At 46.1% G+C, this 287,728-nt stretch overlaps 4 protein-coding genes and 1 long non-coding RNA gene across 10 annotated transcripts; 4 read left to right on the top strand and 1 right to left on the bottom strand.

The window, feature by feature from the left end:
* The first annotated feature begins 8,463 nt into the window (after nucleotides 1-8,463).
* Nucleotides 8,464-10,528, top strand: LOC128789228 (uncharacterized). Its single transcript, XM_053944979.1, has 2 exons — nucleotides 8,464-9,928; nucleotides 10,163-10,528. The coding sequence occupies exon 1, from the start codon at nucleotides 8,464-8,466 to the stop codon at nucleotides 9,760-9,762; it is 1,299 nt and encodes a 432-aa protein (XP_053800954.1). The 3' UTR covers nucleotides 9,763-9,928; nucleotides 10,163-10,528.
* Nucleotides 10,529-12,577: 2,049 nt separating this feature from the next.
* LOC128793508 (uncharacterized) lies at nucleotides 12,578-14,901 on the top strand. Of its 3 annotated transcripts, none has more exons than XM_053952762.1 (2): nucleotides 12,578-14,456; nucleotides 14,767-14,901. In XM_053952762.1, exon 1 carries the CDS (start codon nucleotides 12,756-12,758, stop codon nucleotides 14,367-14,369), a length of 1,614 nt encoding a protein of 537 aa, XP_053808737.1. In that variant the 5' UTR covers nucleotides 12,578-12,755; the 3' UTR covers nucleotides 14,370-14,456; nucleotides 14,767-14,901. The 3 variants fall into 3 exon arrangements, with proteins under 3 accessions (XP_053808737.1, XP_053808718.1, XP_053808727.1); XM_053952743.1 differs by having other exon boundaries at nucleotides 12,578-14,535; nucleotides 14,770-14,901; XM_053952752.1 differs by having other exon boundaries at nucleotides 12,578-14,535.
* A 2,283-nt stretch (nucleotides 14,902-17,184) lies between these two features.
* Nucleotides 17,185-19,576, top strand: LOC128792824 (uncharacterized). Its single transcript, XM_053951638.1, has 2 exons — nucleotides 17,185-19,020; nucleotides 19,271-19,576. Exon 1 carries the CDS (start codon nucleotides 17,363-17,365, stop codon nucleotides 18,974-18,976), a length of 1,614 nt encoding a protein of 537 aa, XP_053807613.1. The 5' UTR covers nucleotides 17,185-17,362; the 3' UTR covers nucleotides 18,977-19,020; nucleotides 19,271-19,576.
* Nucleotides 19,577-114,704: 95,128 nt separating this feature from the next.
* ADGRB1 (adhesion G protein-coupled receptor B1) lies at nucleotides 114,705-254,458 on the bottom strand. 4 transcript variants are annotated; one of them, XM_053946809.1, is made up of 26 exons: nucleotides 254,312-254,458; nucleotides 251,939-252,103; nucleotides 248,459-248,560; nucleotides 246,663-246,769; nucleotides 245,697-245,891; nucleotides 244,574-244,642; nucleotides 241,213-241,321; nucleotides 240,212-240,355; nucleotides 237,615-237,690; nucleotides 233,678-233,780; nucleotides 232,651-232,694; nucleotides 201,144-201,285; nucleotides 181,409-181,512; nucleotides 180,181-180,276; nucleotides 173,931-174,033; nucleotides 169,530-169,680; nucleotides 164,895-164,964; nucleotides 157,859-157,925; nucleotides 154,224-154,309; nucleotides 140,264-140,435; nucleotides 139,035-139,130; nucleotides 136,356-136,410; nucleotides 132,052-132,728; nucleotides 131,371-131,406; nucleotides 130,655-130,759; nucleotides 114,705-116,146 (listed from the first exon to the last, which is right to left on the bottom strand). In XM_053946809.1, the coding sequence occupies exons 4-26, from the start codon at nucleotides 246,666-246,668 to the stop codon at nucleotides 115,949-115,951; spliced, it is 2,904 nt and encodes a 967-aa protein (XP_053802784.1). In that variant the 5' UTR covers nucleotides 246,669-246,769; nucleotides 248,459-248,560; nucleotides 251,939-252,103; nucleotides 254,312-254,458; the 3' UTR covers nucleotides 114,705-115,948. The 4 variants fall into 4 exon arrangements, with proteins under 4 accessions (XP_053802784.1, XP_053802791.1, XP_053802800.1 ...); XM_053946816.1 differs by having other exon boundaries at nucleotides 136,371-136,410; XM_053946825.1 differs by lacking the exon at nucleotides 180,181-180,276.
* Nucleotides 254,459-285,798: 31,340 nt separating this feature from the next.
* LOC128790254 (uncharacterized) lies at nucleotides 285,799-286,526 on the top strand. Its single transcript, XR_008431675.1, has 2 exons — nucleotides 285,799-286,038; nucleotides 286,307-286,526. It is a non-coding gene; the product is annotated as an uncharacterized LOC128790254 (long non-coding RNA).
* The last annotated feature ends 1,202 nt before the right edge of the window (nucleotides 286,527-287,728 follow it).

The raw sequence follows: 287,728 nt of genomic DNA, 5'->3' as shown, positions 1-287,728 counted from the left end.
AGAAGAGGCCATAGCTCTCATTTCCCACGTGAGAAGGGATCCTTAATGAGATTGTCTAACACTTTGTCCAATTTCATCTTCATGGATTTGTAGAATGGTTTGGTTTGGAAGGGACCTTCAAGATTATCTGGTTCCATGCCATGGGCAGGAACACTTTCCACTGGACCAGGTTGCTCAAGAACCCCTTCCAGCCTGGCTTTTGGACACTTCCAGGGATGGGGCTTGAAACCCTTCAGGACTGGGGACTCCACCACATGTGTTTGATTGTTCTTGCTTAAAAAAAAAAAAAAAAAAAAAAATTCTTATCTCGAGATGGAACCTTTTTGACATGTCCACATTCGATGCAGGCTCCCACTGCTTAGCAGAGATTTGTGACTCTAATCAATGCTTATTAAGGGAAACAGTTTCAGAAATCTCTCATTTTTCATTTATTACTTGAGGCTGGGTGGAGAAAGGGTGTTCATTTCTTGAATTTTCTAAGCCATGGAGGGCTTTAAATGCTCATCAAAAAGTGCAATTAAATCAAAACCTCTTGCTTAAAAGTATCCAGAGTCTCATCTGCATGAGAAAAAAAGGGAGAGGCTGCTTGGCCACACCTTGGGATGCTGGATGGGGTTTTAAATCACAGCCTGTGCAAACCAAGATGCAGAGGAGAAGTTTCGTTTTGCAAATAGAAAGAAAGAAAGAAAGAAAGAAAGAAAGAAAGAAGAAAGAAAGAAAGAAAGAAAGAAGAAAGAAAGAAAGAAAGAAAGAAAGAAAGAAAGAAAGAAAGAAAGAAAGAAAGAAAGAAACAGAAAGAAAGAAAAAGGAACAAAGAAAGAAAGAAAGAAAGAAAGAAAGACAGAAAAAGAAAGAAAGAAAGAAAGAAAGAAAGAAAGAAAGAAAGAAAGAAAGAAAGAAAGAAAGAAAGAAGAAAGAAAGAAAGAAAGAAAGAAAGAAAGAAAAAGAAAGAAAGAAAGAAAGAAAGAAAGGAAGGAAGGAAGGAAGGAAAGAAAAGAAAGAAAGTTTCGTACACGGATTTACTTGAGTGTGAAGTGCCAGAGGCACGTGTGTACAGTGCTGTCCATCCGAACATGACCGAGGCGCTGGGATGTCACTGCCAGACCCTCGGAGAGGAGCGGGGACAGCAGCGGCACGGTGTGTCTGTCCGTGAGCATTGCTGCCCTCTCCTGGCTCCGAAGCACACAAAACCAGGGAAAATCGGCTCGAGAAGGACGAGGATGACAGCAGGGAGCACAGGGATGGATGCAGGAATGCAGGACAGGTGGAATCTGTGGAGATTGCTGCGGCTTTTGGGGCAAATGGGCTCATCCACGCTGCTGGTACATGTCACCCCAAATAATCCCGGCCACCAGGGTCCTGTTGGCCAGCTCTGTCTTCCCGATGGTTCTGTCACTCTGCAGGGATCATAGAATCATGGAATGGTTTGGGTTGGAAGGGACCTTAAAGATCATCTCGTTCCAACTCCCTGCCATGGGCAGGGACACCTTCCACTAGCCCAGCTTGTTCCAAGCCCCATCCAAGCTGGCCTTGGACACTTCCAGATATGGGGCAGCCACAGCTTCTCTGGGCAAAGAAAGGCAGGATCTCTCTGCAGAGGACTCCAAAGCTACTTTCAGTTAGAGGAACAGGGGTTTCAAGTGTTCTCCCACAAAGCTCAGACCTTCTTTGACCTTCCACATATTTGCTTATGGCTTTTCTCACCTGTCAGGCAGTGGGGCTTTGATGTGACTTCTCCAGAACCCAGTGAGGGACTTGGAGCCTTTCTTCTGCCAGTGGCCACTGTCTGCTCTAGAACAGGTGTCTCTTCTCAGAGAATCACAGGATGGGTCAGGCTGGGAGTGACCACAGTGGGCTCATCTGGTGCCACCTCCCTGCTCAACCAGAGCCATCCCAGAACACCTGGCTCAGGATCATGTCCAGATGGTTCTGGAATGTGGCCCGTGAGGGAGACTCCACACCCTCTCTGGACAATCTGTTCAGGGCTTGGGCACTGCACAGGACAGTTTTTCTTCATGTTCAAGTGGAACTTCCTGGGCATCATATTCTGCCTGTTCTTCCTCTCCTATTGCTGGGCCCCATGGAGCAGAGCCTGGTCCATCTTCTGACCCCTCCTTGCAGATATTACTGGACATTGATAAGGTTCCCTCTCAATTACTTTATTTGAGACTGAACATGTTCAACTCTCTCAGCCTGGCCTCATAACAAAGATGCTCCAGTCCCTTCATCATCTTTGTTGCCATATTTTGTTCTTGTCTCTTCACTTTCTCTGCTGCTGAATCTCTAGAGCTGCAGGCCCAGGTCTAGAAGACCACATAGAAGAGCTGGCACATGTTCTTAATCCCAGAATCTAAGTGTTTTAAAAGGGATTTGGTCCATATGGACAAAGTCTCACCCTCTTTTCCACCCTCAAACCAGGGATTCACATCCCTGGCACCTCCTGGGACTTGTCTGGCCTGATCAAACTTACAAACTAGGCCAGAACACCAACAGGGAGAGGTTGGCAGGAAAAAAATACCTTTCCAAAACATCCTGAGGGTTTTGCTTCCAATGCTGGAAATGTGGAAGTCTTATTTGGGTCTGACAAGCTGTTTGCTCAGAAAAATCCAACATTTGCTGAACTGTTAACACGAGTCTCTGCAAAGATGTGCTCAGGTTTCTTACTCACTTGGCACCTTCATGTGGAACTTCAGGAAGAAAGAGGGTCATCCCAACCTTTTCCATGGGAACAAGGTTACCTGGAGCAGTGCTGTGTGTGAGGGAGAGGGACAAAAGTGTCCTGTTGTGGTGACAGGATGTCCCTTGGCAATCTGTCCCTGAATTTAGTGGGGTGATATCTAAATATTCACAAAATCAGCTCAGCAAATGTTGCCTCTGTTGGGGGCAACTTGATTAATTCCATCTTGGAAACCCCCCAGCTGAAATCCTCTCACTCTCTTTTCTTTCACAGGGAAATAAATAAAACATAGGGAAATAAGCAACCACTTCCATTAACAATCACTTTTTCTCCAGTCAAGCAATGAATGAAAAATATCTCTCTCACCCCCACTTGAACCCTGCTGACTGCAGGCCAGTCCTAACAGAAGAGAGTTCTTTAAAATGGAAGAGATAAATGGTAACTAATCACATGAAGAATGCAAGAAAAGTGAAAGGAAAGCTCTGAAAAAATGAAAAGAAATTTCTAAAAAATAAGGAAAGTTTCCAAAATCTATTAAGGAACGCTTAGACCCTGAAGACCTTTGTATATGAAGCTGTGGAGAGCCTGCATCTCTGGATGAGTCACATCTCCAGCCAATAAACTTCATATTTCTCCTTTCCAAGTGCCTTTCCAGGAAAGTGCCTCCACCAATCCCAAGCACAACTTCTTCCAGCACAATTACTCCTTCCAGTGGCTTGGAAATGAAGAGAGGAAATTTATTCCTGCAGCAAACAGGAAGACTGGGAAGAGCTGCAGAGCTGTCCATACCTAACTGTGGGTCAGCTGAAGCCAAACCCTTCTCCCTCTGGGTTTTCTCCTGTACCCACCAACCCCCAGCAAATGCCAGGAGCTGCTGATCCTGGCAGTGCAGCCAACAGTCGTGATTTCTTGGAGCTGAAAATAGGACGGTGCTGGTGGCAGCTGATGCTTTTGCTCACAGTTCCCAGCTGAGTGGGCTACCTCCAAAAAAGCAGATGGCCAGGGAGGAACTCCAGCAATTTGCTACCAAGCAGCTCTTCACCCACAGCTCTGAGAGCATCCACAGCATTTCATGACATCTAGTGGGCAAGGCAGGCACAGTGACTTGTGTGGAGAGAAAGCCTCTGAAAAAAAACAACAAATAAATTGGCCCCAGAGAAACGCAGGTGTGGAATTAAATAGGAAAATAAAGACAGCTGATTTCTTCCCTTGAAAGAGTTACAACCCTAGCAGTAACTCCAGGGGGAGACAGGGAAGAAAAACAGAATTATGGAGAGGGCAAGCGATTTGAGAAAGATCAAACATCAGGTTAGCTCAACAAAGGCAATTACATTCAACCCCAGCTCTCCTCAGCCTCAGTCTGTCCTGTCTTCTGTCTGGAAGGAAAATGGAGCTCTCTGAACAGGGACATCACCCAGAAAGCACCAAAGAAAAGAGAAAATTTCCTAAGAGAAACTTGTGGATCTATATTACAAAATCAGAGGGAGAAACCAGTAGTGCTATCTCATAGGTGAAGTGTGACACTGGGACACATCACCCAAGTGTGGGATGTGGAATCCTCATGGCAGGGAAGATATTGAGCGGCTGGAGCATATCCAGAGAAGGGAATGGGGCTGGGGACAGGTCTGGAGCACCAGGAGCAGGTGAGGGAGCTGGGAGGGGCTCAGCCTGGAGAAAAAGAGACTCAGGAGGAACCTTCTGGCTTTCCACAACTCCCTGACAGGAGGGTGCAGGTGAGTGTTGGTCTCTTCTCCTGGGTGACAAGTGACAGGACGAGGAGAAATGGCCTCAAGTTCCATCAGGAGAGGTTTAGACTGGACATCAGTAACAAATTCTTCACTGAAAGGCTGGTCCAGCCCTGGAACAGGCTACCCATGGACATGGTGGAGTCACTGTCCCTGGAGGTGTTTAAAAGATGTGTAGATGTATGTGGCACCTGGCGACATTGTTTCATGGCAGGGCTGGGTTAAGTGCTGGACCTGATGACCTTCAAGGTCTTTTCCAACCTAAATGATCCTGTGATCCCCTTTTTCTGTGTTCTCCCATTGTGCTTTAGAGACAGACTGCAACAAATTAAAATCACCTGCCCATTCAGTTTTTAAACCATTTTAGATTCATCTTCCCTAGTCCAGACAGTATCATTACGATGAGGTGCCCAATTTCATAAAAATTTCTACAATTTCCTTAAAATAACTCACCTCTAGCCATTTACTTGGAGGAATCTGTAAACATCTGACCAGATGAAACCCATCTCAATGGACCAGAGCATCTTCACCTACCCGCCCAAGGTTTTTGCAAGTTTTAGCACAGGGTTGTGCTGGAATTCAATGGATGGGAAAAAAAATGGGTGAATACAAGATGGATTTGCAGGTCTGTGGTTCTCCAGTGTTTTTTGTAGTTGAATCTGAGGGGAGAGATTGACCCTGAAGCTGCTAGAGAGGCTTCTGAAGCCATGGAGGATGAAATCAGAGATGAGGTAATGCCATGAAGCCAGAGAGGACCAGTTTCATTCTTTAAGGACCCCACTGTGTGTTCATCATATCCCAATCTTTCTATTTCTTAATTCTTGTGAATGTTTCTAACTAAACACCTTCTCTCCCTTTCCAGTGGCTCTAATACACATCCACCCTTTTCCTTTCCTACTAAATTACTCACACCATTCTCCATCCTCCTGTAAGGAGCAAAGATAACTTATTCAAGTTGCAAAATGTGGGGTTTTTTGCCCTTGCCCCAAGATTTTTCCCAAACCTATTTGGGAGAATCCCAGGAGCTCCTATTTGCTTTCAGTGATTACCTCAATGATTGCTGCTGTGTTGTCTTGCTTTGCTTTCATGACTGTTCCTTCCCAGAGCTGTTTCTATTCCAAGTTTTCTGAGTCGTAGAAGAAGGGAAAAAAAATTAAACAAAATAACTTCTTCCTTTGAGCCAAACACAAATTAGGCAACTGAGCAGACAGAAATGCTTACTGGTCCAGGGGAGAGTGGATTTGTAATCTCAATTACTGTGGAATAAAAGCATCATCCTCCCTCTGTTCTCTAATTTAAACATTGTCTCCTGTTCTCCTTCCCTTTTGGTTTGACTAATTTAGTTGCCTTTGGTCTAAGGACAAGGAAATCTCATTTGCATATTGTAGAGGACATTAATTACAAGTCTTTTTACTTCAAGCCCTGCTCCTCCTGCACTGATGGGAAGCCTCAGTCTGACTGCAGCCCTGGTTCCTGCAAGGGTCGTTAATTATTGAGCTATACCTGAAGATAACGAGCTCAGGGATGAGCTGTGTCTCCCTGGGGGAAGGAGAGCACGGGCAGTGGGAAGGGGATGAGCCACAGCAATCCCAGTTTAGGAGAAGGTGTGACTGTCAGAAGGACAGAGCGAGTGTCACAGAGTCACAGAACCATGGAATGGTTTGGGTTGTAAGGGACCTAAAAAATCATCCAGCTCCAGGCCCCTGCCATGGCCAGGGACATGTTCTACTGGACTAGGTTCCACAATCTGAATTCCAGATCCACATCTTCTCTGGACAGCTTGTTTCAGGGCCTCACCACCCTGACAGAAAAGAACTTTTTCCTAATATCTAACCTAAAGGTGCTGTCTCAATTTGAAAAGAATTCCCCCTTGTCCCGGATTATTGGGATTTATTGAGTGGTGAGGCAAAGGCACAGGTTGACGAGAAGAGTTGTGGATGCCCCATCCCTGGAAGTGTCCAAGGCCAGGCTGGACAGGGCTTGGAGCAAGCTGGGATAGTGGAAGGTGCCCCTGGCCTTGCCAAGGGGGTTGTAACAAGAACCCTTCCAAACCATTTTATGATTCTGAGATTGAAATGCCCTAATTATGACCGAGACTACCCATCCTACAAAGCCTGGAGTCACTAGATCCAGGACTCCAGCCAGGAACTCCTTTTGGCTCTGCCACAACTGATGAGACCCCAGCACAAATGTGGGAGCGAGAAGAAGCCTCATTTCATGCAGAGGCATCTATCAGTAATCACATCAAAATGGGGGCACACATCTGCACACAGCACTCGAGGTGCGGCCACACCAGTGCCCAGCACAGAGGAACAATCACAGCCCTGGTACAGCTGGCCACACTATGGCTGACACAGAACACCAGGATGCCCCTGACAAATTCCTGACCAGTATAACACTCCCGCATCCCCGCTATGAAATAAAGGAACAGACATTTTCCTTGACCATCATTTATTATTAATATTTTTTAAAAACACACTTTTTATAGTCTTTCACAGCAGCCACCAGATTAAGTTCAAATGGAATTTTCGCCTTTCTGATGACCTCTGTACCTGAGGTCAGTGCCAAGGGCTGTAACACATAGTGCTGTGGGTGGGCAAAGCACTCTGGCACTTTGGCACTGGGCTTCCTTGGGGATGTTTAGGGGAGAACCAGAAGGTGAGAGACGAGAGAGCTGTGGGTCACTGGGAGAGGAACAAGCGTAGGCAAAGTTGAGGGGCAAAGGCATTAAAAAGGCCTTTGTGTCAAGGGGCATGAGCATGGAAACCGCCAGGCCTCTGGGAGAAAGGGCGGCCATGCCCAGCAGGCCTTTGTGACCCGCAGTGACGTCGTGCCCAGAGGCCATTGTGACACGGGTGCACGTCATGACCCTTGGGGCTGCCAGACTCTGCAGTGGCCACTCCCGGGAGAGCAGCTCTCTGAGGAGGCAGCAGCTTCTCTGGAGGCAGCAGCTTCCCTGGGTGATTGTGGCCAGTGGTCATTAGAGCACTGCCACAATGTCAAAGAAGCAGGAGAAGAATGCTCGCAGCCAGCCCCGTGAGGGGCAGCCACTGCTGTACCGGCGGCGGCAGCAACAGGTGAGGGCCGGGGATGGAGGGACAGCCTGCAGTGGGAGCTGGGGGAAGCCCTGGGGCAGAGACAGCCAGGCCTGGCAGCAGCCCATGCTCTGCGGAGGGGCCGGTGCTGGGATGGCCCAGGCACAGCAATGCCCCAGAGGCAGCAAGCCCAGCTGGGAGCCCGGCCCAGCCTGGCTGCTGTGGCCAGCACCTGCCTCGGGGCCAGGCCTGGGCTTGCAGGCACGTGGGGGACACTGTGCTCACACAGCCGCCTCCATCCCGTGCCTCCTCCTGCTTCCCACAGGTGACCCCCAGGCAGCCACAGGCAGCAGCTCAGGTCACCGGGACGACCATCACACCCATCCCTGGGGACAGGCACACTCTGTTCCCCAGACCCATCCCGTCACGGAGCCCCACCAGGTCCCGCACACGCAGGGGCAACCAGGGGGGCGGGCGCTCCGTGCCCCGCAGCAGTGTCACAGGGCCACGGAGATTGTCCGTGTCGGACTTGCCGCCTCTCCACGGCCCTCAGTTGACACTGGCCCCCCCACAGCAGCTCAGTGCTCAAAGCTCAAGGGCATCCACTGACTGCGTTAAGCTGCCCCCTCTGCCAGCAGCAGCAGCAGCCTCTGGATCCTCTCCCAGAGGCACAGCATGTGCTGTGGGCCCCATGGCCAGGGGCCAGCCAGAGCGAGTACCACCCCCTCCATGGGGCACTCTGGCTGCGGGCAGAGCCCAGGGAACACCTTCCCTGGGGAGCAGAATGGAAGGGCTGTGGCAAGGGTCAGCAGCAAGGCAGGGACATCGCCTACCACCTGTGCCACCGGCATGCTGTGTGCCACTAGGCACTGGGGCCCAGCTGGGCTGGAAGTTCCTGATATGCTTTGAGACAAAGAAGCTGCTTGAGGTGCAGGCAGGGCATGGTGGCAACACCTACAAAGATCTTGATGGAGGCCTGGTCCCACACCTGTTAGAAGACACGTCGATGGCATCCACCTGCACCTGCCAGCAGTCAAATGCCAAGCATGAGGTGGATGCAGAGCCCCAGGAGCCGTCCAGTGCTTCCAGCTCAACGCAGAGGTCCACAGAAGAGACAACAAAGTGCTCTGAGCTCCTGTCCCCTGTGCAGTTGGCAAAGCAGAGCTCTGCCTCTGGAAACTCGCAGCCCTGGGACACTTCTGTAGAGGAACTGGAGGAGAAGTGGGAGGAGGAAGAGCTCCCAGAAACACAGGCTGCAGGAGAGTGGCACAGAGACCTGCAGAGTGTGTCACTTTCCTCACTGAAAGTGGACAAGGTAGAGGCAGAAGCTTGCGGCCTGGCTGAAGATCCCTGGGACGAGGGGCGCAGCAAGCTCGTCCTCCCACCAGAGCCTGAGGAATGCTCAGTCTTCTCAGCTTCTCCTTTGTCTGGAGGCCCTGGTGAGGAGAGGGCAACTCGTGGGCCAGCCAAGCACGCTGCATTTCACAAGCAGCTGTGCATGGGGCATGATGATATGCTACAGATTATGTGCAACAAGAGAGAGGAGCTGGAGAAGGTGGTGGAAGAGAAAACGCATGCAGAGCTCTTTGGAGACATCTTCTCCTCCATGGGCAACGAAGAAAGCCCCGTGAGGTCCAGGTGCGTCCTCAGAGATCCATCAGGTGCCACCCTGGAACCAGCTGCAGACCCCTCGGTGCCACACAGCACTTACAGCGTGACAGGAGACACCACAACAGAGACACAAAGCTGCTCAGAGCTTGTGTCTCCTGAGCTGTTGGCGGACCTGGAGTCTGACTCTGAGGATTCGCTGCCCCTGGAAACTCTTCTGAACGAGCTCCTGGAGAAGTGGGAGCAAGAAGAAGCGGCAGGCGAGTGGGCCAGAGAAGTAGAGAGCCCGTTGTCCATCCCGCCGCGAGACGAAGAGTTAGAGCCAGCAGCTACTCCTCAGGACAGCGACCTCAGCGACCAGGGGCACAGCGAGCCTCTCCCCGAGGAGGCAAAGGGGTTTGCGGTTTGCGCCGCGCCTGCCGATGCCGCGGACGAGGCCGACGCGGCAGGCACGGAGGCTGGCCGTGCCCAGGCCGCCCCTGCCCAGGAAAAGCCCTGCGGGGATGAGCCGCCGGCAGGAGCTTGCCCGGCGCCTGCCCAGCCCCTGGCCCGCAGCGTTCCTGCCTGCCCCGCTGGCAGCGCAGCCGTCCCGCAGCCCCCGGCCCCACGGCGATGGCGCTCCATGGCCAAGAGGGCCCGGCGGGCTCTGCGCCGCCTTTTCTCCTGCAGCTGCCTCAGGGGGCAGCCGGAGGAGTGAGCCCGGGGCCAGCACCAGGGCGTTCAGCAAAGATGCCGGCTCGCCCTGAGGATGCCCAGCTCCCCGGGGCAGCGGCAGGTCCCTGAGGTAACGGCACCAGGGTGATCCAAAGACGGGATGCATGGATGGATGGGTGGATGGTGGCCAAGGCAACCACTTGCCAAGGGTAGGTCCTGCTGCCAACCCCAGCCCCTCACCCCCTGCCAGCAGCAAGGCAGCCTGGTCAGGGAGAGCTGGGTGAGGAAGGGTGACAGTGCTGATGATTGCATAATCCCACAGTGCTGCATTGTGGGGGTGCATGCCCACTCTGCTCCAGGCTGCATTTGAAGCTGGGAAATGCTCCTTGCGCCTCAGCATTGCAGGTAAATGAAGGCAAACCCATTCTCTTTTTACATAGCAGATAGGAAAATGCCTCCCTGGATACCAGCAACAACATAGACTGGTGAAAGGTGTTAACCCCGGCTGAATGACCTGGTGTCCTCAACTCCATAAGAAGCACCAGGGCCCCAGTGCAGAAGCTCCCATTGGGGAAGGAGCAATGGGACGCCGCTTGCGACCAGCATCTCGAACTTTCCTCTGTCTGACATCTTCCCCTCCCCACTCCCACTCTTCCCCACTCAATCCCACTCTTGTTCTTCCCCACCTCACCCCAGCCCAGCACAACCCTTGCTCTTCCCATTCTTTCCTTCTCATTATCCTCTTTCCCATCCCTTTCTCTCTACCCCACATTTACTGTTCAATAAATCCCCCATTGTTCACTTTGATAGATGGTCTTGTTGGCACCTTAGTTCGCGCATAGGCATCTCTCACTGATCGCATCTTAACAGGGTCAGCCAGCACTCGAGGTGTGGCCTCCCCAGTGCCCTGCACAGAGGGACAGTCACTGCCCTCGTCCTGCTGCCACCCTAGTGCTGACACAGAAGGCCAGGAGGCCTCTGACCTCCTTGTCCACTTGGCCACATGCTGGCTCACATTTGGCCACTGTCAGCCAGCACTCTGAGGATTTTTCCTGCTGGGCAGCTTTCCAGCCATTCTGGCCCCAGCCTGCAGGACCTGCAGGGTCTTCTTGGGACATAAGGGCAGGAGCCAGGCCTTGCTCTTCTTGAATCTTACTCCTCTGGCCTCACAACATCCATCCTGCCAGCCTGGCCCCATCTGCCTGTAGAGCCTTCCTACCCTCCAGAAAATCGACACTCCCACCACCTTGGTGTCAGCTGCAAACTGACTGAGGGTGCCTCATCCAGGTAATTGAGAGAGGTATTAAACAGAACCTGCCTACCTGTGATGATATTTGTGAAAACTGTCTGTATTTGGTACCAGCATTTTGGTTGTGCTTTGGTTATTTTTTTTACATTTGGCTTTAGAGTGTTTACTGTTTATAATCCTCCTGCTTATCCTGTCAGAAGAAAAACCAAATTATATCCATACAACATGTAAACCCCATACAATATACTCATTACACGAGATGTTATATTATTACATTAATAATGACCCATAAAGGAGAAAGCATATCGATTAACTATACTCTTACCTCTGATCTGGAATATGTCATATATTTATGACAAAGAGGCAAGAGATAACTGGACTACCACTCAAGGGGTTGGGTGGTATAGCTGACACAGAATGCCAGGATGCCACTAGCATGTACCTGACCAAAATGCCGCCCCTCTGCACCCTCGCTGAAATAAAGAACGGACATTTTCCTTGGCTCTGCTTTGTTATTTATCTTTTTTTTTTTAAACACACTTTTTAGAGTCTTTCACAGCAGCCACCAGATTAAGTTCAAATGGAATTTTCGCCTTTCTGATGACCTCTGTACCTGAGGTCAGTGTCAAGGGCTGGGACACATAGTGCTGTGGGTGGGCAAAGCACTCTGGCACTTTGGCACTGGGCTTCCTTGGGGATGTTTAGGGGAGAACCAAAAGGTGAGAGATGAGAGAGCTGTGGGTCACTGGGAGAGGAACAAGCGTAGGCAAAGTTGAGGGGCAAAGGCATTAAAAAGGCCTTTGTGTCCAGGGGCATGAGCATGGAAACCGCCAGGCCTCTGGGAGAAAGGGCGGCCATGCCCAGCAGGCCTTTGTGACCCGCAGTGACGTCGTGCCCAGAGGCCATTGTGACGCGGGTGCACGTCATGACCCTTGGGGCTGCCAGACTCTGCAGTGGCCACTCCCGGGAGAGCAGCTCTCTGAGGAGGCAGCAGCTTCTCTGGAGGCAGCAGCTTCCCTGGGTGATTGTGGCCAGTGGTCATTAGAGCACTGCCACAATGTCAAAGAAGCAAGAGAAGAATGCTCACAGCCAGCCCCGTGAGGGGCAGCCACTGCTGTACCGGCGGCGGCAGCAACAGGTGAGGGCCGGGGATGGAGGGACAGCCTGCAGTGGGAGCTGGGGGAAGCCCTGGGGCAGAGACAGCCAGGCCTGGCAGCAGCCCATGCTCTGCGGAGGGGCCGGTGCTGGGATGGCCCAGGCACAGCAATGCCCCAGAGGCAGCGAGCCCAGCTGGGAGCCCGGCCCAGCCTGGCTGCTGTGGCCAGCACCTGCCTCGGGGCCAGGCCTGGGCTTGCAGGCACGTGGGGGACACTGTGCTCACACAGCCGCCTCCATCCCGTGCCTCCTTCTGCTTCCCACAGGTGACCCCCAGGCAGCCACAGGCAGCAGCTCAGGTCACCTGGACGACCATCACACCCATCCCTGGGGACAGGCACACTCTGTTCCCCAGACCCATCCCGTCACGGAGCCCCACCAGGTCCCGCACACGCAGGGGCAATCAGGGGGGCGGGCGCTCCGTGCCCCGCAGCAGTGCCACAGGGCCACAGAGATTGTCCGTGTCGGACTTGCCGCCTCTCCACGGCCCTCAGTTGACACTGGCCCCTCCACAGCAGCTCAGTGCTCAAAGCTCAAGGGCATCCACTGACTGCGTTAAGCTGCCCCCTCTGCCAGCAGCAGCAGCAGCCTCTGGATCCTTTCCCAGAGGCACAGCACGTGCTGTGGGCCCCATGGCCGAGGGCCAGCCAGAGCGAGTACCACCCCCTCCATGGGGCACTCTGGCTGCAGGCAGAGCCCAGGGAACACCTTCCCTGGGGAGCAGAATGGAAGGGCTGTGGCAAGGGTCAGCAGCAAGGCAGGGACATCGCCTACCACCTGTGCCACCGGCATGCTGTGTGCCACTAGGCACTGGCGCCCAGCTGGGTTGGAAGTTCCTGATATGCTTTGAGACAAAGGAGCTGCTTGAGGTGCAGGCAGGGCATGGTGGCAACACCTACAAAGATCTTGATGGAGGCCTGGGCCCACACCTGTTAGAAGACACGTCAATGGCATCCACCTGCACCTGCCAGCAGTCAAATGCCAAGCATGAGGTGGATGCAGAGCCCCAGGAGCCGTCCAGTGCTTCCAGCTCAACGCAGAGGTCCACAGAAGAGACAACAAAGTGCTCTGAGCTCCTGTCCCCTGTGCAGTTGGCAAAGCAGAGCTCTGCCTCTGGAAACTCGCAGCCCTGGGACACTTCTGTGAAGGATCTGGAGGAGAAGTGGGAGGAGGAAGAGCTCCCAGAAACACAGGCTGCAGGAGACTGGCACAGAGACCTGCAGAGTGTGTCACTTTCCTCACTGAAAGTGGACAAGGTAGAGGCAGAAGCTTGCGGCCTGGCTGAAGATCCCTGGGACGAGGGGCGCAGCAAGCTCGTCCTCCCACCAGAGCCTGAGGAATGCTCAGTCTTCTCAGCTTCTCCTTTGTCTGGAGGCCCTGGTGAGGAGAGGGCAACTCGTGGGCCAGCCAAGCACGCTGCATTTCACAAGCAGCTGTGCATGGGGCATGATGATATGCTACAGATTATGTGCAACAAGAGAGAGGAGCTGGGGAAGGTGGTGGAAGAGAAAACGCATGCAGAGCTCTTTGGAGACATCTTCTCCTCCATGGGCAACGAAGAAAGCCCCGTGAGGTCCAAGTGCGTCCTCAGAGATCCATCAGGTGCCACCCTGGAACCAGCTGCAGACCCCTCGGTGCCACACAGCACTTACAGCGTGACAGGAGATGCCAAAACAGAGACACAAATCTGCTCAGAGCTTGTGTTTCCTGAGCTGTTGGCGGACCTGGAGTCTGACTCTGAGGATTCACCGTCGCTGGAAACTCTTCTGAACGAGCTCCTGGAGAAGTGGGAGCAAGAAGAAGCGGCAGGAGAGCGGGCCGGAGAAGTAGAGAGCCCGTTGTCCATCCTGCCGCGAGACGAAGAGTTAGAGCCAGCAGCTACTCCTCAGGACAGCGACCTCAGCGACCAGGGGCACAGCGAGCCTCTCTCCGAGGAGGCAAAGGGGTTTGCGGTTTGCGCCGCGCCTGCCGATGCCGCGGACGAGGCCGACGCGGCAGGCACGGAGGCTGGCCGTGCCCAGGCCGCCCCTGCCCAGGAAAAGCCCTGCGGGGATGAGCCGCCGGCAGGAGCTTGCCCGGCGCCTGCCCAGCCCCTGGCCCGCAGCGTTCCTGCCTGCCCCGCTGGCAGCGCAGCCGTCCCGCAGCCCCCGGCCCCACGGCGATGGCGCTCCATGGCCAAGAGGGCCCGGCGGGCTCTGCGCCGCCTTTTCTCCTGCAGCTGCCTCAGGGGGCAGCCGGAGGAGTGAGCCCGGGGCCAGCACCAGGGCGTTCAGCAAAGATGCCGGCTCGCCCTGAGGATGCCCAGCTCCCCGGGGCAGCGGCAGGTCCCTGAGGTAACGGCACCAGGGTGATCCAAAGACGGGATGCATGGATGGATGGGTGGATGGTGGCCAAGGCAACCACTTGCCAAGGGTAGGTCCTGCTGCCAACCCCAGCCCCTCACCCCCTGCCAGCAGCAAGGCAGCCTGGTCAGGGAGAGCTGGGTGAGGAAGGGTGACAGTGCTGATGATTGCATAATCCCACAGTGCTGCATTGTGGGGGTGCATGCCCACTCTGCTCCAGGCTGCATTTGAAGCTGGGAAATGCTCCTTGCGCCTCAGCATTGCAGGTAAATGAAGGCAAACCCATTCTCTTTTTACATAGCAGATAGGAAAATGCCTCCCTGGATACCAGCAACAACATAGACTGGTGAAAGGTGTTAACCCCGGCTGAATGACCTGGTGTCCTCAACTCCATAAGAAGCACCAGGGCCCCAGTGCAGAAGCTCCCATTGGGGAAGGAGCAATGGGACGTCGCTTGCGACCAGCATCTCGAACTTTCCTCTGTCTGACATCTTCCCCTCCCCACTCCCACTCTTCCCCACTCAATCCCACTCTTGTTCTTCCCCACCTCACCCCAACCCAGCCCAACCCTTGCTCTTCCCATTCTTTCCTTCTCATTATCCTCTTTCCCATCCCTTTCTCTCTACCCCACATTTACTGTTCAATAAAACCCCCCTTGTTCACTTTGATAGATGGTCTTGTTGGCACCTTAGTTCGCGCATAGGCATCTCTCACTGATCGCATCTTAACAGGGTCAGCCAGCACTCGAGGTGTGGCCTCCCCAGTGCCCTGCACAGAGGGACAGTCACTGCCCTCGTCCTGCTGCCACCCTAGTGCTGACACAGAAGGCCAGGAGGCCTCTGACCTCCTTGTCCACTTGGCCACATGCTGGCTCACATTTGGCCACTGTCAGCCAGCACTCTGAGGATTTTTCCTGCTGGGCAGCTTTCCAGCCATTCTGGCCCCAGCCTGCAGGTCCTGCAGGGTCTTCTTGGGACATAAGGGCAGGAGCCAGGCCTTGCTCTTCTTGAATCTTACTCCTCTGGCCTCACAACATCCATCCAGCCAGCCTGGCCCCATCTGCCTGTAGAGCCTTCCTACCCTCCAGAAAATCGACACTCCCACCACCTTGGTGTCAGCTGCAAACTGACTGAGGGTGCCTCATCCAGGTAATTGAGAGAGGTATTAAACAGAACCTGCCTACCTGTGATGATATTTGTGAAAACTGTCTGTATTTGGTACCAGCATTTTGGTTGTGCTTTGGTTATTTTTTTTACATTTGGCTTTAGAGTGTTTACTGTTTATAATCCTCCTGCTTATCCTGTCAGAAGAAAAACCAAATTATATCCATACAACATGTAAACCCCATACAATATACTCATTACACGAGATGTTATATTATTACATTAATAATGACCCATAAAGGAGAAAGCATATCGATTAACTATACTCTTACCTCTGATCTGGAATATGTCATATATTTATGACAAAGAGGCAAGAGATAACTGGACTACCACTCAAGGGGTTGGGTGGTATAGCTGACACAGAATGCCAGGATGCCACTAGCATGTACCTGACCAAAATGCCGCCCCTCTGCACCCTCGCTGAAATAAAGAACGGACATTTTCCTTGGCTCTGCTTTGTTATTTATCTTTTTTTTTTTAAACACACTTTTTAGAGTCTTTCACAGCAGCCACCAGATTAAGTTCAAATGGAATTTTCGCCTTTCTGATGACCTCTGTACCTGAGGTCAGTGTCAAGGGCTGGGACACATAGTGCTGTGGGTGGGCAAAGCACTCTGGCACTTTGGCACTGGGCTTCCTTGGGGATGTTTAGGGGAGAACCAAAAGGTGAGAGATGAGAGAGCTGTGGGTCACTGGGAGAGGAACAAGCGTAGGCAAAGTTGAGGGGCAAAGGCATTAAAAAGGCCTTTGTGTCCAGGGGCATGAGCATGGAAACCGCCAGGCCTCTGGGAGAAAGGGCGGCCATGCCCAGCAGGCCTTTGTGACCCGCAGTGACGTCGTGCCCAGAGGCCATTGTGACGCGGGTGCACGTCATGACCCTTGGGGCTGCCAGACTCTGCAGTGGCCACTCCCGGGAGAGCAGCTCTCTGAGGAGGCAGCAGCTTCTCTGGAGGCAGCAGCTTCCCTGGGTGATTGTGGCCAGTGGTCATTAGAGCACTGCCACAATGTCAAAGAAGCAAGAGAAGAATGCTCACAGCCAGCCCCGTGAGGGGCAGCCACTGCTGTACCGGCGGCGGCAGCAACAGGTGAGGGCCGGGGATGGAGGGACAGCCTGCAGTGGGAGCTGGGGGAAGCCCTGGGGCAGAGACAGCCAGGCCTGGCAGCAGCCCATGCTCTGCGGAGGGGCCGGTGCTGGGATGGCCCAGGCACAGCAATGCCCCAGAGGCAGCGAGCCCAGCTGGGAGCCCGGCCCAGCCTGGCTGCTGTGGCCAGCACCTGCCTCGGGGCCAGGCCTGGGCTTGCAGGCACGTGGGGGACACTGTGCTCACACAGCTGCCTCCATCCCGTGCCTCCTCCTGCTTCCCACAGGTGACCCCCAGGCAGCCACAGGCAGCAGCTCAGGTCACCGGGACGACCATCACACCCATCCCTGGGGACAGGCACACTCTGTTCCCCAGACCCATCCCGTCACGGAGCCCCACCAGGTCCCGCACACGCAGGGGCAATCAGGGGGGCGGGCGCTCCGTGCCCCGCAGCAGTGCCACAGGGCCACAGAGATTGTCCGTGTCGGACTTGCCGCCTCTCCACGGCCCTCAGTTGACACTGGCCCCTCCACAGCAGCTCAGTGCTCAAAGCTCAAGGGCATCCACTGACTGCGTTAAGCTGCCCCCTCTGCCAGCAGCAGCAGCAGCCTCTGGATCCTTTCCCAGAGGCACAGCACGTGCTGTGGGCCCCATGGCCGAGGGCCAGCCAGAGCGAGTACCACCCCCTCCATGGGGCACTCTGGCTGCAGGCAGAGCCCAGGGAACACCTTCCCTGGGGAGCAGAATGGAAGGGCTGTGGCAAGGGTCAGCAGCAAGGCAGGGACATCGCCTACCACCTGTGCCACCGGCATGCTGTGTGCCACTAGGCACTGGCGCCCAGCTGGGTTGGAAGTTCCTGATATGCTTTGAGACAAAGGAGCTGCTTGAGGTGCAGGCAGGGCATGGTGGCAACACCTACAAAGATCTTGATGGAGGCCTGGGCCCACACCTGTTAGAAGACACGTCAATGGCATCCACCTGCACCTGCCAGCAGTCAAATGCCAAGCATGAGGTGGATGCAGAGCCCCAGGAGCCGTCCAGTGCTTCCAGCTCAACGCAGAGGTCCACAGAAGAGACAACAAAGTGCTCTGAGCTCCTGTCCCCTGTGCAGTTGGCAAAGCAGAGCTCTGCCTCTGGAAACTCGCAGCCCTGGGACACTTCTGTGAAGGATCTGGAGGAGAAGTGGGAGGAGGAAGAGCTCCCAGAAACACAGGCTGCAGGAGACTGGCACAGAGACCTGCAGAGTGTGTCACTTTCCTCACTGAAAGTGGACAAGGTAGAGGCAGAAGCTTGCGGCCTGGCTGAAGATCCCTGGGACGAGGGGCGCAGCAAGCTCGTCCTCCCACCAGAGCCTGAGGAATGCTCAGTCTTCTCAGCTTCTCCTTTGTCTGGAGGCCCTGGTGAGGAGAGGGCAACTCGTGGGCCAGCCAAGCACGCTGCATTTCACAAGCAGCTGTGCATGGGGCATGATGATATGCTACAGATTATGTGCAACAAGAGAGAGGAGCTGGGGAAGGTGGTGGAAGAGAAAACGCATGCAGAGCTCTTTGGAGACATCTTCTCCTCCATGGGCAACGAAGAAAGCCCCGTGAGGTCCAAGTGCGTCCTCAGAGATCCATCAGGTGCCACCCTGGAACCAGCTGCAGACCCCTCGGTGCCACACAGCACTTACAGCGTGACAGGAGATGCCAAAACAGAGACACAAATCTGCTCAGAGCTTGTGTTTCCTGAGCTGTTGGCGGACCTGGAGTCTGACTCTGAGGATTCACCGTCGCTGGAAACTCTTCTGAACGAGCTCCTGGAGAAGTGGGAGCAAGAAGAAGCGGCAGGAGAGCGGGCCGGAGAAGTAGAGAGCCCGTTGTCCATCCTGCCGCGAGACGAAGAGTTAGAGCCAGCAGCTACTCCTCCGGACAGCGACCTCAGCGACCAGGGGCACAGCGAGCCTCTCTCCGAGGAGGCAAAGGGGTTTGCGGTTTGCGCCGCGCCTGCCGATGCCGCGGACGAGGCCGACGCGGCAGGCACGGAGGCTGGCCGTGCCCAGGCCGCCCCTGCCCAGGAAAAGCCCTGCGGGGATGAGCCGCCGGCAGGAGCTTGCCCGGCGCCTGCCCAGCCCCTGGCCCGCAGCGTTCCTGCCTGCCCCGCTGGCAGCGCAGCCGTCCCGCAGCCCCCGGCCCCACGGCGATGGCGCTTCACGGCCAAGAGGGCCCGGCGGGCTCTGCGCCGCCTTTTCTCCTGCAGCTGCCTCAGGGGGCAGCCGGAGGAGTGAGCCCGGGGCCAGCACCGGGTGACCAAGGCCACCACTTGCCAAAGGTAGGTCTTGCTGCTGGCCCCAGCACCTCATCCCATGCCAGCAGCAAGGCAGCCTGGTCAGGGAGAGCCGGCTAAGGAAGGATGACAGTGCTACATTGTAGAATCCCACAGAAGCTGACCTTAGGCCCGGGCTGCATTGTGGGGGTGCATCCCCACCCTGTCCCCAGGGAGGTGGGGCTGGGAGCTGTGAAATGCTCCTTGGGCCTCAGCATTGCAGGTAAATGAAAGGAAACCCATTCTCTTTTCACAGGGCAACTGGGAAAGTGCCTCCCTGGATGCCCTTAGAGTGGAGAAAGGTGTCAACCCTGGATAAACGATCTGGGGTCCTCACCTCCACACGAACGACGGATAGCCCAGTGCAGAGAGGCGCAGGGTGACAAAGGACCGATGGGACACTGCTGGAGACAAATGTCCTGGACTGTCCTATGTTTGATCTCTTCCCCACTCCATCCTCACTTTCCCCCCTCTTTCCTTCTCACTATCCTGTTTCCTATCCAGTTCAATCTCTTTACCCCGCATTTATTGTTAAATAAAATCCCTGGTTTTGACTTTGGTACATTATCTCCTCGGCACCTTAATTCACAGAGAGGCATCTCTCACTTACTGCATCTTCAATGCTGGTGCAAATTGGAATAGTCTGGACTTTAGGCTGAACCTGGAACCCAGCCTGACCCCGTGTGTGGATTTCTATTTTGTCCTGCAGGTCATGATAGATTTTTGCTCCTTAGTAAAACTCCCCTGTCTAAAAAATTCCCTCTTGGAGCCTTGCTCAAAGCCATTTGGAAGACAGCTGGAGATGGAATTGTCTTTAGATGCCATGTGGCAACTCCCAAATACAAGAGGATCTGCTCTTCCTGTGCTCCACTCTGCTCATTAGGAAGTTTCTCCTGGAGGTGCAGAGCTGCATTTTTGGTGTCAATGACTCCTGCCAATTCTCCTCCAGAAGATGGCAGGAGGCTGGATTTGCTCTGCAGTGTCTTTTGGCACTGACAGCAAGCTCGGGATGTTATTTACAGAGGTTAGTTGTGATAGGGCAAGGAGGGCTGAGGGACATTTGCCTGTGAAGAGCAGCAAAATTTAAGACTCTGCTGTGTTTTATTTATGGCGTGTTTCCAGATGCTGGGCACAGAAATAATTTGCTTAATAAATAATACAAATAAACAGACATCCAACGCCTTGTGCTCGCAGCCCAGACAGCCACAGAGAGAGTGACAGCCTGCCAGGGAGCTGGAGGATTTGGAGCAGTTCTGTTTTCCTGGAATCCTTCAGGTTGGGAAAGACATTCAGGATCAGCAGGTCCAATTTTTGACTGGATGCCACCACATCCACCAAACCAAGGGCAATGCCTACTCACTTTTGAGCACTAGAGGGATGATATCTCCACCATTTCCCTGGGCAGTCCATTCCAATGCTTAACCATCCTTTCAGTGAAGAAATTTTTCATAATATCCAACCTGGACCTGCTCTGTCACAGCTTGAGGCCCTTTCCCCTTGTGCTATTCTTTCCTTGGAGAAGAAATCAGCCCTCTTCTCACTCAGCCTCCTTTCAGTGGTTGTAGAGAGCAATAAGGTTTCCTCTGAGCCTCATTTTCTCCTTTTTAAGGTCTTCCTCAAGCCATTACTGTAATGAGTGACCAAGGGTTGGACAATTCCTTTCCCAGCTGTTTTCCTCTCTTCCCAGAGTCCCATCAAGTATCCCAGGGGACAGTGAACAGCACCTTACCCCCAGTGTGGGATGATGTATGATGATTCCAGTATCTTTAGGCACCAGAGTTAACCTTGGGAAAATTATTCCGGGCACTAAAATCTGTGAATTTTAATTTACATTGTCACGCATTGGAACAGGCTTTCCAGAGAAGTGATGGAGTCCCCATCCCTGGAAGTGTTCAGAGGGGTTGTGGATGAGGACAGGGTTTAATGGTGTTGACAGTTGGATGAACTTAGAGCACTTTCCCAACCTTTGCAATTCTATAATTCCATGATTGGGTGATGTCCCAGGTCCCTCCACCCCGGTTTCAGAAGTGATGCGTGGAGACACCACGTTGACCTGGTCTTTGGTTCCTGGACCTATTTTAGGTGTCCCAAAGTGTCTAACGGGCTGTAGGAGGGAATGGGGCTCCTCTTGGCTCTCTGTCCTGTTGACCAGCAACATGTAAATGCATAGATTGGTTGACTATAGTTTCAATAAATTCAGTGCCAAGGAAGCTGAATCACACTCAGGCTGTAGAGAACTGGATGATCTTGAAGGTTTTTTCCAACCCAACCCATTCTGTGATTTATCTCATCCTAAACCAGAGGTGCATTTTGTCAGGTTATTCACACTGTAAACTCCATTCAGTTTGTTGATTGGATTGTCTTTAATTATAACGAGAATGAAGATAATTAAATTAAGACAAATAAGTTACCCCAAATTATGCAGATGAATTCCAGTCTTCTCCTGTGCCTCAGTTTCTCCTCAGAAAGAATTTAATTAATGCCACTTTCTTATCTTGTAAGGCTAAATAAAAATACCAACATATTCAACAGTAGAGAAAATGAGGTCAATATTCCTCTTATATCTTCATGGATTGAAATGACTGACTGGGAGAAGACACCAGGTCTGGCTAAGATTAGACAGATAAAAAACACATTTAAGGCATTTTTTCCTCCTCACATGCACATTCTGGATGGAGTTCCAGAGCAGAGTTTTTATTCCCTTTTTTCCCCTCAGAGAGAACATATTTTCTCCATCTATAAGGATGAAGAAAGAGTCATGTCAAGAGCAGAGTGATAGTGGTAAATGGATAAAAAATGTTTTTACATGAACTGTTCCAGCTGTGGCTGGGGTGAAATCATTCCAGGAGACAGCAGGAACAGCACAAAGTAATTTGTAATCTTCAGGAGTGCATGTCCTGGGACACCCAAACCCAAAACACATGTTAACACCAGGACAGGGAGACTTTAAACGTTGCTGTTTAAAGTCTTTAAAGCTTAAAGGCATGTCAGGCAGAAAAAGGACACAGAGGGTGCTGAGAAATTCCTAGGAAAATGAAGGATAGTAGAGAGAAAGTTTGGAGACTGGAGAAACAGAAAGAAAGAGAATTATTAAGTTTTTCAATATTTGGTGTCTACTCTGGAGCTTTTCTTCTTCTTCTGTTTGAGGTAAATATTTAAAGTTTTAAAAAATGGAGAAATATTCAATGAAGCCATTGGATTTTATACCCAAAATTCCCCATCCACTGGCTCTGGAGGAAGATTTAGGTGACCCAGCTCAGATGGAACCCTTACATAAAACATCAGAATAATTACGTTGGGTATCCTCTTTTGAACTAACCAGTCCAAAAACCTGTTCCAAATAGGGCCGAGCAGTTCAGGTCACCCAATTTCCAGTCAAAATTTTAGTATCTCCAAGACCTGGGACCCATCTTCTCTAGGTCCGTCCCTTAGGGAGTTTCATACAATAACGGGATTTGCCTTCACCATGAGTATGAACACATCTTCTACTCCCAGCTTCCCCTTGTAAATCCTTGTATATCCAGCTTTCCCAGCCTTCTTGGTTGATTCAGTGTCTTTTGAACTGAAGAACCCAAAAAGGGACAAATTATCTGTATTTATCTTTCTTTCCTGTGGCAGCAGGAGGTCAGTAACGTGCCTGAGCCTTTCCAGGTTTAATCCTATTCCCTGAGTCAAGGCTGTGACAGGTGAAAATGTGACCAGCTCCTGGTGTCTTCCCTGCCCTCTGGCCTTTCTCTGGTGCTTGGCACTGAACAGCAGCTACTGTTGACAGTGGCATCAGAAAGGCCAAATACCTTTAAAAATCAGTTTATAATTAATTGAATGCTGGTACTGTGAGCCACTTTAATACATGTTCATTATCACTTGGCCCCTCTGATATAGGTTACAACCTGAAGGAATTGAAATTAATGGATGGCCTGAGTACCATTCATCAGTGATCAGCAGCAGCCACAGGATGTGTCAGAAGCAGTTTCCTTTGCAGCATGAAAGAGAGGGAAGGGAAAGTTCACACTTTAAACTTCCATTTCAATACACTTAAAAGCCAGATTAGAATGAAAAAGGTGTTTTTTTTCTCTCAGCTTGAAACCTGAATGCAGAACAAAATAATTTGATTCCATATTTGAAGGCACGTCCCACTGAGTTATTCAGTAATCAAAACACATTTGCTGTTTTCCCTTTGCTTTCATGGATACACACATGGAAGTGTGTCAGTACTGCTCGAAATCAAACTGGGTATTGAAGGAGCTGGCAAAGCTTGACCCATTCTCTGTTCCCAAACCACCCCATCCAGGAGGTGATGGAATGACTCCACTGAGGCTTCTGCAGTGGCTTCAAAAGATCAGGCATCTGCTCCAGTGTGCACGTGGAGGAGGAGAAATGTTCATTTTTCTCCCAGAGGGACAGAAACAGGCTCATTCATATTGCTCTTCCCACCATTCTGAAGTATCCAGGCTGTTTGTTTATCCCAGACTCAGCTAATTCCCAACAATAACTTGTCCAGGAGGACTGACAGGGTTTTTTACAGAGCCCCTCTGCCAAACTCTTCATCTCTGAGCAGTGAAGGGTGAATGTCTTCTTCTCTGGATGACTGAAAGCCAGAGGGAGAGAAGAACAAAACTGGCGGCAAGTGGAAAGCTGAAGATGATGGAGGAAATTCCTGCTGGATGAAATCCCTCTACAGTTAAATGTTTGTATGCTGCAGACTGTCAGGGTCAGCTGGTGAGACCCCAGCAGTGTGAAAGTCCTTGTTCCCCTAGCCCGGCAGCCGAAGAAGAGGTCTGGAATGCGTGAAGTCGAGTTTTCAAGGTTGTTTATTTCTTCTTATCTAAACATTCTTTCTCTGACCTGCCAAGCTCTGGCTAGCAAGGAGGCCATAGCCATCTGACGTGCCCTCTCAGGCGGTGTTTACCTTTTATATCAAAAGTTACGTGTAGTATGTTTATAACAATGCACCAATTTCTAACATCTATGTTGGACAGTGTGTCCCTATCCTAAATCAATAGAAAAGTGTCACTACCACACCAAGACATGGAGGACAAGAAGAAGGGAAAAGAAGGCGAGGACACACCCAAATCCCTCCATCTTGTCCCCTGAACCCCTTGTCTTAAAAACCCCAAAATTCTATTTTTCACCCTGTGTTAATTTAATTATCACACTGCTCAAAGCCTTGTGGCTTGTAATTCCTCATACAAACTTGACAGGTGTTTTTGACTTCATGCCAGGGTCTCCAAGACCCTTGCCAGCGTCTCAAGACAGCCAGGGCAGCCAAAGGGATGTCCTGGACTCTGACAGCAGATTTCTGTCTTGAGGGGGAAAAGAGTCAAGTCAGCCCTTGAGGCTTGTTCTACTTGGATTAAGAATCAGAGCATCTCAGGGAGAAGAAAAAAATTCCTCTCCCCAGTCCAGGACACCAGGATACTTCAGCAACCATCCTGGCAAATATCCATGCCTGCCTCCATCTACTCTTGCCTCTGTTTTAGGCAGACTGTGATTAAAGATCACAACGAAACAGCTCACAGATCATCCAGATAAGCCTAAACAAGCTGATAAAATCACCTCAGGCCCTGAGAAATGTGTTTCAAGGGTGTTGGTGACAGATCTTCACCCATAGTGTTGATGTGCCATGGTGGGAATTTTGGTCACTTTGAATTCAGCTCCAGCCTGGTGGGATTGAGCAGCTGCCAGTGCCAGACCAGTAACAAATCCAGGACCACAAAGTCATCCATTCAAGTTGGAAATGACCTTTGAGGTCATCCATGACCACTAAACCACATTGTAAGGTGTAATTTCTACTCATTTTTTTAACAATTCCAAAGATGGTGACCCCAGAACTTCCCTGGGCAGCCTGTTTCAATGCTTGACCACTCTTCCAGTGCAGAAACTTTTCCTAATATTCAACATAATTTTTCCTGTTATCCAGCTCATCACTGGACTGGTGCTATGGACAGCTCACACAGCACAAAGCACTGCATTTCTATTTTCTGGTTTTCCTTCTGGAGAAGACCAAAATGACTTCTGCCAACAGTTTAAGGGATGTTTTAGGGAACACTCAGGCTTCAGGGGATGAGTTTTGAGTGAAAATCAGAATTTGAGAAGACAAAAGATGCTCTGCAGCAAGGAACTGACCACTTTGTACCTATGATATGGAAATAGCTGTTCTTTCTTGCTGCTCTCTCCATTGGCCTGAGCAGAAATGCTGGAAATACAGCTGGAATTATTTGTGCTTATATAATCAAGCCACATCTATGCAAAATTGCTTCTTAATGACTCATTACAGCACACTGTTTGTCTTCTGCCGCCAACCAGCTGACTGAGAGGAGTTGCTAGACCTCAGGTTCCTCCCAGGAAGCCTCTATAAACATTTGAGTTTTATTAGCTGTTTATAAATTATATCAAAATACATCAGGCACCCATGGCAGGGACAGAACAACGATTGCGACATGTAATAAATAACAAGAGCATGGGATGAAAACAGATATATACATTTTAAAGTGCACCTGAGGCACATTAGAGTAATTGCATAATATGTTTTGACTTAATAAGAAGATGCACTTTGCGTAAAGACAGCGCTTAAAGTGGCTTTCCCTGACTGATTTATGAAATGTAAATGTTTACACATCCACTGTGTATCCTGGGGCTTGGAGGAATAAAGTCAAAACAACCTTGGGGGTGGGAATACATTTCGCTGGGTACAGGAAAATCCTCCTCTCACTTCCACTTGACCAAGCTGGAATTGTGATGAGCTGTCTCTGAGGACAAAATGGGGCTTAAAAGAGGCAAAATAGATGCACACAAACTCAAAATGCACATTTCTTCTCATATGACAGACAAAATAATGAGATGTTTGAGCAGCTTCCACGGGGAGATGATAGTTTCCCTGTTGTTTGATTTCATTGAGCTGCAATGACCTAAACCCCTCCCCAAAAGAGAAATAAAAATAAATGTTTTTTGTTTGTAAAATCAGACATTATGTACATGATTATGTGTATAAATTATACAGATATATAGATATGTGTATCCCCAGAGAGGGGGTGGAGTCACCATCCCTGAAAGCAATGAAAAAATGAGTAGATCTGGCACTGGGGATAAATTTTAGTGGGAATGGTGGTATTTGGTTGAAAGTTAGACTTCATCTTGGAGGTCTTTTCCAAATTCAAGGATTCTCTGTGTCCTAAGTCAAAGAAACAATTCTCAAAAGACCAAAGGAGGACAAACCAATAATTCTTGTTAAACCTGAAACCTCTGACCTCAGGCTGGACAAAGGACTTAACATTTTCCTTCCTTCCTTCCTGGAAAAGACTCCCTCTAAGTTTAGCTTTTCTGAAAACTTTTGAATGAATGGAGTCCAAACTTCTCTGGGGAGATTCCTACTGACTTTGGCAGGGTTTAGATCTAATTCAGTATCCCTTAGTGGGAATTCAGGATAGGCTCACCTTCATTTAACACTGATCTTTTAAAAATTGTGGGCTTGTCTACATATTTTGAATACACACTTATAGTTAATTACTTATATGATGTCACCCACTTCTGGATCTCAGATTATTTTCCAGTTATGGATTCATGTGCCCTGTGAAGCATATTCAGTGTTGTCAGTTGGGCAGAATCCTTCATCCTTATTCAAGAACAAATCTGGGAAGCGGGGTTTTCATACTTGTAGTGATTGCACCAGAAGACAAAATTGTAAATAATGAACATCAACCTTTTCTCATCCTTTTTGTTCTATTTTTTATTGCTGAGCAAATGTGCTGTGAGGAAAATTAACTCCATCCTAGCCAGACCCAACACAAAGGCTGCACCTTGAGTTCTGTGTCCAGTTCTGGACCCCTCATTTCAAGAGAGTTGTTGAGGTGCTGGAGAGTATCCAGAGAAGGGCAACAAAGCTAAAGGTGAAGGTTCTAGGGAGTGAGTGCCATGAGGGGTGGCTGAGGGATCTGGGGGTGCTTAACCTGGAGAAAAGGAGGCTCGAGGGAGACCTCATTGCTCTTTACAATCACCTGGATTGTAAAGAGGAGGGTAAAGCCAGGTGGGGGCTGGCCTTTTCTCCCTGGGCACAGGAAACAGGACAAGAGAAAACAGCCTCCAGTTGCACTGGTGGGTGTTCAGGTTGGACATCAGGAAGAATTTCTTCATGGAAAGGGTTGTGAATAATTGGAAAAGGCTACCCAGGGAGGTGATGGGGTCCCCATCCCTGGAGGTGTCCAAGGAATGACTGGACTTGGCACCCAGACCACTCTGGTCTGGGTGACAACAGGGTGATCACAGATTGGAATCAATAATATTGGAGGTATTCTCCAACTAAAACAGCTGGGATTTGGTGAAAGAGGCAGACAAGCCCTGGGTGGAGCCATAGATAAAAGCTGCAGCTTTGTCACGGTGCACAAAGATATCAGAGCTAACTCAAACCCAGCCATGCAGCACAAAGTGAACAGGAGCTGCAAAATCCCACAAGAAGGATAAATTAGCTCATGCTTCATTCCATCCTGGCTCGGTTAATACACTGATACTTGAGTTAATGAATTTAAAATCAACTTGAATGCATCTCAAATGCTCTGGGGTTTGTAGACCTGGTTTCCACTTTTTAGCTCACTGAAAGACACTCCATGTAACCAAGCACCAGTCTGGGTCCTGACTGTCCCTCTGCAAAAGGCACCTTTTTCAGTACAACGCTGTGATAATAAACCCCAGCGTCCTTGGGTACTCAGGAAAGAACAGATAGTGCCTCAGATAAAGAGGAAAGCAGCAGGTGTCCCAGAATCACAGAATTAGGGTTGGAAGGGACCTCTGGAGGTCAACCAGTCCAACCCCCTGCCAGGGCAGGGTCACCTGGAGCAGGAATGTGTCCAGGTGGGTTTGAAACATCTCCAGAGAAGGAGAATCCACACCTTCCCTGGGCAGCTGTATCTGTGGTCTGACACTCTCCATGAAAGAAGTTCTTACACGGGTTGAGATGGAACTTGCTGTGTTTTAGTTTATGGCCATTGCTCCTTGTTCTGTTGTTGGGCACCTCTGGAAAGAGTCTGGCACCATCCTCTCGACACCCACCTTGGAGGTATTTATATGGATTGATGAGATTTCTCCCTTCCCCTTCCCCTTCCCCTTCCCCTTCCCCTTCCCCTTCCCCTCCTCTCCTCTCCTCTCCTCTCCCCTCCTCTCCTCTCCTCTCCTCTCCTCTCCTCTCCTCTCTCCTCTCCTCTCCTCTCCTCTCCTCTCCTCTCCTCTCCTCTCCTCTCCTCTCCTCTCCTCTCCTCTCCTCTCCTCTCCTCTCCTCTCCTCTCCTCTCCTCTCTCCTCTCCTCTCCTCTCCTCTCCTCTCCTCTCCTCTCCTCTCCTCTCCTCTCCTCTCCTCTCCTCTCCTCTCCTCTCCTCTCCTCTCCTCTCCTCTCCTCTCCTCTCCTCTCCTCTCCTCTCCTCTCCTCTCCTCTCCTCTCCTCTCCTCTCCTCTCCTCTCCTCTCCTCTCCTCTCCTCTCTCCTCTCCTCTCCTCTCCTCTCCTCTCCTCTCCTCTCCTCTCCTCTCCTCTCCTCTCCTCTCCTCTCCTCTCCTCTCCTCTCCTCTCCTCTCCTCTCCTCTCCTCTCTCCTCTCCTCTCCTCTCCTCTCCTCTCCTCTCCTCTCCTCTCCTCTCCTCTCCTCTCCTCTCCTCTCCTCTCCTCTCCTCTCCTCTCCTCTCCTCTCCTCTCCTCTCCTCTCCTCTCCTCTCCTCTCCTCTCCTCTCCTCTCCTCTCCTCTCCTCTCCTCTCCTCTCCTCTCCTCTCCTCTCCTCTCCTCTCCTCTCCTCTCCTCTCCTCTCCTCTCCTCTCCTCTCCTCTCCTCTCCTCTCCTCTCCTCTCCTCTCCTCTCCTCTCCTCTCCTCTCCTCTCCTCTCCTCTCCTCTCCTCTCCTCTCCCCACAGTGTCTCCTCACAGGAGAGATATTCCAGACTCCTAAATAACAGGGCTCAAACAAGTCATAATGAAGAGCTTGCACTGTGCTCCGAGTGTGCAGCCAGTTCACAAAATGGACATTGCATTGCTGATTTTATGAGTTTTCTTAAGCCTTCAGCAATGCCTAAATGTTGTGGAAATATGAGCAGAGTCTGAAAGTGGAGTGACACACAGCTGGACTGTCCTGGTATTGGCTGGGCATTGGTCAGCAGGTGTGTATTGTGCATCACTGGTTACTTGAGTTTTATTTCTCTTTCTCTCTCTCTCTTTTCTATTATTATTATTATTATTATTATTATTATTATTATTATTACCAGTATTATTTGCCTCAGCTATTAAACTGTTCTTATCTCGACCCACGAGTTTTTGCTTTTCCCTGATTATTCCCCCGTCCACCTCCTTTATCTCTTGACGTGGGCTTCCCTAACAGCCACATGTTTAAGGCTGGGATTGAAATGAGCTGGAAATCTTGGGGTCACCAGCACTTGCCACCCTTCTCCTAACCTTTGCTACTTCTTTTGCTTCCACAATTCACGTTACAAACCATTCTCTAACCAGACCATTTCTAGAATTTCCATCACAATCTCTGTGACAAGTCAGCAAGTTATTTTCCTTTCCTTTTGTCCAGTTTATCCTATCACAGACACAGGAGGGGATGAAGAAAGAAGTTAATGATTTTTTCCTTTCTAAGTTGCTTTAAGTCTCTTCTGAGGTGGGACATCAACCAGAAGTGACATGAGGACCCCAATTTCTATTTCTTCTTTCTCAAATCAGCTTGTCCCTTCTGGATGAGAATGGGCAGCCTTGCTGAGAGCATTGTAACCAATCTTGGCCTGGGCAGGACTGCTGGGGAGAAAAGGGAGAAAACACCCGGGTGTTTCCCTAAATTACCTCTTGGAGAATCCTCCTGGAGTGTCTGCCTGTGTTTTTTATCCTGCAGAGAGCTGTTTTTCCCAGTCTCTATCCTGGAAACACAGGCTGTGAACAAGTTGCTGCCCTAACTCTGGGAAAACCTTCATCTTTAAGCCAAGGGTTAGGATTGTGAGGCCTGACGTTGGAATTAAACTCTGGCACAGAGGTGCAGAACTTCAGCATCTTATTTAAAGGCAAGATGTGGTGGAAAGGGGCAAGAATTCCAGAGGGAGATGGTTCATATTAAAACTGAAGAAAGCACATAAAACATGAAGAGAAAAATAGGAAATAAGAGTCTGATAGCATGGGAGAAAATTAACAGAGGAGGAAAAAAAAAGGAAGGAATTTAAAAATACCCCCCCACAAACCCAGACACAACAAACAAAGCCTCTGGCATCTGCACTGTTGCTCTGAGCTGGTATCTAAAAATCTTTCCCCATTCTCAGGCTGTGACAGCTCCATGCTGGCCTGCTGGGACAGAGCAGTGTTTGAGTCACTGGTGCCTGTTGGTTGCTGTTTCCAGCCTGCCTGGATGGATTTGTGCAGGAGGAAAACAGATCTGGTGGGTGCAGCTGCCTCAGAGTGCCCTGGATTTTTAAATCCCTGAGAGTTTCACAGAGGGAAGACACACCTGTCCCAAAGAGGGAAAAATGTTTTTGTGCAGGTGTTAGCAGAGATCATGGAAAGAGTTTTAGGCTGGATTTGAAGGGGCAAAGAGATCAAACCAGGCTCACTGAACCTAGCCAGGAACCCAGCACCACCACCATGTTCACCATGTCCTCAAATGCCACATCCACACAATTTTTATTTATAAAACCAGGAATGGTGGCCCCACCACTTCTCTGGGGTGTCTGTTCCAATGCCTGACAACACTTTTGGTGAATAAATTTTTCCTAATATCTCACTTAACAACTACTCAGCAAGCAGAGGAACAGCCTGGGAGGAAAGGGAGGTCTGGATGCAGTTTCTCACATGTCTTATAACAGTATAAATAAATTCTTTTTTTTTTTTTTTTTATTAGAGTTATCCACATTTTTCACCAAGAATGAGTGCAAAGATTTCGTTCTGTTTTTCAAAAGGTTTTCTTCCTCTCAGGCTGCAGGAGTGACCTCCCTCTTCTGTCATTTTGTTGAGATGCACTGCAATCCCTTCAGCTTTTCAATGAATGGGTCCACACCTGTTTGCACAGCTACACCTTCAAAAAGGTTTAAATTTCCCAAAATGAGGGACAAGAGACAGCATCACCTGGGCTGCTTGGTGTGAGAAGTGCTGTGCCACTGCTCTCACCGACAGACAGCCATCCTTCACTGAACTCTGACTCTGAATTACTGCTGAAGCCCTGGCATCATTCCCCTGCTCTCTCTTTTCCCCTCTCAGGTTTGAATAAATTGTGAATTATTTGGGTTTTTTCACCCACTTCTCCTTGCTTATCTGCAAAACTGCTGAACAACAAAAATCTTGGGCTTGCATGCAAAGTGAATTGTGCTTTTCAAAGAAATAGAGTGATGATGTAAAAGCAGGGAAAAGCAAATTCTGAACAGTTGGGGCTTTTTTGTGGTTTATAAGCAAAAATAATGTGCAAACTCAATTTTCTGATACCCAGGCAGTATCAGACTATTCATGTGCTGCCAGCGAACAATAAAAGGAGGAAAGATGGTGAGGTGGATTGAATCCAAACACAATGGATTTCTCTAGGCTTCAGGGCTATTCAGGGACTGTTTGAGACCAGAAAAGATTCCTGATTGCATTCCCTGAACATAAAGCCACCAAACTTCCCGTGGCTTCTGCCTCGTGCAATCAACCACAGCCCGGGGTTAAGCAAAAGAGAGATAAACCAGAGAGGAGAGTGGGAGGAGGGAGGTGTTGGTGGCTTCAGTGGATGCTTCTGATCTTCTCCCGGTGGAAGAAATCAGGAATGGAATGGAATCAGGATGGCCTGGGGACAATTTCATTGGGAACAGGCTGCCCAGGGAAGTGGTGGAGTCACTGTCCCTGGAAGTGTTCAGTGAGCTGATGTGGCATTTCCTGATGTGGTTTATTGGGCATGGTGGTGTTTGGTTGAAGGCTGGACTTGATGGCCTAGGAGGTCTTTCCCAGCCTTAATGACTCAATGATTCCATGATTTTGTGATCTGCCAGCAGTCGATTCTTGGCTGCCATTCCCCTCCAGAGACTGCTCTTTCCCGGTTCTCCTGGTAATTCATCCCTGCACAAGTATCCCACTGCCAGTGTGTTATTTGTTCACTTAGCACTGCCTGTCTAGCTCCTTTCATCCTTCCTTGCCCATTTCCCACTGTATCTCTTCCCCTTGTTTGTCCTCAGCAGCTTTTGTTTGAATTAAATCTCTTTTATTTGCTCTCTGGGGGACGGAGGCTGTTCAAGCTCCGTTTGCCTCAGAGCAGAGGCATAACAAGATGGGATGTGCTCATCCAGTGGCATTTCATCCATCAGCACTATTAACTCAGGAGCAGAGTCCTTTCATTTTCATTCTTTCCATGTTTCCTCCGCATCACATAACCAATTCTTCACTTTTCCCTACATCACTAACTCAATTTTTACATATTACCCCCCCTCTCCCACCAATACTTTGCAGCCTCTATAAAAGATATTTATATTCTAATTATTGCTTTGGCCCCTGGTATAACTTCTAAGGAGATTAAACCTCAAACGTATTTTACATAGTGCTGCTCCCTGCTAGCAAAGGTTTGTAGGAAACTTCACTGGAAGCTTTGTTTAATCCCAAATCCTGCAGCTTTTACATGGACACAGCTGGGAATGCATCCTCAGCTTGGCCTGCACCTGGACCCACGAGACACATGCAAGGGGAAATGGCCTCAGGGTGTGCCAGGGGAGATTCAGGCTGGATACTGAGAAAAATTCCTGCACTGTAAAAGTGGTTGAATATTGGAATAGACTGTCCAGGGAAGCGGTGGAGTCACCACCTCTGGTAGTTAAAAAACCACTTCATGATGTGGTTCAATGAGCACGGTAGTGTTTGGTCAAAAGTTGGACTTGATGATCCTGAAGGTCTTTGCCAACCTTAATGATTCCATTAATCCAATGTCACAAAAAGCCAAGACCACCTGGTGAGGTTTTCTGGAAGAGCTTTGGAGGTGAGAAGTGAGAAAAACTGCTCCATGCACTGAAAAACTGTGATCGTGGAGGTCTTTCCCTTAATATTAATATTCTCTGTGAAATACTATTTCCAGCTGCATGGCAATCCTGAAAATCCTTTCCTCATACCTCTCCCTTTCCACTAGAGGGCTGGAAAAGCAAAGCTTGTGCAAAGTGCAGTAACACACACACAGAAACTCATTTATTCCTTGTGCTTCTGTGGTTATGCAAACTAATTCTTTTTGAATTAAAGAAAAAAAAAAAAAGGAACTGTTTTAGGTATTTCTTTATTTCATCTCTTAAAATGTCAGCCAGGAACCTTTGCTGTGTGAGTCCAGGATGGCACCCTGCAGAATTTATATGAAATAAAGCAGAAGCTTTATTTCACACTGGAAAAAAAAAAAAAAAAAAAAAAAAAGTGTGACTTGGAGTCTCCTGGGCCACAAAAAAGGTGACATCTTTCTTATTTTAGACACATGTCTCATTCCTGTCCATCCATGCAGCCATCCACGTCCTCTGAAGCTTTTATTCTATCAATTTACCTATTAATTTCCCTAATTATTTTTTAAAAATTAGTTCCTGCCATCTGGTTGTCTGCCTGCTCATTCCACTGGGATTTTACCCCAAAGCTGGTGTGGCTGTTGTTCTCCTGCTGATATTTCTGCATAAAAAACAGCTTTGGGATATGTTTGAAGTCATTTTCCTTTAAGGAATGCTGCAGATAAACAATTCCTCTTCCTGACTAACCATAATCTCCTCTTTGGATGTAAATTATAAAATTATCTATGGATGTAAATTATAAAAAAAAAAAAATAAATGTAAGTATTTTGCTGCAGGCTGATGTCTAAGGCTAAAATTGAGGATAAATTTAGCTGTTTATCTGATACTACATTTAGATTGGATGTTGGGAAAGAATTCTTCCCCGGGTGGGTGGTGAGGCCCTGGCAGAGGTTGTGGAGGGATTCTGTGGCTGCCCCATCCGTGGAAGATGTCCCTGCCCTTGGCAGGGGTGGAACAAGATGTTCTTTAAGGTCCAACACAAACCATTCCATGATTCCATTAATTTTGAGGGCTTCTGGAGAATCAATCACCAGGAACTACTCACAGACTCAATCTCTGCGAGGCCCAAGGAAGGCAGAGTGTTCTCATCCCATATTTCCTCAGTTTTAGGGTAAAAGGAGCATCTTTACAAAGGCCACTCTCTTCAGACTTGCACAGAGACAAACCCTGGTTACCAGGAAGAAATAAAGAAGCCTCACTAATGAATTGCTGCTCTCTGATTCCTCGTCCCTCAAGCCTCTCAGTTAATGATGAGATGAACTGTTGTTGTTGTATTACTCTGACATTTAGAGCACTCTGAAATTGGCACAACGTGCAAAATGGGAGAATGAAACACGGAGAAGGCAACGAGTGATGGCTGGGCAAGGAGGGGAGATCAGCCTTTGCCGACAGCAGAGACTGGCTGAATTTTTCCTCTCTTTGTGATGTGCAGCTTGGCAGAGCTGGCTGGGCTTCAGCAGAAGCGCTGACACAGTGAGAGAAAAGGGCAGAGAGGAGGGGATGTCGTTTACATTAAAAAACCCAAAGTTGTTACTGAATAAATCCACAAAAAAGCACTAAATATTCCTGTTTAGGAATCACATGGCTCAGACTGAGCTAGAAGGAATGCAGATTGTATTTTTTTTTTTTTTTTCACAGAATCATGGAATAATTTGGGTTGGAAGGGGCCTTCAAGATCTTTTATTACCAATCTCCTGCCATGGGCCTGGATGAGAGCAGGCTTCTCTTTCAAGCAATTAATTAGATGACCAGGAAGAAGGTAGCAAAGAAAAAGTTTAACAACAGCAACTAATATTTTTTTTTTAAAAAAGCCTTCTGAAGCTTTTGAAACGTTCTGATTTGCACAGAGGTTAGCTCATGGTGTCCCTGTAGCTGATAGCTTCTTACTTACCAGGGAAATTGGGTTTCCATGACAAATTTTTGGTAGTGAATGGCTTCAAGGATGGTTTATGTGAGAAGCTGACAGAAGATTTCCCAGTGTCCAATAGGGACAATGACTGTTGGCTCCAGGATGTATCTGCAGCTGGCCAAGGTCAAGCCCATCAGGAATAGCAGGAACACCTCTGGGATAACAAATTTTAAAAGGGGAAAAAATTGCCTGCAGTAGTGTTGACTAAGAGAAGAGTGGGAGAAAGAGCCCTGCAGACACCAAGGGGTGAAGAAGGAGGGAGGTGCTCCAGGCACCAGAGCAGAGATTCCTGCAGTCCTTGGTAAGGATCTTTCTGCTCTCTAACACTTTTCAGTCCAGTTTTTCAATCCATCACGTCTTCCAGTTGCTCCCTGGGAAAATATAACAAAAGCCTTGTGTGTCAAGTTAAAGGACAGGGAGAGATCACTCAGCAATCCCATCGCAGGCAAAACAGGCTTGTCTTGGGGAAATTAATTTTATTACCAATCAAAATCAGATAAGAATCTTTCCCCCACTCCTCCCTTCTTCAGGAAGAAAGGAAGGAAACGAATAAATATTCCATACTTCCTTGCAATCTTCTCTGCCTCAGCCTCAGCCTCCCCTAGGCTGTGGAGCATCAGGCTGACGTGGAAATCCGTTGGCATCTCCATCCTTGGTTTCCATCTGCAGTTTCTCTGCTTTCAGTTCCTCTGCTTTTCCTGGCTGAGATGTCACTGAAGCTCCTGTTAGGAGAAATAAAGATCAGCAGGGACTGACTTGTTCATCAAATCCTGCCCTCTGAAATTTTCAGTAGGATAGTAGGATAGTTGGATAGTAGGAAGAAATTCTTTGCTGTGAGGGTGGAAAATGTTGCCCAGAGAATCTGTGGATGCCCCTTGGAAGTGCTCAAGGCCAGACTGGAGTTTGGAGAAAGCTGGTCAGTGGAAGATGATCCTGACCATGGCAGTGGGTTGGAACTGGATGATCTTGAATTACCAGGGAAGTATTTAGATGAGTTTAGTGTAATAATGTGTTATCTCTAATATATTCCAGCACTGCTGTTGTCTTCAGCTCCTTTTTCCAGTTGCTTCCAGCTTCCTCCCTTCTCTGATGACTTCTGTTCAACCTTCATTTTGCTCTCCTTGCCTCCCTGTTCTTGCTTCAGTGGAAATGCAATTCACTGTCCCATTAAATTTAACAAAATTTGATGCAACTTAATTCCGGCCTGTTTTCAGTGGTTTTTCATTCAACGCGCCCTAATTCAATCTATTTCGACTAACTGCAACACACTTAAATGCAATTCCAGGAATTCCATTAAAAATAATTTGCTGCGGAGGAAATAAATAGTATTTGCTCCAAACAACCACCAATCGATGGGATGTGATTTGCTTAAATGCAATTGCATCCAACAGAAGGAAATTAAATCAAAGCTATGCAGTGTGTTGCAATTAAAATTCATCCCTGAGAATCAGGTCAAAGTTTAATTACTGCCAGAGAGGTTTTCTTTAGCTTTCTTGAATATATTTATGCCTGGGACAAATTAGTAGCCCTTGATATCCTTGTGTGTAACACTGCCATTGATGGAACATTTTTGCTGTGATTTTACACACATTGACCCATGAGGTTCCTTCCAGCTCCACTTTCCTGTGTTTTGTGATGCTTTTTTGTCCCAACAGCCTGCAATTGTTTCCCTGAGCTGCCGTGGGATGAAATCCTGTGATTCCCAAATGCTCAGGTCCGTGAAGAGCACTGGCACTTCCCATTCTGCTGCCAAACATTGAGTCACCTCTCTCTGCTCCCTTCTCTTGAAGAGCAGAGACAAGGATTAAAGGGAAGCTGTTTGAGCATTTTGGAAATTAATCTGGCTTGGTATCGGTCTCCTGTCAGTAGCTTGTCCTGCCTCAAAGATTTCCAGAAAAAATGCCTTTCCCTGTGCACGGGACTTCATTTATACAATCTGAACTTGTGCCTGTCTTGGTTTGAAAAGACAGGTTTCTACTAAGGAAGGCAGGAGCCTCCCTTGAAATGGAGAATGCAAACCCCCTCCCTCCAAATTATTATAATTTTGAAACTAAGGGGTTCTCAGGCAAAGATATGGGAGTAGGAATTACAGATTTTATTAGGGAATAAAATAAAAATAAAATAAAAATGCAGTAATAAGAAACAACACTGACAGAGTCAGAACATGACCTGACACCCTCTGGGTCAGGGTGGTGGCAGCAGTCCCATTCCATGGTGGCTGCAGCCCTCCTGCAGTGCCAGCTGTGCTTCTGCTGGAGCAGGGATCCTGTAGAAGGGTGGAGTTTTCCTCTGAAGGTCCAGGGATGCTGGAGATGGGCCTGGTCATCTTCTGGGAATGCAGTGGAGAAGAAAGCTGCTGCTCTGGGAATGCAGTGGGAAAAGTCTGCTGTGGCATCCCAAAACCTCAGATTATATCCAGGTAGGAATGCTTGGCTCCTCCCCCTGGGTGGAGCATCTCCCAATGGGATGATGGAATTTTATCAGCCATGCAGGGACACTCCTGGCCGATGAACAGCAGAGATCTCCTGGAGGGAGGATTGGTTTGTGGAAGAGATAAAGAAAAACTGCCCAAAGAACAGAAGATAACTGCCCCACCTCTAACAGATGGCAAATAGAATACGCACCCCCAGCCACATCTTGCATTTCCAACCTAAGAGAGCGCCTTTGCCTGCGAGGGAAGATAACGGGTCTGGTGTTGTAAGGGTCCATCTGAAGCCCCTCGTTCTCCATTCTGCCTTCCTATTGCCACGAGAAAGAATCCCTTCCCCCACTGCAGTTCCGGCTTAGAACAGGACACGGCGCAGGTGGAACCACTGAACCGTCATGCTAGCTGTTCCGAACAAGGCCTGAGAAGAACTTTGCAAGGAGTTGGCAAGGACTTGGCAAAGACCTGACATGGACCCAGCACGGGACAGCCTCTTGCATGGCCTGCTTCTAATCTCCATTCTTAAGCCGAATGAACTTTTGGGGTGACTCCCGTGGTCCTTCATTGAAGACCCCTCATCTGTCTCGTTACCACTGTGACAAACAAAGAATGAGAACCCTCCTCCCAAGGACTGAGACTGAGACCCCTGCTATAGGGAGGAGGGGAAATTGGTGGTCTGACCACTAATGACATGACCTGTTTCCCTTCAGTAATTTCAATGGACTTATTCTTCATTGTATTCGTCTTGCTTTGGTGGTTTCTGTGGACTCACCTGTTCCCTTGTGGCGATTACAATGGACTTTCATTGTTACACTTGTTCCCCCCTCTTTCCTCTGTGAACTATAACTGGACCCCCGAGTTGACCAGAACTTTGGAGACTCCCCCGACACGACAGACGGATCCCCATCGTCCGGACCACTGAGGATCTTGCCTGTGTTGGTAGCTATTCCCATCCCCCTCTTCTCTCTCTCTCTCTCTCTATCCTTTTAGCTCCTTTCTGATCCCCACTATCGCATTTACTGTTTTGGCCCCTAATAAAGGTGCATTTGTTGTGATTAACTGATAGTCCCTTGTTGTTTGCCTTTTTTGCACTTTTGGGATTGGTGAGAAGAACCATCACGACACCCCGCAACAAGCGGATCGTGACAGGTGTCCACTTCCACCACTTGTGGTCCCAGCTGGAGCAGCTCCAGAGGGTTTGCCTGGAATTTGTTCATCAGTAGATTTTGGAAAGGGGCTCATCTCCTTTGGATGACATGGGAGTTTCTTTGTGAATGACTTGTCTGAAATTAGATACAGAAAATAACCCTAGATTAAGTGGATTTCTCTTATCTGACACAGAGGACTGGTTGAGATTTAAGTTGCACAAAACTAAGTGCATTTGAAAGAATATTTTTCTTTTTGCTCCTGTTCACTGTTTGAAGAAAGGCGAAGGGTCTCGACCTCCCAAAATTTATATCAATATGTTATTTTCTTCTCTAACTGGACCAGACCTTGAAAACTTAATCCAGAAACACAATAAAGGCATGAAAGAAACATTACATCCTTATAATCTATACATTGTGGTGTGATTAATAGAATGTGCAACTAAAATGAAGAGGGAACATCTGAATGCGTCAAATAAAAAAAAAATCCATCTGAAATTCTTCCTTTAAAATTCATTAAAAATCATTGCAAATAAAACACTCCTGGAAAACATTTCAGTGTTATTTTGACCAGAGATGAAAGTGAATTCAGCTCTGGTTTAGTGGGAGATGGGTTTTGTCATGGCTCACAAGGGAAAGAAAATCACAAATTTTGTCTGTAGTTTGTCCCCCTTAGTTTTGCTTCTTTCATGTAGTGATTTGTTCACTTTCTTCCTCTTTCTTCCTACTCTTCATCGACAACTTACAAAGCAAGGACTTGGCTTAGACCCCACAGAATATCTTTGAGGAAAAGGAGAAAAAAAAAAAAAGTCTGTGAAGCTTCGTTCTGCTTTTGCAGAATTCTGGAATCTTTTTGCATTGCAAGATTTTAATTGGGGCTTCAGCTCAACACACCCAAATCAAATACTGGGGAAAAAAAAAAAAAAAAAAAAAGAAAGAAAAGTAAAGAGCCCCAGCTTTCCAGACTTCCTGGGTGAATTGACAGTGTAAAAAGCAACTCTGGGTCAGACTGCATTCATTAGTTTTGCAAATTAGTGAGCTCAGCATTACACCAGCCCCAACGAAATAAGGTTAAAATGTGTTGGTTTAATTAGATTCTCTTGTGCTATTTTTCATGGAAAGTATCAAAATATTAACAAACTCAGATTTCCCCCAACCAAATTGCACAAATTAACAGGGTTTTGAAGGTCTCTGTGAAATCACTGAGCACCACAGGGATGTGAAGGTGGGGAGAAATGTTCTCCCACTTTCTGGGATCAGATCAAGTTCGTGAATCACATTTGTTTCTCCTCAGGCCAGAATCTCACATTTCTGGTGGTTTGACACTCATTATCATTTTCTGTTAGCATTTGTCTCGCTATAATGAGCTGTGCTGTTCTGAGGGAGATGTGGTAGGTACAGGAATGATTAATATGGTAAAAAGGCAGATTTGCACTCATTATTTCCTTCTGGTTGGCCTCAGGTCTACCTCGGACAAGATTCTTGTTGTGCAAAGTTCTGTAAAAACATGAGAGCAGAAGTGAGGTCCAGCCACAGAGCTGAAAGAACAAAGGGTTAGGAAAACTGAGCTGTATCAGGAATTTCAGCCTGGTAGGGTGAGACATTCCCTTTGATTCAGGGATTTGTGGAGTTTCCCTAGTCATCCAGGTTCAGTCTTTGTCATTGAAGTGGTCTGAATGGGCAGAGAGTTAAAAACAGTTAAATTCACTTTCTTGATTCTGTGATGCTATGGGAGATGGGTGGTTTAGAGCCCATTCTGCATCAGGGAGAGAAAAAATTGACATTGAATAATCTTATCCCCCTTTCCAGCTGCTGCCACTCCTGTCAGAATAGACAGTCCTAAATCCCCTGTGCCAAAATGCAGGAAATCATGGATTCATAGAATCATGGAATCAGAGAGTGGTTTGGGTTAAAAGAGACTCTAAAGATGATCCAATTCCAAACCCTCTTCCATGGGCAGGGACACCTTCCACCAGAGCAGAATATTCCTGATTTTATGAGGTTCCACCTTCACTCATGGTCAAGGAAGGTCCCATGGTAACTCTTCCAAAATCCCTCTCCCTTTATTTCCCTTTAATCTGACCCTTTATCGTGTAGCCTTACACAACAGCAAGGACGGAGTATTTCTCATTTCAGCCCCTCTTATTTCAGAGCCACAAGGCTCAGATCCACAAAAGTATTTACAAGACAAAGGATTTCAAAAGAGATTTAGCTCCTTAAACAGGAATTAAGTGTGCAAATACTTCTCTGGATTTCTGAGACTCAGATATGGCAGCACAAAGTGATTTATGAAGACAACAGAGGCTGGTTAATCGAGGAGACAGCTGCTCCTTTGCTTTTTTTTTTTTTTTTTTTTTTTTTGGAACTTCCTGGAAGAGATTCACCCACACACATTCATTCCTTCTTCTGCCCTAATTTTCTTTTCCTTGTTTTTGGGATCATTCCAGCACCCCACTAAGCAGTGACATCCTTTGCTAACACCCACCAATGTCAACGACACATGAGCACCAGAGAGGAAATAGGAGTTTGTGTATTTATTGCACCACCAGTTCTTGGAGACCTCCTAGCTCATGCAAAACCAGCCAGAATTTGCTGACTTTTGGGGGCTGAAGCTCATGAAAAGTTCTACAAGGTAAAACCTTGATGAGACCCTTCTGTAGGAGGCTCCAGGTGCACCCCATCCATGGAGCACATCCCTCATCCTTGCTCTGGGGTCTGACCTACATAGTTCAGAGCACAAAAGTTTGTCAGCAATATCCACAAACTCTCCCATTTATTTCCCTTAAACTGCATAGAAAACTTTTTTATTCTTTCTTTTTTTTTTTTTTTTAATAGAGAAATATATAATCTTCCCCTAAAGAGAATATTTCTCTTGCTTCTTTTCCAATTGATATGCACATGGAAACCACCCTGGATCAGTCCTAAAATGACACAATCCAAGTGTACATCCATAACCTGGTGGCTTTTCAGCAGCTTCAACAAATTAACAAATTAAGGGCTCTGAACAGCTGCTCTGAACAACAGCTGCTGAAGGTTGAATGTTGTTAAAAAGGAACTTCCTTTGAATAGTGGGAGAAAAAAACAACCCAGGTTTCATTTCAAACCTTGCAAAGCCCTTCTGAGAACCTTGTCTGATCTACAGAGTTCAGAGCACTAAATTTTGTCTCAGCAATATCCACAAACTCTCCCATTTATTTCTCTTAAACTGCATAGAAAACTTTTTTATTCCTTCATTTTTTTTAATAGAGGAATACATAATCTTCCCCTAAAGACACTAATTGATGATAGAATTTATCATGTCCAGTGCTTGTCTGCTCTGAAGGTTGATTTAACCTCATGATTTAAGATGTATGCCTTGAATTCAGTTCTAATTTCGCTGACTTGAATTTCCAGCCACTGGAACTTGTAATGCCCTTTTTTTGTTTTTTTTTTTTTTGGCTTGGCTCAAGAGCAGCATCTGATAAGTAATTAGAAACTGTAATCGAGTCATCTGCTAAGCTCCGTTTCACTCCACTGAAGAAATCATGTTCCTGATTATCACTGAAGGGCTCATCTTTCAATTTCAGATCAATGTCCCATCACATGTCCAAGCTATTCCCAACAGCTTCACAATTATTTTTGTTGCCTTTTGAAGAACAACCAAAAAGAAAAAAAAAAAAAGGTATCTTTCTGTCTATCTATATATCTTTTCTCTACCCATGTGTTCTATTTCACAAGCTGTCCTGAATTACAGTTTTTTAAAAGCAGGAATAAAATTAAAAAAAAAAAAAAACAACCAAAAAAAAACCCCTACAAAAAAACCCCACACACCTTTGGTGAAAAAAAGAGAGCAGGAAGGTAGAATAGTGCTAAGCAATGACGGTCTTTGACCTAAAATAAAGGTGTCTACACACAATGTACTAAGGAATAGGAGATGGGAGATGTTCTATGAGAAGGATGACATTTTTTCCCCAGTTTCCAGCTTTTTTTCTGAGCAGGATTTATCCTGATTTTTCTGGCTGGCCTGATGAACAACCAATTTACTGTTTGAGCTCCCAAACATCTGAGTTGATTCCTGTGCTGTCCAGAAAAGTGTCTCTGTTCAGATCCCTGAGAAAACTCTTATGTGGATGTGTAAATCACAGGAATCCAAATAAATAACTCTTTCCCCACATTAATTATATCCTAATCTCACATTATAATGTCAGAAATCTTCAGCTTTTATGTGTGTATCAAACCCCCAGTGACTAAACAGAGTTCAGTTCCAAATTGAATCTGCATAACTGCTTTTTTCTTCTTTTGGTCTGGTTCTGTGATGCACTCCACGATTTTCAGCTTTCTTTCCCAGGAAGATGTTGTCACAACGCTGGTGGATGTAAAAATGTGTTTATCAGTAATTCAAATTTGGTTGATTGTTTGATACCTCCTGTAGCTCAGCTGTTTCTTGAGGCTGGGTAATTGGCCTGCATGACCTCTAAGAATGCCCTAAAGATTTCTTACATCTACACCTTCCTCTTCCCATCACCAAAGATGATTTTGACACCAAACTGTGCTGTTTTTATGAGTCAAGGTGGCACAATTCCCCCCCACCTCATTCTTCTTTTCACCTGCTCCTTCTTGCTCTGTGGTGGACATAGGGACATCACACGTGTGGGGAAGGAGCTTTTTTCCCTTCCTTTTTTCCCTTTTTAATTATTATTTCTAGCACATAATTCAATTTACACATCCTCTCTGCTTGATTGGCTTCTACCTTTGCAGCTCTCTGACAACAGATTGGTAAAACTTGACCTTAATAGCATGAGGAATATTCACAACACTCAGAGCTTTGCAACGTTTCTATTTCTTTGCAACATTTCCATTTCTATTTCTTTCTCTTTGGGCATCAGATACAGACTAAAGCTGGTTTTAAAACATCAACCCTTCCACTCCAGAGGGTATGAGAATTTCTACCATAGAAAAATTCAAGCTTGATCTTTCTGGGGGGAGAAGGATTTTTTTTTTCCTAGTGGAATAAGGCAGCGGTGCAACAGGCCACCAGGGATTTTGTGAAATCTCATTTCTCAGAGATCTTAAGGATTGGAGTTTTGATGAGGAACTTCCAGACATGATGTCCAGCTTGTAATTTTGGGATGGGGAGCTCTAAACGTAATTCAGAGTGAAGGTAGAGCCTTTTCCTGGATATTCATCATTCCTGTGTCCTGACGCCACAGTTTATCCCTCCACAAATCCCACTCCAGGTTTTCCCAAGTTTTCTTCTGTTTGATTGTTCTTTGAGGTTCTGATCTGGTTCACACCAACTCAGACCTACCCTGCACCCTCTCAAATCCTTTTAAAATCCCACTGGCACTTTACCAGCACTCTCTAAAGGTGGCTAAGGGAAAAATCTGTCTGGATAGTGAGGAGATCCAGAACCCTTCCACTGTTAAGAGCAAGAGACAGCAATGCCTGGGGTGATTCAGAGCTACTTTAGGCATTGGAAGGTGCTCTAAAATCTCTCTGAAATATTTTCTTCTCCAATTCCTTCCATGAGCTGTGTCCTTCTGACACAAGAGATTTGGCAAAGGAAAAATAAATTATTCCTCCACCCCCCCTGTCCCATTGTAAGTTTGAACCTGAATTATCCACACAGAACACAAGGTGCAGCTGCACCATCATTTCCAACCACAAAGATTCAAAAAGACACAGCTCAGCCCAATAATAAATAGGAGAGTTTAGGGCTAATTATAACAGGCCTTTTAATTTCCATCTGGAGTCACAAAATCAATGGAAACTCCTTGCTTCATTAAATAATTGCAGTTGCCAATAGCTGGAGCTGTTCCATGTGCAGGTGTGCTAAAAACCTATTTATTTAGTGGTTATCTTGTTCCAACCCCCCCTTTTTTTTCCCCAAGGAATGAAGCCACAAAGCTGCAGAGAAGGGGAGGACATGAGGAGGAGGGAACATCTTGGGCTGATGTGAGAGAAACAGTGTCTGTGCTTGGGCTGAGCTGCATTGTCCTCCAAAATTCAAATGTGATGGATTCCTCCTCCCTCCACCTCCAAATCTCCAGTATTGCATGGAGAGATGGTGGCAAAGCAGCCTTGGTTTAAATGGAAGAAAAATTTAATTCCTTTGGCCAAATTGGTCATGTGGGTAAAAGCAACGTTTGAAAATGAAGTCACAAAGGTTATTCTGGTAGCCATGGACTAAATAAGATTCTGGAGGTGAAGAAATGAAGCAAAACCCACGTAAAAACCACTTTCTTTTCCTTTACAAATCTTTTTTGTGTACTGAGGAAAAAAAAAAGATGGACCAGTAGCATGTCTTGAAAGCCCTCAATTACTCTTCTCTGCACAAATCTGTCTTGTCATTTGTTATCTTTCTCCTACTGACTTGAAGTGCTCAAAATCCATGTAATCTTCTCAAAAAACCCAATTGGATTTGTGTGTTTCTGGAAATTTTACCTTTCCAGGATAGGAGGAGACAGTAAAACCTTCAACCAAAGGTTGGACTTTTGGTTGCATATTGGACGTGATGATCTTGGAGATCTTTTCCAACCTTGATGAGTCCATGATTCTAATGAGAGGAGTGGATTTAAGGAGACATCCTACAAACATCTGGAATTTGCTCTGACAAATAAACTTCAAGTCTGCAGACTGATAATTCATGAATAAATTTGATTTTTTTTTACCCCTAACTCCCAGGAAACAGGAGTTTTGGAGGTGAGCACCACCAATGAGTATGACCTTCAGTGAAAGTGAGGATGAAATTTATTTCCAACATTAAAGCAAAAATGGAGCAGACTGTGGGATATTCTGCTGGCTGGAGACACTGATGGCTTGTGCTCATTCTCTACTCTCTTGAAACTGAAATTCTTCAGGAAAACAACCAATTATGGAGCTTCTTCAAAAGTCGCCCTTTGGTAATGAACAGCCTGATGGCTCCACAAACCAATCCAAGCTGCAATCTGTTCTCCTGCTGAGCTCCAAGCAAGTAATCAGGGTTCCTCGAGGTGTTTACACTGAATTGTATCAAAAATCTATTAGGATTAAGTGATGACTGTAACAAGCTGAACTGCCTGGCAAAACGGACAGCAGAGTCTATCAGCTTTTCCATCTCCCATCTAAATATTTATGAATCTGGTTTTTAGCAGCACCAGCTGGCTGGGAGCTGCCTGAATGTGTGGATGTCTAAAAATCTTCATTCCTTAAGGTCTGGTTCAAGGCAGACCCATCATTAGCTATAAGAAGAAATTTTTATTTTGGGGAATAAAATCTAGCAGAGCACTGGGCGTAAACAACATGAGCACTTCAATCAAAATTTAACTCACATATCTTGCAACAAAAGAGAATACGTGACATTTTCAGGGAGTAGCCAGGGTGTGAGGGTGCAACCAAGGAAAGTCAAGGAGTATCATGTTGGAACAAAACAGACAAGTGTCACCTTAGCATCGACAGCTTGGAACAGCCAGGAAATATTCCCTGGCTTGCAGCTTAAAATGAACATTTCAGTTGTTCCATTCACAGTGTGCCTAAGGCAGTCTGTAGTGAAGGGTATTAAAGCATCTTTTAAAACACATTTCCTCCAAAAATGCTTGGCTTTGAGGGGACCTTGAACAAAAAGTTAATTGGAAACAAGGAGAATTATATAGCTGAATTCAGCTTCTGTCTGAGCTGTTTCAGGTGTGTGAAAATTGAAGAGGAGACTTCATTCTACCCCATGAGGAAGGGAATTTGCCAGCAGTGCTTGCAGCTGGTGTTTGGAAGAGTGGTTCAAGACGGATCAATGTTCTTGAGATTTGTATTTGCTCTCCATCCATCTACCAGAATCCATCACATTTTCGGTCATGGTCCTGCTTTGAAAGGTTTTTTTTGGTAGAGGCTTTTATGAGTTCATAGAATCATAAATTCATACAATGGTTGGGGTTGGAAGGGACCTTAAAAATCATCACATTCCAACCCCCTGCCATGGGCAGAGACAACTCAGCAGATAAAGGACATATACTGAAAGCAGGGCAGTTGGAAATGAAGCAGCAAATATCCACCGTGTGGAATATTGCACTCAAGAAGGAAGCAGACTGTGAGGACTGGGGATTGATAATGATACTCAAAACAAATGATCCAATCCAAAACACTCCATGATTCTATGCCTCTGAGACTCCGTGACTCCGTGACTGCAGCTCTCATGTACTCTGAGGCCTGGGTAGTTCCAGGTAATCTCTGTCATGGCCTGGTGAAGCTGCCTCTCTTCTCCAAACAGTTTTTCCCATTAAAACAAGGAGCTATTCTGTCCCCCCACAATGCACAAGAGGCCATAGGAGACTGGGAGCTGAGTTGTGTTAATCTCAGGCTGTCCACCCATCCAATCCTTGTGCTCCCAGCCTTGTCAGTCTCACAGGTGAGTCTGGACCAGATTAACTGGAGTTGCCCAAGCAGAGTTTAAATATTGACCCTGTTCAGTGAGCAAGGGCACTCAGCCTTGCAAGGACAGATGGTGCAATTAAGGAGAGCAGCTCTGCTGCCACATTCAACATGGTCACCCTCACTTCCATATGTGTCCTGTCATCTGAAGAGGGCTGGAGGCCAGCCAGACATCCCTGTGTTTGTTCTTCCTTGGCAGATACCACAGGAATGAGATTAAACAGCTCTGCTGGACTCAAAGGGTTGGGTCACCTGCAAGGTTGGTATTGAGATGGTGACCCTCACCTCCTGCAGACCAGACAACCTGAATTTGTATCCACTTTGGGCTTGATATCCCATCTTTATTGTTCTGTGGGAACTGAGGATCTGTGTAGATGAAGATGGTGTTCCTCTTTTTGATAACTGAGCAGAAAACTCCCTTGTGCCAGAGAAATAATCAAGGAATGACAGCACAGAACAAATGTATTGCAGCAGCCAGGTCAAGGATAAAGATGATGGGCAGCTGTGGAGAAAGATGAGGACTTTTGAGGATACCCCAATGGGATCCTGGGGTGCATTGGGAAGAACATTGCCAGCAGGTCAAAGGAGGTGCTTCTGCCCCTCTGCTCAGCCCTGGTGAGGCACATCTGGAATTCTCTGTCCAGTTCTGGGTTCCTCAGAACAGGAGGGATATGGAGCTCCTGGAGCAGGTCCAGTGGAGGGTTATGAAGGTGATGAAGGGACTGGAGCATCTCTGCCAAGGAAAGGCTGAGGGAGCTGGGGCTGTTCAGCCTCAAGAGGAGACACAGCTGAGAGGGGAGCTCATCCCTGTGTGTCCCTGTCTGCAGGGAGGGCTCAGAGCAGGGCCCAGGCTCTGCTCTGGGGGGCCCAGCAATGGCACAAGAGGAACAGGCAGGAACTGATCCCAGGAAATTCCACCTGGACATGAGGCAGAACTTCTTCCCTGGGCAGTGACCAAGCCCTGAGCAGACATCAGAGAAGGTGTGGAGTCTCCCTCACTACTGATATTCCAGAGCCCTCTGGACACAATCCATGTGTTCTGGGATGGCCCTGCTGTAGCAGGGAGGTGGGACCAGATGACCCCACTGTGGTTCCTTCCAGCCTGACCCATTCTGTGATTCCATGACTTTGTGATTTTGGAAAACTCTTCTGCTTCTCTTATTTTGGCCCAAATGAGAACAAATGGATGGACACAACCCACAGACACAGGTCTGTGCCAGTTATTGAACACTCCCACGTTTCTCCAGGAGAAGATAGAGAAAAGCTCAGGAATATTTGACCAGATGGTTTTCTTGCTGGGAAACAAATCTGAAAATCCAGTCTGGCAGATAAAGCTGCAGGAGTGCAAACAAGGGATAGAACAGTCAGATGAAGATTGAAATGGATCAAACAGATCAAAAAAGGTCTTGTCGGTGGGAAAATGACACTTTGAGGGTCAAACTTTGATTCAAAACTATTTAGAACCTGTGTTTCAATGACACAAGGACAACTGCTGTGAAGACCAACAGAGAAACTGGGCATTAGAAGCATCTCATACTGATATTCCATTAAATTCTCCCTTAAGCTGGCTGGTTTGTTCATTTGCCATGTTGTGTTTTGGAAGTGATGAAGGTGTTATTTGAGGATCCCAGAAACTTCTGTGCTGGAAAGGAAAGTTTTCCATTATCATTAGGGGAAGGACACTGGTGATTGCTCAGGAGCACATGTAAGGGCAAGCAGGATGATTCAGGGAACTTGGTTCAGTGGTCTTGGTTATGAGAAAATATTATCCAGACATGACCTTTAGTTAGTTCACCTCAGATGAATAAAAACACACCCTGCCTCTAGAAGATCCTGGAGGCACAGCCATGGGGAGATCTGCAGGACTTTTCATGGCAGCAACTAATTCAGAAATAAGACCTGATAGGTGAAAGAGGAAGGAGATTGTCAGAAGCCTCAGGAATCCTCAGGAAAAATCACAGTGAATTATTTTGCAGCAAATGGCACCAAGGCTCTCATACCATTACCTCAGACAAGAAATGAGCTGGTTGATGGCCGCGTCAGCCCAGAATGTGACTGCCTGGGACTTGTAGTGCATTAATGATTCGTTAGAAAACTTGATTTAATTGTCCTGAGGCTCAGGGCTTGGTGGAATAAAATGTTGGCCTTAAAGCCCACCTGGCTCCATGGGCAGGGACACCTTCCACTATCCCAGGTTCTTCCTAACACCATCCAACCTGGACTTGGACACTTCCAGGGATGGGGCAGTCACAGCTTCTCTGGGCAACCTGTGCCAGGGCCTCAGCATCTTCTCAGGGAAGAATTTCTTCCTGATATCCAATCAAAACCCACCCTGCTTCCATTTAAGGCCATTCCCCCTCATCCCCTTGATGACAGATCTAGTGAAAATCTTTCAAACAAATTAGTTTTTGTTCTGACAATATTCATGAAAGAATTTTAATGTTTCTCCACAAATCACCTTGGGAGAAAGTGGAGATTTCACCTTCTCAGTTTTTTTCCCCTGAGTTTTATTACCCAGCTGTCTAAAAGTCCAGAAGAGATGAGGCCAGTTACTGATAAAGAAATGCCTCTCTCCCAGATCTCCGTGCCTTTGTTACGACTGGCACAGGGATTGAAACATTTATTGTTTTCTTGCATGTTCAGATCCCACAATCCCCCATAACTCTTATTCTGACTGCTTTACAGATGGTGCCCTCTTCAAAATTCAGCCTTGAGAGAGCATGTGTTGTTCCCTGAGATATTTAATGATTGCTGAGCACAGGTACCTCTTTCTACCTGCTATAAAGTGCAGCCATCAGCAAGAATTTGCGATTTAACGCCTCGCCAAGGCATTGTTTAATTGACAGTAACTTTCTGAACTCAACACTGCAATATTGAGGAATTAGACAGGAGAACGATTTGTGGACAACAAGTGCTGAAGCCTCTTCCTCTTCAGCCGTCTTGTCCCTTCAAGCTGTCATTCAGAATAGTCCCTCATCTCACTTCTCCTCCACTGCCTTGGCTGGGCTCACCTTGGAAGGGCTAATTAGCTCCTTGTCAACCACTGTCTCCTCCCGAGTCCTGAAAAGGGGGGCTAAAATAAATTTGTCTTTCCAGCAACATCAACCAAGAAGGAAGGAAGGAAGGAAGGAAGGAAGGAAGGAGAAGGCAGGAAACAGAATGAGTGGCAGGGAATAGCGAAGCCCCTCAAAATAATTAAACTGAGAACTTGGGCGAGTTTCTATCAGTTTGATGAGGAGAGTCTGGACTGAACTATTCTATTTAAAAGAGACAAAGTGAGGCACAAAACAGATCTGCTTGTGGTCAACCATCAGTAGGAAGAGGAGTTCATGGAAGCTTTTGCGGATAACTCCACTGGCACTGCTGCATTCAGTACCTTGGTCCCAGTTGTAGGGAGGTGCTTCCTGAGTTTCGGTGAGAGGCCTGAACTGCAATGCCCACAAAGAAAAGGGATTTCTGCTTTAGAATAATAGAATTAGGTAGTTATTAAGGTTGGGAAAAAACTTCAGGTCCAACCTTTGACCAAATACCACCATGCCCACTAAACTAAAAAACAAAGTGAATAATTTAGAGACCTGAGCATCCCAGAGATCCACTATGAAAGGCAGGATGCCCAGAGAAGCCAACTTTATTCCCCAAAAAACACCTACTGGTCAAATTTTTTTTTTTATTCTTGAGGAAGTTTTAGAGTTGCCACAATATTAGAGTGCATTGAGTTGTTGGATTCATTTTGGGAAACTCTCTGAGGTCAGAGAATTTTCCAGTTGTTTGGGGAAAGAATTTTCTAAGAGTCCCCAGACAGACTGTATATTTTTTAGGGAATACAAGCAATTGGCCACTCCAAGAAAAAAGGCAGTTGCATTTCATGGAATGTCATATATATATATATATATATATATTAATATATAACAATAAAGATTCATTTTTCTCTAGGTGTTTTGCCTCTGTTTTTTCCTTCATTCTACAAGCCCGTAGGGAAAGTCACTTCAGGAAAAAAAATAACTTTTTTGCTAATACTGTTTAATACCTGGTTCACCACATCCAGGGAACCTGCTGTGTCATTTTCATGTGCCATGGGTATTAACTCCAATTTTTTGAGATTTCTGCTACTGGAAGTCATTATTCTTAAGCATAAATATTTTCCAAATAGATTATTTTTGTGCAAATTAGTTACTTGTTCCCATATTGTTTACCACTGACCCATTTTCCTCAAAGGAAAACAAAAAACCCTCTTTCCAAAGGCTTCTAAACAGGGATAATTCATATATGGCTTTTCTGGGGCTCAGTTTGTTGCTGGGTTCAGTTAAATCTCAGGGTAACAGAACTGTTCCAGCTTCAAAAAGCAAAATCCTTGTAGATGCTCCCAGGGAAGGCTCCAAAGCCAAATGGGAATTTTGAACTGCTCTGCTCTGTCTGGACCTTGAGGCAAGGCTGCAGGCAGGATTTTCTCCCAGTCGTGACCTTTTTTGGTCACAGATCTTCAGGTGCTCTTCACCTTCCAGAGGATTTGGCTGCAGCACCACAGTGACTGCAAGGAAACTACAAAGGGTCACATCCACCCACCACTTTCCCAGGAAAAACTTTTTCCCGTGCCTTTTTTAGAGTCTTCCATGCCCTATTTAGGTACTTCCACAACAACTTGCAGAGTTGGAGAGAAAGAGACAGGGACATTGAGCTCATTCAAGATGCATGGTTGCGTTTGTGAACAGCAATGGAGATTGCCCCACTTATTTCCTCTGGAGAGGTTGAAAGTGCCTCACACCCATTTAATCTTATTTTTAACTCTAAGTGGGTGACTGAATTGCATCGCTTTCAATGGGAAATGAAAAGGGTTTCAGTTTTCATCCCAAAATCCAATCCAACCCTGCCTTCTCTCAATTTAAAGCCCTTCCCTGCTTGTCCCATCACCCCTTTTAAGAAGGACAAAGCCTTCTCTCCTGACATCTGTTCATCACATTCCAAGAGTCCACAACTTCTTCGTCTCTGTCATTTATGTGAGAGATGTGGATGTTGCCTTTTAAGAAACCCTGTCCATATCCCTGCAAAAATCAGGACTTTCCAGACTCCTTGAGGTAGTTCCTGCTCATTTGAGGATGGTGGGGATCCCGCCAAAAAGGAATTTTGAAGGCCTCCAGGTTTGGTGACTACACCACTTCCCTGGGACCCTGTTCCAATGCTTATCCACTCTTCCAGGGGACATGGAAAGCCGTGACACATTGGGACCAATCCAGATTGGTCATAAACCAACCTCTGAGGCCCAGATCATCTTTCATTTCCAGGGCTGGATGGAGCAGGAGGGTCAGTCCTGTACAACTGTAATTTATACCTTGACATGTGGAGAAATCTGTGCAATTTATGATTCTTCTACGGCAGATGTGACCAAAAAGCAGGGCCTCCCCTTTTTGGAAACTGAATTGTCTGAATGACTTTGTAGATCATGCTTGCTCCAAACCTTGTGTTCAGTGTCTAAACTAGAAAGATGTCTTTTGATTTCTCTTTGCTTTATTTAAGTTATGCTAAAATATACATTTTGCATGGAGAAGGGAAAGCAAATGAATGAGGCAGTACTCTCAAGGAATATTCCCTGTCTGCAGCAACTATTTAGGTGCTGGAATAGCTGGAATGTTACAGCTTCCCTCCTCTGAATGGGTCTCAAAATCTCCAGATCACTCCAGTTTCATGGTATTTCTAAACAAGAAATAGTAGAAATGTAGTGATTATTGGTTAATAAAGAGATATTTGATAGCTGTAATATGGCAGCTTTGGCAGAGTCCAGGACTTCACAGCGCTTTTTATTCACAATATAAAACATAAAAATACTTCCGGTCTAAACATGTGAACCCCAAACCAACCCACAAAGCAAAGGGAAACCCAAAACAATCCTGGCCAAATGGGTGAGCAGCCACTGCTAGATTTTATAGCCACCTCTTTGTAAGATCTCTGTACCTTTGTTACACATTTTAATCTCAAATTCCACCTAATAATGAAAGTCACACCCCTTCTTGGTGTACCCAGAAAAGCTCTTCCCACTCTTTCCGTCTCACCACTTGGTCCAACCAAGCAAACCCCCTCTGATCTGAGAGATTCCTGCCAAGAGCAGCAGATGGAGGGTCACTAAACGTGCTATGTTTGCTATCTTTTATTTCCCCCTCTTTGGTGTTATCTTTCCCTCTTCTAACATTTGACAGAAACCAGTGCGAAAACGAGGACAGGAAAACACGATGGTGTTCAGGCCTCTTTGGGGCTGTGAATATGAAATTTTATGGTGCTGGAGAGACAAAGGTCACCCTTCCTTCCCCTGTCCCACCTCCATTTACATTATAAATCTCTCCCTCATGTATAAATTGAGGAGTGTGACTTACCAGTAACCTCCTTCCTTCAGAATGGTTTTCAGCTGCCTTGCTTAAAACTGGATATTCGCAAACCACCAGGAGGTTTCGTCTTATTTTCTAAAGGTGTGTGAGCAAATTACCACAACTGAGGTGGAGCAGGCAGCACACGGCGACCTGCGAGTGGGAGGTGAATGCCACAAGAGCCCTCTTATGCTGTGCTCTAATGCTGGTGTCCCACAGCTCATCTCTTAGGCTTCCATTCCAACAAAAGCTGGGATTTGTTGTTATTATTGTAATAATAATAATAATTATTATTATTATTTCCTGGTAATGTTTTGTAAGTCACAGCAACAACATGATAACAGCGAGCTCAGCGTGTTCAACAATATGTAAATATTTTCCTGTGGGAAATGAGATAGAAAATTCATGTCCACAGATTTCAAAAGGTCACTTAGGCAGCAGTGTTTGAACACCAGCAATCCGCATCCCAGCTGCCTCTGGCAATAATTCCTGTTTAGGTGCTTACCAGGCATGGAGAACATGGGAAGTGAGGTGTGTAATGGGGATGGAAGAGGGATGGAGATGGAGGACAGGGGACCAAGGCACAAAACGGGAGAGGTAAGAGAGACACAGCAAGAAGGGTTCTTCAGACACAGAATTTGGTGGTCTGAAGTTATGCTAAAGGCATTTCCCAAAATACTCATCTACAAATGTCACTGTTGTTCTGTTCCAGGGATTCTGCATCTCTTGGAAAAAAACAAAGAATCGTGGAATGATTTGGGTGGAAGGAACCTTCAAGAGGCACACGGTGGCATTCTTGGGGTGTCTTGTGCAGGGCCAGGAGTTGGACTCGATGATCCTGATGGGTCCATTCCAACTCGGCATATTCCATAATTTTGTGATTCTGTGATCATCCAGTTCCAACCCCTGCCACGGGCAGGGACAACCTGGAAGTGTTGAAGGCTGGGTTGGATGGGGTTTGGAGCAGCCTGGTCTACTGGAAGGTGTCCTTACCTATGGCAGGGGGTTGGAACCGGATGATCTTTAAGGTCCTGTCCAACTCAAACCATTCTATGATTTTATGATTTTTTTGGGGGTTTCCCATGGAGGAGGAAGCTTTGCACACTGCGTTCTGTGCCTGATTTATTTTAAAAATGCTTTGCTTCGCCAGGTTTCTTTCAGCTGACACATTTTATTTTCTTCATTGACTCTGATTTACATTTCCTACTCAGGCAACGACTCACACACTTCTCTATGTTATTCATCCTTTGTCTTTAAGCTGTTTATTTGTGATCAACTGCCATCAGCCCTCCTGAAGCAGACTGAAAAGATTAAGAGGTTTGAGATGGCAAAAAGAAGAGCCTGTCAGAAGAGGGAAACCTTTAGCCTTCTTTAGCTGGGTGCAGAATTGTGACTTGAAGGAAGTAAAATTAAAGTGGATTTGTGTGTGCATGTGGTTGGTGTTAGATCCTCTCCTCTGTGTTTCTGAATGCTGAGGAAATGGAAATAATTCCTCCTGAATCTGCACAAAGAGACACGGACCACTGAGTGGTGGTCCTGGGCCACAAGAATCAAGATGGGTGGAAGGTGCTGACACACAGACTCAAACATCTCTGTGAAAATAATTTAAAATAGATCTTGAGATTCATTTTAATGTTTTCTTTAAGCAGGTCCTGAACTTGAAGCACCTAAGAGAGTGTGTTTGAACAATGTGAAAATGTCACAGCATTTTGGGGAATAAAAATCTTTGTTTTTCATCAGGCCCTCTGGCAAAGCACAGCACAAAGGACAGAAATCCCACATCACTGAAATGAGTCATTATTGCAACCACTTTTGGGCTAGGAAGTGGAAGCTTTGACTTGTTCAGACTGAGGAGCTTAAAGACCATTCCAGTAACCAGGATGAGTTTGATAAAAGCTGATTCTCCCTTCCTGAAGTCCTGACAAAGAGCTTTTACCTCCCTCCACGTAAGTTTTAAAATAATGTCAATATTGAAATAATATCCAGGCTTTCCTGCCAGGTTTTCTCTCAGGCTTTTTTCCTTCTTCGCTCCTTTTCCTTCTTGACAAAGGCTCATTTGGTTTATTAAAATAATGTAATGGAACTTTTAGGTTTTTGGTTTTTTTTTTTTTTTTTTTTTTTTTTTACTGAGGTAAGGAGAGGGGAAAAAAATCTCAAACTTATGACTTTCTGCCTTTAGGAGGGAAGTATAGAAAGTTACAAGTCACCTACACTGGAGCCAGTACTTCATCTTTTATCACACAGATGAAGTACCACAGACTGGTCTCAAATATTTTCCTGTACATGGTCAGTTCCAGGTATCAGCCTTTTTTTGCACATTTTTTACTGATAAACACTTTGCTCTGAACATTCTCCAAGTCTCTCTAGCATGGAAAATGGCTGTGCAAGGAAAAGACGTCCAGCATTGCTCAGAATTCTTAATTTTTTCTGATAAAAAAATAAGTGCAGCCTCCATTAGAATGTAGCGGCTCCATATGAAATCATGGATGACTTAAGTGCTCCGTGTTATGTCCCAAAGTCCTTCCAAGATTTCATTTTCCATTTATAAAGAACACAGTAATTGAAATTAAGTTTCTTCCCAGAACCAAAGGATTTTGCTGTCAAACACAGCATTTTTCTGCAGAAAGGAATTATTTACAGACACAACAGCTCCTGAAATAACTTCGTGGTTGCAGGGCCATCCCTCCATGGGTGCACATTGCAGCCTGAGCTCAGTGTGACATCCCTTCCTGCCTCTCATCCTGTTATCATCCCGAGGTGGCCTCCAGGAGCTGGTGTTCCAAAGCGGGAGTGCCCAACATTCCAATACCCTGAACGGGGCCCTTTGTTCTGGACTGGGAAAATCCTGGTTTGCCAAATGATGACCCCAGCATGTGGAGTCTGATTTGCTCTGTTGACAGAGTGGGAATGCAGAGAGAGAGAGAGAGAGATTGATCTGAATTTGAAAAGAGGAGGATAGTTTGGTGCTAATCCAGACTCCCCAATACTGAAATGAGATATTTGGATTTCAGTGTCAGGCGTCTATCTTGGCTGGCTGCCTCCTGCTGACTCGCTGGGAATGGAAATCCCTCTTTGCTTCAGTCCTGACACAGGCATGGAAATGTTTTCCAGTGGAAAGCCAGGGGAGATCTAGGAGCTAGGAAATCTTCCACCTTTTATTCCATTTGAACCTGTTCCTAGCCTGGATCCAGCCTGTGATGACACTGCAAACCTGCTTAAGAGCATTAGTCAGAATGCCAGCATTTATCCGCTCAGCAGTGACTCCTAATTCCCATTACAGGCAAATCCCCATCTCTCGCTGCAGCTTGATTACAACGGTGATTAATTTGAAAGTCAACATATTTACCCAAAATACAACATCATTAAAAAGACTAAACATAAACCTGCATATTTACAAATATCTTAACTTGATGTGATTAAAACAAACAGCCTCCTCTCTGCTTGTTTGGATCCAGGCAGATGAGTGTCTTTTCCACCTTTATATTTTCATGTCAATAGATGGCACTAGTATTTTCTCAATTTTTCATTGCAATATTAGATTTCCTTATGATACTTCCTGCCCTCACTCAGATTTTCAAAGGATGGAATTGCTCATTTCCAAGGGGATATTTTATCCTTAGTAAATATATAATATCACTTCAATTTGGCTCTCAGCAAGTAAATCTTTGCATACTTCATAAAGCCTCAATGCCACAAGACTGATTTTTTTCCCCATTGTGAAAACAAAATGAATTTAAAGTTTTCATTTCCATACTGATGGGAGAGTTCACCAAGAAAGCCCTGTAGGATCTCTGTATAGGGTGCCTTAAAAATCCTATGGCTTTTACTCCATCATCACAGTGAAAAGAGAAAGACATTGCTCCTTTTCAATTATATTTTTATTTGAAGAATGAGCAGTGGGTTGCATGAAAAGTAGAGATATTAAAAACTGTGAATAAGATTCTCAGTTTGTTTTACTCTACCCTCACAAATACAAGAACTGGTGAATCTTCCCTTATCATACCAGCTCAGCTTTTCTAATTAAACCTACACTTTAGAAAAACATATTTTAATATTCTAGCAGATGTTCTTGTCTCTATCAGTGCAGACTCCTCTTGAATTAAAACAAAAATTCAGCTGGTCATCGTCATCCCAAAAAATTTTTAGTTTCATTTGGCTGTGCTTGGAGAGGATGTTGATATGAACATCTCCTTCATGGTGGGAGAACCAATGGATTTGGATATCAGAGGGAACAAGAATAAAAAGGGCACAGATTCAGTTCCTTTTCTTGCCAGAGAGACTTTGTAGGAACAGTGTCAAGAGAAAATGAAAAGTTTGCTGTCCCAGTTCCCCAGATGTTCCTAAAAGCGATTTCTTCAGCTTCTGAGGTTATGGTGAGAATAAAGATAATGGCAGGAATTATTTTCCTATTTCCTAGAATCACATAATGGTTTGGATTGGAAAGGACCTTAAAAACCACCTCATTCCAACACTTCCACTATCCCAGGTTGCTCCAAACCCTGTCCAACCTGGCCTTGAACACTTCCAGGCATGGGGTAGCCACAGAATTCCTGCACAACCTGTGCCAGGTCCTCCTCACCCTCACAGGGATGATTTTTTCCCTGTTATCCCATCTAAATCTACCCTTCTTCCTCTTCAAACCATTCCCCCTTGTCCTGTCCCTGGGGTGCTTTGCCACGTGTGCCACACATTGAACAGGATTCAAAGGGAACTTCAGCGAATCCATCAGCTGTGGAGTCTAATTAAAAAACATGCAAATCTCCTGATATCCACATATTGGTCGTGCTCCCAGTCCACACAGATTTAGGAAACAGCCACAGGTTAAATCAACGGCAGGTCAGCGATGGGAAAGTCCCCCTGGTGCTGTTCTGAGATAAGATCAGGTCATGACTCAGGAATTATGATGGGAACCCAAAGGAGCAAGCGAGCCCCAAACCCCACGAGGTTTATTCTCCTCAGATCTCTGCATTACAGACAGATCTGTTGAACTCTGGCAGGTAATTGTCAGCTGGCCCAGGGCAGCAGCATTTTGCTGTTGCAATTTTATGCCTTTAACAATCCTGGTGCCTCCATTTATGAACACAGAACTAATTAACATGCCAGTTAAAACACCTGGGTTTTGACACAGGGGCGAGGAGAAAGTGCAGAAATCAAACCACTACAATTAATTATGTTCACTTCTCAGAGCAAGGCACTGGTGTCCTGGGATTTTCTGCCTGTCTTCGTTGCCTTTGTTCATCTCCCTCCTTGGTAATAATGAAACACTTGTAGAAATTAATTTGGTGGAAATTGATTAAAGGTGGACATTGTTTGCCCAGGAAGGTAATTGTCTCTGACACCTGGTGTTGGGAAAGATGTGCACAAAGAGATGCAGAAAGGTGCACGTTAATCTTCTCCTCTCGAGCTGGAAGTGTTAGGAGGTGAAACAAGGGGGTGATCTCAGCCAGAAAACATGGAAAGGAAGAGAAATAAAATGGAGGTTACATGGAAGGAAAATGAGTTTAGCAGCAGAATTCAGCATGAGAGAATTATTACAGAATCATACGATCAAGAATGGTTTGGGTTGGAAGGGAACTTTAAGACTGTCCAGTTTCAGCAGTCCTGGGCAGGAATACCTTCCACTAGACCAGGTTGCTCAGGGCCTTTAGCTCTTCCAGGGATAGCGAAGTCAGAGCTTCTCTGGAAAATTTCTTCAAGTGTCTCTTTCCCTTCACTGGACAGAATTTTTTCCTAATATTTAACTTAATTCTACCCTCTTTCAGTTAAAAGCCTTGTCCTGACACTAATTCCATAAATCTAAAGGATTATGCCTGACTGATCCAACTCAGTGAAAATCCGCTCACGCTTGAGTATTTGGTTCCAATTTCTGGGCATTGATATTTCCTGTAATTAGAGTTTTGACTCTGATCTTCATTCCTCCTCCAGTTTACACAGGTAAGACTGTCCAGGGAACAGGTCAAACAGATCTTGTGGTTCCTCCTGTAATAACTTGAATGATAACAAATATTTATTTAATTATTTATTTATCCAGCCAGTCTGGAAGGGGCTCTGGGCAAGCTGGTCTAGTGGAAGGTGTCCCTGCCCAGGGAAGGGGGCTGGAATGAGATGATCTTTGAGGTCCCTTCCAACTCAAACTATTTGAGGGTTCTATGATTACTCCTCCTTACATCCCCCAGGTGATCACTAGAGGGGAATCTCTCCAGCCAGACGGCTTCCCTGTTGTGCCATCAAGGAATGAAGGAATGAAGGAGAGCTCTGTCCTCTTCCATCCATTTCTCTGCCAGTGGAAGTTCTGGATTTCAGCTGAAACCAAGGATTGCTCTGTGCCATTTGACATCACACCCAAGAGCTGATCCAAACGGATTTTAGCCTGGAAGTCAAGGATTATGTCACAGACAAATCACTGAGGCATGAACAAGAAAATGGGAAAGTAAGGAAAGGTGATTGTGGAAAAGCACAGAGGGTAAAACCTAAGAGCAAAATTCCAGACAGGGAGTAAGAAAACCCTGTTCTGATAACGAGGATCCCAACTGCCTAATAAAACTCCAAAAATTTTTCCATTATTAGTGGAGTCTGAGATCATAAATGAAAAAATCGTAAATGAAAAAGAGATCAGAGCAAAAATCAGAAAGAATAAGTTGGGAATGCTGCAGCTTCATGAGGGATTTAAGAAAATTTGCTCATCTCTAACATAATTTTATCTCTCTATTTCTTTAATATCGATTCTTTTTGTCAACCAGACAAATTATTCTGCAGTATTTCTAACACTTTTTCAGGGTACCATCTGTTTGCATGATAATTTCCCCCAAGTCCTTATAAGGGCAGTAATAATCCCTTCATGCTAACTTTTATTATTTGATTTCCAACTGCCTTAGCTTTGAAGGAGCAGCACAGGGAAATGTGTGCATTAACAAATATCAGTTCTCCACAATTCCTAAAGAAATTAATAATAAAAAAAGGATTAAGTTTCAACCACCTCATGAGGGCACAGTATTCACACAGGTGTGGGTTGGAGTCATGAGGACAGAAGTGCAGAGGAACAGAACAAGCACAGCCTGGCTCCAAAATAAGTTAAACTTGAATGTTTGAGAAAGAGTAAGAACACAGAAGGCAGAGATGATGCATCCTCAGTCTTTTTTCCATTTTCCAATGAATTTTAGTTCCATACCTGAGATTTTTGTAACTTGCTAATTTATTAATCTACAACAGGAATCTTTTCTGAGTGTTCATTCAGCTTCAAAGGATGGCATGAACCCATCTTACAGCTTTTGCTCTATCTATTAAATTCTCCTTATTTCGACTTGAAATTTTCAGGTTTTCCCTTTTGATTCTTTTCTTCCTCCTAAGGAGGTGAGAGTGAACGCTTGGATGGGGCTGAGTTGCTGGCTGGAGCTAAGCCAAAACAAAATCTTCTGAAAATCACATCCTTTTGTTTGTTTTGTATCTGTCTTCCAGTCATTTATTCACCAAGTTCTGGCAGAATAGGTGGTGAATGGCCAACCCTCACCCAACTTCTCTAAAGGCTTCTGATCTTCCAGCAGCAAAAAGGGGGACACAGATCTCTCATGGAAAAGACTGGAAAGATGAGATGGATGGAGCTGAAGAGTATATTTAAAGTTTTAATTTATATATTTATATGTGCAGACCTCAAATGGTTCAGGCAATTAACCACACACACATCCCATAATATTCTATCACAACAAGGGGACCTTTGGTGTTTCTACAATCTTCAAAGAGGTCCTCAACCTTCAAAACTACCAAAATCCCCTTACAAATACTTCTCCCTCCTCTCTCAAGGAAGATAATCCTGAATATGCGTCAGACCTGTGCTGAGACCAACAAAAGGCACCCACAGGACATTTGTTACAGCATTTACCTCTGTCATACATGAAATTAGGACCATGTGTCCTGGGTGTTTCCTCTCTGGGAGCCAAATTCCCCGTTCTATGATTGTCCCCACATGTTGGTAGCAGAACCTTTGATGTTCACTTTCCAGTACTGGATTAAACATTACATGAAGACTTTGCCTTTCAGATTCCTTTTGCTGTACATTATAAATTTGCCTGCTCTGCAGAAGAGCAGAACAAGGACTTTGTTCTTTCATTCCAGCTGCGAGACAATGTCAATAGATAAGTGTGTATTAAAACTTCAAGATCATTTTATTTAGACTTAATTCAATTAAAGTTTTTTTGTGCTTTTGTTGGCAGTTTTCTATTAAGGTCATTCAGTCGAACTTATACTTAAAAAGAAATAGCTGCAGAGTCTTGCTACTTAATATAGAGGAGTGCTTCAAGTGCCAAAGTCCAAGGTGAGTCAAAGGGAACTGTTCAGGTAGATCAGGACGTGCCAGCAAACAACCAACCCCAGCCAAGTCATTGCTGCCAACCCCAAACAAAGGTTCTTTTGTCGCTTGATTGCTTTATTTGTGTCTTCTCTTCATAGAGGCCCTGCTCAGTCACAGAGAAGGGTGACTGCACTGAGTTTGAGAAGTCTCAGCAGTGGAGCAAGGTCCCAAGAGCACTGAGAGTTTTCCAAGGGGCAAAATTCATCCTGAGTTTTAAGAATAGTAAAGATATTTTTGAATCTATGTGAAAATCATCCTTGTAAAACACTGTGGGAGGAAGGCTGCTTTACAAGAACACAAAATGAGAGAATCACAGAATGGTTTGGGTTGGAAAGGACCTTTAAAGGTCGTCCAGTCCAACCCTCCTGCAGTGAGCGGGGACATCTTCAGCTAGACCAGGTTGCTCAAAGCCCCATCCAACCCAGCCTTGAAGACTTCAAGGGATGAGGCATCGACCACCTTTCAGGGCAACCTCTTCCAGGGTTTCTACGCCCTCACTGCAAAACATTTATTCCTTATTTCTAGTCTAAATTTCTTTTTTTTTTCTTTTTTTTTTTTTTTTTTAGTTTAAAACCATCACCCTTTGTCCTATCTCATCAGTCCCTGCAACAACTTGGGCCTGTTTTCCTTATAGGCCCCCTCTGAGCATGGAAAGGCTTTTACAGCATGCAGTACTCCCCCTCTCAGAACCCACCTTCAACCAGATGGGAACAAGGCTAAAGAGATTTGCATTTTGGATGGGATATAAATCCTGGAAGATGCGACCCGGTCAAGAAAATCAAGGAAAGTGAGAGTATGAGGTATGCTTGAAGCTTAAACAGATTTTGAAATAGACCACCATCACCCAGAATAATGAAATTACTAAGGTTAAAAAAGACCTCCAAGACCATCAATTCCAGTCTTTGACCAAACACCTCAGTTTTGGTGGGACCGTGCACTGGGGCTTAGAAATCCCTGAGATATGGAACACATTGGAAAAGGTTTTACTGCAATATCAGCAAAACCAGGAATCTCTGGCTGCTATCCCAGGTAAATTAACGCTCGTGCCAAGTGCTGACCTGTCTGTAACAAAGGCCTCTGAGTCTGCCACAAAGTGTAATTAATTGGATGGAAAGTTCTCCCTGGATTTCAGTGGGATCTGCATCAAGATTCTCAGCGTGAAGAAGAGGTCACTTCTGAAGGGACCTATCAAGGCCAAAGCAGTGTCCTGCACACTCTTGTCTTTCACTTGTCCCAAGTCTGAAACTGGAGCTGGCAATAAATATCTTCAATTATTAGTGAAAATCTTCAGTTCAGTGATTTTGGGATGTTCCTGCCAATAGACATTTGCAGTGTCTTGGCTGATGTCTCTGCAGAGGCATTTCCTGTTATGCATATTGCTATGCCCAAAAAGATTATCCGTAGTGATGTGAAACCAGGGATGCCAAGAATTGTGCCAAAGACCAAACTCCACAGATTTCATAGTCCAGACACTGAGATGTTTCAGACCTCTCCTCATCCTGCTTTCTCAATATCCTATTGCTTTTTTTCTTGAAATTTTCTTGAAAATAAGTCATTCTGTGACATGAATGGAAAGCAGAAACAATAATACCTCAACAGTAGCTGACTGCAGGCAGACAAAGCTCATGAATAAATAGATAATTTGGGTTTGTTGGTATGGGATGAGATCTCACCATGTCAAAGCTCTTTCTGTGCATGTGTTCACCATGGTGCTGCTGTCCTTCCAAGCTCCATTTAAATCCCTCTTAATGAGTTTTTAAATGAGCAGAAAGATGTTAGAATTGATGGAGAGATGCTGTTTTATACTAGAAAAATATATTTTAATTCTCTTTGTAAGAACAGACAAAAACCATTGCAAGGTGAATGCCAGTTGTGTCCAGGATTAACTCTGAGAAATCTTCTTGTCAACTCCTGCACTGAATATCTTTTTTTTCCCCAAAATATTTGCTTCTTTGGAGAATGAATAGTCGCAAACAGGGGGTTGGCATGAAATCTCATTCTTTAGAAGAAATTATGGGGGAAGAAAAAGAATGTAAAGGAGATTGAAAGACTACGAAAAACATTGATTTATACAGACGCAAACCAAGTAAATATCCAGGAACACATTCAAGGCAATAAACCATAAAAACCACACTGTGTCCAAAATAGCATGGCCAGCAGGACCAGGGCAGTGGTGAGTGCTGTGTCTAGGTCTGGGCCAACAATTAAAATATTTAGGGGCTGGAGCATGTCCAGAGAAGGGAATGGGACTGGGAAAGGGTCTAGGGAATAAATCACGTGAGGAGTGGCTGAGAGGGTTTAACCTGGAGAAAAGGAGGCTCACGGGAGACCTTATTGCTCTCCACAGCTCCCTGACAGGAGGGGAGAGCCATGTGGGGGTCAGGCTCTTCTCTCAGGGAACAAGGGACAGGACAAGAGGAAATGCCCTCAAGTTGTGCCAGGGGAGACTCAGGTTGGACATCAGGAGGAATTTCTCTGTGGAAAGGGTGGTCAAGCACTGGATGACGCTGCCCAGGGTGGTGATGGAGTCCTGGTCTCTGGAGGTGTTCAAGAAACAAACTGGATGTGTCACTCAGCGCTCTGTGACAAGGTGGGGATCAGTCACAGGCTGGATTTGGTGATCTTGGAGGTCTTTTACAACATTCATGACTCTATGATTCTATGAAAATGGGGTTAAAAGAAAGACTTCCTCAAAAATGTCAGACATCTTCGTGGTCCGCTGCTTCTGGAGTGGGTGAAGTAGAAGCTCTCATTTCTATCACAGACTCTGTTAACACTATTTTAGAAATCTCTTTAGTCTGATTATTTCTCTCCAAAGTGTTCAATTACCACTCTTTTGTTACAGCCAGACTAGCATATTCGTGAGATATTTAGGTAATTAATTACCATACTGACGAAGGCTGCGTTTCCTGGAGTTTATGTGGATTTTTTGCAATTGTATAATAGAATCATCACAGGAAGGTTTAGGCTGAAAGAGACTTTGAAGTCCATGTGGTTCCAACCCCTCTGCCATGGGCAGAGTCATGTTCCACTATCCCAGGTTGCTCCAAGCCCCATCCAACCTGGCCCTGGACACTTCCAGGGATGGAGCAGCCACAGCTTCTCTGGGCAACCTGTGCCAGGGCCTCACCACCCTCACAGGGAAGAATTTCTGGCTAGTATCCAATCTAAATTTCTGCTTTTTTTTAAGTTTAGATTGTAGATGTCATCGCCCTAATTTCTGTGTGTGCTGTAGAGATGTAACTATGAGGAAGGAGTAGCTTTAAATTTCTGCAGTTTATTATCAAGATCTATATTGTCTCTTCTTGCCAGTTTAGCATCTTGAATGCCCCCACACGTCAGTGCCAAGAGAAAAGTTCCTACAGCAGAAAGGCCATCCTGTTTTACATTTCCAAGTTCATCTGTGAGGTGCTGTTACACACAGATTGAAGCATGAGATGCAATTATTCTGGAGCCAGGGAATGGTAATAGGATGGCTTTACCTGACCTGACTTTGAAGTGTGGTTAAAACCACTTAAGAACAAGAAGAAATGTGGCTCCCTGATGCTCATTTTCAGGGGTAAAAAGTGAATCACAGAGTACAGCAGAAAAATATTCTCCTATTGCCAGAAGTTATTCAAGGATTTGACGGAGATGTGCAACAGGGATATGAACTGCAAAATCAAGTGATAGATCCAGGGCACCATGGTTGAAAATCCCATTGTGAGCGTCTTAAAATGCTGGGTTTTTCTTACATGCACAGAGCACTTTCGAAATCTAAAGATGGAAAAAGCACTCAGTGCTATTATGGAAGATTCCTCAATAATTGATTCACTATGCTAATCCTTCTCCAAAATCAACCTACATTCTTCTTTCAGTCTCTGCTGCTCAAATCCAGTCACAAAAATGGGAAAAATGAACTGCTTGCAACCAGTCTCAACAGGGAAAAAAAACCCCAAAGTTCTCTTTCTGGTTGTTTATCTTTGTTTATGGATTTGTTCTTTAGTGTGTGGTTACAATTATTTTATTATATCCTTCTTTGATAAGTTACAGTTTTTGCTGAATGGGATTATCTTCGGATATTTGATATTTGAAATCTGGTCTTTTCATTTCCAAATTTCGAAGAGCAGGAGTGGCCTGGATGCAGGAATCTGTTATTTTTGCAACTCAGTCTATTGGCGAACTCAATTTTCACACAGTCAGTTTTTCAGCACCTTTGTACCTGTTGACCACAGCAGGACCAGTGGATTTCCAGTGATAGAATTCCTGTAAAATTCCATCATGCAGAAACTTAGTAAGTGCAGACAGCTCTCCTCCAGGAAGAAAAAAAAAAAAAAAAAAAAAAAAACCTCAAACCAAGTTATGTTTTTCAGACCTGTGCTCTTCCTGTCCCTGGATTAGAATAACAACCTTGGGGAAGGATATAGAATTTATTCTTGGAGAAATCAGAGGGTAAACTACATCCAGTGTGGAGATCAAGACAAAAGACGACACTTTGGGTATCCTTTCCTGTTCCTTTTCCTTCCCCCAGATTTTCAAATTTGGAGAAAAGCCAATATTTCCCTTGCTGTGGAAGTCCAGCCATGGAAAAGGGAATATCAGACTCCAGAATTTAAGGTAGAGGTCGTGTGAATTATGGAATTACAGAATGGTTTGGGTTGGAAAGGTCCTTGAAGATCATCTCATCCCACCCCCTTCCATGCCCAGGGACACATTTCACTATCCCAGGTTGCCCCAAGCCCTGTCCAACCTGGCCTTGGAAGCTTCCAGGGATGGGGTGTCCACAACTAAAAAGGCCACAAAATTTTTCTGGGGAGCAGTGAGCACAGCCTGGAGAGATCCATAAAACACAGCTTCCACCTACAGCACGGGGAAGGCTGTGCTGGCAGCCACAGCATCTAAAGATTCTCTTCAGCAGCTCCTGAGGTCCTTCAAACTTAACAGAAATTATGTTTTGCAGAAAAACAAGTCCTAACCACCCTCAGATCCACCACATGTTGACAAATTTGAATTCCTTGGCCTCTGCTGCATGCTTTTTATGTCATATCTCATCTCTTCTTTAATTTATGAAGGAAAAATCACCTGCCATGTCACTCAGGGAAGATTGTTTACCCCTGTGTCATCCCATGCTGCCTGGTCCATGCCAGGAGCATTGGAATGGCAGCTGAGTGAAGCACATTCCTGCTCACAGTGAGGGAAAACAGAACACAAAGACAATAACGGCAGGATGAGATTTCCCCGTCTTGTGAGTTGGAAAGGCTTTGATTGGAAAAATAAAAACTGGCTCGGTTTAGTTTAATATTTACCAAATAAAATCCAGACGAGCTCTTGCTGCTTGGTTGGCAGAGCAATGGCTCAGGGATAGAACAGAAAAATCACCGAGGTGAGACCCCCTTCAATGGCACTCTGAGGTCCTGTACATGAATTGTCGCTGTTGTCATATTTAAAGGCAGTGGTGTAGATCCCACTTCTCATCATTACTCTGCAATAAAGCAAAAACCAATTTTTCAACTGTTTCCTCTGCTGGTTGAAATACTCCCAGCATCTCCCACTTCCCTCGGTTCCTTCAAGCAATCATGTGAATTTCAAGGATTTAATTGCAACTTGGAGACCGCTTTGTAAGACCAGAGGCCATAAAACAAATCTTATCAGCCTTGGTAGAGACACTACAAACAGTACTGTGGGTTTTGTGCCTTCAGGGGGAGGGAAAATGGAATGGTTTGGCAGGGAAGAAGAGAAGGGAAAGAGAGGCGCACAAAGCAGATAGAACATGAATAATTATGGAATAATTTAGGTTGGAAAAGACCCTTAAGATCATTATTGCACCCTGTAAAGATTCACAGAGCGTGGAAGCTGCTCGTCATGAAAATGCAAATGACTCGCTCTGATCTGAAGAGAGAGCAAAAAATAGTCAAGGACTTGCCAGGGTTGACAGGAGAAGTGTTCAAGCAGATGAGCACCTCACACAACCAGCTTAAAACAGGCACTGATTTTTATATTAACTCAACTGGTGTGTGAGGAAGAGAGAGATATTTTGATGGGAAAAGGGGAAGGAGGTGTTAGTTGAAGAAGGAAAAGGGAAGAAGTTTTAATCCCGTTGATATAGAAAGAAAGGGATGTAGCAGCTCTTTTTCCTGACCTGTGATGTTGAGCAAACCTGAGGGTCACTCCACAGTCATGACATTCAAAAAATTTCCCAAAAATTATTTCTCAAGTGAATATTTGCTTTCAAACGTGATCCCAACTGCTGTAGGATGGGTGGGACTTTGAAGAGACCTGTCTGAAGGGCCACCTTCACACAAAGAGTATCAGATGGCCATTGTAGGATGAAAATGCAGGCAAAAGGATTATTATCCAGATTTTATTTGGGAATAAATCTCTGAATTTCATAGCTCCCATGCTTTTCTGAGGTGGGGAAATGGTTCAGACAATTTGCAACCTTGCAAAGGGGCAGCCACAAAACTTGGCCACCACGCTAAGATTTTAGGGAAACTGTCCCCAAGTTCTTTTCATTATTAGGGAAAATAAATAAGACTTTCACTTCTATACATTCAGGTTAAATTATAAGAGTTACAAATCCCCAATCCCTACACCCGATTCCTTTCGTCCTTTGGGAATTGGCTATTTTATGGCTGAAATATCTCCATGGATTTTTGTACCTTTCTTTAACAGTCGTAATGACAACTGCCAAGGAGTTTTTCAATTACAGTGAGGCCATTTGCCTGATCCTGCTCTGGAATATTGAAAGAAAATGAAGTTGAAGAGAGCTGATGAATGAAAGAAGAAATAAAAAGCCTCTGACATTATAAAGGAAATAAAGCCCCCCCAACATAAAACCCAGGTGAGTTTTTTGTTTTGTTTTCTTTTGGATGGGATTTTTGGGGGGGGAGAGAACAATGCTATTGAGATTGCATTTAGCTAGAATGGACTAATCCTGATCATAAAAGAGAGCCTTCATCTCAGAGAGACTGACAATCAGCAAATAAATCAAGGAGAGGCTGACACTTAATTTCCTCATTGTTCCTTAAATCTTCCCTTGGCTGGGGATGATTTCAGCTGCTGCACCACCTGGGATATTTTTGGGCTGCAGGGCATTAGACTTTAGAGCCTCATGGTGGTGGGAACCACCAGTTTGGAGGCAGTGGATGCTCTCAGGTATTCCCACAAACATCTGATTTTAATCTTCTAAGCCACCAATATTTCATCCAGCAGGGCAAGGAGGGTTGGGAATGTCCTCTTCATAAGGAAGGCAGATTATTACCCCAACCCATGGATGGGTTGCATTAATTCCAGCCTTTCCTGGCTGGAATCTTCCAGGCAGCTTCACACTTGGTCCTTGGTTTCAGTAGAATTCTCGTAGTAAATCCAGAGCTACGTTTGATTCCTTCCCTGTCAGAGAGATGCATTAGGTCTTGCAGCAGGGCCTGCTCTCTCATTTCTTCCACAGAAACCCTGCAGGACTATTTTGGGCAGCCTAAAAGGAGCAGGCAGCTTCATCAACTCGTTCATGATTGACTTAGCACTGAACAAGCCTGTCAGGAGATGCAGTTTGCTGTAATCAATATTTCCTGGGAGACTGCCGAGCTCTTCTCCAAAAGCTTGGAACTCCCCTAGCATTGCCCATTTAGTGGCCTGGATGACATAAGCAGAGGCTTTTGATGCTTTTATGCATTCTCTGAGTAAAACCTCCCACCAAGTGAGCATTCTGACTTCCACAATTTTCCTGTCCAAGTTTCCATTGAGACATCACCTCCTTGCAGGCTGTCCCAGGGATAAGCTTCTATCCTGAGATTTCACTGGCCCAGGCTCCTGGTTCTGTGTGGTGAGAAGAGGCAACAGCAGAAATGGAAAACCTCCAGATCCATTTTGGCAGCACCTCAAGGTGCAATCAACCTTTTTTTTTTTTTTTTTAATCTTTTGCTAAAATGTAGTCTCTTGCACTGTTTTACTCTTCTACTCAATTGTGGGTTTTATGTCTTGAGACACCTCTGTGCAAATCTCATTTCAGATGGGTTAATTGGCTTATTCTTCAACTGTGATTTTTTTTTTCTCCTTCTGTTCTGGCTTCAGGGACCTACAACAATCATCCAAGTCCAACTGCTTGACCAATTCAGGCCTCACTGAAATTTAAAATGCATTTTCCAAATGAGTCTTAAACACTGGTGGACATGAGGCATCAATCACTGAATCATGGAACCATTAAGGTTGGAAAAGACCTTCAAGATTATCAAGTCCAGCATTTGACCAGTTCCCCACCTTGTCACACAGCCCAGAGCACTGAGTGCCACATCCAGTCATTCCCTGAACCTCCCCAGGGATGGGGACACTCCATCACCTCCCTGGGCAGCCCTTTCCAGTGTTCAACAACCCTTTCCATGAAGAAATTCTTCCTCATGTCCAACCTGAACCTCTCCAATTTTCTCCTCAGGTTCCCTCCTCAGCCCCTTCTCTCCAAAATACACAAACCCAGCCCACCCCAAATCCTACAGATGGAGCAACAAATCCATCTTTTTTAGACCTCAGGTGAGATCCATGAAGGAATGTAGTCCTGGAAATCACTCAGTATCAAGTTTTTATCTAAGCACCCTCAGTCTCGACCAAGGAATTGCTTGGAGGATGTCAACACTCAACCCAGCTCCACAGATTTTTGGGCTGTGAAAGCAGAACATCCACAGGGCTGTGCAATTTCTCAGCCACTGTCATTTGACTTCCTCTTGTAATTCACTGCATGTTCCTAATAAAGAAAATGTTCTTGTCACGAATTAACAACATTGAGCCCAATCCATGTCCAGGAGAGCACCAGGAGTGTGAAAAATCCAAAGCATCTGGCATGTTTCAGCAGGTTACTGGACTGTCTCAGGTTTTCTCTGTGTTTTCATTATTTTTTTCATTAAAAAAATATTAATAACCAAGCAGAAAAAGGACACAGTGTGTGACTGCTCAGTCAGTTGAGGAGGTTTTGTGCTGAGAGAGCTCAAAAAAAGGGGACAGGTATGCTCAAAGCCAGAAATTTGAGATCACTGGGGTTTAATCAGACAAAAAGCAAGTTTCAAACAGCTTTGGGCCTCAGCTCAAAGAAATTAGCAACTTGTGTCTTGTGTAACCTCTTCAGATTTGGGGTGGTGATGGTGGTTGTCCCCCACCCATGGCCTGTGGCGACATAAGGACATGGAACTGTTGGAGCAAGCCCAGAGGAGGCCACAAAGTTGACAATGGGACTGGAGCACCTGCCCTGTGGAGATAAGCTGGGACAGCAGGGGCTGTCCAGGCTGGAGAAGAGAAGATTGTGTGGGAACTTCCCAGCACCTTCCAGCACCTGAAGGGGGTCTCCAGGGAAGCAAAAAAAGGGACTTTTTATCTGGAACTGGAATGACAGGACAAGGAGTAATGGGTTCAAATTGAAACTGAGGTGGGATATTGGGAAGAAATTGTTCCCTGTGAGGATGGTCAGGCCCTGGCACAGGGCGACCAGAGAAGCTGTGGCTGCCCCATCCCTGGAAGTGTCCAAGGCCAGGTTGGACAGGGCTTGGAGCAGCCTGGGATAGTGGGAGCTGTCCCTGCCCATGGCAGGGGGTGGAACCTGATGACCTTCAAGGTCTCTTCCAACTCCAGCCATTCTCTGATTCCATGACTCAGTCATGAACATATTGATGACAAACTTCCTCAACTTCTCTTTCTGGGTCTAAACTTCTCTATTTTCTCTCTTTCCTGGCTGTCTCATGCTCACAACTTTTATGGGCAACGCTTTTCCCAAGATTCCCGTCTTGGGGAGGGATGCTTTCATCTGGCATTCAGTTACTCCTCCGGCAAATCCAAGATGCCATGGAATAAAACCTTCATGAAAAGATTCTCAGACCAAGAGGCAACATCTCCAGCGTGGAAAGCTCATAAAGAGCAGAATGCTGGGGGGTGGGAGGGTCCCGTGGTGAGGAATCAGCTTTTTCACCCTTCTTGAAGCATCTGCTGCTGCTCATTGGAGGGAACAACACACTGGAGTAGATCGGACTTCTCTGGAGCATCTGTTCTTCATCTGTAATATCACTCCGAGATACAGCAGCAATTTTCATGTTTAAATGCAATTATTTCATAGAGATTTCCTTCCACTTGCAGTGAAGCTAAAATTGCCAAATTTTCTTGAAGTTATTTCCTGTGGTCTGAAGTTGAAAGTTTGGTCTCTCAGTTTAGGGTTTGTCAAAAGGAATTTTTCCTGAAGGTGTCAGAGGGAACGCACAAACAAACAAACACCAAAAAAACCACCTCAAAATCTAAAACCAACCAAAGAACAAAATTAAACATGGAAAGTTCATAGAAACTCTTTGCCAATTTTTTGCTTCTGTTAACTTCTGGAAGAGTTTCCTCAGGGTTGTAAGTCAGACAAAGAGGAAAGAAAATATTCGAGGTCCCAAACCATACCAAGGAATAAACAGAAAATTAGTCCCTTGGAGACAGAGGATTCCTAGAAACTTCCAGCACTAGACTGAGCTTTCTAGTTCTCTGCTTCTCTCTCAAGCTGCCCAAGTGGTTCCCCACAGCTCTGCCCTAGGAAAAGGCATTTCAAATCTTTGGTTTTGCTGCTTCTGGGATTTGGCCTTTGCCTGTGCTTAATCCCATATCAAGCCTGTTCTAAATCCTATATGAAGCCTGTCCTACCTGCCTTCCTCTGCCTTGAAGATCTCTCATGTGCTCTGTGCTGAAGAGAAGGAAGAATTATTTCCATGTGCCCCATTCCTTGATTCATCCTCTGTTTTTTACACTCTCTTGCCTGGAAGGACCACACAGGATAAGGAACACTGGGAATAAAAACAAATTCTTGACCTGCTGATATTAATTTTCCTTCATTCCATCGGTTGGAAATGCTGTGAACATCAGTGTTCATAATTATTTTTGGTTATGTCTGATTAATTCTTTCCTTCCTTCCTCATCTTCCCTTGTTCAGAACTGGGTGTGCACCAAATCAGATGCAATGTCATCCCACAAATCCAACATCCACTGCATGGGAATATAATTTAAAATTATTTTGGAATACATAAATATATTACTGGGGCTGAAAGAGCCAAGCTGGCTTTGAGGAGATTGCTGGTGATCTTCTAATTAAAATGTAAATCTTAATTTTTGTTGCAGCACAAAACCTTACCCAGCTGGACATTCCTGAAAAGTACAGCCAGCTTTTGGTGAATGTGTGGTGCTTATGTTTTCTCTCCACACAGATTTTTTTTTTTTTTTTTTTTCTGGGGATCTTCAGCCCTTCGGCTGAAGTGATAAATTTTCATTCTATTTGCTTTAGTGGTATTTCATTTAATCATGGCCCATTGGCCCAAAGGACATTTGTTACACACCTGCAACAGAGTCAGGGAAATGTCTGGGGGAGGAATGAAATGTTTCAGAGCTTGGTTTTAAAGTTGCCACTTCTGAGCATAACAAAGTTGCTGGTCATGGCAGAGTTTGACCAGCTGAAAAGTTATTACGCGAGTTTGTGGGAAGATTTTCCCATTCATTGCATTTATTGTTTTTTCTTGTCCTGCTTCCAACGAGATAAACGAGTCTAGAGGGTTGTATTTTAAAAGGAAGGGATGAAACAAGTGGAAAAAGCAGCATAACCATCACTGACCTGCAAGGAATCTCGAGGCTCCTTCACATGATGGAAGGACAGGAAAAACAGGTTCAGAAACAGAAACCGAAAGGACCCAGAATATAGGAAAGAAATAGAAGAAAGCACCTTTTTTTTCCCTCCCTTGGCTGGAATAAGCAATGAATCAGTTAAAAAAAAATCTTCAGAAGGGTGACATTTTTGAAATGTTTCTGAAGTATTACTAGAAAAGTGCCGTTTTCAAGAAAATGGACTTCTTTTTCTTTTTGATATATATGAAATATACAGAGCATGATGAAGCCAAAATGCACTTGGTGGAGGAGAAAGAGAAGGAAAGAGAAAACTCATGTTTTCTGCCAGACAAGGGGCAACACACACAAGGTGAGCAACAGTAAAAGGGGATGGATGAAGGACTAAACTTCCACCAGTCCCTCTGGAAAACCTACCCTCACTGATATTGGGAAAATATTAAGAGCATAGAATAATCATCACAAAAAAATCATAGAATTCCAGAATGGATTGGGCTGGAAGGGACATTAAAGCTTGTTTATTTTCAACCCCCTGCCATGGACAGGGACATCTTCCACTATCCCAGATTGCTCCAAACCCCGTCCAACTTGGCCTTGGACACTTCCAGGGATGGGGCAGCCACAGCTTCTCTGGGCAACCTGTGCCAGGGCCTCACCACCCTCACAGGGAACAATTCCTTCCCAATATCCCATCTAAATCCACTCTCTGTTTGAATCCATGTTCCCTTGTCCTGTCACTGCCTGCCCTTGCAAAAAAAATCACTCCTTTTTATTTGCAGGTTCCCTTCAGCTATTGGAAGGCCACAATTAGGTCACACCAAGGCTCTCTCTCTTTTCCAGGCTGAACCATCCCAAATCTCCCAACCTGTCCTCACAGCAGAGCTGCTCCATCCCTCTGATCCTCTTGGTGACTTCCTCTGGACTTGCTCCAACAGCTCCACATTCTTACTGTGCTGAGGACTGAACATTCTTGACCTTCTTTTTCTAATAATAATAACAATGAATAAATTAAGCCACCTGCTCTGCTCAAGATCTGCTTCACCCTCTGGAAAAGGTTGCCTTTTCCAGCATCTGTATCTATTCCCCTCTCCCATCCTAACCTTAAATCTCTTCTAACTGCACCCTGGAGTCCAGGTTGGAAGTGTCCTGCTCTTTCCTCACTCTGTAGGCAACGAGGAAAATCCATGTGCTGGTAGCCAACCAACACACAGCAGGGCCCAGCTGCCCAGCAATCCTGAGGATTAAGCTCCACTTTTAGATCAGGATTTCTCCTCCTGCTGGCAACCTTTTGATGTGTGCATTTAAGCCAGGTAATTACCTTGTCCATGCTCTGGGCATGCACGAAGCTCCATCACCAGCAGAGCCACATGTTCACCGGCTCTTCCTCACCTTTAAATCCAATTTTCAAACATTTCTTGTCCTTTACACAGTCCCAGAGATGCCTCACGTAGGTTTTTGTTGCTCTTTGAAGGGCTGTGCACATCATGCCTATCAGAGCATTATCTTCTGCTTATCAGTCACGCTCTCTAGTCCCTCATTACTCCAGATCTGGGCTGCTATAATTAGACTTCACATTTTCAGACCTTTGTAGCAGTGTTTTAGCTCACAAATTGAGGAGTTTTTTCATGACAAAATGTTTTCTTTCCTTATCAATTTCTTTCTTTTTTATTTTTAATTTGCCCAGTGAACCAAAATAACAATTATTTGCAGAGCTCTAATTTAGAGATGAAATTAAGGAATACATTTGCAAGACTCTGTTAACTATTCAATCTGCTTAACTAACACCGTGATGGATTCTCCATCCTTGCGACTATTAAATCAAGAACTTTTTTAACTTATAGTGGATTTTTCTTCTTTAGACTTTAAGCTTTAGCATTAGCATTAGATTTGAAGCACAAATTAGGACTGAAAAATCCTATTTCCTATTTCAATGGGCAGGAGACCAGAGCAGGTAATCACAGCACTCCTTTCCAGGCAAATCTCCTGAAATGCAGATTACACCATTTATGGTGATGTTATATCTTGATCAAGTGCTCCAGCACTATTTGTGTACGACCAGCAGACCCCAAAACTCAGCTCCAGTTCTCTCTGACACCTAAGGGCAGGAGAGGCAAAAATCAGAATTTCCCCTCAGGAACAACAAGAGACTCACATTGCCAAGAGCTGATCTCCACCAAAAAAGTTTCTCCTGGGAGACTTTACTTTGGCTTTTAAAGCTTTGGCCTAAATTGAGAGTCCTAATGAGCTCTAATGCAGCAGCAATTCAGCTGCTACAGGTGATTTTTTCAGATCAGTCTCCCTTTTAATTCAAAGTATCAGGGCAGGAAGGGCAGCAAAACTAAAAATTAGCAGCACTTGTGCAACATTAACTTCACTCAGAGGGTCTGGAGAGCTGTGGGGTTTTCAGAACTGCCACAGGTTCCTCTGAGACAAATCCAGAGTGGGATTGCAGGTTTAGAGTAGATATTAGGAAGAAGTTCTTCCCTGTGAGGGTGGTGAGGCCCTGGCACAGGGTGCCCAGAGAAGCTGTGGCTGCCCCATCCCTGGAAGTGTCTGAGGCCAGGTTGGACAGGGCTTGGAGCAGCCTGGGATAGTGGGAGGTGTCCCTGCCCATGGCAGGAGGTGGAAATAGATGGTCTTTAAGGTCCCTTCCAACCCAAAACATTCCATAATTCCATATAAAGTGACTCTACTTGGGATGGCTCTTCCAACTATCCCACCCTGTTTTGGGATTTACAATTTTCATCACCTCTCCAGCCTGCAGCATAAATATGGCCACTAAAAAATTAACTTTAAAAGAATCCACCACTAAAATTATCTTTTTTTTTTTTTTTTCTTTTTTTAAGGGAGTATGGGACAAGAAGAAACTAAGATGGGATGATAACAATATTTCTTTTTTTTGGTAACCCTTTTCCTTTTCTTTGCCAAAAAGAAGATGGAACAGGGAGACCCAGAAGGGGAGATGTTTTATTTCATAGAGTGTGGAGAGTGAGGAGGCTTTGGTCAAAGCTGGTGCCTCAGCCGTTGCTATCATGTGTTTAATAAATGTTCCTCTCACATCTCCAAAAGGCAGAGAGAGTTGTCCTTTCATTTTAGCCCAAATACAGCTCAAATTTTTATCCTGACATCAGTCAAAGCTTGACCCAAATTTCATTGTAGGGCTCACAGCTCACTCTGGAGTTTCCATGTAGCAAAAGCTGAGTTTTAGGTCAGTGAAAAAACCCTTCAAATTTCATGTCTCCTCCTTCACTGTAATTCCCCTTGCCTTTGAAATGCTGGAATTCACTCATTGCTTGAGGCAAGAAATGTGAACAAATGGACCACAGTCTAATTGAGTCTAATAAATCCTGTGTTCCTCAATAAAATATCACATTTTTAGTCCCCTGTTGTTTCTCTGAGACCACGCTGTGCTTTTGAGACTGCTGAGCACACTGGAAAGCACAAGTCCGAGATGTCCATGTGCACCACAGAAATGTCATGTTGGCTGAAGTAAAACCCACAGTTTTCACCTGCAAGCCACAATGACTGACCTGCAGCTCAATATTGATTGACCTTCAATTCAATATCGAGACTAAAACTAATAGAAGGAATTCCAGCAAATCACGCAACTATAAAAAAGTGACATTGTTTTCTCTGTGATTCAGATCTTTCCTTCTGTTGCTCTTTTTGTCCAAGGTGAAGAAGATTAAATGATATCCTCTCCAGGGGAGTGTTTTTAATTACGTGCCGCTCCCACAGCAGCTCTGCAACAGCGAGTTCCACAATGCCTTGATGGGTTTATCCTCATCAAGCCTGCAGGAGCCCAAGGTCTGGAATGTGCACTCACCTTCCTCATTATCAGGAGGATTTATGGAAAGACAGTGACAGCACCACCACTCATTAGGTAATTAGCTAATTAGTCCAATGGGAAGTTCACCCTGCAGTGTTTCTGGAGAGAAAACCAGCTCAGACAATGTCTCTCGCAATAAGTTTAGTAAGGAACAGGTCTTGACACTGGATTGTGACCATTCAGGTCCTTCCCAAATCACTGCAAGGTCACTGTCACCAGGAAAGTGAATATTCATCGCATTTATGGTTTCTTTTTGTCAGCACAGTAGGATGGTCCGTCTTTGGTGGTTGGTGAGCATTTTTAGCCCTGTCAAGACACTGACAAAAGGGATGGAGCAAAGGGAGCTGGCAGATCTGGGAAGATCCCTCTGAGGAGTTGCTACCCTGAGGTTGTTTTCATCATCTTGGCAGGACAAGAGGAAATGGCCTCAGGTTGCACCAGAGGAGCTTTAGACTGGATATTAGGGAAAAAATTTGTCACTGAAAAGGTGGTGAAGCATTGGAACAGGCTGCCTAAGGAAGAGTGGAATCACCATCCCTGGAAGTGTTCAAAACCCATGTAGGTGTGGCACCTGGGGACATGGCTTAGTGGTGGACTTGGCAGTGCTGGATCAATGGTTGGACTCAATGATCCAGCTGTCCAAAGGTTTTTCCAAGGTGTAATTATCCATAAATGTTACAAATTGCTTTGTATCTCCTAAAAAAAAAAAAAAAAAAGGCCAAGACTTTTCTTTTAGCACAGCCAAAGAAAATTCAGGGTTGCTGAAGTTATCAAAGTGCCTCTCCTCAAGTACCTTGATCCATCATCACTCTCACCAATGGTTGCGGGTCACACTTCATGGTTTTTGTCACCTCTGCTAAAAACTTACCCAGGAGGTTCTTCGTCCTCCAGGTGCCTTGAGTGTGGAATCCTCATAAAATAAAGTGACGTTTTGAAGCTTCAACAAAATTGAGTGAAGTCCCAGCTACCCATGTTTGATATGGAACAGTAAGAGACAGCCCAGGTGATAAGGACACACGTTGTGTCCAGTGCCAGACCAGTTTGGGTTCACTCCATCTTTTACTGGACAATCAGCACAAGACTGGTGAGGGTAAAACCTCCTGTGTCCTGCTTTAGTGAGTATCTGTGGTCATGGAAAAGTTTTATTGGACCTCAGGGATGATGGCACAAGAATTCTGACCTCCTGCAGGAGTAAATGAGCTTTTTAACCTGATCCTCAGTGCAGAGACAACCCAAATTCCTCAGCAGGACCATCTTGGATTGTCCAAGTCTGTCAGTTTCTGTTCAGCTCCAGCCAAATCTCACCCAAAATCCAATTACAACATCCAATGTTTTGCAAAAGTTGTTAGCATTTATTTTCAAATTCTGCTGCACCCATTAATAGCCCTTCCTCTCCCTTGTCACCAAGGGGAACTTCTGTGTTTGCTTTATCCAGTGGTGCCAAGAGAGATAATTTTCACAATCAGATTTTAAAGAAAGTAGGAAAAAAAAATTCCCTCGCTCACCTGCACCACTTTACTTTGAATTTCAGTCTGACATTATTAGTATATAACTAATGATGAATTTTTCAGAATCTGAGCTGCTAAAAATAGTGTGTTTATGCACTGAGAAGGAAAATGATGAAGTTAATGAACCTGAAGTAAAGTTTTGATCCATCACAGTAATAACAGCAGCATCATTCCTTACATTTGTCAAATGTCTCCATTACTGCAGCATCTCACAGTCATTAGTGCCTGAGCTCAACTGCCTTAGGAAAAATAGTCTCCATTTTATCTGTTAATATTTAAGGGACAAGGAAGTTACAGGACTTGTCAAAATCCACCCAGGGCATTTGTGCTGTTGCTGGGAGCTAAATCCAGAAATCCCAATTCTCAGGATAGTAATTTAAGCATCTGACAGAACTCTGTTCCCTTCCAGTCATTAATATACTAAAAAAAAAAAAAATCCTAGACCTAATTTGGATATTAAGAAGGCAAGACTGGAAATGCTTATCCTTGAAAAAGTGTCCATGTTTTAGTATCCAAAAAAAATGCTGAGAGACAGGAATAAAGGTGTGTCTTGAATATTTCTCTAAAACCTTTTAAAGGTTACAGCAGAGAAAACACTGGTGCTGTTTTCACAGAATCAGAGAATGGTTGGAGTCAGAAAGAACCCTAAAAATTGTCTCATTCCACTATGCCAGGTTGCTCCAAGCCCCATCCAGCCTGGCCTTGGACATCTGCAGGGATGGGGCAGCCACAGCTTCACTGGAAAACCTGTGCCAGGGCCTCAGCACCCTCACAGAGAAGAATTTCTTCCCAACATCACGTTTATCCCTCCCCACTGGTAGTTTGAAGCCATTTCCCCTTGTCCTGGCACTCCATCCCTTGTCCCAAGTCCCTCTCCAGCTCTCTTGGAGCCCCTGTAGGAACAATAAGTGAAACGAATTTCTGAGTGATGACCGTGGCTTTTCATGCACATCTGGACTACCTCTTGTTTTTTAGGTTGCACAACTGAGCAGCTTTTCAGGCAGCACATCAAGATTAATAATACTCTCTACAGGCAGACCTATTCCCTTTCCAGGCTCTACCTGGCAGGAATTTCTATCTCCAAGCAGAATCTTTTAATTGCTGTGTAAAGGGCAAGCCAGGATTTGATGGACAGAGTGTAGCACTATCCCTGTGGATAACCAGGGAGAACTTTTACCTGGAACTAAGCTCTCAAGTAAGAGATCTCTCTTCCCTCTCCTCCATGGTTACCATTATTTTCCCTAGGAAAATTGAGTCCAGGAATGCATTAGCAAATCACTTTGTGGAACTGGTCTTTCCTCTTTACAGAGAGAAAAGGCAATTCTGCCACAGTCTACAGCAAACAGCCCCAAAGTCCATCTGATGACCAGGGGACTCCTTGTCTTTACAGGGGTGAAGTTGTCTTTTTCCTGCCCAATTTGCAATGGCAAATACCTGGCCATTTTTAGTTTATCACTCAGAGAATGAGAATTATCACCTTTAGAACAAATCTGCAAGGAATCTGCAAGGAAGCCATTCATTCGGATAGATGGAAAGTAAGAAACAAAATATCATCTTTTCATCAAGGCAGATGAATCATATTGCCCTTCACACTTCCAAACTGGTCAGAAAATTCCAGACATAAGTTGTGACCAGTCCTAACTCCACTAACTCATGAGTGTCTGGAATAAAATAAAAATAATTGCCCAAGTTTATGTTTTGGTGGTTTTTTTTTCCCTAAAATTTTAGTCATATCCTGGCAGAGTCATCTCTGTTAGTCAAGATGCTGACTGACACAGTTGTACTTATCCAGCCTGGCCACCTCAGTCCTCCTGTGACACTTCTCTGCTGTTCTCATCCCATCTTCCCATGTCTTTTCCACTGGCCAGCTGCCACTGAATGTCTTAGAGCTTCATTTTTCTGTGGAGAGGACTGAGTGTGAGCTGTGTTCTTGGAAACTTTTAAAAGCAGGTTTTTAAAAATACCAGTTCAGGAGAGTGAAGCAGATTCATTTTAATTCCGTATTTTCTCCCGCTTGGAAATGTTGGCAGCTGCTTAAACTCCACTCATAAGGGCTAAAACACTTCCTTATTCTCACTGCATTTTAATTCTCCCAAAATATATTTTAATACTGCTCAAATATCACATCAAGGAAGACACTTCTCCCTGCTCTCCACCCTGACAGGGTAAACTTAAAGGAGCAAGACCAAAGTGAAAGAGATCAATTTCCCCTTCAGCATAATTCAGAATGCTAAATGAAAATGAGCCATGTTTGCAGCTCTTGATGGCAGAATGAGGGAGGGCAGAATCTTTGCCACACAGGTTTTAAATCCAGCTGTTCACATGAGTGATTTCTTCAAAAGGGCTTTACCTGAAGCAGGAGTACAAAACCATTTCCTATTTTCACACTTGAGCACAAGGAAAAGATCTGTACATGGAGATCATTAACTTTACTCACTGAGAACGATTTCTGCTGCTTTTCAGCAGCAAAAAACCCCCACTCCAATCTGGTCATTCATTTCTCTTCCATAGAGATGATCACTGCAGGAGGATCACTGAAATGCTGGGACGCACATTTCTTGTTATATTGGGCCCCCAACACAAGAAATTTGTTGGCCTGTTGGAACAAGCCCAGAGGAGGCCACTAAGTTGATCACGGGGCTGTCCTTTGAAAACTCTGGCTGAGAGAGATGGGATTGCTCAGCTTGGGGATGAGAAGGCTCCAAGGAGACTTTAGAGCCCCTTCCACTGCCTAAAAGGGATCCACAGGAAGGATGGAGAGGGACTTTTCACAAGGATGTGTAGAGATAGGACAAGGAGGAATGGATTTATGTGATAAATTTAGATGGCATATTAGGAAGAAATGCTTCCCTCTGAGGATGCTGAGGCCCTGGCACAGGTTTCCCAGTGGCTGCCCCATCTCTGGAAGTGTCCAAGGCCAGGCTGGGTGGGGCTTGGATCAACCTGGAATAGTGGAAAGTGTCCCTGCCCATGGAATGAGATGATCCTCGAGGTCCCTTCTAATCCAAACCGCTCCAGGAGTCTGTGACTCTATAAAAATTCAAAGCAATGTTGTTTATGCAGCACTGGTCTCAGGTTTAATCCAACACTAGACTCAGCAGTGCCAGGTACTGAGGAGGAGTCTAAATGATGGCTTTTGTCTTCAGGACATTCCCAGTCCATTTAGAGGAGGATCCCACTGGAGAGCCAGAAGGAATAAAAGAAAAAGTGGGCATTGTGATGTGTGTTAGCAAGTCCAGGGGTCTGTTTTCAGACTTCTGCCATGGTAAGTATCTATTATGCACTCACTAATTACTGTGTGCCTTCCCAATTCCCCTGCCTCCAACAGAACTGAATGAAACTGGAAAAGACACAGGAAAAGGAAAGGGGGATTATTAGAGAAGTGGAACAATGTCTTTGCAAAGAATGAGTAAATAAATTAGGTTTTGTCATTCCAGAAAATGAGACAGTTGGGAAGTGACAGAGGTCTGCAGGGTCCTGAGTGGCCTCAGAAAGGGAGTGAGTGTTCATTCAGCATCTTCTTTTTAATGCAAAACAGAACAAGAGGTACTGGGAGCTCTGACATGGAAATAGCAGGTGGCAGCCTCAAGATGAGCAAAATAATTCACACAGCAGAAGAAAAAAAAAAAAAGGCAGGATTTCTCAGTATAGGACATAACAGTTGTTAAATATTTATGCATCTTCAAAAATTGATGAGACAAATTAATGGAAAAAATGTCCATCAGCTAAATACAGTGGTACCTTTTGCAGCTCCAGTGGTATCTGTAGGATAGAGTAGCACCTCTCTGTCTTTTCCTCTCATCCTGCCACTTGGTACCTGGGAGAAGAGATGATGCCCACCTTTTCTTCATCCTTTTTCTCTGTGTTCCTCCCTCATCCAAGAAAAGATGGAGACTCCTTATCCCTCCTCTTGTTGCTGATCTATTTATAGAATCTGTGCTTTTATGTCCAAGTCACTGCCACAAAAATTAAACTGGTGACTGTTGAGCAAAAAAAAAGAAAAAAAAAAAAAGCCAAGGTGTTATTTTGTACCATTGTGAGCACAGGTTAAGTACAAAATTATCCTAAATCAGGTTTTCTCCTGAAATTCTGTCTAAAAACAGCTGGAAAAGATCAGTAGCCCCCATGCTGACTCTCACCACAGCAATGCCTTGCAATTCGGGAGGGATCAAACACATCAGGAAAAAAAGGGGAGAGAATCTTCCCAGGCAAAAGTCTGTGAGTCCCTTTATGCCTAAAAAATTTAGGCTTTATGAAAAATAATAAATGTTTATCCTCCCATCTATCAGGGGAAAAAACACTGCATAAGTAAATGAAAGCCATAAAAAAACAAAAAGGAGGATAAAAAGCAAGTATTCATAAAGCATTTATAAAATAGAGGCATATTCCATAAACAGGAGTGAAACAAAGTATAAAACCTTTTCAATAAAAACCTTGAATATCACAAGGCATCACCCTCCTCTAATTGGAAACACGTCTTGTGTCTTTTCAGCCAACAGGCATGATCAAGGTATTAAACTTTTAGATTTTATTTTGCCTCACAGTGGCAGGTTGTATAATGCTTTGAAAAGAAGCATATAAGTAAAGTTTATTATTATTTAAAACCCTAAAAGTATGGATTGCAACATTTTAGTTCCCTTTTTTTTTTTAATTAAACTGAACCAAGGCTGACAGCCTTTAGAAATTAATATATTTGTAAGGATGCATTTCAAAGACCTGCAAGATCTACCACTACCCTCAAAAAATCCTAAATCACAACACTTCCCTGCCAATTTTGCTTCCCATTATCCCTGACTTATTAAAGAGCTGTTTGTGTCACTTGTAACCTCACTGAGTGTATTATAGATGGTTTATTTAGCAGTTATAAGTCATTAGTGTCAGGTTGCAGCTTCTCTTAAGGAAGATATTTATACTGTAAAAGTGGAGCCCAAGGTCTGAATGGCTGAATAAGTTAGAGATCTTTGGGTGCTGCTTAGTGCGTAGTGGTTGTAACCCCTCCATAATCTATTATTTTGGTAATGTTGACCTAAAAATCAAGAAGAGCTCCTGTGGTGATTCAGTGATTCTTCCCCATCTTTAACGTCCAGCTGAGGGGGATGAGGAGAGTGTTACCTGATACAGCAGATGTGTGTCATGAGAGGAGGAGAGGGTGACATCTCATGGCTCTGCTGCTCTCTGGACAATATTTTGGGGGTGTTTTTCCAGCCCTTAAAAGAATAAAACAGCTCCTGGAAATGCCCTGGTGCTTGATGCAGTTGAAGGAATCCTGGCTGCTTCTCTATTTGGGTATCAGTAGATTCACACAAATGGATGTCCACCTGTTTTACCTCTGGAAATGAAATCATCCCTCTGGGGTGCTGAGAGGCGGTGGTTTGTGGTGGCTGTCAGTGGATAACACCAGGACTCTTCCAAGAGAATATTTTAGCTGAAAAGACCCGTTTGTCAGAGTCCCAGCTCCTTACAGGGCTCAGCTGATCCATCAAGGATTTTCTGCTGTAGCTGCTGACTCCAGGAGCTCACTCTGAAAAGTTTACAGCTCCTAAAGTCCCACACCTGAGTCATTGCCAAAGTGGTGATGGCCTTGTGGGAGTGTTCTTATTTCTGCAAAATATCTGTGTGACACCACCCTTTGCTCTTCTCTAGTGCAGAGAAATCCATCAAGTATTGCCCCTGTGGGCAATGGTAAAGTGTTGGGATCTGAAATGTAGGGAATTCTCAGAATTTTGGACCTGTAAGCTAAAGCTTAGAATTAAATACAAGCCTTGATTTGAGACCTTGGAAAAGGCTTCTAAACTTAGGTAATAGAAGTGAGAATGTAGATTTATAGTTTAAAGTAGAAACACATGAAGTGAAAGAAAGTTTAGAGTTTCAGAGTACAGTACTGCAGGTTTCTGTGTCATAAGATGATTGACTAAGAGAGCTTACACTGTAGCATGAGTCCATGAAATGAAATATTTAAGGATTAGGTCAAAAACATAAATATACTTGTTAGCAGTGTTTTATTGGTTAATAAATCCTTAAAAGTTCTTATAAGTAGGGGTCTTGTAATCTTCTGAACCATGTAGTAAAGATGTGAGCCAAACTCACCCTTCCTGCCCATATAAAAGATAAGAAAAATAAATCACATCATCTAAAAAACTCAGAAGTTCCGTCTCTAACTCATTCAAAATTTCTTCAAATATCCCCATAGTAAAGGACCTCACCTGTAAAGAACTGGAATTTCTTTCCTGCTGCTTCCTGGTTATCCCTTGGTTTGTAGCTTGAAGCATGAGGAATTATTTCCTTTCTAAAGAGTGAGATTTAATGAACATGTCTTGGTTCCAACCCTGTATTATCATGGAATCAGAGGATGGTTTGGATTGTAAGGGACATTAAAGATCACCTAATTCCAACCTCCTTATGGGAATAATTCACATGGGACATCATTTTCTTCATGGTGGAAAAAGGCCCCTTCTTTATTCACATAACTCCTTTTTATACAGTTTTACAGACCTCATGTGTGACTCCAGTTGGTTTGTGGTTTTCTTGCCAATTACTTTTACTGTTTAGTAACAAGTTGTTATCCTGTATTGATTGGTCACGCAAACTCTTGGTGTGTACGTGCAGGAAAAGTTGTGAAAGATAGTTTTCACTTTTTCTACCTAATGGTGTAAAAACAGTTTATACAGGTGCAAGTTGTTTTTTACCCAGGAATAGATTATTATGCTAACAAACTGCTCACACGAGGATTCCTTTCACATGGGAACTTGCAAAATGCTAGCTTAACTTAGAGGAAATGGCTGGACAGACAGAGCAGGCCTGATTTTGTAAGGATTTTCTTTATAATTTTTCTACCTTACTGCAACACCTCCCCTGCCTTGGGCAGGGACACCTTCCACCAGCAGGTGAAAAGATGCTGAAGGCTCTTTGGCCCTGCTGGAATACAATTTAAATTTCCAGGAAAAACAAAATGCATTGTGAATTGCAGGAATGCAATTAAATCCTCATCAGGCCCAAGCACAAAATACCCTTGATTCGTGTTGGGACCTCTGTACCCTGTTTGCCCTTCCAACTGCCCACGGGCAGATTTCTGCTGATTCTTTAAAGCAGGCTTCCTTCCAAACTGTGGCAAGTGCTTTCCTCAGTAATAAGACCTGTAGGGACAGGGATTTTGGTTATTTTTGTGTTGTTTAAACACAAGGTTGCTTGTAGTTACAAACCATCAGAATAAGTGACATGTGCGTTGGAGCCAGCAAAAAACAAAACAAAACAAAACAAAACAAAACAAAAAACAAACAAAAAAAAAACCAACAAAAAAAACCCCAACAAAACAGTTTTATACTCTTTGTCCAGGGTTTTATGTTTTGCTTCTCTTGGGGGACACAAAGTTCCCTTCTGCCACTGGGAGGAAAGAGAAAGAAAAGCCATAAATCAACAATGTTGTGGTCTCTGCTAGGTACAGAGCAAATGTGCAGAGAGGCAAAGAAAATCAGATGCTCACAGTGCCCAGAGGGCTGAGTCTGCATTTCCCAGCATCTCCTGGTGAAAGATGTTTCTCTGCTGGGTTGTTGCTTTTCCTGCTGCCCACCTGAACCCCAGGCTGGGAGTGTCACATGAAGGGACCACTCTCCCATATCTCCAGTGCCCTGGGGCTCCATGTCTTACAAATCCAATTATTTAAAGTGATTATAAAATAATAGAATTGTTTAGGCTGGAAAAATCCTCAAAGATCATCGAGCCCAACCATTAACCCAGCAGTGACAGATCCACCACTAACCCATGTCCCCAAGTGCCACATCCACACGTCTTCTAAATCCCTCCAGGAATGGTGACACAACCACTTCCCTGGGCAGCCTCTTCCAGTGCTTGGCCACCCTTTGGGAGAACAATTTTTTTCCTAATATCCAATCTAAAATTCCCCTGACACAACCTGATGTCGTTGCCTCTCATCCTGTAGTGTTTTTCCTTCTGAGGATTCAAGATTTTGGTTCTGTTAAGATCCTATTCCAGCATGTCTCTCCTCTGATAGCCAGGAGTCATCCTCCCAGTTGCAGTCAAAACTTATTTCTGGCCTAAATAAACTTTTTTTTTTTTTTTTTTTTCCTGCCTGTATTGACTTTTTAATGAAGTGGCTCTTCTCCCTCTATATCCAATGCTCCTGGTGCTCCTCTGTGTGATCACCTCATTTTAGTGATCTAAGCCAGGTTTGATCTTTTTTGTTTCTTCTTCAAGAGCTGAGCTTTTGATTCCCTGCAAGACCTTCAATCACATTTTCTTTTCCTCACCTTTATACTTTTTTCTTTCCCTGTTCTGGGATAATGAGATGCACACATTGCATTTATTTTACGAATTTCCCAGGAACAGGACTGTGTGCCACAGCTCCAAGAATTATTTCCACTAAGGAACTCCTCCCAATACACCTTCACCCTCAATGGGCCCTGGTAATTTGGATCCTGAATGCTTTAAACCATTGTCACCATTATGGTTTGGCTGCAAAAATACAATTGATAGGACTGGAAGAGGATCTGCCTGGAAATCACACCTAGAGGAAAGAAACCAGCATTCAGAAACTGGCCTGTCTCTAGTTTTTAATGATCTAATCAAAGACAAATTGCTCCTTAGCTGCTACATGTGGAAACAAAGATTAAAAATGGACAAAGGTTTGAGAAATCAAAGAGGGAGCAGATCCACAGAGATGTTTTAATTTCTTCTGCAGTAAATGGGAGTGGAGCATCTAAATGACTTTATGGCTATAAATGACTTAATGGCTTTGGTCTGCACACTTTGAGAGGTTATTTTAAAAGGCATTTGCTCCCATTTTTGAAAGCTCTTTTAAAGTTTATTGTAGCTGAGAACTGCCACAAGAAAGATCACAAAATCACAGAATGGGTAAAGTTTGAAGGCACCACAGTGGAGTTATCTGGTCCCCCCTCCCTGCTCAAGCAGGGCCATCCCAGAGCACACGGCACAGGATTGTGTCCAGACAGTTCTGGAATATCAACGGTGAGGAAGAAAAAAAAAAAAGAAATCAAAATTTAATATATATGATGAGGGTGAGGGTAGATGTTCAAAAGTTTTGAGGAGGAAAAATTACTTAAAATAGGGCATTATTTGTAGTCAAAAATTAGCAGCAGTGAATGGAGCCTTTGAATCCCACTAAGAAATCACTAATTTTGATATTCCTTAGAATATGGAGGCAGGATCATTAAAAGTATTGCATTGCGATGAAGAAGTGCAGGAGATTTGATGACACTGGCTCAGTCTTTTCCATAGCTAATAAGCAATAATCAAGGCCACAATTTTCAGTGGTGAGATGTTCTCTGCTCTCTCCCCACTTAACATCCACAGACAGACCATTTCCTCCATGCTTTATTGTTTTCCATATTTACAGAAAAAAAACCACCAGAATTAGGCTCCATCTGCAGCTTGTGAGGCTGCAAAAGGCAAACAATTCCCCCCAGACTGAAAGCAATAATAGGTTGTTCTCCATGCAAATTGGGCAAAGCAAATGCTGGGTAATTGGCTAAAAATGGCTAAACTCGGATGATCTCTGTTCCAAACTGTCATTTAAGACAAACAAATGCATTTGCATGCGAGGAATTCTGCCAGGGTACAGCTGGAGCAATCTGAATAGCTGGGGTGTTGATTCAGGCTAAGACTGCACCATGTGGGGTGGCTGGAGAATGGGGGATCAAAGAGAATTGGCTCCATAATTGTAGGGAATTGTGGATTATCCCTTAGGAAGCAGAAAGCTCCTGTGCTTGTAGATACCTTCAGGAATGGCTATCCTGGGACAGGCTAGCAGAATATTTGGTGGTTGGTGATACAACCAGTCTCTGATGACAGAGCAAACAATTAAGGAAGTTACAGAGTTGTATTTCCCTCAATATTCCCTCTTGGAGGCTGACTTGAGACTTTCTTTGCTGTTGAAAGTCTTTGGGGGAATGGCTTTAAATTGAAAAAAAGATAAATTAAGATTGAACATATGTATCAGAAGAAATCCCTGTCACCTTCTGACCTGGAGAACCATCAGGGGAAGGACTGGTAGAGACAGACACTAAATTAGTTACATGGAATCATGGAATGATTTTGGTTTGAAGGCATCTTAAAAATCATCCAGTTCCACCCCCTGCCATGGGCAGAGACACTTTTCACTGTCCCAGCTTCTTTCAAGCCCTGTCCAACTTGGCCTTGAACACTTCAGGGATGAGGTATCCACAGCCTCTCTGGGCAACCTGTGCTAGGGCCTCCCCACCCTCACAGGGAAGAATTTATTCCTGATATCTAATCATAACCATAATCGATAATCTAAATAATTCATAATCCAGCACTCACTCTCCATTGCAATTCAAACATTCCCAGTTTCTCCTAATGAAGGCAGGCCCCCCCAAAAAGATAACTGGGGAGCAAAGCCCAGTGATGAGCAAATGAGCATCAGACGTGAACAAAGTCCCCTCAGGAATGCACATCCCAACCATCTCCAGGGACATGGTGCTGTAAACACAGCAGGACATTTATCATGCCAAGGGTAAAGCAGGCTGACCCCAATCTTAATTGGATCTAGGCTGACAAACCCTCTGGCAGCTCCTGGGAAACAATAGTGGGATAACTGGGGAACATGGAATGTGCTGCTGTGTGAGCAGCTGCACAGCTGTGCTCCATAAATCCATAAATCCTCATCAGGAGGAGGCGGCAGCTCAGGTTTAGAACACCTGGTTGTGGGCAGGGACTGGTGGAGTGACAATCACAGGTGTGGAGTGCTGCAGAGAGGGTGGGGCAGGGGAATGGAATACAAAAGGTGCCTTTTCCAAAGGTGGCTGTTCTCATTCTGCTATGGAACAGCCTAGAAGGATTGTTCCAGCAGAATGAAAGCTTTCGGTTAAACAGAGAATCGTGGAATCATGGAATCACAGAGTTCTTAAGGTCAGAAAAGACCTCTAAGTTCATCAAGTCCAGCTGTCAACCCAGCATGTCGCAATCACCACTAAACTTTGTCCTCAAGTGTCACATCCACCTGTCCAGGGCAGCCACCACCTCCCTGGGCAGCCTGTCCCTATATTTGACAACCCTTTCCATGAAGAACTTTTTTCCTAATACCCTGTCTAAACATCCCCTGTTGACACTTGAGGCCAGTTCCTCTTGCATTTTTTTACAGAATCGCAGAATTAGGGTTGGGAAAGAACTCTGGAGATCATCCAGTCCAATCCCCCTGCCCAAGGCAGGGTCACCTGGAGCAGGTGACACAGGAACACATCCAGGTGGATTTGGAATGTCTCTAGAGAGGGAGAATCCATGACCTCCCTGGGCAGCTCTTCCAGGGCTCTGACACCCTGCGTGGAAAGAAGTTCTTCCTCATGTTGAGGTGGAACTTGTGTTTTAGTTTATGGCCATTGCTCCTTGTCCTGTCTCAGGGTTCTGCTGATAAAAGTTTGGCACCGTCCTCTTGGCATCCTCTTTACCTGCAAGAAGAGAGCATTTTATATATAAATATATATATATATATATAAATAATATTAACTTATATATAATATATATATATTCCTTTTTCTTCCAGAAACTGGGGTCCAAATATAAAAGCTGCATGATCTTAATCCAACACACAAAGTACTGTGAGTTTACACAGCACAATCAGGGCTAAAATATCCAATTTGTTGGTGGAGAAGTGCAAAGGCAAGAGATTCCTTTTAGGCTTGGGACTGAAAAACAAGAAGTGTTTTGAATAAAGAGTGAGAAATAAAGGGTCTGCTTTCTTAATCCCTGTGGTGAAGAATATCTCAGCAAGCAGCTCATGGAGATGCCCTGGACAGAAGCATGGAGATGACAAGAAATGCAGGCTTGTATAGGAGACAATTTGATTTTCTGTCCTGCTAAGAGAGAGCATTTTTAATTCTCATTCTTCCCATACCTGTCTGTCATTTTACCCTTTTCAACCCATTCTCCCAGTGCTGGTTCCTGACAGCTCTGACCTTTTGTAGCAGCTGGAGCACATGAGGGTGGGCCTGACAACGTGAAAAGATAGAATCACAGTTGGATTTAAGTGTAAGGATCGATCCTTAATACACAACTATGTTTTGGGTTTTTTTAATAATCATATCTAATAAAATAAAATAAAAAAGATAACATAGACTGAATAAATATTTGAACAAGCAGATAAATAAAATTGTGTGCATGCATATATGTGAGTGTAGACAAAGTTTCAAGAAATAAATAACAAACATTAACAAAAATAAATATTTAGCTAAAATAATGCAGACCCTGCCAGTGCAAATCAGAAATGTGTCAGAAAAACACCTCCACTGACATCTTCCCCAGACCATCTCCAGAGTCTTGAACCTGCTTAAGTGATACAAGAATTATAACAGATTTCTGGTCTTAACTTTCCGAAATGGTATTTGCAGTTTTTATTCCTCTTTCCCCCCACCCCCCATTTCTGACATCTCTTCTCCTCAATAAAGCTCCAGAACTCAGGCTATAGCAGTATCTGCACTTTCACCTGTCCATCCAACCTGCAAAAAAAAAAAAAAAAAAAAAAAAAAAATCCATTATTTTGTTTTATATAATCACACTTAATGTAAGTAATCAAATAAATGGGCTGCTCACATTGACCTCTCTCTTTGTCCCCATTTAGCTGGGAATGATACCTGTGGATCCCTCAGGATTTTGTACTTTAAAGACACAAGGAGTAATAAAACTTTATAACCAGGGAGAATATTCTGCCTCAGCCTTTTGGCTGTTGGAAGTTCTCCAGTGAAAGAGAAGTGTCTCCGATTTTGGGGCTCCTAAAAAGATGACACCTCTGTGATAACAGCTCAACCTCAGCACCACGAGGAGGTGAGGGACAGCAGCATTATCCATATGGAAAGAGCTATAATTAGGGCAGACTCAAAGATTTGGGAGCAATTCCTTGCTAAGGCTGAATATTAAATCTTCACAGAAGCTTCACAGAAGCAGCAGGAGTTTTGCAGAAAAGATGCAAATTAAAGCTGCGAGTCTACTCCAAAATCCAGACCTGTCTATCATCCAACCTGCAATCCTTTAAAGAGTTTCTATGAGCCCCAGGAATTAGGATCATGAAATTGGAGCTGTTGGAGATACAGAACAGGATCCTTTTCTGTTCATGCAGCAGGAACCTTAAGATAACAAATGTTTTAGAGTCTGTTCCATCAGCAGTTATTGCTGATATAGCCTCCTCTACAACCTGGACCAAATGTGTTTGGTCATGGCTTGCAGCTGACTTAGGCCAGGTTTAAGTTCAGGCTTCATCGTGGACAAATAATTTGATATTTCTCATCACTGGTGTCAAGGAGTTCATGCAACAGAGAAATTCCCCATTCCCTATTCAAAGCTGTTGACTAGAGCAAGCCAGGAAGCTGAAATGACATTCCTGAAGCTCTCGGACATTTCCTTGACCCAGGAGCTCTCTAAAACATATCTTATAAATAAATATATCTTCTAATTAATAAGGGAAATCATGAAGATATCTGAGGGAATCATGAAGATGTTGGACAAACTTTTCTGGATGCAGCCTGAGGCCTTCTAGAAAGCCTGATGGAAACATTTGTGAGGAAATGTGACCACAGAGAACCACTTGTTTTCCAGGCAAACAGACACCAGGAAAAACATTGGCATGAAGCTCTTTGCTATGCCTGGTGAAGGTGATAAATCAGAAAAGAGACCAAAGAATAACACAGGAATTGTGTCACTTCTCATGCTGAGAAAACGAGTCCAACCCAAACTCTCGGTGTGTTTAAATCCCAATATTCCCAAGTGGAGCCCAGGATTAACTGTTCTTTTGCAAATCTTCAGTAAAGCAACCACACCAACCCTCCACTACTTCATTTTAGAGGTCTTTTCTCCTCTACAGCTGAGGGTCAAAAGTTGAGGGAAATTAAATGGACAGAACATTGTTCTTTTACTTCATGGGAGAAGCTGCAGCTCTGAAGCTCCAGATGGAGCTGCTGGAGGCCTTGGCTGAGTCACATCTCACAGGGCTGGAGCCTCCTCTTCTTTTTTTCCCCCTGTTCCAGGCCAGGTTGGATGGAGACCTGAGCAAGGTGGTGTTGGAAATAGGAAAAAAATGTTCTTTAAGGTCCTTTCCAACCCAAGCCAAACCATTGTTTGGGTTGAGTTGGAAAAGACCTTAAAAAACATTAAGGTTCTTTAAGGATCCTTAAATAAGGATCCTTCATTGGATCCTTTTGGATCCAATGGAATGAAGGAGGGGTGAGAATAACTCTTGTCCTGGATATTGCAGTTATAAATCAAACCTGTCCTTGAAACTGCATTTAAAATTTCAGTCGTAAATGTAAAAGCCAATACTACAGGCCAAAAAGCTGGAGCTCTTTAAATGAGGAGTTGCTGAGCTCATTAAACTCATTGTTGAAGCCCAGTTTTGTGCAGAAATGAGCAGATCCAGGATTCAGGACCACAAATCACAGAATTATGGAATGGTTTGGGTAGGAAGGGACCTTAATGCTCATCTCATTCCCAGCCCTCTGCCGTGGGCAGGGACACCTTCCACTGTCCCAGGGTGCTCCAAGTCCGGTCCAGCCTGGCCTTGGACACTCCCAGGAATGTCCAGGTTCTCTGGACAACCTGTGCCAGGGCCTCACCACCCTCACAGGGGAGAATTTCTCCCTAATATCCAGTCTAAATCAGGTCTTCAGCTTAAAACCATTCCCCCTTGTCCTGTCACTCCATGTCCTATCCAAAGTCCCTCTCCTGCTCTATTGGAGCCCCTTTAGGCCTCTAAGGTCTCCATGGAGCTTTTTCTGAGAGAAAAATTACCTGTATAAGGTGTCTCCTCGCATTTTGAGGATTTTTGGAGGCAGACAGAAATATCTCTGGATGCACAGCATCCTCTGCTAGGATGTGTAGGGAGAAAATCACTTTCTTTATGGACAGGAGCTCATTGAACCAGGCTGTGAACTGAGTATGTGTGAGGTGTGAACTGTGAGATCTGGAGCAGCTACATCCCAAGAATCCAAATGTTGTTTCATGCTGCAGAGCTGGAGGGATAATGGGAATGATCCTTGCCTTTGTAATGGGATTTAATACATTAAGAAATCTCTCCTGTCTTAAGTCCTATGTAAAAGCTAAAAGGGCACCAAGGATTGTGTGAGAATGGTGGTGGGTGACAGATGCAGCTCGTAGGGATGAACTTAATTTAGAGGCCAATTGAATCCAAAATTTCCTCTGCTTTTTAAGCTGCTCGTTCCAGTGCTCCAGGTCCTGCAGGTAAAACAGCCACTGAAAGCTCTCTCTTCTCACCTTGTTTCAGCAGGCAGCAAAATAATGGAGGGACACGGGAGCAGCCACCCATAAATAGCAGGAATTAGAGCCAAGAATGGTGGCAGCAGGGCCACTGACTCCAATCCATCATTCCCAGAGGATTATTCCAACAGCTTCTTGTATGACCCGGCTCCTCTGTGTGCAAATGACTCAGCCCAAGAGGACATTTTAAATGACATTTATTATTTACATTTTTATAATGCCTTTGGAGATTACTTCCCTTTCCCCCGTGTCCCCAAATCCTTCTTTTTGTTTCTGCTCCAGCTTTCTCGCTGAGCTGTATCATCACAACTGCGAGAGGCAGAGCTGAGGAATAAACAGTGTTTTGAGCGCTGCAGGAGGAAAATAAATGCAATGCAACAGCTCATCTGTTGAAATTTTAGCTGTAACTGAGTGCACTAAAGTCTGCTCATTGTTTGTCAGGGAAGCAGTTTGTATTTCCATGTAGAATTTCCTCCCAAAAGGCTTTGTAGTAAAGATGATTTAGCAGGCAGAGCTCTTCCCTTGCTCAGTCATGAAAATCACATTTTGCTGTGTTTTCATGGGAACGTAAAACCAAGTTTGCAGCCATAGTTTGCCTTTTTCTTTTTTTTTTTTTTTGTCCTGCAGCCCACAATTCCTGTTGCTTTCCCACAGTTTTAGCCTGGAGGTGGCTGCTGTGAGGGGTAAGAACACAGGGATGAGGAGGAGCAAAATTATTTAAGAGTAACTCTCAATTACAACTGAATGCAAAATGTTTTTTTTCCATGCTGTGAAGAGCATTAATGGCCTGCCTCCAAATTTTCCTGTCCTTTCCAGAGATTTCTATGCATTTCATAGCTCTTGAGTACGAAAAAACAAACTTCTTCTTTTTGCATGGTAAGTGGAAAAGCCACTTCAAGCAAACTTGATGTCTTTGCTTGACCCAAAGAAGGGATTTTGGCCACGGCAAACATTCCCTGGGGTCATTCTGGGAGACAAGAAGGAGTTTTCTTCCTGTCTTTTCTTATTTACAGTCACGTGGTGATGGCCTTTGCTCCTACAGAGCTCACCTGGCCATCCAAGGAGATGTTCAGGCACTGACATCTTCTTTATGAATCTTCCTAAACACTCCTGAAGAGCAGCTGAGATAACTCATATGAGCAAAGGTGATGTCACTGTCAGTGATGGATGAGGTAACTCACAGAATCACAGAATAATGAGGTTGGAAGAGACCTCTAAGATCATCAAATTCCACATATCCCATGTTTTAATAGGAAGTGCCCATGATATTACTTGTCTGAGTATGTTCCTCATCCATAAGAGTGGGAAATATTATTTATAAAATGTATAAAGTAGTCATTTACCCCTGTATTGATGTCTGAGATGATAAATTGATCCATAATCAGAATCATGGGATGGTTTGGTTTGGAAGAGACCTTAAAGATCATCCAGTTCCATCCCCTGACACAGGCAGGGACACCTTCCACTATCCCAGGTTTCTTCAAGCCCTGTCCAACCTGGCCTTGAATGCTTCCAGGGATGGAGCAGCCACATTCACTCTCATTTTCAGGAATGTTGTGTGTATCTGGGTGTGATATGTAGAGACTATACATTTTAAGAATAATTTAATGCAAATATGCAGCACCTTTTAGCCAAAATGCTGATCAGCTCTCCTACTTTGTTCTTTTTGCCCTTCCCTTATGGAAGATATTCAGGGACAGGTTGTCACTTTAGGACAACAAGAGAGAAAAGTTTTCCTTTCCAGCTGCAAAAGAAAGGGAAAAAGAAGGAGGTGAAGAATTTATGACAGATAGATTTGGCATTTCATCCCAAACCATTCCAGAGTTGAGGACAGAGTGCAGATATCTTGGGTTTGTAAGTGGTGAATCGGCTGTGACCTTTGCTCACAGAGCAGGGCAGGGACCTGGGGATGAAAATTCTTTGCTCTGAAAGAGGACTGGCAAAGCACTTTTCCCCTTTGCCAATGAATGAATGGGCATTGCAGCGTGCAAGATACTCCAAATTCGGGCTTCTGCTGTTCTGGGCATGTTCAACATCTTCCCCTAAGTACAGTTAACTCCTGGAGGGAAGAAATCCTGTCTGGAGAGACCTGTGGGGTGAGAGGAGTCTCTTTGGTGTTGAGATGGGTTTTATTGGAAGTGAGAAGGGTTTGTCTCAGCAGGGACACAGCTGGGAGGCAGCGTGAGCATGTGGCTGCTACCCCACAGCAGGAAAAATTGTCTGTGGCTTCTCTGATGCTTTCTTGAAAAGAATGATTTTGTTGCTGTTTGGAAGGAAACCAAAAAACTGTCAGATCCAAAGGAAATGTTTCAAGTCACTCAGTGCTTTGAACTGCGGAAATGTTTCAATAGAGGTTTTTTCCTTTTTGTGAAATGAAAATTTAGAAATGAGAGTCTGCTTCAAATGCTAAATATCTATGTTTCATATGGGGCAAAATGAGAAAATTATTGTCCTGCCTTTTCAGTTCCCTCCACTATTCCCCTGCACTGAAACCTCAAAGGCCCTTCAGGCTCTTTGTTCATTTATAAACCCCAGGAAATTGTCACCAGGTTAAGAAGGAAACTTGTCAAGAAAATACGACAATATTTGAAAACTCAGAATCGGTAGCTCAGAATCTGTTCTCATCTACCCATGGACTGTCCTCATTCACCAGTATCACTGGGCCATCACCAACCTGACACAGGAAATTTAGCAGAAAATATTTGGAAGCTGCCCAGGCTGGCATGGGATGGAAACACAAATTCTCTGGGAATTAGTGCTGACTACTGCAAAGTATCACTGTCATCGTGATCCTGCAGCCTCATGTGAAGGCACTGATAGAAAGGCAATAATAGCACTTGGAAAATGATAAGTGGCACATTAAACTCTGCTCCAGTTGCTCAGCTCCCAGCGATAACAAGCATTCAGCAACAAATATTAGTTATAAAGATGCAGCACAATGTGTGCCAGGAAATTACAGGCAGAAAAAAATCAATCACCTCAAAGGATGTGGATGCAGCACTAATCCGAGCTCAAAAAGTCAGAACTTCTGGGTTTGTGCCTGAAATGCCCTGGCAGAAGATAAAGGTCTTATCACTTTGCTAAAATGAAAAGTGCAACTTTTGAAGAACAGATTTCTGAACCTATGGAAGAAATGCCAGCATTCATTTTTGAATGAGGGATTTCAGTATTCCCTCTTCTGAAAACTTAAGGAAGGTGGAGATATTGTGCGGTGAAGGAGACGGAATAATTCCCTGATTTGTGAATCCAGAGTCTCACCCTGTTGGTGATGTTTGTAGAGATTCTGCTTAATGCAAGATGAATAAAAGAAAATTTTCCGTCTCTCCTGGACTCTGCTGAATGGCTCAATAGGCTCCACGTGAATTTATAATTTGCTGTTGCTTTTCAAAACACCAAACACAAAGTGAGCAGGAGGAAGACTCGGAGGGGTAGTTAGTGAGGAGATTGGGTTACTGGGGAAGATGATTGAAGAATCCCATTGTTCTTGAGTTTTCCTGACATTTCCTTCACAGGGAAGGCAGGCTGAGATCAGCATTTCCCCTCTTCATGAAATGTCTTATCTTGGCAGCCATGTGTTCCTGGGCTGTGTTAATGAGTGTGATATATAATAACATTTCACACCGAGCCTGATTTACAAAGGATGGGGTGAAAAACCTGCCATTCCGATGGGATGGGAATCTTAATGGAGCAGAATTTTCTGCAAATGCTACAGAGTTGTAAATAATGGAGGAAGGATAAGAATAGACACGTCAAGTCAATACCTGGGATGCATCTTAATTGCTCGGCTCAGTACAAAAAAGTAGCAACACATGTTGCTTATGGTGAACTCAGCTGGGCAGATTTTCATGGGTTTAGCTCGATTTGTGTGGCCTGCAGTTGTTATCAGTCATAAAATCACTGAATAATGGAATGGTTTGGGCTGAAAGGGACATTAAAGATAACCTCAGTCCAACCCCCTGCCAAGGGCAGGGGCACCTCCCACCATCCCAGGTTGCTCCAAGCCTGCCCTTGGCAGGGACTGGAACTGGGTGATCTCTGAGGTTCCTTTCATCCCAAACCATTCTGTGGTTCTCTGGTTCAGTGAAATAGAGATGAAAACAAGTGGTGGCCATTAAAATCTGAAACACTCCTTCCTGCCATGATTCATGAACCTCTCTTGTGACAAAGCATGTCCAGACACTGAGTCAAAACAAGATTTTATTTTTTCTGAGAGTTATCCTTGGAAGCCCAGAGGCCAAGCTTTCCATGGACATGTGCCTCAGGTGTTTATGTCAGATTCCTTTCTGCTGCACTCAGGGCACTTCTTTCAAGATTGTCGCAATACAACATTCCTAAATATAGATCCTAAATGGATGTGCCTTGATCCTGACGTTTACTAAATATCCACTGTCTTCCAGTGATCGGTTTTCTAGGAAGAAGAAACTTGGAATTATACACAGTGAGTGTCTGAAATAAATAAAAAAAGTGGGTGGGCTTCAGCTTATGGGTACAAAACTGAAAGTCAAGTTGGTTCAGTTTGGGGATTTACTTTCATGTTTACTTCTCTTGTAATTTAATGTTTTCCTTCACTTTCAGGTTGTTAAAGTATTTCAGAAATGCCTTTTTTTTTGGAAAAAAAAAAAAAAACCATATTTCTTTTAGAGAGAAGTCAAAGTGTTTTCCTTCCACAGGACTTATTAGATATTTTCAAAATGCTTCAATGGCAATTTAATAAAACAGAGGGCATAACTTAATGTATTTACTGATTGAAGGGAATGACCAATTGAACTCAACTGAAACCATTTAAAGGATAATTTTGATCCCTTTGGAAGTCCATCTCTTCTCTTCTCTTCTCTTCTCTTCTCTTCTCTTCTCTTCTCTTCTCTTCCTCTTCTCTTCTCTTCTCTTCTCTTCTCTTCTCTTCTCTTCTCTTCTCTTCTCTTCTCTTCTCTCTCTTCTCTTCTCTCTCTTCTCTTCTCTTCTCTTCTCTTCTCTTCTCTTCTCTCTCTTCTCTTCTCTTCTCTTCTCTTCTCTTCTCTTCTCTTCTCTTCTCTTCTCTTCTCTTCTCTTCTCTTCTCTTCTCTTCTCTTCTCTTCTCTTCTCTTCTCTTCTCTTCTCTTCTCTTCTCTTCTCTTCTCTTCTCTTCTCTTCTCTTCTCTTCTCTTCTCTTCTCTTCTCTTCTCTTCTCTCCTCTCCTCTCCTCTCCTCTCCTCTCCTCTCCTCTTCTCTTCTCTTCTCTTCTCTTCTCTTCTCTTCTCTTCTCTTCTCTTCTCTTCTCTTCTCTTCTCTTCTCTTCTCTTCTCTTCTCTTCTCTCCTCTCCTCTCCTCTCCTCTCCTCTCCTCTCCTCTCCTCTCCTCTCCTCTCCTCTCCTCTCCTCTCCTCTCCTCTCCTCTCCTCTCCTCTCCTCTCCTCTCCTCTCCTCTCCTCTCCTCTCCTCTCCTCTCCTCCTCCTCCTCCTCCTCCTCCTCCTCCTCCCCCTTCTCCTCCTCCCTCTTCTCCTCCCCCTTCTTCTTTTTCCTCCCCCTTTTTAAAAAATGAAATAATATAGAAAATAGGAAAAAAAACCACCAAACAACCTCAAGCAAACAATCCCTTAAGTCTATTCAGATATACCCTGGAAGAGTTTGTTGATATGTTAAAAGTAAAGACTTTCCCTGGTCATCTTTTATTGGCCAAAAAAAGCCTCAGTAAAAATAACCCAGACCCTCCAGACCACCCTCAAAATATTTTTAGACCCACTAACCTTGGTAATTTGTAAATCTCATGGATCCCTTACACAGGATCAAATTAAGTTTCAGCTTAAAGGGGCAGAAGGTTTGATAAAAAAGGAAAAACATTCTTTTAAGCTTCTCCTTAGGTGTATGAACTTCCTTCCTACATTTGCCAGGAATCATCATGTCCTGCATGAAAAAAGATTTTGATAAAAAACCCCACAAACAAAAGAACAGCAACCAAAAAAAAAACCCAAAACAAAAACAAAAACAAAAACAACCCAGTAGATAATAAAACCGGGTTTTGCAACATGAAAGCCACCAGAGCTTGTTGTATTTTCTGCTCTCCCCTCTCACTCTATCCAACTTATTTTAAACAACTTTTCTCTTTAAATTACACATGCATTAAACTTTTTTTAGTATTTAGGGGAGTTTCTTTTAATGCTCTTTCTTGCAGAGCTCTTTGCTGGTAAGCACATGTTAAAATTATCTTCTCCCTTGTGTAACCCAGTAATAAAATGCTGGAGAATGAGCTGGTAAATCTTAATGCAGCCAGAAAAAAAAACCCTAAAAAGAAAAAAAAAAAAAAAAAAAAAAAAAACAAAAAAAAAACAAAAAAAAAAAAAAAAAACAAAACCAAAACAAACAAAAAAAACCAAAAAAAAAAAAACAAAAAAAAAAAAAACCAAACCAAACCAAACCAAACCAAAAAAAAAAAAAAAAAAAAAACCAAAACAAAAAAAAACCACCAAAACCAAAAAAACAACAGGGCCCTGGTAGGACAAAGGGATTTAAAAAAAACAAAAACAAAACAAAGAAAAGAGAATGAGAGGGAGAAAGAGACTAGAAGATTTTGTCAGATTGACTTTTTATTAAGAACTCCTACACTGGAATTCAGAAAATGAGGATATTTTTTCCTGAATCGTGGTGTGCTACTGCAACTTCTTCAGGGGATGATGGGCAGCTGGGAAAAGGGGATCAGGAAGGGAGTGCTAAGTTACGGGGAAGCCACAGGAGCATTTTGCTAAGGTGACAATTGGCAGGGAACAGGAGGTGCTGATGTTTAACCACCATCTGTATTGGCAACCGAAGTGTTCCTCGGTGTCTCTTCATCCGGAAGAGTCACTCCGATGCCAATGGGGCTCGACAAGATTTCAAAGCACAGCTTAGGAAGAAGCACTGGAGTGGGACGTGCAGGATGAATAAACAGCTTATTCCTTTTGCCTGTTCTAACATTAACCCTCAGTGCTGAAAGGACACATCTTCATACCTTGAAATGGGGCTTGAGAGCTGACAGAATAAATTTCTGCTGATTTAAGGCACCATTTATCCCAGAACACAGGATAAAATGCAGCTGTTTTATGTAGATAGAGCACAGCGTTCGTGACCTGAAAGATGAGACTCCCAGTTAGATTTCCACAAGTATCATGGGAAAGATATGGAGCAACACACCTGCTACAGAAACATTGAATCTTGGATCATTTGGGTTGGAAAAGAGCTCCAGGATGATCAAGTCCAACCTTTGGTTGAATATCCCCATACCCACTAACCCATACCACAGAGTGCCACATCTACTTGGTTTTCCAACACTTCCAGGAATGGTGACTCCACCACTTCCCTGGAACTCCACCCAGGGCAGCCTGGAACTACACATCCAAAAATCCAGAGCTTGGATCTACCAAAGAGGAAACCAAACCAAGCACAGGTCACACTTTTCACTACAGAAATACCGGAACCTCATCAGGAGATTGTTCCCTGGCATCAGTTTAAAGTGGGAAAATACAGTCCTGGCTGATCCCTCTGGAAGTGTCAGAGCCATCTGAAATGCCCTTGGTTTGTTAGAAAGCATCCCTGGAAAATATGGGTTTCACAGAATTATGGAATGTTTTGGGTTGGAAGGAACCTTCAAGATTGTTTAGGGGCCCTGAGTGACCTGGTCTAGTGGGAGGTGTCCCTTGGGACGAGTTTGGAATGTGATGATCTTTAAGGTCCCTCCCAACCAAAACCATTCTCTAATTTTTCAATTATTTGCAGTCTTCTAAACCAACCTGATCAATACCCAGTTAATGAAAAGCACGAAGAGAGCTGATTGCACACAGGGAAATTAGAAAGTAGGATTGGATTAATTTAATCCAAATTTATGGAATTGAAGTTTGTCTCCCTACAACCTGATCACCCCTTGTTGAGTGCATAAAGAGAAAAGGGAGCATGCGATAAATGATTTAAATGATTTATTTTGGGTGTCTGTAAGATGTCCCAAACTCCATTGCTGAGGTTTTTTAGCCCTCTATGGACTACCACAGGAGTTTGGAGTCACCAGTTGAGGTGTCTGTGTCCAATCCAATAAAGTGTTCTGCTTAAAACCTTGAATCTGAGATTACAGAAGCACCACAAAAGTAAAAGTTTTCCAAAAGTCCTGCTCAAACAACCTCTGTGCCTGCCCAGAATCCTGTCCCACCACCTGGGCTCCGATTTAAATCAAGCAAGAGGTTTTCCATTGCTCTGGAAAACACTGTTTGTGTTTGTATTTGCAACCCACTTGCTTTGGACTGCTCAGAGAAAACGTTTCTGTTGGTTTTCCTTTAACATCAATGTTTCCAGCTTGGCTGGTGGGGCTGCGGTTTATTGAAGCATGAGTAATTATACCAGGGGCTTCATATGTGAAAAACTAATGAAAGGAGAAACTGATTCATTTGTATGATCTACATGTGAAAGTACAGAAAGAAACCCCACCTGACAAAGCCAAAAGTCCTGCTAAAACTGTTGGGAAGGTGATGCCTTCAACAAGGGCAGATGTAATGGACCATTGTAGGGGCAGTTTCATTCCTTGATTCCCTGCAGCACCTTCCCATTCCATCCTCTTTCAGTCACCCATTCTCATCCACAGCCCCATCCCTGGAAGTGTCCAAGGCCAGGCTGGACAGGGCTTGGAGCAACCTGGTCTAGTGGAAGGTGTTGGAATAAGAAACTCATTAAAGTCCCTTCCAACCCAAACCATTCTATGGTTTTTAAAATTGGTTTCCTCTGGGTTTTGCATGGACCGAATTAAACCCATAATGTGTGCAGATAAATGTACCACTACCCCAGGGCTGAGATATCACCCAGATCTTTATTAACTACTATTTTTCTTTTTAAATCACCTCCAAAAGTGATTTAAAATTCTTTTAAATTCCCTCAAGAGGGGACTGAGAGAGAAGGAAGATGCTCTCGTGGTCCATAAGCCAGCCTGGAGACACATTCCCTACTCTGCTGCCCACAGTGACTAAATAGGAATGTATGAAAGTTCATCTTTGATCAGTGTGCAGAGAAATGAAACTCCTGGAGCCAGGCACAGCTTCCAGAGCAGTGGACGGAGGCCAACAGCCAAACTCCTCTTGGAAAACCCAAACCTGCCTGGGGACTTAAGTGCATTAACCCCTGCAATTTTTTAAAGGACAACTTAAATTACATCATTTTGATTGAACCAGAACAGAGATTTGAGCAACCCCGGGATATTTTTATTGTGTGTACCCTTTAGTGAATTAGAAAACCAGATCTTTTAGTAGATTTTGGGGTCACTGCAGTCAACAGCTTCTTTGTGCTTTCTCTGTTAATCTGGCTCCTAAAAAAAAGGGACTGATCCTTTTGTTTATAAAATCCAAGCAGGCACCACTTGTCTGTCTCCAGGACTAGACACAGGGAGTTGGACCCATTTGATAAAGCAAGGGAAAAGCATCTTTGCCAATAGTCTTGCCAATGTGGAAAAGATGGCTTTAAATCAGGTATTGCAGAGGGTGGTGGTATCAGCTGCTGGTTAATTCAGGGAGCTGGATATTATGGTGGGAAGTACTTAAGGGAAAGCTGAGATAAAGGCCCAGGAAGGATGAAAATAGGGGAGAAAATTATCCTTTTTCCCACGTTTGTGCTCAAATATCTGGAAAAAAAGAGAGAGATCTGCTGCACAGAATTCCTGGAAATGATGGACATAAAGTGAGACAGAGGTGTGCAATGAATGAAAAGGCAGATAGGTTAGACCAATCTTCCACTTGTTCAGGAATCTGTTTTTCTAGTCAAGAAATTGCTGCTAGGGAGGATTTTTCTCATCCTACTTTGCAGGGTCAAGGAAAGCACCCTTAGAATATTTTGTTTCAGGGGAGAGTGAGTGTGGAATGTGCATTTTTAGAGTAATTTCCAAGCACAGACAAAGGAATATGACTGGAACTACACAGGAGAACCAACAATTCCTGCTGTTACTGGAGGTTTTCTTGTTTTCTCATGAGAAAGAGAAAAGAAAGAGGAAGAAAGAGAGAGAGGTGAAGCGGGAAAACAAACAAAAAGACACGGTGTAAAAAAAATTGAGGTCAAGAAAAAAAGGATAAAAGGAGGTGGGACACAAAGACAAAACATCCAGGAAAAAGGAGGAGGAAGATGTGGACTGGTTTTGCCAAATGAGAAATAACCAGGATCTGCAGTGCTGGCTGGGTGTGCAAGAACCCGTCTGCGAGCAAGGGAGAGAAAGGGTGACAGGAAAAGAGAGAAGGGGGGGGAGAAATTAAAGCAGCAGCAAGCGAAAAATAATCAAAGATAAATAAAGCCGACACAAAAAACGACTTTCATTTTCTCTCGCTGACACTCCAAAGTGAGCCTTAGCAGCAGAGACTTTAATTTGCCTCCTCCCCACAGTCTCAGCCCCGCTGCTTCATCCAAGCCGGGGAGGCTGCGCTGCTCCAAACCTCCAGTACCAATTTATATGCTAATGGCTTTCGTTTGTAAATCAAGGCAGGCTTCGGCAGTGCCTCTCCCCACCCCAAACTCACTGGTGCGAAATGCTGTCCATCTCCACACACAGGGATGGGAATTGCCCGACTCGGAGACACAAAAGACATCAAATCCTAAATAATTGGATCATTGATGGAGTTCATCCCCATGGATTGAGTTGCTGTTTCATCTCAGCCCCTCACCTGCTCAGGAGGAGCCTTTCTAAGAAGTTTTATAATTAGTCAAGCCTGGGAGAGGAAAATAAAGTTCCATTCTTGTTTTCCTCTCTGGCGTTCCCTAATTTCCTACTTCAGAGCTCTTCTTGGAAAGACAAGGAAATGGCATCACTTACATTTTCACTTTTGAAAGAGTCTGTGAGCACCTGAACAGGGCAAATTTGCTATGAGCCTGCCCATATCCAGGATGGAATCAAATGGAATTATGAAGGTCCTGGATTTTTCCTGTCTCCTGCTGGAAGACTCCTGAGGGACCAAAGAAAAAAAATCCTGATCTCCCAAAGGAAAAATGCCTCTGAAAGCTTTGAAAGACCAAGAAGCCCGTATTCTAAGCAGAATTAGAATTGTGCTTAATTCAATGCCAGGTTAAAATAAGATATTTTGATCCCTTCTGTTCCCAGGGACAGAATCCCAGGATTATGAATTCAGATAGGCAGAAGGAACATGAATTTGGGTCTTCTCCTCTGGCTGGATTCTCTGCAGAGGACACAAAGGCTCAGTTATTTGAACAGAAAGTCTCTCCCTTGCCAAACAACCTCTGACAATCACTGGCTTCCCACAGGCCAGTGAAAACAGCTTAGTTTGGTACGCTGAGGTTGTTATTTGGAGTAATTAACACCAGTCCTTAACACTCCAGGATTCCTAGACAAATTTCCAGCAATCAATACCAAAAAAAGGGGAAGTCACAGAGCAGTCATGCACTTCTAACTTTAAAGGCAGCCCCATCTTCAGGGAAGGTTCTTTTTTTTTTTTTTTTTTTCCCATATATTTTTGCCTAGGATTCTTTCTTGCTGACGGCTTTTGTGGTTTATGGCATTCAAAGTATTCCCCAGTACTAACTACAGACAGGAGAAACCCACTGCTGAGTCCAGGCTGGACCCACAGGTTCTAAAGATGTCCTTTGGGTGAATTTTCCTCTTTTGAACACAGAAACTTTTAGAAATCCTGCATTAACAGCAATGGATATCAATAACCGAAGACATTCACATTTCCCAGGCTGTAGGTCAGGTCTGCCATGGTCCAGCCCTGCCTCTGATGCCACGGTGTCCTGTTCCTTTATGGGAAGTCATTCCTAATGATTTTCAATGCTGATTTGCATTATTATCTCTATCTTGAGCCTGTGTTAATGCATTTTGCTGCAAATGAGGCTGGCTGGGAGCAGGGTGGGAGATCTGGGGTCACCTGCTAGACCGGGGCCACCATCCTCGGGAGCTCAAGGATCCTGATGCCAAAATGGGGGCAGCTGCTGGATGTACCATGCCCAGCTCCTGGAGAGCCACATTTTGGGTGTGAATATTCCTGCTGTTTCAATTCTGGCTGGCTGTGAAGAAGAGGATGGAGCCATCCGTGCTGTCCATGGCTAAGTGAGTGCCATGTGTGTTGAGGGGGTGTCACGATCCGCTTGTTGCGGGGTGTCGTGATGGTTCTTTTCACCGATCCCGAAAATGCAAAAAGGCAAGCAACAAGGGAGTATCAGTTAATCACAACATAGGCACCTTTATTAGGGGCCAAAACAGTAAATGCGATAGTGGGGATCAGAAAGGAGATAAAAGGATAGAGAGAGAGAGAGAGAGAGAGAGGGGGAAGAGGGGGATGGGAATAGTTACCAACACAGGCGAGATCCTCAGTGGTCTGGATGATGGGGATCCGTCCGTCATGTCGGGGAAGTCTCTGAAGTTCCGGTCAACTCGGGGGTCCAGTTATATTCCACAGAGGAAAGAGGGGAGAACATGCAGGACAATGAGAGTCTATTGTGATTGCTGCGGGGGAACAGGTGAGTCCACTGAAACCACCAAGGCAGGACGAACACAATGAAGAATAAGTCCACTGGAATTACTGAAGAAGAACAGGTCATGTCATTGGTGGTTTCCCCTCTCCAGGGGTCTCAGTCTCGATCCTTGGGAAGAGAGTTCTCGATCTCTGTCCGTCACGGTGGTAACGAGGCAGATGAGGGGTCTTCAGTAAGAGACCACTAGAGTCACCCCAAAATTTCACTGGGCTTAAAGGGTGGAGAGTGAGCAAATATGCAGTAGGCCGTTCCTTGCTGGGTCCATGCCAGTTCTTTGCCAATTCCTTGCCAAGTCCTTGCCAACTCCTTGCCAAGTTCTTGCCAGGCCTTGTTTGGAACAGCTAGCGTGACAGTACAGCAGTTGCACCTGCACTGTTGTCTTCTCCAAGCCGGAACTGCAATGGGGGAAGGAGTTTCTCCTTGTGGCAATCAAAAGGCAAAAGGAGAATGAGGGGGGCTTTCAGATGGCCTCTTACAGGGTGCTGCTAAAGGCTCTGCTCTCCAGGCAGTCCATGTCTGTATATTCCTGGCAATACATGATCCCCCCCCACTGATTTCCAGACTTGGGAACATGGATCTGGGACAGGAGGAACACCATCAGTGTGGCTGTCTCTACCACCCTTTTGTTGAACCAACAAATTCTCCAGATTTTCTCTTGAGCCAACCATGTTTTTGTCTCCCCAGCTCTCCCTCAGATCGGGATTAACACACTTCCAGTTAGGAATCGCATCCTGACTCCCAGTCTTGATTTTTTTCATTTCTATCTTTATAATCAGGGGTTCTTTCACCATCAGCATCCTTCAGGTTAAAGGATTCAGCCAAGAACCTCTTGACGTGCTTTAAAAAGACTAAAGGAGCCAGACTCTCTAAGCCTCACCACGGGGTCTCGGTTCCAAATATTCCTTCCCAGTTGGAATCCCTCTTTTCTGTCCATACTTATGCTGGTCTCACCATCAAGGAGACATCAGGACTTTAGGCAAACATAGGACCCCTCAGTTCCTGGGGAGCACTCAGTGTTCCAAATGAATTTCACCAGGTCCTTGCAAAATATCATCTCCTCTCCTTTGCTGCTACTGGAAAGGCCTTTCCTGGTACACCCCAAGCTTGACATTTTATTTTTCCGTGGTTGGGGATTGCCCTGGATGCATCCAAGCCTCTCTCCCTTGTCGCTCCCATCTGTTGAGCCTCCCAGGCTGCAGCAGCAGCTCCATGCATTTGGTTCTGTGGAATTCTGATCTGTTCCTCTCCCTGCCCTCACCAGGAATCTGCTTCTCCTTGGTGATGTCTCAATCCTTCTCTGTATTGACAGTGTCCTTCAAAGTTTTGCCTCCAAACCTTTTACTGACAAGCAACTTTTTTTTTTTTATTCCAAGGTTTCATATAAAAAATAAAAATATCAAATAAATCTTCAGCTTAACAGAGGCACATTTATATTGATTTGTGTCCTACTCCTATAATAGTTTTTACCCCCTCAGCACTTTTGCTTTATCCACCACGCACATGAATTCCCATTTTCTCCACTAACACCACAATGTTTTGCTGAAAATAGACAAAATATTCTGATTGCAGATCTAATCTCAGGGAAACCAGATACTTTATTTAGTGAAGATAATTAAATACTAAGGACTCTTTGACTATCTGCGCTGTGTGATCCATTTTCCATTTCCTTTTGTTTTTACTAATTCTTACAATGGGTCCAAAGCCTTGTCTGACACTTAACAGGGATGAGCCTTTGTACACCAAGCTGATTTGCAGTGAGAGCATCAACGAGGCCAATCTTTTAAATCATTTCTTTCTGATAACTAACAATAGGTGCCAGCCCTGAAATCCAACCTTTCCCCATCTCAGGAATCCCTGTCCATGGCAGGGGGAGTTAGATGATCTTTGAGGTCTCTTCCAGCCCAGGCCATTTTTGATTCTATAATTCTCCAATCTTAGGTCAGAAGGGAGTTTAATCTATGGGCAGCAACTGAGACCCAGCAATTCCTTCCTTGCCTTCATCCTTTTCCAGAAAATTTCAGCAGAAGTGGCTGAGAGGATTTTACACCTCAAGGGTAGCAGGGCTTGGCCTGGAGGAGTTTCTGTGGAGGAAGCAGATGGTCAGCATTTAGTCCTTCCCTCCGAGGCTGAATTTTCTGTGTTCAAGTCAAGCTCCTCTGCCTTTCCTCTGTGCTCCCATATTTCCAGCAGGTTGCCAACTCTTTGAAGAGGACATGGCCTCTTATTCCCCATGGAAATGCAAAACACCGACCAGTGATGGAAGCCTGTGTTGGCTGAAGCCTCAAAGCTTCAGTTGCAATGTGAATAATGGGTACACACATGAGATAATGTGAAAAATCTGCCAATTATTTCAGACAATTGATCAAAGCCAAGGAACTCCTGGTATCCATTAAGCAACTCTTTGATTGTCCATCCCCTGAAAACCCTCAGCCCACACAGAGCAGGAGAGGACAACTTCTCTTTTCATTTACTTATTTCTCATGAAGAGAAACTCCCCTGCACTTCCTTCACTTCCTGCAGAATTTGCCTCCTTCTTTCTCTCCTGCTTTCAAATCACTCCCAATATTTGCATAATTTTCTTTGGTCGTTGCCACACCTTTGCAGAGGTCACTTGTCAAAGTGCTGCTGCGAAGTGTTGTATTTTAATTTTGAATTTCTGTGCCTTTGAAGCTCACATTTTCCATTAGAGAGGAGAAAAAATAGCAGCCTCCATCCTGCTGTGTACTGCATAAATCATAAATCATCACTGAATCATGGAATGGTTTGTGTTGGAAGGGACCTTAAAAATCATCTCCTTCCAACCCTCTTCCATGGGCAGGGACATCTTCCACTATCCCAGATCCAAACCCCAGCCAACCTGGCCTTGGACACTTCAAGGGATGGGGCATCTGCAAATTCTCTGTATAACCTGTGCCAGGGCCTCACTATTCTCACGGGGAGGAATTTCTTCCCAATATCCCATCTAGCTCTGCCCTTCTTCAGTTTAAAACCATTCCCTCATGTCCTGTCATTCCAGGCCCTTGTCCAAATTCCCTGTCCAGCTCTCGGAGCCCCTTTAGGCACTGGAAGGTCTCTCTGACCATCCAAAGCTGACCATCAGGACCATCTGTCCTCTCTTCTCCTCCAAAATCCAACATCTGTCCTTTCTCTCCCAATTTAGAAGTTCAAAGGACTCTCTCAACCTCCTGAGGAGCCAAGAAACATGGCTTTTCAAAGAAACAAACATCTGTAAAGCAGCTGGATGGTGGGGACTTCATTCAGGAGTGTGCTCTTGGGACTTTATCTGCTAAGTAGCCACAGCTCCTGTGGCCCTTGTGGAGGCTGATGGCCTCTTCAGAAGCCATCTATTCCTTCCTAATCTGCCAAATCTCTTTTTTGTTTGTGCTTTCTGGGACACAGGAGATGAGCAAGGCCCACATCACTGCCCTGGGACTTTTTTGGAAACGATTGAAAATAGATCTCAGTGAACAAGCACCTGGAGATGTTTTCCACAGGGATCCCTTGATGACTCTGACTTCTTCCTGCTACGAGTGGTTTGGGGAAACTATGAAGGGAAAAAAACAACAACAGTCTTCTTTCTTTATTTCTCTGTTTAGATCTTGTCCCAGTAGGAGCTCAGGAAGAAATATTCACCTTAGGCCCTGATTCATCTGGGACACAGACAGGAGCATAGTGAGCCCAAGCACTCCTTGAGTCACAAAAAAGAGAGACTGGAGAGAAAAACCTCCTGTGCTGGTTCTAAATCTCCCTGGAATGTTTTCTTGCTCCACATGGGCCTTTTCCTACATGGGCAGCTGTAGTGAAGGGGTGATTTAGATCACTGAGAGGACCACTGTAAAATGTATCAGCAAAAGTGGGGTTAATGTGATGTTGTAAAAGCAAGGTTTGCTGTTATTTAATAAATGGAAGAAATGTACAAAGGAAAATTGAGTTGGAATCAAACTAGAAGGATTTACAGAGAGATGTGAGACACAAAAGGGTAAAGGAGACCCTCCCATTGAGTCACAAATTTCAGAGTGCTGTATAAATTCCTGATAGAGCCAAAGTGCAGTTAGGTCCAGTCTTAGTCTCAGATTTGGGCAATGGTTTATGTATAATGGAATTATCCACACAAAGTTTATAATTATTAATGCCAAGTACATGGGTTGGCAATATTACATCATTATTAATTCAGCTTGATATCAGCAACTCACTGAGGATCTGCCACGAGTAAAGATCTCTCCACCTTGGCCAAGGAAGGATCTCTTAGTTAAGGAATCTCAAATGCTGAGGGATGTCCCTGCTCCAGGGGAGACTCTCGTGGCACACAGTCCAGCTGGAATTCAGGGACAACTCAAATGGGACTCATCCAAAGACCCAATACTGGGAAAAGGTCTCTCTACCTTGAGGAGCAACCTTGAGAGGTGTCCCAGCTCCAGGGGAGGAGATCACTTCCATGGTAGATCACAGAAGGCTCACTTAGGCTGTCCTATTTATGGACCAAAGTGGTGGGCTCAGAGTCAAATTGCATCAAATCGAAATGTATGAATGCAGCTCCTTGTACCCACGAGTTTCTCTGTTCCCTGATAAATGAGCCTTGGAAAAGGCACCTGTTACTCATGCTTTGATCAGTGTTCCAAGCCCACGTGCATCGATGCTCGCTGTGTCACTCTGCTCCTCTGTGGTTTTCCTGGAGGAGCTCTTGGCTCAGGATTTGCCTCCTCTGGGTTTTGGGCCAAACTACTGCTGGTTTGGTTAAGGGGTCGAGTGAATCCATCAGAGCCCAGGCAACAGACTTTGCATTTTCTTCCATTTTCAGACTCTTCACAATTTTCCAGTACAGCCGTGTTTTCCCAGTTTAGCAATCAGGACATACAAATTCTTGTGTGTGCAATGTACAATTTATCCACCTCCACAGCATTGCTGTGCTTCATCCATGTGAGATGATGGTGAATTTAGAGAATAGGTTGGGTTGGAAGGGGCCTTTGGGATCATCTCATTCCACCCCCATGCCATGGGACACCTTCCACTATCCCAGGTTGCTCTAAGCCCCATCCAGTCTTTGAACACTTCCAGGGATGGGCCAGCCACAGCTTCTCTGCGTGTCAGGGCCTCACCACCCTCACAGAGAAGAATTTCTTCCCAATATTTCATCTTAATCTCACCTCTTTTAGTTTAAAACCAGTCCCTTTGTCCTTTCATCACCTTTTTACCCATGTAAAAAGTCCTTCTCCCTCATTTTTATAACCATCCTTTAAGTACTGGGAGGCTGCAATGAGGTGTCCCCAGGTGTTCTCTCTTTGCCTCAGGACTAGAGCCTGGGATGGCTGCAAGGCAGGATCACAGGGACACAGGACAGTTCATGGGGACCTCAGGAGTACCTTTCCAAGCTAAACTATTCAGTGACCCTCCCTTGCAGCCCACCAGTGCAAACCAAAACCACTCTGACCTCCTACACCCACCACCTCTGGCAGTGCTTTCATTTGCAGTCCCACAGTGAGAAGTGCTCCCTCCTTCCAGCCTCCTTTGGTGGGAAGCAGCAGGACCTCCTGAGAGAGCTCTAGGCTAGGGATCCAAGGTTTGGATTCTCCTACTCTCCCAGCCCACCACCTCCTGAAGTGCCATGCCCTTCCCTAACGCGACACAATCACTGAATTCTTCAGTTTGGGAAAGATTTTTAAAATCACCAAGTCCAACCCAGCACTGCCAAATCCACGAAGGATCATGGAATGGCAGATGTAGGATGAGAAACACCTCCATAGGAAGGATGAAGGCCTGGGACTCACCATTGAATGCTGCTGTTTGAAGAAATGTTGAATAATGGCTCAGGGCCTATTGAATAATGGCTAAGAGCCTCCAGGCAGCCCCACGGCTCTGCAGTCATTCCAGATTTGTCAGGACGTCCACATTATTTCAGCCAGGCCAAGATAAATCATTACATCTGAGGACCTACTGGGCTGTGATGGCTTTGGATGAAGGCTCTAGAGAGCAGCAGTCCTGGAGCCCATTTTCCCAAGATTTAGGCTTCCTGTAGTCCTGACTATAATCCTAAAATCTAACAGGTGGTGAAGCAGAGTCAGGGAGATAAAGACACAATTTTTTTTTTTTTTTTTCTGGAAGATTTCAGCCATTCGAGGATAAGCACCAAGGAAGTGAATAATTTGTTTCTCAATTAATTTTTTTGTCACATTTTGCAAGTGATATTCTCAAACCCCTGTGCACTAAGCCGAGCTCCTGCTCAGACTGTGTCTGGTCCTGCAGGAGGTGCCAGGGAAATCCAGGTGAGGTTGAGTCTTCCAGTACCTGATGGGGGACAACAAAAACCAAAAAAAAAAAAAAAAAAAAAAAGGAGAGGTACTTCTTACAAGGGTACTGAGGGATTGGACAAGGGGAATGGCTTTAAGCTGAAGCAGGGTAGATCTAGATTTAGATTAAATATTGGGAAGAAATTCTTCCCTGTGAGGGAAGTGAGGCCCTGGCACAGGTTGTCCAGAGAAGCTGCTCCATCTCTGGAAGTGTTCAAGGCCAGGTTGGACAGGGCTTGGAGCAACCTGGGATAGTGGAAGGTGTTCCTGCCCATGGCAGAGGGGTTGGTACGAGATGATCATTAAGGTCCCTTCCAACCCAAACCATTCTGGAATTCTGTGATTGGCTTTGCAGGGATGTGGGCAGGGTGGCATCAGAATTACCATGGCCCTGCTGGAAACTTTAACCCCACACCCCTGTCCTGTGGCAGAAATGCTGCAAGGTCTGTGTTAAATCTCAGCCCTTCACATCCTACGATATTGGGAAGGAGGCATCAGGCTGTGGGTTTGAGAAACCTAAATAAAAGCAAGCTGCACTGCACAGAAAAGGGGATTCCTCATGTCCTGCGAATGTACTTTATAGAGACATGTCTTTTTATAGGAGTGGAGAGGATACAAAGCTGAAATTTGGATAAATTCAGCTCTGTGTTGTGACTCTTCCACATTAGAGAGCTCAGGTAGCAGCTGTGGGGCCAGAAGAGGTTTCCCAGCCCCCAGGAGAGATGCAAAGCACACATGGAATGCAGGCAGGAGCACTTTTAAAAAGCAGACAGGGCTGGAGTTTCCACCTCTTTTATTAGAAATAAGACACATTCATTTTGTGCTCTGAAAACTGTACAGAAAAAAAAAAAAAAAAAAGTGTTGACGAACAGAGAGAGGAAGGAGGGGAAGGCATGGAAGGAGGGCAGGACGTGGGAAAAACAGGATTAACCGGAGGAGCTGAGCAGAGAAAGTCGAGTATCAACAGTTCTTAAACAAACATTTATCTCTGTAATTACATAACATCGTTAATGTCCTGCACAGGCGGCTGCAGTGAATGGGTGAGCGGGGAAGGTTGGAGTGAAGAGGGCAGGCTTGAGTGGGCAGAAGGGAAGGGAAGAAAAAAAAAAAAAAGAGAAAATAATCAAAACACAGTAGAAAGATACCTGTATGCTAAAATTCATCATGTGTAATTATAATAATTACAATATCATACAACCCAGCATCTGAGGGAGGCCTTTGTGCTTTCCTGTTTCATGAATAAGCTAAAAATTGAACAATAGTATCACAGTTTTATGAGTAACCACTTTCTCTATTTTTTAACTATTTGGATTTATTTAAGTTTTCCTTTCCATCCTTCATATCCTTTGGTTAAGGGCAAGGTAAATGCCACTGTCCTTGGAGATCACCCAGGTGGCCCAAAGGGAAGTCAAGGCAGAGATTTTTCACATCAAGCAACATCTCCCCATGGGGGAAGCACAGCTGGGGGCAGCAATTGCTTGGCATCTTGTACCCATTGGTCATTTTTGCCTAAAAATGTAGGTTTGGTATTTTTTAATTAAAAGGAGACCCAAGCACAGTAATAATTCAGACCCTGATCAAGCTTTGCTGCTATCTGGTACGATCTGGCCACTCACAACCAGAGATTTGTCTCCATCCACCTCCAAAACTGGGAGAACTGGTCCCAGCATCAGACAGACAGTGCTGGGAATGACAAAAATAATAATAAAAAAATAAAGTCTGTGTCTAATGCCTCTGGTACATTTTTTAATGATAAAAATATTGCACAACACTTTTTGGGGTGAAATGTAGACACCTCATTTTTTTTTGTAAATAACCTTGAGAAATGTTAAATGAAAAAAAATTAAATAGCTATTTTTTTTTTTTCATAGTGAAATGAAAATACTGCATTTTATGAGGAGGATTGTCCTGCTGTCTTGATCAGCTCCACCTCTTCCTTCCTGTAGGACCATGAACCTGCTGCTGGCTCTGGGCAGCGGGGTGGGCAGAGAAGAGCCAGCGAGGGGAAAATAACCAAAACCCAAACCGAATAAAGCAAAACAGAACATTGCAAGCCAGCGGTGAAGAGGCTGTATATTCCCACCATCCCAAAATTTCCACGGAGCAACTTGCCTTCCACCTTCAGCAGGTGGCATCCTCACCCCATGCCTGAGCAGTCCTATGGCACAGAAAGGCATTCGAAATGACAAGAGCCAAAGAAAAGAAAGGTCTCGGGTTTCAAGTTCTCTTTTTATTGAAGAAAAGAAAAGAAGAAGGAAAAAAATAGATTATTTTGTTTGTTTTTTTTTTGTCTGTTTGTTTCCAAGTGGACGTTATTCATGTTGTCAGTTTGTCTCAATGTCCTAAGGCAATGTCTCTGTTTACCAATATCTCCAGGTACAGCGGCAGATCTGTCTTTCCCTTTTTCTCTCTCTGCCTTCCAGGGAGGGGCAGCTTGGAATAGATTTGAGTCCGAAAGCAAGGACAAATAACAGAACCAAAAAAAAAAAAAAAAAAAAACCAAAACAAAAAAACAAAACCAAAAAACAAACACACACAAAAAAAAAAAGGATGAGGCCAAGAGGACCTTTGCAAGGCCCGTGCTGAGTTTATCTATTTAACAGTCAATGACATGACCTACATTCTTCTTGTTGGTCTTGTTGTCTACCACCTTCCACCCTCTCCCTGGAGATGGGGCGAGCAGGATTTGGAGATTTGGAGCTGGTCCTTTCCTCCGCCGGGGAGGGATGAGAGGAGGAAGCCCCACCTCTCCTTTCCCCCCGAGCCGCGGGTGACGCCACCACGTCCCCCTCCGCGGGGACCCGCTGTGACCGTGCGCCAATGCCAGGTCGTGGCGTGGCACCCCGGAGTGGCAATGTCCTTGTGGCCACTTCTTGGCGCGTCCCATCTCCTTCCTTCTTGGATGAGCTGGCGAGGGAGAGGCGGGGGAGCGAGGGATGTCCCTCCAGGCTGGGTCTGCCCCAGCCAGGCCACATCCCAGCGAGGCTCCTGCAGGTGTCCCCTCTCGGTGTCCCCAGACAATCCTGATCTTCTGGGCCCTCTGTGGTGGCTGCTGGGCATCCTTCCACACCTCCCCATGGCAGAGCAGGAGGGCTCCTGGTGTGCGGCAGCGACCCGAGAGCATCTTGGCAGGGCTTGTCCCCTGCAGCCCCGCCCCACCCTCCTCCTCCTCCTCCTCTTCCTCGCTCTCTTCCAGGCTCACTCCTCCAGTCCTGCCTGGGAAAGCTCGTGTTGTCCTGAACCTACAGCTACTATACTCTATAAAGTAATATTCCCCCTCTCTGCTGAGAACAATACAAAAGTTACTCCATCTTACCAAAGGTTTCAAAAGAAACCAAACACTTCTCTCACTCGGTTCCGATTTAATTTAATCATTTCTTTAAAACGTGGTTTTGTTTTGTTTGTTTCGTTTGTTTTCCGGAAAAAAAAAAAGTCCTTTTTCTTCCCTTTCTGCTCAGACCTCTGTCTGAAGGTCAATAATGTCTTGTCCCACCAAAGGGATGGTGGCCCCTGTTTTCTCCCACTCTACAGTTTTTAGTTCTAGGGGAGACTGTGCCACAGGTTCGATGTCCTTTTTAACCCATGATGGCGGGGACTGGACTTTCCTGATGCCTTCCCAGGGTCTCTTGTTTGGTGTCTGCTGTTTTTCTTGCTGCAGGAGGAGGAAAGTGTGAGAAAGGAGAGAGAAAAAGAAAGAAAAGTTAGTGCAAAATGCAAGAAATACCATGATTTTGCCTCCTCTTGTGTCCACAAATTGTTTTTTCCATGCAGCTTCCCATCCAAAATAAAGTGGGATATCAATGAAGATGACACTTAGCGTACAAACTGTCTATTTTCAAGAAGAAAATGTTGCTTTTCTTTCCAATGCCACCTCCATCACTTCATGACTGGATATTTCAGCCTTCAGCTGAGGATTTTGCTACTGAAAAACTGAGTGTGGTTTTGAGAGCATCAGATCTTTTTCAACTTCCACAGATGTAGTGACAAGGCAAGGGGTGACGGCTTTAAGATGAAAGAGGGTAGATTTAGATGGAATATTGGGAAGAAATTCTTCCCTGTGAGGGTGCTGAGGCCCTGGAATGGAATTCCTAGAGAAGCTGAGGCTGCCCCATCCTTGGAAGTGTCCAAGACCAGGTTGGATAGTGCTTGGAGCAACCTGGGATGGTGGAAGGTGTCTCTGCCCATGGCAGGGAGTGGAACTATAGGATCTTTAAGGTCTCTTCCAACCCAACCCATGCATGAAACCCAGATTACAATGAGGTCCTCCTGAACACCCACTGAATTTGATGCACAGCTGTTTGTAGACTCTTTAATTGCAGCAAAACCTGCTCCCTGCTCCACCAGGGAACCAAATCCGTGCTGCTTGAGGAGCTGGAACTCAGCTCGGAGGCTGAAAACATTTCCACCAACTCCACACCAAGCCCTGGAGGCTTTGTTGACCCAGTCTCCCCGCAGCACCCCACCATGGATATTGATTCAGAAAATCTTTCCATGTTTTTGCTGACATGCACCGAGACAAGGCTCTGGGGAGGGCTGAGGGGCTGGAAAATGAGTGTATTCCTCAGTGGGTAGAGAAAGGAAAGGTTTTAAATTAGTTACTCCACTCAGATTCTCCCCTCCAAACACCAGTGCTGCTTTTCACAGTTCATTATCTCCACAAAAACACTCCAGCACTGGGCAGGGAAAGGCTTCCCTGGACGTGACAGAGCCCTTTTGAGCCACCTGCCAAAGGAGAAGTGGGAAGGACGGGAGGAAAGCGGCTCATGGAGGATGACAACAAGGAGGGAAAACCCTGGAGAGAAGATGAGGAGCCAGATGTGCAGGGGACACGCCACCAGGACGTGGCACGGCTCGAGGCTGTCACCAAAATCTAATGACTGAGGGGAGATGAAGCCACAAAAGGCTGTGGGGTGACTCCAGGATGCTGCTGAGAGCGTTGTAGCTCCACAGGAAACTTCCATCCCCATCTGCTGCAGGCTCATCCAGCAGCCTCAGCTCCTCAGTTTGTCCTTCCCTAAGACGTTTTTGCCAGGCTCTTGTTTGTCCCAACTTCACACTGCAGTGCTGACAGGAAAGCTGCTGTGGAATTGTCCCTGCAGGGGCAGCTTTCATTGGATCACCCAAGCCAGGAATTCTGCTTGTCCAAACTTTAATGTAAAAACAAGGTGTGCTTGAAGTTGGTCCTGCACCCCACTGCTCCCAGGAGGAAGGCTCTGGGTGAGAGTTTTTGGTGGTTTGAAGGTGGGGAATGCACAAACCAGGTAAACATCTCAAAGTGAAGTGAAAGCATCCTGAAATTATTTTCATTCAAAGGGAGAAAAAAAAAAGTAAGTATTTTTAAAGAAAATTGGTTTTGGTTTATTTGTTTTTTTTTTTTTTTTAATCAGGTTGTAAAAATATTGCTCATATGTAAAACACTCAATTCTCAATTTCTTGAAATCTGCAGCTGGGGTTTTCATTAAACCCTACAATACAGATCTTTCCTTATGCTGCTGGTGTTATTCTTACTTTATTCCAACCTATAACATGACAGTGAATAATACTCACATGACAGAAGAAGTGATCAAATTCGTGATTTATTACATTATCTTTTCTGGAACTTATTTTAGAACCACTGCAATTAAAAAGTGGAACCTATTTAACTCTTGTGTGTGCCTTGATGAGACAAGCTGGAAGTTTCCTGAAGGGAAATTGCCACCTACAGTGTTTTTTGGAGACCATCAGTCTGCCTGAAAAGATACAGCAGGAAGGAACACAGAGAAAAAAGCACAAATGGGAGCAAAAATTTGAATGAATTTAAGTTTCCCAGAAGACAGATTTTTTTCAATGGAAAAAAATATTTTTCTCCCACCACTGCTGCAATGCCACAAGTTTTCAAAGCTGCTGATGTCCACATCTGTATTAGAGAGCAGCACAGGTGATTTTATGCATGAAGTTCATAAATAATTCGGTTTTTCCCCTCAAACAAGAGACCTTTTTTGATGGCATTATTTATGGCCACCTTCAGCATCAGGTTCTGTTTGCAGCCAATCCCTGTTTTAGCAGTCTCTCTCCATCTGCCACGCTCCTGACCTTCATCCTCTCCTTCATGCTGGGAGGATGCTCCCGGATCTGATCATGCACCCTGAACGTGATCAGCAACCCTCAGAGCCCTCCCTGTCATGGGCTAGTGAGCAAGAGGAGCTGCAAAGCCAGGGAGGGAACAGAAACCGAGGGAGGGAAAAAAAAAAACCAAAAAAACCTGACAAAATGAAAAAATTATGAGCTCACATCTACAGCAGTGGCCTCAGATCAGCCCTGTCACTGGGTGAACACCACCTAAGGGTGACAAAAATTATTCAAACCCCAGACATTAAATGTCGTAAGTTGCTGAGAAGAGAAGAATTAAGAAAGGAAGAGAAAACAAAACAGGAAATATTATTCTGGCAGTGAACAGCTCCATTCTGCACCTGCATCTTGAATATTCTGGGCACTCCATAGGCTTCCTGAGAGGAAGATAAAGGGAAAATGATAAATGTGGCCGGTTTCCAGACATGGATAAAGTTATAGAGAATGTCCTGTGGGAGGAAAGATTGCAAACTCCAACCTTCAGGCCTTAGAAGAGATTATGGTTGGATGCAAAAGAGGTCTGTGAAGCTCTGAGAGTTTGTGGATGACAGGAATGGACCACTGGTGGTGGGGATTGGGATAATCTCTTCCAACAAAGGAACTCCAGAGCACCAAGGAGTGAACCCCGGGAGCTGGGCCTGCCCACAGTGCCCAGCCAACCTCCAGGCCACCTTTCCACAGCTCTCTGTCCATCCTGAAAACTTCTAAACTCATGAAAAGTACACGGAAACACTCACAAAACCAACATCTATTCGGAGCTATCCAGTGAAGTGACAGCATTCTGCATCAAGGGGTCTCTGAGCACAAATTCCTGGAGTTTTGGGGATCTTTTTGAAGATGCACCACCACAGGCTGGCCCTTTTATTTCTCCAGGCTCCTTTTCACTCTGCCATGGAGAGGAGGCAGAAACTGCCCTTGGGTCTGACCCCACATGGTGATTTCCATCCTCCTTATCAGTGTGATATCGACCTGTGACTGTGGTGAGCATAGTGACTCCAAAGGTTTTTATTCACAGTTAGAAGATGAAAAAGAGCTCTGGAAAAATGACAAAATGAAGAAGGGAGACTTGCTTTTAGTTCTCCATTTCTCAGGAAAGGATCAGGCTTCTCTGGTGAGGCTGTGAGGGAAGTGCTGGCTCAGGGGTGGCTGCAGGAGGACTCGGTGCCCACTGGAATCTCTGAGCAGGTTAATCAGCCTGGCAGAGCTCTGGGAAGGATGCTGGGAGACAAAAGAAAATCTCCTCTTGGCACAAACCACCCTGGGAATTGGTAGCAGGATGCTGGGAACAGCTCCCCTTTTCTTTCCCTCCATATGGGAAAAAGTTTTTATGGGGTATTGACCACTTGAGCAGCACAGAGAAACAGGCACTGGGCTCATGCTCCAACCCTGGCATTTCCCTCCAGCTTCACTGTGGGGTCTTTGCAATCCTTGCAGACAGGAGGGAAAACTGAGCTATGCATAGAAAAGAAAGAAATCCTGGAGAGAGGGATGTGTAATCTGGCAGGAAAAGGCACTGGGGCTGGCCTGGTGCCTCCGAGACAGCCAGGGCTGGCCCCAGACAGGGGCTGAAAGCACCAGGAGCTGCTCTGCCAGGGACAGAGCCATCACTCTGGCCTGACACAGTCCAGGAGCTTCTGGGAAGGAGGAAAATGTTTATCAGTCCCTGTCTGGTGCCAGGATTGTGGAGAAAAAAAAAAGGGGTGGGAAAGGAGGGAGCACCCACACTCAGAGCTGGGGTAAAACCAACTCCAGACTCGAGGTGTTCATCATCCTGGTGGCACTCGGAGTCTCCTTCATTCAGCCCCGACTTTCGTTTTAGCTGCAGATTTTTAAGGTTGAGGGAGAGGATTTGGGATAAAAGGTGTTTAGGGTGCAGTGCCAACAAAACCCCCCAGCTCTCTGACAAAGACAGAGGTGAAGAGCATTAAGATAATCCACACATCCTTCTGCTGGAGCTGGTCCTGGCAGACTGCAGAGTCACCTGTGCTGGACTCGTGGTGGGTATGGAAAGGTGATGGTGGTGGGTCCTTACCCTGGGTCTTCAGGGAATCATCACAAAATCACAGAATGGGTTGCTTTGGAAGGGACCTTAAAAACCATCTCATTCCAGCCCCTGCCCTGGGCAGGGACACCTTCCACTCTCCCAGGTTCCAGTCCCAAACTGGCCTTGGACACTTCCAGGGATGAGGCAGCCACAGCTTCTCTGGGCAACCTGTGCCAAGGCCTCAGCATACTCATGGGAAAGAATTAATTCCCAATATCCCATCTAACCCTGACCTCTGTCAATTTAAAGCCCTTCCCTCTTGTCCTGGCACTCCATCCCTGTTCCCAAGTCCCTCTCCACCTCTCTTGCAGCCCCTTCAGGCACTGGAAGGGGCTCTAAGGTTTCTCTGGAGCCTTCTCTTCCCCAGGCTGGAGAATCCCAATTTTCTCAGCTTTTCCTCACAGCAGAGCTGCTCCACCCCTCTGATCATCTTGGTGCTCCACATCCTTCATGTGCTGAGACCCCAGAACTGGACAAAAGATTCCAGGTGGAGTCTGACCAGAGCAGATTTGAGGGACAGAACCCCCTCCCTCACCCTCCACACTTTCCTGTGCTGCCTCCAGAAGTCCAGGCTGACTTCATGCCGAGCTCTTTTCCTTAGGAACAGCATCCCTGCAGTGCATAAACACAGCCCAAGAGTCTGCTCTGAGGCACAGCTTGGATTTCCCACTTCAGCCAAAGCCCATGAACCGCTCGGGCTGCTCGAGCTGCACCTCCCTGTGTTTGTTTTGTGGGGGTTTTGATTGTTTTTCGTTGGTTTTCATTTTTTAACAGCCAGTTTTTATGGTTACCCTGAATAACTGAGGAGCAACTCAGGGCCTTCCGCTGAGCACTCAGTGATAACTCCCCTGGAACTCCCTCCCATGCTGTTTTCCTTGCCTCTGGTGTCAACTTGAAGGATATTTCATGACCCAAATGGTCTCTCCCCACGACATTGATGACTGCAGGACCAGAATGAAGTTATTCAGGGCATAGAGCAGGGGATTTGAAGGATAAATGTGGCTCACGCTCATCTAATCCATCTTCAGATCAATGTCGATGAAATGTGATTAGAAAATGGGAAAGCTGTCTTGTTTCTTTAGAGAATGATAAATTTTCCTTTCCTTCTCAGAAAGAAGTAGCTGCAGTTCTTTCATTTTATGCTACTGGACTACAAAGATTATGCTTTTTCCTTTTTTTTTTTTTCCCTTTTCATTTAGGAGAAAAGCAAAATAAAAGGAAGTGGCGGGCTTTGTTCAGAATTTCATTAAATTAAATTGGGGAAAAAAAATTGTGGTTTTAACTTGGAGATCAGTTAAGAAACTTGAAATACCCAGCATTTGCTGGGCTATAAAAATTTGTCTTCTGCTTCTGAATTCCCTGAAGCTCATCCATCCTGAAGGGGTGGCTGTGAGACAAATTCTAGTGAGGCCAAACAGCTGAAAGTGAACAGGCTCTGGATCAAGGAAGTCTTTTATTGACTCCAGAAAAGCCTAAAAGCTGCACAGAACACCTGTGGTCCCACCAGCATGAGGAACAGGCTGTTTTCCAGAGCATCCTTGCTGTTAATCCAGCTGGGCCAATCCCAACCTTTTTTGGGACAATGCTTATGGTCTGTGAAGAGCCCACCTGGAGGACTAAATTCCCTAAAATGCTGAAAACTCTCAAAGCTGCCTCACGGGGGCAACTGAGGATCCAGGAGGGGACCAAGAGCACTCAAAGCATGATTTTTCATAGAGTCTTCTATTTAGACTCTATAAAGAATTATTCATACTTCAGAGTATAAAACACCAGGAGTTTCCATGTGCTGGTGGCACTGCCCGGTGCTGGAGCAGAGGATACAGGGAACAGGTTTCTCTGGGACAAATTTTGTCCCCTAAGTGTTGGGACAAAAGGTGCTGGATGATCTGCAGGAGGAGGTGAACTTCTGATTGATGATGTATTTTGACACCTGGGAGCTGGCAGATGGTTTATGGCTGACTGAATTAAGATTTGACGTCATTTTCATAACAGAATTTATTGCGGTAATTATCGGACTTTATGCAGAGCTCCTCCCTATGAAAGCTTCACTAATTGGTCTGTTAAAATTTGCCTTTAAGCAGTGCAGAGAGGATTAAAGTTGTGACACAAAGACACTCTTCCCAAAAGTGGAGCTTCCCTTGCAGAGGGACACCCAGCCAGCAGATTCCCAATGTTCCAATTCCTGCAGCAGGGCACACCAGGGAGACACAGCTCTGCCTGGGGATGAGCTGCAATATCCATCAATATCCATAAAATCATAGAATTATAGAATCAGGGAATGGCCTGGGTTGGAAGGAACATTAAGATCATCTCATCCCACCCCCCAGCCATGGGCAGGGACACCTTTCACCATCCCAGGTTGCTCCAAGCTCTATCCAAGCTGGCCTTGGACTATTCCAGGGATGGGGCAGCCACAGCTTCCCTGGGCAACCTGTGCCAGGGCCTCAGCACCCTCACAGGGAAGAATTTCTTCCTAATATTCAATCTAAACCTGCCCTCTGTCATCTTAAAACCCTTTGCCCTTTTGCTGTGACTCCATGGTCCTTTTTTCTCAAAACTCCATTAGGTTGCCAAAGCCAGTGCTGGTGGAATGGGTAAATCTCCAGACGTCCAGAGAGGAAAGCTAAGAAAAATCTCATCGTGAGAAAAGAAAGTGAGGAATCAAGACAGAAACACTGTCCAGAAGGAAATAGGGAAAAGTTAGGCAGAAAAAAAAACTTTATAGCTTTTTAAAATAGGATTTGGAGCAGGCACTTTTTAGGATCAGTGGAAATTTGGGATGGGATTTGAGAGTTGCATTTTTTCCCAGAGAAGCTGTGGCTGCTCCATCCCTGGAAGTGTCCAAGGCCAGGTTAGATGGGACTTGGAACAACCTGGGATAGTGGAAGGTGTCCCTGCCCATGGCAGTGGAGTGGGATGAGATGATCTTTAACATTCTTTCCAATCCAAACCATTCTGTGATTCTATGAATTATAAACTGAGTCCAGATCCTGCATGTGAGCTGCAGGACAGGAGCCACAGCAAAAGCCATTCCAGCTGCAGGGAGCTGAATGTGGCAGGGAGCTCATGAACAAGAAGGAGAAAATCCACGGAATTTGCAGAGCTCTGTCCAGCACTGACCTCGGCACAAGCAAAGAGCTGCTGTTTAAAATGAATGCCAAGCCAGATGCTGGCAGGAAAAGAGGGATATGGATGCGATTCCAGCTTCTCTAATGGAGCTGCATCAAAGGACTCCTGCTGAGGGGGAAGGCAGGAGGGGCACTTCCACTGCTATCAAAGCGTAGGAGAAGTAAAACCTTGGCTTTTTTAAAAGCCTACAAAACCACAGACACCTCTCAATGTCCAGCCCAAACCCTGGAATTTCTTTGGCAATTAACTCCCAGGGAGCAGCAGCGTTGGAGATGTTAAACCCTGAGAACAGAGATCTGCAGAGGAAAAATATTTCCTGTGTAGTACAAAGCAGCTTGAAAATAACCACTACTCTGCTTTAATGTGAAGAGCTCTCAGCTACAAGAATTCAGAGCTGGGTAACTGTGTATTTAGGAGGAAAAAGGGGAAGAAATTGCATGGTGGAGCCTGCAGTGTGCCAGTCAAAGGTCAGGCTTTGAAAGGGAGAAACAAACTTGCAGCAAGGCTTTCCAACAATGGGATTTTTTTCTTTTTTTGGTAGCAATTGGGGAGGTAAAGAAGGAGTCAAAGTGATGGGAGTGATTAGGAAGGAAGAACTCTGCTGTCTGAGTCAGTCCCAAGCTAACACTCCAATATACATCAAAAATCTCCCTTATAGAAAGAGAGATTTATAATCCACGTGGAAGCCACTCACTGCTTATTGCAGCCTTAAAAATGAGGCTTTGGTGCATCCCAGACACCAAGAGAGCTTTAAATTTTCATCAGGATGCCTGGTGGGGGTGGCTGGGTATTTTGATGCAAATCCTGCTGTGGTTGTCTCCAGGTCTTTGGTTCCTTTGATGCTTCCTGGTTGCAAATAAGCTGTCAGGGGGATAAATATTCCACACACAGAGAGCTCATTCAGTTTTCCTCTCAGGGGCTACATCAGCTTCCAGTTTGGTCTGGGATAAAATGGAAGGGCAACAGTGTGAAACCTCCACAGGTTTGGGAAGAGGGTGAGCACAGCAAACCAGCTGCTCCTGAGGTGCTATTTTTAGATTCTTCCATCTCTTCAGGTGTTCAGAGAACATCTGTCCCAAATTCCAGCAAAACATGAGCAAAGAATTCCTGCCTACAACCCCAAAACTTCCTTCTGAGTTAGGAAAAAAGTCAACTCCACCTCACCTGAAGTTGAAAGCTGCAAGGGAGAAAAAATTTGCCACAGAATATCCAGAGTGGGAAGGGACCTGCCAGGATCATGGTAAGGTCATACAGAGATCCATCAGTGCATTAAAAACCTGACTTTTCAACTTGGATGTCATCAGATCTTGCTGGATGTCATCCTGCTCCAATCTTAATTCCCTAGTATGGAAAAATTAATTCTGGGAAATAGTGATTTAGTGAATAGACATCCCTGATCAGTCCATACAGCCACAAATCACAGAATCCCTGAATGGTTTGGGTTGGAAGGGATCTCAAAGACTACCTCATTCCACCCCCTGCCACGGGCAGGGACACCTTCCGCTATCCCAGGTTGTTCCAAACCCTGCCCAACCTGGCCTTGGACACTTCCAGGGATGAGACATCCCTGGTTGCTCCTCTGGACAACCTGTGTCAGGGCCTCACAGGGATGAAATTTTTCCCAATATCCCATCTAAATGTCCCTCCTTCAGCTCAAAGCCGTTTTGAGTGTGACCACGTTTTTCTGCTGTATGGATGAGGTGGCCAAGGCTTGAACACCACCTGGATGTGTAGTCCTGTGTGCTCTGAACGTGGATCCTGCTGGAAAATGTGATTTTAATCAGGAATAGTTGAGGGTGCTTCCAGTGGGAGTGTTTTAGAGTTGAGGTACAGACAACAGAAACTATGTGTCACATGGAAGAAATTTTATGCAATACACTGGAAAAGAAAATATGGAAAAATCCATGTTTATTCCCCAAGGAGGGCATTTCTTAATTACTGTACTCTGAGACTCAACTTAGTTCATCATTAGGAATATGCTTTGGTTTCCAGCAAAATAACTGCAGTGAAACAATAACTGTGGCCAGTGCCACATTCCTGGGAATGCCTGGAGTATGAGCAAGATTCAGACCTGACTGGCATTCCAGGAACTATCCTGCTTCCCATAATTCTGACAGATTCTCATTAGGAAGCTGATGGCAGTGGGGACACCCCAATCCCAGCGGGATGTGGATTAGGACTCCTCAACTGCAGCTTGATGGAAAAGCAGAATTCATCCCCAAACCCGTCTCCATTTAAAATTCCCTACAACTCAGTCTCTCTTCCCAATGAATTGGACAAGAGGAAATGCCCTCAAGTTGTGCCAGGGGAGGTTTAGGCTGGATATTAGCAAAAATTTCTTCACTGAGAGGGTGGTCAAGATAGATGGGATACTGAATATCGGAACAGGTGCCCAGGGAAGTGGTGGAGTCACATACTGGGAGGAATTTTTAGTTGTTGCACTTTGGGACACAGTTTAGTGGTTGGACTTGATGATTTTAGAGGTCTTTTTCAACCTTTATGATTCTGTGAGTCCCTGATTACGTTTCCACCTCTGCCAGTTACTTCTCTGGGACAGAGAGCAAAGGTACACTTTATTGAGTGTACATGCCACTAACATTTATCCCAAGTTTCCATCTATCAGGATACCTAAAAAGGAGGAATGCATGTGCTTGTATAAACCTTTGTGTCATGGCTGAAAACCCCTCAAAAAAGGGGTTCTAAAAATATTTTACTCTTGAAGCTGGAGAAATTCTCAACAATAAATAAAATGTGATGATTGAATTTTCCACCATTTTTCCTAAAGAGATTGAAAATCTGTTCCTTCATCCCATCCTTCTCTTGGTGTTTCCTTAAAATCTGATAATTTAGGAGTTCATGTGAAAGGAGCTTGTGGTTAGTGTGATATGGTAAGTGCACTGGAGTACTGTGTGGATGGCAATTTACAATAAAATCCCTAAAAAATTGATCCCTAAAAATGGCCAGCACCATTCCTAGGAATCCACAGGATGCCTGTCCTGTACAGATATTTATTTCCAGTTTCATCAGCATTTTTCTGACCTTGGCGTTGAGGGAGGAACAGCAAGATCAGGACAAGCATTGTATCCTGGAAAGGACTGAGGACAATGGGACATGCTGCCAGGAGAGTTTGGGAAAATGCCAAGCTTGGAAAGAGACTTGGGAGCTTGACTTTGTGGTTGTTTATTTAAAAGGGAAATCAGAGAGAACAGCAATGCAGGCAGATGGAGCAGACCCAGGAAATATCCCTTCTGCTCTGGGATGAGGAAGGGTTCAGGGGTACTCCAGGATCCTGATGACCTTGCTCATGCCAAGGCACGGAGCTTTCTGCTGGTTAAGGAATGTTTGGATTCATGTCTGTCTTAGGTTGAAATATTTAGCTGAGGGTGTGTATTCTATTGCAATCTGTTAGTGGTGGGGCAGTTATCTTCTGTTCATTGGGCAGTTTATCTCTTCCACAAACCAATCCTCCCTCCAGGAGATCTCTTCTGTTCGTGGGCCATTGAGTGTCCCTGCATGGCTGATAAAATTCCATCATCCCACTGGGAGATGCTCCACCCAGGGGGAGGAGCCAAGCATTCCTACCTGGATATAATCTGACTTTTGTAACACCACTGCAGCCTTTTCCCACTGGATTCCCAGAGGAGCAGCTTTCTTCTCCACTGGGTTCCCAGAAGAAGACCAGGCTCATCTCCAGCACCCCTGGACCTTCAGAGGAAAACTCCACCCTTCTACAGGATCCCTGCTCCAGCAGAAGCACAGCTGGCACTGCAGGAGGGCTGAGCCACCATGGAATGGGACTGCTGCCACCACCCTGACCCACAGGGTGTCAGGTCGTGTTCTGACTTTGTCAAGGTTTTTTTTTTGTTTGTTTTTTGTTTTTGTTTTTTTTTTTTTTTTTTTTTTTTTTTTTGTTTTTTTTTTTTGTACTATTGCATTTGTATTTTTAATTTTCCTAATAAAGAACTGTAATTCCTACTCCCATATCTTTGCCTGAGAGCCCCTTCATTTCAAAATTATAATAATTTGGAGGGATGGGGTTTGCAATTTCCATTTCAAGGAAGCCTCCTGCCTTCCTTAGCAGACACCTGTCTTTCAAACCAAGACAATGTCATGGAAGGGGTTGGGATAGGTCCACGATGCTCTGCAGTGCCAATGAAAGCCAGACTTACACTAAGGTTTGTTTTATCACTGCCACCAGAAGAAGAACTCCAACATTTTATAACCTAAACATGCATGAAAGAGAAAACAGTCTTTTGTTGTTCCTTTAATCCCTGTTATCTGGTCTTTGCCTTCTCAGGGTGAGCTGAAGATGAGGCCTGAGTTCCAATGGGGTCCTCAGCAGCAAAAGGTAGAAAAAGGGCTGGGGAAAAACCGGTTTATTTTACTTTGTATTGCTTTGGATGCTTTTTAAACCAATACCCTCTCCTGACTTGCCAATCCTGCTCTTCACGAGCTCCCCCTCTCCTGTTACATCCAAGAGAAAATTCCCAACTTGAAACAGATACAGTCAATATGCAAAAGCCACCTTCAGAACCTCCTTCAGCAGCTCAAAGCTCTTTGATGCTGACAGCGGCAACTTTAATTCTACATAGATGCATCTCTGAAATGCTAAAACCTTCCCAATCTATAAACCCCTCCTGCAAATAGACCAGAGATTAGCTTTTACACTGGATTTAAGCATTTTTTGGGTTTACAGCTGCGTCATACTAAAATAACAGAAAAAAAAAAAAAAAACAAAACCCTGGAGAGGTGACACTGAGTGAGAAGCATTTGGATTCTAGGCCAGGCAGGATTCTTTGATCTGAACCTGTAGATCCACTGCCTCTCACTCTGTGACACTGGGCAGCCCATAATGACACCTTGCCACATGCAATGAAGGCAGGATTTGCTGGGGTAACATCTCTGGAGCTCAGCACAGCAATGCGGGGTCAGAAGACAGACCAAAGGCTCTGTAGTGCTCTGCTTCCCTCCAAAAAAACCCAAACCTCTTGTTCCATCACCCTCTGAGCTCTGCTCTTGCCTCCAAGGGAGTCCCATCAAAATAAGCCCCACCAGTGCCACATCTGCCCCACTGCAGGGGGGTGCTACATCCTGGATCTGTCTCAGGTCATGGAATCATTGAGGTTGGAAAAGACCTCCAAGATCACTGATCCAACTGTCAATCCAGCACTGCCAAGGCCACCACTAGACCGTGTCCCCAGGTGCCACATCTACACGGTTTCTGAACACTTCCAGGGATGGCGATTCCACCACTTCTCTGGGGCAGCCTCCTCCAATGCTTGGCCACCCTTTCACTGCAGAAATTTTTCCAAATATCCAACCTGAACTTCCCCTGGTGCAACTGGAGCTGGTTCATCCTGTTCTATCACTTTTTTGCCTGGGAGAGAAGACTCCCACCTGGCTCCAACCTCCTGTCAGGGAGTTCTAGAGAGTAGAAGGTCCCCCCTGGACCTCCTTTTCTCCAGGCTGAGTCCCCTCAGCTCCCTCAAGTGCTCCTCATCAGACCTGTGCTCCAGACCCTTCTCCATCTTTGTTGCCCTTCTCTCCCCAGCCCCTCAATGTCTTTCTTGTCCTGAGGGCCTTTGATTACAAATCACCAAGGATTGTTATAATTAGCCCACCTTGCCTCTCTCCTGAGTGCAGGAAATTTAATTTCTTACTGTCAGCCTGGCTCTGCTGCTTGTTTTTCTCTTCAGCTGGAGCTGTAAGGATTCCTTGCAGCCTTTCAGTCCTTGCCCAGCTGGCTGAGACACGTGGAAGGTGCCATCTGCCTGCTCTTCCTTATTTTATTATTTACAACAAAAATTATTACAAAGGCTCCTGATAATTTTTTCCAGTCCCAGACCTCTGCCCCTAAGAAAGGCTGAAAGGCCCTTCCCTAAGTCTGTCTCCTTTAAAGGTATCCCCTTTTCCCTTGAACTTTGCTCCTGTCAAGGCAAAACATGGATATCACAGGATCACAGAATGGTTTGGGTTAGAAAAGGCTATAAAAATCATCTCATTCCAATCCCCTGCCATGGGCAGGGACACCTCCCACCATCCTAGGTTGCTCCAAGTCCCATCCAACCTGGCCTTGGACACTTCCAGGGATGGAGCAGCCACAACTTCTCTGGGCAACCTGTGACAGAGCTTCAGCACCCCCAGAGGGAAGAATTTCTTCCTAATATCCCATCTAACTCTACTCACTTTCAGGTTAAAGCCCTTGCCCCTTGCTGGTTGTCACAGTCTTGTCACTACCTGACCTTGCTGAAGTCTCTCTCCAGCTCCTGTGGGGACTGAAAGGCCACAATAAGCTCATCTAGGAGTCTTCTCTTCTACAGGCTGAACAATCCAAATTGTCTCAGCCTTTCCCCATAGAAATGCTCCAGCCCTTGGAGAACCTTCCTGGCCTTGTCTGGACCTGCTCATTTCCACATGCTCATATCACAGGTGATCACCTGTCACACATAACCTACATTTAATAGTTTCCAGTCCCCAAAATGTGCTCCCAACATCCCACCTTAAATCCCACTGCTGTGGCCCTCCTAAATATCCCATGACTGCCACCTTGGCCTCTGCCTCAGCCCCACAAGGGAAGGGAGATGCTTCCCCTCTTTCTGCCCTCTCCACTTTCCACCTAGATTTCCTCATGGTCAACCCAATTTCCAGTTCCTACCCAGGAGTGGATGAATAGGGCACAAAGGGACGACCTGGAAGGGGATGCCAAGGACACACACAGGGAAGACAACACCACAGACAGACACAGGGACAGACATCCTCCTCCTGGGCTGCTGTGTGGTGCATGTGTGTTTTCTGCAAGATGCATGGTAGAAAACCAATTTCCTGCTGGTTCCCATGGTCCTGCTGGTACCAGAGGGCTTCTGGAAGTGTCTGACTAACCTTGCTGTCCGTTGTTGGAGACTCCTTCTCCTTCTCTGCGTGCTGGAGTTTTCTGTTCAGGTCCTGGAACATGTCTTGGTGACGTTTCCTCGTGTGCATGATTTTCTGGAGCAAACACAAAGGGCCACAGGTCAGCAAACCCCATCAGGAACACGTCCTCCCACCAGAGTTGCGTCATTTAACCCCAGCTCTATCTCTCTGCAGGTGCCTGAAATACCTTCAGCATTTACTGAGGGCCCACTGCAGCACTGCCTTTATTTTCAATGTGAGATGGTAGGAGAAAGTGGAAAATACTAATTTTTGACCTAAAAAAAACCCCTTAACATGCAACCATGAAATTTTTATGCTGCAGAATTTGAGCTTGACTGTCAGTGTCCTAAGGAAGGTATTCTTTAACTGATACCTGTCCCCATGCCCAGCCTTTCCTCAGTTTGTCATCTCTGTAAATGTGTTCAGAGCCCACCCAAATATGTAGAATTGGGGTGATTTCATTAGAAAATATTCTACAATCTCATTTTCTTTTTAATTCGACCTGTCTGCATTTCATTTCTACCTTCTGCTGCTCAGAAGGAGAGGCAGAGCAATTTCTAGAAGGATTTCCCTTTCCACATATGAGCAGGCTGAACATGGATTTCCTGTGCTCTGGCAAGAGTGAGATAATTGGAGAGGGTGGCTCAAAAACTTTGGGACCAACATTTAGAAAGGGATGTACTCACCTCAAAATCTAACTCTGCATACCGGGATTTCCGCCTCTGGGTATTCAGGAGAGAAAAAGATGGGTAAAGGTTAGTAAGAGAATAAAACAGGAAAAGTCCTTCTCCTTTCCCTTTTTCTACACCTTTAGCGTGTTTTTCTGGCTCTTCATGATGGGAAGTGCCAAATATTTTGAGTTATTGAATCATTTATGTTGGAAGGGATCTTAAAATCAACCAGTTCCAACCTCCTGCCATGGGCACGGACACTTTCCACTATCCCAGGTTGCTCCAAACCCCATCCAGCCTGGATCACTGGGGTGTTCTCATCTGTATCATGCCTGAAACCATCAAAATGGGAAATAGGGTAGAGGATATAAAGGGGAAAATATAAGGCAGGCCATGTGCCTGGCATTAAAATGAATAGTCTTTGATAAATTAACTTTTTTTTTTTTTTTTTTTTACTTTGTAGCACCTGTAGGGCTAAAAATAGTTGATACAGCATTGGAATGTGCCCTGGAAGTTGTGACATCACTTTCCAAAATATGACCACATGCCAGTGGTCCCTCAGGGTAATATGACACTGGCATTGCATCCTGGGCTACATTTTCCCTAAAGTTCTTCTTTTCAACCCCCTGGAGTGGCCGGGATTGAGGGCAGAACACCACCCTGGGCTGAGAACGACACCGCCATTTCCACGCTCACCTCCAAGGAGCTCATGGAGAGGGTGGAGACGGTCTCGCTCTTGGACACCACACCCGAGTTCCCTGAGTCACCCGCGTCACACAGGCTGTTGGGAATCTGTGACTCGTTGGAGATGTTCTGTGGAGCCAGCTGCTGCTGCTGCTGGATCATGGAGGAACCCTGCACCTCACTGCACGCCACGGTCACCGGCTCCCGCGGGGGACTCTTGACCACGAAGCCGGGGTCGGTGGCCATGCTGAGGTGGATGAGCCGCGTCTGAGGCATCTGGTCGATGTTGATGCTGTATTTGCTCTCATCTTTGGGTTTGGCCCTCAAGGTGGACGTGTTGGTGGGCAGGATCACGTAGCTGGTGTCCAGGGTCTGCTCTTGCGCCCGCGAGAGCTCCGAGTCCAACTTCTTGAAGATGTCCCCGTCGCAGATGTAGATGGATTTCGGCGGCTGGTTCTTGTCCTTCTTCAGGGTGAGGGAGTGGTTGCTGAACTCGTTCAGGTTGATGGCCCCCAGGTAGTGTGGGGAGCCCTGAAGGTGCATCTTGGAGACGTTGGCTGGAAGACTGTTGAAGTTGGATGAGCCTTTCTGGTGGTTGAGTTTCAGTTTCTCCTCGTCGGGCAGCGACGGGCGCTTCAGGGTCCCCGTGATGGTCGAGGTTCTGCACGTGGTGATGTCTTTGTTCAGCACTGGGGAGACAGAGAAGTGTCCTCAGCACCTCACCTGGCGTCTTGTTGACACATCAAGACACCTCCCACAGTCACTTCCCACCAGCACCTCTCCCAAAGAGGCACAAGAGTGTTTAACATGATTTATATTTTTAAAATCCAGGATACCAAAGGCAAAATTAAAGCTAGGGAAGAAAAAAACTTTGTTATTTTGGGAGAATTCTCTGTGATGTGAGTTTTCCAACACAATCGTGGCCAGAACTCCCATCTAGGCCGACATATTGATAGCAATACCCTGAAAACCAAAGAGATTTTTAGATATTTGGTACATCTAGTATGTGCATGTATATATGAAATCTATACATTATTAGCCTGTGGAGTAGAATTCTTGAAAATAAAAGGTTGCTTTCGTGTAAAAAATATATTTTGATTCAGGAAATAGCTGAAATACAAAATTATCAATTATTCATACAACTATAAAAACATCAAATGGCCTGGGCTAGAAGAGAACTTTGAGTTCTCTTCTCTTAGAAGAGAACTTTAAGTTCAACGAGTTCCAGCCCCCTCCAAATTTTAATTTTTGTATTAATTTACTAAAATACTTCAGGTTGCTCTTTTCCCTTAACAGTCCCAGTGTTAATAAATTGTTATTTTGAAACACACCGTATTTTGTTATGAATTTCAAACTGCTCTCCAAAAAATCTTACATTCCAGTAATCATGGTTAGCCTTTGTGAGAGCTCATTATTTAGGAATTTTCAATTTCCCTTCAGGAAAGCAAGTGGTGACAGGAATATTCCTTAAAAAGAGAGGAAAACTTAAAACTGAATAGGAAGTGATCATATCATAAAGGACATTTGGACACATTCCCACGCAACAATGCCCACAAAATAAATATTTTGCCCCTTTTCCAGGCATAATAATCTATTGCTCAGTTGATTTCAGGCTGCAACAAAGATCTTGGGAAAATAATGATGTCAACCTTGATGTCTCCATCAGGTGGAAAATCAGAAAATCATGGAAATCAGACTGTGGGGCAAAGTGTTGTGGGCTACTTACCTAGAATTTCAGCACAGCAAAAGAGAAATTTATGTTCCCCTTTCACCCATCTCAAGGAGGAAATAAAAATAGGTAAATGGATCTTTTTTAGGACCAGGGAGAAGGATTTTTGGGGTGAGCTGGCATTATTCAGCTGCTCCATGTGGGACAGAGGTGGAACGGGCATCCCATGGCACTGAGGACACACTGATTTTCCTACCAGCTCTGAGTGGGAGTGAGGGAAGATCAAAGATCCCTCCCCAAGACTACAGAGCAGGCAAGGCAGGATGAGCAAGGCACAAAGGAGAATAAAAAGCGCTTGTAAAGAGCTTTTAAAGCTGAAAACTCTGGCAGCCATGAGCATCTTGGCATCTCTGGGATAAATCAGAGCAAGTCGAACCCTTCCCTTGGGAGTCCCAGCAAGGTTTATTGATCCAGGCTCTTCTCCATGCTCACATCAGCTGCCGAAAATAGGTTTGGAGAGGTTTCCACTTGGCAATGTCCAAGCAAGGAGCGGACTGAGCCTTCAACACCGAGCCCTGGAGCAAATCCTACCAGGGGATCAATGTGAGGGGGTTCTGAGTGGTCTCAGCCACATCTCCAATCCATCACAAGAGGGCAGATGGTGCCTTCAGGAGAAATGATGGCCAGAAACCATTGGACAGGCTCCTGGATTTTATTATTCAATAAGCAGAGTGCATGGGATGATGCACCACTCCAAAAGGTCTCTGAAATGAGGTTTATTATTAACTACTTATCTTGGCACAATCTAATAGCACTTTATGAGAGGAGGAGAATCTCCAGGCAGACAAATACAAATTCTAGAGCTGGATGCTGGCAAAGGAGAGGAAGCTTAGGCTGTTGGCAAGCTGCTGATCCAGGGGCTCCTGCCATGAAATCATGTGAAACAAACAGCTTCTTCCCTTCCTCTGGAAAACTCAATTTGGGATGAAGAGGTGTGGTGGCAGATCCAGAAAGGCTCCTCTAGAGGAGGAATCTGGGGTCTGCAGTGGTTTACACCTGACTCTGTGCCTGGTGAATGTTCCCTGAGCATCACCTTGATTCAGACATGGCCCCACACATGTTTTTCACACGTGATTTTTTGGGACTGAGATATTTGGTGTCAAAAGAGAAGGAGGGAGGCAAATGAGAAGAGTCTGACAGCTAGAAATTAGATTAGAAAGTGTGAGACAGAAAAACAGAAAGAAAAAACAAATGGAGAGACCCTGAAAAGAGATAAATGGACAGAAAGAGACCATGAAATAAGATATCACAGGGGTAAGTGAGATAAATATACTGTGACTGTGATAAGCACAGGGAGAGGGAGTGAGGCAGAGAGATGGACAGGAAAAGATAAATAAGATATAGATAGATATTAGACAGATAAATGATAGTGACAGTGACAGACAATACACAGAAACACAGTGACAGGGACAAATGTTGACAGACAGAAATACATAAATAACAGGTACAGCAAGACAGACAGCTGAGGACAGAGATAAATAAGTGATTGCGAGACAGAACGAAAGAGATGAATTATAGATAAATACATTAGAAGCAGATAAATAAATGATAGATGAGATAAAGAAAAGGATAAATGAAAAGGACAGGTAGATGTTTATATACAGAGAGAGAGGAGGGGAGAAAGAAAAAAGGCAGGGCAGGGAAAGGAGAGAAAGAGAGAAGGAAAGAAGACAAGAAGAAAGGAAAGAAGGAAAGCAAGAAATAAAGAGTAATAAAAAGAAAGAGAGAGACGCTTTGCCATAGTGGTGACTGAACACAGAGTGTGCTGTCTTGGGAAGATCCTGGTTTGGAAGATATGAATTATGCAATTTCCAAGCAAGCTGGTATTTCTCTTGCTTGGCAGAGGGGAAAAGTCTGGGAGGGCAAATGAAAGCCTCAGTATCTACAAAGGCTAAGAAAAATAACCTCAGCCAAAAGGTCAGTCATGCCAGGACCAGGAGAGGATGAGACCTTCGGAGAGGAACAGGGAGCCAGGGAGAATCCAGGCAGCACAGACACCCCTGGGATTATTGGGAAAAAGGGCTGTCAACTCATGCATATCCTCAGGATCCAAAGGAACCTGTGTGATGAACACACAGCAGAAAGGAGCAGGCAGAGGAGGAGAGATCCAACCACTTCCAGGTGCACAGAAGAGCCTGGAGCCAGGTGGAGTGGTGGGAAGGCTCTCCAGATTCCAGACTTTCTACAAAGACACCCTTCATGAGCACAGAGCTGCCTGAGGTTGGCATGACCCCAGCAGGGGTTGCTGGAACAAAGAAGAATCACAGTAGGAAGAGATGGATCCCATCTCTTCTTCCTTGATGCTCTTCTCTGCCACTGTGTTACATGGCAAAAAAACAATCCCTCAGATGCAAGGCTTGATCTCAGTTAAAAGGCCAAAAGAGGTACAAGAAAATAGGAAAAGCAGGGAGAATTGAATAGGAAAATAGGAAAATAGGGAGAATTGAGGGTGTTGCTTTCTTTTGGCCGGGGTTGAAAGGAAGGGCAACCCATGCAAGGCACCAAGACACACACAAAGGAAACAGAAAGGGAAGAAAAAAAAATGGCCTAGTTCAATCCCCAAACCAGGTCACTTGCTGATTCTCACCTGTGATGTGCTCACCTGATCTACAAGCCATGTCCACGTCCTTCTCAAAATCGGTCTGAAAAACAGAGAACACAGAGGATGTGGTCAAAATGGGGTGGTGAAGGACAGGAAAACTTGGAAAAATGTAAAACTCCCACTTTATTAGTGAGGTGGGCACAGCCTTTGCCAGGAGAGTGGAAGGGAGAGGTTTGGCTTGGATTTTCAAACATGGAAAACACACCATGTTTTTCCACCTGTTGGCTTTTGAATTTTATCACTGATAAAATTCAATAGCTGGAACGTCGCTTTTCAGCTGGGGTTCATCTGCTCATCCATTCACTTATCCCTGGGCTGCAGATTAAAATATCTTGCTGGAACACATTTATGCACACTCCTAAAAAAACAGGGAACAAGTTCCTGGCCCAAACTGTTTTGAATGTATCACTCCACACATAAATTTAAGTGGATTCCCCACCCTTTATTAAAGAGATCTGGGGATCCTGCTGGGAATGCTCCACCCCCACTGGGCTTTTTTGTGATCTGTCACCAAGTCACATGAAGTGGGAACAAGTCTCTGCTTCTGAAACTCTTAACATATAAAATCAATGTCTCCCACAGGCACAAAGGCTAAATAACTTTTTCAAGTGGTCTGTGCAGCCAAAGGGAACTCCTTTCTTCTCCCAGGAGGAGCTAATCCTTTTTCTGAAGCTTTGAGCAGATAACATTTCAAAGAACTGGATAAACTGAGTCACAGCGGGCCATGAGCTTTCATGGAGTAATGGGGAAGCTGCAGACTGGCAGCAGGTAGAAGAGTTCACTGATTATTTCTGGTATCATTTCAGAAAGACACTTAACATAATTGTATTAATGTGATGAAATGAAATCCATTTGAACACTGAGAAGAATGTGGGAAAAATCCCCATCCCCCTGGGATAAACACTTAAATATTAGCAGGTGGAGAGCCAAGAGTGTTTGAACTATCTCAGCCTTCCTGATGTTAATTTCCCAGTAAATTCTTTGGGATATCAAACAAATCTGAGAAGAACAGAAGAGAAATACGACTAAACTAGCATTCAAATGGGCAAATGGGATGACACAGAAAAATATAATCTCATTTTCATGATAGGAGTTCCAGAAAAATGCAGCTGAACAGCCTGAACTAGTTCTGCTGATAAATAAATGAAAGACAGGTTTATATTTAATACCAGTCAACAAAATCTTGTGGGAAAAACAGTTCTACTCAGCTAAATTCCTTTTCACTAGCTGGGCAGATTTGGAGATAAACAGAAAAGGTAACGGCAAAAATGTCATCCTGCAAAAGCTTTTGATTCCTTAGGTGATTTTACAACAAAGTAACATTGTACCCCTCTAAAAATACCAGTGAGGAGTCATCACTCACAGCCAGATTCCGCAGCTTTTTGTACTGGAATGTGAGGAAAGTGATTGTAAGCTCCCTGCTCCTCCTCACACTCATCAGAAGCGCAGGAGGAAACGCAACATTGCTAAAAAACTCGCAGCTGACACAGAATTTCCCAAGGTGGCTGATAATGAATGGAAATGTGGAGTTGTACAGAGATGCAAAACCCTGAAATTGGGATGCTGACAGCAGACTGACAATCACAGGATCCACCTTTTTTTCAGGATGCTGAGAACCTGGAGGGGGTTATACAAATAATTTGAGGGCACGTGATTTACAGAGGGAGAATAAGAAAGCTCTGGGTGTTAACTTAGGGAAAAGAAGATTGAGACTGGGTGTGATTATGGTGTCTATTACTGAAGAAGCTGAAGCACCAGACATGCAAGGGGCCCTCTAATTACCCACAATTAGGCAGAGCGAGAACCTGTCTGAAAATGAGAAGACTCCACATTTAAATGAGAAATGAGGCACCTGTTTTTAGCAAACACCACCGAGGTGTGGTGGAATTAAAGCTCAGCTGATGTCCTGGCTCCAAGGTTGTGCTGTTTGAAATGAGGCCTCGTAGCCTGGCAAAAACTGCTCAGCACAGGAGTGATTGGGAAAAAACATCACTGGGTTGTGCTGTAGCTCTAATATTAACCAGGAGCTTATGGAAGTTGCTCAGATCCTCTGATTCTCCTGATACCTTTATCTTAACCTCAGAAATTAAATGTTTCTTGCATCAACTACATCATGACAGTGGAGCAGATGCAGGGCAAAGCCCCACAGCCAATTCCTTTACTCTTTGCAAAGGACTTACACAACAGGACCCCAATTTACAGAGCTTAAACTATTCCCAGTGAAGCAAAGTGTGCTTTTGAGAGAAAAAAAATCCCTCTGAGACAGCATTTTTTATGGTAGTAACCTAAGAGACTGTGATTAAAACAGTATTAAACTCCTACTTCCTAGCTCCAGCAAGGGCCAGGCAGCTTGATGGGGATGAAGAGGTCTGGAAGACATGGGAGTTGTATTTTGGTTCTTTATTTTTCTGGGAAAGAAAGGATCTCACCAAGATGTCTGCAAAACCTGATGTGCAAGCTTGAGAACCTTGAAATTACAATGCAACGCCCCAGATTTGTGTGAAAAAGTCCATTTTAAGGGCTGTGTTTGCTCAAGCCAAAGTTTAAAGGAAATAAGAATGGTGCATTAATGATCTGTGATGGACAGAGCCCTCTGCTTATCAGTTATGAGTTAAAAAATCCCCATAAACCCCCTACTAAAGGGGAAGTGGGAGATTTCCCTACCATTAGCTGAGCGTGTCCGTTCTGAAATGACCCCCCTGAGTCTCCATTCCCTTCCTCCTGACGATCCACAACCCGGCACTTCACAGCATCCTGGACCTGCAGGAACAGATTGGCAAAGGTCAGAATCAGACTGACCAAACCAGGTTAAATTCTGCAGAAATCCAACATAAAAATAGCCCTTGTTAGACCAAAAGGACACGGACCCTGCTTTAACAGCATCCAGGCAGTTCTTTCACATGGTTTATGTGTTACATATTTCACACACTGAAGAGTAACTCAGAGGTTTTCCAGCAATCCTGGGTCACTGCCTAGGTCACTTCCATTTGCTTGATTTATACAGCCAGGAATAAAAATGTCCTTTATTTTGCAGCTTGCAGTATGTTTAAAATGGATGCTCCCACATTAATCATTGCATTGGTGTCTACAAAGTCTGATTAGGATCCTGTAATATAAATCTGATCCCAAACTCACTGAAATAATTTGAAAAAAAAAAAATCCCGGTGACTGCAATGGGAGTTAAATGCAGACTTATATTTATAATGCAATTAGTGGAAGGAGTCTCAGCCAAGCCAGTGGTGTAATTCCATTGATTTCATTGGCCTGACATAAGAAATTAATCTGTTTTACTGAATTTAAAGGAACTGTAAGAAGATAAAATTAATATTGAAAAAAAAGCCCCTTCCTGTCTCTGTTATTAATAGTCTCTCCACTCTGTAGGATGAAAAGAATAAAAGAAACATAAAAGATTCGTCCTTTTCTTCCTTGATATAATTCACCATTTTAAATCTCCACAGGGAGGCTGAAGAGAATTTCCTCAATTTCCTTGTCTGATTATTGCTGGCTGCACCTCCTAGCTGGAATATCAAGGTGTTAATGCCAGCACAGATTTCATCCTGCAAATCTCAGTGCATCTCGCCTCTCCTGAAATCACACAAATGACTTCTTTAATGTGGCATTTTTGGAGGTGGGGTGTGAACTTTCTGGAAATGAGAATTTTGCTGGTCAACAAGCAAAGACTGACATGTTATCCCATCTCACCAAACTCCACCCTGATTCACCCCTCCTTCCCTCTGACCGAAAATGTCAGGGTCATTTTTGGGGTCATGATCTCCCCCCAAAGTGAAATTTGTAGGGTTGGAGAAGTTACCAGGCTGGCTGGGCACTTTTCCAGGTGGTTTTTATGGGAAATAACATTAATTATGTAACAGATAACGACTCCTCCCTCTCACCTCCCGCCTGAGGATGCAGTGGACCATGACGATGACAAATCCCTCCAAGGAGTCGAAGACAGCGAAAAGGATCTGGAAAAGCGCCGAGCGCCGGTCGGTGATGGCCAGGACTGCAGACATCCAGGTGAGAGCCAGCAGGGGCAGCACCACGCAGGAGCTCCAGAGGGATGCCCTGTCGAGGGAGAGGGAGAGAGAGCTCAGCTCCACCTCACCCACTTCCAGGTGGGGTTCTAATTCAGCCTCCCAGTCCCACCGGGCTGCAGAGGATTTCTCCAGCCAACATCTCCATGACGGAGACCTTTCCTGAGCCCCTCTCCCAGGGAGGCAGGAAGAGGCTCTGCACACTCATGCCACCCAAACAGGGGGGACAACTTTCCCAACGGTGCAGTCATGCATAAAACTGGAGGTGGGGAGGAAGGATGCGGATCCCTCCCTCCCCCTTCCACGCCCTTCCCACTCTGCCCCTAATCCACCACCACGGCTTTTCCCAAGGGAAGGAGACAAAATACAATCACTGCAGGTTGCCAAGGGGGAGGGGAACAGTTGCAGCAGAGACTGGTCTGTCACGATGGCTGTCGGTACTCGGGTCACAGACACTTGGACTTCCACAGCACATGGAAGACACCAACACTGGGACGTGTCACGCTTTCGAGTGACTCAAACGGACAGGCAGAGAGCTGATGTGCAGACTGAAATATTTGCATTTCTCCTTTTAATCTACAGGTGATGGTACCCACGACACTGGGGACTAAAATCTGACCTCATTTCCCCATAGTCAGAAAATTTTCAGCTTTCCTGTGAGATCTCCCCAGCTGATGCTTTGGGGGAAAAAAAAAGCTTTTTGTTCAATGTTTGACAATTCTTGTAAGTTTATTCCTGTGTGGACATTAACTTGAGATTCAAGCCACATCTCCATTCACAGGACAGAAAACTGGACAAAACAAGTTTTCTGTGATGCTGCCCCAGGAAACTCCACTTTAGCTGTGCATGGTGGCCCTGCAAATGGGAAAGCAGCTCTTTTCCCAAGGATTCTTTAGGTGTCCATCTCTCTAACAAAAAAAAAAAAAAAAGATCCCAAACAACTTTAACAGCTGACTAGGGAGATTTTAAGCTGTCACTCATCCCATCTATTTGGCACCAAGAATATGGGGAGAATTTCTCTGTGGCCTTTTAGCTAACAAACCAGAGAAGGCCTCAAATAACAAGAGGAGCTACAAGAAAACCTCCAAATACAAACAAATACAGGCAAGACAAGAAATTACAGGACAAATACCATGAAACACGTTCAGCAGTACTTACATGGGACTTGCTCACCATTTCCTGATCTATGACCAAGGGTTTAATATTTACTTGCTGGTTAGCTCACAGACCTCAGTGAGAGTTTTGCCTGAACAAAGCTGGAGCTTGGATACAGGTTTGGACATCAGGATAGAACGCCCTGGCTTCATTAAGGGTTTTTCAAGGATTGTTACATCAGTTCTGCAATGACCACACACTAAAGTGACAGTTTATTTTTACAGTCAGGATGAGGCCCTGTTTGCAAATATCCCTATGGCCTGTCCACACACGGATCTGTTCATTAATGGTATTATTAAGGAATTTAATTGACCTAAGGGAGCAGGGAAGTGAAATTATTTTTCTTTTTAATTAGAACAAGCGTTATGAGACCTCTTTTTAAGGCAAAGGCCATGACATAATCTGATACCTTGTAATTTTATCTTGGATGGCAAATGCTGTCCTTTAATGCCCAAGATGAACTATGATTTCAAAGTATTATTAGAAAATACACAAAAAACCAGCCTGCAACCAAACATCTCCTAAGGAGAAATAACTTATTCCAATTCTCTGAAATCTGCCTCATTACACTAAAATCTCTCTTTGCTGTCATTTGTGGTAGTGCCTTCATAAAGCTGGCTAAGCAGCAGGTGCATGAAAGAAAACATCAGAGAGGCAGAAATGCTAAATGGAAAGATAAGATTTAGTTGATAAGGAATCTTTCTAGATGTGTCTTCCATGCAAGTATCAGCCAACACAACATGGCTAAGTAGATGAAATAATTCCAGCAGCAAGGGGAAATCATAAAGTTTACTAAAAGCTGCTGGAAAATGTCTCTAAGAGACAACTCTGCTTCCTGGAATTATCTGGTTTTCCATAACATTCCTGGTACACCCATTCTGTGGATGTCACTGCCACCAGTGAGAAACAGGAAACCTAGCAATGGATCTGACCCAGGTCTGAACCAAATAACTGAATCTGGGTGGGTTTTCCATTCCTGAAAAGAATTGCAGGCTCATAATGACAATGATCTGGATCTGGATCCAAGACTTAGATGTGGATCTGGGTTGTAACGGATGCTGCTGAGAAGGTAAATTATATGTAAATTATGTTTCTCTTCAGCAAATGGTCAGATTTGAACCCACTGGCTTCAAAACCTGCTTTAAGAATGAATTGTTTGAGTCAATTTGCTCTGCCCTTCCAACCAGATGATGAAAACATCATCTGCCCCTCCAGCTCAGCTGATGACCACATATTCAGCTGGATCAAATCAGGATTTTCCCAAGCTGTGCTGATTTACATCAGTTCAGAGTTCTGGTCTCTCTGTGATTTACTTTCCAGATGCCTTCTCAGCAGCATTCATCCCTTACAAAATTGATGGAAATTCTGCTTGCTACTTAAATGCATCATCTTTATTCTCAGGCAGCAGGTGGCAACAGGTCACAGGAAACAAATCTCACTCTAATTTCACTTGCAGGGCTCTGCTTAGATTTTTGAAATATTAAACTCCAAATTAAAAGCTCCATTAAAGAAATCTGGTACAGGCTGAAATTTCAGGTGAAAACTCACAGGAAGACAAGTGGGTTTTCTGTGAGCCTGCCCTTAATTCTACTTGCTATGAGCTGAATTCATAGCAGGACTCACACTTCAACCACCTTCCCAGCTGTCCCTTTTTTTAGGAGGCACAGTGAAGCCTTAAAAGATCCCAGAATGACTTACAGGACCTAAGAAATATCACATTAGGGTGCTTATCACGAGATGTGATATGAAATGATCAATTGTTCTACAAAGACATTGTGACCACCTAATGGCTTCTCATGGATTAACCACGATCAATAAATCCATTACTTTTATTGCTTGGGACAAAGGAATTAGCTGGCAGATGCTCTTATTTATCCCATTTATGACAGCCCTCAGGACAAGTGACAGCAGCATCCCATCTGAGGTTGGAAAAGACCTCTAAGATCAAGTCCAAATCTTTTCCCAGCACTGCAAAACCCAGCACTAAACCATGTCCCCAAGTGACACATTTACACAGCTTTTAAATCCTTCTGGGATGGGGACAGTCTGTGACAATGCTTGATCATCCTTTCAGTGAAGTTTTCCCCAATATCCAACCTGAACCTCCCCTGATGCAACCTGAGGCCATTTCCCTCCATTCTGTCACTTGATAGGAGAAGAGACCAACCCCAGACTGGCTCCAACCTCCCTTCAAGGAGTGATAAGGTCCTCCCAGTCCTCCTTTTCTCCAGGATAAACCTTCCCAGCTCCCTCAGCCACTCCTAATGTGCTCTAAATGTGGGATCTACCATGGGAAACACTCAGCCTTATGAAAGCACACACCAGACCCTGCCCTGGCAGCAAGGATTTGACCAAAATGACAAAATCTATCTGTGGTTTTGTCCTTTTCGTAGCTGGAGGCACGGAGAGTCTTTGTCTTTGCAAAAGAAGCAGAATAAATGGATTACACTTAGAGGAAAGCAATGGAAAGAGCAAAAAGAATGGGTTTGGAGATAAAGATCTACATGAAGAAAGATGAAGAGTCCTGCACCCTGAGAAAAGGCAAGTGCAGAGGGACACACAGGACATGCCAATAAAGATGTAAAGGGCCATTAGAAAGGGTAAAGCGATCAATTATTTTCATTACTCAACCCTGACAGAGCAGCAGCAACTTAAGTTAAAGAAGCAGCAGATGAAAAAAAAAATCACTTTATAATTCAAAAGCAGCTCCTGGAGAGGAGCTCTGAAAAGGGAATTGGTCGCTGGACTCTACAAATAATGGATGGCTCCTTACACACCAGCAGTTCTACTGCTGGAAAATCACAGTACAGGGATGTGCTTTATTTATTCTCTCATGCTTCTCTGCTCTTCTGACCTCTATTCACAGAATTACAGAATCATGGAATGGTTTGGGCTGGAAGGGACCTTAAAAATCATCTAATTCCACCCCACTGCCATGAGCAGGGACACTTTTCACTAGACCAGGCTGCTCACAGCTCCATCCAACCTGGCTTTAAACACTTTTTAAACACTTAAAAACTGCTCCTCCTAAAAGCCAGAGTGTTGTCCCAATTTCAGGGACACTTTCAGAGCAAATCCCTGTAACTCAGTGCCCATATAACCAAGATAGGAAACCTGTAACCAAAAAAGAGGGGAAACTCTGCTTGCTCTTCCCCATGCATAGGCAAAAAAGAAACACCTACTGTCATTTCTGTCCTCCCCTAAAAGATGATTCTACTCCCAGTAGCTGCAATATAAATATTAAAATTGGGGCAACAGGAAATCAAATGCCTCTAAACTGCCCTGAGCAGCCTGGTCTGGTGGAAGGTGTTCATAGTGCGGGGTCTGGAATGAGATGAACTTTAGGGTCCCTCCCAACCCAAACCATTCTGTGATGATTTTATGACACATGAGACAGGCAGGTGATGATGCAGCTGTGACCAGACTGCCTCATCATTCACCTTTAATTAAGTCCTTCTTGGACTTTCTCTGAGAGTCCAAGAAGGACTTGCAGGATCCAGGTATTATCCCCAGGTAAGGATAGGATTTCAGATTCCTTGAACCACGAGGACAACACTCTCCTGAGGAATAGTCTCCTTCCTAGACCAGCCATGCATAGAAGCACTGACTCACATTTATCCTGGAATTACAATACAGGCAGAAAATTTGACATCCAAGACCCCCTAAAAGGATATTGAGCCAAGAAAAAGGGCAAAACCCTTAGATGGGAGATTTGACATGTGAATTCCTAAGGATTTAAGAGGAATGATGATTATAAGGGTCACGAGGAACCCCTGGCATTGGCTCTTGGGTGGGGTGCCCGGAAAAATACAATGTTATAGTGTATTTTAGGGTTTTATTTGGGCCAGTCTCTTCCCACTGGTCAGAGCCTGAGAGTCCAGATTCCAATGAGCTGCTTGGCAAGGATTCATAAAATCATGGAACGGTTTGGGTTGGAAGGGACCTTAAAGATCATTTAATTTCAACCCCTTGCCACAGGCAGGGACACCTTCCACTATCCCAGGTTGCTCAGAGCTCTGTGCAACCTGGCCTTGGACACTTCCAGGGATGGGATATCAACTTCCATCCATCCATCCATCCATCCATCCATCCATCCATCCATCCATCCATCCATTCCTCAGCACTCCCTGGTATCTGCAGTGGATTCCCTTGTTCACAGTAAGTACCAAGAAAAGCCAAGCCCTGAGACACGTTTTCCATCTCAGCTAAAATAATTTTCACAGGTAGCAAAGACAAATTAATTCCAAGGCACCGTTTCACAGGCTGAGGGTGCCCTACAGGCAGCAATAAATGGGAGGAAATGTGGCAACAGAAGTCTTCCAATGGCAAAACCTGCCCAAGATCTTCTTCAGCGCAGCCTAAAGGGAAGGATTTATTTAACCCACACCTGTCAAGTCCAGCTAAACCCTAACAGATCACAGACATCCAATGATTTCCATTTATCATTCCCCAGGTTAAGAAATCACACAATTTCCAGTACTTATTTTTCCACTTCTGTCACTTTTCTCTCCCATCACTTCCCTCTGTTTTCCCTCCTTTACACATCCCCTTCTCCGACCACAGATCTCACCACAAAGATTTCCAAAAGCCAAGAGAAATGGTCTAAAGGATCTATTTCTCACTCCATGCTATCCCAGAAATAAACCTCTGGAAGCTATGGGAGGGAAGCTGGGGAGGGACGATCAACCCCAGCAGGAACAAGGCAGGAACAACCTTGATGTGCTCTGCACTAAAAAATTACAGCTCATTCCAGGTCAGGGAGGAGCTGGGAATCCTCATGGCATTTAATCCACATTCCAAGACTCCAAAACTGAGCCACAAAGCTGCTGCAAGGTCTGGGAGGAGGGAACCCAGCAGAAGGGTGGCAGTGGCGTGAAGAATAATCAGAGTTTTCCCTTTTTGGCAACCTCTTTTATAAGAAATTTGGAGAAGGAAACAGTAACAGTTCAGCTTCAGGATGAAGTGGATCACAAGGGGAAATGAGTGAAGTTATTTGTGTATTCCTCAGTGTTCCCTTTGCAAGGATAAGAGCACGGGACACTTGAGGACAAACAACAAAATTGATACTGGACACTGTCATCTAAGGTACCCAATCTGCTGGGAAACAAAACAGTAAAAAATCCTCTTACAAGAGCCCTCCAATTTCTGTCAATCCACTTAAATTAGAGAAGCAGGATGAATAGATCTGGCTTTCATATTCCTTTTTTCTCCTGATTTGGAGATGAATCAGAATTTGTGATTTATCACAGACCAATGTCAGACACTATTGGAGAGGGACTTGAGACTGTTTAACTTTTAAAATTAATTTACTATGAACAGAAAGCCTCTCCTATTTAAGAGTCTAATTTATTAATAGTAAATCTACCACTGGTTTAACATTGCTCTGCAGTTACAGGAATCTAAAAAGCAGCGAGTGGCTCACTCCAGACTTGTGGTACACGTGTCTGGACCAATTCCATCTCACCATCTCAGCTGGGCACTGCTGCAAAAGGTGAGTAAACGACCTTAGCAATGAAAAATAAAACAAGTTTTGTTCAGTTCTTCATTTCACTGAGAAAACCACAGAATCATAAAACGGTTTGGGTAATAAGAGGCCTTAAAGAACATCTCATTCCAACCCCCTGCCATGAGCAGGGACACCTTCCAGGTGCTCTTGAGTTGATTTTCTTTTATCTTTCTACATCTTGAGATCTGGAAATTTGTTGCCTCTTTTAGTTTAGATTAATTAAAGGTAAGAATTTTCAAACTGCAAATGATCTGAGACTGTTTCCCTCACATGTTTTGCATGCACTAATTTAGACATCAAAACCAAAGTGTAGCATCACTTGGATGTGATACAGATAATAAAATTTCCAAAAGGGAAGGAAGAAAGACAAACCTTCCCTCATCACTCTCCCTCCAACCTTAACCTTTAGGAAAAAAGCCAACCACATAAATAGCAACAATTTCTCCAGCAGAACAAAGCTCTGGAATTATTTTTCTTTTCTTTTCTTTTTTTTTTTTTTTTTTAAGCTAACTCCAGATGAATCTAAGAAGAGATTTGACAGCATTTGACTTTTGTGACTCAGAGCTATGAAACGCTTTAAGATTTTGAGAATTAATTCCAAGTGCTTTCAGGGGTCCAAAAGAGGCAGTCAACACTTATCAAATCAGACCTGCAGGCCTACGACGTATTAAACTTCAGCATAAGAGGAGAAAAAGCCCACTTAGAAGTGATTCACCAACTCACTTAAACCACACTCAGTGATCTGCAGCCTCTGGAGTTAAACACTCAAGCAGGTGCTCAAGTGGTTGACAAAGCTGGGTTTTGGAGTCCTTGTCTACCACCAGAATTACTGGGAATCACAGCTTTAAGTCTGGAACTCCAAGAATGGATCATTAAACAAATTAAACAAATTAAACACAGCTTGCAACAAATGCAGAGTCCCTTTGTCTTCCATGGGCTGGTCACATGCTTAAATCTTAAATCTAGGCATGTCAAAAAAGTGCTTTTCAGGATCCAGCCCATCAGCTCCAGGGGTGTTGCAGGAGCCCTGCTCTACTCATGGCCCACAGAATGAGGTTGGGGAGAGCTGGGGGATGTCGGGGAGGTGGGCAGGGACGTGGGGAGAGAAAACAAACACGGGCTGGTGAGTGCAGGGAAATGGAAGAGGGAAATAAAAAAAGGAACTGAAAAGTGAAAATCAAAGCGAAAAGAAAAAAAACAACAAAACAAAAACAAACAAACAAAAAAAAAAAAAGAAGTGGAAAGAAAGAAAGAAAGAAAAGAAGTTGAAATTAGAGGAACTAACATGGCGTTACTGGTGGCTGTGGCCGAAACTTCAGCAGAAGAAACTACTCCACACTTGGAACATTTGAGCGTCATGCCGTAAAGGGGCACTGCCATCTGACTGCAATTAAAACCAAAAGACTGAAACAAAACAAAACACTTCGCTCATGAGCACAAACGTCGAAAGGAAAGGGAAAGAGAAGCCAAAAAGAAAGGAAGGAGAAAAGGGAGCCAACCAACCATACCCAGTTTGGGAAGAGAAATGAAAAGACAGGCAGGAATTAAAACTCTCCCATCTGTACCACTCCAGATGCGGGGAACGGGGGGAAATGGACAACTCAGATTTGTTGGTGCTGCTGGAGAGGGTGGAACTGTGTTGGTGAAAGTCTTGCCAGATTCAGGGTGTCTCTCTCTGGCACCCACGGAAGAGAAACCAGTACTGCTCTCCCAGTCTCTACCTCCTTCTTTTCATTTGGGATTTTTGGTTTTTTGGGGTTTTTTTTTGTTTTGTTTTGTTTTTTTTTTTTGAGAAATTGCTCTTTTCCCTCCTGGCCTTTTTGCTCCAAAACAAAAAAGGTGGCAGGGTTGTGCAGTAGAAGGCAAGAAGTACGGCTGTGGGGGCTGTGCCTGCTTATCTTCTGCCCTAGAAGCAATGCAAGGGATAAGTCACTTATTTTCACTGAGTGGGACCTGGTGAGACCAGAGGCCACTCTTTGGTTTTTGGTCAGAGGCCACTTTTTGGTTTTTGGTTCCCTCCCTGATGAAGGATGGGACTCTTTTATGTCCTGAAGTTAATCCTGAGCTTGGGTGTTTCCTCAGCCCCCTAAGCTGCCCTGAAAGGAACCCGACTGGCTGACTGCTTCTGAGACATTCCTTCTCTCACATCCTTTTCTGGAGCCAAAAACATCTTCGGGATGAACCCCGAGAATTATTCCCACCTGCTGCTCCCACTTTGTCTGGATGGGACCAACCACAGGAACAGCCCACTGAGGGCTGCTGGTATGAGGGGATCTGCTAAAGCACATCCTTGGGATTTTTAGCAGCTGATGTGTGGGAACCACCCCCCTCCATTCAGCTCCTCTTCAGGAGCCCAGAAGCCACGTTAGCTTGGCACTGGCCCTGTTTCTTCCCAGAATTTACTGGTTGTGTGCTCTCCCTGGTCTGCACAGATTCACACCCATGTCAGATCTGGCTTGGAAAACGGGAAGGAGTCTGCAAAACATCCCCCAGACTTTCCTGCTGTGCCTGGCATCAGAGAAGACATGAAATCACTGCCAGAGGACAGCACAGGGTCTGTCATCCCTGGGTGTGGTGGGGATGCTGCTGAGAGGGGTTTGCCCCAACCCAGGAGGGGTTTTAGGGCCCTGCCCTGCCTGGGAGAGAGATCAGGTGACTCCACAGAGCATTTGTTAGCTTTGGTGGCTCTCTGTTCAGTCTCACTGCAAAAAGACATCCTGATGAGCACCAACACAGCAGCAGCAGTGGGCCCAGTGGCCCCCTTTCAAGTGGCTATTGATTGGTCTTTTCATTAATTACAGTGACATAAATCATCATTCCCATCCAGAATAATGACTAAGGCATCCCACAGAAGCTTTCAGACACAGAGGAAATTAGCTCCTGTGTCCACAGATAAATATCTTCCAGGAAGGATGGTGTCAATCCTGTGAGGACAATGGCTGAATCAAAGATAAAATGGGTCTGGAGAGGCATTAGGTGCACGACCCTTAAAAAATTAAAAAAAAAAAAAAAATACGACAGCTTATCCCCAAATCTATAAGCCACAAAGAACAGATAAGCAGAGAGACAGAGAGAAGCAGAGATAGGCAGCAAAAAGAAAAAAAGTAGATTGACTTGAGGAATTTGATGGGAAACTGTACCAGAAAAAAGATGAATGACACTGAATCACAGACAACTGGCCAAAAGACCACTGTAAACACACAACTGTAGCTGCTGTTGGGTGTGTTTATGCAGAAAGTTGCAAGCAGTGGGCACAGATGTGGGTACATTTATCTCCTAATTCCTTTTGGTTGGGGGCATGAGGTTGTTAATAAACTGAATTTCCGTAGCAGGTTTAGATTGGCGCCTGTGCATATGAAAGGGAAGCTAATTAAATAATCACAGTGAATAATGCCTTCATTTAATTTAGCTTCTTCTGCTTCCTAAACACCCACAAACAGCTCATGGGCTCATCTGGTGTGTTCACTGGAGCCTGGACTTTGCTACCTTTTATTGAGCAGTGCTTTCCACCATCCACAGCCCGAAGAGCAGGAGCACTGCTTCCAACAGGAACCATTCCCAGAGAAAGGGCAATCCCAACCCCTTCCTGCCTCAGTGGAGTTATCACCTTCCTACTCACTCTCTCCCCTCTGTGCTCTGACAGCCCAGCTCTGTTCCACCCCATCAGGACACCTGCACAGAGATTGTTTCACACCAGGTTTCGGGGCAAACTCCTCTTGGGTGGTTTCTGTGATCAATAGAGATAAAAGAAGAGATTCTCTAAGGGGGGACAGGAGGTTCTCCTGTCTCTCCTCAGGACTGGCAGAGGAAGCCCAGAGAGATTAAACTCAGCAAAAATTAGCCCTGGTGAATATCCCCGATGGTTTCATTCTCCCTCCCTGCCTGTGCGAGCACACAAATGTGGAATAAACGCTGGCTGAATACATTTGAAATTAATTTTAAAGGCTCCTGACATGAAAACATTCATTTGTTGGTAGTAATCCCTTCAAGAGAGCTCAAACACTGGTGGTGGAGTTGGCCAACAAGAGACTGTTTTCTGGGATGATTTTCTCCATTCCCAGAGAGATTTTGGCTTTTCTCCAGCTCTCCAGGTATTCACACCCCCTTCTCTACAGCCTGGTTTTGTGATCCACCTATAAAATCACTGGCACTAGAAAATCTGCATTTTCTGACAGATGTGACAACAATAATCACAGCTACTTCCACTGCTAAGTACAGGGCAGATTTCTTGTGTCTCAGGTATTATTTCATGGCACTGATGAATTTGTGACAACCAATCTGTGGAGTGTGTGCTGGGCTCCTCTTAACATCCAACAGCTCTTTTTTTTCCCCTATTTTTGGGGGAATTTTTTTCCTCCACCCTTTTTAAAAATTGTTTTTGCAACACTGAACCATACTTCTTGCCTCTGCTAAAGGAAACACAACGTTTCTTTAGACCATCTCCTCAGGTCCAAACATCTCCAAGGCCGTTACTCGTTCTGATTTTCTTCAGATCTACCTTCCAACACGGTTCCCAAGCCCAGGCCAGAAGCACAGAACTAAAGGGAAAGGGGCACCAGGGCTCTCAAAAGTGCTCCCACACTCTCAGCAGGGGCACTTGGGAAGGGAGAACAAAACCACTGAGCACAGATAAGGCTAAAAAGTGCTGCACACACACACACGGACACGAAAGAAGGGGGGAAAAAGAGAAAAGAAAGAAAAAACAAAGAACATCAGAAAAATTACTTTTTTGGTTTTGTTTTTGGTTTTTTTTGTTTTGGGTTTTATTTTTTTTTTGTTTTGTTGCCTTGCAGGTTTTGTTTTTAAAGCCCAACTCTGAGTGTGATCAATAACCAGCTGCTGTGTATTAAATAAGGTCACTCCGTGTGCAGTTTGGATTAGAGAGGGAGGACTGAGAGGCAGCAACTCGCTGCTTTGCTAATCCAATAAACCATTTATTGCAGCGCTGACTTTCAAGTGCAATTACCCTGCTCCAGACCCTGCCTTGCAGCCTGGGTGGTTTTTTTGAGTTCTCTCTTTGTCACGAAGGCATCATCCAAAATGAAGCACTTGCTTGTTAGCAGTTGCTTGAAGCAATGAACCAAGGTCACTTCTTCACGTATTTTTCAACCCAGCAGCAGCTGGTATCTCTGATCACCCAAAACTCCTCTTGTTTTATGGCCATGGCACTGCTCAGGCACCGAAATTCCCCTTTGCTGCACCCAGGGAGCCCAAGGTTTGGTTGTGTCAACGCTGCTGGTAAACCCTGAGCCTAAACAGGTCCCTGTGTTTTTTTCAAGATCATTAAGGTTGGAAAAGACCTCCAAGATTGAGTCCAACCTTTGACCAAACCCCTCCATGGCCATTAAACTCTATCACAAAGTCCCAGGTCCACTCGTTTCTGGAGCACTTCCCAGGGATGGTGACTCCACCACTTCCCTGGGCAGCCTGTTCCAAAGCCTGGTCATCCTTTCAGGGATGAAATTTTTCCAGATATCCAACCTGGACCTCCCCTGGTGCAGCTGGAGACCATTTCCCTTTGTCCTGTCACTTGTTACCTGGGAGTAGATTCCAGCCCTCACCACACCACTCCCTATTTCAGGGAGCTGTAGAGAGTGATGAGGTCTCACCTGAGCCTCCTTTTCTCCAGGCTAAGCATCCTCAGCTGCCTCAGCTGCTCCTGGTGCTTCAGACCCTTCCCCAGCTCTGTTCCCTTCTCTGGACATGCTCCAGCCCCTCAAAGTCTTTCCTGGAGTGAAGGGCCCAAAACCAAACACAGGATTTGAGGTGCTGGATAAGAATTTGCCTCTACCCTGGGTTTTGCTTCCACCACTCAATTAAAAACCACTCAATTAAAAACCACTTTCACCCCAACTACTCAATAGAGCAGTGTAAGAAATACTGAACCTCATCCATATTATCCACCTCTGCCCTCTGAGACTCAGTGGAGACCCTTTCTCCCTCCACTTTGACAGGCAGGATATATCCATGCGTCCTGTGCTTTCTCCACCAGCCTCCAAAGGTTTCAAACTCTGCCTCCATGCAGAGGAACCAGAACAGCTTTTGCTCTTCTCATTTCTTTGTGAACAGCTTCTTCCTTCCAGAACACAGCTGTTACCCACAGTGATAAATCAAATTCCTGCAGTGGACAACTGCGAGCACAGATCCCTGCCTTTCCCAGCAGCAGGTAAGGACAGAGCTTCTCTGACTGCAACACAAAGCCAAAAAGGCAGGGGAAAGTAACACACATCTGACCTGGGCATCTGAGGACACTCAGAGTGTCAGCCTGCCATTTCTGTCCCTTGCTCAGAGTAGAGCACAGCTCAGGGATAAAACCTGAGCAAACTGCAGGCTCGTTCCTAGAAATGGAGAGGAGAGGGGCTCTCATCCTGCTGGGGGTGTTGGCAATGTCAAAATAGTCACTGCCAAAAGTTTGGGAGTAACCCAAGAGAGAGCCCTGCCCGGGAGCTGCTGCTCAGGGCAAAGCCCTGGGAGACACCAGGGTGGGGAGAAATGTGGAGTCAACTCTTGGATTTACACTCCAAAGGAAACCAGGTAACACAAACCCTCTGGATTCAGGAATGGAGGCTGTGGAGAAGATAAAAGAACCTCAGGAGGCAGCAGAACTTTTTCTCGCAGCAGAGGTTCTTAACTCACCTCTCCTGCTGCATCCATCTGCTGCTCTGTTCTCTGCCAGGCCTCCAGAACCCATTCCCTTCCATCACACACCTCTGCTCTCCCTGAGACACCTGCCAGCCTTCAGACATGACCCCTCTGTCACCCAGCTCGTGCCACGTGCCACACTCGGCAGTGCTGAGTCTCTCTCTGCTGTCTCCAGGAGTTAGTGACAGAAGCCACCTTGCTCTCCCTCATTTCTGGGAGGATGTACCAGCCTTGGCTGAAGCCGTTTTAACAAAGAGATGAACTTTTATCCTTCCTCCACAGCAACACAGGGCTGTTTCTTGGATTTCTGTGTCCTGCTGCACTAAATGACAGTGCAAAGACATTAAATCAAGTGTGTTTTTTTCTTTCCTTTTGTTTAAATCTGGTTTTGCTTTATTTTTTTTTTTTTTTATCCACAATCTCTTTTTTCACCCCTTGCCTGGTTATTGATCACAACCTTGGGTATTTTTGGGTTTTATTTTCACTCTTTTACTTAGATGTATTGATAAGGCATACCCTGCCCGTTCCTTCAGTTTCTTATCTGTTATTCCATCTTTGGATACAAGTTTGTTAAAAACCAGAATGCCAATAACCATGTTCACCTGTCAAAAGAGAAACAACACACAAGTTTTTTTTTCTCAAGGGGGTCAGGTCAAGCTCAGTAACACAGAAGGGTTTCTCCCAAAGCCAGGTCACACTTCTGCAGGCCATGACCCCTTGTGTCCCCTGTCCCCCACTGTCCCACCTCCCCTGGCCGTGCATCAGTGAGCTCAGGACAGCAGAATGCAGCTGGCAGCAGATCGAGGAGGTTGGAGAATCATTAAGATTGGAAAAGACCCCCAAGATCATCAAGTCCAACCCTCAACCAGGGCTCCATGAAGCAGGAGAGACTGGGAATTTCCCAGATTGCTGCAGGGCTGTTTGAACCCCAACACTGCCTGAGATCCATCAAGGCAAACTCCAGGCACAGCAACAAATTTTTGGGCTAATCTGGAGTCAGAAGCAGCATTAAGAGAATGCAGACAACGTGTCACAGTTCTTTCCTGGTGAAATACCACTACTGCTCTCAAAATAAGAGGTGGAGGGGCACTGGAGCAAGTAGAAACATCATCTGCTCTGGTGGGATGTCTTGGGAGATACTGCAGATGGCAGAGCACAGAGAATTCCCCCAAAATCACTGGGCAATACAATTCCATGCAGTCCGTTTTCCTCAGGGTGAGAGCAGGGATGCCTGTGTCCATCAGACATAAAAATGCACAGTGAAAACACAGGCTGGACAGAGCTGAGATCCTGCAGAGTGACCCCAAACTCCTCGCTGTGCCTTTCCAACTGCATCCACTGCTGCCAGCTGCATCCGCTTTACAAACCCCATCCGAACCTCGGCAACACGTTAGTGACACGCCAGCCCCACCCCTGCGTGGAGGTCATGATGGTGGAAAAAGGAGACATTCTCCTGGCTTTGCTGTCAGTGGAACAGCTGCTGGTGGTAGAAACATGTGGTCGATGCTCTTTTTTGCATGTGGGGCTTTCAGGGAAATATTTCAAGGCCAAATTCAGAGACAAATTCACGTGGCTTTACGTGTTTGTGACTTTAAGAGATCCCAAGAGTCACCTGACCCAAAGGAAAGGACCAAGCCTCTGCCTAATTGCCTAAATGATCCTCAAAACAATGATCAATCTTTCTGCTGGTTTCACCAGCTCACTGATGTGGAGCCCACATCATGGAAAATCATGGAAAATCTCAGAAATTGCAGGTTTTTTTGTTTGCATCAGCTGCTGCATCAGAGGAGAGCTGAGACCATTTCGAGAGTTCACCATGGTATTGATTTAGAGAAACAACACTGGCAAGCCAGGCACAGTGACACTGTCAAGGATCAGCAGGAAATCAATGCCTGCTTATAAACCTGGAAAGAGAGGGAGCGCTTTGAAATCACTGATCCTTCACTGTGGAGGATCCAAAAAGGTTTTTCCTTAAGGTGCAGCCAGTCAGGAGGAAAGGTGGGGTTGAAGTGTGGCTGGATCTCTCCTAGGGCTGGCCAAAGTGTGCATCCTCACTCCTAAGGAGCAGGGGAGACAACAAAGAGCAGTTCTGCACTGATTTTAATCAATCAATCAATCAATCCATCCAGTACATTGATCACCATGATCAACGTCCTGCTCTGATCCTGGCTCCACTTCTTTCCTAAGTCAGGGATACAACATGGATATTCTTCCAATAACATGCAGAGTAGTTTACTTCTTTGTCTTTGAGACAACTTCCAGAAGCAAAGCCCCACGTCTGAGATTCCTGGAGATAACCACGACCTGACCACTGCTGACCCTGTCCTCACTTAATTCCATGAGCCTCCCCCTGCCTTCAGCCTGCACACAGCTACCACCAGGCTGCTCCACGTGAGCTGGGTGAGCAAAACTGCTTCCAACAGCTCTGTGTTTAAGGTAGATCAGGATTTTTAAGAGTAAAGGTCAAGCCTTTATCCTTCAAACCTGCAGCTGTTCAGTGTCAGTGGCCTGACTGTGAGTTATGAACATTGCTGAAGCTGCAAGCCAACCACCTTCAGAGTATTATCAACTTTTAGAGCTCATCTCTTTGCAGGTACCCATTTACAAAAAGGCTTTCCATGCTTCTCCCTCTCCAAGCTCTTTGGTGTCTCCACCAGGGCAATATTCATTTGTCACTTTGGCCAGGAATGAGTCAGGGAGTCTAAACGAGGCGTGTGGCCTCTCTCTTGGTGATGATCAGGGCCAGACACCCCCAGAGATGATTCACCACTGCCAAATATCAGCTGCAGGAACCACCACTTGCCTGTGCTGACCCCTCTGTGGGGGCATCTCATTTCCTCTGCTTGATGGTGAGGGAAATCTCAGCTGCCAAATGGAAGCAGGCTCCTGTGTTCTCCTCACATTTTAAAAGAGGAAAAAGAGAAAGATCACCTCCCTTGCTGTTGGCACAACAAAGGCGAGGTGGTTTGAGGCAGCAGAGTGACTCTGGGCACTACCAAAGCTTCCTCCCTCTGAATCACTGTGTCACAACCCCACAAGAAAGACCTCAACTCATACCAGTTTTGATTTCTTGCAGAGGAGAGGCCACTGCTGGCTTTTCTCTTTGTCATCGTGATGAAACGATGGCACCAAGGTGGTTTGATGTGCAGTGACAGCGCTGAGAATAGAGGCAGCCCGAGCTTTTGTGGAGTTATTCTCCTGTAAGCTCCTGCTGCGGGGCATTTCATCCCCCAGGCACTGCACGAAACAAAAGCCTGAACTGAAAAAGGAATTGTGAGTGTCAACAACCCCACTCCTGCGGGACTCTCCAGAGCCTCAGAGGGCATAAAGCTCCTCCACTGGATAAAACAGTGGGCTGGAGAGAAACTGCAGAAAGATGTGGGGGCTCAAATGTGGCTTTAAACCCATCTGAAATTGGTGAAGGAGGGATTTCCTGGAGGAGAAGCCGTTCTCAGATTCTTTCAGCCCTAAGGTTTCTCATGGACAGTGAGATCTCAGCATCAGGGAAGGAATGTCACCTCGAGTGGCACCTTAAACTCAGATAATATCTGGGCAATGTTGGTGTTGGGGCTGTGCTGGAGCCAGGGGTGATGGGACAGAACAGACTCCCCATGCAGGAGCTGGAGTTTAGGAATGCCCACTTTAACCCTGCCATCTCTTTGAATTCAAAGCAAACGTGACATTTTTAGAGTCAGAAGGGATCCCCTCAGCATTGATTTGAATATTTCAATTTCAACTGCAAACAAGGAAATCTGCTCACATGCACTGGGCTGGGATGGACCAGGAATGAAAGCTGGGTGTGAGGGCACAGCCTGGTCTGAAAACCACCAGGAACAGCATTTTCTGAAGGAGACAATGTCAGAGTTTTCCACCATCATCCTGCACTTCCATCCAGACACAGCAAAACCAAGGTAAAGCATTAATCAGATGTTAGGGGGCTCCAGTGAGGAAGAGGGGGAAGGTTGAGCAACATTACATTTCAGAATCAACCCCATCCCAAACTGTTGGCTTTGCTTGTTATTCCTGAAGGAGGAAGCTTTTCAAAACACAAGTGGAAATAAAGAGGGGCATCCTTGGGTTGAAAGAACAAGGAAATTGCTATAAGATATAGAGGAGGAAAAAAAAAAAATCTTTCAGACAAGCTTAAATACCAAAACGACAGCAGCCGCCGGTCCCACGAAGGCATAGAGGAGTCCTCCCTCTAATGACAGCCAGCAGCTGGAAAATGAAGAGAGAAGAGAAAGTGACCCAGTGGCAAATGTCCCCAACAGGCACATCTTGGCTTCTTCCCTTTGCCTGCCAGAGTTCAGCCTGGGAGGTGACACCCCACGGCAAAAAGTAGAAACAAACAAAAAAAAAAAAAACTCAGACTTTAAATCAAGCTAGTTTTGTTTCCCATCTCTCCTGAACTTGCATAAAGGCTCCTCTGCCTGGGGACCTGCCCGCAGGATGACATTTGACAGGGGAATTCATGCTCTGTTCCAGACCTGGTCCTGGAAGCAGCTGCAGCATTTGGCTGGCAAGATGATGCTCTTGTCCTGCTTACATGGGAGAAAGAGTGGAAATTTTCCTCTGCTCATTTGCTGGCCTGTGTGTCTTCCAGGGGTGCAGGACATTTCTTCCCTCCCTTTGAGACTGCCTCCATGGGGAAATTCAACAAGAAAGCAGCAAGGTGGGAATTCACAGCACTCCCTGAGTGGAATTTCTTATGGAATAAGCTGAATGTGAGGTGTGTGGTGCCTCTTCTGGAAACCAGCTCATCCCTTCTCCCTCACACCCACATAACCTGAGAAGGACATCTCCCTTCTGCACTGACCAGATGTGGAATTTGGGCTCCTGAACTGCCTGGTGCCTTCTCAAACAGAGGGAGATCTTGTTTCAGACCTGTTGGTTGAGGACCTGGAAGTGTGCAAGGCCAGGCTGGATGGGGCTTGGAGCAACCTGGGACAGTGGAAGGTGTCCCTGCCCATGGCAGGGAGTTGGAATGAGATGACCTTGAAGGTCCCTTCCAACCCAAATAATTTTCTGAGTTTCTGTTTTTCATGTTTGACCGTAAAGTCAGGAAGGAAACGCTTCTTCCCCCGTGAGTGACTGAGCCCTGCCAAAGGATGAGCAGAGCACTCGTGAAATCTCCATCCTCGGAGACATTCAAAAGCCACCTGGGCACAGCCCTGGGTCACCTCCAGGTGACCCTGATTGAGCAGGGGCTTGGACAAAAAAAAACTCCTCAGGGTCTGTGACAGCCATGAACATCCACAACACCACTGAAGCTGAAATTCCTTTTTTTTTTTTTTTTCTTTTTTTTTTTTTTTCTTGTGGGGAATCCAGCAATTCAGGGCATGGACACACAAATTAAGTGCTCCAGGGAAGGAGAGGATGGGAATTTAGAGTGTGTCAGCAGCCCTTGGGAAAGTTTGCACACTTTAACAGGGCAGAACCCTGGAGAAAATGTGGGATGGAGTAATCCTGTTTCAGCAGGAAACAACCGTGCACTCACCGCTGGAGAAGAGCAGGAAACCACAATGGAGAGGGAACTTTCTCCAAGCTCTTAACTCAGCTCGCCCTGCAGTAATTCACTTGCCCTGCCCTCAGCAAGATGCTTTCATCCTGCATCAGGAGCAAACTGATGTTCCCAGGGAAAAAAAAAAATCTTCCTGGAAACATTTCAGCTTTGTTGATCAGCTTCATATTTTTTTAAATTAAATCTAAGTTGCAAAAAATGCCAAATTTTTTTTCACCCCAAAACAAGGAACATTTCTGAAAAGGCAGCCTGAAAAATGTAAGTATTTCAAACTGAGAATTAAAAGTAGGATATTCTGGTTTTCTCCAAGGTCTGAATCTTGTTTATGTCTAAATTAAATCTGTAATGTGCTAATTTAATCAATTCTGATTTCTTCCTGATAGCAAGTTGCTCTGTCACAAGCTGTCTGAGCAACTGTAAAAATAAAATGCGTATCAGCTGAGGAAGGGGGGGGGGGAGTAAAAATGAAGCTCTGGAGCTCTGTAATGACTGGAGGTCTCCAAAATGCAAGAGGAGGGCTCCCAAATCCCAGTCCTTGTCCAAAGCTTTTCATCCAAAGCTCCATCCTGGTTTTTGAGATGTTTTTTCTCAGTGTCTCTTCTAACTGGTGGATCAGATGAAGAAATGTGACAGTCCTGCACTGCAATTAGTGATGAGGACTTGGTGCAAAGAGGGTTCTCATTCCTGCCAGGTCCCTGGCAGCCCCTGCTCCCCCGGGAGCATCAGGAATTTGTGAAGGTGAGCTCACACATCACCAAGCACCAGCCCTGATCCCTTCTGACTGCCTGACCTCCCTGCCACAGCACTTCATCAAAGCATTTCTGAGGCTGTCAGAGGTGCTGGCTGCCAGCAAGGGAAAGGAAAGGGTGAAGGGATATCCGAGAGACAGAACTGACAGCAAACCCAGCCTAGTGGAGATGCTTTTAGCCTCGTGCCTACGAGGCACAGAAATATTTGCATTTTGCTAAGAGGTTCCCTCATACTTTCCAAATGATCTCTTCAGTGATTTTTAAAATAAAATTATCACTGGAAGGGAAGAAGTGAATGGTTTAACAATTCCTAAGCAGCGTTTCCTTGACTGACAGCAGCTCTTGTGTTCAGCACAAAAAAAACCCAAACCCTTTTTTGCAAACCATCTGATCTTTTTGTGACTCTTTTTGTGGCACAGATGGGAGGTGGTGGCTTTTGTCCTGGTCCTGGGAAGGGCTGGCTTCCACTGAGCCCTTTTTCACACTGTCCAGCCCAGCTCTCACCTCAATCCTGTGTAAGATTAGGCAGCACCAACAGAACATTTTGTAAAACTGAGATTACAGTCGGGAATCAGAGCTGGCCCAGCAGTGTTTATCCAGAGATTAACCCAGGAGCTGCTGAGACACCTGTGGGTCACAAAAGCCCTGATGCAGTGACACTCCAGGACCCTGAGAAATTTGCTGTGTGCAGGCTGTGCTCTCAGAAAACTTCTGATGAGCTCTCTTGTGGGGAAGGATGTGAGTTCCCAGCGCCAGTGGCACAACCTCAATTATTCACTTCAAGCTTTAGGAGCTTGTTTGTGAAGCTTTAGAGGTCCAGAGGCAGTCCCTGGAGCACCAGCTAAAAGCAGAGTTATTATTCAGGCACTCAGCCTAATCTAAGGAGGTGATCAGTCCTTTAGACCTCTGCTACCCCTCAGACTTTCTTTGAGACTGGAAGAGGAGCCTCTACCCTGCCCCAGCATGCTCCAAACAACAGCAAAATGTCCTTTCCAATGCAGTTCAGACAAGAGAAAGGAAAAATCCCCTTGTTGGAATGTCCTGAGTAATAAAGGTTGAGAGAACGGCTGCTGGGAATCACCACTCACAGAACAACAGACACACTCCAAATCCTGCAGCACATATTCAATTTTTAATCTGAACCTCTCTCTCCCTCCTCAACTCATGACTCAGTGCAGTCTGGCCAGCCAAATGGTAAATATTAAACATGCTAAAAGCTCCCTAAACTTACCACAGGCTCTGATCTCTCTGCATTAGAGCTTGGAGACGCTGCCAAGCCTTTGATGGGACAATTCTTTGTGGGACAGACCCCGAAAACTGCTGCTCACTTGTGTTTTCATTGTTAGAGAAAAGCTTCATCCCATGTACAATAAAAAAACCAGGACCAAATTGAGTGATATCCTCCTAAGGAGTCCTGGTGGAGTTTGTTCCAGTGTGGTTGGGCCACCTTTGGCACATCCTGAAGATCCAGCTGGACTGGCAGATCCAGCCTCAAGACACATCACACATTTCACACCCTGCCCCTTCCACCAGCTTTGCCCTGAGAGTCTTTAACACCAAGATTAATTCTGCAGTGCCTTCAACACTTGCAGCTGTCCCCAGAATGCCCTCATGACCATGTCCTGTAGTTGGATGTCAGGTTTGTTTTTTTTTTTTTACCACTGTGTCATGGAAAAAAAAACAAAAAAACTGCTGTTGAGTGTTAAATTCTATGCTCACCTAATTATCAGAGCCCTGCTTTGACTTCATGTCCACCACAGGAGCTCATGCACTGCTCTTGGGACCAGAAATTGTGGGGTTGGAAGATGCTTTAAAAGGCTTTGTGTGGTTTTTAAAAGTCCCTTGTGGTTTATCTTGTCAGCTCTTGTCCCCTCCTTCTCAGGAAGGAATGTGCTGTGATCAAAGCTTTTCATTTCCTTCTGCAAGCTGGAAATATTGGGCCTTGAAAGTCTGCAGTGCCCACCTCAAATGCCCCATGAATGCCCACTGGAGACAAAACTGGGCTGAAAGGACCTTCAAGATCACCTGGTTCCAACCCCCTGCCACGGACAGGGACACCTTCCACTATCCCAGGGTGCTCCAAACCCAAGCTGGCCTTGGACACTTCCAGGGATGGGGCAGCCACAGCTTCTCCAGGCACCCTCCCTCTCAGGGTGGGTTCCAGGGCCTCCCCTCCCTCACAGGGAACAATTTCTTCCCAATATCCAAGCTAAACCTCAAGTTTTGGGGTTCAGCTCTGAAATTGCTGCTGTGCAGTGCTGACTTTGCTCTGGAGGAGAGGTAAAACCAAGGGCCTCTCCACACAGCAGTGCAACAGAGCTTTTAAGCCTTTTTGAGCAGGAAGAGAGGGCGAAGTGTGAATGCACTCCAGTCTGTCGGGGCGCCCTGCCCGGCTGGGCCCACAGCAATATTTGTTCTGTGTTTTAAAATGCACAAAAGTGTAAATGCAACTCTCATGACATAGATGCTCCATTTTATTCAGCATCAGGGCTCGTGAACCCACCGCTCAGTGCAAGAGAGCTCTGTTTAACTCTGGCTCTTGGTAAAGCCGATTCCAGCAGGAATTCAGAGAACCATGGAGTGGTTTGGGTTGGAAGAGACCTCAAAGATTGTCCTGTCCAATCTCCCTGTCATGGGCACGGACATCTTCCACTATCCCAGGTTGCTCCAGGCTCTCTCCAAGCTGGCTTTGGACACTTCCAGGGATGGGGCAGCCACAGTTTCTCTGGGCAACCTGTGCCAGGGCCTCAGCACCCTCAGAGGGAAGAATTTCTTCCCAATATCCAATCTAAATCTATCCTCCTTCAGCTCAAAGCCATTTTCCCTTGTTCTGTCACTACATGCCCTTGGAAAAAGTCCCTCTCCAGCCTCCTTGTATGTCTTTTAGGTACTGGAAGGTACCAAAGTGTGGAATTACAACAGGATGGCAGCGTTGGGGATGTCTGATGGGATCTCTGAGCTTGAGAGGAACTGTTGTTCTTCTCATGACTTCGGTGGGACTCACCAGCTTCACCCCGCATTGGGAAATGTGGAAAGGAGGCACAGGAGGGACCACAGAACCATGGAATACCCCAGAAAAGGACCCACAAGGATCACTGAAACCAAACTCATCAAACTGGACTTGCTGGGGTGTGAAAGCTCCACCACCACAATTCTGGTGACAAACATCCTGACAGCAGAGCTGGGAGCACGGGATCCCCTTCCATCCCCTGGCTGGATATCCAGCCCTTGGATGCAAGGAGTGACAGAGTCTTTAGGGCTGAAAGGAGTCAGAGCATTGGCAGCAAAAGGAGGAGAGCTGGAGTGACCAGGCAACCCCTGGGAACGCTGGAGAGTCAGCCCAGCCTCTTGGACACCTCACCCTGTGCCAACAGGAGAGCAAAGCAGGAGCCCAGCAGGTTTTGTCTCATGCTGACACCCTCCTGGCTGCAGTCTGCAGGGTGGGAGATGCTGGCACAGTGGTCCAGCGCAGAAAACAGGGAGTGCTTTCCTGCACATTCCTGCCTTCCCTGCCCAGGCACTTTGTGTGGTCAATGTTGACCAAAAAACCCTTTTTGACAGAGCCACAAAGCTCGTTGCACCAATTCCCACCAGCCCATAAACAAAAAAAAAGAGAAGCAGAAATATCCAGGACCTCCCTCCCATCTCCCCCAGGCTTGTTCATTATGAATTATTCTCACGGATGTGCCTGGAGCAAAGTGCCAGAAGCAGTTGACCCAGGGAAAATCCAAAGGGAATTAATTTGGGATTTTGGTGAAGTTTCTGCAAACCAGGCCGTGTTTTGTCCTCTCCTGAGTCAGACAACAACCACTGGGTCCCTCTCCACCAGAACACACTGAAGGTGGGACGGCCAATGCATCCCGATGCCAGCACAGACTTCAGGAATTCTGTCTATGGATTTGTACTCGAGAAATCCACAATCCTGAGCCCTCTGCCTTACACGAATTCAGGTTGCAAAGCAAACAGAAAGCGCTGCTGTGCTGCTTTAATTCTGCCCTGCAATTAAAATGCAAACCCTGGACCATTTGGCCGTGGGTGTGCAGGATGTGGTGGGAATTGAGGGAGAGCAGGAGGTTCCACATGACATTTCCTCAGTGGGACGAGCGGAGCCTCATCTGCTGCCGGCCACATCAACAGCTCCAGTCCCAAACATTGCCCGTGTGGGCTGCAAATCCCTGCCCAGGAAGGCTCTGGAAAATGATGGGATGAAGTAGGAAAGAGCCTGACTTATTGTTACATAAAATATTATCCCTGAACTGTCACTATCCATGAAATTTCTAAGGTTTTTCACAACAGAGGGAGAAAATATTTTCTCATTTTTCCTTTTTCATTTAAAGTCGTACCAATGCTCAGCTCTGAGTGATGCATTTTTTACCTCTTTCATTGTTTCTTTTCTGTTTTCCTTCCCCCATTATGAGCACATAAATGCTTCCTAAAGACAAAATCTGTCAAATTTGCAAAAGAGGCAAACACAGGCTGCTGTCAAAACCTTGGTTTGCACAAGTCAGGCTCATTCTGAAGCCTAAAACTGAGCTGAGCGATTTTGAAAATGTGGGGCCGATCAAGCACAAAAATGGATTTAGAAAAAAAGCTGGTTTTAATTTTTAAACATCCTAAACTTTAAATATTCCACATTTTTCCCCTTAAAAAATACATTAAAAAGCTCTAAGTGAAAGGTATTTAGATCAAAGTGATGTCACAAATACAACAGTTAAACCTAATTAGTTCCTATGAACTTGTTCTTAAAGGAGCAAGCCTTGTCAGCTTGGTCAGATGATGGATTGAGGAGGCAGGGATGCAGGAATTGTCCTGAACATGGAAATTTAGCTTCCAGACTGCCTCCCGTGGGTCAGTGGCTGGGTTTTGACAAAAAGGATGGAGGATAAAACAAGGGGAAAAAATGAATCCTTTACTCACTAGTTCACGGTGCCGTATCCCTTGGCTTTAGTAAATCCCACAGAAATGGCAACCACCAAGGCAGGGAGTCCTGTGGAAATGAAACAGGAGGAAATCAGTAATTTCATCACATGTGCAGCCCTTCTCCCACTCAATATTCCCCATTCTCCCCAGAGTTATTCCAGCACCATCCATTTCAGCCTGGCTCTGGGGCAGAGACTGAGCTCAGGACCCTCAGAACTAAAAGCAAGAACTTTAATTATCTCTGTTATTTAAATAAATACCATGAGCTGCAATCAGCTCCCGCCCTGCTGTGGTCTCAACAGTTGGGGGCGGGGGGGATTTCAGTAGATTCAGATGTATAAAATTGATTTATTTTATTCTTAGGGTCTTCATGGTGTCTCTGAAGTTGGAATATTCAGCCACAACCCAACTCCAAGAGCCCAAAGCTTAAGAACTTTGCACTCAGTGTAGGATGCACAACCTAGGTTCAAACCTGCCCCAAACGAGACAGAAAAGGAAATTAAAACTGAGTTTCCTTATCCCAAACAGGTCCCCCAAGATCTGTAATGGAGCAGATTTCTCTGAACAACAATGAGAAAGAGTTTCAGGTCTCTTCCAGGATCTATGAAGGTTCAAAGTCCAGCTCTCCCCTTTCCCTAAAGAAATGTCTGGAGATCAGCTCATAACATCAGGTTCTTCAGCCCTGGAGGTCTCCACGTGGCTTTTTATAGCCCTCCTCCTTGTGGCAGGAGGAATTAAGCTGTCTCAACACTAAAGATGGGAAAATCCCATTAAGAATCAGCAGGATCAGTGGCCAGCTGGGATTAGTGCCCCTTGACAAGGCCCTAATTCGTGAGCTGTGGAGGTCACGGCAGGTGACTGCAGGAGATCCAAGGAATGTGCAGGCACAGCTTCCAAACAACATTCCTCTGGGAAGGGGGTCCCTCAGCAACACAAATTGTCCCAAGGCTGATTAACAGTGAGGCTCTGCAGCCCCTGGGAGCCACAGGGCCAAGCTGGCTGGAATATGGAGCACCCTGAGGGTTTTCCTGAAGGGAAGTGCTTCTCTTCCCATGTGAGATCTCCAGGCACAGGTCACGTTTCAACAGTCCAAACCCAACATGCAGTGGTTTAAAACGTGTCTCTTTTAATATTCATTTTCCTTTCCTTTCCTTTCCTTTCCTTTCCTTTCCTTTCCTTTCCTTTCCTTTCCTTTCCTTTCCTTTCCTTTCCTTTCCTTTCCTTTCCTTTCCTTTCCTTTCCTTTCCTTTCCTTTCCTTTCCTTTCCTTTCCTTTCCTTTCCTTTCCTTTCCTTTCCTTTCCTTTCCTTTCCTTTCCTTTCCTTTCCTTTCCTTTCCTTTCCTTTCCTTTCCTTTCCTTTCCTTTCCTTTCCTTTCCTTTCCTTTCCTTTCCTTTCCTTTCCTTTCCTTTCCTTTCCTTTCCTTTCCTTTCCTTTCCTCTTTTTCTCATTTTTTGCCTCACCAACTCTCCTCTAGCCTCCTTCACACCTCATCTGGATAAATCCTGGCTGCTGCATTCCCTACTGTGCCATCAATACAGCATCCCATGGGAAGAAGCCACACAGGAAAGGACATTTTCAGGAACACAGTTTGGTGCAGGAAACCCTGGGAAAAAGGGAATTTGGCAAAGACTCCGCCAAAAATAGCAACTTGTTCTTCGCAAAGTGCTTCTCTCTGACGTGGTAATTATGCAGAAATCCAGAGTGGGGCTGTGAACTTGGCAGCTCCAGGGACTGGCTCATTCCAGAAGCCTCAGTTTGGGCTGGGAATGGGTCTGGACAAGGAACAGCTACTACAGGTGGCAGCTATGTCGTGGTAGTTAATCCAAAGAGCATCATAATGACTGGTGCAGCCCTGGGAGAGTTGTCAGTGGTCTAAGCAAAGTTAGATGGGATTAGATTGAAAAAATCCCCACAAAAAAAAACAGGTTTTAATCTAATTTTTTTTATTATTATTATCAAGACATTTATTCCTAATTGGCCTGTTCCATACACCTGGTGTGGTACAGGCAGTGCCAGCAAGGCTTTTGGGGGCTTTCTGCACAAAGGGAATTTAACACTCACAATTCCAAGTAAAGCCATTCAAAACCTCTTTCAAAGAATTTTGTACTTCCAGGTCACAGGAGAATCAGGCCATGTGTTAATCATGTTCCACTAGAGAAGATGTTTGCTAATAATTCCCAAGAGCCATTCTTGTTATAAACAGCCGAAGACCCACTCAGAGGCTGAGCTATGGCAGCATTAAAAATCCAGCTGTGGAAACTATAACAGGGTCATAAAAATCCTGACAAAAAATATTTCTTCTTTATTGGGGCTAAATATGATGACTGAGTTGTTCCCAGGGAACAATTTATCTGTCTGCTCTAAATCAAAGAATATCGTGAATTGGAAGGATCCACAAGGATCATCAAGTCCAGCTCCTGACCCTGGACCAGATCACCCAAAGAGTCACATCATGAACTTGGGAGCATTGTCCAAGCATGGACAAGAATCATTAATAATATTTATTACTAAGAATAATTTAAAAATTGAATTGCAAAGTTGCACATCCAAGAGGAGACCAAAGAAATATAAAATAATCCTCCCTGCTACTGACATTCTCTGCAGCTTCAATGAGCTACAGCTGAGAGCAGCTGAGAACTTGGCAAAGACGACGGCTTAGAGAAATGCAAATGTGCAAAGAGGGGAAAGGGGGGAGAACCAGCCCATGACAAAGTGAATTGCGCTAATTATTTCAGATTATGCTCTTTAAAACATATTTTCGGCTTCTTTCCTCTTACAAGTGCCATTAATCCCAGCTCTACAGCTGAAGTCTAGCAGGATGCTAAATATCCAAAATTCCCTTGCCGCCTTAATAGGCAAGAGTGTTCTTCATTTCTTGTCCTAACCTACTCCAAATGGTTATTATGCATCATTTATCAGCAGTGCATCCTAGCTCAGAGCTGACTACATTTTACTAGTGGTGCAAATTATGCTTCTACACATGTAGGGGGACTTTTTTTTTTGTTGTGTTTTTTTTTTTTTTTTTAATCTGCACAGACTACAAATGTGAATGTTGCTCATCCAAAATTCCCTTGGCTAACACGCCCATCTGTCCCAGCTTTTACAAATCGGGGGGGGGGGGGGGAAATCTCTTTTTATTACCTAGGAAAGCTATTAGTCTGTTACATTTGATATCCCTGATGTTGCTGGAGTCACCAAGGAGGTATAAACATATGCATGAGCACACCCAGGCTCCTGCAGCCTGTGCGCTGCAGGTACTGTGGTTCTGCTCCTGCTAACATGCAAACCCTGGGTTTTAATAACACAATTTATTCTCTATTGTAAGCAAAAGCTTAGGAGGGAAAACTTAAAGGGATGAAGGCGCTGCAACGAGGATGGCTCTTGATGTGCCAGAATAAATCACATCAGGGTGCTTGGTAAGCACCAGAAATCTCTTGCCTGGGGTGAATTGTGAGACTTCAGTAGTAAAATGAGGCATTAATAGAGCTCAGCCACACTCCTTTCTTTCCTTTGCCTCCTCACTTCTCAGCAACTTTTTGTGCCGCTGCTCCTTTCAAACACACCCTTGTTATCGCTTTGAAAGCCCAGGTTTATGGGTTTGTATTTGTTTTCTACTACAGAATGCATCATTTAAGGCTAATAAATTAAACATACGGCAGAGGGAGAAAAATTAGTTACAAGCATCTGCAGCAGTCTCGCAGTTTATTTGTCTCCGAAAGGCGCTGCTGCCATGGAGACAGGATTTCAGAGTTTGCTTCACACCAGGTTGCTCTGCAGAATCTTAGAACCATAAAATCATTAAGGTTGAAAAGACCTCGAGTCCAACCAGGTCCACTACTGAAGCATGACCCTAAATGTCATTTTCTTCATGGGTTTTTGAGTGCTTCCAGGGATGGTGATTCCACCACTTCCCTGGGCAGCCTGTTCCAGTGCTTCGCCATCCTTTCAGTGATGAAATTTTCCCTCATATCCCACCTAAACCTCCCCTGGTGCAACCGTAGCTGCTTCCTCTTGCTCTATTACTTTTACCTAGGAGCAGAGCCTGGCCCCCTCTGGCTGCACCCTCCTGTCAGGGAGCTGTGGAGAGTCAGAAGGTCCCTTCTGAGCCTCCTTCTCTCCAGGCTGAGCCCCCGCAGCTCCCTCAACCACCCCTGGTGCTCCAGACCCTTCCCCAGCTCCACTGCCATCTCTGGACACTTCCCAGCACCTCAATGTCTTTCGTGCAGGAAAGAGTCCAAAACAGACCCCACGACTGGAGGTGTGGCCTCAGCAGTGCCCAGCGCAGAGGGACAATCCCTGCCCTGGTCCTGCTGATCCAGGCCAGGATTCCCCTGGCTGGTATCATGTCCCAGCAGAACACATCCAACACGGAGGGAGACAGAGAGAGAAAAGTAGAAAGCAAGAAACAGACTCAACCCCAGGAGAAACCACTCCCAGAGCACCCTCTGAAACCTGAATTCAGCTCCTCTATTTTCAGGTGCACCGGACAGGAGGTTCAACTTATGGATCTCTATTTTTAACCATTTCAGCCCTTCTTGAAACCCCTGGAAGGGCTCCAAGCACCCTCTGCCAAGCCTCCTGAGGAGCACCAGCCTCTCCTGCAGCCTGCTCCGCAGCCCCCGGATCCTCACCCCATCCGAGACACAAGAAGCGCTTGCGGATGATGCGGTTCCGTAACCGGCCCGTCACGGCCATGTAGGACTGCCAGGCCTCGGTCAGCACCCAGCAGAAAGAGGAGAGGAAGAAGAAGTGCAAGAAAGCCGCCACCAGCGTGCAGATCACCTGGAGAGAGGAGGAAAGGAGGACACGTGAGAGGAGCGGCAGGCGGAGAGAGCAGCAGGGAGCAGAGAGGAGGAAGGTGCGGGGAGACGCTTCCAAACCAGGCTCTGGAAGGAAAAGTCATGGAGATCAGGACATGGAAATACCGTTTAAGAGGGGGAAGGCTCCTCCACAAGCTTTGACTTAGCAAAGACCAAAGCTTTAAATTGAGGTACTACGTGGAAATCATCTGCTCTTAAGCATGAGCTTTAGGACAAGGCCGTGGTTAACACTTTAGAAGAATTGTGGAATTATAGAATTGTTTGAATGGGGAGGGATCTTAAAGATCATTTAATTACAACCTCCCCAAAACAGGCAAGGACACCTTCCACTAGAAGTCTGAGCACACATCCCATCCTGGTCCTTTCCTGGCTTCAGCAGGATATATTTAATTTCCAAAACATCCAAACTATTGCCATGATCCTTACAAGGCAGAGGGGGATGGAGTAGTTAGTAAATAGTGCAGGTTTGCAAAGCACCACACCCCTGGCAGCCCAGGCATGGAAATGAAATCTGAGGAAGGTAATTTGGATGGTGCCCCTGCCAGAAAACCAGGGCTGAGTGAAAGAGTTAAATCGTGAGAGCTGGGTGAAACCACGGCTGCCAGGGGCTGGGAAAGGACTGCAAACATGAAGGCACAGTTGTCCAAGAGCACATAACTACCAGCAGACAGGAGGAAAAAAAAAAAAAAAGAAAAACCCCCTAGATTAGAAAGAATTTCATAATGGTGAGCTCTACTACTTGGTGGGGAAGTCTCACAAGGGAAATGCAGGCAGCTTAAGCCATTTAAAATTAAACTGGGGAAAGAACTGGCAAATGCATTATGAAGAACAATCCCGGGGTGCCAGGGAGATGGACTGGAAAGCTGACAAGCTCGTCTTTGTTTTAACTCAGCAAGGCCAAATCTTTCACTGGTGCAAATTGGTGCCGCTCTGTTTCACTCAGCCAGTTTTCCCCCCATCTGGGGGCTGAAAACTGTGAATCAATGTACTTGAGAAGAAAGTGATGGGAAGAAACTCCAGTGGCTCCTGAGGAGAAGGGAGAGCAAATAGATCTTAGAAGTGACTATGGATGGAAAAAAAAAAGCTTCAGGCATTTGGGGGAGGGGGAGGTTTATAATCAAGAATTTCTTTTCTTTGAGTTATATGGGGAAACGTGGACTTGGCTTTACAGTCAATGAACCTTTCTCTTTTTTCTCTTTTTTTCAAACCACCAGCATCTTTCAAGCCAGAGCTCTCATGCACAGAGTGGCTTTTATCATGATTTTATCGGATTGCTCTCGATTCATCCACTGGCACCACCCGATGTTATCAGAGGCTGTGAATAAAAGCAAGACCATGTGTTCTCTGAGATAGGAAATGTCTTTTTTTGTTCCAGATTTGCATTTGACACCAAATCCCTCCGTATTCTGTTTAAATGTGGATTTGGGATGTCAGTTCAGTACAAATAACACAGCTCAATATGATAATGTCCAGTAATTTTCACATTTTACAAGAATCCTAAAAAAAGATGGCTCCTATTCATCAGCTTACAAACCCTATTTGAAACAGCTATAAACAGAGGATGCTTTCTGGAATGGATTTTAAGAGATTGCTATTTTATAACCCTTTTATTTTTTGACTGGCATCAGGTACAACACTGCTCACATTGCCTTTTTGATTTTGTTTCAAACTAACACAGTTCTTCCTTGTAACAGGGAGACAAAAGCTTTGCTTTACAATTTTACACCACAATTTTACAAACATTTGGGTTTGCTTTTTTTTTTTTTTTTTTTTTTTTTTTTTTTTTTTTTTTTTTTTTTTTTCCCCAATGAGTAGCTTTGACAGAAAGGGCAGAAGAGGGGAGGGGAAGACAAGAGAAATATGCACATCTCAGCTGGACCAGGATGAACTCATCGCCTCAAATGAACTTGGCCAACTGATAGGCAGGCAAATATTTGCTTCTGCAACCTCTGCTGCATGTTTTCCCTTCCTTGTGGGGAAAACCAAACATCCCCATGAAGGGCTAAGCACAGGGATATGATGTCCCAAGATCCAGCAGAGCCTGTCAGTCTGTCAAGGCCGTTAGCCCTTGTTTTCTTTTAAGAAGAGAAATCTGTTCCCTTCCAGCACAAGCCTCGGAGACATGGCCTCTTCCTGCAGCATCCTTTTCTTTTGTATCCCTGGATTGCTGACTGTAATTTTTTTTTTAGCCTTTTCCCAGGCCTTTCATCTTCAAAAAGCTTAGCAAATCCAGGCGTGGAATCTCGCCTTTGAGGTTACACAGATGGAAATCCAGGGAGAATTTGACATTTCCAGGGAAGCCGATACAGAAATGTCCTGGAGAAGCCGCAATTATAAATCACCAACATTTTAAGGTGCTCTATTATCGATAATTGAATGTGAATAAAATCTTAATTTACACTCCTTCGTCTCTCCTCTGCATAGTTTTCTTTCTCTGTTGCCTGCCAGAGACTGTTTACTAGATGGCTGAGAGGAAATCCAAGAATAACCTTTCTATTTCTGGGGTTTCATGCATATGGATGTGTAAAGATCTAATCTGCCTCCTGCCATTGCTGCCAGGAGCTTCGAATCCCCACCAACAGCTCCAACAGTGAACTCCCAGAGTCACAGGACAAAAAATCCACCAGGGAGAACCTGGGTTCATAACTCTGCTCTGGAGGAGGTGGGAGAGGAGGAACACATCCAGCTCCTGTCCTGAGGTGAAGAAGAACCACCAAAGAGGAAGTCCAGCTGTGGTTTGTCCTGTTGAGCATCCCTCAGTGCTTCATCCCATGGAAAGAAGCTCCCAGCACACGTTTGGTGTGGCATAAAACACAACCAAGGAAAGCAGGGGCTTGGCTCTCCCTCTCTCCACCTCTTGCCAAGCACGTTGGCAATGGAAGACAACTCTGCTTTGGGAAGGGAGCTTCTGAAGGGCACTTTGTAGCAGGAGAAGAGCTGGATCCTTGTTTCCACACTTCTTTGCACACACAGGGCTCCAGCAGCTGGAAAGCTTTTCCTAGAACAACCTAACCCTAACCCAAAGTGCCCTCCATAGAAATGAGTCCCTGATTCACGAAATCCTTCAGCTTCTTTGCAGGAGTCATAAAATGGGTTGAGTTTTGGGAGGGACCTTAAAAACCATCTCATTCCAATCCCTTGCCATGGGCAGGAAGATTTTCTCTTTGCTCAAAGTTCTGTCCAACCTTGCCTTGAACACTTCCAGTGTTGGAGCACACACAGTTTTTCTGGGCAACCTGTTCCAGTGCCTCACCACCCTCACAGGAAAGATTTTATTCCTGATATGCTTCTAACAGTGACACCATGCTCATGCTGCCAAAGCAGGGGCTCAAAAAAAACCAGCTGGTCACTGTTTTCTGTTAAGCAATAACTAATTTTTTACTTCTGATTGTGATTTTGGCAGCAGTAAGAGTGGAGGAGGCGTCTTGACTCACGTTTTTTAGCTCAACAGAGTTATGATGGTCAGAGCATTCTGGAAGAGGGGGAAATTTACAAGAGGAAAATACAAATGGTGAGCAGTGATTTGTCATGCCAGACGTCAACAGGGAACCTGAAAGTGCTTGAGCTGGAAAAAAGTCATGGAGGCAAGACACACCTCTCCAGCTGGATCTGTGGAAAGAGAGCAACCAGTGCTCACGGCTTGGAAAACCACGCTGGGTCTTGCCTGAACTGCTGGAGTCACTCTGAGATCTGCTCCGAGTCCCTCGAGGCCCTGCAGTGCTCACGGTACATCTGGCAATGCTTCCCATCCCCAAAAAAGGTTGGACAGTTTTGTGCCTGTGTTCATTAACATCTGCCAAGTACTTTCAGCTCAGAGTATAAAAACTGCCAGAGAAATAAATGTAAAGCTGAGAGGTTGTTTGTTTGGGGTTTTTTTTTAAGCCTTTTCTCAATCTGTCTTTGTAATTTTTTTGAAAATAAAATGGTTAAAGCCTCGCAAATCACCACGCTTCTTCACCATGCCATGTGCCAGCTACTCTAGGCAGATATTCAAAAATATCACATTGGTTTTAATCAAAGCCCTGAGGATGCTGACAAATTATCAAAGAGAGAGCGAGAGAGAAAATTGAAATCTGCTATTTAGCCGTGTCTTTGACATGTCGCTAATTAACAGATGGAGGAAAAATGAGGAAGTGCTGCCTGAATGGATCATTTCAGTGCTAAATCAGGGGGAAAGCAAACAAATAAACAAAGCCCCAGTGGATCCCTTACCTTATTCCGGGTCTGGGTCTGTCCGATGAGGATGAGAGCGTTGGAGGAAATGATGGAGAGGCAGAAGTTGATGAGGATGACGGAGCGCTCCGAGCGGATGTACCTGCAGTGAGAGAAGAGGGGAGGGAGACCCACCCTGTCACAGCCTGCCCTGGGTGACCTCTGGAAAGCAGCAATCCAGGCCAGGCTCTACAGAATTGCCAATTTCCTGAAGATTTTATATTCTAGACAGACAAGAACAGGTGGGAAGGGAGGGGGAGAAGATGTCTCCATCACCCCCGTCAATGCTGGAGTTAGGAGCCAACAAACGAGGGGCCAGCCTAGTCTGAGCCCCTCCTAAAACAGTAGAGTGCTGCAAATCTTCTTCAGCTCTGCCTACTTGAAACGGGGGCTTGAAAAGGAGCTTGAAAGAAAACAAACAGGCAACACACGGAAAAGATTCCCAACCAAGAGCCACAGGCATGCTGGCGATGGAAGCAGATTACAAACACATGCACCTTGACAACAAAGTGTGTGTGATTCAGCATTCCACTTCCTTCAGCCTAACAACCCCTCCTGGGGTGAGAAGCATTGAGAAGCATTTCTGGCTCTTATATATATATATATATATATATTTTTTTTTTTTTTTTTTTTTTTTTTTTGTACCTCTTCTCTCAAAACTAGGGCAAATACGTAACTGCAGCTGTGGGTTTGGGACATCAGGGACAGCAGTTAGGGAGCTGTTGCCTTCAGCACCTTGCAGGAGCCAGCTATTTGTCATTTCTGATTTGCAGCACAGCACCAGGCTCGCTGCCGAGGTAAGTGCACCACAATTAATTCAAACCACTAGCTAGGGAGGGAAATTTCTTTGAAGGCACTTTTATGTACCCGATAAAACGAAAGGGGAACTGCAAAGGTGCAAGTCCTCAAGGACTGACTCAAGATCTGACCACACCAATGTTCACACACGTGAATTATCTCAAAGATGCTGCAAGTGCCTTGCCTGAATGCCAGATGAGTGAAGAGGAGATGCTGATGCTTATATAAATTAGAAACAGATGTATTAATCAACCAGCTCATCCCTGGAGGCTAATGCAGGATTATTTCCTATATTCCAGCACATCAACTATTTATGTTGGGAATTTAATTTCATTAATTAATTTTAGCAAGAGTTGAGTTGGTCGTGCCTTGGCAGCAGAGTTTTTAGTTTCTGATGAGGAAGGCAGGATGGGTTTACTGCATGTGTGTTTTCTGCCAAGGGTAAATCTGTGCTTTAGACCTAATGAAGGCTGTAAAACTTTGATTTTTTTAACTTCCCCTTGAGCAGTACCTTCAGACAAACATGTATGGTGAAGATATGTTTTCCTGGTTGCAAAAAAAAAAAAAAAAAAAAAAAAAAAAAAAAAAAAAAAGGTAGCATGAACTCCTACTTAATCTGTTGGAAATCTGGTTTAGAGGAAGTTCTCCCTGAAACACTCCCAGCCCCAGAACAGGTTGCAAAATGAAGGAACCCTCCTCAAACTGGGGTGACAGGCTGCAAAATGAGCTTCTGGTTCCTTCCACAGCCAAGCTGAGCCCAAATTTCCTGATTTCACTGGGCTCCATACAATGCTGGGCATCACCTGGACCCTGCTCCATTTGTGACTGGAGGGTACTAAGACCTTTGAATGCTTTGATTGTGTGAAGTAAAACTCAAGTCTTCAGTCAGTAGCTGCTATGGGGCAGAAACAGAGATTTGGATTCTGTCCTGGTGGAAAGGAGATGTAATAAATCAGTGTAGCAACACTAGGATCCCACTGCTATTAGCACGAACTTCTGAAGTCTCCACTGGTCAGAAAAAGGTAAGAAATGAATTTATAAATCTGCATTTTAATGTAAGGGGAGATAATCCAGCTGTCAAAAGACTTTTTCACCCTTAAACCCCCTTAAACTAACTCTCCTTTTTCCCTGCTTCCTTTCACACCCCGAGAATTTATCTTGTTCTCCAGATCCCTGAACCTCCAAAGAACAAGATGTGGGTTGGCAATGAGAAGAATCAGAATAATTTAGGTTGGGGAAAAAAAAAAAAAAAAAACCCTCTCAAGTTGCCAGTCCAATCCTATGCCCAAAAAAGACTGATTTCGAAGTCAGATCAGGTTTCTCAGGGTCTCGTCTGATTGAGATTTGAAAATCACCAGGAACAGAAACGCCACCACCTCTCTTGGCTGACTTATTACAGCACTAAACTGCTTAACTTAACTGCTCTCCTGGTGAAGGATTATTTTGCTTTAGATCCAGCTGGGTCTTTTCCTGCTGCAGCTGGTGCCTCTAGACCTTTCCCTGCCTACCTCTGCAAGTTGTTTGGCTTCTCCATGACTGCTCTTTAACAGCCTCCTCTTCCCCAAGTTGCTTCCCTTTGCCTCCTTTGACATTGATCAGCTCCCTCAGCATCCACTGGACTTGCTGGGATGTGCTGATATCTCCGCTATTGGGGGGGATCCAATACTGGGCACCTTTTCCAGTTGTGGCCTCAGGAGTGTCAAACATCATCCAGTTTGTTAAAGAAGACATTAAACAATGTTGGCCACTCTTACCAACCCTGACCAGTTCTTGATTAGGCCTCAAACCTTTGACCACTACCCTCAAATCCTGCAGGAATTTCATCCAGATATAAAACCACCAATCCAGTGCATAATTCCATGACCTGGATACAAAAATGCATTTGGAGACTGTGTTAATGGCCTTGGTAATGTCAAAATCCACACCAGCTGCTTCTCCCCACTGTCCATGTAAGCAGTCACCTCATCCCAAAAGGAAAACAGGGCAGCCAGGCACAACCTGTCCTCCATAAATCCTCACTGTCTATTCCCAATCTATTCCCTGTCCATCATTTTGCCTGGAAATAACCTTTAGAGCTACTTGCTCTTTAATCATCTCAGGGGCTGTGTAGGCTGACCGGTCAGTTGTTCTTTGGATCCTCCTCCTTGCCCTTTTTAAACATTTGCCTTCTTCCAGCCTTCAGGAAGCTCCCCAGGTGACAGAGAGTGGCTCGACACTCACACCAAACACCTCCCTCAATGCATGCCATGGATCTGCAAACACCCAGAGAACTTAAACAGTCCTTGTCTCTCTTTTCCTTGGCAGTGGGGAGCATTTTCTCCCCTGGATTCTGCCTCTGTGGAGGAATTTGGGTGCCTGGGAGCCAGCCTTGCCAGCAGAACATGGCAAAAGGCACTGGGTCCCTTCACTTTTTCAACTTCCTTATCCACTAGGCTGCTTGTCCCACTCAACACCATTTCCTGGGAAATCCTTTGGGGCTGATGAACCTCCAGAACCCATTCTTGATGCCTTTCACATCCCGCCAGTTTCAAACGCAGCTGAGCTCTGACCATTCTAATTCAATCCTGCATTCCTGGGCAATTCTTCCAGAGTCCTCCTTGGTAGCCTGACCTGGATTCCAAACATTTCCTTGTTAAGTTTCTGCTCAGTCAGAATGCTAAGACCTCCCGCCACGCTTGTTTTTTCCTTCCGTTTCCTCTTCTCCAGCACAGGATGCTCCATGGAAAGAAATCACCATTCCTCTCCAGACCCTCTGGCCAAAGAAGTCAGGAATTTGCATCAGAGGGAGAACAAAACCCATAGAACTTGATGGGTTTTGCCCAAAAACACATCTGCAGCAAAGACAGAGCTACTCCAGGGTGCTGCCTTGCTACCCCTCTACCGATACATTGATTCTGTCTACGTATCAAAATATGCTGTACTTAGCCACAAAACTGGGGAAAACTCACTGCTAATTTGGGGAACTTCTGCTCCTGAGTTGGAAGGGACCCACAAGGATCAGCAAGTCCAACTCCTGGCCCTGCACAATCCCACCCCATACCTGAGTGTGTGTCCAAACACTCCTTGAGCTCTGGCATATTTGGTGCTGTGACCATTCCCAGGAGAGCCTGTTTAGTGCTAAACCACCCTCTGAATTAAGAAATATTTCCTGATACCCAACCCTCCTGACACAGCTCCAGCCATCCCCTCAGGTCCTGTCACTGGTCACCAGTGAGGCTCCCCACAGGCTGCAGGAAGCCCTGCACCAGCTGAGACAGATGGGAAAGGTGGGAAAAGCCCACAGTCTGTTTCTCTGCCCCCATTAGACTCCTCTCCTCTCCACAAACACTGAGTCACCGCTGCTTTCTCACCGTGTGTACACACATCCCTCTCCACACAGCCACTTACTCATCCCTGCCACCTCCCACCAGGGCCAGGAGTGCCTCAGCATCCCCAGCACAGGCAGAGCTCCTGGGTTTAAAGCAAGAGAACTCATTGACAGCCACTCAATCAATCCTCAGGAGTGAGAAAAGCCGGGGCTGTTCTCTTGCAGTGATGCAGCACTCACCCAGCTGCTGCCAGGGACAGAGCTCTGCCCTGCCCCACACGCTGGATGGGCTGGTGGAGGAGCTGCTCGATAGCAGGGATCGATCCCCGTGCTATGGAAAGGTCACTGACTCCAGAGGCTGTTGAGCTGCAGTGAGTTCAGGGATGGAAAACACATCGAGGCACTCCTGAAATGCCAGTGTGTCAAGGAGCTGCTTGAAAAGAGGTGTCATTTTGCCTGTTCTGACCCCTGAGTGGCTGGGTTTTCCCCCCAGTTTTTCATTTCCACGCCAGTTTTCAATCTTTTCTCGCAATTCCCCCTCTTTTCCCACAGGGGTGGTGGAGCACGTGGCCCACACACAGATTGTGCCTCCAGCTGTGACCCAGGACAGTCAGTGCAGAGATGGAACAAGGTCACTCCACTTCTGTGGCCCAGTGTGTCACTGACCCCTCTGTCGAGCCTGCTAATAAGACCAGAGATGCACCATCTGCAGCAGGGATTTTTGCAGCCATCTGTCTACTGGGGACTGGAGTGAGGCCACCAACAGGCCACCAACAGCCGTCGAACAGAAACAACTTCCAGTTTCCAACGGGGCTGTGCCAAGTTGGCCGTGTCTGAAGTGATCACTTGCCTCAAAAAGCTCGTGCCATTCATGCCAGTGGCTGAGTAGGTGCCACCACGGAGCAGCCTTTATTTGGGGGTTTTGAATGGGGAGTGGAGGGGAAATTCATTTCCTCCCTGATATGTAGCCCAAAGCTGGGATCACCTCCCTGTTACTCTGCCCCTCTTTTCTTCACCGTGTTCCTCTCCCTTTTTCTCACCCCCCCTACACTTTTCTTTTCTGGTTCCCATATACACAAACAAACCCTAGCTGGGCAAAATTCTGGGAAAGCTTCCAGATTGTCAGCCTCAGCGAGCTTATTCATCAGAAGTGTTTCATACTCAAGCTGGGTCTATGGATGCATGCTCCAGATGCCTTTGTCCAGAGTTCTGAATGGGAAATTTTCCGGCCAAAGCTCCACGAAACAGCTGAGCTCTGGTGAGTGCTCTCCACACAAGATCAGGCAGCCAGGACAAGAGGAGTTTTCTCTCCAGCATGGTGGAAAAGAACCACTTTGATGCTGCTCCTGTGTTTTAGAGACAATAATACTGCTGATTCCATTTCTAAGCACTCCTCCAGCTGCTGTCTACCAGAATATACAACATTTAGGGCAAAACAAAGTGGGAGCCAGGAGATAATGTTGAATACAAAGTTCCTGAGACCATTAATAGGAAAGCACATTCACGTCCAGCAGCTATGCCTAAAATAAAAAGGACACACAGAGCGCTCAGGGCTCAGCCACGGGAATGCTGTGAAGTTTGGAAAACATGAAAACATGATCTACAGAGAAGAAATGGAACAAACTCAGCGCACCAAAGAGAAATTCTAGAGATCACTTTATCATGCTTTACAAATATTTACACAGAGACTCAGGATAGAGAGCCCTTTAATCAAGATATAGCTGGTCTCAGGATCACTTGGAAATGCATGTCCATCCTTGGCTAGCTCAGAAATACCCATTCAAGCCTCCCTTAAACGTGTCCTCCCATTCCTGCTGATCGTTTTGGGCATAGGCATAAGGCAAAGAGTGGAATGAGAAATTAAACAGAACATGTTTGAAACAGGTCAGGCAATTTACCGTCCTCAATAACAGTAAATATTGGAAGGGCGGGGGGGAGCACAGTCCTGGAAAAAAATACATCATGTTATTCCAAATGGCTCTGGCATGCTCCAAACTGATTCAGCCTCATGTCTGAGCCTGGGCTTCAGATCCTGACCCTGTTTCTGATAGGAAAGAGAGGGTGAGGCTCGAACGCTTGCTCTTTAATCTTCTATCCTAACTTTCCACTTGATCCTGACACCAGTGACCCCAGTAAGTCACCTACCGGCGCTGCTCAGTGCCGCCCAGCCTGAGGAAAAGCAGGAGAGGACAAGGACTTGAGCACATCCAATGATACCCCAGGCACGGAAAAACCTGAGTTCTAGATAAACGTTATCATGATCAGTCTTCAGCTGCCAAAATTAACCAGCCACTATGCACTGTCACAGTATCAACAGAAAAAAAAGATGCATTTTTGCTCAGTGTTTACTCTCTTGTTTCTTTCCTCTATCAAAGTGCAGAAAAAGTTATCTCAGTTCAATCTCTAAGTGGAATTTACCCTTTCCTTCCTGCTGAGAAGAAGCACTGCACAAAATAAGAGCCTCACTCTGATCCCTTCTCCCAAAAGGATCACCAATAATTCCCAACTGTACTCCCTGCAGTCACTCCATTTGGGTTTCACAGACATTCACCTGGTTCTGATTTGTCTCTGCTTGGCCTCGAGCCATGAAGGTCTCAGCGTGTTTGCCATGGATTTAGGAGAGACATGGATCCCGTAGGATAAACTCAGACCTTGTTGAAGGCATTACAGGGAGAAAATCCCTTGCACACCTCAGGTCCTCCAGCTTAGAGTCACCAGAATGTATCTAACAGGGGCATGGGCCAATTGTTCATCAAAGCTTTGCTTCAAAACCCCTTCAGCCTCCATAAATGGCACAATTTTAGGTTCCACCCGACCTGTGTACAGGAGCTGTCAGCAATGGGATGTACTGAGGGAATCCCATATGCACCTGAAGCTGAAGGCAAAAAGTAGCTAAAAGGTTGGGGAGTTATTTAGATGATTTAAGGCTCAACATCCTTAAGCTCCTGAAAAGTTCTGTCAGTTCTTCAGGCCAGATGTTTTCATGGCAGATCACGGAGGTTTGGATGTTCCCAAAGAATTACCTTGCAGCAGCATCTGCCTGCCAAGAGGCCATGCGTGTCCACCTCGCCTCTGACAAGGTTTCCTGGGGTACACAAAGGCATCGAAACCAGCACGAGGCTTTTGGAAATGGAACAATGTCCCTACATGAGGGCATGGCACTAATTTCACTCTGCTAATTTCTCTGGCACTGAAAGGAGAGAATAATGCCAGCTAAGCCACCAGGATGACTTTCTGCAGGGCCCACTCATTCCCAAACAGTTCCTCCTCAAACACCAGACACCCAAAACCACAGAGCAAACATTCCAGGATCCATGTAGGTCAAAAGACAGTTACTTTCCCCAAAAACAAGAGAAGAGAATGAAAGCCATACCTCCAAACAGAGACATAAATGATAATCAACAGCAAAAGTGTCAGCGAGGATACTCCACAGCCTACAATTAATGTGACAGAAGGGACCAGCACCTTTTCCATGTTCTGAAAGAGAGAAAGTGAGACATTAAAAAATAAGTTCAGCCAGTTCTACCATGAAAATTCCATGGCAAGAACTTCCCTGTTTGCTGGTGTGTCCACTCAGCTGACCTTCACATCACATTGTGCATACAAACAAGCAGGGAAGGAGACCAGGATCTGTTTCTCCTTGACCCAGCCTTTTTTTTTGTTTTGTTTTGTTTTGGACCTGATTCTGCCCCCACAAACCAGTGTCAAGCCTGGGTAACAATTCTGACATCCATGGAAGGCAGGCATGTGAAAGGTGTTATGAGAGGAGGATCAGGCTCTTCATATCCAGTGTGAAAGTGGGAAGATAATTAATGAAGCAATAACAGAACAATTACAAACGAGCTCTTCTGGGACAGCGGTGATGAAGGGTGGAGGATGAAAAGAAGGTGAAAATTTTCCACCAACCACAAACATTCATCTGGAAAAGGATGAAATGAAGCAAGGGAAGGAAAAACAAGATGTGTATCCTCCCCAGGGATCCACCATCCATCAATTCACTGCTCCTACACCATTACACAAGGCATTTTTCTCATAGAAGGGGATCACTCAGGCTGGAAAACCTGGTGTGGAATGGTTCTTTTTTTCTGGCTGAATACAAAAGAACATCAGCTCTTGCAATATCAAGAGCACACACACACTGTAACCTCTCTAATGGAGCTCTCTGCATCCTGTAACTACCCAACATCTGCCACACTGATATCACTGAACTCGCCCTGTTCTCAGCTCAGAGCGAGGAGCTCAATCCCACTTGGCTTTCTCTGCTGCAGGCATTTTTTTTTTTCCCCCTGCACGTTCCTTATTTCCACATCAGTGATCTCTGCTGGCAGGAAGGCAGTGAGAGGCAGAGCCCCACGCAGAACAGACACCCAAGAACCCATTTTTTAGGGCTGCATCATTTGCAGAGGACAGGGAGCCCAGTCAAGGCTGTCATTAGATTGGCACAGCACCAGCACCTCGCACTTCACTCATGGAGATGGGATGGTTTCTGACATAGCAAGGGCTTAGCACAGGAGATAAAATAAAAAAAGGAAAGTAAATTATGCATGATTTTGGGAATGAAACAGGCAGTCCTCTAAGGACTTGACTACACCGTTTTTTTTGGCAGGCATGAGGCTGCTCAGCCTGAACCTCCAGTCAGAGGGATGCCATGGAGCTGAGGCTACAGCAGTTCTGTTCCAGGCTACTGAGCCTTCTGCGAAGCGAAACACATCAGGCAGGGCTCAGTGCTAGGTTTAAATGGAGCCTGGCCAGCTCAGCACATGGCCAAACCAAACCTGTGCCCACTTACTCAAGGCCCACCGTCACTACAGGATTACTCCACAAAAAAAAAAGATTAATAACCCTGATACACAAAGGTCAGAGCTGAAGTGTCCCTGAATTTTTGAGGGCTTGGGAAAATCCTCCTTATTTGCTTATTTTGAACAAGGACACTTCTCACAGCTGAGGGGAAATAAAGAGGAATAAAGCTTTCACCACGCCATTGCAAGGAACCCTGCAGCAGCTGTCGGGAAGGATGGAACAAGAACTTCCAAAATTTAGTGACACACTGTAGAAGCCTAGAAAATAAGGGGATTAATGTGAATGTCTCAAACATGGGTGGTCATGAAGCCAACCAAGGATTGTTGGTAATAACACACTGAAGAACAAGGCGTGGTTGGAAAAGGGGCCATGCACAGGTAGGGTAGCACTTTTCTGGGAAAAAAATCTTTGTTCTGGCACCTGGAGATCAGCACAACTCAGCACAGTGCAGGCACAGGAATAAGGTTAAGAATTGGGCATGGACTATAGGGTGGATCAAGACCACCCAAGATCCCTGAAGGCTCCAACCCACTTCCAGAAAGGTCTAGAAGAACAGGCATGACAACTGATTTGCATGAAAAGAGAGAGACTTATCTCCAAAGCAGAGAAAACTGATCTATAAAAAGGTACTCCCTGGGCTCATGGGCACCCCAGGACCCTGGACACCCCATCAGCTAGATCAATACTGGAGCCAGCGCTGGTGATTTCTCTTTCTCCCTTTCCTTGTTTCTCCTTTGTTTCTCTCTCCCTCTCTTTAATCAATCTCCCTTTCCCCTTCCACTCTACCCCTTTATCCAAAACCCACTGCTGTGTGCTGGCACCAGATCAGGGACTAACATAACCATTTCCACCTGCAATTCACTTATAAAACTTGGGACTCCTCTGACTTCTGCCATTCTTTTTGACCAAAAATTTTGGATGCTTCCGTCCCTTAAGGGTGGGATGTCTCACACAGCCAATGGCTTGAGCACCCAGCTGGCACCAAAAGGAGTACAGGTGGTCTGAGGAATCTTCACTGTGTGCAGACCAGCTACAGACAAGAAACCTGAGCCTCACCAATCCCTCCTGCATCTCCCTCTGCCTTTAGATTCCCAGAATGCTCATGAAAGAGATGTTTCAGCTCACCTGTGGATTCTTTCCCTAAACTTTTACAGAGACTTGGGTCACTGACTTTTTACATCAACTCCTATGACTGTGCTCCCACCCTGAGAATTTACTGCTGCCAAATATTCATGCAAGGTTAGAAGCATTTTTTTGGCGGGGGGAACGAGGTAAACATAAATTTCAATGAAAATATCAATGCTTTGATTTTGTCTTCCATCAAACAAAATTGGATTTGGACATCATCCAGGCAGGGCGAGTGCTGATACCGCATATTTTGCTCCTTGTAAACTGAAATGTGGGAAGGACTCTGATTTAGTCAGGTAGGGTGTGGCAGAGATGGACGCAATGTCCTGTAGGAAGCCACAGCTTTTTTTCTCCCCCTTGCAGAATCCTGGTGGGCAACAGCCCTGGTGCATGGTTGTGACAAAAGCACGGTGGAACACAAGACACTCGGCCACGGATGGCTCCTTGCTCGCTCTCTCCAAACTCCTTCCCAAGCCTTTCCCTCTCCCTGCTCCCCCCTTAGGGCAATTTGAGTTCACATCGCACAAATGGTGGCCTGGGATGAGCATCGATTGTGACATTTGATTTAAGTAGGTCTCATTTCACTGACTTTTCATGGGTAACTGGACAAAATGGGGGAGGAGCTCCATTAAAGCAAAGAAAGCCCGACATGTAACTCAATCCTGAACCACCGAGGCTCACCGAGGGAATGGAGTTTGGTTTTTAAGAGATGAGCAGGCTGCATCCCTAAATCCCAACACTGCAACCCCATCTGTCCTCCCTTCCACATCCTCCCCGAGAGCCCTTCAGCCCAACAGAGCTCAGGTTCTCTCACTGCCTTCCCCATCCACTGTCCCACATCATCCATAACCCTCTCCCAGATCCTGAAGCTAATTAAGGATCTTCCACATGTACTGGATCATTCCTAGCTCAGATGTTTGTTCCTAGACAAGGCATTAAACAAATGATGACTGGCCAAGCTTAAGCCAGGCTTTAGGGTAATAACTGATGTCCATCTGCAGCCCATCCCCCAGGAAAGATTCTGATCTGCACCTCCTTCTTCATCCTACAAATTTTCACAAACCCCATGTCTAGAAGAAAGACAGATGAAGAGATGCCATGAAGCTCATCCCTCCACCCTACAGGAAAGGAAGGATTGGTCCAGCCCTGATGGGCTTTTTCTTGGCATCTGGAAGGGGGATAACCACAAAAATCACTGGCTGCAGGAAGAAGAGGAGCTTGCTCCTTCGGGAATATTCAGATAATTAAGGTTGGAAAAGACCTTTAAGATCAGCAAGTCCAAACATCAACCCAGCACCACCACCATGTTCACCACTACACCATGTCCTCTCTCAAGTGCCACATCAACATTTTTTGATCACTTCTAGGGATAATGACTCTGCTATTTCCTTGTTTCATTTCTTTACCACCTTTTCCATTAAGATATTTTTCCTAATATCCAATCTAAACATCCCCTGCTGCAACTCGAGGCCATTTACAGTTATCTTAAGCAAGTCCTAAAGGCTTAGGCCCCAATATCTTAAGATTCTGCTTTCTTCCTTCATTATTAAGGTTTCTTTGTCCTTCCCACATTCTTTCTCTATCCACCACATATTTTGTTCAGCAAACGAATAATCATTTGCTTATTTTTTCTGACTAATTAAACACCCTGACAGAAGGTGGTCAGATGCTGCAGGATCTGAGCCTTGTGAGGGAAATTTCCTTAAAGAAGGAAAAATGGGGAAATCAAGGTTGGTTTAAAAAATAAAGATGCTACCAACAGAAAAATGTCAAGGTAAGAGAAGGAACAGCCCTATGGGATTTTCCCAGCACCACAGCTGAGGAAAAAATTGGTTGTTTGCAGAAGACAGGCCAGGAATAGGATTCCTACCTGCCTGGACTGGAGGTGGTCCCAGAGAACTGCTGAGAGGGGCCATCCAAAAACCCCCTGAAATACAGAAAAAGCTGTGCCTGTTTGGAGCTGGAAATAAAACTTTTCCCTGGGCCAGTCGGGAACAGAGCAGGTCGTTCTGAGTCGCAAGGGCTGCGATTCTGTCACCAGGCATGACAGGGGAGGAGAGAGGCAATCAATGACATCAGCCAGGATGGAAATAACGAGCGCTGCTGCCTGGGGCCACTCGCTGTCCTGCCACCTCATCGCTCTGCCTGGCAGGGCAGAAGGACGCTCCTCCTTTCCTTTACAATTTCACCTTGCTTCCTTCTTTTTCCTTCTCCTCCTTTCTCCCTAATTTTTGCTCTCCTTTGTCTTCTCTGCCTCCTTTCCTTTGGCTATTTCCCACGGCATAATCTGCCTTTTCTTCTTGCTCTTAATGCATTTTTCCGGCTCTCCCCCTTTCAAATTCTCTGCATTTCTCCCTTTCCTTCTCTGGCTTTCTGCAGAACGCTGTGAAAAGCAACTCGATTTGAGTTGTGCTTTTTCCATTACCCTGCTCTGGCTCCAGGGTCAAACAGGCTCCAATTAGAACAAAGTATTTCTTAATGCTGTGCAGTTTGCCCCAGACCTTACAACCAAGCTGTTCTTTCTACTTTTTCCATTCTTTATTCCAAGAAAGGCTTGAACAAAGTCTTTATAGGCACAACATCACACCAACAGAATCACCGAAAAATTAAACCGTTTATTCTCCTCTGAAATTAAAAACAGGCACACGAGTTTGGAATTGGGGAGGGGCTGGGCTTTGTTTGGTTTTAGAAATTTGTTTGCTATTCATAATAGTTGCCTTGAGCCTGACTTCCTGAACATTTGAAATTAAAGATTCATGAAGTCAGAGCTTCGGTTGCAAGGGACATCTCCAGCTTTACAACCCAATTTGTTGCTTGGAGCAAGACCAGCACTAACATCAGGTGAGGCTGGTGATGGCTTTGTCTGGATTTGGGAATTCTCCAAGATGGAGAGCTCCCATCCCACAGGTGCCCATTCCAGAGACAGGACTCTTTATTGGCGACAGGGTTTTTCCTGAGGTCACACAAGGGGAGGTTTAGATTGGCTATCAGGAAGAATTTTTTTCACTGAAAAGCATTGGAACAGGCTGCTCAGGGCAGTGGTGGAACCTGCATCCCAGGAAGTGTTAAGGAAATGTCTGGATATTGCACTCAGGGGCGTGGTTTAGCCGTGAACGTGGCGTTACCAAGTTAATGCTTGGACTCGACTGTCTCGGAGATTTTTTCTCAACCTAAATTATTCCACACACTTCCCAAGCTACAATTTTGTCTTTTCCCTCTTGTTAAACCACCAGGCACAAACCAGAGGAATTTGGTTTTATGATTTTTGTAACTGTCCCACAGGCTGTGACCAGAGTGCCCTTTACATCTTTGCAACACCAAGCAAGTCCCTCTCCCTCCCCTCACAGGTCAGGGGCTCAAAGCAACCAGGCTCATTCCACTCTCCTGACACAGAACTGGACCAGCTGGGTGGGATTTACTCCAAGAATTACACAGGAATGGTTCTGCTGTGCCACTGGCCCAAAGGCTTTTTATGACTCCTGTGAAGTTTTATTTAAGCCACACTGTATCGATTTCACTGCTGGTTGGACAACTCTTGTCAAAGCAGGGAGAGAGGTGTCAAAATTGCTGGAAAATAATGCTTTTAGCAGGGCTTACAGAAGCAAACAGCTTCCAGAACAAAAGGTGTGTGTCAGTGCTGGAGAAAACAACACAGGAGGGTTGAGTGTCCAGCAGGTGAATGTGCTCTTTTCAGCTGCCAAAAAAACACTGATTTTTTTAATCCTCAACTTGGTCAGATTCAGGATGTCTCATCCGGGCCCAGGCCCTGTGGATATCACATTTATACTTCGTTGGGATGGGAAATTTCCACGTACCCCGGGCGTGCTCAAGGGAAGGCTCAGTTTTCTCTCCCTGGCCAGCAATTTCATGCAGTGATTGCAAGACAGGGAGAGAGGGAGAGCAGGACACAAGCACTTCCTGGTGGATGTCAGGATTGGGCCAGGGCTGAAAGGAGATTTTTTGGTGGGTCAGCCCTGTCAGAGGTCTACAGGGTTCACTCAACTCAAAGCAGATGAGCACTGAGAAAGGACCAAGATATTCCTTTTTTCCCATAGACTCACAGAATAGCTTGGGTTGGAAGGGACCTTTGAAATCATCTAATTCCAACTCCCTGCCATGGGCAGGGACACCTTCCACTATCCCAGGGTGCTCCAAGCCCCATCCAGCCTGGCCTTGGAAGCTTCTAGGGATGGGGCAACCACAGCTTCTCTGGGCAACCTGTGCCAGGACCTCAGCACTCTCACAGGAAAAAGGTCCTTCCCAATATTTGATATAACTCTACCCTCTTTCAGTTTAAGCCATTCCTCCTCATCCTCTCACTCTGTGGCAGCAATGGCAATGTCCAACAACCCAAAATACAGTCCCATACTGGCTGCTAAAATTAACTCTATCCTGAATTAAACCTGTAAAAAAGTCTTTCTCCAGCTTTCTTCTAACACTTCACATATTGAAAAATCAAAATAAGGTCTCCCCAGAGCCTTCTCCTCTCCATCATTTAATCTCTGAGAAGGGCTTTGAGGTCCCTGCATGAAGATCACTTAGAGGCATCATTAATAAATCATCCTTTCACACCTTCTTTCTGGTAGATGTGACACCTTCCCAGCTCAGCCCCTGCCACTGCAAGCCAGGTCCAGAGGATTTCCACCTTGCTTTGCATCCCTCCTATCAAAACCACAGCCTTCCCATGTCAAAGCTAACAGTCACCCATTATCAGGAACACAGTTGTGGAGCTCAGGGCTCCTTTTATGTTATTTGGCCAGTCTAACAGGCAATTCTGTGTAATTACAGCACACAAAAATCACCCAGAGAGATGTCTTAACACGCTACTATTTATTAACTATCACTAACTCTTCAGTGCGTATTGAGTCCTCTCACAAGATACAACGTGACAATTTGCTTTTAGTCAACAGCTTTGGTGAAGTTTTCAGGGCAGAGGAGTGGTCACTCAGCCTCTCCTTAATGGGAATTGTCAGGATAATTTCCTCCAGGCTAGCAGGGGATTAAACAGTGGGCATTATGTACCTGCCAGTCAGCAATGCTCACTGCCAGGCTGGAACTCCCAGGCTGCTCTCCCAGTGCTTCAATGTCCAGTCCTGATGTCAAGGATGGATGGATCAGGCCCATATTGATGCTGAAGACTGCTCTCCACCTCACCAGACAGCTGTTCCCAAATGTTTTCACCGTCATTCTTTAAAACACTCGAAGCTTTATTTGCTTTATTTGTCCCTTTCTGACTGCACCCCGCTCAGCCAAGCTACTGAAATCCCAGTTTTATGGAGCTCTGACAAAGATCCTTGAGCCACCCTGCATCCCTCTGCCAGCTGTGGGTTGGGAATCAGCGTGAGAAGCCAGGGGATGCCAAGGAGGAGAGTGGGGACTACTCCCAGCTCACCCACAGGTCAGCTGTGGACACACAGCACCATCACTTAAGCCAATCTTTTCAAAGGCCTCTCAGCTGATCTGATTTAGGTGGCAAACACTGGCTTTATCTTCCTGGGGGCCTATTTTGATCCCCTGGACATGAAGGGAATAATACTGCCTCTCCATCTCACTTCCAAAGCTTAATTCAGCTTAGATTCCTGCTGTGTGCAAATGCCTTGGGGGGGGGGGTTCCTAGGGCTGTGTCACAACAATCAAGCACCAGCATCTTATTCTCTGCTGCTCAAGACCTTTGGGAAGGATGGAGAAGAAACAGGAGACAGCTTTTGGCTTAACTGTTTGTGAGCTGGTCAGATGGCATGGCTGGTTTTTAAACCTTTGCTCTTCATGCATATGGAAAAATCATCCTGTTCCAGTCTTTCCCTTTAAAGCACAAAGAAAAAAAAAAAAACATTTTCCACAATTAAGCTGGCAATAATCAAAATGGCCAATTCCTCCATGGGCAGGAGCTCTTTGCCTCTGAGAAAACAGGGGCAGAAGTGAACTTTAATCACGTTGTGCAGCAGCACTGACACTGGCACTGCGGGAAACAGCAAACCTCAATCTCCCTGTGTCAGTCCTGGAAAATCAAATGCTCTAGGATCCACTCCAGTGCCCTGAGATGAAGTGGTACAATGCAGGTATTCATACAAACATTCAAAGCAGAGGGGACTTGTCCATACTGCTCAGTGCAATATTAATTCTCTAAAACTCTTTGAAATGAAGTTGTGCTGAGGTGAGGGTCAGCTGCTTCTCCCAGGCAAATAATGATAAGGCAGGGGGAAATGGTCTCAAGATGCACCAGGAGAAGTTCAGTTTGGGTATTAGGAAAAATTTCTCTGTTGAAAGGGTGGTTAAGCATTGGGACAGGCTCCTCAGGGAAGTGATGGAGTCATCATCCCTGGAAATGTTAAAAAAAAAAAAAAAAAAAAAAAAAAAACCAGGAGTAGATGTGGCACTCTGAGATATGTTTAGGGGGTGTGGTGGGATTCAGTTAAAGGTTGGACTTGATGATCTTGGAAGTCTTTTCTAACCTGAACACTTCTATGATCAATGTCCTGAACATTGCTGGTTGCCACAAGCTAAGACACATCCAGGGATCATTATAAAAATTAAATATTAGGGACAATTACAGTAGCTGCTAGAGCTGCTCCTGTTCTGGAGCTGCCTCTGCCATGGAACTTACAATTATTATCATTATCATAATAATCATTGTTACTACTACCACTATTACCATTACTGGCATTATTTTACCATAGGGACATATGCTCTGTAACTACTTTAAAAATGAGTCTTCTTTCCTGCACCCTCCTGCTTGGAATTGCCCTTTCCTTGAGCTACACAGAGAACAACCAGCTCAAATTCCATAACTGACTTGGAAGATCGCTGCCCTCATCCCTTGCAGCTTCCCAGCTGAGCACCTTGCAGGGAAATGTGGTAAGATTTACACATAGCTAAAATAAAATAACTCCATAGCAGACTGGGAATGGAAAATGAGAGTAGAATCCAGACTGTGTTTATCCTGATTTAAGCAGTATTTTGGTTCCATGCCAGGTGACAGCATTTCACCAAATTACTCCAAACTAGCCCGCTGTTTGTTTTACACATCCAGTGGCGTGCTGAAGAGTGGTGCCAGAGCAGCAGCTCTCCCCATGGCACGGGCAAAACGTTCCTTCCCCATTCCCCTGCATCCTGCCCTTCGGAGAGACCCACCTGAGGAGTGGGGAACACCTGAGGTCTCGGTGTCTGCAGGATGGCTCCTGCCCAAGATGCTCAGATCACCCATCTGCCGACCATCACGGAGAGCAAATACCCATTTCCCTTTCCCCCTGACTGCTGAAGAGCAGTCCTTAAGAAAAACCTTCCTCCAAAGCACAAGAAATGAACATTTGTGCAAAGACTGCACAAGCCACGCCTGAAGCATCTCTTAAAACCTGCCTTTATCCAGGACCCTTTAATTCAGAGAATCATAGAATGTCCTGAGTTGGAAGGGACCCGGTGGGATCATCAGGTCCAACTCCTGGCCCTGCACAGGACACCCCAACAATCCCACTTGGTGCCTGTCCAGATGCATTGTTCAAACACTCCTTGAGCTCTGTAAGTCTCGGGGCCATGACCATTCCCTGGGGAGCCTCTCCCAGTGCCCAACAACCCCCTGGATGCAGAATCCTTTCCTGATATCCAGCCTAACCCTCCCCTGACACAACTCCAGCCATTCCCTCCGGTCCTACCACTGTCACAGAGAGAAGAAATTGGTGCTGCTCCTCTGCTTCCCCTCATGAGGAGGCTGCAGTCCCTGATGAGGTCTCCCCTCAGTTTCCTCTTGTCCAGGCTGAACAAACCTTAATTATGATCTGCAGATGCTCCCATCCCTCACTATTTCATCACTGAAGATCCCTGCCCTGACAATGGCTCCTGACCCAAACTAAGGCTGAACCAACAACCTTGGAGTAAAACATCCCCAGCTCACTGCCAGTCCTCAGAGGCTTTCAGGGCCTTCTCGGCTAAGAAAAGAAGATGAAGGGATTTCAGCCATTTGGGTTATTCTGCTGTTATGAGGATCATGGCAGCTTTATTCCCACTGCAATCTGAGGAGCCCCTGGGATCCAGCATGTTTCCATCCCCAGCTGGTCACTGGGGAATCACTGGTGCAAATTCGTGGAGCAGAGACCTCCAAGCAGCCCTCGAGGAATCAGCTTCCAACCCCAACCCCCAACTCATTCACAGCTGAGTGATTGGAAAGCGAAGCTGTAACAGCCCCTGGATTTACAGCTGTGCTGAGCTGATATAAACAAAATCAAAAGTGGCCCCAGCAGTCGGATATTCCCCACCTGGGGAGATGCTGGCATGATTGCCATGTTTAAAAAGAGGAAAAAGAACCATTCGTCATGGAAAATGAAAGCATTGTCCCACTTGTGGGAAAAGAGCAGAGTCATTTTGCTTTCACGGGTTTATTGAATATATTCTGTATATTCTTGTGGTGAGCAGGGCAGGTAGGCAGCGAGCAATGGAACTGCAGGCTGAGTTTTGGCTGGCTGTTATCACACCCAGCACAGTATCAGTTGCTTCATAAGACACTCCTCACATTTAGAGGGACATTTTGAGCTCACATACTCCCAATTACAACTCTGACATTATTTTTCCATATATATTGCCCATTTTTACTTAAAGATTACCAAAATCGTGCCAGCAGGTTTATCCACCCAGCTATTACTTGATAGCAAAAGTATGAAGGGCACAAACCTTTCATAAACTGCTTCAATTTGGGCTTAAATGAACATAATAATAATGACTTACCCATTTCCTACCGCATGGCAATTTAAGGGCAACCTCAGCCTTTCTGCAGGGCATAAAGGGCTCAGAGGTGAAGCAGATTGTCAAATTTACCTAAAGAATTGCTTTTCCAGGCCAAAGTACAACAGAGATGGGTGCAGAATAATAGAAGAAAGACAAGCAACACTCAACAGTTCGCCTGACTCTTCGAACGCACTGTGCTCAGTCCCTGAAGTGCTTTGAAAAGGAAGATAATCTCATTTAGCACTAATTCTGACTCCCACCCCACGAGCCCATGAAACCCAGCCTCCAGCACCCACTCGTTACCATTTTCAAACAAGCCCCTTTGTGATGCTCCCACGCCATCCTCCTGCCTTGGGAGAAGCTCCCCGAGCACCCAGAGCTTCAAACCTTCCCTGTGGAGCCCGGCCTGGTGCAGTGCCCACAGCCCAGCCCTGGCAGATGTGACCACCTCACCATGACTAATAACCCTGTGCTGTTTACACGGGCCCCCACGCCCGCCCCCGTCCCGGCATCCTGGGGTTCCAGATGGAAAATTCAGCTGAATTTCCCACACTGCTGGGTCAGGGTGGCTTTGTGGCTCAGCGCTGAGCAGGCTGAAGTGGTGCTCTCACAGCTGAAGCCTCCCGAGTAGCACAAACTGCAGGTTGTAAATAGGAGATGACAAGTGGATCGACAGCTACAGGTGGAAGTGGGAAGTTGTGGACAGACTCAGTGATTTTTGGCTTTCCCACCTGCTTCCAGCCCACTCCTCCCCCTCCCACCAATGTGCTGTCCCCTCTGCCATATTCCTCTCTTTATACACAGCAAGGCACAGACACCAAGGGGGGGATCTACATCACAGAATTCCAGGTAAGAGAGTGGAAAAGACCTGACAAACTCAGCTCACGCCTCAGCCTCATGAAAAACCATCAAAACCACCCCCAGCCTCTTCAAGAAAACCTTTGCTGATGGAGTCTGGGCTTTTGACTGCAGTCAGAAGTTTTTCCCTTGTGCCTGAATTAAATCTCTCACTCTGCAATTTGAGCCCAATCCCCAGCAGACACAGAAAGCAGATTATTCCCTCTCCACAGCCACCTTCAACCCGTTTGAAGATTATCATCCTCTTTCCCCTCAACCTTTTTTCTTTGAGGGAAGAGCCAAAATGTCTCACAGAGCTCAGCCGCCGGTGTGGAGGCACCACACCAAACATCTCTGACACATTGTCCTCTCCCACGCGCCCTCCCACACTCTGGGCCGTGCCAGTCATCCTGCCTGGACTCAGAGCAGAGTTAATCCCAGGCAGGTAACACTCACGCACTTGGTTCACATTTCTGGCCCTCAAATCTGCTCACAAGCAAGGCTAAGCGCTGCTTTCCGAGCTCTTAGGAAAGGGGAAAGTGGGAACTGGGAAGACCCTGGTGTCCTGGCTTAAATCCACACCTCCTTAGCAGAGCAGTAAGCTGTGGCAGGGTAACAGGGCAGCTGTCACACTTGCTGAGCTGCCTTCATGGCAACAAGCCATTAAGCACTGCAGCTCAGAGCAAGCACTAAACCCCTCAGGAATGCCTGGACGCGCAGCATCCCAGGCATTCTCGGCGAGGCTCTAATCTGAGCTGAAGACAGGGGGACCAACCCCAGCCCTGCTCTGCTCCTGGGGTCACTTGGTTAATGCCAGCGCCGCTCTCGCCTTTCCACCGCAGGGTGAATTTGGCTCGGCATTACTCACGCTCCAGCACTGAATCCCACAACGGCTTTAAGCTCCCAGCCACTTGATCCTGCTCCTCTCCCACGTCCCCTTCAGATGGAGAGATACGGGAGGGTGATGCAGCATTTGCCTGCAGAAGAGTCCCTGCCAGGGCTGCGCCGAGCTTGCCGGCTCCGGCTGGCGGGGGCCGAGCCGCAGCCCCACGCTGCTGCAATCCCACCAGCTGGAGTTTTGTCAGGAGTTAAAGACCTGGGTGAATCCACCAGCGCCGAGCAGGAGCTCAGGGAGGGAAGCTGTCAGCTGGGAATATCTCCCCAAGTACCCAACGGATCGACAGACAGCGAAATCCGCAGACAGCCGCCACGGAGGTGGGATGCTGGATGACTGCTTATTATGCTGAGCCAAATCCTCCTATTATTACCTCCTGTGCTACCTGTCTTCCTGTAATATATTCAAGTGTTGTCTCTGCTAGGAGCACAGCACAGCGCTGAGAGGGAATTCCTATCCCACTCGTCTCTCATGCCTTGCCTGTGTATGTTCCAATATAAATCACTTATTTGCTAATGGGATCTTTTATTAGATATCTGTGTACGGCACACAGCAGTGGCAATCTCCAGTCAATTCTCCCAGCAGAACAACAAACCCAGGCTGCCTCTGGCACCTGGAGCACACCACAAGCTCTGTCAGTGATCCCCTTCCTCTTAAAACCCAACATAAATCATGTGGACATCAACTCTGGGTCCTCTCCAAACTCAAATGAGATTTAGCCCAAATTTACTCTGCAACAAAAACTGACAGACCCCACGTCAGTGACAGAGCAATCCTTTAAAACCAGGTGATTTCCAGCAAAGCAAAAATGTAGGGACACAGTCCAGTACTTTCTGTTAAGAGGGCACTTTGGAAAAATAATGGACTTCTTTCAGGAGGGGTTAGACCGTGGGTTGGCCCATTTGGCCCCCTAAGAGCATCACACATCCTGTCTCCTCCTTAATCACATTATGAGAGAGAGTAGGAGGGGAAAACTGTCCAGCTGGTTTCTACTTTGTCTTCTCCATTCTATCCACGCCTGCTGAAACTCAGGAGGGCTAAACTGGATTTAGTGAAAAGAGCCTCCCTGCTGAGCACAGCAAAGAGCAGCCCGTGATTTACAGAATCACCAGCTTGCTCCTACAGCCTGCCACGGACCTCGGGGAAAAGCACCCCAGAGAAAACACAGCAGCTGTTCCTGCTGTGGAGCAGGAGATGGGCAAAGCCCAGAAATCCCCAGCAGCACTTAGACCACATCCTTCCCCAGTCCCAGCACGGAGCTCTCCTGGGATGAGCAGGAGTCCAGCTGGAGCGGCCCTTCACCACTCCCACCTTGGCATCTCCACACCCAGGGAGAGTTCAGTGGCAACAGAACAAATCCCCAGGAAATCTTAGGCAACATTTCCAGCTCAAGAGGCATAATCAGCTCCTAAGAGACACTCTACACACAGCAGCATCCTGGAGAGGACGGGGTGATTGCAGGAAGAGGTGCCAGCAGCGCGAGTGCGGGAGCTCACAGAGGATTTGGACCTCTAAAGCCCAAATGTTCGTGGCTCAGCAATGTTCACCCTGGCACAGCTCCTGCCAAGTGGGCAGGAGGAGGCTCCTAATGCTCTGTCAGGGAAATGACAGCACTTGGTGCTTCCTGGAGCACCCTTAAGGCTCGGGGCACTGTGCAAATGTGGATGCACAGAGCCCGGGATGTCACCTGCAAGGGTGCTGCAGCTGGAGAAAGGGAAGCAGAAAGCAAGGAAGTGTTCAGCTCAAGGTCACAATTTCACTGACAGCACAGAAGAGCTCTGGCTGTAGCCTCAACAACACAGCCAAATACATCAAGCTCTCCCCTAAACCCCTGTACAACCTGACCAGAGTTTGATGTCTCAAAGCCTGGCAAAACTGAAAACTTCCCTTCCTCAGAAAAGTCCAATTTTTGAATGAAAGAGTTAATGTTGCAGAAAAAGCAGAACCAATATTAACTAAGCCTGGAAACTGTTGTGAACATGAGAACTGTCAGTTCTCAAAGTATGCAAAAGGCTTTGTTCTCATCCAGACTCCAAATTTCACGTGATAAATGATGGAAGAATATAAATGTTAAAATGTTCACCTCCAAATGAAGTTCTCCAGTCTTATCTAAATAAAACTGCTATAATTTTCCATCAAAATATTGTCAGAATTGCTACACCCTTACAAAATATTTGATTCGTAACATCAACTTTTTGTTTTCTTTTTTTCTGCTAGGAAACCTGGATCTCCTCTCTGTGGAAGAGAGGCCCTACAGAATTTAAGGAGCTTAAAATAACCCACCTTGTGTGTGTGCACTGCCCATGAAGTACAGAGAGCTCCTGCAGCACAGGACAATCTTTTCAGGGGGAAGGTCCTCGGGACACAAGAAGATCTTTGAAGGTCCCTTCCATCCCAAAATGGGAGGTTTTGAGGGACAAAAAAAGAAGTGTTGTAAGTTTAGAGAGGAGCTTTATCCCTGTGGCTAAGAAGCACACCAGGAAAGGTGGTTCCCATTCCTGCAAACTGGAGATAACGCTGAACAAAGCCTCTTGCAAGATCTTGGGATATAAATTGTGGAATCATGAAGGTTAGAAAATATCTCTGAGATCATCAAGTCCAACCATCAACCCAGCACCCAAGTGCCACATCCACATGTTTATTGAACACTTTCCAGGGATGGCAACTCCACTGATTCCTTGAGCAGCCTGTTCCAATGCTTGACAACCCCTTTCCTTGAAGAAATTATTTCCTAATATCCAATCCAAACCCCCACTGGCACAACTTGAGGCTGTTTCATCTCATCTCAAAGGTCAGCTCACTGCCTGGCCAGCACTCACCCAGGCCAGCTCTGCTACAAAAAAACCCCAAAACTCTACAGCTGCTGGTTTTGCCTGTCAGAAAACACCAACATGGAGGAGAGATGTCCCAAAAATTCAGTCCAGACATAACAAACTCAGCACACCTACAAGTTCTTGCCACCAGCTCCAAATCTTCATCAAGCCTAGGGATGAGAGGAGAGCTCAGATGCCTCCCTCTCATCAGTTTTCTGCAGGCAGGACCAGTAAGGAAGGGGAGACACAACAGAGATGTGTTTGTCAAGTTTTACTCCAGCCCTAAAGGCTGCACAGATCACAGAAACATCAGTTTGGGTTGGAAGAGACTTCAAAGATCACCCAATTCCAACCCCCTGCCACGGACAGAGACACTTTGCACCAGACCAGCTTTCCCCAAACCGCATCCAAGCTCTGCTTAACCAAGCTTTAAAGCTTGATTGACTTTACAAAGGCCAAGCAAAAGGTGGAAGGCAGCAAAGACAACATGAGCCAAACTCAGGTGAGACAACCATAGAGAGAAAGGTTTTGCTGCTCATCCTCAGGCTCCTGCTCTACCTCCAAAAATTGCCAAAATATATTGAAAAAAACATCACCGCAAGCCTCACATGCAGCTCTGTGCTTTCCTTTTGCCCTCATTCTCTGTTAGCACAGCTACTGTGCAGGTGTAGCAGCACAGGCATTGCCCTTCCAAGACAGGCAGGGTATAAAGCTAAAACAAAAAGACAGTCCCAAAATGATTGCCTGTGTTCCTTAATTTAAGTGGTTTTAATCTTTCACGATGGTCAAACAGCAGTTGTGCCAAAGCAGGGCATGAGGCTGCCTCTGTCGAGTAGAAGTAGCAGGGGAAATCAAACACAAATCTGAACTCCAGCTTTTGAGCTGGATCCAAACAGCTCCATCACGGTTTAGGGATGTCTGTCTCCCAAATTGACTCAAAACACAGCACTTTCAGCCTCCAGCCTCACTGAAATCAAGGAAAACTGCTCCCTTTCCCCACTACAGGAGCAACTCTCAGGTCCCAGCCCAGACAAACTGTCCTTGGCCAGTCCAAATCAGCAGCAACACTCGTCCCAAAAGCCTTTTTTCACTGCAAAGGAGCCGTGCCCATACTAGGGTTACAAATATTTCAAGCTGCCAGGGCCAAAGGCTCCAGAAGGGAGATTTATAGCAATAAATAATATTAATGACACAGGCGGACGGAGCTTCTTGTCCTGAGAGCTCCAAAGGCACATGAAAAACTGCACCATAAATGTCACCACCGCAGACACCAACGATGACGAGATGCCACCTCTGGGGACAGAAAGCAACGTGGGCTTGTTCAAAATGAGATTTGGGGAGAAAAGCGAGGGAATGAGGAGCTGGACGAGCACAGCCATGCTGGCTCACACGGCAGGCACAGGCAAGAGATGGGTCCCAGCTGGTTCAGCCAGGGTGGTGCTCCCCATCATCATCAAACCCTGGCTCAGCTGGGAGATTCTGGAGTTATCCAAGCCCCAGTTCTGCCCCCAGTACAGCCAAAGGACTCATCTTGATGCTCATGAGTGGACTCAAGGCTGGGAAAAAAAATGAGCTGGGAAACCATAACCCAACCAGCAGCCAGAGGAGTTGGAAGGACGGAAAAAGAAGCAATTTTAGGCTTAAACCCCAAAGGAGCGCTGCGAGTTTAGTTGCAGATATAATAAAACATACCTGGGCGAAGGAAGCTGTATCCTCCCGCAGCCAAGCCCACTCCCAAATGCAACAATACTTGCAGGGATGATAAAAGGCTGACACCCATCCTGTGTTACCAAGATAACACCCAAACACCTGGAGCTGATGGAGCAGCAGCATCTGGCCACATCAAATTAACCATTTTTTCTCCAGGCTGCTTAATTAAATAATACCAAGTAGTGTGTGATCATAAAATCTACATAAGAGAAACTTCTGCATTAGCCAAGGCAAAGATTCCCTTTGCTTTTCCCACACTCTCTGATCCTCTGCCCACTTCCAGAAGATGGATCAGCAGAGGACCTTCACCAGCAGCTCAGCTGCACATCTGGGCTTGCTTCATTCCAGGCTTTGCCTTAGAAGCCTCCCTGCAGCAGAAATCCCAATTTATTTTCCCCAGCCATACAACCCCCCAAAACTTTGTCAGGATATCTTGGAGTCCTTCCCATGCAGGGCAAGGCTCACTCATCGATCACAACCTCTGGCACCAGACCCTAAAGCTGCTGGAGCTTAGGGTGAAGGGTGAAGCCCTGCTGCTGGCAGGACACAGCCCTGCAAGCTCCCAGGGCAGGTGACAAATCCCACCTGGCTCACCTGAGATCACCCTGTCCACCTTGAAAAGGCTGGAAGCACTCCTGGAGAGCACCAGCCCAGCAGCTGCTTCCCTGCCTGCTTGGTTTATGGTGGCAGGACAAGGAAACAACAACCCATGGAAGAAGATAGGGTGCAGGGATGCCAGCATTGATGCAGCCAGCTGCTTCCAGAGCCCTTCCAAGTGGGAACACGCTCCCAGTCCTACCTCTGAGCATCCTTCAGTCAGAATATCTCTACCTGAGACCACAGAGCTGGTGCCTCTGTCCAAAGGACCTCAAAAGCTGCTCTGCCCAAGAGCCCAGAGCCCATTTCCCAGCCCCGTGGTGGCTGGGCCTGCTCGGGGCCCAGGCAAACACAACCAACACTGTGTCTTTAAAACCACTTCAGTGCAGATGTTGTTTCCATGGTAACTAGTGGACCAAATACATTAGTGTTTCTAATAATAAACCAAACCTTCATCTTGGAAAATGTGATCCCCCCTCTCCCTTTACCACGCTCACCCTTCCTTTCTTCCTTTCCCCTCCCCTTTTGCCGAATTAAGCCAGCATTTAACAAGCAAGCCATAATTAGTAAATAATTGCAAGGGCCCCGTAACTCCCAGTGCCCAGGCAGATGGAGAAGCTTTAGGTGGAGGAGGGGGTGGCTTCGCTCTGTGAACCTGGGAACTGTCCAAAAAGGGATGAACTACTTAAAAAAAAAAAAAAAAAAAAAGAAGAAGAAGAAGGAAAAAAAAAAAAAAAACAAATTCAAAAGCACAAGGTGAAAGAGAGGAGCCTGCGAAGAGTCTTTTGACCACCTCAGCGCCGTCTTTAGTGCCCTGGCACCCTCCCCGTGCTCCGACTCAGGGTGCAGCCGCCCAGCGATAATTTCTAGGAATCTCGCACTTTTTTTTTTTTTTTTCCGGAGGCTCCGTCCGAGACGCGGCACCGACTTCGTGTCCCCGACAAGCGGCTAAAACTTCACAACTCCTCCCCTCCACGCTCCCCGATTCCAGAGTGGGAACCCCGCCACACACACACACACACGCCCCAAAACTGCGTGGGGTAGCGGGAAGGACGCCGAGGCGGGGATGGAGACAGGTGGGGAGGGAGGCGGAGCGGGGCGATTCCGCCCCCCCAAAAGAAGCCACGTGCGAAGATTCCGTGCGTGGGGAGCCCACGGGAGTGAAGACGCCTGCGGGGGCCGGTGGCTCCCCACACATTTGGCGGGATTCACGTCCCAAGGCACAGCGCAGGGATGGAAGGATGGATGGGGAGGACGAGGGGAGCAGCGCGGCAGCACCCCCGATGTCCGTGCGTGTGTGTCCCCAAGGCTGCGGTCAGGGTCGGGGGGAAGGGGAGAGGAAGGACGGCGGGGAAGGAAGGGGGGAGGGTTATGCAAAGCCTCACGCTGTGTCGCCACGGTCCCGGTGACACCGGACTGCAGCAGCAGCGGCAGCGCTCGGGGCTGTCCCCGCCGCGCCTCCGCGGTACCCGAGAGCGGCGCGCCGAGGATGCTCCGCTGCATCCCGGGCGCGTCCCCTTCCCTCCCGCTTCATTCCGCCCTGTCCCCCGCGTGTCCCCACGCCTCCCCGGCCCCTCCGCTCCTCCCTCCGCGGTGCCGCCGGCGGGACTCACCATGTCGGGGCTGAGCTGGGCTAAGATGGCGAAGGCGGAGAGCCGGTCACACAGGCACTTGGTCCGGGAGGCGTCGAGCGGGACCGTTCGGCAGCCGCGCCAGGACCAGGCGCCGGGCGGAGAGGCGGAGGCGGAGGCTCTGCTGGAGGGAGGAGAGCAGGGAGGGAGGGACGGGGCGGTGGAGCGGGGAGAGAGGGAGAGCGGCCGTCAGGGCGGGCGGGGAGCGGGCACCGCGCCCCCCGCCGCCCCCATCCCACCAACCCCCCAGCGGACCTACGTCTCCATCCTGGTCCTGCTGCTGGTCCGTCCGCGGCTCCCCCGCCCCGCTGTGACCTCTCCATCAACCCCACACATGTGAACGGTCCCCTGCAGCCCCCGGGCTGCCCGGCCTCACTATCGCCCTAACCCGATAGCCCTGCCCCACATATCCCATATACACCCATATACATCCCTAACCCCATAGCCCACCTATCCCACGTGTGCACGCATAACTGCACAGCCTCATCCCACACAGCCACCACACGGATGCATAACCCTACAGTCCTGCCCCACATATCCCATATACACTGTCCTGACCCTATATCCCTGCCCCACATATCCCATATACACCGTCCTGACCCTATATCCCTGCCCCACATATCCCATATACACTGTCCTGACCCTATATCCCTGCCCCACATATCCCATATACACCGTCCTGACCCTATATCCCTGCCCCACATATCCCATATACACCGTCCTGACCCTATATCCCTGCCCCACATATCCCTTATACACCTTCCTGACCCTATATCTCTGCCCCACATATCCCATATACACCTTCCTGACCCTATATCTCTGCCCCACATATCCCATATACACTTTGCTGACCCTATATCTCTGCCCCACATATCCCATATACACTTTCCTGACCCTATATCTCTGTCCCACATATCCCATATGCACCTCCCTAACCCTGTAGCCCTGTCCCACATATCCCATATACACCCTTCTAACCCTATAGCCCTGTCCCATATACACCCTTTTGCCCCTATAACCCTGTCCTACTTATCCCACATGGACCTTAACCCTGCCCCACATACCCCACATACACCTTCTTAACCCTATATCCCTTTCCCACTTATCCCATACACAATTTCTTAGCCCTAAGCCCAGTCCCACATGTGCCATATACATTTCCTTAAGCCTATAGCCCTGTCCCACTTGTTCCATACACACACCCTTAACCCCACAGCTCTGCCTCATTTATCCCATATACTATGCACAACTTCCCACCCAACATGTGCATGCATAACCCTAAAGCCCCATGGCACCCACCATATTGATCCACACGTGGGACACATGGATAAATAATCCTACAGCCCTGTCCCTACACAACCTGAACACACCTCCCCATCCCTACAGCCCTGTCTCACATATCCCATTTATGGATGCAACCCTATAGACCTAAAATACACCTCAGTCCCCCACAGCCCCATCTCTCACCCCATACACCCCCAACCCCTGCTCCACACTGCACATGGATGTGTATAGACCTCCCTCAGCCACAGGAACCCCAATTCACAGTTTCACCCCTGCCTTGCTCCTTCTCCAGAGGCCAGGCCAGGACCCTCCTGAGCCCTTCCCCACATTCCCAGAGCCCTGGGCATGGTAGGGATGTTCCTGCCTCACAGCCAGAGGGACCTGAAGACATCAAAGGGACAGATCCCTGCTTTCTCCTGGCATCCTTTCAGCCTGGGGAAAAGCAGCAGAATGGGGAAGGGGCCATAGATGGAGAAGTATCCATGGTCTTCGTCCCACAGGTGGAGTGGTTCCGTGGGGAAAAATGATTGCAGCCCCATCTCTGTGCGAGCACAAGGGGCTAAGCCAGGGAAAACAGGAATCTGCTGCTCTGCCTCGTGTGCTGAGACAGTGGGAACCTGAAAGCTGCTGTCATTTTCCACCCATTGCTTCTGTGTCTTGTCCAGTCCTATCTCCTGGGATATGGTCACTCAGGGAGTGCAGATGCAGAGAGCAAGTGGAGAAATTCAGTAGATGGGGAGAAAGTCAGCAACCCTGTGCATAATCTGGGCTTCACAGGAGCCTGAGACAGGATGTGGAGGCAGAGCAAAAGGGCCATCTGCCTCCACTGAAGGGACATGGGGAAAGATGTCCCATCTCCCCAGCTGACCATCCTCAGAGGAGGGGATCTCGGCAGCAATGCCAGCAGCGAGCCCACGGCAGCTCCAGATGGAGCCAAGCTGCTCAGCAGCCTTGGGTGCACCACAGATGGCCTGGACAGCTCTGTGCTGCTGGCTCCAGAGACCTGCCCTGAGTCACAGACAAGTTCTTTGCAGGTCTCGACCTGGTGCAGGCTCTGACCTGCTCCTCACACAACAATTCCAAGCCTCCGTCCACGTCCCTGTGCCATCGTGGCCTGGGTGACAGAGCAGCAGCATGTCCTGCTCTCAGTGTCCACTCAGATCCTGTTCAGCATGACACTGAGCCTCCCTGAATTATTTCTGGTTTGGGTTAGAGCACTGTCATAGTTAAAAAAAAAAAAATCATAAAAAACCCCTAAATTAATTTTACTGTAGAAGTTTGTAGGCAATTCACAGAACCTTTTTTTTTTTTTTTTTTTTTTTTTTTCCTGGTGCTCATCCACATTTCTAAATGTCTGGACCCTATTAAATGTCTGAATGTCCCATCCCTGGGAGTGCCCAAGACCAGGCTGGATGGGGTTTGGAGCAACCTGGTTTAATGGAAGGTGTCCCTGCCCATGGAAGGGGGTTGGAACTAAATAATCTTTAAGGTCCCTTCCAACCCAAACCATTCTGTGATCCCGTGGTTCTCTGTCCATCCATCTCACGGGACATAAATCTGTCTTCTCTGGATCAGCAGCTCTTCACATGATTTTCTCTGAGCTGTCACATCATCTCTTGGAGACTTTCAAACCCTAGCATTGTTCTTTGCTCTCTTTCATGTACCTTCTGACATCTCCCAACATCCTTTTTGGAAGGGACCAAGAGATCCAAGACCAGTCTCGTGGGAAATCTGAATTCTGTATTCTCCCCTCCACGTCCTGCTCGTATTTCCAAGATCTGCATTATTGAGTTGTTCTGTTTATCCACTGTCACCAAGAAAAATGCCTTATTTATGATGTGTACAAATAAGGACAAATTCCCAGACTCCAACAATGAGTTCTGCATTCTCCTAGAAAGTATTAATTTAGCTTGACAAAATCTATTTTCCATAAGTTGATTGCTATTAATGCCTCTGTTTTAATGAGTGTGCTATTATTCAATCATAACCATAATATTACCCACAATCCCTAAATTTTTGGATCCCGTTTCAGATGGATACTGTGCCTAAGACAGATGTGAGGCTGCTGTGCCTACACACACACACTTGCTCCTCTCTCCAGATTTGAAGAACTTTACCTAAAGAGCAATGATCCCGAATTAGTCTTAACCTGCTCTTTTAAAACCCTAGCGTTTCAAATTGCCCTGTCTTGTTACTCTTGCACACATCTCACTTTGTTGGATGATGTATAGCAGGTTTTCCAGCTGCTGGGGTAATGAAAAGTATTTCATTAGGCTGGGATGTGGATTAAGGAACCAGGCTCTCTTCCAATTACAGAATACAGGCGTTTATTGAAATTCCTGCATTATTATAAATAAATCTGTCATTTCGAGCTAGTAACAAACCGATACCATCAGGATTTATTATGGGTTTAGTAGACTCTGAATTTTGCTTTTTATTCATCTCTGCTGGTCTGAAGAAAAAAAATTCCTACAGTTTTCTTTTTTTTTCTCTTGTATTTTTCAAGCTTTTAATTTGCATTGCTTGCTGTCAATTTATCCTTTGTCCAGATTTCCGCAGCAGCTTTTACTTTCCCTCTGTAACAGACTGTTGTGGTTTTTTTGGGTTTTTTTTTTTTTTTTTTAGAGATTGGTGCATTTGGCTTGTGGTGGGGTTTTTTTGTTAGCTGAGGGTTTTTTAGTACTCTTTCATTTATGGGTGTGACGATATCTAGAAAACTGCTTTTAAAAGGCTCCTAATGATAGAATTTTGGAATCATACAATGGTTTTGGAAGGGACCTTAAAGATCATCTTTTTCCAACCTCCTGCCATGGGCAGGGACACCCTCTACTAGACCAGTCTGCTCAATGTCCCACCCAATCTGGCCTTGGACAATTCCATGGATGGGGCACCCACAATTTCTATGGAAAACTTGTGTCAGCACCTCTCTGCTCTCACAGGGAAGAATTTCTTCCCAATATCCCATCTCACCCTGCTCTCTGGCAGTTTAAAGCCATTCCCTGTGTCCTGACACTCCATCCCTTATCCAAAGTCCGTCTCCAGCTCTCCTGGAGCTACTTCGAGCACTGGAAATGGCTCTGAGATCTCCCTGGAGCCTTCTCTTCTCCAGACTAAACAACCCCAGGTCTTCCAGCTTGTCCTTTCATCCTTAACTCTACCTCAGCTTTTTTTCTGTTTAAGCAGCCTTTCCAACAAATAGCAATGCTTAAATATCCCATTTTTAGAGTATCAGATTTGTCTACATTGCCACACACAGACACCCCCTGCCCCAAGGAACCTATGTGGGAATACATTTGCCCTCACATCACTTCCAATCCCAAAGCCCAGCTTTACTAATTTAGCAGCTTTCAAACTAGACTAGGACAGATCTGGGCCATACATCAACAGAAGTAACCTCATCCAAGAGGAGAAAATAAAAAAAAAAAAAAAAAAAAAAAAAAGGAAAATAAATCAGAAAACCAACAAGAACAGGAAACCCCAGGGAAGGTATCAGAAAACAAATAACACTCCCCAGATGCTGTGCCTGGTCTCACACTCCCATGGCAGAAAAGCTGACAGTACAGCACTGAATGCAATATCAGGATAAAATCTATCCAGGGCCAAAGCCACACTTGGCACAGCCTGAAATCCATTTCTAGATGCACACAGAAAGTGCACAGAGATATTGAGACAAGAAAAAAAAAAAAAATTAAAACAACCACCTTTTGCTCTTCAAAGACCTGGTCTGGTGCCTGCTTATTTATCCTGTTGGACTCAAAGAAAGCAACTGGATCAAAGCCATCCAGTTCTTGCTTTAAAAGCTGCTATAAATCACATAAAGGATGGGTGATGTGGATGTGCTGAGTCAGGAACTTGGTGTAAATCACCTCAGAATAAGTCCAGCTACACCTTTTAATTGAAAATGAAAATCTGGCCTTCATTACTACCAGTGATTATTAATTAATTAGTCATTACCAGTCATTAAACCACTCAAATGCTCCAAAAAGCATGTCCATTCCTCTGGTTTTAATATCCTCAGAAGAATAACTTTTCTTTCATCCTTTTCTTCCTCGCTGCAGATCTCCCTAATTACTTCTTCTTGTTGCCCTGCAACCCTTTGGACACAAACACCTCTGCACCCTTTGGGGATGGAGCTTGGAGATGGGTTGGGAAAACCTATTTGGAGGCAGGAGGATGTGGCAGAAGAGCCATGAGCCTCTTCTCACTGATTCCCAGTGTGGATGTAGAATCCTGGAATGGTTTGGGTTGGAAGGGATCTTAAAGATCACCTCGTTCCAGCCCCCTGCCATGGGCAGGGACACCTTCCACTATCCCAGGGTGCTCCAAGCCCTGTCCAACCTGGCCTTGGATAATTCCAGGAATAAGGCAACTTCTCTGGGCAACCTGTGCCAGGGCCTGGTGAATTTCTTCCTTGTATGTGGTCTGAATCTCCCCTCTTTTAGATTTAAATCATTTCCCCTTATCCTGTCACTCCATGCCCTTATCCCAAATCCCTTTCCAGCTCTCCTGGAGCCTCTTCAGGCACTGGGGCTCCAGCCCTGGGAGCATTTCCATGGCCTCCTCTGGACTCATCCAGCAGCTCCACATCCTTCTGATGTTGGAAGTCCCAGAGTCGCATTTGTTGTTCCAGGTGAGATCTCACAATACTTCCTTGTGATTTTGGGTTGTCCCATTCATGGTTTGTGACGGTTTGAGCCTGTCCAGCATCACCTGCTGCAGATCCCACACTCAGTACTAAGAAAGATCTAATGGGATTTCTTCAAGGTCCAGGGAAACACATCTGAGGGAGTTTGAGTCTTGCTGGTTGCAGATACCTGCTCAGTTAGTGTTTGGTTCAACCATCAATTATTTCCAAAAGCCTCATAGTTCAGTGCAGACTTGAAATCCTTAAACTCAAATTTCAAAATTCAATCACTGGATTTTGCCATCTAAAGATTATTTCACTGGCAGCAGTTCAAATTACAAAGCAGATAGATTGAAAAAGGGCATCTTTCACATTTGAATGCAAAATTCATTCACTGTGGGCCTGATGAAAAGCTCTGGAAGACAATGGGCTATTAATGAACAGGTCCATAAGGGAAGGAACATTTGTGTGTTCATGTGTGTCTGCCTGTAGGTTCAGGTTTCATTTGTAAAGCAGTAGAAAAGCCTTTGATTCTGCCAAAAAAAAACCAAAAAAAACCACTGGGTTTGTGCTGGGAAATCCGTGCTCAAAGCTCAGAGGCAAAGAAAAAGAGCAGAATTTGAGTTCTTCACAAATATTGAATCCAGGTACGCTAATAAAGGAGCAGAATTATTTCCAGGAGGTCTCCAGAGTGGAGGCAAGAAAGAGGAAACTCTACTAAAGGGAAAACGTGGGCAGAATATTAGAGGAGACTGTAGTCAGAGTGATTACAACCCAGTCAAAAAGGAATTGTAGAAATCCCCAAACCAGACTGGCGTAAAAAACGTCGTATGGGGAGGGTGAGCAGGGAACCTGACAAGTTGGTTCTGTCTCTAACGTCCGTGGTCAGATTTATCTCCGGTGTAATTCCAATGATGCTGCACAGGAAGATGTCTCACCATATGTTACAACATGACTCTGAACATCATTTGAGCACTTGATGGGGAAAAGCAATTAAGCACTGTCTTGTAGATTTAAACAGGAGCTAAGCACACGCTTAAGGACTTGCTCAAACAGAAATGCTGCTCTGAACAGGAATTTGTGCAAATGGAGAGCTTTTATTGTGGGAAGAGCCACGGGGAAGAGAGAGTTTTTAAAATTGGAGTAGATATTTGAGATCTGAGAAATACAAGGAATCTCCAGTCGTTTTTTCCAACCCAAACAACCCTGTGGTTCTCTGACTGTTCTTGTTTCACACGGGCCATTCCCCCTTCTCCAACCAGAAGAGTGCTTGGCATGGGTCCAGCTGGCAGATTGATTATTAATTTGGAGAACAAACCAGAGATGAAGTCAAAGTTAATCCTTTTTGTGGGATTCCCAAAAGCAATTTTCATTTCCAGCTAAAGGCTGCCCCAAAGAGCCTTTCAGACACTTTGGCTCTGCACAATAGCCCGGGACACAAAGAAAAACCCTGCAATCATATTTCTGCAAAAAGTGTGTCAGAGTCACTGTTTGTGCAGGACCTCGGGGCTGAATTAAAGAGTGGATGGTTCCTAAGAGAAAGGGACATGAAAAGGTTTGCAGCTCTGGAAAAAAACAGGCTGATTAAAAATAAAATAAAATAAAATAAATCTTTGATTGGCTGCTACAGCAGTTACAAAGAATCTCATGCCAGAGAGGTAAATGTTGAAATTCATTAAACACTAAGCTAAATATGGGTTTAAATCAATCTTTAACACTGCAGCTGCTTGGAATGTTTTGGACACCCTCAGTACCAATGCAGTGATCGTGCTTTGCTTAGTTGAGACCTTCCTAAGAACTTAATAAAACCAGCAAAACTCTTTCACAGGGGTCATTCTGTTATCCAAGAGATAATTTTCCTTTTCTGTGATCAATCCACTGGTTCAAAGATGGGCTGAGCTCTCATTTATGCTGCTGAAAATCCTGAGAGACATCTCACACATCCAGCAAGGCAGTGCAGGCTTACTGGAGCAAAACCAAACCTCCTGGAAAAATCCTGCACTTCTAAGCCTCTGAATTAGAAATGTACCACAAGTTTGGTAAATTCATGTAGCTCAAAAATGAAATCTGAAGTTCCAATGAAATAAAGGAGGGCACAGCAATTTCCCTACATTCATTTAAGGAAATCAAGCATCATCAACCTTATTTAGCTCAAAGCCAAGAAAGCCAAATGTGTCCTGGGCTCCTGGGCTGGATCCTCATGGTGTGGGCAGGTCAAGGGAGAGCAAAACCAGTTCGAACCTCTACTCTGGTGAGACCCAACCTGCAGTGCTGAATTCAGTTCTGGAATCCTCAGCACAGGAAAGATGTAGACCTGTTGGAATAAGTCCAGACAAGGCCATGGAAATGCTCCAGGGGCTGGAGCCCCTCTGCTCTGGAGCCAAGCTGGGAGAGCTGGGAATGCCCAGCTCCAGGGAGAGCTTAGAGCCCCTTCAGGGGCTCCAGGAGAGCTGGAGAGGGAATTTGGACGAGGGAATGGAGTTACAGGGCAAAGGGAATGACTTAAAACTAAAAGAGGAGAGATTCAGACTAAATAGAAGGAGGAAATTCTTCCTTGTGAGGGTGGTGATGCCCTGGCGCAGGGTGCCCAGAGAAGCTGTGGCTGCCCCATCCTTGGAATTATCCAAGGCCAGGTTGGATGGGGCTTGGAGCAACCTGGGATAGTGAAAGGTTGCCCTGCCCATGGAATGAGATGACTTTGAAGGTCCCTTCCAACACAACCCATTCTATGAGAAGGAAACTGAGGCACACAGAGGAGATGGGAATGGATACAGACCTATAAGAGGGCACTCACAGAGCTCTGATATCTGGAATAAGCAGTCAATAAATACATCCACACATCCCTTAGCTGAGTTTCCTGGCTTCTTTACAGAAATTAAAAACAAAAGCACTATAAAACTTCCTGCTCAGCTACTCAGATTACTCACTTTCCTTACAAGTTTTGCTTGGCTCTGATGCCCTTTTTCTCACCTCTACCCCAGGAGCACAGGCCTGGAACTGAACAGAACAATATTCTGTCAGTCTGAAAGGATCAATAATCAGAGTAGCAGCTATTATTAAATTAGCTCTTTAGGAAAAAAAAAAAAAAAAAAAACAATGAAAATGGAAAATGTGGAAAAGGAAGAAAAAGCATACTCTTGATCCAGTTGTTTGGTGCAAGGAAATGAAACCAGAGCAGGAATATTAATTTGATTTTATTTCTCAGAGACCCCGAATTCAAGGTGTTTAGGGTGATTTCCTTCAGAACTGACAGAAGCAGAATTAAGACAACAGTGATTTAAGAAAAGATCCGTGATCTGTGGGAAATTAGGAATATTTGGGATTTACTTTTGATGTACGTGTGGGAGAGAGGGACAGGAAAAGATATAAGGAGGTGACAAGCAAGCTCTTTGCCCAGCTGTGAATTCATGAGCACAGCAAGAAAAGAAAAAAAAAAAGGAACAGCCCATATGCAGCCTCTAGTCTGAAGCCTTAATTAACATAAACAATGTTCAAACGCACAAAGAAATAGATATTACCATTGAAATAAAGCATATGGCTGGCTAAATACCCCGAAGATATCTGGAGATAATCTTTTCAGGCACCAGAAGTGCAGCTGACGCTGAGCTCTAATGATTCTCATCACAAGGCCAGGCCATCCCACCGGAGAGGAAGCTCAGCACTTCCCACCATCATCAGCCTCCTGGGTTTGCCTCCTGCCTTTCAAATCCAGAGCTTGTGGTGGAGAATTAATGAGCACTTTCCCTCTTTACAGCCCCGCTGCACTGCTCCAGAAGAAGGCCTGAAATGCAGGAATCATCTCGTGAAGGAGAAACTTGTGCCATGGGTTGGTCTCCAAGAAGCTGCTTCAGTCAGAGTTGTGTTGGATGAGGATTGGAACAGCTTGGTTTAGTGGAAGGTGATTGGAATTGGGTGATCTTTAAGATCCCTCCCAACCCAAACCATCCTGTGGTTTTATGGAAGGGTGATGCTGGGGGAGAAATTTGCCACTGGGCCCACAGCTAAATTCCTTGTGCTCCCCTGCCGAAGTTCTTTCCCACAGGACAGATATTTCGTTGGGATGAGCCCCCAAAAAGGATTCCTCTGTCCCACCCAATATTCCACTGAACAATCCTGAACGTGTCAGAATTTTCATACAGAAAATGTGACACCATGGCCTAGAGGCAGAGGAGGAACGGAGAAACCAAAGGCACTCGGCCTTTTGCCCTTGGTCTCTAAATCAGAAATTAATGTGGAAATCCCTGTGAGGTGTCACGATTTTCCAAATAAGTTCAAAAGCCCCTGATCACAAACTCAGGGGAGTATTCCTTCCTGCCCCATCCCTGGAAGTGTCCACGGCCAGGTTGGATGGGGCTTGGAGCAACCTGGGATACTGGAAGGTTCTGTCCCATGGCAGGGGCTTGGAACTCGGTGGTCCTTAAGAACTCTTTCAACCCAAACCATTGTGATTGAATTACCCCAATTCTAGTGGTTGTTTAATAATTACAAATCTGGTGGCTCCCACAGCACCTAGTAAGGATCAGAACTTGAAGTATCATGACGGATTTTTTTGGGGGGGGGATTTTTTGGTTTTTTGTTTTTTTTTTTTTTTTTTTTTTTTGAGTTTTTTTTTTTTTTTTTTTTTTTTTTTTTTTTTTTTTTTGGTTTTTGGTTCTTTATTTTTTATTTTTTGGCTTTTCCTGTAAGGCATATTTGAAGTCTTTTTGTCCTGTGTATTTTTTTTTTTCCTTTAAAAGGATGACATTTTCCTGCTCCTCTACAGAACCCTGTGAAACAGAAACAGAAAAGCCGACAGCTCCCTATAATCCCTTGGCTTCATGGCTTTAAGAAGAAAAAAGGAAAATAATTCTCATATTTAGCCACACTGCAAACTGTGCTATCATCAGGTCAGCTCATGGCAGTGGCTGCAGAAGATGACCTTGGACAGCTTCCATGGAATCATCAAATCATGAAATTGTTAAGGTTGGAAAAGATCCTTAAAATCATCAAATCCAACCATCATCCAGCACCATGTACTCTACTAAACCACGTCCTCAAACGCCACATCCACACATTTTTTGATCTTTCCCAGGGATGGTGTCTCCACCACATCCTTGGGCAGCCTTTTCCAATGCCTGACCACCCTTTCCATGAAGAAATTTTTCCAAATATCCAACCTAATTCTCCACTGGTGCAACTTGAGGCTGTTTCTTCTCATCCTGTCATTTGTTACCTAGGAGAAATATCTGACACCCACCTCGCTACAATCTCCTTTCATTCTATTTCCACAACAGATCAACAATTTATTCATCCAAGTCTTATCCTCTGCTCTTAAATTTCTTATTGCTATCCAGAGCCAAAACCACCTTTACAGTATTTCTGGAATCCCTTCAGTCTAAGAAGTCCAGGCCATAACTCCTAGATTAGGAACTATGAGTAAGATTGCAAATAAGATTTATAAATAAAATTAAAAATGCATAATATTCTAAAATAAATGTGTAATCATTCTAATAATGTGTAATATTCTAAATAAATTTTATAAATAAGATATATTTTGGGGTGAAACTGCTTCATTTGATCTTCTCTGCTACCAGAGTATCAGAACAATAAAAATTATAGAATCATCAAATAGTTTGGGTCGAAAAAGATGTTTAAGTCCCACTGATAACACAGGACTGCAAAACCTATCACTAAACTGTGTCCCCAAGTGCCACATCTACACATCTTTTAAATCCCTCCAGTGCTGGTAACTCAACCAATTCCCTGTCTTGCCTAAACTCATTGGGTATCAAGATCACCTTGGGAAAAAGGCAAAAACGGGAGCTACTGTGAACATATTGTAAGCAGAAGTTGGGACTTTTTCAAGCCGACTTTTCCAAGCTGACTTTTCCAAGTGGAGGGAAGTGTATCAGTGGGACAAAAGGGGGATGGAAAGACGAGCAGGAGGATGGCTGCTCTCATTATCATACAGGGCTGCTTTCCAGCAGAGGACAAGGTGAGAGCAGCGAGTGATGGATCTGCCTCCCTCCCACCCCTACGTGACATTCACAGCTGCTTATCCAGGCCTTGCAGGATGCTTCTCTCCAGGGGCAGCTGCTCGGGTGTCCTTGAGCTTGCATGGAAATGTTTTGGAAGGTCCTGCATGGCAAGAGCCGGAGACAGGGCTGGGCTGTTGTCCCCTCGTTGTACCACCCTGCAGGACCCTCCTGAAACTGCCTGTCTGAGCAAACACTGTGTGTTGTGTGCATGTTCCAGCTGGACACACAGATGTTCTCTCACTCCCTCAGCTTCCATGTCAGCTTTCCTGCTATGATTTCCTAATCACCACAAGATGCCAGAGACTTGGGGCTGCTTTTGCAGTTATTCCCTCTCCAACTAGGAAGGATCAAACTGGATCATGGCCCAAAAGATGGGATGTTGGGGAAGATGAAATAGGAAAGCCTTATAAATAGATCACTCTCTACAATGGTCGCTCTCTGCATCCTTTTCTGTTTAGAAAAGGATGCAGCTCCACATCAGTAATTAACCTGTAGCTGGTCCAGGCAATCCTCTTTCTCTGCCCTGAATAACAGCCCGTCATCCTAGAATCACTCCTGAGAAACTGGGAAATTTTCCTGTTTTCACAGAAAACAACAATCAATGCACCCAAGGGATGAGCAGCAGCCTTGCCACATGTGCCGAAAATATTCCAGGGAAAATCCTCCAAGGAATTGAGTGCATTAGCAGGATCCACCATCTCCTGCACCTGGACATCGTGGTCCCACACTCAAGCCTCACGGGAAAGATGGGAAGAATGGAAAAACAAGGTAGGGAATGATTTTGCTGAGCGTAGCAGGTGCCAATAGAAATGTAGGACGTTGCAGCCAGCAGTGAGTGAGCTGGAAACGCTCCCTTTGGCTGCTCGAGGATGTACAAATGCACTTGGATTAAAGGCTGGGAGAGCAATGAAAGCACCTGGGAAGAGATGTCTCGGTCACATCCTCTGTTCTCACATGTCCTGTTCGCTGCTCAGCACTTCCAACTCTGTGGATGGCCCCAGCTGAGCCTAAAATCCCTCACAGCCCTCAGCCAGAGCTCAGGGGAGCAGAAGGATTACACATGACCACAACCATAACCCCATGCTTGCTCACACCAAACCCTGGCAATGGTTTGGGGATTTTGGAATTGTCCACTTGGGGATTTTGAACCCAAAATTTCTGGTGCATGGGACTGAAAGGAGAGAAGGAGATGAAAGTTTGTTGCTAGCTCTGAACAGAGAGCTGGAAAGTCCCAGCTCCGGTCCAGATCTCCTGTCCCTTGTGCCTTCTGTTTTTCACCCTCCCCCTCTCTGAAATATCCATCTTGATGTTCTTCCCAGTTTTCCATGGCAAAGCCAGGGATGGAGACAGGCAGTTTGCCTCCTGTCTACCTCTAAACAGCACTTCCCAAAAGAGCAAACAAACAGTGCTGCCGACATCCTGGCCCTGTCTCCGAGAGCACAGGAGGCCCCAGGGCCAGGTTGGGAAGAAGGATGGCTCTCCCGCTACCAAAACCCCAGCTCCAGGGGATGCTGCTTCTCAGAAACCTAAATCAGAACATTTTAATGGCTGAGCACAGGGCTAGAGGATAAAGAGACAAAGAAAAATAAATCAGGCGGATGACAGAGGGGCTGGGAATGGGAGGAGGTAGCAGACGGTAAAAGAAATTAAATCAAAAAGCAAAATTAAGGTGCTGCAGGCAAAGATGAAGATGCTGGATTAAAGATTAACTGTAACCAAGATGGAAATGTGGCCCTTTAAAGGTACAAATTGCTTCAATGCATTTCACAAAACCTACACAAATCTCTTAAGAATAAAGTTTTCACAGATGCAGCTGGATCACAGTAACAGAGATATCTGGACCTAAGAATTCTGAATGGCTTCACGCTCTGGTGTTTCCAGCTGAGAAGGGGAATTAAAAGCAAAGGGAAGGCAATCACCCTAAAAAGCTGAAAGCCCTGCACTGAAGTAAAGGAGCGGGGATGCAAGCAGTCATTAGAGAAGGGTTTGGCACTGTACAGATAAATTCTGGGGGTATTTTCAAATCACTCTGAATCCAGGGGAGCTGCAAAGCCCTTTGGGGCTGTCTGCTCACCGAGCATTTCCTAATTTATCTCCTGCCAGCCAGCTCCAAAGGAATGGTGGGTGAGCTTGACGTGGGAGTGCACCTTTCACACCTGCTCCTTCACAGCCCAAAGGAAGAGACAGCTCAGCCAACATTCCCATCAAATTGGAGCAGGTGGAGCAGGTTCACCCCTGGGCTCCAGCCTGGGGAGCAGAGGATCCTCATCCCTTCACAGCACATCAGGTTTTTGCACTGCTGCACATTCCCATCCCGGGATCGCCGGGAGAAATGTCTCTCATGCATTGCCACCTCCTTTTAGCACCAGCAACTCACATTTTCCACTGGAGCACCTAGACCCTGTTCCTGGCAGAGTGAGAGGGGTGGAGGAACTGGATGAGGTCATGAGGGTTTTTTAAAACCCTGAGGTGTTTTTCTTAAACATTCTAATGAAAGTTTCCTGGGTGATACAGACCTAGGGGCACCCACAAAAGAAGCATGGAATGGTTTGGGTTGGAAGGGGCATTTCAAGCTCATTGTAATGAGCAATGACCAACTTAGACCAGGTTGCTCAAAGCTGCATCCAACCTGACCTTGGACACTCCCAGGGATGTGGAAGCCACCACCTGGCTGTGTGAACCTGTCCCTTATGGCACAACCCTTCTCCTGGAACAAACACAGCCTTGAGCCTTGCTGCTCTTGGAAGGATTCTCATGAGCAGAACCTCAGGGAAACATCAAAATCAAACTCAACGTGCACTTCAAGCCTCCAGCAGGACACCGGAGAGATCTGAGCCAGGTGAGAGTAGGACAACACAGGTACACACCCACACATGGACAAGGGGATGCTGCTCTGAAGATGAGAAGGTTTAGTCACTGTGAGCTCAGCTCGCCACTCTTTTTTCCCTGCCACTGCTTTCCTTTGGTCCTTCCTTTCCCTTTGGCCTCCTTTTCCTCTGCACACCACGAAATGAGCATTTCATGGGAGTGGAACAGCCAAGTGAAGCTGAGCTGGCAGCTCCTTGAACGCGTGGAATGCCTCCCTCGTTCCCAGCTCGAATTTCGGAAAGCAACATCTGCCTGCTCCTGAAGGTCATTTGGATCCTGGATCAGGGATGCTGCACCACCTCCTCATTGCTATGCTGTGCCTGGAGCAGCCATAAATGTCCTGTCACATGAAATGCTGCCTCATTACAAGTTTTGGGAGGGAGGGGGCAAATAAAATGCAAAGCAAACGGCAAAAAACCCCACTCTGACGGGACCAGTGTGACTCCTGCCCTTACTTTCGTGGGTGTAGAAAGGAATCCAGAGGTTTTGCTTTGGACTTGCACTTGCACAAGGGGAGGAAACCCGTGGGAAATCGAGATGATGCTAATGCAGTGAGGGGGCTGGTGCAGCCACGGCTAAATAAACGCTAATAAATAAATAAATGCTGATGTTTAAGATCGCGCTGCCCCCTCTCCTTGAACACGCTGTTCCCAGCCCTCCTGGGGGCTTATCTGATGTTGTCTCACCAGGGGGGTCGATGTAAACATCTCCCTGGTGGGCAGGGCCTGGATGGATCAGAGGGAAGAGGGTGAGATCCCTCGGGAGGAGTGGGAACACAGCAGCAGTGAGGCAGCTGGATTCAGGCTGCCAGGCTGCCAGGAACGGTACCTTGGCACAGCTTAGCAGCTGTGAGGATGCAGGGATGCAGGGATGCAGGGATGCAGGGATTCAGGGATGCAGGGAGCCACTGGCAGCAAAGCAGAGGATTGTAGTGAAGCTAGAAAACAGCAGAGCAAACTTCCCTTCTCCAGCCCGCGTGGGCAGCAGCTGCAAACACAAATCAAGCTCCAGACCTGCAAAGCTGGCAGAGGTTTTCCTGCAGGAAGATTTCCCCTGCCATGCAATCCCAGTGGTTTTAAGTGGACTGCATGACAGTGGTCGGGTCTGCTCAATTCCTGCCTTTCTGCCATGGATGTCTGGGAGGAAAGGTGTGGAGCCACAGCACCCCAGCAATTTTGCAAGGAGCAGGAATAAGGAGCAGGTGCTGAGCAGAGCAACACGGATCTGCTTGTGCTTTTCTCAGGAAAGCAGGTCACGGGGGAGGAGGGGGAGTCCTTTCCCAGCCTTGCTACTGCAAATGTGTTTAACCAAAGCCACGCTGGTACCCAAACGCTCAGCCAGCCCCTCTGGAGCTCATGCAAAGAGGGATTGCTATCAAAACGTTTTAAAGCCACTTTCTGCTAAAAAAAGGGCTTGCAGAGGTACAAGCTGGTGGAAACCTCTCTACTCCCAGCAATATTTCTTCATTAGGCTTTCTCCTCTCTCCTCCCCATCCTGCTGTATCTCTGTACAACTGGAAGCAGAAAGGACAGAGAGTTCCCCAAAAAACCCAGGCTTTTGTTCTATTCTATTCTATTCTATTCTATTCTATTTTATTCTATTCTATTCTATTCTGTTATTCTATTCTATTCTATTCTATTCTATTCTATTCTATTCTATTCTATTCTATTCTATTCCACTCCACTCCACTCCACTCCATTCCATTCCACTCCATTCCCACTTTCAGTGACATCCCTACCTTCAGCCACCCACCTTTCCCAAACTGGACAGATGTTGCAGCATCTGTGCAAGCTCGCACTCAACTGTCTGCCGTGCTTTATGTGCTGAGGTTCAGCTGAGGTGCAGTGACAGGTTTGGGAGAGCATTCATCCCAAAGGGAGTTTCTGACTACCCACTTAGTGAGAAGATGTGGAATATTCCTCAGCTAATTAAATACTTGCCAATTATAAGGCAGCACTGATGATGACTGTGCTGGCTAAAGCAATTTTTACTGAAAAACGTCTCCGCTCTCCTGTCTGGGCTTTGCAGCACCGGGAGTGGCCTTTCTTGCAGAAATTGCTGATGGTGCAGCAGCAGGCACAGTCCTAGGGGTGAAATGTCCTTTATTTCCTGCCCATCCACCCCCCCCACAACCTGCCCGGCACTAAAATGCACATAAACCAGTGCCAAACACATCTATCTCTGCCTCCTCCCTTGGCAGGGTGATCATTTCAGCCCTTCCTCTGCACCTCCTGCAGACCTGAACAGATTCCCTGGGCTCTGCTTCCACACTGGAACATCCTTCCAGAGGGAAAACCAGCTCCTGCTGCTCAAAGACTTGTGGTGCAGGGATCAGGATGGGGTCTATAGCTCCCAAGCTGGGAAATTCAGAAGTCCCCCTGAGCCTCACTGATATATCATGGATTAAGCAAATAACAGCTGAATGCACTCAACCCTCCTGGCACTCTCTTAGCCAGGGCCCAGGGGAGGCAGGGAGCACGGGGATAAAGCCAGGCAGTATCACCATCACAGATGAAATGCAGATGAAATCCCAGCAGGAAGCTTTTATCCTCTGGCTCAGGACTGCTCATTGCCAGGGTGCTTTCTCTGAAAGCCAAGCTGGCACCTGGAGCCAGGAATCTCCAAAGGAGGAGATCAGATTACAGAGGGTGGGAAAAGGGAGATTCCTGGTGTTGCAGCTCCTTCCATCCCAGCCAGGAAGATGGGCAGAGGGGAATGTCCAGAGGAGTGAAGCACATAAGCATCAGAATAAGGAATAAAGGAATAAACAGTGAAGATTTTGCAGAGAAGAAAGTTTCTGGAGCCACCAAGGAAGCAGGACAAGTCGGGGAGAGAGACAGAGAGTCTGAAAAGAGGGTCTGAGTGTGTGGAGAAAGTTGATCACAACATTTAGTTTGACACTCAGGAGTCCTGAAAGGAAAAAAGGTTGGAAGCCGCAGTGCTAAGGTGTAAATCTGGCAGTTTCGTCCCCAGCCCACCCGAAATGTCCCTGCCAGCACTGCTGGCTCATGAATCAAGGTCATCCACACAGACTGAGCAGCGAGCAGACAGGTAGGTTAGGACCAAAGGGATGGAGCTGCTGGTCCCAGCCTTCGTCTGCCCAAGGGTAACAGAACTGAGCAGGAAAAGTACAGTGGATGTGACAGCTCCCACTCCATCCTCCTGTTTGATCTTCCTTTCTTTCCTGAGATGACAGGAGGTGTCAGAGTGAAGGAGCACCGCTCACAAGCTGGGGGCTCCCAGGCCACCTCTTCTGAAAGCTTTTCTGGGGAGGGGGGGGAGGCCAGGAGGACAAAAATAAATGCTCCTTGTTCAGGGGACCTGAGAGTGGGTCCCCACGTCGCTCTTGCTTCAGAGCAGCAGAAAATGTTCTGAGAGTTCCTGTCAGTTCTGCTGCATTTTGAAGCTGTCTCACCCCTGCAAGCCTCCAAAGCAAAGTGACACTTGTCATTGGACCAACACTGCTCCCTCCTAAACCCTCCAAAAACACTAATCTGGGTAAAGGCAAATGTAAAAGAAAATTCAGAGCTGTAAGTGACCTAGAAAAGGAGACTTTTTTTCTTTTTTCTTTTTTTTTTTTTTTTTTTGTTCAGCTCCAGTTGCAGTAACAGCACACTGAAAGCTGTGAAATGCTGGGGCATGACAGTAATAGGAGTCATGTAAGTCCTGGTCCACAGACTTCAGCAGCAGCTCTTTGCTGGAGAGAGAACAGGCAGGACAACCTCAGCTGCCTCCCAGATCCTAGGAGGAGCTGGCAGAGCTGGCAATTACCAAAAGCTTCTTTTGCATTTGTAAACTGAGCAAGTTGGGTAGAAATGAGCTGGGAAATGCCCGGTCCTGTGATACCGTTTCTAACAACACTTGGGAGGTGCTGATGCCTGAGTGGAGACAAACACAGCAGCCCAGAAGCGGGGGTGGAGAAGGGGAGTTCTTTTTATAGCTACCTGGAAAAAAAAAATCAAAACATTTTTGTCCCACAGACAGGATATTCCTGGGAACACTGTGGTGGAATGCACCTCACTATCACTTCAAACTGAATTTTAGGGAGCATTTTTTTACACAGAGGGTTGTCAAACACTGGAACAGGCTTCCCAGAGAGGTGGTCAATGTCTCAAGCCTGTCAGTGTTTGAGAGGGATTTAGAAAACCCTCTTAATAACTTTTAGATAGCCCTGAACTGGTCGGGCAGTTGGAGCTGATGATTGCTTTAAGTCCCTTCTAACAGAAAATTCTATTCTATTCTATTCTATTCTATTCTATTCTATTCTATTCTATTCTATTCTATTCTATTCTATTCCATTCCATTCCATTCCATTGGCAATTCTGAGATTCTTCCCCTGACCTGTTCCACGTGTCTCATGCAAAACATCTTCATTCTCCCCCCTCACCCTGAGCTGTTTCTCCTGGGGATGAGCAGCAGATTCTCTCCTGGCACTCATCAATGCAACTTTAATGACTGAAAAAATCCTTGGACTGCAACACAGCCACGGCCACGTGTGTGCTTTCCTCATCCCTGCATTCACACTGGATCTCCATGTCTTGGGCATGTTTAAATTACACTTTAGGCATCCAAAATCTCTTCCCTCCAGGTACCTTTGTAGCTGAAGTATGAGTTTCTCAGCCAGGACCTAGATCCTGCAGTAATGCTGGACACAGGGAGCTCCCTCCACTCTCCTTGTGTTGTTCCACGTGCAGCAGCTCTGGAGACACCTTTTTCTTGGATTTTAGGCATTTGCATCACAGAGTTCTGCCTCCCTCATCAACACCAGTAACCAATCAGTCCCTTGGAACCTATTTTAAATCTCCAGCACTGTTTTGACCAATACTTGGGATACCAGGACTGGAAAAGATCTGTCTGAACACAATTCCCAGCAGCAGTGATACATTACTGCAGCTTCAGTTTGGGCTCGCATGGAAGATTAAAGGCAAAGATATCCCAGCTGACAGCCAAAAAAAAAAAAACCTGCAACAGCCCTTTGCCCAAGCCCCAGAGTAGGATTATGGGTGCAAAAAAAGTCACTGGCATATTGATTATCCCTGGGATAATCCTGTGTCAGGAGCCTTGCTGAGGTTTGAAGATTCCTTCCTTAAGATTTGACACATGAGCTCTATGCACCATTAAATAAATAATAACCACAGCTAAAAGGGAATAGCATTCTCTTGGATCCCAGCTCCTCTGGGCTCCTTTTCTCCCAATACAGGCCACAGTTAACTTTTATTCAGAGACACCAGCAGAGCCGTGAGAGAGGGCAGGAGAGCTGAGTTGTGGCTCTGCTCTGCTCCTCCTGGGTGACAGAGGAGAAAGCACTCCCTGGTTTTCTCCATCCCCACCTGAAAATGACACAGTTCTGGTTCTGGGGACAGACAATCACTCATCAGTGCAAATTGTGACCCTTTCCATTTTTATCTCCTTGGCTGGCTGGTGGTGGATTGGATCCATCACCCGAAAATGAGGGGGACTGATGTGCTTCCCACCCATTTTTGCTGTGTGTGATGCCTCAGGTTTTATCTTTTATATTTTTCAGATTCTGTGCTGCTTTAGTGTGTGGGTCTGGGCTTCATATTAGGGGATGATGAGCTTTCTTCACAGACTAGGTACACAAACCAATTCCTTCTCTAGCTGGGGACTAAGGACGAATGATCCAAATTTCAGGCCCAAGAGCACAAAAAACAGTGGACTGAAGAGAGAAAAAAAAGAAGGATGGGACTTCATGGACTAAAGCTATAACTGGACAATTAACTCCAATATGCAAATAATCCAGAATTTAGAAAACTGTGAGACCCCATGACTGGTTGTGCATTTTGTGACCATTTTGGGTTCATCTTGTGTGTAGCCCTGGCTGGGCTCTGGTGCTGCCCAGGATGTATCCATTGAAGCTTTCTAATAAATCCCTACTTTATTCTTTAGCTCTGTCCAGCCTCTGTTCTAGGTCAGCCTTCACAAGGCATCACCTGCACTTCCATTCTCAGCAGCAAGAAAGGCTCTCCTCAAACCTGGGAAGATCAAGGCTCTTGCTGGGTCAGGCTTCAGGCCACCACCGTGAAATCACAGAGTGGTTTGGGTTGGAAGGAACCTGAAAGATCATCTCATTCCAACCCCTTTCCACAGGCAGAGACACCTTCCACTGCCCCAGGTTGCTCCAGGCCCTGTCCAAGCTGGCCTTGGACACTTCCAGGGATGGGGCAGCTACAGCTTCTCTGGGCACCCTGTGCCACGGCCTCCCCACCCTCAACCTGCCATGCACCAGGCTCTGGCAGAGGGTGAATTTATTCCTTCAGAGACAGTCAGCAAACCCCCTCCTGACATCCCACCAACATTCCACATGTCTATTAAACCCCCTGGAGATGCTGCTCTGGCCTGAAGCAGAAGGGAGCTCTGGGAGATGAACACTCATCTTCCAACTGGTCAGCGCTGTAATTGAATTAAAGGATTTGCAAAGCCCTGGAAAGAGCCTTGACAAGTCTGAAAATCATTCTATTCCGTGAAATTGGGCTTTCTGACCTCACTGCATCAGTTATTTTTCTGACTGGGGGTTAAAGTGCATCCAAATAAATCTGATGGACAGGACACAGAGGATTTGTCCTCTCTGGGAGTTTTGCTCATTGCCTTTCAGGATGGCCACTGGGAGAATCTGTCGAGCTCCACATCGAGTTGGCTGTCAGAGCAGGCTGGATATTCCATGTTTTTGCTAATCCTCTCTGCCAGGGGGCTGAGAGGCCACGGAGAGCTCAGGTGGGATGCACAGGTTGGTGTCTCATGCCCTCACATGAGTAATCTCACAGTGATGGCCCTGAGTCTCCTCATTCTACCTCATGAAAACCAAAACTCACGTGGTGACACTCCCTGCTGCCCACACAAAACAAAAACCACGATGGGAGCTCCTCTGGGTGGCCAGTCTGACCATCAAACTCACCTTTAGATAACCAGCTCTCAGTGATTAATAGGAATACTTATTTTTGCTCACTAACAAGAGCTCCTCGCTCCCAGATTTCCTGACATTTCGGGGAGCTGTCTGATGTTATTTAGCACAGCAGGCTCAGGGAAAACTGAGGCACAAAGCTTACACTGATTTGCCCAGACACACAGAAAGTTCATCATTAGACAAGGGCTGCATCCTGGGCACTGTGGCCTCTTTTTGCTGCTGTTTTAGCAGAACATTTCATCTTCTAGCACAAGCAGAAGTGCATCTAGTGCACAAGCAGTCATGTGAAAATGAGCACGAGACCTTTTCTCCTCCTTAAAACAGGGGCAAACTTTCCCCATCCTTATTCACAGTGTGCCAGTTCTGGAGCCTTTTCCACCACATCCATCAGCCCTACCTTGTCCATCCTGCCAGTCTATCACCTTTGAGCAATGGCATGGATTCAAGAGCCTGCACTCTGACCATTTCCCATGGAATTCCATCATGAGAATGAGGTGTCTGGGACTGGAATGGACAAAATAGACAAAATTAGATATTAGGGAGAAATTCTTCCCTGGGAGGGTGGTGAGGCCCTGGCACAGGTTGCCCAGAGAAGCTGTGGCTACCCCTGGATCCCTGGAAGTGTCCAAGGCCAGGTTGGATGGGGCTTGGAGCAACCTGGAGTAGTGGAAGGTGACCCTGCCCATGGAACAGGGTTGGAATAGGATGATCTTGAAGGTCCCTCTCTACTCAAACCATTCTCTGATTCTGTGATGAAGTTTTAGAAATACAAAATTTATTTTGGTTGTGGTGGATACTGCTGTTTCTGGCTTGCAGTTCAAGGATTCATTAAAAAATGAGGCATTTTAAGAAGTTCATCTGAACTTGCCTCAGTCTTGCAAGGAAGTTGAACAAAGAAGCCTGATGGGCAAACTTCTTCTTGTGTCCTTAACAAAGATAAAACATAAAACATCACCTGCTCAAACATCTACCTAGTGCTGATGGTCTGGGCTTTGTCCAGCCCTGGACCTGAGGCACTTGTGGTCATAACACACCTTCCTCAAATCATGCACAGGCTGCTCTGGAGCCCTCAGCTCCCAGCAAAGACAGTGTTCCAGAGGATAGAGACAGAACCATTTGGAAAGTGGTGCTCTGTACTCAGACACAATTTCTTGTGCCCATGAAGGCAGAGTAAATCAAACCAGAAAAGAAGGACATGGGAGATAAAGCAACTCCACTCTGATTTTCACACACAGAGGGTGTAGAGCATTCTGCTGGTGCAGCTCTTTGTGTCTCCTCCGTGCACCTGAGCCTGCCTTGAAGCTGGTTCAAAACTGCACCCTGCCGAGTCCCTGGAGTTAGAGCACACCAAAATCAGGCAGCAGATTTCCCCAAATTGCCTTTCTCCCCACACCTCAAGGCTTGGAGCTGTGACCCAAAGCTCTCCACCAGCACACACAGATGCCTGGCCTGTGTTGTTACAGCCTGGAGTGTCCTCAGGCAACCTGGGAAGTCAAGTTGGATTTTCACCACAAGCCACCCTCAGCAGCCTGGCATGTCCACGAAGATGGCTCCAGGAGAGCTGGCAGGGATGCAGGGATGACGAGACAGGGATGCAGCCACAGAATCATGGAATTGTTGGTTGGAAAAGATCCTCAAACCCAACTCTGGACCCAGCACTGCCATGTTCACCACTAAACCTCAACCCCAAGTGCCACATCTATGCATCTTTTAAATCCCTCTGGGGATGGTGACTCAGACACCAGCCTGGGCTGCCTGTTCCAGGGCTTGACAGCTCTTTCCATGAAGTAATTTTCCTTAATATCTGATCTAAACCTTCCCTGGTGTGACTTGAGGCTGTTTCCTACTGTCCTGTTGCTTGTTAACTGGGAAAAGAGATTGACTCTCACCTGGCTGCCCCCTCCTCCCCTGTCAGGGACTCATGGAGAGCCAGAAGGTTCCCCCTGAGCCTCCTTTTCTCCAGGCTGAGCCCTCCCAGCTCCCTCAGCTGCTCCTGGTCCTTGTTTGTATGTTTTTTTTCCCAGAACACACAGCACAAACACAGGTGAACACAGAAACCATCCCGAACCTCACGAGGCTCCAGCTCTCACCCTCAGCACTGAGCTGAGGTTGGGAATCACATCAATGAACCCAAAGCCCTTTCCCAGTGGGAGCATCCTCCAGGTGTCAGTGTCTGGCTTCTGCCAGGTCTGTAGAGAGCATTCATTTGTTTCACCCATATTCCTGACCTGGCTGGGGGAAGCAAGGGAACATTTGATTCAGGGCCTCTGAATCCTCTGTCCTCTCCCCTTTTCCCTTCTGTCAAAAGGCATTAAACCCTGCTCTGCTGGCAGGCAGCAAAGGCCTTGTGTTCTCCTGCTCAGCTTCTCCTGCATGCTGTACTGTGAAAGGCACTGGAGAACAATCCAGCACCTGCTTTCCCAGTTCCATGAGCAATTCTGACCACTGGGAAGCAGCTCAGCAAAGGCCAAAGGAGTTTAACTCCTGTCCCAAACAGGGATGGACACAGCCCTGTGCTCTGCTGCTCTTTGCTGACAGAATTGGCCACCTCTTTCCTGAAAGACCTGGAATCCAGGTAAAAACTCCCAGGAAAAGGTGTCCTTGTAACAAAGGAGGTGTCTGGCAGAACAGCCCCCTGAAATCTGCCCTTTGTGCTCCCAGCAGCCCCAGAGCCCAGGCTGAGCAGGGACAAATCCTCAGGCTCTGGAGGTGTGACTGGGTTTCACTGCATTGCCCTGTTTTGTCTGCTCTCACCCAGGGCTAGAAAAAGAGAAAAAGCCTCCTGGGACCACAATTCCATCTGCCTGGTTGCACACTATGAGTGCAGTCAGACAGGCTGAATTAAGGGATCCTTCTAACTGGGTTTAACACAGGGGAACTAATGGGAATATTCAGATTAACCTCCCTGCGTGCCCCTGTGTAGCCAGCACGAGGCTTTCTTCCCTCACTGACATCCCCTCAACACATCCACAGGAGCAGGAGGGAAAGGCAGGATTTGCAGCGGAAGATGTGGGGAATTGAACTGATTAAGGGCAATGGAGCTGGAACAGGGGGACTGGCGAACACCAGAACATGTTTGGGATCACATGAAGGGCAGTGTTGCTCCTTCACAGCTGTGTTGTTGCAGTAAAATATGGATATAATATATAATTTGTATAAAATTAATATGCAATAGGTCATTAATAGATCCAAAGGGGAGAGCAGCACACTGATTTCTCACAGGGTTTTAGGGTTTTAACAGACCACCAGGTCAAGGGAGGTGACCTCTGCTCTGCTCCTGTGAGACCCCTCCTGGACCGTGTCCAACTCTGAGGCCTCCAGCATCCAGTGGAACTGCTGGAGAGATTCCAGAGGAGACCACAAAGATGATCAGGGATGGAGCCCTTCTCTGGAGCCCAGCTGGGAGAGCTGGGGGTGTTTAGTGTGGAAAAAAGAAAGTGTCAAGGACACCCTAGAGCCCCTTCCACTGCCTAAAGGAGCTCCAAGAGAGCTGGAGAGGGACTTTGGACAAGGGATGGAGAGCCAGAACAAGGGGAATGACTTAAAGCTGATAAAGGGTGGATTTAGCTTGGATATTAGGGAGAAATTGAGGGTGGCAAGGCCCTGGCACAGGTTGCCCAGAGAAGCTGTGGCTGCCCCATCCCTGGAAGTGTCCAAGGCCAGCTTGGACAGGGCTTGGAGCAACCTGGGACAGTTTAAGGTGTCCCTGGTGATGGCAGGGGGGTGGAACTCGAGGAGACCTCTGAGGTCCTTTCAAGCCAAACCATTCTGTGACTCTGTGAAGTGTCTGTACTGGGGGGAATCACTCATCCCTGTCAGCACAGACAGGCTGTGACTGCCTGATCTACAGCTCTGGCAGGGTCATTAATGCTTTGCATGACAGACAGGGTGAAAGAGAAGCTGTTTCTTGACTTTGGAAAGCTTTTCTTCAAAAGACGGGCAGTGGGAGATGGATTAACTGATGTGATGAGCAAAAATATTTCTGTGGGATGTTAGAGATAAGACAATTCCTGCATGACATGTTTCTGGTGGTGGGGAGTAGAGAAATCAAGAGAGCTGTAAATGCCCTCCAAAGGGAATCAGACCAGTTGGAATCCCAAAAAGCCCCAAAAAGCACAGGAAAGGAAAGTGAATGCCTTTCTCTTTCAACAAGTGGTGTGGAGCACATGGAACTCACACTGCATCCTGCTCCTCGTGCTGCCTTGCAAGGACTTTCCTTTTATCCTGTAGGATGTGCAGTCAGGAATTCAGACAGCTTGGGATTCTGCAGATTAGACACTGGATATCCCACCCAAAAAACGGGAATTTCAGGCAAAGCAGCTGCACTTCAAGATTCATGGCGTATCCAAACCACAAACACCAAAGAGTACAATTACCCTATGAAAAGATTATACAGTTCCTCCTATCCTAGGATATCTTGGGGGCTCCTCTGAGTTGTTCCAGACAAAGCAAACAAACAAAAACACCCAAAAAAAACTTGCTCTGACACTTCAAAACTCTCCCTGTGGTTTGTGTCTCTGGTACCTTCAGGACCGACCCACACCTTACCCCTCAAGCAGTTCCTGTCTGAAAAAGTCCCATGAGCAGGACTGTCCTCAGCCTCTGGAGCTGTATTTTAGGATACCACAAGTTCCCAGGTGATTTCACCTCACCCCAGAGCTGAGGCAGTGTTTGTTTTGTTCTCCAAGCCTAACCTTGCTCGCACAGGTCACCTTCGTAAACAGTGAGGTTTGCATTTCCTAAGTCAGGTAGGTGAAAGGCTTTAATTACTGCAACAATCTTTCCCAAGGGAAGCCGAGGGTGTCCTTGAATTAAAACCACAGATTCCCGAGGCGTTTTCTCTTCCAGGAGCAGAAAAGCTTTTATGCAAATATTTTGGAAGGTTTGGAAAGGCCTCTTAAGATCAGTTATTGTAATGCCTGGTTATTATAATGCTAAGTTATTAAAATGAGACAGAGGAGCAGAGGAGCTGCTAGATGGAGCCAGGTGTTCCCTGTGGGATGAGGGTTCTCCTGGCAATGCAGACCTGCTGGATCTCACTCTTTGTGTGTCTGGGGTTGGGTTTCACACCTGCATGGCCTGATTTTGTCTCCTGCACCAGGGGCTAAAATACAAGCCCTCAGCTGGCTTGGACCCTGCTGTCACCAGGAGGAGACAAGTTGTGCTCACCTGTTGCAGCCTGATCCCATATTGCCTCTCCAGACCCTTCACAGGATTTTGGGATGGAAGGGACTTTAAATATCTTCTCATTCCAACGCCCTGCCATGGGCAGGCACACCTCCCACTATCCCAGGTTGCTCCAAGCCCTGTCCATCCTGGCCTTGGACACTTCCAGGGATGGGACTTTCCTGGGAATTCCAATTTCCAAGGTTCCAACACCACCCTCACAGTAAATAGTTTCTCCCTAATATCCAATCTAAACCTACTTTATTTCACTTTAAAGCCATTTCCCCTTGCCCCATCACTCCATGCCCCTGTCAGACATCCCACACTTTGTGGTTTGTGGCTGTCCCTTTCCATCTCACACCAGTTCTCCTCATTTACCTGATCCCGTGCTCAAAGAACACCCAAACACAGCTTCGATGGCCTGAACCCAGATTCATCAGCCCCATGGGGCAGCAGGACAACCTTGCAACACTAAACAGTCCCACATCTTCCTCTGCAGCCACAGAATCATGGAATTGTTAAATCTGGAAAAGATCATCGAGCCCAACTCTTGACCCACCATTGCCATGCTCACCACTATACCTCATCCCCAAGTGTCACATCCACACGTTTTCTGGACACTCCCAGGAGTGGTGACTCCACCACTTCCCTGGGCAGCTTGTTCCAAAGCCTGACGCTTTCCCAGTGAAGAATTTTTTCCTAATATCCAATCTAAACCTCCACTCGTGCATCTTGAGGTCATTTCCTCTTGTCCTGTCACTTGTCACCTGGGAGAAGACACCGACTCCAACCTCATTAAAACGTCCTTTTGTAAAGGACGTGAAGTGATGCTGTCACCACCAGTAACAAACCTTGGCTCTGTCTCCCTGTCCCCACTGCCAGATGAAATCCCTGTTGTGCACCAGGGCAAGGCAGGTGAGAAATGAAACTCACAAGAACATGAGCACCACAACCATGGCTGTATTTATCAACTCCTCCCCTGTCCCAGGAGGAGAAAGAGGGATCAGGGGACCAGATCCTGCCTGGGTTTTCACTTCATCAGGGATAAGCAGCCAATAATTACTCCAGATGAATACCCTTGGAGGAGAGCCAGAGAATCCCAAATCATTCTCTGATTTCAACTTTCAGTTTACCCAGCCCATGCTAAGCTTGTTAATCACACTCACAGCACCCAACACAACAGAAATTGGCCCCTGATCTTCTCCCCTCTTATTTCATGCCATGAGGAGTTGGGGGCGAGGGAAAGAAAAAAGAGAGGCAGAGGTGCCACCCACAAATCTCGGAGTCACTCAGAGGGGCTGGGATTAATAAATCAAAAATCCATTGTTAATAGTACAAGCTTAAATATCCATCTAAATGCAAATAAATGAACACTCAAGGCTTCTTCCTCTTTTTTTTATTTCCAAGTGCTCTCTTCGACAGCTCCATCTTTGAGGAAGCACATGGTCACCAGATAATTGTCTGATTCTAATTGCAATTTTACAGTCCAACCCTTCACAGCCCATGGATTTTAAGTGGCCTTTAAAGGATTTTGGCTCTGGATAGGATTGGAAGCTCAGGTGGCTGCAGGAACAGGAAGGAACTCTGAAGGGAGGATTGCTCCAGGTTTCCAGCCTCTGTACCTGTTCAGTCACAGGAGGCAAGGGGTTAAATCCAGAGGCTGGGTCACTGGAGTCAGGTGAATTTGGGTCACCAAGATCTGCAGCCTCAGGTGGGTGACTGTGAGTGTGGGGAAGCTCCACCTGGCCACCCATCCTTGGAGCAAGAACACGGAGAGGGGCACAATAGGAATTTTGAGGGGGCTCAGCATCTTCTGAGAAAGCAACACCACAACAGGCTGGCTTGGGCTGCACAGGGAATGCAGCAGGGGGAGAACAGGCAAAGAAATGAAGCTGTAAATCCAGTAAATTGGTCAGAACTGGGAAACGGGATTTCAGAATCGCGGAACGGTTCGGCTTGGAAAGGACCTTTAAGAACATTTAATTCCAACCCCTCTGCCATGGACAGGGACACTTTCCCCTAGACCAGGTTACTCAAAGCCCCATCCAACCCGATCCTGAACACTTCCAGGGATGGGACATCCTTAGTTTCACCCATTTGCACAACACCTTATGAGACTGATCGGTGGGTAAACCTCCAGGCCACAGGGAGAGGTGACAGGAAGGAGAAGAAGGGAGCAAAGAGGGGGACCACAAAAGAGTGGCTGAACCATGGGGTTTCCTGGCACAGAGCCACCAATCACGACCTCTACCAGATACCAGGCAACAAGTCCAGGGTGCAAAAGTTCTTGTTCCAAGCAGGAAACAATTACCCAAAATTGTGATTCAAACCCCTCGACAGCTCCAGAGCGCTGTTCAAGTTCGAGGTGAGCAGTCAGGACTGGGGAACAGGGTTTGCATAATTTGCCTTTCATTAGACTTTCCCAAGAGGCAGCAGTGGTAGCAAATCAGCTTTAAAATGTTGTGTAAATCATCTTTTAAAATACTGCACAAACAGCTTGGCAGGTCCCCTCGCCAGAGCTCGCAGATCAGCTCTAAGTTTTGAAACATCGTCCAAGCAAAAATCTGCTGACATCAGGATCTGCGGCTTTTCAGCTGCTCAAGATTGTAAATGTTGGTTGCAAACACTTGCAGGTGTGCACACACACCCCCCAAAATCCCAAAACATGGAGAAAGTGGAGGCTTAGCAGCAGCATTTGCACAACCAATCTGCTGGGGGGTTGGAATCCACCCGTGAAAACTGACCCGTGGCCTTGGTACCAAGACATTTCCTGCTCAGCTCTTAGCTCCCATTCTTTGGTGCCATGAGGATGCAGGGATGATGAAAGACTGAAAGGAATCCCAGCATCCTGCACTCCCAGAGGGACAACAGGCAGCCCAAGAAGCTGCTGAGCCTTGGGTGGAAGAGTGTGGAGCAGCCAGAGCTCCCAGGGCAGGCAGTACCTAGTCTAGATGGTTGGAATGAGATGATCTTTAGGATCCCTTCCAACCCAAGCCATTCTCCAGGATGAGGCAGAGCTGATGATGCTGAACTGCCTGCAGTTCAGAAATGCCATCCAAACCTCTCAGTCCATGCTCAGCACTGGGCAAACCTTCATCTGTGTCCTACCAGGCACTTCCCAGTGCCAGCTCTGACAGATTCCCGTACCCACCCTGAATGGCATCCCTGTCCCTCGGCCATGCCCAAACTGGATTTTGCTCGTTTCATGCTCAGACTGCAGCTAATTAAATCCAGGTCTGAGCATGGCAGGGAAACATATCCATCTTCCTGGACACAACCCTCTCTCTGCTTTTGGAAAGCCAAAAGCAATGGGATGGAGTGCAGAGCAAAAGGGGCAATGGTTCCAGCTCCTGCCTTTACTTGCCAAAAATTGGGTTGTTGTACAAGTGCTTTAATTCCATTCCAGCTTGAAGAAACAACAGATCTAGCAGAGCAGGCCAGCTCCTGAACCTGCCCCCAAATCCAACCCTCTGTGCTGACCCACACACTCTTTGGCACACAGAAAATATTATAAACCCCCCTTATATTAATTTCTTGGAAGTCCACCTGCATCTCAACCATCTTCTAATACTGGAGCAATTTTCACTAGAAGCCAGAGGGACCAGTTCTGCCCTGGGCTACAATACAGGTGTGATTCCACAGGCAGGGAGAACCTCTGGGTTCTTCAGCTTTGCTTTGGATCCACTCAGAGATGCCAAATTAATCCCATACCAACAGGAACTGAGCTGAGTGTAAATATGTTGCCTGCCTCTGTGTGCATATGCTACTTAATGGAGCATAAAAGGACAAGAATGGAATCATTTTTCAGATGCTGCTGGTAATAATAATAAATAATAATAATAAATGCAGGGGCATGTGCCAAATGTCTGAGATCTCAAGGAGAGGAACTGACTGCAAGCAGAAGAGGAGCCAGGTAGGAGCTCAAACTGAGTTGCAAAAGTCAGTGAAGTAAAACCACCATTAAATCAAACACTTTGTATCCTTGTCAGGTTCACTCAGGATTTAAGACCTCACTTTCAGAGTGGTTGGTGGTTTTGGTTTTTTTTTTTTTTTTTCTTTATATGATGCACATTCTTTGACAACTACTCCACATATGGAATTTATGGTCCCAACTCTTCGTGGTAACTTCAGATTGTTTTTTTTTTTTTCCCCTGATAGCCACAAGCACATCACTCAAACCCTCCTGAACAACACCAGCCATCACTGGAATTCTGGCAAAATCATTTTTCTATATCACAGCAACACAATGTAAAGTTCCTATCACCTGAACTTCACCTCCACAGGCCACATTTGCAAATGATTTTTTGTTACTCTCCTTATGGTGAGCACTGCAGAGAGCCAAGCACAGCTGTGCTGAGCTCAATCTGAAAACTTCCACAGTCCTGGGTCCCAGTTCATGCATCCTATATGTGGAAAAACCCAAAACAGTACTAAAAGACAGCTCAGAGAGAAGCAGTGCACGTGTGAAGGAAGAAGCACTCCCCATCAGGACAAAGAAAATACTGAGTATAGAGAGCAAGAACTGACACATCACTGCTAAAATTGTGATGATTTCACCCAAAAAAGCAAACAGACCTGCGAGAGTAAAGAGAAACCCACAGAACTCACCCATCATTTTCATCCCACAGGATGCAGGTCTGGTTGGTGGTTCCCTGCCAGGAGACAAGAAAGGGAAAATGGAAACAAATCAGTGTCTGTGGAGTGTCTGGAGTGGAATAAGGATTTGTGGGGCTTGTAAATCTCCTTCCACTGCCCTAAGGATGGGGTGCCTGGGATACACCAGATGAGCTGTCATGGATCTCAAATCCTTGGAATGGCTTTTGCCAGCCTGGGATTGAAAAGGCAGAATAAAATGTTTGGTTTGTTCTGCATCACGAGCACTGCAGAGGGATTTGACTCTGCCTCCCTCCTGACTCAACCCACGGATATTCCTCCTTATCCCTCCTTCTCACACAGAATCCTTTTGCTGCTCCCTTCTGGAAAGTGGATCAAATACAGCCTCTGCTTTTGTGGGACAAAAGCACAGCCCTGCAGGAGGGGGTCAGGTGTGTTTAAAGCCTCCTGGAAGAGGTTTGCCTCTGACTCCAGCTGTCTGGGATAGCTTTGGAAAATCCCTCCAGCAGAGTCCAAAGACACAACAGATCTTAATATTCATGTTGCAGAGCCCCAGGAGGGCATCTAATCTCCACAAGGATGGGCCTTGGGGTATGTAAATGTCCCATAAATCTGCTTAGGGTTGAGCAGAGGAACATGGAGGGAATTTTTGCCTGCCTTGGAAAGCATTGAGGACAACAGTAATATTCCAGAATTAATGGGAATAACCTTTCCCCCTGCCTTTCCCACCTCAAAGACCATTGTTACACCAAGTTATTTAAATGAGTGCACAATTATTCCTGTGTGACGATGCCCACAGTGAAATGGTGTGAACTGGGGACAAGCATGGCCATGTTCCCTGTGCCAGCAGTGTCACCGTCCTGCTGCTCTGGAAATGAAGCTTTATTTTTTTGGGGGGAAGATCGAAGCAAAAAGATGTCAGTAGCCCATCAAAACCACCTCCTTCCTTGCAGCAACACATTCCTGCCCTGCAGAAGCAAACACAGCCATGGGATGGGGCAGGTTCCCAGGAACCACTTACATTGTACAGGTGGGAGAATTCGATTTCCAGAGGGGTGAGGAGAGAGCGAGGGAATGGCTTCACAGTCACAGAGATGACTTTGGAGTTCAGAACGGTGCTGTTCCTGGGGAGAAGAGGGGAAAGAGAGCTTTTAGAGGGATTTTTGTGGAGCAGGGAATCCCGTGGCAGCCATCACTGGTGGTGCAAGGTTTACAGTGCAGAAGGGGTTGACCCCATTATTATAAAATACCCCCAAAGACATTTGCTGCCGATGCACCCCATCCCCTGACCTCTGGGCTCCCCTCACAGACAATCCACATGTATCCCTCCAAAATCAAACCATTTTATGAACCTTATCAACCCCTAAAGCAACTGGCCTTAGAGTCTAGGTATCTATCCCAGAAATAAAATATTCCTGGGCTCATTTTCTGTCTCTGCCACGAGGAAACAGGAGCTCATTTGGACTGCAGTGAGCCTTGCAAGTCCCTTCCAACTCAGAATATTCCATGATTTCACATCTTTTCCAAAAAGGAAAATCCCATTTTGCCTCTCCAAGGCTGGCTTATCCTGCACCGCAGTGAGGCTGAGGCATGGTTGTTTATCCATGGGGCAGCACAGGATCCTGGCTGGAGGCACTGGTGTGTATCTTCATTCCCTGAGGACCAAAAGCAAATGGAAAAAGGCCAAACCTTTCATGTAGATGTCTAAATGTCTGTGCCCAGACAAATATTGTAATAAATCTGGCAGCCCTGGGAGATTTGGCTCTTGGAAGGGGCAGCAAGTGAGGAGGTATCTCCCATTCCTGGAAAGTCAAAGTCTTTGTAGGCACTTCCCTGGACACTGAAGATCAAAATATACAGAGTTTCCTCATTTTTCTGCATTTTTTTGAAGTTTAACAAACTGCTGCAAAAATCTTTCACTTTTCTCTCTGGATTTTATGTTTATTTTAAAAAAATAATTAGGTGGGAAAGATTTGAACTTGCTTAACAGCAGCTAAAACAAATAGTGTTTAAAGAAAAAAAAAAAAGGAGGAAAAAATTATTTAGAATTGTCCACGGATGTGTAAGTGGGTGCTCAAAAAGCTACTGTTCCACCAACACTAGAGGGAACAACAACATTGATTTAACAGTGAAAGAAAAAAACCAAAAATATATCTTTTCCTTTTAAAAAAAAGGAACAACTAAACGAGAAAAAGAAGAAAAAAAGAATGAAGCGACAAAGCCCAACTATCAACCTACAGAGGAAAAGCAAAGGAGTAAATAAGGGGAGCAGGCAGCTGTAAGAAGCTAAAAATGGGATGTGCTGAAAGGCAACCACCAGTGCATGTCTTCATTAGAGGCTGTGTCTGTAAGGGTCAGTCCTTGGGTCAGTGCTGCTGAATATTCGCAGGAGCAGCAGGGATGACACCCAAACCTCCTTGTGGAGGCTGAGGAGCAGGTGGGAATCGGTGCAGCCAACACAGACAGAAAGAGAATTTGATCTTTCAGCGTGGCACGTTGCTGGAACACAGAAGTCACCGGTGTGCAGACCATGAAGGGTGATCAGTGGCCAAGAAGCTGCAGCTCAACCAGAAGTTGAAGGAGGCTTATAAAAACAACAGAGAGCAACTTTTTACATGGGTAAATAATGACAGCACAAGGGGGAATGGTTTTAAACTACAAGAGGACGGGTTTTAAATGTAATTAAATGTTGAGAAGAAATTCTTTGCTCAGAGAGTGGTAAGGCCCTGGCACAGGTTGCCCAGAGCAGCTGTGGCTGCCCCATCCCTGGAAGTGTCCAAGGCCAGGTTGGATGGGGCTTGGAGCAGCCTGGGACAGTGGAAGATGTCCCTGCCCATGGCAGGGGGCTGGAATGGGATGATCTTTAAAATCCCTTCCACTGAGATGAAGCAAAGAACGTCTGTCTGTACCCTCCTTGTCTGGATTCCACTGTGCTGTTGGGTTCAATTTCACTTTGAGAGGGGGAAACAGCAAAGGGAGTTCAAAACAGAGACACAAAATCGATCCAGGTGCAGGGAAACAAACAAAATTTCTCTGTTGGAAGGCTTGTCTGATAGTTCCTTGCACGTGGTGGGGCTTTTCAGTCACCCACCCAAAGGCCAAATGCCTGGAAGTGAAAGCCAGATAAATTCAGCCTTAAAAAGAGAGGCAGGCTCCTGGCAGAGAAGGTAATTAAGCAGCTGAGCAGCTCGTCGGGGGTGGAGAAGGACTCAGTGTCACGGGGAGTCTTAAAGGAGGAAGATGAGTCGCTTTTCCTACAAGCACCTTGCAGTCCAGCTTCTGGGAAGAAAACAAAACACGCAGAGATTGGGCTTGAGCAGGAGCTCAGAGGAGCTCGGAGGGCTCCTGAGTGGCCACCAAGGGTTGCAAAGGGCTGTGAGCACAGTGCTGGGTGAGCACACAGGGAGAGCCTGGCTGGTGACTCTCTGCTGTCCGTGTCCCCTGCAGCAGAGTCCAGCTGGGACCAAGCGCCTCTCTCACCTCCCTGGCTTGGAAAATCAGGTTTTGTGTGCAGCCCATCCCAACTGTCACAGCTGCCAAGATCTGCTGGGCTCTCTGGATCCAAGGGGACAGAGTAATGTGTGACTCAGAGACAGAATTGCTGCTTGGGGGGAGGTAAATTGGGACAATTAGGAACAGCTCAGCTGGTGCTGTTTGCTGAGTTAAATCCACTTTTTTTTGTTTTTTTTTCCTCCTTCTTGGAAGAAACCCTCTGCATTGAATCAGAGTGGTCCAGTCCAGGGTCTGGGTCCATATTTCTTACGTGTACCCAGGAATAGCTGCTCTCCTCTGTTGTCAGAAATATTTCTGACCCATAGGCAGCTATGTGGTTATTTAACAACATTCTCCTTTTTAATGCTGTGTCCATTTGCACAGTGCTGAAGTAAGAGTTGTTTTACTGCTGCTTTCATTTATCTTTTTTTTTTTTTTTCATTTGACTCTCCACAGGTGATTCAAGACTCGAGAGTTTTTTAAAGAGGGACTGTCCTTTAATTAAGGAACATCTTAAATCAGCTGTCCCCTGGGAAAGCTGTTCGGAGGCTGTGGCTGCCGCAGCTGCTGGTTATCAGAGCTCATTCCCTGCTTGGCCAGAGGAAGCTGAAATACCACTGGATCATTTGAGCCAATGATGTTTATTGCCCTTCTGATCTAATTCCCACTGCTGTAATGGAAGATATTACAGAATACAGTTGGCTGACTTGCTAATTCCTCTCTGCACTCACTCGGAGCTCTTTTGCCATTGCCAGCGCTAAATCTGGAGGTATTTAAATGATTATCGGTGAGGAGAGATGCCCTGGTGTTTATGGTAAATGGGCTCACGCTAATCAGTGCAGAACAGATTTAGAAGGTGCCTTAGGATGCTTAATTTACTGCCTCAGTACCAGTCATTGGGGAGGAAAAAAAGCAAGAGTGAGAGGAAAAGGAAGAGGAGCGAAGAAAAGGGGATGGAGTGCTGAACACAAAAGCTTTGGTGCCCGAGGCGGACGTGCAGCCAGGCGTGCTCTGCTCCCCTCTCTCCTCCCCAGCCTGATTTCTGCCTTGCTGCTCTCCAGGGCTCAGTGTGGCTGGCAGCTCCCTGGCAGCTCAGGAAGATCAGGGCAGCTGAGCATCCCCCATCTGTCAGGGCTGCCAAAATCCTGCGTGACCAGGAGGGCAGGGCGAGGTTCCATTCCTGGAGGGCAAAGGGTGGCAGGGAAGAGGGAGACAGCAGCACTGAGCTTCCTCCCCTCGTGTCTGAGGTGCTGCATGTGGATGGGGAAAACATTCCTGCACCTCCAACCTGTGACACGAGCCTGGCCCCACCTGAACACGGGGTCAAAATATTCCCACTGCAGGTCAAAATCTGTCTCGTTGCACCCAGTGATCTCTACTTTTCCCTGGAGGACCAGTGCTCAGCAGCCAGAGGGATCATCCTGGTGATTCCCAGCTGCTCCCCATCCCCAGGCAGCCCCTCTTACCTCTGCAGGGAGAGGATGTTGCCCACGTTGCGGTACAGCACGGTCCCAACCACGAAGACAGAGGAGTCGTCCGACACTGCAGGACACCAGAGGAGAGGGAAGAAGACAACAGCACTGAGACAATCAGGGTGGCAGCTGTCCCCATGGAACACCCCAGGGCAGGATTTGGCTTCTGGAGGAGCATGGCCAATGCCAACATCACTGGAGTGGGATGCAGTGGCTGCTGTCACTATAGGGAGGGCTCAGCACCTTTGGGGTGACCCAGCATCCCAGATTTCTGCCTTCACCAAGGCTCACCCCTCCCAAATGGTGCTCCCCCGTTCAGAAACCCCCAAATTCCTCTGACAGCACCACAGCAGACAAATCTGCTGTGGTGGAAAGGTCTCTTGCAGCCACCTCGAGGCCTTTGGAGCCGTCCACAGCTATCAGGCCATCAGAGAGAAGAGCTACGCTCGGGCTGACAAGGCCAGCGGGAAGGGGAGAGGTCCCACTGCGCCTGCTCTGACCCCAAAACTCATGTGCTGCCTCTGGGGGCTGCAGCAGATCCAGATGAGCCTCTGAATCATCCGTGTGACCTTTGGGCACGTCACTTGACCTCCTCCTTCTCCTCTTATTTATCCTCCTCTTCCTCCACTACCTCACGGTGCCCCAGCTGCAAAAAAGCCAGAATTTCCCCTGGTAAAACACGAGCAGCAGAGGCAGCCCTGGGGCTGGATTTTCAGGGGGAGAAAAAGCAAGTGGCTGTGTGGAAAGCAATGCTGAAGAAGCCTGGGAAAGCACCAGGTGGGGCTTCTCTGATATCCTGTACTGAGGCTGAGCTGACAGTGTGTCTGCTCCATCACTGCAGGACAGGCACAGCTCGGCATGTCTGTCTTTCTTATCATCAGATTGGGATATCTGGTGAGCACATAACTGGGAGAGACTGACAGACTGGCTTGTAGAGCTATTTTGTCACCCAGCTGCATAAATCAGTGTTGGCCCATCAAAATCAACTGTTCAAAGTCAGCTCCCAGCAGTGAGGGGGTTTGGATTTGGTCTCGTGAAGCTGCCTGTCCTTGCACTTTGCTCAGGATAGCTACTCCTGTTCCCAGAGCAAAGTGAGGACCAAAACTAACAGAGGTGGATTTCTGCTGGAATCACTGAGTAACCCCTCAAAACCTACACCACCAGCATAAGATATTGAATAAAACAGAGGCAGAAGAGCCCTGGGTGCTATTCAGGAAACCATGGAGAGGTGAGCAGTCATTGGAAGTTGTTTCCTCAGGGTGGATGTTATGTTTTGTTTGCTCAGTCACGACAGCTCCGGGGCCCTGGAGCAGCTCTGTGTGAGGATGCTTCCAAGAGAAATCTAGAAAACATCTCCATGGGGAGCTGGATACTTTTGGGACAGCCCTCAGCCTCAGAGCAGGATCAGCTTCATCTAGGTCTGGTCCAGCAATTTGCCCAACAGTTAATTAAAGATTTCAAAAGGTGAAGGCACCACAGCTTCCACAAACAAACTGGGATAACGCTCCCAACATGCTCCAGCTTCTCCCAAGAAGCTCATGCTGTCTGCAGGGCACAGCCAAGCACAAGGAGTGCTCAACAAGGTCCTTGCTCTGCCAGTGACTCACTGTTTACCCTTGGGGGTGTCACTTAACTGTTCTTGGCCTCAGATTTCCCAAGCTGAAGTGATGGCCGATGCCATCCCCAGCAGGGAGGCCCATGACAAAAGGTCCTCGAGGCCAAAGGACTTTTGTAGCAACAATTCAGTCTCCAGCCTCCATCCCAAGGAAGGGGAAGCCAGCAGCTCTCAAAGCCATGAGTGCCAAAAGTAAATCCCATCATCAATCAACCCAATTTAGGGTCCTGCTTTCGAGAACTCAGGGCTCAATCCTGCCAAATGTCGTCTCTGCCTAAAGATGAGCACCTTGAGTGTGTTGGTTCCTGGGACTCTCATCCATCAGACCATCCCAGAAACCTCCAGTTTTTTTTTTTTTTGTTTTTTTTTTTTTTTTTTTTTTTGTTTTTTTTTTTTTTTAAATAAATAATTTTGGGTTATCCTAGCGTGCAATAAGAGATTTCCACATCTGGCAGTGAGGCCAGCTTCGTTGAGGCACCACCTCCATGCTGGGGCTCCTATCCATGCCCTGATGTGGAGCTTCAGTGATAAATACCTCTGAATTTAATTTCTGGGGGCAGGAAATTTCACACAAGGGCCATAAATCCCTGGATCTATCAAAGCTTGTCCAAGCAGCAGACTCAGCTGCTCAGCCTGACCTGCTGACTCCCAGCTACTCACCCTCAGATGGCTCCATCAGGTCTGGATCCAGGCTTGGAGGGCACCTAAAGCATTGTCTGCCAATTTATCCTGCTTCTTTAGGGAAAGATAAACATCCACACCCAGGCACTAAACCTGCCCTGAACTTCTGTGAGGAGTTTAGTTCGAACTCTTAGGACATATTTGAAAGCCTTATTGGCACTCATCAATGCTGTGATGTCCAAACATTTGTGAGCAAATCCAGCTGATCTGGAAGGGGATTTGAAGACAAAGCAAACGGAAGGCACCACTCTTAGAAAATGAAGGGAAAAAATATTGTCTTGGCTGTGTTGCCTACCTGAGAGCCCTGAAGACAGGATGCTCTTGGAGACAGTGACCTTGTCCTCTGAGTTCTTGGCCCAGTCCACCATTCCCCTCCAGCCTTTCATGGGGAAGGTGATGTCGGTTGCTGCGTTTGCAGGCAGTTTGTGAATACCGAGGACTGGGGAGAAGCAAGAAATGAAACCAGTAAGTGAAACCAGCTTCAGTAAATTCCGTGTGTGCTCAAGAAAGCATGGGAAGAATTAGTGGGAAATCAGAGAGATTGGATCTTGAGAGCATAGGAGTGATGCTCTCTTGAGGAAATATCTCTTGAGGAAATGCATGAAAGAAGATAAAAGCAGGGCTTGTGCTTTGCTGAAAGGGTCCTGCCTGCATTAAATCTGGCAGAGGAGAGTCTGCTCCAGCACCTTATCTCCAGGAGTGGCCAGCAGCCACTGATAAGAAGTGTGAGCAAGAACAAGACATCTCTTGGTTTGTCCTCCCAGCAATCAGCAGGACTTCCTCAGCTCCCGGCTGCATCCAGATCATCAACTTTAACAGCCACCAATGGACCTCTCCTTTATGCACTTTTCTAATCCCATCATGAACCCATCTGTACTTTTTGGCTTCTGCAACTTCCTCTGGCAACAAGTTCCACGCTGAGATTGTGCACACAGCATCAATCAAACACTGCCTGCTGTTTGCTCACTGCTTCTGTTGGCTGCTGGGCTGGTTTTGTGTTCAAGAAATAAAAGAAAGAGTCTAATTCTGCCCAGTTCGTCATCTGTTCTCCATTTGGTAGACATCTCTCAGATCTCTCTGTGGATCTCTCTTCTTCCTTATGAAATCCCAACTTCTTTGGAGAAAGGCCACCCCTGTATTTATGCCCGTCCATGTCTTCCCCCAGACCTTTTAATATCCCACCACCTGCTGCCTCCCCTCCCTCCTTCTCTCCCCACAGCCCAGGTTATCCATATTGCACAGTAATTAACAGCTTTTGGGGTCTCTCCCCGACGTGGGGAGTGCCAATGAACTCACCCAGGTTATCCGTGACTTGGTAGGAATCCCGGAAATCTTTCATGCGGAAGCCGATGACATCAATGAAATCCTCCACGAGCCTGAACAGCTCCTTGGCATTTGGCCCTATCTGCAAAGAGAGGCAGAATTTGGAGTAGATCAGATCCTAATGAGAACAGCAGGAGCTTCTCTGCAGGCAAAGGTTTCTGCCCTCACGTGTGAACTGGGAGCATATGTTGGGTATAATGGACTGTTATGGAGCTGTGGAGAAGGAGGACTGGGAAATCCTAAGAGGAAGCCAAGAAAAAGGAAAAAAAGAAGAAAAAAGAAAAATAAAAAGAAGAAAAAGAAAAAAAGAAAAAAAAAGGAAAAAGAGAAAAAAAGAAAAAGAAAAAGAAAAAAGAAAAGAGAAAAAAAAAGAAAGAAAAGCAAAATAATTATAAAGTGACACTCAGATTGATAGAACTTAGGGTGGAGGGCAAGATTCTAAACAAAAGGAAATATTGGAGACCCTCTGGAGAAGAGAATAACCTACCCATCTCCTTTCATAAAATCATAGAAATGCAGAATGGTGTGGGTTGGAAGGGACCTTAAAGATCATCTCATTCCAATTCCCTCTATTGAAAGCAACCACACCAAAGGACAGTTGTAGTCTAATGTTGAATCCCAGGCAGCCTGATTTTCTCCTTTCCTGTTTTGTTGCCAGGATCTCACTCTCTGAATCATCAGGCTCTTGCTCCCAGGCTGTCCTGGAGTTTCTCTGCCTCATTTCTTCCCTATTTTTTCCCCATTGATAAAGACATTGGCAGTGACTCTTCTTTACCTGTACTTTGCCAACTTAAGACGGAGCTGTTAAACAATAACCAGTTTTCCAGTGACAGATTCCATAAACTCTAATCCACTTGAAACAAGCTCTGCTGACTACTTGTCTTCTCCTCAAAGCACGTTTGCCCACAGGGGCTTAGCAAATGCCACGAGAGGCTGAAGAAAAGCAGCTCAGCTCCTCTCCTTTTCCTTTTCCACCACTTCGACAGCGTTTTCAGTTCCTTGCCATAATCCAGACATTCCAGCTTGTCCCCAGCTGGGGACAAGCAGGATGGGAAGGAGGCAGGAGGAAGGCTGAGCCATGGAGAGTGTGGGTAAAGAGGACAGGGGTGGCCATGCGCGTCTCTGTGTCTCTCTGTCTGTCCAAGGAACCTTGGTAAAACTAAAACTGTCTCAGGGTGAGATTAAAAAGTCCTGCCAGTACAGCAGGTGTGCACAGAAGGAGGAGAACTGAGTGAGGATGCTATTTTTAGCTGCACACTTTTATATTCCATTACAGATTGAAATCACAAGGTCAAACCAAATCCAGGCTACCCTGGATGCTGTATTTTAGGTTTTATCGTATAATGGTCGACAAAGGCTCTTTAAAAATCATTGTAGCCCTTTTCTGAATACCTTTATGGGTTGTTTTAGTTTTTGTTTTCCTAGAACAATATCTTTCTGCCTGGGCAGGGGGGGGGGCACAGGGCATTGGAATGTGTGACTGCAATGAAGTTGGGTTTATTTTTAATGAGCAAATTGGGAGCCAAAAGCTTTGTTTTAAAATAATGGTTCGATCTCATGAAATGCAGGATGTGATTTTGGTCCAGCAGCTTTAAGGGAGAAGCACAGAGACTGCTAAAACCTCTGCTGGCATCCTGCTCATGGAGACTTCTGTGTCCTAAAGTCATGGTGCTGGGCTGTCATCTCAATTCCCACTAAAACACACACCAGGAAAAGGTTCTCCCTGTGATGTTCCCAATCCATGTGTAGGTCATGGTGACCCTGGGCTGTGCCTGCCTGGAGGTGCAGAGAGCAGATTGCACAGGGAAAGCCACTGGGAACCAAGTGCCACACAGAGCGAGCTGTTTTTAAGGTGATCAACAGGGTTTCCCTGTTGTCATGACAACTTGACAGTCTGCTCAGTGCTGAAATACCTACATGCACCTGGAGGCTTGACACCAAGTATTTGGGCAGAGAATCACAGAATCAGGGTATAGTTTTGTTTGGAAGGAGCCTCTGAGGCCATCTGGCCCAACCCACTTGCTCAAGGAGGGCCACCTTGCCCAGGACCATGTTCAGATTCTTTATCCCAACCAGAGCCAGACCATGTCACCCTCATCCAAATTCAACAGGAAAGCACAAGATATCAGGAAGAGAAGAGAAGAGAAGAGAAGAGAAGAGAAGAGAAGAGAAGAGAAGAGAAGAGAAGAGAAGAGAAGAGAAGAGAAGAGAAGAGAAGAGAAGAGAAGAGAAGAGAAGAGAAGAGAAGAGAAGAGAAGAGAAGAGAAGAGAAGAGAAGAGAAGAGAAGAGAAGAGAAGAGAAGAGAAGAGAAGAGAAGAGAGAAGGTTGGTCAGCTCCTGACAGTTGCTGTTGCATGATGGAAATGTTTTTGAGTCCCTGTCTCATGTTCTGGACTTTCAACAATTGTCTTTTTAACAACTGCCAGCACTTGTTAAAAAGTTTTCCCCAGAGGACTTGCTCATTTGGTATGAAGATAACTGGGCTCTGGTGTTGCTTTGTGTGTTGGGTAATTTTTTTTCTTGATTATTTGCTGTTTCCAGATCTTTTGGAGCAATTTTGCAACAGCAACAGCTCACAAAAGGAATGGTAAAGAGACACAGGAATAGGTGTGACACAGCTCCACAACAGAGAGCTCAAATGGGACACACAAGTCAAGTGCCAAATAATACACAGAAAGAAAAACCAACAACACCAGCCCCTAACACTTGAGAATTCAGCTACAGAATTGTTCATAGAATCTCAGAATGGCCTGGGTTGGAAGGGACTTTAAAGTTCACCTAATTCCAAGCTCCTGCCATGGGCAAGGACACTTTCCACATCTTGCTCAAAGCCCCATCCAACCTGGCTTTGAACACTTCCAGGAATGGGGAGTTCAGGACTGAGCAGGATCCCTAACCTTGACAGGAGAGAAATAAAGCAAAAGATAACTGAACCCAGAAGCTCAGCCGAGCAGACCCCAGCTCTGAAAATCCCTCCAGTCCTGCATCTTTTCAGCTAGGAACTCAAAGCTACATGATCCCGCTTCTTTATCCTGGCAAGAGGAAAGAGTGGAATTACAGAAAGACATCAGGATTATCAACTCCTAACTAAGTCCGACCCTTGAAACCCATGCCAAATTCGGTTTACACCACCAGCATTTCACTGTTCTTCACGCAGAGAGTCTGGCTCAGATCTGAGATCCTGTGGCTCCCTGAGTTACTCCTTTAATGTGACTCAGCCTGGAACTAAGCTCTTCTTAGGAGGTCATGTAGATGCTTGGAAATTCCCCTCCTCATGGCTGAACCTTGTGCTGAAAGCCTCTTTATTCCCAGGGAAGGTGCTGAAGGTTCATACCAGCTGAGCTTCCTCCCATTTTTCCCGGTTTTCCTCTGACAAAATGTTGCTGATGATCTGGACAAAGTTCTGGAGAAGGGAGACAAGAGAGGACAGAAGAGGTTGTTATGCAAATGTAGCCCAGGAAGGGCTGGGAAGGTCACAGTGGTGTGGGAGGGACACGTGAGATTTAAAGATGCTCCAAAAGCCTTCTCATGATCCCGTTCCCAAAAGCATTTCACAGAGCATTTCACAAGTCCCCAAGGATGTTAGTGGCAAAGCAGGTTTTAATAAGACCTTTTTCCCAAGGATTGCACTTTAACTACTGTATATTCTAAGGCATTGGATTGGGAATAGGTCTTGTATCCATTACTGATGATTTTTAAGGACAGATATGGTAGATATTTGTCAGAAACTGGTTAAAACCAGATGATCTTCCATTGCATAAATCCTTTCATATATTTTTTTTTTTCTATTATTTCTGTTGTTTCCAATATATGGAAACCTCAGGATCCCCTTTAGCTTGTGACCAGGCAGGAGATGCAGAGGTGGCTCACAAGGGTGCTGTCCATGGTAGGACCTTTACAGCACACCATGAGAAGGAAGGAGACAGGAAATTTAAATTATTGATTTTTTTTTTCTCCAGTTTTACCACCCTCTGCAGAACCTGCAGGATCAGTTTAATGTTTCAAGTCATGAGGTGATGATCTATCCCAAGGGTGTATCCTGTAGCTGCTCTGCAGCTGCTGGAAGTAAAACCCTGGGATAAGGAACCACAATGATATTCCCCTACATCAACACCCAGGTACCCAATGCCACAGGATCATTTTACCTCGAGTCATTAGCCTGAAATCCCTACCAAATAATGTTCTCATATCAATTAGGTTTTGCAGTGAAGTGCTATCATGTTGAAATAGTTCAGAATGACCTTGGCTTTCAAGTTCTCAGTTTATAAACCAAGGAAGAACCACCTCAAAAGGAGAGTTTGTTAGTACAGAAAGACATTTATGTCGGGAAAAATAATAATCTGATTTTCATCAGCACTGTATCAGCTACGATCAGTATCAGTAATCAAACCTGGAGTCCTGAGCATGGGCACCTCTCTAAGCCAGCCTTGGGCTCCGGGAAATGCACCTGGGCTCACCTGCACATCCCCAGAAGTCGGGCTGTGATAAGCCCTGCGGAAGATCTCTGTCACGTTCCTGAGTACGTCCATGGTGGACAGCAGGTCCCCACTGTAGCTGGTCCCATCCTGGGAGATTTCCACAAGGTTCTGGAGCACGTCTGACAGCCCGTCTCCCATCAACCCACGCTGAGCTTTGGCAAGGTGTTCCCTGGTCTGAGAAACAGAAAAGAAACGCGAGAAACACTTTTAGGGACAGTCAAAGTCGAGTTAATGAGCTCGGTGAAGGAATCGCTCGGTGAAGGAATCGGGGAAGGTTTTTGACCTCCTTCACAATTCAGAGTGCAGATCAGTTGAATCTGACAATCTTTGCTGGCCTGAGAGCCTCTGATATTTTTAAAATGATGGAAAAGAGTGATATATTCTAAATTATCTTCCAAGTGGCTCTAAAATGACTGAGAACTGAAATGTTCTGTTTTGCCCTCAAAGAAGAAATTGTCCTGCTACAAAGTTTGTTCTGTTCATAGCCCAACAGAATATTTTTGCCCCAAAATCTTGTTTTCTTACAATCAATTTGGAACTATTTTAGGACAGACTGTACCTTACCATGAACAGGAGAGGTCAGTTCTCCTAAAGGTGGCAGGAGACCAGCAGAAATTCCTCGTAACAATGAATTTAAGATTAACAAAAAATAAGATGCTTATTTAAAAGTGATACAGTCATAGCTATACTTAATGATAATGTGATATGAAAGGGCTGGAAGAACCCAGATTCTGCCAAGCTGGATATTAAAATATCCTGAAAGGAACCATCCCTTGTCCATGGAGTGTCCGTGCATCACGAGGTAAGCAGAAAAAAAAACAGTAAGAGAAAATCAGGGCAGAGCTGGAAACTCCTTTTTTCCCCTTCTTTTGTGTAACTATAGCCATGTAACAATCATTGGGGAGGATCCCAAACCTGCTGAGCTGAGCAGTGGGGCTGCCTTACCATCATCTGTATGTTCCTGTAATCAATAGAAACACACTTGATGTACGTTGGAGGCTCCCAGTAAGCGATGCCTTCTTCATCTAAGATGCATCTTCGAAGGATCAGCCCTGGAAGAATGAAAGAAACAAATATGTCAGTGAGGACAGGATGGAAAGTCAAGCATTCGTGGGTACTGGTCTTTTGTCATGAGTAGGAAGTCATGGGACAAGAGGACACAGCTTCAAGTTGTGCCAGGGAAGATTTGGGAAGGATATTAAGGAAAAGTTCTTCACTGAAAGGGTGGTCAAGCTTCAGGACAAGCTGACCAGAGAAGTGATGGAATCACCATTCATGAAAGTGTTCAAAATATGTGTAGATGTGGCACTTGAGGACATGGTTTAGTGGTGGGCCTGGAAGGGCTGGGGTAATGGTTGGACCTGAGGATCTCAGAGGTCTTTTCCAACCCGCATGATTTGATGGAGATCACCCAGAACTGGTCAATGCACCAATTCAGACTCCGCTACCAGCACAAAGGGCACCAGAGGCACCTGCAGATGCCTGAACAAGCCTTTAGTGGGGATTATCTTTATTTCCTTCTCCTGTCTTTTACTATTGCAGACCAGCAGAAGGAACGGGGCAGGAAAACAAAAATTAACAAACTGGACATGGCCAGTCAGGGTGAAGCGAAGCTTTCTCCTGCCATGGTGACAGCATTTTTCCTGGTTTGGGAAAGCCCCACGAGCCTCCCCAGGTGGTTTGGTCTGGTACTTGCAACTAAAGCAGGGCTTGTGCTGCCCACGCAGCCTGGAGGGGAATAAACACCCGACAGCACCAGTTTTGCATCAGCTGAAAGTCTCTGAAAGCTGCTTCCAGTCCTCCCCCCAGCTCCAATCCACAGAAGGGTTTGCAGTGATTATCACATGCCTTGTGATGTGGAGGAGCAGGCACATCAGAGAGGAGGAAAGGGAGAGGGATCACCCTGTCCCAGCCATCATGATGCCATTTGGGAAGTCTCTGAGGATCAGGTTTGCTGGGTCTGCAGTCCTGTTGGTGCTGCCAAGTGATTCAGTGACCTTTCTCTGGATACAGCCCTTCTAGGACAGCACTGGGGATGACACTGACTGTCCCAGCTGAGCCAAAGAGAGCTGTCTGTATCCAACCCTCTCCCAAAAACGAAATAAAACCTTTACACATATTGACACTGCTGCCATTATTTCTGTTCCTGCCTGGCAGTGAGGAACATCCAGCTGAGGACAAATCCCAGGACCAGCATCACTCCTGGAGCCTTCTCTGCACCACCTTCCACTCCTGTGGCCACAACAGGTAACACCTGGATGCCCATATCCTTTTCCTTTACACCAGAACAATCAGACCATCAACTTGACTGTTCAAAGAAATTTTTAGACAGGTGCTGATGTTTCTAAGTGTAAGCGGATAACAGAATTCAGATTTCCTGCTCTCATACAGCAGCTGCTTTTATGGGCACTGGAGTGAACTACAACACCCCAGTCCAGAGCCCTACCTGCTCTGCAAAGCTTTTTGTAGATAATACAGGGAACATATCCCAGTGCTCCTTAATTTCAAACTTTCCACAGGATGGATGGAAACCACCTCAGATTATCCAGTAGAAATTAAGATGTTTATGCTTAACAGCGAAAACAGAAACCCAGAGTTAATTTAGCCATGGACAAAGGGAGGGAAGTCCATGTGCCTGTCCTCTTGTCCCACAGCCAGGCTCTCCTCATCTAGTACACAAAGGATGAAGGATCACACGCAAAGGATGAGGGAGCACCTGCCCACCATGCAGTCACCCTTACCAGTGGCATTGCGGGGACACCGGACGGCGGCAGCATCCCCAGCTGGCGTCTCCTTCCAAACCACAGGGCCAAGACTCTCCTCGTCACAGATTTCGTGGGGTTCTGCCAGGAGAGAAAAACTCCATTGGTAAAGCTTCCTCCTCAGCATGGACATGGAAAAGGGAAGTATGGGAGCGTGGTCTGTGAGCCAGGAGGCTGAAGCTGCACTCCCAGCTCTGCCGGTGCTTAGTCCCTCACAAAGTCACTTCACCTCTCCGGAATTTGCTCTGCCCGTCTGAAAACTGGGCATTCATCCATTCTGAGGATTAGCTCACTAAAATCCATCCACTCACATCCTCGCCTTGCCTTGGGGCAGCTCTTTGCAAGAAAACTGCTGTTGCTACCCTCTACTAAAGAGTTTTATTTCTTAATTTTTAATGGGCAGATCTTTTGTGGATGAGCTCCATAGCTCCAGACTCCACCTCTGCCATCCCTCAGGGTCACCACCTTCAGTGCTGGATGTATCTAAAATGAGGCTTGGCATGAATCAATGGATTAAGACTGAAGAAAAGAACAAGCAAATGAAAAGACAAGATGGACACATTCCCTGGGTGGTCTTCATTCTGCCTGCTTCCATCTTGTGCTCAAAACAGAGCAGATCTGAGCCCCAACAACTTGGAACTGCATCAGCAGCTCATTTCCAAACACTGCTGCAGAGCCCAGGAGCCTGCAAAAATGTGTTTTGAGACATCACAGAAAAAAAAAAAATAATTGGAAGGATGGTTTTGGAAGCTTCTGTCTGTTGGTGGAGCTGAGTCGGTCCTGGAGTTGGTGGGATCTGGGAGAAAAACATTCACCACAGGAGGTCTTTGTGCTGAGAAACTCATTATTTACAACATGTAAAGTGGAGGGAGCCATGAGGATGGTGTTAAAGCTATTTGTCACTCCTGAGGGAGGGAAGGAGAAAAAACTTGATTTAATAGTTTCTGATTACAGTTTTTATTCATTGTGCATGTAAAATTTCCAACACAAAGGAAGCTGAGTTTGTGCCTGCAGCTGGTCAGGACATGTCCCACTGCTGCTCTGGGACTACCCAGGGACCAACCTGGCTGTGAGAAGGGCTCAAACCTAAATTATGGGCATGGCAAGTCCTGCTTCTTTGAAGAACTCTTATAGGACCCAAAAAGCTGTCTGTATGTCACTGCTCCTGCAGGCAGGCTCCAAGACTGGCCCCAGCCCCAGCTGCAGTTCAAGGATGGATTCTTCCCCAGTAGATACTGGGAATGAATAAGCTGAATTCTCTGCCTGGAAACAGATGCTCCTTCCCCTGGTTTAAAGTCCCCTTGTGGGTAATCGCTATTGTGATGGAACTTCGGAGGGCAGCAGGACCCCAGCTGTGCTCTGCACATGAGCAGGGCTCATCCCTGAGCCAACAGCTCGTGGCTTCTGCAGATAAGCCAGATCAGGGGTGGGAAAGAGGCAATTTAATTTCCAGCCTGCTGACATGGAGCTGTGGGGCAGAGAGATTGAATAACCCAGTTGTGACAGCACTTGGTCACCCACAGAGCCTGTCCCAGAGGCGGGGACTGATTTCCAAACTCTTGTCTCCGTGCTTTGACCACAGTCACAGATTGTCCCATGGTTCACAGGAGGGTTCTGAGGTGTGGAAGTTTCCAGAACCCTCAGCTACAAAGCAGCAGAGCACAGGGAAAAGCAGAGAGGGAAAATGTTCACATCTCTCCTCCCCTTTCTCCCCCGCTGGCCTGTCAAAACTTCCTGGTCTTGTCACCCCTGCAGTGTCCCTGGGGACCGCTGAGGGATGCTGTGGATCAGAGATGCTCTTTAAAAATACACTGACTAGAGTTGTCTTGCCAGTGAGTGCAGGAGCAATTCCCAGACCAGGAGAGAATCCTTTCCTTTTTTCTTCTTTTTTTTCCTTTTTGATGTCGCTTCACAACAAAATCCCTTTTACCAGAGTAACCTATTTGCACTGGGAGATTTTAATAACTAACCCAATTAAGTTCAATTCTTCTGCTCAAATCAAATCATGCCAGCATGTGATACTTTCTGGAGAACAAATTGAGCGGGTTTATTTTTAGCCTCTGATGTTTCCCCACCTTTTCCTTCCCTTGCAAATTAACAACTGCAGCGAGACCCTTCTGGCTGTGAACCCTGGCAGGCCCCAGTGCCTGAGACTTGCCTTTTCCTTTTGAGCACTGCACAGGCATCAACCCCTGCGGAAAGAGAAGAAAAGATCGGGCTTGTTCTGCCAGGGCCCCAGCTGGCACACACTGAAGCTGAACTAAATCTGCCTCACTCTGTAGACACCACCAGACAACCTGGTGCTAAGATTTTCTGTGGCGAGGGAGAGCTTTGTGGCAGAGTTAGAAGAGATTCTCACACGCCACTGCTAATTGAGAGGCACAGCTTGTAAGGAGAGGTGATGCCTTTCATTAAGAGCGTAGCTGGAAAGAGTGACAGGGCTGTCACACAGCCTCTTTCTCTGTCATTTCTGAGCTGAACGTGCTGGAACTTCCATGCTGAAGTCCTTTGGCTTTCATCTCTTTGTCTTCAGCACTCTGTGAGGGAGTCTGAGGGGCTGGCTTGGTCTCCACGTGGAAGAGCTGCCCCCTGTTACTCCTGCATCAAAACTGCTGCCTCCTGTCCTTTAGGGAGATGGCCCTTTCCAGTAGGAATGCTGGGGTACTGCCATGAGAATCTGTCCTGTCTCTCACTGAGCTGCTCTGACAATTAATTACCCTTTCAGTCAAAGCTCATGGCCTGTTACAATCGATGCACTCTGACTGCAAATATCACAAAGGCCATTGATTCCCCACCAGCAATTTCACCAGGCCCTTCAACTCAGACTGAGGAAGAAAGCAGAAATGGTGGACAGGCCTTTTTTTTTTTTGGTCTCTGTATAGTCTGAGAGGCAGACAGAAACTTTCCCACTTGGATGTGTCCACTCCAGCTTATTTTTCACATTCAAACCCAGATTTTCATCTGCCCTACAGCTCACTCACCCTCCATTCAGCTTTTACACTCTGCAGGAGGGTAAGATTTGGGTAAAGCTCTTACAGATGCAGACACTTTTTTTTTTTTAATTTCCAGTGGTATGCAGGCTTTCCAGAGGTAAAGGGTGGGAAACCTGTGCAGCATCCTCAGTACTCAAAAACTTCATGGACTTGAGACTCTGATGCCAATTTTTGCTACCAAACAGTTTCCTCTTTCCCTCTTGTAAGTCTACAGCAATGAAAAGATGAAACCACCAAGGCAGGGCTGGTGGGATTGACCAAATATTCACTGAAACCAACACGGTTGCACTGGATTCTCCAACAGTTAAATCAAGACCTGGTACCTTGTACCTGGGTCATGGGTAGGTTTTTATTAGATTACAACCCTTTGTAGCGTTCAGATCTCTGACAAAGGATGTAGAAGCAATTCCAAAATCCAAAATTCCGCCTCATTCAAAGGAAAGCACGAGGGGTCTGGGGTACATACCAGGACACTTTCTGTCATTGCACTGCTTGTACTCCTCCTTGGGACCCTGGCAAGTCTCTCCACCAAAGAAGGGGCCGTAGCATACCCGGTCACGTCTCTGAGTGCCACCTCCACACGTGGCGGTGCAGCTGCCCCACACTCCCCAGGCCTGCCACTTCCCATCCACTGGAAACAAAAAGAAAAAAAAAGGAGGAAAATGAGGAGAAACAGCCTGTTATGTCCCAAATATAATCTGTAACAGAAGGAATCAAGACCCAAAGGCGAGCAGAGGAACATAGGGTGAGTAGGGCAGGGTTTGGTAGGAAGGGAGGTCTCCTGCTTTGGATCTTGGTTTGATCCTTAACAGACATTAAATCAGAGTGTTCCCATTCCCATCCCATCAGTCCAAGGGTGCTTTTGTACTCTTCCTCAGCACCTCCATGCTCTGCAAAAGCAGCCCTATCTCTTTCCTCAGGCTGAGATTTAGGGCTGTGCTCCAGAACACTCTTCCCATGGCAGGGATTCAACCTGGCAGCCACATCTGCCAGGCCGGTTCCACATCTGGAGTTCACTGGGAATGTGCAATGCATGTGTGAAAATAGAGCTTCCTGGAGAAGGTCTGGCTCAGGGATTTAGAGAGACCAGGAGAGCCCTTGGGCAAAAGAACATGAAGAGACCTCAAATAAACCTCCCTCCAGCTGTTTCCATTGAACTGATGCTTCACGTGCCTTGGAAAAAGGTTTGGGATGTTGTCTCATTCCATAGTGTTTTCTCCCAGCATCTTTCCAGATCCAGTGGAAATGTGACTTCTTTTACGTTAACAATGACATTTATCAAAATTCTGCTCCTTTTACATTAACAATGGCATTTATCAAAGCACCATAAAAATGTTAATTAGCCCTCACAACAAGCCTGCAAGGTAGGGAAACATTCTCCTCTGCTGTACCACAACAACTCAGTGACAGAACTAGAACAGGGTCTAAGTGTGCTCTTTACTACTTGGGCTTTTAATTTTGAGTTACCATATCATCTTGGGTTGAATAATTCCTTTTGGGAGGGTGGGACATCCATGCCTTCTCCAAAAAGTAGTCAATAATTACCAAATAAGAGAGGCAGCACCAAATCCTGGTACTTTATTTAGTGATATTTTATGCAGTGGAAAGTATGACCTGAGTTGCTTTGACAGATAACTCTGAAATCAGTGGGACAAGGTTGTCTTAAAATGGGGTTCTGAAGCCTCTTTTCGTCTTTAAAGATCTCCCTAAGTTGCAAAGAAAGAGTGAGATTCCTAAACATCAAAATCTACTTGAGACCATGTAGGAAAAGCCAACACCTCTGTTAAATACTGCAGATAATGAGATCCCCTGAAGAAACAGGTAGACCACAATGAATTCCAGTAGGAATTATTATTATTATTATTATTATTATTATTATTATTATTATTATTATTATTATTGTTGTTGTTGTTGTTGTTGTTGTTGTTGTTATTACTATTATTGCTGTCATCATTATTAGGTCACAGATGACTGAAGTGAGTAACAAATCTTACACAGACATGAACAAAGGCTTTATTGTGACAGACCTTCTCACTGCTAAGGTTTAAAGCTGAAATACAATGGAGGGTCCCCCATTTGCTTGAAATATGACTGGGAATGTTGAAATGGTGGGAGGAGAGGAACAAAACAAAAAGAGGAGGGAAGCTGAAGCCCTGTGGAGGCAAGGGAAGAGTTTCATTGATATTTTCTTGGGGTTTTTTCAAGCTCATGCTGAAAAGCTGATATCTAAGGTTAGAAAGACACATTTCCTGTGGACAATCACTCACCTCTCTGGGGTCTCCTGAAACATTTGCCAGCGGTGGATTTTGGCTGGCATACTTTGGAACTTTGGATAATAAGAGTTTTTTGTGTTGAGGGGCACAGATTACTGCTTTAGAGCAGTAGCTAATCCTTCTTCTTCACCTTCTTCTCCATGGGTTTGGGTGGTATTTTGTAATTAGTTAGAAAAGTCCACATTGCGGACTTCAGGTAATTAGTTATTGGTTAAAAGTGAAAATAATTTAAGTATCATTTCTTAATTAGATAGTTTAACCTTAAAAAACCTTATAGAAAAAGATAGTTAACCAGTTAACATAGCTTGTTAGTAGAATGCTGTAAAACTCACAACTTGTAACACTGTAATATAGATAAATAATAAACATTTAAATCTGAATACGAAATATTGTCTCGAACACTTTCAATCCCAACCTTAACAAAAAGCAAACCAAAAACCAACAGGCATGGTCTGTTGGAATGGTTCGGATGCACCGGAAAGGGCGCGAGTCTTCCCCAAATAATCATTTTACTGGGACTGCAGAGGAAGGTGGGCCAAGAGAAAGAAGAAGGCATTGTCACCGACCTGGGCACTGGCGCAGGAAGCAGTCCCGGGTCTCCACCCAGTGTCCCTGGCACTCGGCTCCGCCGTAGGAGGGCCCGTTGCACTCCCGCGTCCGCTGCTGGGTCCCGTTGGAGCAGGAAGCGGAGCACGAGCTCCAGCTCGACCACTCGTTCCAGTTGCCGTCCACTGAGTGGCCCAAAGAAGGAAAACGAGTGGAATGTGAAAATCTTTCCCTCTGGGAGGAGCTGCGTGGTGAGAGCCTCTGGCCTTTGCCGACCAGGGACCAAGGTGGGGAGATCAAACCAGAGCCACAGAGCTTCAAAGAGGGCAGAGATTATAAAAAAAAAGTTTGGACAGCTGTAGCAACAGGGGCTTTTGGGACCCTCTGAAGCCTCCAACAGTCTCACAGGATGCAAATAACATTTTAATGTGCGGTAACATTTTAATTTTTATGTTCCACACTCTGCCTAATACCATTAAAGTTGAAATTGTTGGTATTCCACATTCCGACATGAAAGTCCAAACTAATAACATTGCCAATCACAGCATAACACCACACCAGAGGGCGTGGCTCATGTTTTCACTGAACACTTTGAAGGGATCACCACATTTCTGTCACATTTCCCATTTGGGGCCATCAGCACTTTTTTAAGGGACTCATTTTTCAGCAGAGCAGTGCAGTGGAGAGTGAACTTTGTCAAGCGTGCAAATGCTCTGTTCTTCATTAAAGCACAGCCAGAAATTCGGATCACAGTGTTATGGAGAGGAATCCACGATTCCAGGGCTGGGAAATGTGGGAGCAAAGGTGTGCTCCAACAGAAGACTGGGAACAGGGTGAGTGTGTGTGGTCAATGTACTTCTCTCACAGCTGAATTAAATCTGACAGGCTGGAGATGTTTTACCCAGCAGTGTCTTTGATAATTAAATAGAGGAGGGAGGGACAAGGGAGATTATGATAGGGACGGGGTTGGAGAGAAACAGGAATACATCTTCTTATCATGGTATGGACTGAAGCATTCCCCAGTGTGGTGGTTACACCCTAATTGGTCCCTGATCAGCAGATCCATCACCCAGTCTGCTCTTCCTGGAGCATTTTTCTCATTAACAGTGGTCATCATGCTCTGTTTAGATCTAATTAGCTGCTAGATCTCACTCGGGAAAAACAACCTGAATCTCTGAAAAGTCTGAATTCTGGCTCAAATCACATTGCAGCTCCTTTTTTTTTTTTTTTTTTGGCTTTACTTGTCTGTCCAAGAAAAATAAATTCCAACTGGTCCCCTGTGTAATCTGCAAGGAATTGATCAGCCCTGTGTAATCCCCATTGCAATTGAGAAGCTTTTTGTTTGCAAACTCAGTTAAAAAAAATGTTAAAAGCATCCAAATGAGCAACTGTTAACTCAAAAGGGATCCCAAGGTGTGCAAAATCAGGCAGGCATAAAGGTACCTCCAAAAGCTGCTTGCTTTTAACAATCCAAAAATTTATGTTTTTATTGTGCATAAATTCAAGGCTTCGTGACAGTGCCTATCAATCCCAACAAGGAAAAATGTGAAACACAGTGTTTGACAGGTGATTATCCTTTGGAAATGATCCAAAACTCCACAAAGTAGGTCCTACCAAGTATAAATTAGTGTGGCTTTTCTGACTGAAGGCTGTGCTGCTAAGTTTCTATGGACTGATCATAAAATCATGGAATCACAGGATGGTTTGGGTTGAAAAGGTAAAGATCATTTAATTCTACTCCCCTGCCATGGGCAGGGACACCTTCCACTATCCCAGCTTGCTCCAAGCCCTGTCCAACCTGGCCCTGAATACTTCTAGGGATGGGGCAGCCACAGCTTCTCTGGCCTCCTCACCCTCGCAGGGAAGAATTTCTTCCTAATAATGATGGTGTCTGCCCCCCGTTAACATTTCCCTGTGTTGGAAAAGTGAGACTGCATTCACCACATTAAATGTGACATTTACCAGAAAACTGCATTTATCAAAAGGAAGTTGAATTTTCCCAACACCCTCCCTGCTGCTGGTGATTGGCAGCTTATCAGGGGTGCAAGCATTTGGAGATGGCAAAATAAAGGAGCCAAATCCATAATTTGGTCGTTCAGTGGGGGATTGGGAGCAGGTAATTTCCTTGTAGTTATTCACAGGCTGTAATTTCAGAAACGTTTTTAAGAAAGGAGAAGCAATGTTGGCTGTGTTGCCCCTCCAGCCACCTGACACTGATGCAAAGATGCTTCTTGGTCAGGATGCTGAGGGGTTCCCATCACAGCCACTGCCAAGGACTGTTTGGTGCCATGGTCACGCCACACTGGGAGTCTCTCAAAAATGTTCATTGTGTGGTGAAGGCATTGTCTTCCTTCATTTTCCCATTTCCAAGGACTTGGGGCCTAGCCTGTGGCCTAGGACGTGGGGCCTAGCCTGTTCCCCCACAGCCCAGGAGGAACAAAGGCCCCGTTGTCCCTGCAGCAGAGCATTTTTATTAGCTGCAGCCATAAATCCTCAGAGTAGGGTAGTAATAAACACTGAGAGTGTCTGGGGTGTCAAACACCCATTGTTGTGCTTCAATGATTCCCCCAACACCGCTCTCATTTGGCACTGCCAAGCCGCTGATTGCCTTTGTGGCACTAATTAGAGCTGAAGCCTTGCAGTTGGGCTGCTTGTCTTTTCCACCGCTGTTTCGGTCGCGTATTTATTTGTATTTAAATTAATTATGGATCAATGTTAACTCAGGGTATGCTTTATTGCCCAAGCAATGCCAGCTCTGACTTCTTAAATTTGTCTTTTTACGACAGAGTCAATTTGGTGTCTGGGAGGTTCTTATTCCAAGTTGAGTCTTCTGGACAGCGGCCAAATATCCAAGGATAGTTACTTGGAGTGAAAACTCGATGGGAAATGCCAGGAGGCTTCTCACTGTTTTCACAAAGTTCTCATCCCTCCCACAATCCCTCTCCTCCTCCAGGGACATTATAATGTCTCATAATGATTCTCATTAAACTGGAAAAATGTCAGTTGACATTATCCAGGGTAGGGAGGGAGTTTTGGGGAGCTCGCACGTGTACAGATTGTGTCCACCTGGACACCCAGAGTTAAATTAAAGGGGACTCTGCTGTAAACCCAGGGCCTGTCAGAGGAAAGAAGCCTCTGGAGCATAAGTGGATTTCCAGGTGGTAAAAGTAATATCATCTTGAGGTTCTTTCTGATGTTTCAAAGCAAAACTCGAGGAGAGGCATTTGGAAGTGAAGTTCAGGGGCAGGGAAAAGATAAAAAGATTAAATTTGGCATGGGAGGCCATTAGGAATCTCTTAGGTTATCTCACCACCCAGAGCAGGATCAGCCACAGAGAAAACTTGCATTTACATTGAATTAATGCATAAGCAAGTAAAACTATTAATTAATTCCAGCACAACAAACCCAGTCAGGCAAAATAACTTTAAACCATTCAGTGGGGAGTACAGGCGAGAAGCTTAAGGTGGTCTTGGAAATAGGAGTGGCAGCCAGATCCAACCCATGTAAGGCGTCCTCTGCAAGAGATCACACAGGGCAAACCCAAACCTGAGACATCTCTGAGCTGAACAACCCCAAAAAGCACCTCTGGGTTGCTTCTTGAATGAATCCTTTCCTCAGGATCCTCCTTGGGGTAGTTCAGAATTTCACTGGAGTCAGCTACAGACCTTGATGAGCCATGTGAGGGAAACTGAGCTTGGGAGACCTGCTGGAGGGGAGGTTTCAGATCTGTAACTGTCCCTACCTGGGCAGAGAGCGATGTTGCAGAACTTGGTTTGCTTCTCCGGGCCCTCGCAGGGGTTCCCACCGAACTGGGGGGGTTTGCAGGTGCGGGTCCGATCCCTGTAGCCTCTCCCACAAGTGGAAGAGCACAGGCTCCATGGAGACCACTCGTCCCAGGTGCCGTGCACTGCAAGGGAAGCAGAAGAAGTGAGTTTTCTTTTCCATAAGAGGCCCGAGGAAGTGAAGGAGCCCACAGGGCACAGCTTCTTCCCACCCGGAATGAGCAGCGTGTGGGAAGTTGGAGAACAAACCAACCCAAAATGTGCAAGAGGAACATCAAGTAATTTTTATGCTTTGCTATCAACACCAAGTGTCTGCTGCTTTCCAGTCTTTGAGATAAACCACGATGGACTTTTAGCTGACCTTAATTTTTCACATTTTTGAGCCAACAGGGCATTTTTAAGCAAAAGATGGATTTAGCTAGAAAGGAATAAAACCCCACTACCCTTAGGGAAGCATCATCACCATAGTTTTGTCTTTTCTTGCCCTTTTTTTCCTCCCTCCCAACATTTTCTCATCAAATCCTCAAAGACTACAACATTTTAAGGCTTTCAGAAAAGCTGCAGTCTGTCTACTGATTATTATCACAGGTTAGTAACACCTCAGAGGCAAAGTTAGGGAGACTTGGAAGGGTAAAATGGAAGGGGCAACATCCTCCAACAGTGCTCAAGACATCACTGGTAGCTCCTGGAATTTGACATCTAATTGATTTTAATCTAATCTAATTCGCCTTCTAATCTATATTAATCTAATCTTCTCCAATCTAATCTAATCTAATCTGGCCAAGTTATTTATGGAATTTTAGTCACTATAATCTCCAGAGGCCAAATGTTATAAGAATGCACTGATCTCTCTTAAGGGACTTCATCCCTTCCAGCTTTACTAGATAAGCTAATGCCAAATCAATAATCCTTCAGAAAAAGAAGAGAAACAAATAAACAGGGACTTTTCCAGTCCTTCATCAGTTGTTAACAGCAACTGGTGCCCCAGTGTCAGGATAGGGGCTTAAAAACTAATTCTCACCAGGCATCTCGTATTATAAGAGATAACCAGAGGAGGAAACACAGGGAAGAACACGGGTGGTGATTTCACCACGGATGGTGGTTTCACCATCATAGAATTGTTTCTGAACAACGATGTTGCTGGTCGGGAGAAATGAATAAAATGCTTGGCTTAACAGCAAAATTATTCTAAATAATTATAGAAACATAGAGTGGTTTGGGTTGGAGGTGACCTCAAAAATCATCTCCTTCCAAATCCCTGACATGAGCAGGGACACCTTCCACTATCCCAGGCTGCCCCAAGTCCTGTCCAAGCTGGCCTTGGGCACTTCCAGGTATGGGGCAGCCACAGCTTCTCTGGGCACCCTATGCCAGGGCCTCACCACCCTCACAGGGAAGGATTTCTTCCCAATATTCAACCTAAACCTACTCTCTTTCAATTTGAAGCCATTCCCCCTTGTCCTGTCACTCCATGTTCTTGTAAAAACTCCCTCTCCATCTTTCTCATAGGCTTCAGTCTCCTCAGAATTTGCTTTTTCACCAAAATTGTTCCCGACCTGGAAACACCCCCAAGAGCACCTGCCTGCAGGTGTATTGACTTCAGACAGCATGGAATTGTCCACACCATGCAAAGCAGGTGCCCATCTTGTGGTGCCTGGTTTAGCAAGAGTCTCTGTATGACGCTTTAAGGTGTAAAGAGAAGGAACAAGGAACAAAAACCATCTCCCTCCAAGAATTACAGAATCGTAGAACAGTTTGGAATGGAATGGAACTGACAGAGCATCTAGTTCTGACCACTTCCCCCTATCCCAGGTTGCTCCAAGCCCCATCCAAGCTGGCCCGTCCAGGGATGGAGAAGCCACAGCTTCTCTGGGTAACTTATGCCAGGGCCTCCCTGAAATATCACAGTGGAGACAGCACAGGTAGCCAATCGCCCTCCCCTGCTGGCCACCAATACCTGGGCACACGGCAGAGTTGTTGCACTGTCTCTGCTCCCGGAGAGGGCCACTGCACTGGGTGCTGTAGGAAGACGAAACGCAGAACCTGGTCCTTGTCTGCCAGCCCTCCCCGCAGGTGGTCGAGCACACGCTCCATGGGGACCACTCCTCTGCTGCAGGGTCACCTGTGGGGGTTGGAACACAAGGTGAGGATGAGGCATCCTTGCATCTCCAGGGAAGAAGTTTCCAAGTTACGCTTGGCCAGTCGTGAGAGCTGTGAGGCTGCAATGTGTCCTGCAGGTGGGGTGAAGGATGGCTGGGAGGGTGTGAGGGCATTGGGGAGAAAATGTGAGATTGAGAATGGGCTAAAGGGGGTTTTTGGGGTACTGTGTAGAGCTGTAGGACACACACATTATGAAAAAAGAAAAAAAAAAGGATGCTATGGAAGCATCAGGTCATTGGGAAGGACAAACTCCACCTCTGAAGGTGGCATAGCCACTCCAGACCCTTGTGAGCTGGGATAGGGAACCTCCATGTAGAGATTGTACCAACAGTGATTATACAGAGTAAATGTATCCATAAATTGTTCACTTTGAAGAGTTCAACCCCTTTCCCTGCCTTCTCACAGCCCCTGCCAGTGCAGACTGGCAGAGGAGGAGCTGACAAAGTAGAAGGTGATGGTGCCTAAGAAGGGTCAGCTGATGAAATCCCAGAAAGTTTTCTCGGCATCTCCTCTACCTGTGGAGATCTGCTGTGAGCACGTGACACGGAACAAGGATGACTCTTCCAGAGCATCACACAGTCCCTATGAACTGCTTATCTGATGGGGCAACATTGGAAAAGTAACTAAAAATATCCCACTGATGGGAGTGAAAAGAACTGAGATGTATTCCCTTTGTCACTAATATTCCTGCTGGGGCTCCTTCAGCAGTCACAACCTCCAAATAAGTCACCCTAAGTGTGAAATGAGCAGGGAAAGGATGGTTTTCCATTAGTTTTCATGGTCAATATTCCTACCCCTTAAAGAAAAATGCTTTTCTTCCCTGCATGGAAACAAAAGCTGGCTGTGTTCTGTTTAACTAAGCCATGCATTGTTTGGGTTTTCATGGATTGCTAATAATTACACATAATAAACCTGGAATGTAGCATTTGGTATGTATAGAACACAGGCATATGGCAAAAAATAAACACCAACATAACAGAGGGGCAACCCCTTCTCGTGACAAATTCTTCAGAACCTCAGACTGCCCCGTGTCTCATCCCAAAAGGATGCATTTGGCAGACTGTGGGTGATAAGAAGGATCACAGCACTGGTAAATATAACTCCAAGGGTCATCCAGGGAGCTTGGATGTGCTATCCCACACCACCCCCCCCATTTCCTAAAAAAGCTGGGCAGAGGATGCTGTATTAAACTGTTGGGCTGCAACATGGAGAAGGAAAGAGACTCTGCAGCTGGAGATCTCAGTGAGGGTTGTAAACCATCTGCACAAAAATGTCAGAGCAGGAACTGTGATGGTGACTGTAAAGGTTGGTGACCAGCAAATTTCCCAATATTGGCTAAAACTGTTCATGTCTGGGTTTTTCCTTGAGGTGGTATATTTATTTATTTATTTGTTTTTAAATTTATATTTATATTTTTATTTATTTACTACTGTTTGCCACATGCAATGAAATTTCAAGCATTTGTGGCTCTCATCAATCTGCTCTTTGGGATTTTTTGGGTAGTTATCTGTGTTGTTTGGTTTGTGTCATGCTTTTCAGCACATCTGCTTTTGAATGTCTCCTGTCATTCCGGCAGCTGGGAATTAAAAATACAGCCACTGATTGGAGCCTGTTGAATTAATGTGTTGAGGGGAAAAAGTGTAGAGGAAGACCTGTCTTTGCTGTAAAATTGACAGAATTTCACTCCTTCATTTATTGTCTGGACACAGAAAGAGGAGGTGAGGATCAGTCTTTCCCTACCTCATCTGTGCCATTGCAAGGATTATCATGAGATGCAACTGCTGTTGTTCATTAAGCCAAAGTTGCTCAAAATCGTTTTCTTCTGTGTTTTATTTCATTATTCTGCCTAGTTGATCCCAGTTGGATGAAAGCTATGGACCACTGGTCTCTCCCTGGGATGTGTAGGAGACATTCTGTGTTTCGAGGCTTTGGGGCTCCAGGAAAACATCAGTCCCATGTCCTGTTTCACAAGTATCAGATCTCCTGGTAGAGAGAGATCTGCATTTCCATGGCAATTTTCCTGCCTTTCCAACATCCAGCTCCATCAGAGCCAGAGTCCTGCCATGCTCCAGCAAATTACAAAAAAGCTCACCTCCAGCAAAATACATTTATGGTACCTTCACTTCATCTTTTGCCATCCAGAGTATCCCAGACTCCAGCAGATCCCTCTCAGGCCCACAGATCCCAACCATTCCTGCTCCCTTGCCTGCCTGGATGCTCCATGAACCGCTGGTGCCTTTGCATTTCTCCATGCACCTCGAGCAACCTCCCCAGTTGTGCACCCAGCAGCACCCATTCCCTCAGGAGCAGGCAGCTGGAGGTTTTGGTAGTTAAACACGCCAAGTTTGGGTCCCAAAATCTTTCTGGGAGGACAGAGGTGGGAGAGGGGAAGCCTGCAGAGACACAGGAGCCTCCTCCATCAGCACCTCGTGGCGTGGAGAACCCACCACGCCACCAACCTCCCCCTCAGACCTGGCTGGGGTTTTGCAGTCTCCATATTCGGAAGAGTTACTGTGTCACTGGATGAATGAATGGCATCTCTGAACCAAATCCCACCTCTCCTGCCTCTTTCCTCTTTATTATTTCTGGCTTTTGCCCTTTCACAGCAGAAATAGCTGTGCTTAGAGGTAAATCTCCTCAATTATTGTCCGTCACATTGCACGAATCCCTGGCTTTTAAACCCATAATACAGTTTATTTTCTAAGTGCTGGTGACTCCCTTAGGCTTGGTGTCATTCTGAACCAAGCAATTTATCTCAGTCCAGTGGGACATTACGCCCAGCCTAGTCTCAAACTTTGCACAAATTTAACTAATTTTCAAACCAAGCAAGACCCAGTTCTGAGACATTCTCTGGCATGGGACAAATTCACTCTCTACTCGAGAGAAACGTAATAGTGCCCATCATCAAAACTATGAGTGAGAAGAATTTCTGCACTCCTGTGGGCCAAATGGCAGCAAATGCAAATTACTGAGTGAAGCATATTGCAATTATTCCTCCCAGAAATGGATTCTGACTCTGGTTTTTGATATAATGGCAAGATGTCTACCGTGCTCATTGGGTTTGAAAGCTGCCTAGCCCAGCTCAGTGCTGCTTTGTAATTCAACCTGCCAGAGATTATAGAGTCATGGAATGGTTTGGGCTGCAAGGAACCTTAGAGGTAACTTATTTCAACCCCGTGCCATGGGCAAGGACACCACCCACTATCCCAGGTTTCTCCAAACCCCGTCCAACCTGGCATTGAACACTTCCAGGGACTGGGCATTCATAGCTCCTGTGGACAACCTCTGCCAGGGTCTCACCACCCTCATAATGAAGATTTTTGTTCTAATACTGAAATTTAAATCTACCCTCCTTCAGCTTAAATCCATTGACCCTGTCACTCCATGCCCTTGTCCAAAGTCCCTCTCCAGTTCTCTTGGAGAATCTTTAGGCACTGGAAGAGGCTCTAAGTTCTCCCCAGAGCCTTTGCTTCTCCAGGCTGAACACACCGAAGACTTTCAGCCTGTGTTCATAGCAGAGTGGCTCCAGCCAAATTTGTCTTCATCCCCAGAGGAGAAGGGGCCAAACCATGCTCTGCATCATCACCCAGATCCTGCAGGCAGCTATCTCAGCAGGACTGACTTCTGATCAGTCCTGTGATGCCCCAGAGTAGCTTGGGGATGTCCCAAAGGATTTTTTCAGGGCTCTCTACCCCACTTGAAGTGGGAAGATGGCCCTTGCTGCTCCCACAGATCCAGGTGCAGCAGATGAAGAGGGCCCAGCAGGTGCTGCAGAATAAGACAGGCTGGGTGTTAATCCATTGGGGATGTAGCACTGTAATCCAGGATCATTCCAGCTCCTGGCTGCAGTGTCCCCATCAGTGCCTGCAGCTGCTCCGTGACTCTTCTTCCCTCAGCACTAATGGAGCAGCACATTCCTGCTGTCCCTCTGCCAGAAGCCCTTTCAGTTTGGGGGTCTGTCAGTCTGACTTCTCCCCATGTGCCTCTCTGCTCACATCCTGCTGGCAGAGTCCTCCTGAGCCAGGAGGGCCCATGCCAGGGACCTGCTGGGCTGGATCTGGCTCCTGTGCTGCTGCTGGGAGAAGCACGTGGGCAGGCAGCAGCACCCTGGCTGAGAGCACAGCCCTGCCACAGCCCGGGGGCCAACAGGACCTGGACACCAGGCATGTGAAGGGCTGGCAGGAGAAAATGCTGCTCTTCAGCTAGCCAAGGCTGTCCCCTCATCCACAGTCCTTATGGATGGTATCAGCTGATTTCTGTATTTCATTTTTTTCCAGGTCTTGAGTAGCTGTGAAATGTCTTGTTCCCTACAATCTGTGCCCAAAGGAAAGCTGTGGGCTTTGCTTCGCATCCTCAGCTAAAAATTCCCTCTAATCCCTTTCTGGACTGTACCCTCTGCGTCTACATCTCCTCCATCCTGATTTCCTTCCAACCTGGGACAGCGACAGGGATGTGGGAAGCTTGCAGCAGAACAATGCACATCTCCCAGCCCATGCTTCCCTCAAGGATGCCACAGCCCAAGCCAGCCATGCTACAGCAGTGGCCACGATGGCAGGGAGGTGACAGAGACGTCACTGAGCCCAGCTCCAGCACCCAGCTGCACAGCAGGAAGAAAGGCCAAGCTATAAACCTGATGGCTGAGTTACAGGCTGGAACAGGAGCTCTGGAGAAGCACCTGGGACCAGGCAGAGTAGGAACAACAGGGGCCTGCCTTGAGGTGCCTTCCTTTCCTCTGCATTTGGACAGAGAGATTAAGCTCAGCTTTTCCACGTTGTAGCAGTGCAAAAGTCCTCCCTCCCCTGCAGGTTCCACCAGACTCCAGGGATCCATCCTGCAGGCAGTGGAGCTGCTCTCAGTGGAGAGAGCAGAGTCTGTGCAGGGTTGAGAGGAAATTGAGGCTGTCCCATGCTTTGTGTTGAAAACCACACCCCCAACAAGTCACCCCCAGATACTCCACACCACAGAGACTCCTGATGCTGCACAGTGGCAAAGTCCTCCTGGGCTGGGTGGAGCACAGGTAACCCACACCAGAATATGACCCTCTCTCACTTCTAATCAAATCACCTCTTTGAATCCTTTCTAGAGCATGAAATGCTGCCATGGTCACTGGACAGTGATTTTTAACCTGTGGCCAGGTGCTGAAGCACACTGTGCTTTGCCTGACACCCCTGATGTGTGTTGAGATCCTGCCACAACACACAGGCACGAAGGGAGAGCACAGAACCTTTCCAGACTGAATCACAGAATCACAGGATGGTTTGGGTTGGAAGGAACCTTAAAGATCATCTACTTCCAACACCCCTTCCATGGGCAGGGACACCTTCCACTAGATCAGGTTGCCCAAACCCCCATCCAACCTGGCCTTGAACACTTCCAGGGATGGGGCAGATCAGATCTGGCAGAGATTTAGGTCAAATTCATCCCCATCTTCCCAGATCATGCTGTCTGATATTACTACACATCATTCCCCTTCTGTGGCAGAAGGGTGGAAGGTCCTGCTGCGGAACCTACTGGAGACAACTCCTCGCACAGCACTAAAGACCCAGGGACAGAGGAAACCAATCCTGTTCTGTCCCCACCAAGCCCTGCTCACCCTCTCTCACAGCCAATGGGAAGGCATGACATGGACATCAGCAAAGGGGCTGCATTGCACCAAGGTCAGCTTTGGCTTCATGAACCACGTGTGGTTGGATAATTCAGACAAAGCAGTGACTCAGAAGTAGGCAGGGTGATGGGAAAACATTCTGTGGGATGGATGGTCTTGTCAGGGCTTTGTGTCTGTCCCTTTTTGCCTTCTCTGGCCGATGGTGACGACACAAAACCCCGTGGGGTGATGGAATGGGAACACAGGGGGCGATGACCATTGGTTCAGCGCGTGACAACACGGGGGCAGCGTCCCCCACACTGACCTGGGGGGAAGGAGATGGTTGGGGAGGGGTCATTGAAACAGTGCAGAGAGCCCAGCCCAGCTGGGCAGTGCTGTGAGCAGTGTCCCAGCTCCAGAGGCCGCTGTGGGAGGTCAGAGCTTACCTATTTGAGGTGCAGGGTACCCGTAGTGCTGCAGTTCGTCAGGGTCCTCTCGCTTTCTGTTATCTGTGGACCTCAGCGATTGGCTTCTGGAATTATAGCGTCCATTGGCTATGGCAAGGTAATGGGTCATGTAAATACACCTCGGTTCACTCTGCAAGATCTTTCACTACAAAGGTTACACGCGTTAACAACAGCGACCTGCGACGTTCCCCTGACATGACCACCTGCTTTCCAACCCCAGCACCCCTGGCCACCAGTTTTCCCTGAGGTTTCAGCACCAACCAGCCTGAAAGGCTTGGGCTGGTTGGTGGTTCAACCCCTTCTTCTTGAGTGAGGTTTGGGACCGTGCAGAGTATGATCCCTTATGTCTGGTCTTTAATTCATTTCAGTGGTTTTCTAGGGTGTCTGCACTCCTTGCTGCACTTGTGGAGGATTCATCCTCTTCAGACGTGCTGGCACTGAATCCCACCATCCCTAGTGGTGTTCTGAGACTTATGGTGGTAACTGGCAGGATGGTTTTGGTGGGAAATTCTGCCTTGCAACCAGCACCTGCTTAGAAATGCCCTGTAGAGGAGCCAGGAAACACTCAGTGGAGCAGGCAGGCGAGGGCAGGTGAAAAGGAAGGAGATATCTCAATAGAATGTCTCCTTCACAGACTTTACCTGGCCACCAGCAACAAGGAGAGATGAAAGTCTGGTCTCAGCAGAGTACCAACAGGGCTATAACTGGGAACTTTTCCTTCTCAGCGAGAGACAAGCTCCTGACCCTTGTGTCCTACTGAAAATCTCACAGTGGAGCCCATGGTGTGGAGTTCAGAAGGTAAATAATACATCCACACTAAATCAAAGGCATTTAACTGTTTCTTCTGAGCCCATGCTCCACCAGTTTTTCATTTTCATCCCGTGAAATTGGCTGGAGGGAAAACTAAAATTTCTGTTGTCTGTATTACGGGACATGCTGTAAACCCTGACACATTCCCTTCCTAGCAAAGAGAGAAACAACCCAGCAAAAACAACCAAATCCCATCCACCAGGAGTGCCTGCTGTAAATTAGGAGAGCTCAGCTGACTCCACAAAGTCACACAGAATAGCAGAGAGCAGAGCTGAGCCCGAGTAATCTGTGATCTGGCAGCCAATTTGTTTCCAAACAGCAAGTACCAGACAGAAGATCTTTTCCCCCAAGGAGGCAAAACAGTCAGACATCTTTTCAAGAAGTATGAACTGCCAAGGGTTGAAATGGTGACAAATTTGATCCTGGAACCCTGAGAAAATTAATAAAGGTTAATGAAGCTTCAGTGTGGTGGCAGGAGTCTTTATTGCCATCCAAAAAGGGAAAGCAGAGGAGGCAGAGGAATGATTCAGAGAGTCCCTGCCAGGAGCCAGGCTTTATATTCAGCAGTTTGGATCATGGGAGAGTTTGTGAAATTGCATTATTTACCATCACTGTTGCCTGAAAGCAGAACTTGAGGAGTCTAGGAATTGCCACATGGACTCCTCCAAACGTTCCCAGCACCAGCTGGCTGCTGGCTGGAGGGGATGGGATGGGGCAGTCACCCACCTGCCATCCTCAAGGGAAAGATACCCACAGCCTGACATCAGGACCACAAACATCCTGAAATCTGCAAACACCTTGTTTTTGTCTGCTCTTTCCTGGAATAGAAAGGTCTCAAACCCTTTGCTTTTAATAACTAAAAATCATGGGACTTTTCTGTGGGAGATTCAGTTCAAAAAAGACAAACTCTAAGTAGTTTTCCAATAGTCATTTTTTTTGAGTTGTTAGGAGACAACTTATTCCCATATTTGGGACTTCTCACATCCCCACCACCCATTCCTGGTTATACCCACACACTTTCATCTGCTCCAATTTAAGTCCTCTCCATGAAATCTCACAAACCACAAGAACACACAAAATCTCCATCTGCATCACATCCCATGGGCTTCCCACAGACTTATTTAGGCTGGGAGGAGAAAGTGGGGCTGGGCATCAAGGAGGAGATGTGGAGCTTGGATGGCTTTGTGACCTGCCCAGAGCAAGGAAGGTGACAGGGAAAACCTGGGATTGAATATCCCAGAAGCAGTCAGTGTTCACAGATGGACAGAGACACAGGAGGCAGCACAGAGGGAAGGAAAGATAAAACAGCAAAATAGACGTTTTAATTGCAAGCCTAACACCCTGAACCTCCTCTCACCAATTATTTGGGCCCGGTGTCGCTGACATCTCCTAATGACTTATCCCGGTCTTGAAGGACTGAATGATTTCCTTTGCTCCTTGACAGGAATGTCAAGTCTGCACTGTTATTTCTCATGCTAATTAAAGCCAAGCAGGCCTAGAGGCTGAATGAGCGACCCTTCCAGCTTCTCTCAAGCTCCCCCCCTTGCCAGGGTTGCCCCACTGCTGCAGGAAGCCTTCCTCCCCTTTGGAAAAGGATGTGCAGAGAAGCCAGTTTGTCTCCATTTAACACAGAGCACAGCTGAGATTTAACCTGGACCATTTCCCTGGAGAGATGCACAAATCGATCCTGGCTCCAAACAAAGCAGGGAGACACCAGGTTCCTCCAGATCACGGGGAAGTTGGTGCAAGTGCTGCTTTGCTGTGGGCACCTGAACTTTATGGGGTGGAGGTCAAAAACTAAAGGCAGTAGGGACATGGCTGGATTTCAGCAGCCTTTTTCCCACAGCAGGGTCAGTGGAGAGGACTAATTCCAGGATTAAGGGAAGACCTAGACCAAATTTATATCCCAGCTGGGTAAATGCAGTGAAAATGGCACGGAAAATCCAAGCACCTTTCCAATGCCAGCAGGAGGAATAGAGGGAAAATGCTCTTGGAACCAATCAGGGATGTTTCAATTGCAAGCAGAGGCAAGTACATGAGATTTTGAAAAAAACACAGCTCAAGTGTGGATGTGGAGGATGATCAGTGCTGGCAGGAGTGGGAATAGGAAGCAGGTGACCAACACTTCTAATGAGAACATGCAATGTGTCAGACAGCACCTTGCAACACAACCAAGGGAAAAATAAAATAAAGGCAGAGACTTTGAAGTTATCTGGACCAAGGTTTTAACATCCAAACATGTCTCACCGCAGCTACACACTCTACTCATCCCCCAAACAGGAGAGGCAAAGCAAATAGCAGGATCATGAAAATTATTCAGGCAAGGTGGGACTGTGGGAATGAAGGGATGAACCAGAGCAAAAAGTGGAATGGGATTATTAAAAAACATCCAAAACATTCAAAAGAATCTCTGTGCAGTAAAACTGAAAGGAAATGTGGTGGCTATGGAGTTTTTGGGGCAATCTATCAGCTGCTAAAGAGTAAAACTGAAAAGTACAGAATTACTTACAACCCCTAAACCCCAAAATCTCAGTGGATGGAGAAGAGGCACATTTTGGAGGCCACTGGGTATACTGCAATTACGGCACCCAAAGCATTTCAATTTGAACATCTGAAATTTGTGAAAGCATCACTGGGGGAGATCTGTGACTCTCAGATGTGAAATGCCTGAACCACCAGTAAAAAAGAGGGCAGGGCAAAGTCTCTGCAGCAGCAGCAGGTACCTAGAGGAGCTCCTCCAGCTTGCAGTGAGTTCTAGCCTGGCCTGCAGGGAATGAAGATGCTCCTACACATGCCCAGGATATTTCAGCTCTGTGGCTGCAGCAAAAAAAAAAAAAAAAAAAAAAGAGAATCAGGGGTGGCAGAGACTGAGACTGAGGCTCAGCCTTGGGAATGTAATGTGGAACATGCATTCCTTCACAGCACTAACAGCTGAAGGGCTACATCCTGAACCTGCTGGAAGCTGAAAATCCAGCCTGGAACGACAGGATCAGTGTCACCCTCCTGCACCTGACATCAGGATGTGGTCACCCCTTTCCCAGCAGTGGGGAGCTGTGGCTTCCCAATCTGCAGATCCATAAATGTCAGGGACAGTTCTGCAGCCTCTGCCAGATGGGATGGCAGGATTTCAGCTGGCTCCTCTGCTGGTTCTCCTTCCCCAAGAATAAATGCAGGCTGCATTTATTTGATTGTTCTTACATCTCTCCAGCAGCACTGCTGAATTCGGACGCTGGGGTCAGTCAGGGCTGTGAGATTTCCCCTCTGGTTTGGATGTTGTCCATCCTTGTGAGGACCCTCTGCCTGCCAGGTTGTGAGCAAACCCAGCTTCAAGAACCTTGCAGCCAAAAAGAGCCACTGGAGCAGGTCCCTTTCCATCCACAGTGGGTGGACCTGGGAAGTTTCCCTGCAAGCTCCCACCACACTTGGACTGGCATTTTTTTTCCTTCTCTCTACAAACCAGCAGCTTCTGCCCAAATCCAAGAGAGGGGGGAAATCTCCTCTGTCTGTGCTGGAGAGGGGGATATCGCCAAGTCCTTTATCAAGGCAAAATCAGAATTACAACAAAAACTTTGTGTTTTCCTTTAGCCACAAATAAACTTTGTGTTTTCCTTCAGCCACAAATAAATTTTGTGTTTTCCTTGAGCTGCCACAAATAAAGGCTCTGCCTAAGCCAAGCTGCTGTTACCAGACAAAGTTTCCTTCCCAGTCTGACATGAGTCTTCAATACAGTTTTTCCACAGCATTTCACAGCTTTTGGTTTTGCCCATGGAAAACTTACCTGGCTTTCTTCCTGTTGGGCTTGGGTGTGTATCCCTGGGGAAATTTAGCCAGAAGATCATCAAGCAAGAGACACTATCACATGAAACAGCAGAGATGGTGGCCCAAACGAGTGGGAAAACACAAAGACCACATAAAAATGGTACCTGTGGAGTCATTCAGCCACCGCTGTGCACTGATTTTAACCTCTGTGGCCTCCAGACAACGTGTTCAGACTCAGCTCTGGGGCCCAGGTGTCTGCACCCACATTTTGGTGACCAGGCTGGCACAGGTGACAGCTCTTGGAAAAACTGAGAGGTTTCTCCCACCATTCCCACTCCTGTATGCTGATACCGGCCCACCTGGGGGCAGCTCTGGAAGGTCCCACCTGGGCAAAGTCCACCTGGGGGAGGAGCTGTGTGACAAGACAGCTCTGGAACATTTGCCATGGCCTGGCAAAATAAAACAACCAACTAAACCCTCAAAGATCTTCCACAAAAGTTCCTCTCAGCAGCTCCAGGGAGCTGATTGTCAACACTCTGAGAACCTGCCCCAGAGGCTGGAGATCCAGTTAAACAGCTGAAACACACCTGCTAATCACTCACCAGCTTCTGAGCCACTTTGGCAGAAGTAGGAAAGGAGAAGTTAAAGAAAACAGATGGGTTTATCCTTGTTTTGAAGGTGGTGGGGATGTCTGTGTTATTCTAATCCGACTTGCTTGGCCAGCAGTTTCTCAGTGGACAAGTTTCAATTTACCTCCACAGCAAAGAGGAAAATATCAGGGCACTCATCCCTGTTTTGTTCTGCTGACTTATCAGAATTACAGATGGCTCTTTGTTCAACGAAAATATATTTTTTCCTACTTTTTTTTCCTACTAGAAAATTAAGATCTCAGCTATTCCACAATACCTGGTGAGCTGGTCAGGTATTATTACAAGCTGCTTAAATGCTGAACAAATTAAGATATTCTCCTGACCAGTTGCACTTTTTCTTTATTTTTCTTTCATTTTTTTCATTTTTTTTAATTAAAAAATAAATACTTAGAATCTGTTTAACTGAAGCTTATAATGAACACTTAGAATAATAACAGTTCCAGGGAAAGAATGAACATTCTACTCATCCCTAACAAATCTATGAGCAAAAGTCAATATAAAAATAACAGTGACACATTTAAAACAGTATTTCCATTCTACTTTTAAATCCTCTTAGGTTTTGGTGCAGATCAAAGTAAAGAGAAGGAAAAGATATGTGCAAGAAAATCAAAAACCCTTCTGGGGTCAAAAGTGCATCTCCCTGGGCAAAGGCAACAGGGAACGGATTTACTGAGAGGCAAGTTCAGAGCCAAGTGAACAGTTCTGATATGAAGAGACACAAGTTTATCTTGAAGTAGGACACAGACCTCAAGATGTGTATGGAGAACTCTTCTGGAAAGATTTATTGCTCACATATCCCCTCAAATCCTTTCCAGCACAAAAACATCAAAATGCAGCTCAGCAGTTTGTCTGCAGAGAGAGTCTTGGGACAATTAATTAATTTATTTCAGTGGAATAAATCAGTTTGTGCTGCCTGACTCTGTGTGTGTATTCTCCTTCCAAACTAGGACTTTCTGCTGATCTTAAAATTCCTTCTTCCCAAATAATCTGAAATTAACTAATCCCATCACAGTTTGGAGGAAGAATTGACTGGGAATGCAATGGGAAAAGGACAGGAAGACAAGTGAAATAATTTATTGAATCATAGCCCCTTCAGGTTTTTTTGCACTTAGGATTGGCTTTGCTGATTGTTGTGTTCTGGAAAAAGTGAAGTAAATAATGAATAAAAACTGATTAATTATTCACTGCTGCGCTCCATGCCATGGAAATCTGGAAATCCAGCCCAGTCCCCATGGCTCTCCACCCCATCCCACTCCTTGCCACCACAACCTCAGGAGATCTAGCATGAAGAAGAACCAAAGTTTTGCCCCTGGGGAAGACCAAGGGAAGATGTTATGCCCCCTGCTCAGTGCTGATAAGGCTGGCGCTGGAAAACAGGATCTTCCCCCTCTCACCACTTCAAGAGGCCTGCAGAAGAATCAAACATATCCCATGGACAGCTTGGAAGAGGGTTAGGGATGAGGAAGGATGTCCTGCAAAGAGAATCTGGGGAACTGGGTCCCCCCTAGTTTATCCAGCATAGGAGGGACACATTAAGGAGGTTTTTTTGCTTGTTGTTCCATGTGTTCCCATGGTCAGAGAGTGACCAGCAGTGCAGATTCCCCCCTTCTACTCCCATCTCTTCTTTCACACATTCACCAAGACTGGTGTGGCCCTTCCTCCAACTCCACTCAGGCACACCCCAATCCCACAGCTGGACTTCTTTTCAGGACCAACTTCCAGGTCCTTGCGCTCCTACTCTCCCTGCCACAAGCCAAAGCTGAGTCATGACTACAAAGTCACCACCAAGCATGGGAGACACAAATTAAATATCCCTGGTGTGGGCAAACCTCAGAGGGAATTTAGCAATTCTGAGTCGAGGAGATGCAATTCAATATACCATGTTTCATTAAAAAAAAAAAAAAAAGACTAAGCCTAATTGCAACATATTTTAAATTTATGGAAATGTTAAAAATTCATGAAATCATTTTAGCCCTTATTAGGGGAATATATTTATGTCCCTTTATTTGAACTTCCCCCTTATCAGGAGATACTTCCCAGCCTTTGAAGACAGTTGAACTTTCCTTACTTATTTGACTAGTCAGAGGAGTTATTAAAACATTCTCTACTCTGAATTTGAAATAAAAAGAAGGGAATAATTACAGCCAGCCATTTGCTTTCATTTGTTGAGCTGAGCTGTGTCTGCAGTTGGCTTTTCCTCTTCATCCCCCTCTCAACACAGCTTAAAGCAATAGAAGAACTGGGGATGAAGGTGCTGGAGGTTCACCAGCTCAACCCATCAATATCCAACTGGTGTGTGCCCTGTTCCCTGGAGAAGAGGACCTGGAAGGAGGATGCATTACAGGGGAGAGTGGAGCACACACCAAATCCTTTGGATCACTCAATCCCTGTCTAACAGCCAGATCTTTTTCTCTGCATCTTATCACCAGGGGCTTCCATTTGTAAAAGAAAGGGGCAGGGTCACTGCTCTTCAACTAAACCAAGAAGAAGCAAGATTACCATCTCTCTCAGCTTTAATTATTTGGGAGAACAGAAAAAAAAAAAAAGGAAAAAATGCCTGTAAGGATGTGGCAGATTTACCACCAGCATATGAAAACCTGATGTAAGCCTGCTTTTGGATTCCTATAGGTTCTTTGGGCTGAAGTCCTGGAAGGTGCAGGAAGACTGTGCCAGCACGTGTGTGCGTGCATGCGAGACAGGCAAGGATGGGCAGGGCCATGCACAGCCGAATCCACACGTTCCCCTGGGCTCCCTGCTCCAACACAGCCTCTGCAGCACCCTCCATCCTCCATGGGGATGAGGCCATCCTCCTCCTCCTCCTCCTCCTCCCGGGAAGGGCTCCCCGGCCCCGCGCGTGCAAGGGAACATGCCTCCACTTACTATTGCAAGCCTTCCTATTGCACAGCCGTCCTTCCTCCAGGACTCCCTCGCAGGCCAGGCCCTCGTTGGGAAGGGGCTTGCAGGAGCGCATGCGGGTCTGCAGGCCGCCCCCGCAGTCCTTGGTGCAGTCGCCCCAAGCCGACCAGGAGTTCCAACCACCTGGGCAAGATCCAGAAAAGCCCCGTCAGCCTCCGTGAGAGCCCGGCGCCCAGGGGAGACGAGGCAGCACAGGATCCTGCCACGTGGCAGCTGCCAAGACTCAAAACTGGGGCGTCTTTAAAAGTGGTGGGACTGGACACTGCAAGGTAGCCCAGAAAGTCAAGAAGGGGAAGGCAGAAGCATTGCCTGACTTTACATTGACTTCTCTTCAGTTATTCCTATTTCTAGAGTTTAAGAAGTGTTTGGACAACGCCTTCAGGCACATGGTGGGGTTCTTGGGGCTGTCCTGTGCAGAGCCAGAAGTTGGACTTCAGTGATCCTTGCGGGGTCCCTTCCACCTCAGGATATTCTATGATTCCAACTAGTCCTGATCTTCCTGTGCTTACTGTGGCAAAGAGCTCCCCTCTGACAAGACCCTCTGTCCATTTTTGTGTCCTGTTGGCTTCCAACCCCAGAAGACACGAGCAAAATCCACTTCAAGGTACAAATCCACCACCAGTGAGGTTGTGCCTCCTCCTTCTGCCACCACACAAACACATGATGTGACAACAAGGAAGGTGAGAGGGGATAAGGGTTCTATCACTCATATTCCCCAAAAAAAGACATTTCCTTTCCCCACACTGCAGACCCCACCAGCCACAGAGAGGCAACACTCTCAAGGTCAGCTTTGGTGGGGGAATAACATGGGAATGACATTCTCCTCCAGCACCATTTGTAGAACCCACAGGGAGCAACCTGTGAGCACCATAAGATGAAGGTGCATTTTTGGCTCCTCTCCCAGGCCATGCTCAGTGCAGATGTCAGCAACACTCAGCTTTCCCCTTTGTACCACAATCTACAGCTCTGAAAACTGATGGATCCACCAAACCACCTGGCTGCAGGGATGATCCTGCTACTTAAGGGAAATTCTGAGCCTCTGCAGCCTTCTCCACCCTGTGTCTTTCCAGCTTCCTGCCAAGAGCAACTGGCCCGGGTGGAACGTCCATAAATGCTGATGGCAGGATGGACTGTGAAGACCATTTGAATCTGGCTGGCCTCCCACAGTCCAAACACTTGCAGGGAGCACAGCAAGGCTGAGTTTTGGGTTGTAAAAGACAGCAGGGGATTATCCAGTCCTTTCAGGTGATGGATAAGCTGTCACATCCCTCAGTGGTCAGTTCGCTCCTCATCGGCCGCATGCAGCAATCTAAAATCTGCTGAAATAAGCCTCAACTTCACTGTTCTGCTCCATCGTTTGTCCACCTCATGGGGAGGAGCTGAGGTGGCCCTTCAGCCCAGAGGTGGCCACTTTCACATGGCTGCTTTTCCTGCTGTGAATTCTCTCATTACCCACAGCTACCCTTGGAGATGTTTCAGGTCCAGGAAATTCAGCACTGTGCTGTGCTCAGGCACAGATAAGGATAACGAGCTAAAGATGCAGGGTTTTTGAAGACAGGAAACACTGGGAAAATTCTTGCTTTTAAAATAAAAATGAAATAACCACTCCCCCTGCCCCTTTTTTTTTTTTTCCCTTGTCAACAGCCAGAGAATTCAGAGATGCAGATGATGCATTTCAGCTGACTCAGCCTCCCTGAATTGCTATTTATGAGATTGTGGCTGTACTCTGAGCTCTGGGCTCTGCTGGTCCCTACACACCCTAGACAGGACACCAGCCCTGTCTGGAAAAACGAGCCCAACTAGGTGCCAGATTGGAATTTAGGGACATTATCAGCACCCTCTTGCACAAGGATGTACAAATATTCATCCACCTCCACAGCAAAAACCCACCAGTTCATACTCGGCTCCCTTCAGCCTGGTTGTGGTTTAACTTTTCCCTCCAAGATAAAGTGAAAATAAACACAGGCTCAGCAACATTCCCTCTGCTGATGGCCATGGAACCTGCTCAGATACTTAATCATGAGAATAGCATGGAAAAATGGAGCAGGAAGGAACTGGAGGGCAGTGAACTTGCCAGCAAAATGCCCAGAGATCCTGGCAGCAGCGTGGAGGATGGAGTTGTTACTGGCACAAAACAACTACTTGACCTTGAAGAAGACTGACTTTCTCTCAGAAGTCACTTTCTGTGCTGGTCATTTTTCTAAAGAGCACAGGAACACAGGCTTGTCTTCCATTTCCTTATGGAAAACAGATTGTGTTTCCTTTGTAAGGGAAACCATCGGTGTAATGGGAGGTATCCTGATGCCAGGCTCCAGCTGATCAATAGGATATCTGTAACCAGACACATTTAGGAGTTAATCAGCTCCTGGCTTGCCCTTTTCAGGATGTCTTTCTTTCATCTTATTCCCTTGCAGATTAAGAGTGAGGCTGGGGAAGGGAGAAAGCAGCTTCATGCGAGCCTTGGCTTGGATTGTGATTTATTTGGGATGCTTTTTGTTGAGACAAAATACATAATTGCTCCGGTGTCTTTAGAAGTTATTTTATATTGTGTTTGTAAACAAAATATGGGCCCAGACTCCTGGCTGTCGTGGTGTTCCCAGTTTGATGATGGATTATTCAAAGAGTTCTGCATTTTGGGATATGAGCTATTATGGCACTGATCCCCTAAAATACACAGAGAAATTAATGCTGCCTGGTCTCACTACAGGGAGGGATAATGAAGGCGCCAGTGTTTGATTTCTTAAACCATAGAATCACAGAATCATGGAATGGCTTGAGCTGGAAGGGACCTCAGAGGTCACATTGTTTCACCACCCTGCCATGGGCAGGGACACCTTCCACTATCCCAGGCTGCTCCAAGCCCCATCCAACCCGGCCTTGGACACGTCCAGGGATGGGGCAGCCACAGCTTCTCTGAAAAACCTTTGTCAGGACCTCACCACCCTCACAAGGAAGGATTTCTTCCTTATATCCAAGGCAAACCTCCTTTCTTTCAGTTTGAAGCCATTCCCCCTTGTCCTGTCACTCCAGGCCTTTGTAAATATTCTCTCTCCATGTTTCTTGTAAGCTCCCTTCAGGTACTAGAAAGCCACAATTAGGCAACCCTAAAGCTTCTTTTCTCCAGGTTGAACAATCCCAATTCTCTCAGCCCTTCCTAACAGCAGAGCTGCTCCATCCCTCTGATCATCCTGGTACCTCCTCGGGACTCTCTCCAGGAGCTCCATGTCCTTCCTGTGCTGGGCCCCAGGGCTGGGGGCAGCTCTGCTGGTGGGGTCTCACCTGAGCAGAGCAGAGGAGGTAACTCTTACTCTGCTTATCCTCAGCAATGGGAGAACCAGGGAAAATAAGATAAAAACTGTCATGATCTCAAATCCTTAACTGGAATGAGATCAGTTTATGAGGTTGAGTTCAGCTAACTTCCTTCCTCTCCCTACTCCTCAGTTTCCATCCCGTTTGTGAGTGATAAAGAGGAGCTAGAGAAGTGCCAGGGCACTTAGTAAATCAACCCAGGCATTTACAGCCAAGACAAAGGTATTCCCCACTTTATGGAGCGGTCCTTTTTTATCATCAGGTTGTACCATGGTCCTGACAAATTAAATGCTGCATGTTATTTATCTTGTTTATTGGCTGTCAGATAAACCTTTTGAAATCCTCCTTCTTTTCCTGGGTCTAGTCCTTCACTGCTTCAAGTGATTTGTCTTTTTTTAGTGGAGCTGTAAACAAGTGGTTAAGGGTCTATTATATGAAGTTATTCCTATTCCCCCCTATTTCAGGGGGGAAGATGCTGTGCCATGAGGAAAACACGGGGTTCTTGTGCCCACTGCTGCATCTGGTTTCTGGAAAGGAGCGGCTGAGGGAGCTGGAGGGGGCTCAGCCTGGAGAAAAAGGCTGAAGGGAGACCTCATCTCTCCCTACAACTCCCTGACAGGAGCTTGTAGTGAGGTGGGTGTCAGTCTCTTCTCCCAAGTAACAAGTGACAGGATGGAACAGCCTCAAGATGTGCCAGGGGGAGTTTTAGATTATTTATTTGGAAAAATTCCTTCACAGAAAGGGTTGTTAAGCACTGTAACAGGCTGCTCAGGGAAGAGGTGGGCTCACCACCCCCGTGAGTGTTCAAACAAGGTGTGGATGTAGCACTTGAGGACGTGGTGGTGGTGAACAAGGTGGGGGGGCTACATTGGTGGTTGGGCTTGGTGATCTTTTTCAACCTTAAGGATTCCATGGTTCTATGAAAAGAATGACCTACAATGGCTAATGTGGAATGATCTACAATGGCTGTGGTGTCACACAGATGCTTTCAACCCAATGCAGAAGCTGCAGAAGGGATGCAAGTGTGATGTGGTCCCTGCAGAGGCTGCACAGCTGCCCCATCCCTCAGTCCATCACTCAGTCTCTGCTGGTTGAGCTGACACAGCCCCCACAGACTCCCCACCCTCTAGGAAACGTTCATCCCCACTTGCCCACCACACAATCCCTTGCTCTGCCCCTTCTTCCATTTCAAGCATGGGGTTGGATGGGTTTTTTTGATGCTGGAAAGTGAGGAATCCACATGAAATGCAGTGCAGACTCGCTCTGAAGTTAATGGGACCCTTTGCAGACAGTCCCTGCTACCCCTGGAGTCCAGTTCCACGAGCTCTCAGCAAACTGCTGCTTCCGCTGATCGATGCGGGTTGAGATGCCATCTGTCCTTAATCCACAAATAATGAGGCTGCTGCAACTGCTCTAGACAGGATTTTGCTTTTCAAAGGCACTGAATCATCCGAAGGTCACACACCCAACCCGTTCCCACTTTGTGAAGTTTTTCTCAGCTGTGGCCTCATAGAACCACGGAGTTCTCTCACTTTGCCCTTTATCCCCCTAAACTGGAGGAGCTGTGGCTCATGCCTCCGGCTCCAGAGGTTCCCATCACAACCAGCAGCTGTCACCTTGATCACAGAGCCAGGTTTAACTTGTATTTTTTATTTTTGGAGGGCAGCCCAAGCTCCTAGGCTGTGCTTTAAGGAAGGTGGCTGTTGCATCTGAGGCTCGTGGCTGGTCTGAGTGCCTGTCATTCAGGGAGGCCTTTAATCCAGTTTCTAAAGAGTTTTTTGATCCTCCTGAGTCAGTCTTTATCATGACCCTGGACTAAAACAAATTACTTTTCATGCAAGGCTGACCCAATGCATTTTAATTCTCCGGTTAAACGGAGAAAATTCTGAGCTGGTTTACGTCAACCAGCAAGCTCATATTTGGCATTTCTCATTCTGAATCTTAAGCAGAGATTCCAAAAGAATGGGTCTTTCCTACTGCAAATTAACTGAGAGGGCTCCACTTAGACACCTCATCCAAACACCCTTGATCTTCGGGAAGATGTGCATCCTGATCCGGAGTTTATCTTCACAGCTGACAGCTGCAATGTCTCAGATGCCAGTCAGCCAATCATGCCTTTTAATTTAACAGCAATCCCTTAAATTAGATGGCAGTGACAACAGTAAAAACTAAAGAATCTACACGAGACAATCAATAGAGCACAGCAAAAGGGGATTTGCTGATACTCCACATTCACCTCCGATTTTGATTTTTTTTTTATTTAGTCTCTCACTGACCCAGCTGAAGACACGTCTTGTTGGCAGCTGTCTCCAACTCGGCAGGTCAGGGCATTTTGTGTCTGAAAAACATGTCCAGACTGCAAAAAGCCCACCACAGCTCTGTGTGCTACCACAGGGAATATTTGTAGTGGAATTTATATCACAGTTTCTGAATCATCTCAATTAGCAAACGAGGGGAAAAAATGTCATTTCTTATGTAAATAGTGGGGAAGGATACTGAAGGGAGATCAAGAGTGAGATTGTCTTATACCATCTGAATCCTAAATTTGTTACACAGTGGGGTAAGTTGGGGAGCTGCTCCTTTATTACTCTCCTTTCTACTGTGCTGGAGAAGAGCAAGTCCAAAAGGGGTTATTCTGAAGACATCCTTCTATTACACCAACCAGTGATTGTTCCCTGGAAAGTCATACATTCAGTTTGTTCCCTCTTTGGGGAAAAAAAGGAGAGAAATCTTTCAGGGGGATGTCCCCTCCTTGTGCCCCATGTGATGAAAGTCTAGAGCAGCACAAGTGAGTTGCTCCAGTGGTTCCTTCTCTGCCCTTTCCAATATAAATCCCATGCAACACTTTGCTGTGTTGCAGATTGTGCACATTAATATAAAACCCAAGGCCCCAAAAAAACCAAGCTCCCTAAAAAGCAAAATCATTCATTGCAAGGACATGCAGTGATAGGACAAGGGGGAATGGTTTTAGGCTGAAAGAGGGTAGCCTTAGATTAGATAACAGGAAGGAATTCTTCACTGTGTGGGGAGTGAGGCCCTGGCACAGATTTTCCAGAGAAGTTGTGGCTGCCCCATCCCTGGAAGTTTTCAAGTACAGGTTGGACAGGGCTTGGAGCAACTTGGGATAGTGGAAGACAGCCCTGAACAAGAAAGGAGCCTTGGAATGAGGTGATCTTCAAGACCCCTTGCAACCCAAACCATTCCATGATTGTTTGACTTTTCTCCATGGAAAGGAGATGGATGAGGGGATGAAAAATATAAACACGCATTCAAAGTTCATGAGCTGCAGGGCAAGGTAACCAGGGACTGACTTCTCCTTGAGTTTTCCAGTACTGGGATTGAGGGGTGTCAAATGAAACGGGCAGGGCGCAGGTGCAAAACCAGTGAAGGACATAATTTACAGACACAGAGCGGTGTCAAACGGTGCAATGCTTTCACAGCAGGAAAAGGAACCAAAGTTCCCATGAATATAAAACACAACCAGGGAAATGCATGACAGACAAACCCATAAATGGTAATAGATACAAACCCAGCAGCTCTTGTCCAGAAGTTGCCTGGGCTTCAAGCTGCTGAGTTGTACAAAGCTGGAAAGGACCTTCAGGATCATTGAGTCCAGCTTCTGACCTTGCTGACCAAATCACAGCACTGAGTGATCATTTCTTGAACACCTCCAGGGATGGTGATTCCATCACCTCCCTTGGCAGCCCATTCCGATCTCTGACAAGCCTTTCAGTGAAGAAATTCCTCCTGATGTCCAGCATGAATCTCTCCTGGCACATTCTCTCTTATCCTGTTGCTGCTTGCCTGGGAGAAGTTGTCGAGCTCCACTTGGCCACAACCTCCTGTCAGGCTGTTTGGATATTGTATGTTTGTCTTGTTCTGCTGTTTTCCCTTGGTAGCCACTGCTAATGAGAAGATATTGGGCCAAAAAAAACCTGATCTGGCCAACGAAATGGTTCCTGGTACTTTCTCAGTTGCTTGGCCTCTTCCTACCTTGACTTTAATCCTGTAACTCTCCTTCATGGAGATGTGGTCAGGGCACAGCCAGCTCAAGGTCAGGTCAGTATTTCCCACCACCAAAATTGCCAAAATCTGCTCAGGTCACTCACTTTTGGGCACCCAAATAAACGACATGATTTTTTCAAAGCTGCTGAGTGGGCAAAGCTGCCACTGATTCCCACAGCATTCCCCAGTCCCTGCAAATGAAGGTAACGAGGTCAAATCTGGACAATCATTTAGGATCAGCTTCAATCTCCCTCTGCTCTACAAATCACTTAAGGAAGATGGAAATGAGGCCAGTGTACGGCTTTCAAGGAAACCCAGCATAAAGCTGTGCTTATTACATTAATCCCTGCAAATGAAACACTAGGGATAAAGAGAGATTATTTATGTGGAAATGGTGGGGGAGGTGGGCAGGGAAATGAGAAAGGGAATGTTTAGTCTGGAATGAGAGATCAAATAAAACCATGGAAGTATCTTCCCATAAGAAGGCCATAGAGGCCTAATCACTTAACTCATTTCAAAGCAGAGCAGGCAAAATATCAGAGAACAGACTTGTGAAGAGAAATCCAGCCTGCATCACCAGGGAGGAATGAAATGCTTCTCCGCCCTGAACCTCTCTGAATTTGTATAAATCACACCACAGCTGGGTTCATGCACTGTTTGCTTCATCAAGTTGCAGCAGACCCCAAAGCACAGAGGGGACAGACTAGCTCAGCCACACGTGTGTCTCCCCATGGTGAGGAATATATGATCCCATTCAAATCTAGCTGTGCAGCACAAGCTGAGTGGAACCTTCCCTGATACCAGGATCACTATAAAAAGGAGAGCATTTGTGAAATTTCCTTTCACAAATTTACATGATCTGCAGGGGACGTGGTTTAGTGGTGGGCTTGGCAGTGCTGGGTTAATGGCTGAACTCAATGATCTTAGACTGAGTTGGCTTTTCCAACTTAAACAATTCAGTGATTCTCTGTTCCATCTCTCCTGGCTTGAAGGGCCGTGGTTTTCACCTATAAAACACTTGCAGAACACTGCATAAACCCATAAATGCTGTGAAATGTTGTAACACCCAGAGCTCAGCAAGCCTGTGCAATTCCATCTTGTTTCCTGGACAGCATTTCCAGCTGAAGGATTCCTGTGGTCCCCAAGACTGCAGTTTCTCACTCCTCCATGAGCTGTGACATATTTCTCATCGCAAGAGCACTGCAAGGCAGGGCTGTGCCACTACTGTTTCTGGAGGATGAACTGAGTGGGTGTTGTAAAGATAAAAGACTTGCCCATGGTATCTTTACAACACTGAGAGAAGTCAAAGTGTCTTCAGCTGAACATCTTCCAGGAGGACAGAGAGAAAATCACCTGGGGGGACAATCCAGGAGCCAAGTGTTCCCTCTCAGAGCAGTTTTGATGAGGACACCACACAATTTGTGTCACCCAGCACTCCTGGCTCCACGAACAACTCCCAAAACAGAGCCAGAAAGTCAAACTCCAGCTGAGGCAGCACCTTTGCACTATTAAACCAAATATTTAATGCAAAAACTCAGTAGGTTTTGATAGGCACAGGCAATCCCTCTCCAAACAAAGATGTGGATTTTGCCTGGAAGGGGAACAGAGGTGGCTGAAAACCACATGGAAGTGTTTTTTATGAGGTCACCTCTGAGGCAGGCTGGGGAACAAGCAGGTTGTCAGCAGGCTTTTCTCCTGCTGGGGTCCTCTCCTTTTCCAAGCTGTCAGATACACTCACCCTGCACAGGAAGAGGTGAATCCAGGCTGCCTCTGTCATTCCCAGCTCTGCCCTTGACACCTTGTTCGTATTTTCCACTGAAGAAGGGAGCAGGTTTCAGGCTTGTCTCTGTGCCCCTGCCTCCTTCCAAGTCCCCTCATTAAGAGGGGGGCAGGCAGAATGGCTGGCTCGTCTAACACTTGGGTGAGGTGAGGGAGAATTTGGGGGAAGTTAAATCATAGAATAACAGAACATTCTGGTTTGAAGGAACCTTAAAGATCACTGAGCTCTAACCCTCCTGCCATGGCCAGGGACACTTTCCACTATCCCACGTTGCTCAGAGCCCCATCCAACCTGGATTTGAACACTTCCAGAGATAGGACAGCCACAAATTCTCTGGGCATCCTATGCCAGGGCCTCACCACTCTCTGAGTAGAAAATATCATCCTAAATTCTCCAATTTCTTCAGTCCAAGGAGAAGGCAGGGATATGTTCAATCCATTGGAGGCTCCCAAATGAGAAGCTCCTTTCAGGCTGCTTAATGAGACTTTTAGGAGGCAGCAGCTGCAGTTCTGCATCTGGGATAATCACCACGTGGTATCCAACATGCCTTGGCACCAAGGACAAGAAATCAATATCATCCACCTTTACCAGCATTATAATGACAAGGTTAATATTGATCTTTTGACATTAAGGTGTGGTATGTGAGTCCTTAGCATCATTGCTGGGAATCTGAAGCTGGGGCACTATAAAACAGACTGCAGGCACAGCAATTTGCTCACAGATCCCTCAGAGACCCTGGATTAGAATGAATAAAGCAATTCTCAGCCTGATTTGTAATTGACCGTTCCCAAAGTCGTTGCCTTTTCTATCAGTGGTGAGAGGGGATTATTCACACGTGTCTGTTATGTCCCTTCAAAGTCCCAGAGGGGCACAAGGAAATGCCAATGGAATTTGTGTGGTCCTGCAGGCAGCAGAGTTGTGTTCTCAGCCTGTGTTTTTAGTCTGAGAACTAAATAGGAGTTAAGCTCTTGTTCTTTATAATGTCAGGATGTAGAATAGACATTGCCTTGCTACAGGTGAGGTCTCCCTCTGATTTCTCCTGTAATCACCACTAAAAGAGAACCTTTCCCCAATGAAAGCATCTGCACGAGAATTTCTTAACCCTGAGTCTGCTGATCCAGTCCCCCATACTGATAATCTTCAGCTCTGAGAGATCAAGGTCTTAAAGGCTTAAGCCCCTTTGTTCCTAGAGACAAATCTGATGTGAAATTCCCTTGGTCTGAGGTGCTGCTTCAGAAAAGAAAAGCAGCGATTAAATCATCACAGATGAGGAGATGCCACCAAGGCTCAGCATTTACCCAGGAATTTGTAAATGACTTTTCCTGTTTGCCATTTATATTGCAGCAGGGTTAAGAGGCCTTGAGTAAAATGAGACTTGCTCTGGGATTGGCACTCCATAGGCAAAACAGTCACAGACAGTCCTTGATCCTGAGAGCCTGCACTAGGCAGTGCCTAATCACTGCTGTGATTGGAGCTCCAGAGCGAGGGAGGTGAGTGTGTGTGGAGAGGGAAGAGAGGAGTGGGTTTAGTCACAGATATACAGGGATTCAGACCACTTTACAAATTATTGACCCTACCTAATTGCTAATCATCATGTGCATTAGCTATTTTTTTTTCTATGAGGGAAGCAGACAAATATCCCTGTGCTACAAGATTGTCTGAGCAAATAGGCGGGTTCTGGGCGGACCAAGGGTGGTGTTTTCCTCCCAGCACATTCCCCAGATTGACTGGAAATTAATCTATATGAGAATAGAGGATGGAGACAGATGGTGGAAGATTTCCCTGCCTCCTTTTTCCCTTTTGGCGCCCCTGGTGCTCAGAGGAGTCAGGAGTGGTTGTGTTATCCTGGATTGCCAGGACTGTTCAGAATGGAGAGCCAGTGGACCAGGTGACTGCCTTTCCTACAACACTCCATGAAAAGAGGAACATGGCTAAATCCCTTTTGGATAACCTCATTGCAGCCTTCCAGTAGTTAAAGAGGGTTTAAAAAGGAGGGAGAGTGAATTCTTACATGGACAGATAATGACAAGACAAGCAGGAGCAGTTTTAAAATAACAGAGGAGAGATTTAGGTGAGATATTAAGAAGAAATTCTTCACTCAAGAGTGTGGTGAGACACTGGCAAAGGTTGTCCAGAGAAGCTGTGGCTGCCCCATCCCTGGAAGTGTCCAAGGCCAGGTTGGATGGGGCTTGGAGCAACCTGGGATAGTGGAAGGATCTGTCCCATGGCAGGGGGTGGAACTGGGTGATCTTTAAGGTCCCTTCCAACCCAAACCATTCTGTGATTCTATGAATGCAACCTCCCCTAGAGACACCAACTGACTGGCCAGCAATTCTCACTCCCCACAAGGCAAACAACCTCTAATAATTGTGTCTACTAATTACCACTGACTGCTGTCTGAGGAGTTGTCTCACATTTTATTTTTCTCTGGGGTCATCTGGGATGGCCCATGAAGGCCAAGAGCAGGAAGGTGGTGAAGGATGGATCAGCACTGCCTGGCTTCAGAGGCTTCCCAAATGTCTCAGGTTGGATGCATCTTTTTTTTTTTTTTTTTTTTTGAGCACATCAGTATGAGCCAAGAGCAACATCTACTGGCCGAGCTGTTTAGCAAGACCAAGTGTAGATCGGGCACACTCCATGGGTTTTACACATCTGTGAGATATTTTTAGGCATTACCCAAGCACCAGGATTAGCTCCAGCACTTCCCAGCTGTTGCCACCAAAGCAAATATCTCAGCCCTGCACACCTGGTCTTGGCTTTTACCCATCCCTAATGTGAAAATTGCTTTTTCAGCCAGCTGTGTCCTGGGTAGCACATCTCAAGAGATGCAAGTATCAGTGTATCTCCATTCCTTCTTAGCAAAGTGCTCCTTGCACTTCCTGTTGAGGTTTCCTGGGATAAACCAGAGGAGTAGCAACGCATTTATTGCCACCAAAACTGCAAGAAACTTTCCATGGGGGGTATTCAAGTGATCCAGCTTTATAGATCAAAAAATAAAGGGTTCAAATTTGGAGGCTGAGCCTTTTCTGGTGTCTCCTGGTGGGAGCTAAGAGAATGTGTGGACTTCAAAACAGGAGCTCAGCATAAGAAATGGTGCTGGCAAAGCTGGGTTATGAGGAAAGATTATGGGAAGGGGCTTCACCTCCCAAAACTGTCCAAATGTGTCAAATTCAATGTTATCAGCCTTTGTGTGGTTTTTTTTTTGTTTTGTATTTGGTTTTTTGTTTGTTTGTTTGTTTGTTTGTTTGTTTTTTCACAATCTGTCTTAAAAGGCAGCATGGGAATGAGAGTGAGGTATCAGTAAAGCTACACCCAAAAACGTTAGTGATAAAAGAAAGGAAATGGAGAGACTGTGAGTTCATCTTATTAGGAAGAGTGAGAAGAAGCCCCATGAATAACAGGCATAGCTCATGTCTCCACCTCTGCAGCCTGCAGCTCTCAGCTCTTCAGGCACTGACAGGAGAACAGAGCTCTGAGGAACTCCAAATCAATTACACATAAAACACAATTTCCTCCCCTCACGAGGGTCATTTCTCCCAGCAGAGCAGGATTTAAAGGGGAGTAATACAAAAGCAGCCTGATCTGTATTCTGAGCTCACTGCAAGATGCCAGACCCCCCTCTAGGGCATTGCCAGGTGAGCAACCCAGGAGGTTTTAGAGCTCTGTGGTGCACATCTGGCCACTTGGTCAGTTCATAAATAAAGGAGGAAAATAAGAACTCTGAAAATACAGACTTTATATTTGGCCATGTTGCTAGAAACACCCATTCCTCTCTGATGATTATAGAAGGAGACCAAATGACCTCCTCAGACACTGAGGATGTTTTTTGGTCAGAGAAATCCTTCTCTCATCAGGGAGGAGAGAAGGCAGAGAACCACAAGTGGTTAAAATGAGCAGGACCCACAAGCCAAAGCTGTACGAAAGGAGAAGGAACAGCCCTGCCTGCTGCAGGCAGGTGGTGAACTCGCTCTATCCAGGCACCTCACCTGCTCCTGCTGACTTACAGCCACGTCCAGATGTCCCTTTGGCAGTCCCCTCTCAGGACAGGACCTGCAGGTGGTTCTGTGCAGACCAAACTGGAACCAGGGCACCTGAGGTGCGCAGGGAGCTGTGCCCTCTGAAGGGGCAGCACCAGCAGCATCACAGGACGCTGGATGTCTGCTCAGGCTTGTCAGAAATTTCATGCATGACCCCAAAAGAGTCATCTTCCCTCTG

The sequence above is a fragment of the Vidua chalybeata genome, chromosome 1, assembly GCF_026979565.1.
Source record: "Vidua chalybeata isolate OUT-0048 chromosome 1, bVidCha1 merged haplotype, whole genome shotgun sequence".
NCBI lineage: Eukaryota > Metazoa > Chordata > Aves > Passeriformes > Viduidae > Vidua > Vidua chalybeata.
The sequence above is the reverse complement of the archived record's forward strand: the minus strand, read 5'-3'. Positions and strand labels throughout refer to the sequence as shown.

Excerpts from the sequence above, each read along its gene's own strand:
- LOC128789228 (XM_053944979.1), top strand. The coding sequence starts at position 8,464 with ATGGCATCCACCTGCACCTGCCAGCAGTCAAATGCCAAGCATGAGGTG.
- LOC128793508 (XM_053952762.1), top strand. The coding sequence starts at position 12,756 with ATGGCCGAGGGCCAGCCAGAGCGAGTACCACCCCCTCCATGGGGCACT.
- LOC128792824 (XM_053951638.1), top strand. The coding sequence starts at position 17,363 with ATGGCCGAGGGCCAGCCAGAGCGAGTACCACCCCCTCCATGGGGCACT.
- ADGRB1 (XM_053946809.1), bottom strand. Across the intron at positions 136,411-139,034 it reads ACGGACACGCTCAGCTAATG|ACCGATTTTGAGAAGGACGT; the intron begins GTAGGGAAATCT and ends TCTGTTTTTCAG. Across the intron at positions 131,407-132,051 it reads TCTCCATGAGCTCCTTGGAG|AGGCGGAAATCCCGGTATGC; the intron begins GTGAGCGTGGAA and ends CTGAATACCCAG.